The sequence below is a fragment of the Crotalus tigris genome, unplaced genomic scaffold (genome assembly GCF_016545835.1).
Source record: "Crotalus tigris isolate CLP2741 ecotype Arizona unplaced genomic scaffold, ASM1654583v1 scf7180000018606.670481, whole genome shotgun sequence".
Lineage (NCBI taxonomy): Eukaryota > Metazoa > Chordata > Lepidosauria > Squamata > Viperidae > Crotalus > Crotalus tigris.
The window spans coordinates 364,071-652,428 of NW_024097102.1; the positions used below are offsets into that span (position 1 = coordinate 364,071).

The 288,358-nt window shown below is 37.1% G+C and overlaps 1 protein-coding gene and 1 long non-coding RNA gene across 16 annotated transcripts; one reads left to right on the forward strand and one right to left on the reverse strand.

Annotated features, from left to right (window-relative positions):
• Positions 1 to 85,108: 85,108 nt before the first annotated feature.
• On the reverse strand, positions 85,109 to 111,852 carry LOC120313326. The gene is made up of 4 exons (XR_005558121.1): positions 111,758 to 111,852; positions 101,737 to 101,829; positions 89,614 to 89,669; positions 85,109 to 87,062 (listed from the first exon to the last, which is right to left on the reverse strand). It is a non-coding gene; the product is annotated as an uncharacterized LOC120313326 (long non-coding RNA).
• A 7,943-nt stretch (positions 111,853 to 119,795) lies between these two features.
• ISL1 (ISL LIM homeobox 1) lies at positions 119,796 to 211,022 on the forward strand. 15 transcript variants are annotated; one of them, XR_005558122.1, is made up of 9 exons: positions 119,796 to 120,248; positions 121,456 to 121,645; positions 126,415 to 126,674; positions 132,188 to 132,474; positions 137,124 to 137,291; positions 157,289 to 157,367; positions 161,901 to 161,963; positions 167,354 to 167,534; positions 178,904 to 185,265. XR_005558122.1 is itself a non-coding variant. In XM_039355125.1 (8 exons), the coding sequence occupies exons 1-8, from the start codon at positions 120,221 to 120,223 to the stop codon at positions 167,377 to 167,379; spliced, it is 1,101 nt and encodes a 366-aa protein (XP_039211059.1). In that variant the 5' UTR covers positions 119,796 to 120,220; the 3' UTR covers positions 167,380 to 171,263. The 15 variants fall into 15 exon arrangements, 4 of the variants coding, with proteins under 4 accessions (XP_039211059.1, XP_039211062.1, XP_039211060.1 ...); XR_005558127.1 differs by lacking the exons at positions 157,289 to 157,367; positions 161,901 to 161,963 and adding exons at positions 171,349 to 171,515; positions 176,385 to 176,546 and having other exon boundaries at positions 178,676 to 185,265; XR_005558128.1 differs by lacking the exons at positions 157,289 to 157,367; positions 161,901 to 161,963 and adding exons at positions 171,349 to 171,515; positions 176,385 to 176,546.
• Positions 211,023 to 288,358: the final 77,336 nt, after the last annotated feature.

Genomic DNA, 288,358 nt, shown 5'->3' on the forward strand with positions numbered 1-288,358 from the left:
CTTCCAGCCATAGCTGTCAAAAGAATTTCTTTTCTTCCCTGTGGTCGTTGTTTCAATTCAATCTGAAGGAATACTAGAGTATATGTTGAATTTATTTATGTGGTCATGACTCCATGAAATTAATGGGATTTAGCCAACCTACATAAGAAGAAATCTGTTCTATAAATGTGGAACTTCACATTATATTAATATTCTCGAATGGTAACAGGTTGCATTACAAAGCCTTATCTTTAGATTCTTATTATGTTAGACCTGCTTGTGAGATTCTTTCTGAAGTTCACAATCACAATACAGCTGGTCACACCATTCACAATCACAGTACAGTTGGTCACTACCAATTTTAGGTCATTACAAAAAGAGGAATTGCTACTGAAGTTTTGCAAGGTTTTTCTGGGAACTATGGACCTTCAAAATTCTCTAAGCAACATGACTACTCTTAACCTAGGTAAATTGGGTTCATCTGAGTCCATAAATTATATTTCCCTAGTGTAGCTGGAGGGTTACAAACTCACCATTACTATATTGGAATAATGGTTTTGAGAATAAAATATAGGTATCTCATTTCTGCTTTAGAGGGAAGTTGAAGAAATAGATGGATAATAGATATTCTCTTGCATAAATAGATTTTATTTCTACCCTGCCTTTCCTCTAAAAACTCAACAACATGCACACGAAGGTCTCTACAATGTATTCTCATAAATTTAGACCTATGAGATAAATTGGTTTGAGCAATGGTAACCAGACCAAGTCATCAATGGCTTATGGTGAAGTGAGGACTTGAACCAGACACTTTGACCACTACACAGACAGCATCATGTATCATTTGAAAGGGTATTTCAGCAGTTTACTTCTCAAGGGTGCTATTCTGCTTCTAAAGTGTCTATAAAATCATTACTGACATGGAATGAAATAATTCACAAATATGTATAGAGCAAAACATTCTCTCAACTGAAGGTAAATATATGATAGCCACTGAAACATGCCATTTATATTGGAAATTATATGCTAGTCACTAAATGAATACTAATAAGAAATAATTGTAAAAGCAAAGCTTCCCACCCTACTCTGTGTAGAGAAAATTAATTGTTTCAAAATAATCACAATGTCTGATTTCATAGGTTGCCTTAAAAATTGCTGTGGTATGATCAGATGACTTCAACTGTGAAGAACAATTATATTCCTGACAAATCAGTTGAAAATTACTCTCCTATTATCAAATACAGTCTTGCTCCTCTTCACATTTCTTCTCTATTGAAATGTAAAATTTTCTGTGATAGAATAGTCCAAATTAACAATTGCTCCACACTTATAGACAGTCCTTCATAGGGAAGTCCACTTCTTATTTTATTACACACACACATAGACACACAAGATTTCTTCCTGCCATTCTCTCTAGTTTCTCAGAGGAACATCTATGTTGCTACCCTTTTGGTTTTATTTTTCCCTGGACAGGAGTGCACAGTGTACCATCATGCTTATCATTAGAAAATAAGACTGAAGCTAAGAAAGCACTACATTAAACTAATAATAATAATAATAATAACAATCATTATCATCATCATCTACCAAGGCAAATAGGTGGGCATGGAATGCTGGAATGCTACAAGTACATCAGATGGTTGAAGAAGAAAAAATGGCTTTGGAAGAATATCTGAAGAACAATGATGAAGATGCACTGAAATTAGTATATCAGAAAGGCTTACTGACTACTGGAGAGACCAAACTGGCCTACAAGAAAGACCAAATGAAGAACAGAATAGAGGCATGGGAAGACAAAGCTCTACATGTCCAGTACATTAAAAAAATAGCTGGGAAAGCAGATAATAATGGCCAAGAGCAGGAAAATTGAAGAAAGAGATCGAGGGACTAATTCTGGCTGCACAAGACCAAGCCTTAAGGACAAATGCATACAAAGTAAAAATTGAGAAGACAGCAACAGACAGTAAGTGCCGCCTATGCAAAGAAGCTGAAGAAACAGTGGACCACTTGGTAAGCTGTTGCAAGAAGATTGCACAGACTGACTACAAGCAGCGGCATGACAAAGTAGCAACAACGGTGCATTGGAAGATCTGCAAAAAATATCATTTGCCTGTAAGCAAAAACTGGTGGGATCATAAAATAGAGAAAGTCATAGAAAATGATAAAATTAAACTGCTCTGGGACTTCAGAATTCAAACAGACAAGCACCTGCAACATAACACCCCAGACTTAACAATTGTCGATAAGAAAGACAAAAAAGTCTGGATAGTGGACGTGGCAGTGCCTGGAGATAGCAGAATAGAAGAGAAAGAACTGGAGAAGATAACAAAATACAAAGACCTACAAATAGAAATAGAAAGACTGTGGCAAAAGCAAGCAAGGGTAGTACCAATAGTCATAGGCTCCTTGGGTGCAATCCCAAAACAACTGGAGCACCACTTGAACACCATTGGCATTGACAAATTCGCTGTTAGTCAATTGCAAAAGGCGGCCTTACTAGGAACTGCTTCCATTCTGCGACGATATCTGTAATACCATCAAACATCCACATCTGCCTATCCCAGGTCCTGGGTAAGGACTTGATAGTAGACAAAATAGCAAATCGAGTCTGAACATCTGGCTGACTGTGCGATGATCCATAATAATAATAATATTTCTGGAAGACCAGAAAAATAATGACAATGAATCATGCCCTTCATCCATGCAGCGACATTAACAGACTCTATCTACCAAGGCAAATAGGTGGGCATGGAATGCTGTAAGTACATCAAACGGTTGAAGAAGAAGAAATGGCTTTGGAAGAATATCTGAAGGACAATGATGAAGATGCACTGAAATTAGTATATCAGGAAGGCTTACTGACTAATGGAGAGACCAAACTGGCCTATAAGAAAAACCAAATGAAGAACAGAATAGAGACATGGGAAGACAAAGCTCTACATGGCCAGTACATTGAAAAAATAGCTGGGAAAGTAGATAATAACAAGACCTGGCAATGGCTAAGAGCAGAAAAACTGAAGAAAGAGACTGAGGGACTAATTCTGGCTGCAAAGATCAAGCCTTAAGAACAAATGCATACAAAGCCAAAATTGAGAAGACAGCAACAGACACTAAGTGCCGTCTATGCAAAGAAGCTGAAGAAACAGTGGACCACCAGGTAAGCTGCTGCAAGAAGATCGCACAGACTGACTATGAACAGTGGCATGACAAAGTAGCAACAATGGTGCATTGGAAGATCTGCAAGAAATATCATTTGCCTGTAAACAAAATGGGGTCATAAAATAGAGAAGGTCATAGAAAATTTTAAAATTAAACTGCTCTGGGACTTCAGAATTCAAACAGACAAGCATCTGCAACATAATACCCTGGACTTAACAATTGTCGATAAGAAAGACACAAAAGTCTGGATAGTGGGCATGGGAGCGCCTGGAGACAGCAGAATAGATAAGAAAGAACTGGAGAAGATAACAAAATACAAAGACCTACAAATAGAAATAGAAAGACTGTGGCAAAGGCAAGCAAGGGTAGTACCAATAGTAATAGGCACCTTGGGTGCAATCCCAAAACAACTGGAGCATCACTTGAACACCATTGGCATTGACAAATTCACCATTAGTCAATTGCAAAAGGCGGCCTTACTAGGAACTGCTTCCATCCTGTGACGAGATCTGTAATACCATCAAACATCCACATCTGCCTATCCCAGGTCCTTGGGAAGGACTCGATAGGTAGACAAAAATGCCAAATCCAGTCTGAACATCTGGCTGACTATGCAATGATCAATAATAATAATAATAAAGTTGGAAGGGACCTTGGAGATCATCTAGTCCAACCCCATGCTCAGGCAGGAAAACATATACCATTTCAGACAAATGGCTGAAATTTATCTGAAATCTTATGCAAAGGGGTATAGAGGTTTCAATATCTACTTTAGGATATATGTACAAACATCTTCCTATTATGTAGTATTCAACTGTTTTCAGTGAGAGATGGAGTTTGATATCTGAGATACAAAAGCTTTTAGTTATGATTTTTCTCAGGATAAGTCTAACAGTCACAGTCAAGAAGGAATTGTGGGGCATCTAGAACAGGGCTTTTCAACCAGTGGTACTGGTATCACCTGTGGTACATTGGCACCTTGCAGGTGGTACACGACCATCCTAGAAAAGTAGTAGTGGGGAGGGGAATGAGCTGAACTGGTGGCAGCACCGCACAAGCCTGGGCAAGAGATGGCTGGAGCTGCAGGGCTATCAGGGCTCAGCGGAAGTGCCAGGATCAGAAGAAGAAGCGCCGATCAGCTGGAATGTTGCAGCATCTCCAGGGTCTTGTGATTTACATTCAGATGCTTGGCAACTGATTCATATTTATTTATTTATTTATTTATTTATTTATTTATTTATTTATTTATTTATGAGACTTATATACCGCTTTAAGTGCAAGCACTCTCTAAGCGATGTACACCAGTAAGCAATGTATATATATATATATATTTACATTGCCCCCAACAATCTGGGTCCTCATTTTACCTACCCCGGAAGGATGGAAGGCTGAGTCAACCTTGAGCCAGTGAGATTTGAACTGCTGACCTGCTGAACACAGTCAGCTAAAGTGGCCTGCAGTACTGCACTCTAACTGCTGCGCCACCTCGGCTCATTCACTATGTCATTCACTATGACAGTCATAGTGTCCCAGGGTCATGTGAAATGACCAAAACCTGCTGCAACCACCCAGCAGGTGGGGAAATAAAAACCAAACACCCCATCACCCCACCCCCGCTGCCAATCCTCAACAGAAATGCTCACAACAATGAAAACCTCGGACAGGAAGAAGAGCGCCGCTGGGTGGGCAGGCAGATGTCTTGCTTAGCTGTGCCTTGGGGGGCACTTTTTTCAGTGCCATTGTAACTTCGAACAGTCACTAAGTGAACTGTTGTAAGTTGAGGACTACCTGTACTTTATCACTTTTTTCCTTTTGTTTTTTGGTCATCAAGTTTTTGACACCTTGCTAGGTGACTGACTGGTGGTACTCGGATATTGCCATATCCTAAAAGTGGTACAATGGATGAAAAGGTTGAAAAGCCCTGATCTAGAAAGAACAATGGTTACAGTAACTATACTGTATTTGCCAGAGATAAATACACTCTTCTGTCTCATTCAGGCTGGATAAGAAATAATATCTCAAAGAAGGAATGAGGTGGGGGGAAAAAAGGACATGGTTTACAATCATTGCTCTGACTCAGGCAGCGAAATGGCTTACGTCTGCTCTGCTTTTCCAAGAATTTTGAGCTTCCTAAAGAAACAGCTATAATCCCTATAAATAATTCTGGAATGACACCACAACATGTTTCTTTCTTGGAAAGAAGATGCTCATAATTTTTCACCAGATACCTGGGGGTGTCTGTGTGTGGAATTCATCCCATTGGATTGCATTACTCCACAAAAGGCAAGAGGCTATCTGAACAATTATTCCAGCCAAATTATAACCCAAGCAAGAAAGCTGGACAAACTCCTATCATGTTAGAGCCAAGCCTTCCTTTGTGGAAATAGGCATTGCCCTCAGATTTTCAAATGATCACTTCTTCATAAGCTGTAGTAGAATTTTGTGTTCATTTTTTAATACTGTATGCAGAAGTTGGGCCAATTTCTTCTACTCTGATTATTTAGAGGATATCTTAACTTTGCTCACCAGAAACAAACACCAATCTTCCTGATGTAAATGATGAAACAAATAATGTTCAGGGTTTATTGTCCACCAGAGGGACCTAGTGGATAGGCTTCCTGTATGTTTTAAGGTTAGGGGAAGAAGGAATTGTATGAGGTATAATTGGTTATTTGAGAACTACCAATTCTTTGCTGCCAACATTTTTGTTGTTGAGCCATTCAATTGTTTCCAACTCTTTGTGATCCAATGGATATTGTTTTGCCAACATTGCCTGTCAACATCAGCTTCTTTGAATTCTTGTGAACTCATGCTTGTGTTATCAATGATCACATCTAGCTAAATTTTCTGTTGGTCTTTTTTAAAAAAAAGATTCCCCCCCCCCCCAAGCATCAGGGTCTTGTGGAATGAATTTTCCTTTTGCATTATGCGTTTAAAAATATTTAGTTCTTATTACTGAGTCTTGTGTAGCACCAAAGACTTTTCTATATATCCTTTTTCCAACAAGTGGTTTTCTGCATTTCTGCAACCCAGATCTGGTAGCCCTAATTAGTGTAGATACCTCCATTGAATAGGACATAGACCAGTACAGTGAAGTCATGATTCACTGCAGTCATCCCTAGCTGATCTATATCAATAAATTCTGCAAACCACTATATAATTGGAGCCATGTTTGTCTTGCCAATGCTGAATAGAAATCAATTTCCATGTGATTGAGATAAATTTCAAAAGAATATAAACATCTGAAAATATGAAATGTCCATCCTCAGATAATAGGTAATTGCTTCTTATTGAAATAGAACAATACATTTAAATAAAGCATTAATTTCACTGCATCACCAACAACACAAATGTAATGAAGTCATTTTTAAAAGATAGTTTCCTGTTTGAAAAAAGTGTAATCTAAAACAATATTTTATTTATGTTAAGGTATGCACCAAGGCTAAAATCATGCTCCCTATCTTGTTAATTTATCTTTAAGAAATTCAGGAAAGATTTGCTAGGGAAGCAGAATTTATAATTCTACACTATACAGATGATAGTTCATGCTTCACAACTAGAGCAGAAATGTCTACTACTAATCTCATTTTATTAATATTTGAATTTGATATCCTATCAGATATTCTATTAAATGAAATGAATCTGATTTAATATTAGCAGTTAGGGCCATAATGATCAAAATGGTAGTTCTGGCAGCACAGTCAAATCAAGCTAGATAAAATAAACTTTTAGAGAGGACATCCAACAGAATGTAATTCTGTAACACTTATTTAAATCCATACCTCTTTTCTCTAAACTGAGGGAGCAAGAAACACAAGCACCTTATCAAGAATAACTTGAAGACCAATCAAAGAGTTTTGAGAAAGTATTTAAGTGTTCTTTTAATCAGCCTGGAGGTTAAATACAACAACGAGGGATTAGAAAGTAAAAGGCAGGCATGATATTAAAAATCACAGATAACAATTTGCAGTACGTTTAAGATGAAGTACTAGAGGAATTAATTAGATTAGTCCCTGCCAAGAACAAGAAAAATGTCAAGATGCATCTAAGGATAGATGACGCAGTATTTCCATGAAATTAAAAATATACTCTTTCAAGGTTTGCTTTCACCTGTCAAGAGATCACACAGTCCTTTGGGAAACAAAGAATCAAGGAGAGAATAATAAAATTTATATGAGTAAAGATGTAAATTAATTTTGGAGTGTTCAGAGGTGAGAATGGATAATAAGAGATGGGCAACATGTTCTTGAAACCTAGTTCTTCTCAGTCCTGTCAGCAAAGGCCATGGTGAGGAATACATATTACTGATCTCTGAAGAGAACAATAGACGCCATACTGGGTAATATAGATTAACAATTGGATGGTATGAAATGACGCTTATTTCTGAGTAATACAAAATATCATCCTATTAGTTTAAATTGCTATTTCTTTGTCAATTACAAGCTGCATTCATATGCTAATCATAAGAAACAATATTAGACAAATGCAAATAGTATAATATTTTTATTGAGAACAATCACAAATTACCAGTTACACATTTAAGATATTGAACAGTCCCCTAAATTCTCATTTGTGCATCATTTACTATTATCTATCTATCTATCTGTCTGTCTGTCTGTCTGTCTGTCTGTCTGTCTGTCTATTTCTATCTTCTATGCATGTACACTTACACATAGCTGTTTAATTCTGGTTTGGACTTTCACCAAATTGTTGTATAAAAAAGACATTCTCAGTGGTGTTTATGTGTGTGCCTTAAAGTCAGTGTTGACTCCTGGCAACCCTCTGGATAAATTGCTGTAGTTTTCCTGGCAGTATTTCAGAAGTGGTTTGCCACTGCCTGCTTCCTAGGGTTGACAAAAAGGGTCTGGCATGAGGTCACCCTGCTGGCTTAGTGGCTAAAGAGAGTCTAGAACTCACAGTCTCCCAATTTCTAGCCTAATGCCTTAACCACTACACCAAATTGGTTCTCTTCATAGTGACACTTAATAATATCATTAAATTCTTTAAGTACACCAATAGCTGTGCTTGTACTCAAAGCCATTATAGGCCAATATAGACTCAAATATCTGATCCGGCCATAAATGGCAGTGTGAATAGCCACATATTATTCTAGAATTAATATCAAGATATGTAACTATATGTTTGGGAACAATGCACTGAAATACAAAGGGTTTTTGAGCTTTGAAGAAAATGGTGACATATCTGAATATGGAACAAACTAGCTTATTATTGCCAGTTCAGTGAAACACATCAGTGCTATTCATTAATTGATCTAGAAGTATAAACCATTTCTATCAAGGTTTGGGAAAGAGGAATAAGGTTCCTAGAACTTAGTTACATATCTAACCAAATATTCATAAGCATATCAAAAATACTCTTTAATTTCTTATTTTTTAAAAAAGATCAACATATGGGGACTATGCATATTTCCTAACAATGAGAACAATTAACCAGTGGAATACTTTCCTTCAGAAGTTGTAAGTGCCTTTAAGGGCCTTTAAGAAGGTATTTAAGAAGAGACTGGACAGCTACTTGTCTGGAATGGTATAAGTCAGGGGTGTCAAACTCAATTTCATTGAGGGCCGCATCAGCATTGAGGTTGCCCTCAGGGGGCCAGGTGGGTGTGGCCAGGGTGGGTGTGGCCTACTGGGCGGGCATGGATGGAGTGGGTATGGCCTACTGGATGGGCGTGGCCAGCTCTACATCGTTCGTGTCAAGGGTGCCTGTGGGGGCCTGGGCAGGAATGGGACAAATCTGAGGGTCTCTGTCAGAAAGGGGTGGGACCGGGGTAAGTGCCAAGGCATGGTCAACTGGAGGACCCTCACTTCCTGCTGAAACCCCTCCATTGGAGCCCATCAAGCCAGATATGTGAAGTAGATGAGGGCCATTTGCTGGCCACTTCCACTTCATTCACCCCCACAAAGGGTGACACCTCCCCAGCATGCAATCCAGGGGGCGGGGGCGACGTGGCAGGGGCTGGTTCCTCACTGTTTCCAGATGGCCTTGTGGAGCTAAGACTGAATGTGTTTCAGCATAGAGGACCACCACAAAATTGTACATTGGCTCCTGGCTGGCCTGGGCCAGGGCCAAGTCAGTGGGGGCTGTTCCCTCACTGTTTCCAGGATGGTTTCACGGGCCACATGAAACCACTTTGCGGGCCACATCCGGCCCCAGGGCCTTGTGTTTGACATGACTGGTATAAGGTCTCCTGCTTGAGCAGGGGGTTGGACTAGAACAGGGCTTTTCAACCTTTTCAGAGATTGTATGACTTTTAGGATATGGCAATATTCTAGTACCACCAGTCACCTAGCAGGTAGGCATGGCCTGCTCAATGCACTCACTGGACACAGCTGACTCAAGACAGCTGGTTTGGAATGTAACAAGTCGCACTGGCTAACTCAATGTGGGGACAACTCAGTTCCCCACAAACTCCTTGCCTCCCAAACTGCTAGCAGCCAAGCACATGTGTGTGAAAGAGATGTTCTTTTCCCAATCTCAGACATCGTTGCTGTTTCCCTGTTAGGTGCTCCCTCCTGGCAAAGCAAGAGGTGGAGGATGTTTGCAGGAAGCAGTTTCCTCCGAGTCCAACTTATGTCTTGACAGATCTCTGGAGAGCAAGAGGTGGCGGAAGGGGAGCAGAGCTCCCAGGTCTTGCACAAAGGAGGCTGGCCCTTCTCAAAAGGGAATTACCATTTCCAATTGTGCGTGATAAGGGTGCTGACTTGTTGGGGCAGCCTTCCTTCACACAGCTCCCCTGCCACCTTTTCCTCTTTTCTAGAGATTTGCAGGGGAGACAGAGATCTGGAAGGCAAGGTGCAGCCTCCATATTGGCCACTTCTACCTCTCCAAACCCTTCTTGATTAAACATACGTTATATATAAATTAAAACACAGACAAAAAGAAAACAGTTAAATCACTAATTACAGCTTTTCACATATTTTCTGGAAAAAACACCTTTATTGATATTAGGAAGGAAGAGCAAATCTTATTAAGGAATTCTTAACAGGAAGGGAATTGAAGACCCCCCCAAAGATCTTGTTCTTTCTAATCTGCCTTCCCTTTGAGCTTTTAGTTCTCATTATTTTATTATTAGGTATTTAAGAAAAAGATCTAAGGCCTCCATAGCTCAGGATGCTCACCTTTAAAACAGAACCCAGAAATATTTAGTTAATCCACAGCCCTATGAAGAATGAAGATAATCTTTGGGCCCTGAGAGCATGCAAATGTCCAGTCAGAATATTAGTGGCACACCTGACAGCAACTGGAAGTACATAAGTCCATGTGCTTCCCTTCCCTGTCTCACAACTCCATCCATACTTCCTTTAATTTTCAGACACATCTTTTTCTCATAAGCTCTTTAAAAAATCAACAAGATATTCTGTAATTAGCAGGAAAAATAAATCTATTACTCCTGAATTCTTTCCCCAAGGGGGAAAGGAAAGCTCACAGCCTGCAGGTTGCTAGCAAAGTCATCAAAGAATGTAATAAAGTTGGGCAGCCTTTGAGCGCCCCTGACAAGCTGCAGATCTGCTATAGTCTCAGCTGCTTCCCCCCTTCCTTGGCTGGGTGAGGCTGGAGCTCATGGCCTTTAGCTGCGGCTACCGGCATGGTGGGGGGAGCACCGGGGGAGCGCCGCTTTGCAGGATGGAGGTACTTGCAAGTCCTGCCCCAGCTATGATGAGGAGTGGTGACTGCATCTATGCCCAGGGGAAAAGAGAAGGAACCGGAGGGGCACAGTGGCTGGACTGCCTTCTGGCCCACTGGATTCAGGGTTTTCCTTTGATTGCAGGCTGGGATGGACTGGCCCCTCACTGTCTCCAGGGTGGCCCCGGGCCAAATGTAAACACCCCGTGGATATGTCCATCCCCTCTTCCTCCTTTTGTCTTTGGTGTAGTTGCAACTGACTCCTTTCCCCAGGCTGCGCGCAGCTTCCAGAAGCACCAATGAGCTGGAGCCTGGCGCAGATCCTGGGAGCTCAGCAGAGCCCTGGCAACACTGCAGTTCTAGCTGGCTCTCCCACAGGCCTGTGCTGCATTGCCGCCACTTCAGCTCATCCCCACGCTATACTTTTACACTTTTTAACATTTTTTTAACAGTGCTTTTCAACCCATTGTAAGCATACTACCTGCCAGGTCCTGACACACCACCAATGGTACGCATACCAAGGTCTCTTTCAACTCTGTTATTCTGTAATAATTCACATGCTGAGGGAAGCTAGAAAAAGCTTGTCAGACTGTTTAACTTGCACTTTCTATTCCTTACAAGCTAAATGCGTCCCCAGATACAGTATTGGTCAACATGCCTCCAAACAACAGTATGAAAGCTGCATGACCTAAATCCCCATACAGGTTTTTTGGAAACAATTCAGATTCTCCTACTTACTTATACTGCCACTTTTCTTTTCCTTCATGCCCTTGAACAGTCAGGTCAATAGCCATACTGAGATTTGGCAGCAACTATAGTAGATGTCAAGTATGAAATATATACTTTTCCAACAGTAGTTTTTTGGCAGGAGAATGATCCTCCGCATGGATGCATGGCTAGTGATGTAATTTTTTTTATAATACCTCTCCTAGGAGAGAATATGAACAGTGGGAGGCGTTTCTTTATAAAATCGGCTTCGTCATTTTCCTCTTCAGCATTTTTTTTCGATCCTTTCTTTATCCCAGAAGCTTAAAAGAGTCTCCATTTGAAATACTCTGATCTCTAGGAATTCCCGCAGGAATTGACATCCTCTGCTACACTCAGAGATAGGACAGCTCTAGTGGTAGGAGTGGAGATATATGGAAAATGCTTTAGGAATGCTTGTTTTTAAGACCCTTTCGTAACTCTTGGAATATCTTCCCAAAGAACATGGAGCTGGCAATTGAAATAAAACCACCATTTCAGCAGTAAAACTAGAACTATACAAAAAAAATAGATCTGGATTTTTTTGAAGTTGTTCTTTGATTTGATTAAAATTACTTTCAAAATGTATTTTTTAAAGATCACTGGTGAAATTCATGTGGGAAAGTGTGATGCTCTTGCCATTATTTAGCTAGAAAGTGGCTGAGAAATGGTAATGAATGGGCTGCATGATTTTTCCTGTGTAGCCTACCTGAATTTCTACAATTTTTGTCAAATCTAGGGAAATTCCATCAATGGAGCTTTTGATCAGAGATTTTGGGAATGTATTTTTGTTTTTTAAGAAAAAAGAAAACAGAAAACACAACCACCTCAAGTCCCATAACTACCTCCAAGAAGAAACTGAGTTCAAAACCATAATACTTCAAACCAAAATATGTTTTAAGCCAGAGGTCACCAACCTCTGTCGGTTGGCAGACCAGAGGAAAAGGGAGGGGGAAGCATTTTACGTGCATGCATGTGCATGTGCATGGAGTTGTGAGCACACATGTGCCTCAAACGGGGCAGCACCTGCGTGATACTTGCTAGCCCTGTCCTGTTCTTGCATGGTACAGCACCTTGTTTCTGTGCTTTGCAGTGTGGCAGTGGCCCGTTTTTATGCCCCATGGCATGGTGGTGCCCCCTTTTTGCACCCCGTGGCATGGCGATGGCCCATTTCTGTGCTACAGCATCCATTTTTGCACCTTGCAGCATGGAAGTAGCCCGTTTTTGTGCCTTGTGGTGCAGCAGTGCCCATTTTCATGTCCCATGGTGTGGCAGTATTCCATTTTTGCATCCCAAGGTACAGTGGTGTCCCATTTTTGCACTCCATGATGCTAGCACAACTAACCAGCCTGCCCCACAGCCTGGTGGCCAGTAGGCCATGGCCCACTACTGGGCCATGGCCCACAGGTTGGGGACCCCTGTTTTAAACAACATGAGAGTATGATATAAAAAGAAAGTTTATTTCAGAGACTAAAAGCAAATTTTGGTGCTACAATGACTAGAATACATATGCAGGTATTCTGCTATACAACAGAATAATAGAAGTACAATATTTATAGAATAAGTGTGCCTGAGGTCTTTTCAAAGGATTGTATCAATGGGAGACTGAAGCAGGGTTATTTCAGTTATTAAACTATTCTTCTGAAAATCACTTTGAAGACAGAACCATCTGTGCACCTATTTCTATTCATTTATTTAGTAACCAAGATAGAAGGAAGCATGACAAAGAAACTCAAAATAACCTTGGCTTGATTTTGTTTAATGTAAGATAGGAGAAGGCATCTGTAGTATAGTCTATGACAATATGCACTGACTTAGGAAGCTTAGTTCAGCTATATAACTGCAAGGGGTCATGCCTTCATTTTGCCATTATCCACCCCATCACTGAGAAGAGAAAAAGGAGATGATGCCTTCACATCAAAAAAAATGGACTTGGAAAAACATGGCATTGAAGTGTCTATCAACAAATTCAACCAAATAAATGTTTAGTCAGTTTTCATATTGTAAGCTTTTACCAATATTAAGATAAATATTGAGATGGGAAACAGATGATGATTGCTAAATGAATACACAGTGTTCTCAATGGCATGTTGTGCGATTATCTTAATCCATGCAATAATATCTGTATAAGGCACAGCTAAACTATTTAATATTTAAGTAGATGAGAAGAAAGACTCTCTTATGAATTCTTTCCATTCTTTCTTCAGATTCAAGAATAATATGTAAGCCAGATTCCAAGATTACATATTAGCTAGGGCAGGGATAGGGAACCTTGGCTCTTTTATGACTTGTGGACTTCAGTACCCAGAATTCCTGAACCAGCCATGCTGACTCAGGAATTCTCATAGTTGAAATCCACAAGCCATAAAAGAGCCAAAGTTCCCTACCCCTGAGCTAGGGTAATATATAATTTAAGAGATTGACTACACAACTAGGGAGATTAAAGTTGTCATTTACCCTCACCAGTGAAAGCTTACTGGAAAATTTTTAGCAATCATTGTATTACTTCCTGGAGGAAAGCTGGGATCTCAATCTAACGAACAGATTTATTTCTGTATAAACAAATGAACAAGTAATAGATTTCAGCATTCTAGCATCAGATCCAGAAATGAAATATATGATTCCATCTTATACATCAACATTAGTTTCATATCAGGATGTTTTTCAAAAATAAATTCCAAATCATATTATATTTTTCGAACATCAAACTTGGTTCTTATAGACTGAGGTCAACCTTCATATAGATTTGAATATATGTTTGATTTCGGCTTAGCATGTTGTTTATATTTAACTGATGTGAGTTGTTATACTGTATTTAAGACTTATTTTAAGTGTGATTTATGTAATAAATTATAGTTTAACGTGATAAATGAGGCTATTAGGTTTCTGCCCACTAGTATCCTGGAGTTTCTTTTTTTTTTATAAACACATTTTATTAGTTTTTTAATTTCTTAAGAAAAAGTACTCAAGACCCACCGTGGTGTTTGGGTGGTCAAACATTCAAAAGTAAAGACAATATATAAACAGCTCAGCACAATACATTTCGCTATCCCCTCTCTATTTCCCTCGAACAACATAATACATTTAAAATATTCCATTTCTATTTTAAATTTCTATAACTGCTCAACCTGTTTTATAACTTTATCAGTTTACAATTACCATAGTTTAGCTTTAAAACAACAAATTATCAGTTCTAATTCTTAATCTCTCACATCCCTCATTTTATCGCCAATCTCATTTGTTTCTTCTTCCACAACACAGTAAATATCCTAATAGCAATAAAGTATTAATCAACCCTATACATATAAAATCCCACAATCAATCCATCTCTTTAAAATAACAAAATAATATTAAACCTTAATTCATTCATGTTCATTAAAGAGAATTCAAATTTTCTCCAATTACTTATCATGCCTTATCACATCTTTGTTGTCATACAAAAAGGTCATCTTACTAATTTAAAACACTCCATCGATTATTGAAACCATCCAATCTAAATAGTCATCATTTTTTCAATTCCAATACATAATGATTTTCATCAAATTGAGTCTATTATTCAGTACATGAATACACAAATCCAGCACATTCTTAATCTGTTTAAAACATCTATCAGCCTTGATCCTTAAAACAGTCCATAAATCCAGCATTGTCTTTTATTCCATTTGTTGTTGTTAATTGCGAAGTCGTGTCCGACCCATCGCGACCCCATGGACAACGTTCCTCCAGGTCTTCCTGTCCTCTACCATCTTCTGGAGTCCATTTAAATTCACACCTACTGCCTTCAGTGACTCCATCCAGCCATCTCATTCTCTGTCGTCCCCTTCTTCTATTGCCCTCACTCTTTCCCCGCATTAGGCTCTTCTCCAGTGAATCCTTCCTTCTCATTAGGTGGCCAAAGTACTTGAGTTTCAACTTCAGGATCTGGCCTTCTAAAGAGCAGTCGGGGTTGATATCTTCTAGGACTGACCGGTTTGAACGCCTTGCAGTCCAAGGGACTCGCAGGAGTCTTCTCCAGCACCATAGTTCAAAGGCCTCAATTCTTTTGCGCTCAGCCTTTCTTATGGTCCAACTTTATTCCATTACACCATTTTAAATTTCTCTTTTCAATCTAATTCTGGCTTTTTTCCTATGCCAGATAGGTTTCCATAAAGACGCTTCCCTTTCAGCCAATAGATCTATTTTTGTTGCTTGCAGTAAGCTTTGAAAGAATAAGAGTCCCATCCTCTGTGTTAGGTGTCTGTTTCTCTCTTTAAAATATTGTTGCTTTGTAGTTTCAAATCTCAGTCTTTGCTTCTTCTGTTCCTCAAAGTTACAAATAAGAGATTTATAAGGTATGATGAGTTCCTCTTTTATCTCTGTTAATTCCTCTTCTGGTGTGTTTTGATTTGTCAAATAGTCAGATGTAGTCTGAGCATCCATTTGAATGTTTGACGTGAGATTTCTGGATTTTAGTTCTGTAATAGGTTCTTTCAATATGGCACAAATTTCTGCAGTGGCCTCATATATCTTTTCCAGAATAAGATTATAGTTTAGTTGTGAATGCGATTCCTCCATTTTAATAGCAAGTAGAAAAAAAAAATCTCTTTTTTCTTTTTCTTTTTTGTGGGACTGTATTTGATAAAGATTAGTCAGTGTCCACCCCCACAGTTCCCAACAGCTGCACAGCTTATCTTTTTTCAAGAATAATTTGAAGGTCAAAACTTTTCAAACAACAACCAGAAATTACAATGTTAAATTTTTGCCACTAGATGTCCTCAGTAGGTTAAAAAAAGGTCTTTTCCAGTCTTTAAAAGTATAGTGTGAAAGAAGAAATAATCTTCCAACACCAGATGATAGTACAATTCTTAGAAAAAAGGAGGGAGAATTTTCTGTATCCCAAAAAGTATGAAAATAAGATATAATCTTAAAAAAACCCGCCTTCTTTCCCAAACACGTAAAAGCTGCCTTCTTAAGCCAGGGAAATAATTCCAACAAGGCTCTTACAGGTTCCAAAAGCAAAGTAAAATAGAGAAAGTGACAAGAAAAAGTCTCACCCAGATTCACCACAGGGGTTCTTACAGCTTAGATGTTCTTTGACTTGTGGTTTGAAGCAGCAGGGTGATCTGCCATTTTACTGGCCAATCTTCTTCTCTGTCGGCCCTCAGAGATCGCCTGGACAGCTGGAAGAGCTGCTGCTCCTCTGCAGCCGAGCTGAAGCCTCCTTGATGGAAGTCGTACCCTCCAGAGCAACTTTTGACCCGTATAAGGGTCGACCGGCAGAGGGAAAGCTAGCCGACGAGGAGATGAGTCTCTCTATATGACTAGAAGTGCTGCGAACCGGAACCGGAAGTCAGCATCCTGGAGTTTCTGAAGGACAAATTACATGATATAATATTATCATTCAATTATTAGAATTGGAAGGACTCATTTCACTGATTGAATCCAGCTCTTTGATCAAAGTCTCTAAAAAAACTATCATTGCTCTTCGGGAATACTTCTACTAAAAAGGAGCCCATTTCTTTTTTAGATATCCTGTCCACTAGGATTTGTTTTTTCTAAGAATCAACTAGAAACTTCTTTCCTGTATTATGTCCTTCCCCTGAGATCGTAAAAGAAGAGGACAACACTTTCTTCTACGCAATACCTCTTGAAAATACTTAAAGTGTACTATTAGCCACTCTTTTCCCTCAAGATTAAACATGTTAATTTCCTCTTGTACAATTAGTTGATGTTCTGCTGAACATCCTCATTGTCTTCTTTGTGCTTTTTCTACATATGTTTGCACTATCACTTGTGGGAGGGAGGAGAACAATGATCTCCACGAATAACTCTGTTTTTACAGCTGTGGATCTGTCAAAAATAGAAGATTTCCTCCTAGTACTAAATATAGAAAAGTTTAACTTTTCATTCCAGGAAAAAAACCAATTTATATTCCAGTATCCCTTTCACCCTCCACAAAAGAGGGACCAAAATTGCTAGCAAACAGTTGCTAGTACCTCATGCGCTAGTAATGCAATACTCAACTTTTTGCAATCCAAACTTTAACAATATAAGGAAGGAGAACTGCCAGATGTACAAGCTGTGTTCAATACGAGTAGAAACACCTGAGATCATATTGCTAACATCCAGTGGATAATGGAAAAGCAAGCTATAAACAAACCATACTTTTGTTTTAAAACAAAGAGCAACTTTATTATACAGAGGCATTTGACAATGAACAAATTATAGATAGTCCTTAAAAATATGACTAAACCTGAGTATCTCCTCCCCTATTGAATAATTTGTATAATGACGAGGAAGCAACAGTTAACTAGTATATAGAATAAACATGAAAAAGGGAATGCACCAAGTTTATATATTGTCAACTCATTTATTTAATTTACATGCAAAATGTATCATGAAGAATGATGGACTAAAGGACATACACAGGAAAGACTTTGGATATATGACATTTACAAATAATGGAGACATGTGGAATCTGTTGCTGAAGGTGAAAGAAGAGATTACATTAAGAGACAAAGAGAACTCAAGGCAAATAGTCAGGTAACAACAACAGCAACAACAACAACAATAATAATAAAGTTGATGGGGAACATGGAGGTCATCTAGTCCACCCCCTGCTCAGGCAGGAAACCCTATACCATTTCAGATAAATGGTAGTCCAGTCTCTTCTAAAAACTTCCAGTATTGGAGCTTTCACAACTTCTGAAGGCAGGTTGTTCCACTGATTAATTGTTCTAACTGTCAGGAAATTTCTCCTTAGTTCTAGGTTGCTTTTCTCCTTGATTAGTTTCCATCTGTTGCTTCTTGTCCTGCTTTCTGGTGCTTTGGAGAATAGCGTGACTCCCTCTTCTTTGTGGCAACCCCTGAGATATTGGAACACTGCTCTCTTGTCACCCCTAGTCCTTAATCTTCATTAAACTACTTAATACCCAATTCCAGCAACCGTTCTTTATATGTTTTAGCCTCCAGTTCCCTAATCATCTTTGTTGCTCTTTGTACTCTTTCTAGTCTTTTTTACATCATGGTGACCAAAACTGGATGCAGTATTCCAAGTGTGGCCTTACCAAGGCATTATAAAGTGGTATTAACACTTCACGTGATCTTGATTCTATCCCTCTGTTAATGCAGTCTAGCACTGTGTTGGCTTTTTTGGTAGCTGCAGCATGCTGCTGGCTCATATTTAAGTGATTGTCCACTAGGACTCCAAGATCCCTTTCACAGTTATTACTATTGATCAAAATACTATACCTGTGCATTTGCTTTTTCTTGAAAATGTAGAACCTTACTTTTTACACCACTGAAGCTTACCTTCTGAGCTTCAAATTTCACAAGGATGGCATCTAGCTAGGACATAAACCTATGTCTGCTACTTGGCATAAAAATTATGACACATCTAAAAAAAATAATATGCAAATACTGTATATCATCCAAAAAACAAGCATATGCACTATTCAAGGCAATGGGTTTCCCATTCTTGAATCTATGGCTGTGAAAACTAGAATGTCAAGAAAGGTTAAATAAAGAAATTGATGGTTTTCAACTATAATGCTGAAGATAAATAGTGAAACTACCTCAGACCACCAGAAAAACAAAGCATTCAGCACTAGATGAAGTAACACTAAATCGCTTATTGGAAGTTTTAATAATGAAGCTAAAAATTGTGTCTGCGTGAATCTGTATATGTGCACGCACATACATACACATACACACAATGGAAAGCAAGAGTCATTGAAGGAGATTTGATCTTTGGAAAGCTGGAGGCAATTGAAGAGAATCTCAAGAGAAGACATGTAGAATACATATTTCAATATGGCTTTAGGCAGATATTTATTTTCATGTTCCAATGGGATGAAATGGACTTATATATGAACATAAAGTAACTGAAATGGTCTAGTGATGGACTAATGGTCAATACTAATTGCAAAAATATTCCTAGAACCAACACAAGGCTCCTTTCAAATGATATATAACTCTGATTTCTTTTAAAAGGGACTTTAACTTCATTTGTACTTCCATTTTTGCTTCTTCTATTCAGCTGTAACATGTATTACAAATAAAGTAGCTTGAATAGTCTCTCATAATTGCCATTTGCTTTTTTCCTTTCCATAAAGCAGAAATAGATCAATAGCTTATGAAAGGAAGAATAAGAATCTTCAATACTCCTTTTTATTTTTATTGCTTTTCTCAAAGGATTTATTATTTCTTTGAGGCTTACATCAATGGACTAATTCAAAATTATGATTGAGCAATTTTTGGAAGTAGGAAATGAAAATTAACAAAAGGAGATGTTTGTAACTTGAGTGTTTCACAACAGCATGTATGAATAAGCATGTAGAAACCCACTTTCAAGTACTTAGATACCTTAATAAAGAATCAATATTACAATATGGCCTCCAAGTATTTTACATGTTTTTCATGAAAAGGGCCATATGTGTTTGTGTGTGTGTGTGTGTATGTATGTATGTGTGTGTAGTCCTCAACTTATAGCTATTCATTTAATGACCATTTGAAGTTACAATTCCACTGAAAAAAGTGACTTACAATTGGTGTTTGCACATATAACTGTTTCAGCATGTCCACGGTCATGTGATCACAATTTGGGTGCTTGGAAATCAGCATGTGTTTATGATGGTTGCAGCATCCCAGTGTTACATGATTAACATTTGCAACCTTCCCAGGCAGCTTCCCACAAATAAGGTTAATGGGGGAAATTGAATTTGCTTAATGACCACACTATTCACCTAATAACTGCAGTGATTTGCTTAATAAACATGGTAAAAATGTAAAAAAAAATCTGGTGCAACTCACTTAAAAATCTCCTTACTTAGCAACAGAAATTCTGGTCCCAACTGTGGTCATAATTCAAGGACTACCTATAGTTTTAGTCAACTGATCAGTGTTTCTTGATTAGCTTTAATGAGATTTTATAAAGAGGACATGAGCCATTCGCCTGACTCCAGCCTATTGGATCATCCTTTCTTAAAAATGGTCTCCCTACATTTAGTCATTTATAAAACAATATTACCCTTGGAGAAAAATGCTGATTCTTACTACATTCTTTTGATTCATTAATATATGGAAGTACATTATAAATATACCTATGGAGAAAATAGATACTGATCAATCAAAGTTATCAGAAAGTAGTGCAGCTGCATTTACTTCATTGCTTTCATTTGTTTTAGTGGAAAATGGATAGAAAGCTAAAACCATTTCCTATTATTTTGTGTTCGTGATGCTCTTTTTGAATTGAGTGTATGATACAAATCACTGTGAATTACGTCTATGAGATGGCCAGACAAAATGGTGAAATGGACAGTTAAGGATTCTGGTTTTGGTCATAGAAAGGTCACTGAAAGTGAGAAAAGAGAGAGAAAGAATGAAAGAGGATGATTACAGGAGGAAGGGGAAAAATTGAAATGACCAACAAACACTTCTTTATAAAAGCATCAGGGGGAGGGGGCAAAATGTCAAGATAGCTGTCCCAAAGATGCTTTTTCAAAAGGCAACTGGACTTCCTTTGTTTTTTTGTTGAAGATGTTCCAGCTGAAGAACTGAATCAAATTGAAGAAGCTTCTTGGATATGAGAAGTGAAATGTTTTTTAAGGAAAAAACAAAGAAAGCCAGCTACCTTTTGAAAAAGCACCTTTGGGACAACCTTGACCTCAAGGACTGAGAATCTCCATAGACATCAAATAGTTGCTACCACAACATTACTGAAACCTCCATTTAAATGTGACACACGCATGACATACAAAAAAAGAGGTATGTATTTCTTTCCAAAGCCACCATCTTGGTTTTTTTTTGCCCACTGCTTAGATGCCTGTGCCTGTTTAAAGTCCCACGATAATACCCCGATTACATTTCCCTGGGTTCTCAGCCAATACATCAAAACTTCCAGGAATTCTAGTTTAATAGAAGACAAGTAAAGATCAGAGACTAGTTAATTATTTTTAGTTAGTTAATTTTCACTGCTATTGGATGGGAAATATCAATGTTATACACCCTTAGAAAATTGTCTATTTAACTCATAGAAATCAGTACAATTAAAATGAGTGAACCAATCATGAGAAAAACCTCATGTAATTTGAGCAGCGGAACATGACCTGAATGAAAAAGTACACTCGTAAAGGTAAATACAAATGATTTTATTCTCACATATGCTAATTGCATAGGCCTCTGAAAAGCACAAAACACTTCCTATGTTTTTAAAATATTTCCCCTGTTCATTTGTTGTGTGTATTAAATATGGCTTGGCCAAAAAAGTCAAAACACAGGGTTGCAAAAGGGGTTAATGTGAGTAAAGTCCTTCTCTTTGAAGTGTGAAGGCAGTGCATCTTTTACCAGCCTCCAGCAGCTGCTTCCAAAGTAGTCCTCAGCTGTCTCTCTGTGTGTGCATGCGCAGCCGCTTGGCTGATGATCTAGCAGATGTATTCTTTGTTCACGCAGCTGGGGATAACTTTCAGACCAGATGTTATTTTCAAGATGAACTTCAGATTCAGGATGTTTGAATACTGGCAAAAGTGCATTTCAGCCTGGGGGAAATGTGGGAAGAAATTCCATGTCCATCTGATACAACAATAGTTCCATTACTGAGTTATCACAAGTATTGTCTTCTGTTCACTCAAAAGGCAATGCCTATGATTTGAATACAGAAAATGCTATTGCATATATAAATTTTATACACACATTGTTTTTTCTAAATAGGGCTAGTCTTGTGATTTAGATACCAGCAATCTCTCACTTTGAGTAGGCTATTTTGTAGCCTTCAGGGACAACAATTTTGAATTGGAAGGCCAATGAATATAATGACTAAACAATAAAGTTAACCCTCAAACACCCCTTTCCTAACTAACAAATATGATATAGTCTAAGTCCTACCCACTTTATGGCTTTCAGTCACCCCAAAAATGTTACTTTTGGCTCTTGGCCACCAAAGAATTGCCCATAACACAGTGGAAAAAGTAACATTCAAATGACATAGGACACTGCCAGAGACCACATTGTTGGTTTGTTTGTTTGTTTAATAGATTTGTTTGCTGCCCATCTCACCATGAAGCAACTCTGGGTGGCTTACAACATTGAAATGGAACCATACATGACCATACGACATGATTGCAACCATCATGTTGTTTGTTCTTGCCTTCACTCCTCTTTAAACGTCCTTTTTTGAGTCCAGACTCTATTTTTCTTGTCTCTCCACAACAACATTTGATTTTTGACTACCTATATCATTTACTCTATCCTGAATTAAGGGATTATTGGGTCATAAAAAGGGAAGTAAAAAAGGGAGGATGTATATATATAGAGAGAAAGATGAGAATGCATAATTAGACCCATTGAATAATAATCAGAAGGAAGGAAGGAAGGAATGAAGGAAGGGAGGGAGGGAGGGAGGGAGGGAGGGAGGGAGGGAGGGAGGAAGGGAGGAAGGAAGGAAGGAAGGAAGGAAGGAAGGAAGGAAGGAAGGAAGGAAGGAAGGAAGGAAGGAAGGAAGGAAGGAAGAAAGGAAGACAATTATTGTTTTGGACTAAACAAAATATTTTGTTTTGCTTTGTTGCTAAGGGTTGAACTAGGAAATATCTGTACCAATTTTTGAATATTAGGAGATGACAAAATGCTATTGGTTAAATGACATACATAAACTTCATTTGTATATAATCAGCCTGAATAAGCCCAGTGCAGAATAAAAGTCTCTTCATTGAAGGTTATAAACCATAATCTATCACTGGAGACATATGAAGAAAGGCTGCAAAACTTGGCTTTGGCTAGTCTAAAGAAAAGAAGAAATAGAGGAGACATGATAGCAGTATTCCAGTATTTGAGGAGCTGCCACAAAGAAGAGGGGGTCACATTATTCACCAAAGCACCAGAGGGCAGGACAAGAAACAATGGTTGGAAACTGATCAGAGAGAAAAGCAACCTGGAATTAAGGAGAAACTTCCTGACAGTGAAGACAATTAACCAGCGGAACAGCTTGCCTCCAGAAATCATGGGTGCTCCATCACTGAAGATTTTTAAGAGGAGGCTAGACAGTCACTTGTCTGAGATGGTATAGGTTTTCCTGCTTGAACAGGGGGCTGGACTAGAAGATCTCCAAGGTCTCTTCCAGGTCTATTCTATTCTACTCTGATCTAATGTGGGTTGGTAGAATTTCTTTTTTACTTCCCAGTCAAGGGCTAGGGAAGAGTGACCCAACCAGCTTCTGTGCCCAAAGGATAGAGTAGAAATTGTGTGTCCTTGCTGCAATTCTGGCACCTAGATTGATGTCTGTGAGTGTGTGTGTGTGTGTGTGTGTGTGTGTGTGTGCATATGTGTGTGTCATTTTTCCAAAGAAGACAAAAAAAAAAAATCCTCTCACTGATCCTCTTCTACATTTTTGAACACTCTCTACTAGGTTTTAGATCTCTCTTTACCATTTAACACACTTCTCCATACCATCCTGTGCAAACAGAATCTTCATTATCTGTTTTCCAAATTGGCATATTCTCTAATCATAACACAAGTATCATTTATTTTGTGCTTATAGATTACAATAATTTCTCTCTTTCCGTATAGATAAAATGAGTGAAATAGCCATAATTATTCCAATTATGTAATAATGATTTACTTTGCCTCTCACAGTTCATGTGTAAATATTAGACCAATTTATTTACAGTTATTCTTTGGCTGATCTATATCCTGCAAATAAAATACTAATTACAGCTGGTATTAAGCAGACTGACTCAGAGTTAAATCTCACTAAAATTTTACTCCTCTTTTTGGCTGGGACTGATTTCTTCACAGATCTGATAAAATTAAGCAGAAAATTGTGAGGTTTTTTTTTTAAAGTCCTATTCTGAATGCTTCTTGTTAATATTTAACTTAAATTTGACAAAAGGAAAAAATATGGAAATTGAGTAAAAGAAATGATTAAAGAAAAGTTTGAGGCGCCCTAGATATTATTCCACTGATATATGCTACAAAATAGTGAAACACTGGGAACATTAATGTTGTCATTCATCTTTATTTCAAGCAGAAAAGACACTGTAAAGCAGGCATGTCAAACTGCCGGCCTGTGAGCTGCATGCATCATACTGAAACCACACCCACCCCATTGCTGGCAATGGAAAAAGTCATGATACATCATGCAATGTCATGTGACATCATAAGTTTGACATGCCTGCTATAAAGCAACAGCATTTGATGTGCTGCAAAAGGCCCACAGGGGTCCACATCAGCCTAAGCTCCACCTTCAGTGACATTATCAACAGGGATGAACTGCCTCCATTTCTCCTCTGAAATTCCAGCAGCTGTGACATCATAAGACTTCTGAGACACCTGGTTTTACAGCCCAGAAGTCCCATCTATATAACATATGCTGTGAGCAGAAAAAAAATGGAAACCTCTACATTACTGTAAAATATAGGCTGACACAGATTTAACATCATAGAAGAAATTTAGAGAAAATGGTGTCCTTCCTGAAAATTCTGGCCTTGTCTATGTATGTAACAGGTGCCTATATATTTTCTATCTCCACACAGTCCTCCCCTGCCCCATTGATTATATACACAAACCCCATTTCTATATTTTTGCTTCCTTTAAAACAGGCATTGCTAATTTCTTTTTCTTGAGAATGCTTCTTTTCATTCAGAATGTGTGTTCTTTATAATTCCTGGTATTGTTCTGGGGTTGCTAAAATATTTATTTTGAATTTAGTGCACAGAAGAAGTCTTGCTATTTAGTTTTTCTTTGCTCTTTGAATTTACTATGAAATTGTAAACATGGTGTATTTTTAAGGTAGTTTCTCCACTTAAGGCAAGGCAACAGCTATTTTCTGCTGTGTTCCCATGGCATTGCTTTCCTCCTGTCCCCTGCTCAGGGGAGAGGCAGGCTTAATTGAGATGGGCTTTTTTTTTTTTTTTTTTAGCTTTGCCAGGGCTAAAATAGCATTTTCCAGCATATTCCAATATAGTTCAAATGGACTCTCAAAATATATACAATCTGTTAGGCTTAGTCACCCATTCTTATGAAGGGAAATCAAGTGACTGGAAACAGAAACAATAGAGGCAGATTAGAGGCTTGTGGATAGCAGTTTTCTATTGATCGGGTGAATAGCGGTCTAACTCAACTGCAACTGTAAAAGCCAGAGTAATGTAGTGGTTAAGACATTGCACCAAAAGCAGGAAAATCCAGGTTTTAGACCTGCCTTAGACAGAGAAGCTAGTTAGATAACCTTAGTCCAGCCTTTTTTTCAATCCTACAAAGAATGGTAAATCAGTTCTGAAAATGCTGCCTAGAAAACTGCAAGGACTTCTCTGTGTAGTTGTCAGACTCAAGGCCAAATAAAGGCAACCAGAACAAAACACCAAGTATCCTAAAAATAAGGAAAATTCTCTAGATTTATGTAGCATCCTGCAACAAGCTAACCTGCCTATCTCCATTGTAAACAACAATGGTCTATGTGGCATTCCTTCTTACTGCAATGACTGAAAAGGAGAGACCTTAGTTCAGGGGTGTCAAACTGCTGGCCGTGGGCCAGATGCATCATAGTGAAACCACGCCCATCCCATTGCCGGCAATGGCAAAAAAGTCACAATATGTCACGACATGTCACATTGCGAGTTTGACACCCTTGCCTTAGTTACTGGAGCATCTTTAGGAAGAAGATACTCGGGGACTATTATTATAAGGATTATTCCAACTAAGGATTTGGAAGCATTTATTTGCAGAGTGAGTTTCTGATAATGTTAGAGAACATCACTGATGGGTCAAAGGAAATTTCTAAATACTCTTGTTCTTAAATTCATCCACTAGGAAATAAATATGAATGCAGGACTTATAAAAAAAGTCTTACATCACAGTGCTGCCTCTTCCCAGGGGAGCTGCGGTGCTACTCCTAATGTTCTCCCCTCCCACTTCTTTAGCTGCACTTTCCATCCGTGTCTGAAATAGGGTTTCCTAAACTATGAAAGAAAAATCAGAAATAATATCAAATAAAGTTCAGTACCTCCGTTGTCTATTAATGTGGAAGAGTATGAGATTTAAAGCAAGATGAGCTTCAGCAATCATTGTTAAATCTAATTGTCTCTACAATATCTGTCCATAACTTGATATTTCACATCTTCCAGCAGTATATCCTTGCCACTGTACCTGAGTCCATCCACGTTGCTACTGTTAATCCTCTTCTCTTTTCTTCTATCTTTCTTCTAGTCAGGGAAATGGCACTGAGGGAAAGATAAAACAATGCTATGCCATAAACTGTAACATGATTTCTCAAATGTTTTCTTCCCTAGTGAAGGAAATTTGATTTTAAAAAATTCTCTTGGTAATATTTTGGGACTTCCTTTACTTTTAACTTATAAAAGGTTGCAGAAGACAAGTGCTTTTCTTTTATGTTGCAAACTGCTCCATCATTTTGAAGCCTCTTTAGCTACTCACCTTTCCTGATCTGAAAATCCTTGTATCATGGAAGCCTTTACTGAAAGTGTGGGAAGCCAAAGAGGTTCCAGAGTGGAAAATGGAATATATATTGAAATATCAGACATTCACACAAACTCATTGGTCACCTTGTAATAATATAAATACAAGAATGCCATATCTCAGCCATACAAATTTCACTGAGATTCTCCTTTTGTTTGAATTAAATTTCGAAAGCAAATTCTCTTATCAAAATGAATTAGAATTATCAGAAATATATTTAGGAAAAAAAATTTTAGATGGTGCTAATCAAAGTTTCCTTCTCCAGTTTTTGTGGAGAAGTTATGTTGATCACACACAGCATGTCTAGCATTCATCAGGACCTAGATGGTCATCTTCATCTAATCCACCATTGATTCATCAATACATACTATTTGAATACCTCTGGAAAACGGCATTAGTGTCAATATTTTTCCCACTATATTTCTTTTGACATAAATATTAATGTGTGATTAAGACTAACCTAATTTGGTAACAAAATGTCTGGCAAGCAAATAACCAGTCATTCTGGAGGCGATTAATGAACTAAGGTAAGATCCTTTTCCTTCCCTGTGTGCATCCTGCTCTCTTCATTCCCATTTTATCAATTGTAAACTAGTTTTAATGTTAATATTAATTGTTTTAATGTTTCAATGTTTCATCTTTTTTATTATTGTGAATGCCTAGAGTTGCCTTTAGGCAATATGGGCAGCATGAAAGTAAAACAAACAAACAAACAAACAAACCATGGTCAGAGAGCACCAAAGACTCCAATGGTCTTTAAAAGCATGTGTTTTCATTCTGTTCTTCACATTGATTGTAGCAAAAAATCCATCCTGAAATATCCCTGAATTTTTTTCAAAAAGCAATTGGACTTTGTTTTTCCTTGAAGACTTTTTGCTTCTCAACCAAAAAGCTTCAGTTCTGAGCTTCTTCTGTTCAGAATGGAAGAAGATTCTTGGACAAGAAGCAAAATGTCATCAAGGAAAAATCTAAGTCCAGTTGCCTTTTTAAAAAGAAGCTTTGGGATGATTTATGACCTGGATGACTGAGAATCTCCATAGACATCCATCCTGAAATATTTCTTCTCTTATAAATAAATATTCCATTTTTCTACCACACTTTCAATGTATTTTAGAATTTCTTTCAGGAGTGTTTTTAGATTGATTTTAATTATTTATTCAACATATATGGTCAACTATCTTGCAAATACAGGTCTGGACAGTCACAACATGCTAAAACAAATTTTTAAAAACCCGTATTAATAAAGCATAAAAAAACCAACAAAACCAATCATTTTTAAGTTGTGAAGTAGTGGCAGAAGACATGGCACATGTCAGTTTCTGTGTTTATGTGTGCATGGGGGTATGTTTTCTTTTCTCTCTAAAAGTCTGCACTCTTCCTAAATTCCACCTCTGCCTAATTAGAAAAGTCCTTGAGGATTAACTGAAGCATTGGGGGTCAGACTATAATGCTCGCATCCCTTGGTAATTTATAGATAAGTAAAATGCACAAACCTTATCACTGAGGAATTGACCACAAAAGGAAGCCATTTCCCCCAATTAGACTGAAGACAAATAGTTCCCCAGAGAAAGCTAGAGAAAATTTTAGCAGAGTACTGCTCTGAACTGAAGTACATTTATCACTCTTTTAGTTATAAACCTATTCAGAATAGCTGCTGCTTCTTCTTCTTCTTCTTCTTCTTCTTCTTCTTCTTCTTCTTCTTCTTCTTCTTCTTCTTCTTCTTCTTCTTCTTCTTCTTCTTCTTCTTCTTCTTCTTCTTCTTTTTCTTCTTCTTCTTCTTCTTCCTCCTCCTCCTCCTCCTCCTCCTCCTCCTCCTCCTCCTCCTTCTCCTTCTCCTTCTCCTTCTTCTTCTTCTTCTCTTTGCTGCTGCTTGCAGCAGTGAATATTCTACTCAGCAGGGTATAGTGGCACCTGGCTATCCAGACACAGTGTAGCACAAAGCCATCTGGGGGTAATTACAACAAGGTATTCTTTAAGAACAGATGGGTCCAAGGAACAGAAGCCCCCAGTCCTCCCTGTCATTTACAACATAATTCCTTTCAATGATATACTTAATCCTCCCACCAGCTAAGCTTTTCAGCTCCCCGTTGTCACTGTTCCTTTATGTTAATTCAGCAGAGAGACAGGAAGGGGGAGTGGGAGGGCAGGCCACTGGTAACTCAAGAGACTCAAAGAAATTATTCATGTTTAAATTCTTTCCAATGCATCAAATACAGTAATATTTTTTGAAAAAAAAAAGAGAGAGAGATGAAATTATCATCAAGAAGGTCATTGCTAACTCTATGTGCAATGCCAGCTGAGGTTTATTCAGCCACCTGTTTGCTGGAAGGGTCCTGCATATGCTTGCCAAGCATTTACCCTGTTTAAAGGAGCTTTTTTTCCCCCTATTGACAGGAGGGTCTCCGAGATTCAAAATACGCTAGTCACGGCCCTGCTTTGTGATCGTATGTGGCACACGCGACTTAATTCAATTATGCTCTAAGCCTACCCAGTTTGCTTTGGCACCCTTTTGTATAATTTGTTAAGTGTTTTGCTTTTTTGTCTTTTTGCTTTTTAATTAAGAGTGAAAGGTGTTTCAGAGACAATTGTCCCCATTTATTTATTTTTCTAGTCATGCCCACTCATTTGGGTTATGCTGTAGATAGTTCTGGCATGCCTTATCTGAATAAGAACGTCTTTGCTTCTTTATTATATTAAATAACGTGTGTTGGGTTCCTTTTAAAATAATAATAACAATAACAAGAAGAAAAATCTAATGAACTTTCCAATAGTATTTGAAAACAGATGCAGTATTTAGCAATAGATTGAAACAAAGCGTGATTATTATTGTTGATTTATATATGACTTTTTAACTTATGAATTATTATTTTCATGTTGTTTATTTTCCTCATAGGAATATTGTCAATAATAACTGTGACAGAACAGTCATTGTGGGGTTTATAAATTACAGCATGGATACAAATATTTCCACTGCGGGGCAATTTTTACATAATAACAAAAATAGATTATTATTGTCATTTTTTACAAGCTATCACTTGCAGGAATTGGGTTTGTCTTATCTAATGAAAAGGAGTAGATGTGACATGATAGCAGTGTTCCAATATTTAAGGGGCTGCCACAAAGAAGAGGAGGTCAACCTATTCTCCAAAGCACCTGAAGGCATGACAAGTAACAATGGGTGGAAACTAATCAAGGAGAGAAGCAATCTAGAATTAAGGACAAATTTCCTGACAGTGAGAAAAATTGATCAGTGGAAGGACTTGCCTTTAGAAGTTGTGGATGGACATCCACTTGTCTAGAATGGTATAGGGTATCTTGCTTGAGCAGGGGGTTGGACTAGAAGACCTCCAAGGTCCCTTCCATCTCTATTATTTTGTTATTCTGAACCATTCTAAAGCTTTCAACCTGTTTCTTTATAGTTATATTTCTATCTTTTAATATCCAACAGATATTAAAATGGCCCAAACAATGCAATCACTGTGTGACAAATAAAGCACACCTTACAGAAGCAAGGACACATAAATAATCTATGTACAATCCATGTCAGTTTGGGATGTCTTCAGTTCCATGTTTTTTCCATCAAATTTCCATTCCCAGAAGCATCCTAAGAATATGCCATTTTCAATTTCTGTTTACCCATGAAAATTCAGCGAAGCAAACAACCCAGTTTAATTCGATCAGTTCAATTTAAAAGGTGGACAAAATATTATTTACCTTATCATTAAAAAATGTTAACTCTCTGCTCTGCTGCCTGCTTCCTTTTAAAAGAAATGGAGGCAAGAGAAGAGGCCATCCATCTCAGGATACAAGAGGTTAAAGCTTTTGTTATTTGCTCTTGTTATTTTTATCCTGTGATTTGATCATACCATTTGTACCAAGTTCAGAGAATATAAAGGTAGCATCATTACATCCAGTAAGCTAATTTGGAACACAGAGAAAATTGCACTGAACCAAAAATACAGACAATTAGGTTGGATAGAACAGGAACAGCTGCGATAGAAGAAAAGCCAACAGTCTGCCCATATGAAGGCCTTTGCACTTTGAATGGTTCTGTACACCACGCTGCATCTTGATGCACTTCGCAAAGAGGTTGCATTGTACTACAATACAATCATTTCACCATGCAGGAAACCACTGAGATTGTGAGAAAATTCACCTTTTTGTGATGTTCATCAACCCAGCTCTTTCTGCTAGGAGCGCTACTGCTTCTTTCCTGGATTAGTTACAATGTTCAGTCATGATAAAGATGGGATAATATGCCTTTTATGCAAGAAAATGTATGCAGATTTGGTCTAAATTATAACAGATTTAAGACAAGCGAGGATAAGGAAATGAATTGTCAATCATAGTTCATGACGACATACAAATACTTTGGCACAGCTCCTAGATTAATGTTCTATAGCAGTGGTTTTCAACCTTTTTAATGCCGCGACCCCCAACCGGTCGTAAGTCAAGGACTACTCAACCGGTCGTAAGTTGAGGACTACTCAACTGGTGCAGCACCGTTTGCAGAATGGGACTTTTGGCAGGCTCAGCAGGGCAGAAACAGCCTGGACAATTCCTATTGGCTTTTGAAAGCCAATAGAATTAGGCTCTATTCAAGAGAGTCTATTCTATTGGCTTTCAAAAGCCAATAGAATAAAAGGGAGTAGCACAGCTAAGGAAAAGGGGGGGGAATGGAGGACTGCATTGTTTGGCGATCCCCGTGAAATGGTCGTTTGACCCCAAATGGGGTCCCGACCCACAGGTTGAGAACCACTGTTCTATAGCTTTCACTGCTAGGCTATTTTTGTTTCACTGTCATGAAGTTAATGATTGTTGTTTCTTATTTCCTTCAAGTTTCTTGGTATTTGATCAATTCTTTCCTAATCTGGCAAGTCTGTAATTATATTTCAGATGTTGGAATTGATGGAAGAGAGTGGTCAATGGGGAGAAACAAGTCGGGTAGGGGACAGGGGTTGGGCTTCCTGTCCTATCACTCTATCACAATGATTCTGAAATTATAGTCCACAGGTAGTCTGTAGTAGTCCACCTCAGTTTGCAAAGGCAAGTCCCAGCCACTTCTTATCCCTGCTTTCATGCATTCATTGCCAGCTAATAGTTTAGCAAAATAAATAAATAAATGGATGACTGACTAAAAGTTGGTTGATTTAAGCTTACAAGTGATGACATACCAATGAAGGAGAATAGTTGTAGCTCAGGCTTGAAATGAGGAGTCCTTGGTTCTCTCTGAGCTTGCTTGCCTGAAATGTCTTCAAGAAAACAATCAAGCCCAGAAAGCACCAAGGACTCCTCAAGTGATGATATAATAGTAAAGTAAGCACTAATTCAAAACTGACTGAAGTGAACCAATCTTGGAATAGAATATGATCTGGCAAAGAAAATCCCAAATAACATATATGTGAATAACAAACACAATGAGGAATATCTAAAAATGATTTTGCACTGGATTTGAAATTCACCCAGCAAGCCATTTAGTATTCAAATGTTTCTGCTGAAGACCGTTACTGACCAGCAAATTTGAGTTAAGAGTTGTTGCTGATAAAGCGCAGGATATGTAAAATAATTCAAATGGCAAATACTTATGTTTGGCTAGTGGTAATGATTATTGTCTAATGACATTAACAGACTGGGTACTTAGGCAAAATAGTTGTGAAGAAGAAGATTTCAAAAATAAATATTTTTAAAAGGAAGATAAAGTTTACTCCTCAACTATTTTTATTAGGAATTTTTGAGGATTTTGATGTTAAAGAAACTATTTTAATGTTGAATTTAATTACAGCAGCAAGGTTATTGATAGGTCAATATTGGAAGAAAGATTCATTGCCTACATTAGAAGAATGGACACTTAAGGTTTCTAATTTAGCAGAAATGGCTAAAATTTCTGCTTATTTAAAGGATCATACACAAGAAAGATATATTATGGTATAGAGAAGATGGATAGATTATATTCAGATTAAATATGGAACTAAAAAGTTCCATTTATTTTATGATTAAATCTTTAAAAAAGAAAAAATAATAAGTATTATTTTTTATAATAATTGTTTATATAATAATTGCTTACAAATGGATTTGTTTATAATATGTTATTAAGGTTTAAAGGGAATTAAGGGTTAAGTATGATTTTAATTGTTGTATAAATTGTTAAATTTAATTAGATTATGTTTAATATATTCGTTAAATTTAATTAGATTATGTTTAATATGCTTGTAATACTCTGTATTTGGCTCTGGGAAGTGGGAGGGCAGGGGGGTGGGGATGGGTGGATTATTTTGTTAATTATTAATAAAACTTTTTAAATTAAAAAAAAGAAGATTTCAAGCTAGAGAAATACAGAACAATGGTTGATTGGGAAATGGACTTATTGTATGGAAATGAGGTGGTTGATTGAGGAATAACAGATCCCACCTCCTGCCCATTCAGCCCCAGCCCTCCCCATGTGTCCTTGGTTTAAATGTCTCATTTCAACTTTTTATGTTTTAACTGTATATGTAACTGTAAACTGCCCAGAGTTATCCTGTGGTAAGATGGGCAGCCAATAAATTTTATAAGTAATAAATAAATATTACAAAATCCATCCTAAAACCATTTTTGTAATGTGAAATATCGTTACAGAATGACCATTTGCTTTGACTTAAACAGATTAATGAAAGAAATCTAGCTAGATCTGCAGCATTATGAAAGCTGCTGTGTCATCTTGCATCAGAATTATTAATGGATTGCAGAAATTTAACAATTATAACCACCATGCAATAAATTATAAGGTCAAAAAGACGTTTGCAAATGTAAATACATTTACATTTATGAAAATATATTTGGGATTAATATGTTATTTATAAGGCTACTTTTCCTGAGATTACAGTATACTATAAATCAGAGATCCCCAACCTTTTAAGCACCAGGGACGGGTTCCGTGGAGAGAGGTTTTTCTGCAGATCAGAGGGAACATGATTTCATGTACTGCCTGCATCTCACAGATGAGGCTTTGCATGTTTGTGCAGACTGGTTTCTGGCATGCCATGGCCCGGTGCTAGTCCACGGACCAGAGGTTGGGGACCCATGCTATAAATGGTTTCCAAAGATTTTCCATCTGATGTTGTTCAAACCCACCATTGCTGCTATCCTCAGCAGTCAAATTATAAATGTTAGTGAATTTTTCACTAAGTCATTGGAATGTTTAACTAAATAACAGCTAGGTTCACCCAAGATGGTAAACCAAAAGCAAACAAATCATACTATGGCTTACTGAGATATATGGCGTGAATTGTTGATAGTCTGTGTTGTTGTATCACAGCTAAGTGGTCTCATTAGGACTTAATGATTAGGCTCACACATTTCCCTAACCATATTGTGGCTTATTTGGTTTTGGCAAGTAAACACTGTATGAACCCAATCATTATCTCATCTAACTGGAAGCAGCACTCTGATTCTCAGTCAAAGGTCCTTCCAAACACTGACTATATCATTAGCAAGACTGAGACGTGTTCTTACTAAATCTTCACTGTAGAAAAGGAACAAGTGACCCTTTGGTGATAGAAGATTTCTTTTTAATAATTGAGAATTATATGGAAAAGGGCATGATTCCAAGTTAATGTGGCAGCTTTTATACAAAGTTTAAAGTATCCAAGACAACCCTATAGCCTGTTAGGTCATTCTTTGAGAAAAAGGTAGAACAGTTTGATGTGACCAGAATGAACATAATGTTTATATATATATATATATATATATATATATATATATATATATATATATATATATATATATACGGGTTTTCTCCCGCATAATATAGTTCGGGTTTTCTCCCGCGTAAAATTGGAAGTGTCTTGGCAACGTTTCGACGAAGTCTCATTCGTCATCTTCAGGCTGGTGTTTTCAGCTTCGTGCTTCGAGGAGCAAGCACAAGCTGAAAACACCAGCCTGAAGATGACGAATGGGACTTCGTCGAAACGTCACCAAGACACTTCCAATTTTACGCGGGAGAAAACCCGATATATATATATATATATATATATATATATATATATATATATATATTTGTTTTCGTAGATTTTCATGGGTATAGGTATGCAGGTCTTGGCGTATTCGGGTCTTTTCCTGTGTAAGATTGAGAGTATCTTGGCGACGTTTCGACGAGGTCCCACTCATCATTTTCAGGCTGGGGTCTTTGGCTTTGTGCTTGTGCAAGCAAAGTGTGATCGGAGCTGCCGTCTCTCTATAAATATTGGTGGGGGTGTGTAGAGTGCTGGCTTAGTTGCTGTAGGAGGGTTGGTAGGCTGTGTTGGAGTCATTGTTTGTGGATTGTTCAGCTGTTTCGTAACATCCTGAGTAGCTGAAGTTCTGGCTGTGTGCCCATTAGTCTTTTGTGTTGTAACGACCTGGGTAATGGGTTGTGTGATAACATCCTGAGATATAGTGTAATGATATCCTGAGTTCTGTGTTGCACCATCCTGGGTGGTAGGCTATGTTGTAACATCCTGAGCTTTAGCACTGTAACCTCCTGAGTTCTGTGGTGTGATGTCCAGGGCAGAAGGCTGTGAAGTAACATATCGGGCTTTGGTTTGGCTCCGAGTTTGTGGTCTAGCTCTGTGTTCATGGCGTGTGTCTGTTTGCTTTGTGTGGGGTTCGGAGGGAGGTGAAGCAGCTGGTGATGTCATCATGGTTTGGCTTCTGGATGGTGGTTGCATTTCATCTGAGGGATGGGTTTGGGCTTGGGTTTGGGTCTGGTGAGGGTGAATGGTGGTGGCATACTGTGTTGTTCTGGGTCTGGTGTCAGTTTTCATGGCTAGAACTCGTTTCTTGATTAGGGCTAGTTTCCAGATGTCTGGTAGGCGGGAGGTATCATCACGTTTATTCATATTGTGGGGGTGTTTTTCTATTTATATATATGTATATATACAGTATGTCTTTAAAATACTAAAAATGCAAATCCTGGGCATTATGTTAACCAAATAAAAGAAAAAACGAACACCAGGATATAATAAACCAGACTGTTTAATATAAACAAGCCTGTGGTTAAGAAGAGTCACTAAGCTTTCGTCCGATCAAAAACTGCCGGCGTCAAGCCTGGGAGGTGGTTGGCTTATCAGTTACGAAAGAAACAGAAAGCTAGAATTATAGAGAAAGTGAAATATAAAGGTACTGAGGTTTTTCAGCAAGATTTGATTAAAAAAAGCTTTTTGGACTTTTACACAAAATTATATTCAAGTGATAATATAAGGGGTTTGGATATAGATAAATATTTACAATCAGTACATTTTCCTAGACTTTCAGAGGAACAACAAAATGGGATGAATAGTTTAATTACTGTGGAGGAAATTGGCTTAGCTATTAAGCAGTTAAAGGTTGGAAAGTCTCCTGGAACAGATGGACTGACTTCTAGGTATTATAAGATTTTATCTGAAGAAATGATAGAGCCACTAAAGGAACTCTTTAATAGTATTTTGTTGGGTATGCAAGTTCCTCCTTCTTGGAAAAGAGCTTTTATATCACTGATTCCGAAGGAAGATCAGGATCTTACAGAGCCTAAGAATTATAGGCCAATTTCATTATTGAATGTTGATTATAAGATCTTTACAAAAATTTTGGCAAATAGATTAATGCAGGTTATGAAAGACTTGATTCATAGTGATCAAGCAGGATTTATAACAGGGAGATATATGAAACATAATGTTAGACAAATTATTAACTTAATTGAGTACTTGGATAAGAATAATCAGATTCCTGTGGCTTTTATCTTTTTGGACGCTGAAAAAGCTTTTGATCAATTGGACTGGCAATTTTTATTTTCTTTGGTAGAGAAAATGAATTTTGGGGATAATTTTTTACATGCACTTAAAGCTATATATCAGCAGCAATCTGCACAAATTGTTGTAAATGGGGGATTGACTGAGAATTTCAATATTCAAAAAGGGACAAGACAAGGATGTCCATTATCCCCATTGTTATTTGTTTTAACATTGGAAATTTTATTGATTCAGATTCGGGAATCGAAGTTAGTTAAGGGTGTAAAGATAAGGAAGAATGAGTATAAATTGCGGGCATTTGCGGATGATTTGGTTTTAATTTTGGAACAGCCGAATCAGGCGATTGATGGTTTATTAGAACTTATAACACAGTATGGGAATGTTTCTGGTTTTAAAGTTAATAATTATAAGACTAAGATATTATCTAAGAATATGTCAGTTAAAGAAAGGGAAAGTTTGATTAAAGCCACAGGTTTTCAGATGGTAAAAAAGGTTAAATACTTGGGAGTATATCTAACTGCTTCAAATGGAAAATTGTACAAGAACAATTATGAACCACTATGGGCAAAAGTCCAAAAGGATTTAATAGATTGGAAAAAATTGCAATTGTCATTGTTGGGGAGAATTTCAGCTGTAAAAATGAATGTTCTACCAAAGTTTCTTTTTTTGTTTCAGATGATACCTATTCTTAAAAAAGAGGCAAATTTGGAGGAATGGCAAAAGGGTATCAATAATTTTATATGGGCCGGGAAGAAACCAAGGGTTAAATTTAAGATATTACAGGATGCTCGAGAAAGAGGGGGACTTAAGGCACCCAATTTGAAATTATATTATGATGCAGCCGCCCTAACTTGGTTAAGTGATTGGCTTAATTTAACAAATATGGATATTCTTTTTTTGGAAGGTTGGGATTTAATATATGGTTGGAATGCATATTTAATTTTTAATAAGAAAGTTGATCGGACTTTTAAATCACATATTTTGAGGAATGCCTTACTTCGTGTTTGGAAGAAGTATTATTATAGATTAAATTATAAAATACCTATCTGGGGGATTCCCAGACATGCAATTGAGGGAACTTCTAAGGGGACAAATTTTGACAAAATCTCGTATAAAGAATTGTTAATTTGTTCTGGTTCGAATTGGCATTTGAAATCCCTAGATGTATTAAGGCAGCAAAATATTCTACAGTCATGGTTTCAATATTTACAAATAATGGATAGATGGACTGTAGACAAGAAAGAGGGAATAACACTAGAAGATAGACAATTGGTTATTCAGATTAAAAACCAAGGTCCGGCTCATATAAAAAGAATATATAATGTTTTATTAGAGTTAGATTCGGAAACAGAATTGGTTAAAGATTGTATGATTAAATGGGCTCAGAATATACAGGAGCCGATCTCATTGGATTTATGGGAGATAATTTGGATAAGAAATGTTAAATTTACACAAGCTCAAAATTTGAGAGAAAATTTTTATAAAATGTTTTATAGATGGCATTTAGATCCTAAAAAATTATCTTGTATGTATTCCAACATACAGCCCAAATGTTGGAGATGTGGCAATAATGATGCGACATACTTTCATATTTGGTGGAATTGTAAAAAAGTAAAGGCTTTTTGGATTATGATTTGGTGGAACATTCAAAAGATTTTTAGAAAGAAGATAAAGTTTACTCCTCAACTATTTTTACTTGGTATTTTTGTTGACTTAAATGAAAAAGAAACTACTTTGATGTTGAATTTATTAACTGCAGCAAGGTTACTAGTAGGTCTATATTGGAAGAAAGATTCTTTGCCTACTTTAGAAGAATGGATATTTAAAGTATCTAGTTTTGCAGAAATGGCAAAAATTTCTGCTTATTTAAAGGATCATACACAAGAAAGATATATTACTGTATGGGGAAGGTGGATAGATTATATTCAGAAAAAATATGGAATTAAAAAGTTTTATTTATTTTATGAATGAATATCAAATATTATAGAGAATTGTTTTATAAGTTATGGAGTTAAAGGTTAATTATGATATTTTTTTTTCTTTCTCTTTTTTTTCTTTTTTTTTAATTATTATAATTTTCTTTTTCTTTTTTTTTCTTAACCCTGTATTCTGCTCTGGGAAGTGAAGGGAGGGGGGGTGGGGGTGGGAGGGAGGGTAAGGGGGGGTTCTCTATTTTAAAATTTTATTGTATTTTTATAAATGATTGTATGTTTTAAAAAATAAAAATTTTCAATTAAAAAAAAAAAAAACTGCCGGCGTCATCAGAGTTAGAATAGAAGGAGATCGGGAAGGCAGCTCATATAGTCGCCCTCCAAGTGCTTGCACATGCTCTAAAAGAGCACTTGGGGATCATAAAACAACCAGTGGAGCCAAGGACAGTTTGCCTGATGTGGAACAACTCTGCGCGATGTGGATTAATACAATCAACAGGCCGATGACACGTTCAAGGAGCTGGGCACAGAGGCAGGAGGCTTTTTCAGCTGCCTTCCCGATCTCCTTCTATTCTAACTCTGATGACACCGGCAGTTTTTGGCCAGACGAAAGCTTAATGACTCTTCTTAACCACAGGCTTGTTTATATTAAACAGTCTGTTTTATTATATCCTGGTGTTTGTTTTTTCTTTTATTTGGTTAATGTGTGTGGGGGGTGGGGGGGGGGTGGGTGTGTGTCTTTTAGAATACTAAAAATGTGAATCCTGGGCATTATGCTAACAAATAAAAGAAAAAACGAACACCAGGATATAATCCTTGAGCGCGTCATCGGCCCGTTGATTGTGTTAACTGTTAACACAACTGTTAACACATATCCTGGTGTTCGTTTTTTCTTTTATTTGTGTGTGTGTGTATGTATATATATATATATCTCCTTAATAATACTAAAAATCCTGGGCATTATAATACAAATTAAAAGAAAAGCGAACACCAGGATAAAATAACCCAGACCGTTTAATGCAAACCAGTCTGTAGATAAAAAGTCACTAAGCTTTCATTGGCCAAACTGCTCCCAGATCTCCTTTTATTCCAAGTCAGATGACGTCAGCAGTTTGGTCAATGAAAGCTTAGTGACTTTTTATCTACAGGCTGATTTGCATTAAACGGTCTGAGTTATTTTATCCTGGTGTTCACTTTTCTTTTAATTTATATATATTACCCCAATGTTGGATGGTCCTATGGTCATCTAAGGTAATTCAAATAAAAAAAGAATTGGAGTAGTAAATGAATATCAATAATGAGTCAAATAGAATGACTACAGGTGGCAAAAAAGCAGTCAGGGTGAGAGCGACCTCTGACTTCCTGCTGTTTTTCCCATTGACTTTGTTTGTGTGAAGCTGGCAGGGACTGTTGGAAATCATAATCATGTGACCACAGAGATGCTGCAAAGACCACAACTCTGTGAATAAAACTTTCCTGAATATCATGGAAACTTCAATTCTGTGGGAATAATGGAACCAGATCTGCTATGGAATTTTTGAATTTAGTGGGTTTTACTTACCTTGATTCTCAAATTAGTATAATGCACAATTTGGGCTATCTTGAAGGTATAAACAGATACACACAATTAGAGTTGTAGTAATAAATAGATAATAAATGATTCATATACATCCCTGCCACAAAGCTTTCTTATAACAAAATAAACTTTAAAATGAGAAGCCACATTGTTTCCTTTGTTGCAATTTATGCATCACTAAAAGAAGGGAAATATTCAAGAATATGTGCAAAAGCCTGTAATAGAGGGTCAGCTTCACCTGCCAATGGATGGAATTCCACAATCCTGACACTGTCTTACTAAAATCCTTGCCCTGATGCCAGCCAGCCTCACTACTAAATTTTGGCTACCATAGATTTATTTCAGGAAAAAGTAGAGAAGAGATGCCGCCTTGCAAAAACAAAAACACCATGCTGCTAAAAAATGGAATCCTTGAAGAGCAGCTATAACCTCTTCAATCAAGTAACTTGGTTATTTTAAAAAATAGATGTCATGGTTCTCCTACTGAGGATTTTTCTTTCAAGGAAAGATGAATGGACCTCAGTTCTGCTAGTTGTACTGAAAACAAAACACTGATATTCCCTTCCAAGAGATTACATCCTGCTGTCCTTTTTGCTACTCTCTTTATTTTCACCAAAACCCCAATGTGGAAATAACTGCAGACCATCCTGTGAGCTCAAGGATTTTGAATACGTAGAAGTCTGTCAGAGGTAGAAACTGTAAGTTCTCTGTCATCATGAAGGTATTGCATAGCTGTGTGTCTATACATCAGCAATTGATACCTACTTGCAATAATGGTTAGTTAGTAATTTGGCACGAGTGTCCTCTATTTGACTTTTGCTGTGTCTGGGAGGAAAGAAAAATAGAAAAAAGAGCACGAGGTGATATCATGGAGATTGAAGCCATGATCCTCATGTGTGAGCACTAGAGATGTTTAGGGTTTCTCCATAACATCAGCTCTTCCCATTCAGGTTTTCAAAAAATATCTTCTTCAGTGATTAGCAGTTAGACAACAGGCTAAGCAGTCACTGAGATAATGGGATGATGATCGTCCCCATTCAGGTGCAAAATGTTACATTTAATATAAATTGTAGTAAATATTGCTATATTGCCACTGACTCATACCTATTAAGACAGGTACATTTTCCACATCTTTTTGGCCTTTATTATTGACTTTATTTGAGATGTGCAAAAATAATCACCCAAAGCACGGGGCAATTAAACTGGTAGAGAGGACCTAAAAATGAATAAGGAATGAAGGTTAAAAGATTTCTTAGACTTTTCTATCATCTAGACAGCATCCATAGCTGATTGAAAGAACTTAGAAATCATCAAATAAACCAAAATGGAATCCAGGAATTGGTGGTATGTTTCAGTGAATTTATTCTTTTTTAAAAAGTGATTGAAATCTTGTGAAATTATCAAATGTGGTAATTCTTCTCTAAAACCTCCAGAGTTCTTGAAGACCACAGGATTATAACACTTGATGTAAAATATATGTACTAGACACAAATATTTGATATATGAATAAAAATTAAGCAATGTAGTTTTTCTATAATATCAGTTTTTCTTTTAATTCCCTTGAGATACACTGTTGAAAGATTTTTCCTCCAGCTATAAAAAATTAGATTGGAATTTCGACTCATCAAATGTCTTGTTTTCCCATTATAAAGTAACATTAAATTCAGTCAGAAATTTACTTGTAAAGAAACAGTTCTGTATTGACTCTGAAAATTTATTTTCCTGTTTTTCTAATGAGAACATTTTATGCATCTCTTTGTAATCTCAAGAGATTAAATTGGGATATTTTAACAACTTGGATCTAAAATTCCTAGGGGAAGAGAGAAATATTTTTCTATTCAGATATAGCTCTTTCTAGAAGTAAGCAAGAAAGTTGATTGCCTTGAAGACACTAAAGTGCATTGTATTACATAATTTTTTAAACTTTTCTTCTTTTTTCTTTTCTTTTCTTTTTTCTTTTCTTTTCTTTTCTTTCTTAAGCCAGCTCATAAATATAAATACTCCCTTCTAAAGAAGGGTAGTAAAAAAAAATAAAAAAATAAAACCTAATCTGTAAACTGGAACAACTACAAAGGAGCAATAAATTGTTACAGTAATGACATGCTAATTAAAATTTGGCTTGTAAGTCATGTAAAGCGTTTGAAGCGCAGCAAATTTCTTCTTTTCATTTGCTGAATATCGAGGTAAATTGCCTGGTGACAGTGGGACATTGCTAACAAGAACAAATTGAATAACATGTGAACTTCTATTCTATTAAGCCTGCCTGAATTAGAAATGCAGCACCCTCTCCCATTGTAGGCTTGATTGATAAATGCTAACGGAAATTTGTCAAAACACCATGGGCTCCACCCAGTGGGACATCAATATGCTCCATTTAGTCACCCACCCGACACTTCCTTCATAGGATTGTCACATAAAATTAAGACTAGCCGCTAACCAGCCATCAAGCTTGCATCCCTCCTGACATCAGTCAGCCCGTATTCTGTATGTATATTAGTCACATGTTTAACAATTTGGCTTGTCAGGTCTAAAGCATGTCAGTGACCTCTGGAGCAGCGGCTGGCCTTTCTGAGTACACAGAGACATCATGCTCAGCTGTTCAAGATTTTTATGCCATTTTCTGCCAGATTCGTGCACAGATGCACTGCCCTAAGCTATAATCTGCAGCCGGGAACCAAAATGACAAATGGCAGAGCACAGATTATTACATTATATATTAAGTAACTACAAGTCTGTAAATTAGAGTGAAGTACTATTCAGTCCAAATGTCTCTCTCAGCTGGCAGCATGTTTTCCTTTTTTCCCCTATGAGGCCTAATAAATATCAGGTGCACCAAGAGATCAAGAGCACCCTTAGGCAAAAATAAATTGTGTCTATTGCTAATTAGCTGCTTGAATATGAAACAGTTTGGTGCCAACTGCATAACTGAACAGGATTCTGCAAGGTTAGTTCAGCTCTACCAGCACTGCTGGCTGTTAAAAATTGTTGACCAAATATGCATTTAATGTGACAGCTCTCTAAACAATGGCCAACTACTTGCCTCCCAAAAGCCTACCAACCAAGCACAATGACATTTGTCGTACATTGTTTTGTCCCCCAAACCAACATCTGATTAGATTGGCATTGTTCCTTTGAAAATGAATGGTGTTTTTTACTACAATTTGACTATAATTCTAATAAGTTTTGTGAGTCAATCTTTCAATAAATTTTTTTTTTCCAATGATGGTGGTGGTTAATCAGTCAGCATTCTATCAATTTTGACTAGTTGTGATCCGTGGCTGTCAGTAACTGCTGCTTTGAGTTCTTGAAAGCTCATGCTTTGTACCCTCAGTGATAGTAACTAAACACCTTGTCTTTTGACAGTCTTTTTTACAAATTATGTTAATTTTTTTCAAGTATCAGATCATTTCTAATGCTTGCTTTCTGCTCTACATCTAATCTTGCAGAAAACTTAATCTAAATCTGAACAATTTGTTATTATTGTTGTTTTTGCACAACAAACTATTCACTACAATTTTATGCAGGCATCAATATTTATTTGTTCAGTCCTTCTCTTGGTCTAGTTTTGATGGACACATGTTACGGCTAAGAAAACCATGACATTGATAATGCACACCTTTGTTGCCAGTGTGATGTGTAAGTAGTGTAAAAGAATATTTTAATATTTGTTGTATGCAAACGTTTAAGCACTCGTAGTCAAACTGCATCTTGTATACTCTTCTCTGCTTTACTTCATTTGAGACAGTGATAAAAGCAAGTAGTGAAAGTGCATTTTGTTCACACTCATTTCTTTAATATGACAAAAATATATACATGTGTAACCTTCTAAAAAGCCAACATATTTTTCTAACTTGCTAAAAGATACTCTTGCCTCTGGCTATTCAAGGAGTTTGTTCAAGAAATCTGCCAAATAATGAATTCTCTTGTTAGTAGACAGGGTACCAGTTTATCCCTGTTCAGTAATGATAAAACATAAATGGAAAAGTGATACGTTGGTTTTTTGGATAAAGCTTCAGTATGCTGAAAAGAAAGGGTTTTGGTTTTTTTTTGCTATCTTTGGTTCAACATGTTAGCAAATTATCACAAAAGCAAAGACTTAGTGTAACACAAATGTACTGTAAGTAATAATCTGTACACTGATAGGGTTTAGATTTCTAGTTTTCTTTTTCTCCCAGCCTAGAATGGAGGAAACTCATCCAATATTCTTAGGAAGCTGCCATCAAAATTTGTTCATACAATTTCTGGGGACTTTAGAGCTGAAAAATGATAATTTGGGGAACCATATGGTCTTCTGGCTGTGGATTGTCTATAGCTGATCTACATGGTAGTTATTCATTGGCAAACAATCCAGTGCTATGATTGATTTGAAACTGCAGTCTACATCATTTCTCTCTACCATTTTATTGTTTTTTTGGGGGGGGGGGCTTTTATGATTAAGTGTCAAAATTGTTGAGTTGTAAGCAACAATTTAAAACAAGGAATGTATTTCTCTTTCAACCACCATTTCAAGAACCCAATTTAAAAAAAGAAAAAACTGTTAAGAGGTTGTTATCTAAGTTTCTGCTACAACACATCTTGTGAAGAGAAACCTACAGCCTGTATGGGTAATTGGTTATACTATTGAATTGTTTTTATTATAAGGAATTTTTTCCCCCTAACCTCGAGTTGAAATCTTCCTTCCTTCCTTCCTTCCTTAACTTAAATCCATTATTTCATTTGCTATAATCTGGAACAATAGAGAACAAGTCTCAAACTCATGTGTGACATCCTTTAAAATATATGGAGAATGGTAGCCCCAATCCCTCTTAATGGGACTTAGTTTCTAGTCCTATAATCATCCATATAACCTTTCTCTGCCTGCTCCAGTTTGTCTGGATCCTTCAGTTACCCAGAAATCAATAAAATATTGATGGTTTCTGAACACCGAGACTAAAATCAAACCATTACTTTCTAAGATTTGTTGAAGTAGCCTAAAACTACATTAATTTTTTTTCTTTTTTTAGTCACATCATCACAAAGTAGACTTCTATTAAATTTACAATCAATCCCTATTCCAAGTTTTTGTCAAAATATTGTTGCTTTTAATGCATTTGATTCTGTTTCATAACTAACGAACTTTGCATGTCTCTTGCTACGTTTTATTCGGTCAATTTCAGCCCATTTCTCCAAACTTCTAAGATGATCTTGAACTTTGAAAAGCCACAGGTTCCTCCATACAGACTATGGAGACAAATGATATAGATGATACAGATATAGAGTTATGATATTAATCATTACCAATTTGCTAATGAAAATTTAAAGTATAATTTATTTATTGCTATTTTAATATCTCTAATTTGCCCTGGAGTCCATGAGGCTTGAGATGCTCAATAAATTGCACAAAAGTTGCACTTGTTTCAAAGGGGTTTAAAGGTAAAGAGAAAACTGAAGATATTATGAACCCACCGTGAGCTGCTGCAACAAAGGAATTATAAATCTAAAACATTGAATAAATACATACAAAAAAGAACAAAACACATACAATTCTTTTTATTATTATTTTATGACAGTGTTGGTTACCAATTCACTTCCAAGACAATTCAAGGTATAATCTTAACTGATTTAGGACTGAAGGATCTGAGAAACCGTCTGCTCTCATATGAGACTGCCTAGTCCCTTGTACAGTTAAAGATTGTGATTTCACTCTGAATTCCCATTGCCAAACCAAAATAGATAGAGTCTCACTTAATAATCAGACAGATGCAGGGATTTTTCTGGCCATTACTATACCATAAGATCTAGTTTGCCTGAAGTCTACATGAAACTATTTCAGTGTAGGAGGAGGAGTGGCAGAACATGGGGGTGGATTTAAAAGAGAAATAAGCCTAGAGACTCTACATAGTGATAAACAAACTTCATCCCCTCTTGAATTCTGTTGATCCTTAGCTAGTGCCAAAAATAGTGCTAACAGTTAGTTTAATAGATTCTTACACATAGGCATGAGCAATGATAAATCAATTTCATTGGAACTTCATATGTGGTCCTGATTTTACGGGCCTGATATTCAGTTTTCAAGAGTCAGACAAATGTTAGTTTTTCTGCTGTCAAATTCAGGTTGATATAAACTGATAGTTGATGTTCATAATCATGGCCTATATATCATCTACCCTCTTTTTAATCTTTTATCTATTCCTGCTCTAAACATTTTCCATCAGAAAACTGGTACAGTCATATTTCATATAATAAATAAAAGAAGGTACTATGGTTCTGAACAAAGATGAAGGAAATAAAAACTGAGGTATTCAGTGCTGTAACTCTGACTTTAGAAGGAAAAAAAAGTGAATATGGATGGATGGACTTACTAAAGCCATATATTACTCCAAAATGTTTCCAGGTTACATTACCAAATGAAATAAGAATTTGGTTTATTGGTTTCCTTATTGACTCCATCAGATGTAAAAAGTTGCTTCAGTTTTATGGAAGTAGCAAGGTTATAAAGAAACAATAGCCTGTTTTTGCTGGCAAAAGTTATAGAGAACCGTCTTTTTTTTCTGTTCCCTTCATACATACCTGCATGTCTTTTTTTTTGTTTGTTTAATTTAACTTAGGTTTTGCTATAGCAATCTTTGCCTAACTCATCATAACAATTTGCTTCTTCATTTGATTTAGTCACTGGTAAAGGAAAATGTGTAAAACGTATATTTAATGAATTCATGTTTGTGTAGATCAGAATAACAAAAACTCTGCAAGTCTGATCCAGTTTGAACTTTTGATTTACGTTGCACAATCAATTTTATTTGAACCATCAATTTGACTTGAAAAGTTAGATAGATTTCATGACTGGAACCAAATTAAATTGCTATACCAAACTAATATGGTTAGAATCAATTCAGATTTTAAAAGAGCATGCCTGGGTGCAAAAGTATTCCAAATCAATCTAAATTTATTGGAAGTTGACCAATTCAATTCAATGCATTGAATCAATTCTGTTACTTTATTTGGCAAATCAACTTGATTTGTAAAAGTGAAGGAATAACCTTCCAACTGAATCTCTCAATCACAGCTTTGTAGTCCCCTAATAATGATATAGTATATATAAAAAGCTACATACCCCTGTTAAAATGCCAGGTTTTTGAGATGTAAAATAAATCAGACCAAGATATATCATTTCAGAATTGTTTCCACCTTTAATATAACATATGTCCTGTACAAATCGATTGAAAAACAAGCTGAAATCTTTTAAGGAAAAAAATAAAAATAAAATTTTAACAGCGTGAGTAGACTTTTTATGTCCACTGTACTTGTAAAAGCAAAACAAAAAACAAAAAACACCAACCCACAAAGAAAGTGCTTATCTTACTAAGGATGTTGCAGCATGCAACAATGCAGCATCTAAAGAGAGAGAATTGCTCAATAGCTAGAAGAAAGTAAATTGCCAAAAATTCCAGAAACATTCAAAACTATGTTAGAAGAAAGAATAACAATGATGGAGATATTAGAGACTATAAAACGACAAAAAAATGGGAAAACACCAGGCCCAGATGGGCTACCGGCGGAACTTTGTAAAAATCTACAAGATACATTAAGTGAACTACTGAAAGATGTTTGTAATGGACTATTGTTAGAGGCCAAACTTCCAAATACATGGATAGAAGCAAATATTACTTTGATACCAAAAGAAGATTCAGACTTGATGTATATTAAGAACTATAGACCGATTTCATTACTCAGTGTGGATTACAAAATTTTTACTTCAATAATGGCAGAGAGATTGAAAAAATACTTAGTTGAATTCATACATCCAGATCAAAATGGCTTTTCACCGAAGAGACAAATTAAAAACAATTTAAGGGTGATAATGGACGTATTAGAATATTATGAATTACATCCAGGGAAACAATTAGCATTAGTGTTTTTAGATGCCCAAAAGGCGTTTGATAATGTTTCCTGGCAATTTATGGTTCAGCAATTACAAATAATGGATTTTGGAAAGAATTTTATAAATATGATAAAAACAATATATAGCAATCAGACAGCAAAAGTGATAGTGAATGGAGATTATACTGAGAGCTTTGAGATAAGAAAAGGTATGAGACAAGGGTGTCCATTATCTCCATTATTATTTATCTTCACTTTGGAAGTACTAAATAGAAGGATAAGACAGGACACAGAAATTAAAGAATTGAAAATAAAAGATGAAACATATAAGTTACAAGCATTTGCTGATGATTTAGTGTTTATCTTGGAAGAACCTTTAGAGATGATTCCTAAACTATGGGGAAAGATAGAAGAGTATGGAGAAATGGCAGGACTAAAAATAAATATAGAAAAAACTAAAGTAATAGTAAAGAACCTCACAGATAAACAAAAAGGCAAATACTAGAGAAAACAGAGGTACAAATAGTGAAAAAAGTTAAATATTTAGGTATTCATCTTTCGGCTAAGTGTTCATCAATAAAAGAAGACAATTATACAAAATTATTGAAGCAAATAAAGTTAGACTTGGAAAGATGGAAAAATCTGCAGCTGTCAATATTAGGAAGAATTGCTACAGTAAAAATGAATGTGTTGCTGAATATTTTATTTCTATTTCAAACGATTCTGATAAAACTTGACAGAAAATTCTTTCAAGATTTAAATTCATTGGTTTTGAACTTTATTTGGCAGGGGAAAAAAGCTAGAATTAAGATGAAAACATTACAAGATGCTAAGGAAAATGTAGGTTTTGGGTTGCCGGAATGGACATTGTATTACCAAGCATCTGTGTTAACATAGGTGAAAGAGTGGATAACACTTAGAAATAAAAGATTATTGTATCTAGAGGGACATGATTTACAATTGGGGTGGCACACGTTCTTATGGTACGGGAAAAACAGAGTCCATAAGTACTTTCAAAATCATTTTATAAGAAATGCCTTGTCAACAGTATGGGAAAAAATTAAAGCTAAAATATATTTTAAAATTCCAGGGTGGTTATCAATGATGGAGGCATTTATACATCTGAATATGGTAGACTTTGAAAAGATATGGACATATAAAGATATTCTAGATACTGATGGGAAATTCTAAACAAGAACTGGAAAATCAGGGAATTAATTTGTCCTGGTGGGCACATTTACAGATACAAAGTAGATATGAAAAAGATGTAAAAATGTATGGATTTTATAAGGATCAAACTGTGTTTGATAAGATTTTGTTAACCTCAGATGAGAAATTAATTAAGAAAATGTATAACTTTTTGTTAATTTTGGATATGGAAAGTGAACAAGTGAAAGAAACAATGACAAGATGGGCAAAACTTTTTGGCTATAATATAGAATTAGAAAAATGGCAAATGTTATAGGAGAGAAACTACAAATCAACTTCACACAAAGAAAATCTGTATAAAATGTTTTATAGATGGCACCTGCCGCCAACAAGATTAGCAAAAATGTTTAAAAATATGTCAGATAGATGTTGGAAATGTAAACATAACATAGGCACGTATTATCACATTTGGTGGACATGAGGTAAGGCAAAGGTCTATTGGAGAAAGATACATATGTGGTTAGAAAAAATATTGGGTGAACAAGTGGATTTTAAACCTGAACTTTTTTTACTAGGTATTATGCCTGAAAAAACTAATAAGCGGAAATTATATTTAATCTTACACAACAGCAGCGAGAATAAGTTTTGCACAATACTGGAAGAATGAAGGACTGCCATCAGAAGAAGAAATAACCAGGAAAATATTGGAATGTGCAGAGATGGACAGATTAACTATGAGGTTGAAAGATAAAGAAGATACAGACTACTATCAAATTTGGAACCTATTTTATTCTTGGCTAGAGGAAAGAATGAAGGAATAGGAATTGAACATGTATTAGCATAGCAAACTTGTTGATTGGAAAAACTTGTTGATTGGAAAAATCAACATATGTTGATGAAAAAAAAACCCAATAAAATCTTTATAAAAAACAACAACAATGCAGCATCTATTCAACTAGTAGCAAAAGGCGACACTGTGCTTCCTTTGCCTAAGGCCATATGCAGATAATGGATAACATAACAGATGGGAAAGGCCCTTCACTTTTCTTCTAAACTCTCTTCTCTAATTGTCATCAATATCACCAGTGATACCAGATGAAGCCAGGACTTCAAGTGGAGAAACCTTCATATCCCACATCTTGAATCACTGTCACTGCTGCTTCTCTGGAGGGCTGTCTTTTCTGCTGAGGCAATCTGTGGCACTACTTAGCACTGGAACTCTTGCTGTGTGGCTTCAGAGAGCAGCTGACTGATATGGATTCCCAGTCAGGGGGGCTGGACACTAATACAGGTCTCTTCAGTTTTGTATTTGCTTTGTATTTTGTATTTACAGCTGGTGGTGGCCGAACCCGAAGCCATGTCTCTAGGCAAAGTAGGTGGGGAGGTAAATGACAGCACATTAATTCACCTTGCAATATTGATGTCTCCCCCCCTGTACTATTATGCTTGGGTATGTACTGTATGTATGCATGTGTAATACCATTTTCTATCTCAACTCCATTATTCATGCAAGTTGCATATTCGGACTCTGCTTTCCTTAAGTTAAACTCTGCCTTTTCTTCTTAGATTGAGAAAACACTGCACTTATGTCTGCCTAATCATTTACTTTTAGTTGGACGAGGAAGAGGAAGAGTGTGGGGCAGAAAATCACCTCTGCTTTGTTTAACCCTCTACCCCTCCTGATATCTTCAAGATGCTTTAAAATGCATTTTAGTTGTACTTTTATTCCTATTTTATTGTTGCAGGCTAGCAGTGAGTGCTAGTTATTTTGTTTGGTTTTTACCCATGTTTCTTCTCATACTGCAACCTCCTGACTGCTTTTTTTCCTGATCTGAAAAAATTCCAAAGAAGGAGTGCCCTCGTTGTGCTTTTATTTACTGGATTTTGGGAAGATAAACAAGCTATAGTGGAGAGTTGATTGTACAGTGACAGAGAACGCAATTCACACAACCTTTCATCTCTTTTATAGCCAATACAAGAAACCCCCTCTTATTCTCCTTTGATAGAAATGTTGAAAGCAGCTGTATTTCCTTTCAACTAAATGACAATGATCGGAAAAAGGAGCCCAGTACTAATTTCAAAATATAGAAAATAGCTATCCTTATTGAAACTAACTAAATATGTACTGATCAGTTCTGAGTGGGACACCATTATACCCCAGTTTCAGATCCATAGGAGACATCAGGCAGGAGAGAGTAAGAGAGAAAAGGATGCCGTACGAATAAATGTTCATTGATCCTTGTCAAGCCTTAAAGTTGCCAAGGTTGGACACCCCTGGCCTAAACAACATGAAGATGAGTACAAAACAAAGACCTTGTTTTATGGGAGAAGAGAAGAGAGATTTCAATAACATATTGCTTAAAGTAAACAGCAAGAAAGTAATGTGAGGATTCTTTCTTAAATACTACACACTGTATATTTTGCTGTGTAAGTTAAGCATTTCAGACATTTTAGGAACCTTTCTTTCTCTAGTAATGAGAACAGAGCAGCTCTAGAAGGTGACCTATACCCAGTCTTACCCTAAAAAGCGCCATAAACCTTAACCCAAATAGTCAAAAAAAGAAAAAAAAGAGCAGAGTACCAATATAATTCAGCCCTGGAAGAAGGAATGCTGTCAGCATGATTTTTTTTTTTATTTTTAGCAATCAAAAAAAGATAGAAATAGAACTACTACCTCTGGGAAATGCTCCATGTTCATTTCTATTTTTAACTCTCCCAAGTTCTAAATAAAGCAGAAAAAAGCCACTTTTTGGAGTGCATTTCAAATCAAATTTTTATTACAGTCATAGACCAGCATAAAGGAGTCCATCTCTTCTTCTTCGCCTGGTGGTAACTTAATTACCTTCAGTGAAAATAAGTTTGTCACACCATTGCTCTGTACTAATGTTATTCAATGGGTCTGTGATACATATATCCTCATTCCAAGGAGGTGTTTTGAAATATATATATAGGACATAAATGTTGCACTTGTCTACAAGAAGTCGCATCTTTTTCTTCTCTGAGATTATATGGTTGCCCTATGCAGCTGCCACAGAATTACTGGGGCAAAATATATATCCCTGATTTAAAGACTTGCAGACTGGTACTATGTTCAGACCCCTGCATGAACTGAAGATCTTTTTGGAATTAAACTGTACAGCCCTATATTTAGGTGAATAATTGTAAGCAGAAGGCAGGATCCTAGATAAGGATCTGTCTCTTAACAGAAATTCTACTGCTGTAAATGTAATCTTGGACTTTCGTGCATGCCAATATGTCATACTCCTAGAGAACCTTGAGGAATCTGGAGTGCAGGAAATTCTTTTATACATTAGCCTATTTTGCATCTGTGAAGAATAGAAAAAACATGGTGTACATTATATGCTTCTAGAACATAGAATAATAGAGTTGGAATGGATCTTGGAAGTCTTCTAGTCCAATCCCCTGCTCAAACAGGGGACCTTATACCATTCCAGACAAATGATTGTCCAGTCTCTTTTTGAAAGCCTTCACAAAGCTGATCCATTGGTTAATTGCTCTCACCTTTAGGAAATTAGAAAATAATTTGATCCCTCTCATCTTTGCAAGAACCCCTCAAATATTTGAATACTAGTATCATGTCTCCTCTAGTCCTTCTTTTCATTAGACTAGATATACCCAATTCCTGTAACTGTTCTTTGTATGTTTTAGCCTCCAGTTTCATAATTATTTTTGTTACTCTTCTCTGCACTCTTTCTAGAGTCTTAACATCTTTTTTATATTGTACTGAACAGGACTGGATGCAGTATTCCAGAGTCTGTAGTGTTGTTTCACTTCAAAGAAAAATGTTACAAATGTATTGAAATAATGCATTTTTAGATTAAATGTGTTTAGACATATGTCTAGATAGGTTTTTTTCTCACAATCCATATTTAATTTTTTTATTATTATTTGCATGTTTATACTATATTTTCTCTGTGGACTTAAGGAGACTTATAGGGATTTTTTTTCTGATTTAATTTCCTATGACAACTACCGTAAATGCCGGCGTATAAGACGACTTCCGCGAGCGCTGAAATCGGCGCCAAAGACGGGGGTCGTCTTATACGCCGAGTCGTCTTATACGCTGGAAATACTGGTAGTTTCTGGCATATAAGACGACGTTCTAGGAATGCGGCCCGGCTATAAAGACGGGGGTCGTCTTACACACCGGGTCGCCTAATACGGCGGCATATACGGTATTTTATGAGGTGGTTTTGCCTGAGAAAATTGATTGGTCCCAAAATAACCAATATGATCTAGACCAGGGGTCCCCAACCCCTGGTCTGTGGCATGCCAGCAACCGGTCTGCACAAACAAGCAAAGCCCCATCTATGAGGTGCAGGCAGCACACAAAACCACGCCCCCCTCTGGTCCGTGGAAAAACCTCTTTCCACGGAAGCAGTCCCTGTTGCCCAAAAGGTTGGGGACCTCTGATCTAGATTGAAGAGATTATATGAATGTCTTTCAAATGTCTATGGAGATTCTCAGTCATCCAGGTCATAGTTATCCCAAAGATGCTTTTTCATGAGGCAACTGGACTTTCTTCTTTTTCTTTGTCAAAATAGTCAAAAATTTTCTATGTCAAAATTGAACAGGCCTCTTTCAACAGAGGGAAAGAAATACAACATCATCTATCTCCAGTCTACAACACAGTCCTTTCAACAGTTCCAAGAAGGCTCCACACCCATTTGCACTACTCAAGTGACCCTGAAGACACATAAGCTTCCACGTAGCATTAACAAGTTGCTAAAAGAATGCAAATGAACAGCTGTCTGCAAGAAGTATAACTCTTTCCATTCCACACTATCCAGTCAGAGCTGAAGAAGCTTCTTGGATGAGAAGCGAAATGTCTTTGAAGAAAAACAAGAAAGTCCAGTTGCCCCGTGAAAAAGCATCTTTGGGGTCTCATTTCAAATCTCTTAGCCATGACAACTTGTTTGTTTGTGTTTTGGTAAGCAAATTAATGCAAAACAGGAAGGACTGGAATGAAAAAAGGAATGCATAGAAAAATGGCTCATCAGAAATAGACAGATTTATCCTTTCTTCCTAAACTGAGCTATGAACTTTCTTGTAAGATCCCATAATTGGCAGGTCAGCAAATATTCCACTCTGGAAGTCATACGTATAAAATCAATGTGAATGTAACCAAAATAAAATTATGAAGTAGTTAAAGTTATTCCAATTGAACTACAGAAACCTTTTGAGGCTGCAAATATACCTGATTACTGAAAAACAAATCTAATAAAATTCATCAGAGCTTGCTTTAGAACAGGTGCACATTGGATTTAGAAAATACTGTATTTATCTGACTGCAAAAGCATGTTTTATCCAAAGGAAACTCAGAAGAGTGTATGCACAACTATTTAAACATCTTTCATCTTTAATGTTCTTGAATCATTGAAGAGAATCAAATATAAAACAAACTTCCATGGTGCGGAAACCATAAATCAGCAAGAATAGAGACATGAAAGCAGTCTATTTCAGAATGGCAGATTACGAAGTTGTTAGGTCCTGAAGTAACTGGTGTCTTCAAGGGAACAAATTCAAGACCTTCTCATACCCTTCCTCTTATCTACCATCTGAAGAGAAATTTATAATTATTTCATCTTTACAGACCCAAAATATGACTTGACCCTCTTTCCACAGTATATTACATATTCATTGAAGAAGAAAAAATAGAAGAAAAAACAGCACATCAATCCTCAACTTAAAACAATTTTTAGTGAGAATTCAAAGATATCACGACACTGGAAAAAAAATGGCTTAGGATTAGTCCTTGCACTTTTTACCACTGCAGCATTCCCCACAGTTACATAATTAAAATTTGGGTGCTTGGAAACTGATATGTATTTATAATGGCTGCAGCATCCCAAGATCACATGACTGCTGTTTGCAACCTTCCTAGCTGGCATCCGATAAGCAAAGTCAATGGGAGAGGTTGATTTGTTTAATAACCATGTCATTCACTTAATAACTGCAATGATTTGCTTAACAATGAAGCAAAAAAGCAATAAAATTGCCTCTGACTCAGTGGTTGGATTCAGCCAGTTTGCACCACTTCGGCAGAACTGGTAGCCAATTTTTTGTTGCCCAGGCCCAGAATGGACTTCCGGAAGCGGCATCCACACAAAGAACTGGTTGTTCACATATTTGAATCCCACCACTGTCCTGACTCATTTAATAACCATCTTGCTTTGCAATGGAAATCCTGGTCCCTGTCGTGATTGTAAGTGGAGGACTACCTATACGGTTAAAATCTACTGTTTGTATTTCTTGAGCTTCAAACCATGTCATAAAATTCTGGGAAAGGCAAGTTTTGGTATGCAGACAAGCTGAGTCACAATAGATTTGGGTGGGGCAAATTCAATCAATTTGCAAAACAACAAATGATTAAGGATGGGTGAACACAACTCCCATCCATCCTTAATAGTACTGAGCTGTAAGTATATTTTAGAGCAAGTTTCAGTAGCAGTGTTTCCACTGGTACATCCTAGGGCAACTACTATCCACTTAAACAAAGTTAGAACAACAACAACAATGTAATTTTTTTTTAATTTAGCGATTTTTTTAAAATTCCCACCCACTTTTCCAAAAAAAGGCTAAAATATGTGAAGCAGTCCCCCCCCCCAAGGGTTAAACTTTACTTCACAAATGAAGATCAGTTTAAGGGTGCATGCAGGTTAAATACACTGATTTCTCATCCTATACACAGTAAGGCAGCAACAAGTCAAACATGGTGACAATGCTGATTAATTAGGTACTTCTTCTCCCTGCCCTTGAGAGTGATTTATTCAGACACATCTCCTACCTGATTCATTGTGCTGACTGGATTAATGAAGTGCGCCAAAGAAAATTCACTGGCAACATTAGATGAAGTGCAGGGAAACATTTCTTCTTAGAAGTTTCTTATCTAGCTTATTGACAGAATATTAATTAAGACAAAATATACATGTCTTAACTCATTATCTCTTGATAGCACTATGCACATGAGGGTGTGTTTGATGAGTGTGTGTGTGTGTATGTGTGTTCACAGCATATAAATCTATTCCAGGAGAGAAGGGAAGTGGTTGCACACATTTAGCCAATAATTTGAAAACCCAGATATACAACAACAATGCTTATTTCTGTGACATATAGAGGTAGTTTTCAAGTTACAACAGTTCATTTAGTGACTGTCCGAAGTTACAACGGCACTGGAAAAAATGACTTATAGCCATTGTTCACATTTACGACCACTGCAGCATCCCAGGGCTTATGTGACCAAAATTTGGATGGATGGCAACTGACTCATATTTATGATGATTACAGTGTCCTGGGATCATGTGATCACTTTCTGCGACCTTGTGACAAGCAAACTCAAGGGAGAAGCCAGATTCACTTAATAACTGTGTTACTAACTGAACAGCTACAGTGATTCACTTAACAACTCTGGCAAGAAAATTCTTAAAATGAGGCAAAACTCACTTAACAGTCGTCTCATTTAGCAACAGAAATTTTGGGCTTAATTGTGGTTGTAAGTTGAGGACCACCTGTATTTATATATAGGCTTGCTTCAGGGGATTTTTTTTTCCTCCCTGCATTCATCTCCTCTATCAAGGAGTTTGGTGCATTATACAGAATATTCTGCTGATTCTAAAAATCGCAGTAAATTCAGCCTAAGCAAAGCCGCTGGGTCATGTTATTGCTGTGCACAAGCAAATATGGATCTTGGAACACACTTAGCATTTCTCTGAGAAGCTCAGTGGTGGCTGGCAAGCCATTCTTCATCTCCCTTCCATTACTGCCTTCTGACTGGGGGCGCGGGGGAGGGGTCACAAGAACAGCATATAGACAGCATTGAAATGTAGGATTGCCTAAATTCCATTTCCTTTCTTGACCTATAATTCTAAACTCGGCTTACTCAAGTACTGTCCTATTGCACTCTTTTTAAAAAATGAGCCACCTAATCTGAGATAATAAGGAGCTAAAAGAATGTAAGCATAAACAGTGGCTCTAGATTGGCATACATTAGCACTTTAAGGTTTCTGCATATCAGCACATTATAAAAACAATAATTTCTGAAAGTTAAATGGGATCAACCAATTCCCCCATCTCTTCCTCTTCAGCCACCACCATCACTCCCAACTTAGTATTCTGGACAATGCACACCATAGATGCAAAGCTAATTATCCTTTTCATATGTAGAAGGCTTCGCAGTCATTTTAAGGGGGAATATTCCATCAAAACAAGTCCATGATAAGAAGCTTCATCTTCCTGCATTTCAATTTGCCCTCAGCCATTCCATTATTGAGCATCTGTTTAATGTTAGCAGAGTATCTGAATAAGCAGATGGAAACTAGTGACTTAAAAACTTGCTAAACTTGACTCAGCTTTAGAAACAAAGCAGGAGTTAAAGGATTTTACAAATATTTTCAAGCAGCAACCCAAATAAGAATGTAGACTAACAACAACTACAATGCACAGTTTTAGCACACTATTCCAAACAAAAGTGCAGATCAAAAGACACATTTCTCTTACATGTCTATGTAACATACTTACAAAGCTGTTAATGAAAATTGCCCTCAAAGTAACCCTTACTATTTTGTTCACAATACTTTTAAGTAGAAAAGTATCCTTTGTTCACTCTTAATATAAACACCTGCCCTCTCTTTTCTGAAATTGAAAATATCCATTGCCGTAGCTTTCTTTATATTGGAAGAAGAAATTAAAATTAGAGAAAGAGGAAGATGGCAGACAAATTGTATGACTGTACAATCCAAAACCTTCAAATTTAGAAACTTGATCTGGTCTGGTCAGAATAGGTTCTGTATCTCATTTGCAATGAAACAATTTATCATCACACAGGATACAGAAATTAATAATTTGGATTATTTTATCATATTTACCACTTCTCCTGTTTTTTATTATACCTTTGGGTAGGGTTACACCATTAAGATTTTGTTTTCCATTCTTATGTATCTCTAAGCCACCCTTGATCTGAATAGTCCTTCACATCAGGAAGATTTCCATGTAGAGAACTGTTCAAGCATTTATACAGATGAAACTAGCCAGAAAGAGAAAACTTCCTGAATTGTTACCCAGTCATACCCTGATAAATTCCTCTAAAGAATTTATTGAGCCAATTTCTCTGGCTGAATTTGGTGGAGATTTTTGAGAAAACAACTCTATTCAATTGTGTTCAGTTAGATTGGAGATGCCTTCATATAGGCATTATTAATCTTATAGCATATGTCCTATAAAGCAAGACTCATGGTTGAACACAGAAATTGTGACGTGTTTCCTTTTGTGTTTGTGCTTGTTTATGTGTGTTTACTTGCTACGGTTTGACTCAGAATTTAGAAACTTCAGACACAACTGTTTCAAAGAGAACTTTGGCCAGAAAAGCAGCTCAGAAGATGGGAAAGCTATTAGTCAATTCCTGGTTGTATAACAGACTTTGTTAGCAATTGGAGGGTGGGGTGGGGAGGACTGTAAGTGCTACTAAAAATATTGGCTCTAGAAATTAGAGATAGGAAAGCATCTGTCAAGGTTATTGTGGGCTCCATAAAAAGAATTTGTGTATATCCCATTGCCTAAGTATTTATCAAGTAATTTGGCACACCACTGCAAAGTAATTGCTCATATTTGAGAGGGGCAGAGGTTGCTGTTCAACTTTAGAAAAAAAATATTTCCTGTGAAAACATAATTTTTGTCTCTCATTGTTGCTCCCTGCTTAAAAGAAATCAGATGTGCCTATAACTGAATGTAGTTCTACAGAATACAGAAGGGAAAGAAGCTGTTGCAGAAATGCAGAGCATTCCAGAAATTTTCCTATCAAGAAAACAATGTAAGTACTACCCTCTTTTCGAAAGAAGTGATTCACACAATATTATAGAAAAGATTCTTGTCGGTTCATTTTCCTTGGAGATGTCAAAATGTTATATTTCAGCTTGCCTAAATAATATACTGTACATTTTTTAAAAAAAAAAAAATAAGAAACACATATATACACAATCTAAAAATATCATGTTTGGGGCCCATTTAATATTTCATATCAATGAGACTTCCTGTTTATTCCAATTGGTAGCCATTCTAACAGTAAGAAATAACATGTTACTTGGGAATGCTACTCAAGGCTCTTAAATGTCACAAACTCTCTACAATTTTGGGAGGTGTGAATAAATGCCATGAAAATTGTGTAAGTGAACTAATAAGTCACCCTCACATACATACTGATATACTTATTGAGATACATAAGTAGATAGATAATCCACACTCCAAAGCTTTCGGTAATCAAACATTGCATAATGAATCAAGTTAGGTGATATTTGAAATCAAAAATATCTATTTTCCAGAAATACAAAATATTACCAGCAGGAAAAATCTTAGGTTTTGGGATGTCATCTTTCAACCACATTTCTCTTTTTGTGCTATCCCTTTACTACCATGTGTTGCCTAGATCAGCTTTTCAAGCGATATTTAAAAAACACTTGGGAAGAAAATACCAACTGGAAAGACAAAAAATAATAATAGACTGACTTTTTATCATCTTAAATAAGGTAAATTTAAACAATAAATATGCATAGATAAACTGTAAGGAGATGGAGAATCAATGCTGGTATTCTTCATATTAACATCTCAGGGGTTGCCACAAAGAAGAGGGAGTCGAGCTATTCTCCAAAGCACCTGAAGGCAGGACAAGAAGCAACTTGGATGGAAAGTAATCAAGGAGAGAAGCAACCTAAAACTAAGAAAAAATGACTGTTAGAACAGTTAATCAGGGGAACAACTTGCCTCCAGAAGTTGTGAGTGCTCCAACTCTGAAAATTTTTAAGAAGAGATTGGACAACCATTTGTCTGAAATGGTATAGGGTTTTCTGCCTGAGCAGGGGATTAGACTAGAAGATCTCCAAGGTTCCTTTCAACTCTGTTATTCTGTTTGTTTGTTTGTTTGTTTGTTTCATTGCACTGCTATTGCAGGACCCTAACTTGAAACTGTAACTCTTAGCTTACGAATCAGTACAATTTTTGTTTGTGTTTGGGAGCCAGTGAAACATGGAACTGATCATTAGTTAAAAACAAAATCTGTGGACAAAACCAGAGATTTGGTTTCAATCACCTGGATTGATTTAGACCAGGGGTAGTCAACCTTGGTTCTTTTATGACTCGTGGACTTCAATTCCCAGAATTCCTGAGCCAACTTAGCTGGCTCAGGAATTCTGGGAGTTGAAGTCCACAAGTCATAAAAGAGCCAAGGTTGACTACCCCTGATTTAGACTATGATTATGGCTCATATTTGATGTATTATTATAACTAATGACTTATGGTTTTAAAAAATTCAAATCTTACAGGTTTCATTTCCCTTTAGTTCTTTAGGATTAACACACTCTTGCTCCCTTGTCCCTTCTCAATGGTCTGTAAGAAAGGGCAGATGATTACTCTTGTTTGAGATCTGAACAAAATAATAGTTTTTGTTTCTGAATTAAAAATCAAATTACTTATTATAACAGTTGAATTAAAAATCAAATTACTTATTATAACAGTTGTTAATTTCCATTTTTCAGATAATATTGGCACTGTCTTGCCAGTGTTAGCATACCTGGATTTGTAACTCACACAGACATGCAGAAGCATATTCAGAGGCCTCTCCTCGATCTACTTATTGATACTGAACATGCCTTTCTTTTCCTCTCTTTGTAATCCGTTTCATGAATTGATACCCAACATACATGCCAGCTTCCTCCCATCATACAAGACACTAATTTAATATCCATATATATACCCTATAAGGCTATGGGCAAGAATCTAACATAACTCTTTTGAGCATTTCCAAGATATGCAGTGTATTCCCCAGGGAAACAGGAAGAAACACAAGATGGGAGGATCTGAACTTCTGAGAAATGTTATCAAGTTTAAAATATAATAGTTTTAAAATGAAGATCTAATGCAGTGGTGGGATTCAGCCAGTTCACACCTCTTCGGCAGCAACTGGTAGTTAATTTTTTGTTGCCCAGGCCCAAAATGGACTTCCGGAAGCAGCATCCACACAGAGAACCGGTTGTTCACATATTTGAATCCCACCACTGATCAAATGGACTAGGTAGAGTATTTGTGGGTATTTGTGGGCTCACAGGACAGGCAGAAGTAAGTAAGTAAAGCCAGTAAACTAAGAAGTAGAAATCATTGGTCATACAGTGGAAAGACTAGAGTATGTGGGGAAAAGTGAGAGACTATATTGTGAAGTGGATGTGTGGTAGGCAGATGGTGAGTGGACAGACTAATGGGAAGATTGCTGGCAGATCCCTAGGAAGATGATCATATGCAAAAAAGCAGTTGTGTTTACCAGACACTTGGGTAGAGAGGTGTGAAAATTTCTGAAAATGTCAAAGAGAAGTTATGATGCCACAGAGTTTTGGAGTCCCTGCACTAATAAATTTAAACTACTTGCAAAATTCAACCAAATGAAAACTTGAGAACTCAAACTTTCAGCCAAATTTTAGGGGATTGCTCTCTTCCAATCTTCCCCAAAAGAGAGTGGATGACTTCATGATTTGATATTTTGAATGGCTTTGAAATATGGAGATCCTGCTGGATTCCTCTTTTGGTATTTTGTTTGTGAAACAAATCCAATATTTGTATTATTGTAAGGTTTGAAAGTCTTTCATAATATGACTTGCTCATTCACTATGGCAATATATGGTCACAAATGTTGATATTAATATTTTAAATATTAGCAATATGATATGGCTCAGAAATATGATATGGCTCAGAAATAAATAATGGCCAAGAAATTGGCCCCCCAAAAATCCCAGATCATATATTTTCCTTCAAAGCCCATAAAAAACACTTGTTTTAAAGCAATTAAACTAGTTTTTTAGACCAATCATATATGTACACACATTCAAGCTCCAAAACAAAAAGAAATATAGGCAAATCTCTCTCACCAACTAGGCACGCTAGATAAGATTTATATTTGCACACATCTGACAAATTACCAAACAATACACAAATGTTCAAACACAAAGTAAGCTAGTGTTTTTCAAACCTGACAACTTTGAGATGTATGGACCAGCTCCTAGAATTCTCCAGACAACATGTATGTATACATAGTCAAGGAAATCTGATCATATCCTACCTAGCCTCACAAAATATCCCTGGGTAGCATTTTGGATGCTTTCCACAATGCCTGGTTTACCTTTTCTTTTTTTTCCCTTTGGCTAGTTCAGCATTCTTCAACATGAAACTCTTGGCTGCAAATGCTCACTACTTTTCTTTTCTATAAATGCTTCTGGAGCTTTTCTTGGCAAATCAAGATGTTGCTGGAGCCAGTTCTTCTCTTATAGCATACTAATCTTCAGTTCAATACATTTCTACTGTTTAATCATACATATTAAATATGTATTTAAAAATTAGTAGTGATGGAACTCTTTTAGACCATGGATTGAGGTTTAGGTCATGTGTAGTCTATAGGTTTTTGTTATCAGCAGATTCCTGAATATGGAGGTTAAGTATCTGGATAGTGATGGTTAACTGTGCTGTCTTAATATATATGCACAAGCCACTAGAGAGTAGTTTGGTATAGCAGTTAAAGTGTTGAAGTAGGATTGAGGTGACACATGTTTTAGTCCACTCTTAGCCACGAAAGCTTACCGGACGACTTTGGGCCAATTACTCTATTTCAGACTAATCTACCTCATAAAACTATGGGAACAATATTTTTTGTGTAGGCATAATTGCAAGGCATATCAACAAAAAATATCACAATTTACTAAGGTTCACAGCTAAAGGATGAATCAAGCACAACACTGGAAAAGATATATGTTACTTATTTTATTAGACTAAACCTGGCAAATATGCAATAATGATAGGGTTAGTAGAATATATTGATAATACAAAGACGTTTTAACCAAATTAAGCAAGAATGGCTTCCATATATATTACATACTAGATTATGCAGCAAGAGAATGCCAGTTTGCTGTAGTGGTTAAGGCATCAGTTTAGAACTTAAGAGACTCTGAGTTCTAGTCCTCCTTAGGCACAAAGCCAGCTGGCTAATCATTGAACAGTTACTTTCTCACAGCCCTAGGAAGGAGGCAATGACAAGCCACTATTGGGTTTCTATAAAGCAAAGACAGTGTGTCACTTTAGGGGTACTAAACAGGACACAGTAGCAACTCACCAAGTTTGTTTGAAATCTTCCATTTCTTTACTACATTATCCAAGAATGCATAACATAAATTTGAATTAAAAAATCATGTGCATCCAGCTTTCTTTTTTAAGGGCTTGATCTGCCAATATGTCCTTGAGCATTGCCATAAAATGTTTCAGCAAAGGAGCACAATTTGCATTACCTCAAACACAAGAGTTTGAACTTTTACAAATTTTAAGATAACAAAGGTAAAGCCTATCCCTGAGGTCAATAATATTTGCTTATAAGCTGGCAGAAGCTGGCTGATTAGCAATCTTTCACAGAAGCAAGTGAGCATGGCATATCTTTTTTTTTTAAGAGTTTATTAAGCAAATTGACTGTTGTAATTGCTTATAGAGTCATAGAAAATGGTTGTTCTGTCCTCATTATTGTTTTAACCAATAATTATGGAGCGTGTCAAGTGTATGGTGAAATAACAGGTGTGAGGTAAAGCAGAACTGTTTATAATGGCTGGCACAGCTCCCAGAACTCAACCCATTTTTGACTTGTCCTGATCTCCCCTGAGCCAAGTTTGCTTGTGTTTTTTCCTGATGGCAGCTCAAAACAGGGCGTAGAAAAGGAAGGAGAGAGCCTGAAGAATGAAGCCAGGGGTGTCATCTGTTTCTAGAGAATATCTCTTCACCTTAAATGCTCCTGGATATCTGATTTCCATCCTGGCTGTCATGCTCGGGAGGTTTCAATGAGCTGTGCGTATCCTTCATAGGAAGGCAATAAAGCATTGCAAGGCTAACTTCACACTTTGCTCGTCTATCAAGGAGGTTAGCTCTGCTCAACAATGCTCCAATGTTTTGGTAGGCCAGCTCTAGTCCACTTAGCATGTGAGTAGGCATGGATGGAATGTCAGGTATGTCTGCACAACGAAGCCGCACAGGCAGGCTGACGCCAGGAGAGAATAGCCAGGTACCTATTGAATTACAGGATTTCTACAAATCTAATCCATATGTAACATGAGACTTATTACACAGCCAGCCTTTGCCAGGGCTATGAAAGTGTGAGCCTAGAGCAGCCCCAGAAACAATGATCCCACTTAACTCATTCTAACCCTGTCTCAGCCATGTAAAATCAATGTCCTTTTCTTGTCTTTTCTGTTCTGAAAAAAAATCCTTGTAATTCTCCTTATAAACAGTAGCAATTATCAGCAACATCTTAACTTTCTTAATAACCATTTGATGCTTAGCATGAGATAAGACCTTTCAGAACAATTTTATCCCCATGGTAGCACAGGAAATTTTGTGAAAGAGGCCAGAGAAGCGAAAAATAAAGAAAAAAAATAATGTAAAACATAGCACCAGGAGCTCTTAGCCCCTTTTTGTTTGTCTTAACTTGTGGTTTGCAAAAAGGATCTGCTTTTACATGTTTTTTTGGTATTGTCTGCAAAACACTGACCATAAAATGAATCATAGATTTTTCAAAATGTTTTTAAATTATTAATTTCCTTTTGTAAGGGCAGACATAGATCATTTCCCTTTCATGTATATGTGTATATATGCATGTGTATATGTGTAATTCAATGAATGTTAATTGACAGTCTATTGTTATTTATTTAAAGATTTATACTACTTTCTATACTTTAAAAAAATCCAAAAGATTTACAACAATTATAAAATGTAGCTAAAATGTCCTGTAAAATACTAAAGTGATAAAGAAATGTTATAAAGAAACAACAATATCAATGCTTAGAGCAGCTAGCCAAATTAAAATTAAGAAAATATTATTCCATTTTGTTGAAAGGCCTTCCTCAAAACATTTTGTACGTTTGTGTGCTTTCAAGTCATTTTTTTACTCCTAGCAACTGCTTAGGACTAATCCCTGCAGTTTTCTTGGCAAGATGTCAGGAGTGATTTGCCTTTGCCTTTTTCCTAGGGTAGAGAGAGAGCAACTGGCCCAAGGTCAGACAGCCTGCTTTGTGCCTGAGGCAGGATTAGAACTCAGATTCTCCCAGTTTCTAGCCCGATGCCTTAACCACTACATCAAACTGGCTCTCAGTAGGTTGCCATGAAAATGTATTGATTATGGGAATCTTCTAGTTGTTCTGTCCCTTTTGGCAACCTGTACTGTGTACTCTGCAGCTTTGTGTGTACAATTGAGTAGAAGGAGAAAAATCATTTTCAGAATAGTTATCCTACCCTGTAACAAGAATGTGATATAGGTCACTCTATATAACAAGAATGGGACTAGGACACTTGGTTATACATTAAATAAATACAACACTTGGTTCAAGTGCCTTATAATTATCACATTTTTATATATATATATTTTCCTCCTTTTTTGCCTGGACTATTTCTACAGTTTTCTTAGCAATATTTTGGAAGCAGTTTGCCATTGCTTCCTTCTCAGGGCTGAGATAAAATGTCTGGGCAAGATCACCCAGCTAGTTTTCTGCTTAGGGAGAGATTAGAATTTACAGTCTCCTGGTTTATACTCTGTTGACTTAACCATCACACCAAATGGGCTCTTTAGAAACTTGAGACATCATAATTTAACCAATTTATCATATTTAAGATATTACATTTAAGTATTTTGCCATTTTCAAATTGTTTACTTCATCCCACTTTCCCTTGATGCAAGATACATTTGTAGAACACACCCAAACTTTGAGAAGATCCATCAGTATACAATATTTCTCACAAATATCACCAAATAAATATTGTTACCATTTTTGGTAAAACGAATTTACTGAAAAATGTTACATTTTTCAAGGCACTTATTAGTAATCAATTACGAACAATTATCGTTGTTTTGCTGCTGTTGAACTATAGGAAATTGCTTGTGTGGTCTTTGCATGCTGCTCCTTCATCCATTGATCCTTGATCCATTGATACTGCTCATCAAAGAGAATCATCACAGAACCTCATATATGAAGTACCAGGAAGGTACTAAGTATCTTCAAGTAGGAAAAGAAAGATCTCCCTGACAGGCCAGAGCAGAGATTCTTGACATTTTTAGGCCAGTATCCCCTAGGAGCTTTAACATATCAAAAAATGTATTTAAATGCATAAAATAAAATAATAAAATTTAAGTTGAATTTTTTTTCCATCAAAGTAAATGGACTCCCCTAATGGTCCCAGGTTAAGTACCTCTGATCTAGTGTGTTATAGTTCCTTGATATAGTCTATTTTGAGTTAAATGAACTGCAGGATAAAAGCAGACAGAACCGGGGGGCAGAGTCAAATGCATCATCCATTGAGAATCTTTGTGTTCCCACAAGCGCTTTACGTCCAACCCTTTCTAAATTCCATTGAAGCTTATCTGGCGTCAATTTAATGTTGAACTTTAATTGACCAGGTCCTTCTGTGTAGGCTTGAATAATCTTCTATGCTGCAACTTTGCAAATGGTCCTTATTCTTTGTGCCTGACAGACACAATGTAAGGCAACACCCTAAATTCCTAAAGAGATTATGAACTAGCCTTTCCTTGTCCTATCTCAATAGTCTAATATAATGATGGAAAATATGTAGTTCTCTAGATATTGTTCAATTATTCAGTTTGTGTATCCGTACATGGAGCTGAAAGGAGATATAGTCTAACTATAGATATAGTATCTGGAGTGCTTCATTCTGTTTATCCCTTTATTCATCACATGACAATGGTGATTACATTTTTTATATGTCTGATGTAAATCTGAGCATTCCAAGCTCATTAGAAAATCTACATGGGGGTATTTAGTAGACAATTTTGTGAAAGGTGAATTAATTTCAACTTTATGCTATGTATGGATGCACAAACTGAATGATTTTCTTCGATTTGTTTTTTAAAATCTTCCTTTCTATAGTTTAGAGAATTTTGCCTAGCAGATTTACAAGAGGGTAACTGAACCATGTCACATGTAATATGGACTTGAGGTGGATAAATCCATATACATTCATGATGGCTATTGAAAGACTATTTGTTGGATGATTTGCATAAGGTGATTTAGTGTGTTTTAATCTGCTACAAATCACAGCACTAGCTTTCCCTTGCCTCTCCTTTTTTCTCTGTCAACCCCCACCCCACCCTTGGCTAGCTTTATCCCTGCTTAACCTCTGTTGTAGGTAAGAAGACACTGTTAATCAGTGCTTGCATTTGTGTAGACCTCTTAAAAACAGCATTCAAAACCTGCCAAAGCAAAAATGCAGAGGGTAATCTACTATAATCTTCTCAGTGCTGAAAACACTTTTGATTAAAATGATAAAGCATTTGAAAAAGAAAAAAGCATCTTCTATTATGGTGTTATTTTAAAAATAAGTATACTAAACTGAGAAGACTAGGAAGATTTCTTTTCTAAAAAAAGAAAGAAAAAATACTTTCTAAAACCATCTTCATTCATTTTCTAAGAGTACTAAATGAGCCATTGATTTCTGCTTAGTTTACTAACTGTTTTTTCCCCCTAGACTGCATTGTATAGAACAGCCTCTTTCTATGGCTTTTACATTTGTGTGTCCATATAATGTTTCAGATATTGAATATTACATAGTAGTATTTATTAATTTATGAATGGTTACATGTTGAATATAATATTTAAAATGTCCAAAGTGCTCAGCGGAATTAAAAAAATCAATAGCCACAGGAAAATGAGACATCTTATAAAAATCCCTTATGAGATGAATTTGCATGAAAAATGTGATGCCAGGGAAGGACTATGCAGGTATATTAGTGAACAGATTTCACAGATCAATGTTAGTAACCATGAAAGGACTTAATTCAGAATTCCAGAAACAAGGACATCTAAGGTTGGCCTCCAGGTCAATCCTATTTCAGCAGAGAACAGGTTTTGTGGAAGACATAATATCAGAAGTGTCAAGGCAAGAATTGTTCCTCAAGGTAAATTATCCTGTCAGGCAGCACTATCACATGTACATGATTGGTTGTTCACCCACAATCAAAACAAAGCCAAGACAACTCCGAAAATCTTTGGAGGTAAAAAATGTGTAATTTTAGGTTCAAAATCACATATAGATAATCCTCAACTTACAAGTTTCATTTAGCAACTGTTCAAAGTTATACCAGCACTGAAAAAAGCAATTTACAACTGGTCCCCACATTTATGTCCATTGTAGCATCCCACAGTCACATGATCAAAATTCAGACACTTGTCAGCATGTATTTATGATGGTTGCACATCCTGGAGTCATGTGATGGCCATTTGTGAGCTTCTCAGCCAGTTTCCAACAACCAATGGTCAAAGCTGGATTCACTTAACATGATTCACCTAACAACTGTAGTGATTTGCTTAACAACCATGACTCAAAAAAAGGTTGTAAAATCAGGCATTACTCACTTAACAGCCACCCTGCTTAGCAATGGAAATTCTGATCTTAATTCTGGTTATAAGTCAAGGACTATTTGTACCCAATGGTTAAATCTAAGGTTGTGGGATGGAGCCTTCTGTTCCCTCATCTCCTTACATAAATACTATGGGTCAGCTTTGGACTAAAACCTATCAAATGTAGGAGACCATCTTTGAAGAGTTGGAAAGGAAATGTATTCAAGCCCTATCCTATTGGGATTGGAGATTGCCAATGCCACTTGCCAATGGCCTATGCTAGTGTTCAGGCCGTTTGTCAACTGTTCAGCAGACTAGAACCAGGCTATGCTTGCTTTCTTCCAGTCCTTTTCCCTCTTTGAGGAAGCACAACATTTTAGTCTAAGCATTTTTATAGGAAGGAAGTTCTCTATTGCCAAGAAGCAACAGAAGGGGAAAGGTTATTCAAACAATTGCTCCTGTAACATCATTGGGAACTATAATTTTTTAATAATATTTTTATACATTTTGTTTGTATCCTTGTTGTGCACCACATAGAGTCACTTGTTTATGAGATAATCAGCAATATAAATTTGATGAATAAATAAATAAGTCTTCAATTCCCTTTCCTCCTACTTCTTATTTTCTCCTAACACATAATGTAAAAAATAGTCCTATGTTTAGAAAGAACAGAAGTTAAATCTGTGTCTACTGCCATGACAGATCAGGGAGGCTTATTCCTTGAAGACATGACAGGTAATTCCTGAAATTACCTACCACATCATAGCACATTCATTTCCATTCAAAATGTCAATTGGGGCACAGAAGCCAGCTGAGTGTTTTTGGACCAACCAATCTTTTTCCAGCTGAAGATCTCACTTGTGCAGTGTCCATTCAGGGCTGTATTCAAAAACTGATGGCAAGCATGTAGTCCACATGTTTCAATGCACAACCACTCTTAAATGTGAAAATGGTATTATCCATAATTTAATAAGTATAATAATAAGAGATAGGGAAATTCATTCCCCAAGTTAATATGTAATAGATTACAACCTACATGATTTTAGATTTCAGTATGTCCTCAAATCATAAATGAATATATTCCTACTTAACCAAGCACAAAAATGGAAGATTTTGGTTGATTCAGAGTGTGATATCTCACCCCCGCTTAAGAAATTAGAATAAGTGGAAATGACTAGAATTGACCAAAGCATTGTGACCTGAAACTGAATTGAAAACACTGCATCCAAAATAAACAATCCATTCACTGCAGTACTTCAAGTTTTATTATTATGGCTGCATCCTTTTAAGATTGCAATGGTTTGAAATTCACCGTAACTTTGCTTGAACAGACATATTTGGCAGCAAGTCCCATTGCATCATATTGTATTCTTAAGGAGGAGACAATTTTCTAACAGTTCCTGATTTCTATTTTTTTTTTTTATTTTGGAGAGAACATTTAAGTTCAATCCTTTACTTTTTAGATTTACTGTTAAGGGAACATAGACTTGTAAAATTGGTTGTGTAGAGTTTGTATTGCACTCCTAGACTTAGTGTATGCTCTCTTAAAATCAAATGACTTTTGAGTAGAAATTGATTGATTGATTGATTGATTGATTGATTGATTGATAGTAACTGCCCATCTCAGAGATATGACTCTAGGTGGCTTTCAGTAAAATAGGTAAAGCAAATAAAATATATAAATAAAATAAAAACATATAGCAGCCAAGCATCATAAAATAGCCATACAATAAAGCAAGGGATGTGCTCTATCAGGGATCTAGGATTTCAATATCAGGCACAAAACTAAGTTTTAGAGCTCTATGAAAGGATTGGGGCTAACCAGTGGTGGGATTCAAATACATGAACAACCAGTTCTCTGTGTGGATACCACCTCCGGAAGTCCATTCTGGGCCTGGGCAACAAAAAATTAGCTACCGGTTCTGCTAAACTGGTGCAAACTGGTTGAATCCCACCACTGGGACTAACCTAATCTCAGATAGAATGATATTCCACCAAGTCGATACCACGACATTGTACATTTGGTAACAAAATGTTTGTAAATTTGTGATGGTAGGGAGACCCTAAAATTTTAAAGACTTGAAGGATTTTTCTTCAGATAATTTGTTCTCATTTTTCCATGTTCATTCTAAATTAAGGTTCATTTAAGTGACCCCCATAGCACACATGAAGATAAAGTGAGGGAACAAAAAAAAAAGATAGTTCCTTGAAAATAATTTTTTTCAAAAGTACATTTAATTAAATTCACTGGGATAAATTAACATAATATTTTAATGCCAGATCAGACTTAGATTTTCCTTGACTTAGCCAAGAATGGTTTTAAACTTCTTAATTTTGTGAGAGGCTGAGTTTTTCAAAAGAGGCTGAATTAAGGAAAAAATGCTGGTCCTTTACAAGACGGTTAGCAAGTTGATAGTTAGAAATAACCAAACATATGCTTAAATATTTTAGATAAACCATCATTTGGGGGTTTTATGTTTTCAGAAGGCCACCCTTTATACTTCTTTGGCTTTCTCTTGGCTGTGTCTTAATGAATGGATTATGATGGTCAGTTTGTAATACCATGAATGAAAGATTTAGGGCTTGTGATCTTAAGAACACTGCTTGGCGCCAGTAGGCAAACAATGCTACACAACATATTGTCTTAGCCAGCTAAGCTTTCACTTCTTACCTTCTTTCAAACAATACCAGTTCACCCACAACAAGACTCAGTTGGTTCAGAAGGTAGCTTGTATTTCCTATATTTACTAGGAACATTTTTAACAGGACTATTTTTTAAAATGAAAACAGCATTTGTTTTATCTTTCAGGAGCCGTCACAAAAGAAGCATGTCTAAAAAAATATGTTTTGAAGGAAAGGGCCAAACCTGGTGACATATACAAAAAACTATAAAGATTTTAACTACTTTGTAAATTTAAAATTATACTGAGTACAAATATATCTTTGAAAATTATCTGAAATATTTTTTTAAAAAAATTGTCACATCAGTTTAACAAAACAATCCTATGCAAATAGTTTATACCAACATATTGAATCCAAAATTTATTATGTCATGGGATTTGTAATGGATGCTCATGTTTTAAAATAAGTATGTGTCTATATGTATGTGTACATGTATATATATATGTAAGTATACATTTCTCTGTGTGTGTATACATTTATATATATATATATATATATATATACATAATGTATAAAATAATAATGTAAATTTGTTTATAATATTAATGTGAAGGTACAGTAGATACCATTCTGCATGGTGTTGATCAGTTTTGAATGATATAATAATTGTTTCCTGAGATAAAATGTTTCAATCATGTTCAGACAGTTGTCTGATAAACCTCTATGCATATCTGTATGAAGAACCAGCCATGGACCCCAAGCAACATAAAATATAGTGCTATATTCTATAGAGTTGTCCTGAATTTTAAAATGTATGATGGTGTTTCAGGGGAGTAAGGCATCTTTACATCAGACCTCTAATCAGATTATGCCACAATGGTTTTTTTTTTCCACCTAATTTTCTAATTTGGAGCATGCCTACTAAAAAGGAATGTTATAGGATTACCTAATAGTAGCATTTAAAATAGAAAGTTTTGGATATAGTCCTTTGGTATCTCAAAATATTGATATCATATTGTAATTTTAAAAGTTGATGAAAGAAAGTTAACTATATCATTGGAGGGTAATATTCATTATTGGAAAAGAATATCTATTTTATTTAATTTAAATTAAATGTAAATAAAATATACAAATCACACTTTTTTATCTTAACTTTATTTACTCCTTTTAGGAATGAAGCCTCTGGCAGGTGGAACAACCTCTCAGCTCAGTAAAACTTGCACATTCCTGGTTTAAAATATTGAAAAGGCAATGAAGAATGGTAATTATACATGGTTATAAATGGGTTGAGACCTGTTTTAGTTATTCCTGCAATTAGTGGTTTTTTTATCATTGCAAAAGCTATTGGATACATATCAGATACAGTCAGAGATTATGTTGTAAGGTTATGCTTTAATTGCACTCTCAGCAGTGTGACCCACTTTTTATTATACTGCTAAATGACAGACTTTGTGCTAAATAATAAGGATTTGATATTCATGGCACAGCAGAATTGTGTATTAGGCTCTTAGACAACAGTCTGAGGACCAAATAATACATTTCAAAATCATGAGCCCTTTGTCATCTAATATTCAGGATCAAGATAAACAGGGGACTAAACTGATCTTTATCCCTGTTTCAAAAAAAAAAGCCCATCTAAAATTTAAATCATGATGGTTCCAGCATTCAGATATAGTTATAATGATAAATAATGCTAAATAAATAAGGCGATGTTTTGTTTAACTGTAGCACTGTTTTCTCCCAACAAACTGAAGTCTTATTCAATCTTTACAGTATACACTTTGATCTCAGCTATAAAACACTATAGCCATTTCACTCCAGTGATGGCAGTGCGGATTATTGAATTAGAATTCTCAGTTTTGAAAGCAAAATATACATCAAAGTCAGAATGTAGAAGGGATTGACAGATGAATGAATTTTCTACGGCTGTATTGTTACTTCATAATATAAAAACAGCGCCCTCAGGAAAATAATACAGTGTTCAAAAAGTCAGGGTCTCTCTGGACAAAGAAATAGTTAATTTATTTTTGGTGAATTTAAAATGCTTTTTCAAACAAACATAAACTTGACATTGTTCAATAAGCATGTAATAGTTCCTGGAGATCTACTTTTGGCACTAGTAAAAAAAAGTAAGGTTCTATATTTAGGCAAGAAAAACCAAATGCACAGGTACAGTATACTGTAGATGGTACCTGGCTCAATAGTAGTAACCGTGAAAGGGATCTCAGAGTCCTAGTAGATAATCACTTAAATATGAACCACCAGTGTGCTGCAGCTAACAAAAAAGCCAACACAGTTTTAGACTGCATTAACAAAGGGATAGAATCAAGATCATGTGAAATGTTTATAATGCCTTAGTAAGGCCACACTTGGAATACTATATCCAGTTTTGGTCACCTCAATATAAAAAAGATGTTGAGACTCTAGAAAGAGCACAGAGACAAGCAACAAAGATGATCAGGGGACTGGAGGCTAAAACATATAAAGAATGGTTGCTGGAATTGGGTATGTCTAATTTAATGAAAAGAAGGACTAGAGGTGACATGATAGCAGTGTTCCAATATCTCGGGAGTTGTGACAAAAAGAGAGAGTCAAGCTATTCTCCAAAGCACCTGAGGGCAGGACAATAAGCAATTGATGGAAACTAATCAAGGAGAGAAGCAACCTAAAACTAAGAAGAAATGACAGAATAATTAATCAGTGGAACGACTTGACTCCAGAAGTTGTGAATGTTCCAACACTGGAAGTTTTTAAGAAGAGATTGGACAACCATTTGTCTGAAATGATATAGGGTTTCCTGCTTGAGCAGGGCATTGGTCTAAAAGACCTCCAAGATCCCTTCCAACTCTCTTATTTTATATTCACCAAACTATGAAAATTGAAGACACTATCAAAATTGTTTTTCTGTTAACAAGACAAGAAACAACGGATGGAAACTATATTTAATATCCAGGTATTAAATATAAGCAAGTTCTATAAATAAATAATATTTCTTCCTGAGCTGTCTTTATTGATTGTTCCAAAGATGCTAGAATCCTTGGAAACATCAGGGCCATCAGGGCCATTGTTCTTCTCAATACACTGGAAGTGAAACTGAAATATCTGTTTTGCATGGTATTAATATTGTCCTGCATTATCCAGCCACATCCTCCCCCACAACCAAGATCTTTATCCTTCTATGACATTTAATCACCAGTAAGCTCCATCTGGCAAAGATAAGTGAAAGCTCTCTGCTCACAGGTCCAATTTTTTTTCATTGCTTCTTATTGATCCAAACCAGATTAATGATGAATCACTTGGGATTGATTAATTGATTGAATTTCTATGCTGTCAGACTCTAAAGACAACAACTTATATCATAAAACAGAAAACTTTATCAAACCATAAAACACCATAAATAACCAATAGATAAATATTAGATATAACTATGTCGAATAATGAGAACCTCAATCAGTTCAGTCTTCAATAGCTTCCTGGAGATTAGTAATGAGGGTATTAGTCTAAATTCAAGAAGGAAGACGTTTCATAATAAAATGGGGATGAATATAGAAAAGGATGCCTATAAACACTTGCTCACTTCACTTCACTGGCCTGTGAGTGGAGAGGAGCATTCAAAAGCAATTGATACATTTTCACTCATCACTTGATAGATAGATGACAGAGAAATAGAAATGCATTATTGAATACTACAGACATGATTGTGTGACATACATTTTAAGTATTTTATTTATATAATTTTTTTCATATTGAAGGCAACTCCCATCAGAAGAAATCAACATGCAATGAAACACATCAATATTCTTCAGTGATCAGTGATCAATGAAATTAACCAAAAAAATTCTGATGATCCAGCTAGTGACTTGAAACATTAATCAAGTTCAAATCTTTTTGACCAGATTAAAAAAAAATCCAACAGAATATCATTTTTTTTAGTTAGTTTTAAAACAACAAGATAAATAATGGATATTAATTTTACAGTTTCTGGTGCATCTAGAATATTTTAAGTCCTGGACCTTATGAGATGCAGTAATACGTACTGTTATATTGTATCAACAGTGTCTCCCTCAAATTCAGCTGTAAAGAATATCAATAAAGAATATCCATGAAATATTATTGTCAACAGTTGGAAAGTACAATGGTTTAATATTAATATATTACTTGGAAATAAAAAATACTTTATTTTATAAATAAAAATAATAAAAAGTGTATGTTGTTATACAGATCTTAGGAACAACAGAATTCTTATGCTGGGAAAATTCAAGATCAGAATGGAAAGAAGATTAGATATTTTGAAAACAAGATAGTAAAATACCAGAAATTTGCATGGATTTTTCAAGAATAAGTCTTGCCAGAATATGTTTTCCATATTTTGATTGAGTAACTTCTATAATACCTGGTGGACATGCTGTTGAATTAATATATCTTGATCTCAGCAAAGTATTGATAATCACACTTGTGAAAAAAAATTCTTGAAATTCACTTCATTCTGCATCAGTAAAAATATGGTTTCCATGTGGTCAGACCAAAAGTACTGTCTCTAAGAAAGATTTAGACAAAGTGGAACTTATTCAGAAAAAGGCAAAGTAGTTTAGCAGGAACCAGAAACATTCTACAAAGACACTGAAGGAATTGATCAATATAGACTGGGGAAGAAAAACGTGAGGGGGGGGGGTATGATAACTCTCTTCAGATACCTGAAAGGAGAAGGTCAAGACCTATTTTCTGTCTTCCCAAAAAAAAGGTCATGGAATAATGGATTGAAGTTTCAGGACAGGCAGATTTTAAATGATGATAAAGAAAAAGAAAGACTTCCTAAGAGTAGGAGCAGTTTGACAATGGAATCAATCACACAGGTAGGCTGGTAGACTCCCTTTCATTGAATGTGTTAAGCAGAGCTAGAAACTTATATGTGGGGAATACTTTATTTTAGACTCCTGTCCTAAGCAGGAGCTAGGATTCAAAGTCAATTTTTCTATATACGAGGCTATTTTCTCCATGCCTACAACATGCTGTGTTTTTTTTAAAAAAAAAAGAAAAATATATTGTTTTGAGCAAAGGCAGCTGATTAGGGCTCGGGGTGGCAGTGTCAATCCCAGTACTGTTGATAGATGTGTTTGCTACTAAGAGTGGCCACTATCAATAAGAGGTTATTTGGAGGGGACTTCAGAGCTGTGCATTTCACAACTGACATCCTGTCCTGTCTTGTTCTGAAGTTCACCACTGCTTACATTATGTTTCTATCCTTTGGCATAGTCAACATTTGGCCTGGCTTTATTTGGGTAGTCCATTCTGTACCATTGCTTCTCTTTATTTATTTCTATTGTTCCATTGCATTTGATCAGGAATATTCATTTGATTTCATTCATCCAGGTTGATATAATGTACTTGGGTATGTATTGATTGCAAAGAAATCGGTCTCACGACAGCACATGCAAACTGGTTTGGAAAGAGAAATCCTTTTGATGATATAACAACCTCCAAATATGATTTGATATGTCTAACATGCTTGTAATCCTTGAAAACAGTGGGGAACCTTTGAATAGATTTGTATGGGATTTCTTTGCAAAAAGGTAGCTTCCAGATTTTGATGACCAGTTGCACATTGGTTTTGTGGGATCTGAGCTTGTTCTGGAAAGCTCTCAACTAACATTTTTTACTAGATGCTAAATGCAGTAAGGGCTGGGGAAAAAATAAGCATTCTACAACAGATAAAAGAATCCAATTTTGACCATTTTGTTGCTTAAAGCTGTGTCTGTGTTACCTGTTTAGCATGTCTTGGAATTATTTTCTTTTCTTTAATAAAAAGAAGGAAGGACAAAAGCTCAATTTTGAAAAAGGTGATTGAAGAGAAAAAGGCATTAACGACAGTGTCACAAACAGGGCCATCCTTTGGAACTACATAAGATCACACTGACTTCATTTCTTCAGCTTGCGATCTTTGTGTTCGTTGATTTTAGGTAATGGAAGGGAAGAAAGATGCCATTACTGGAGCATACTGAGTAAAACCAGTGTGATTTGAATGTATTGGAATGCTAGGTTTGCCTGCTGAAATGAGGATTTCAGTGGGAACCCAGTGGGAGCTAGAAATACAAGTGAGGAAGGAAGGAAGGAAGGAAGGAAGGAAGGAAGGAAGGAAGGAAGGAAGGAAGGAAGGAAGGAAGGAAGGAAGGAAGGAAGGAAGGAAGGAAGGGTCAATTTACACAGTGCCAAATAAAGGAAATAGATCAATGATATCAAAATTTTGTATTTGATTTAGGAAAATCATTACTTCAATTTATGTAGAAATGTAATCTGTCAATGGGTGGCTTATGTAGTCTTTCTGCTATCAGGATCCTTGTACTCCTATCTTATGGCTCTTCACATTTAGATTCTAGTTTAGTGATGGCAGATTTAAATTGGTATGAACATAGTTTATTATATGTGCAACACATTCAACTTATACCTTCCTTCCTGATAGTACTCTTTTGCAGCATGGTAAAGATTTTGCTTTTTGAAGTTTTGCTGTTGCCTGGACCCAAGCATTTAGGTGTCTGTCTGTCTATAACAATTGCTTATGCTAGAGATAAATTAAGGTTTTCCAGAAACTTTATTGTGGCTTGAGACACTGATGTGATGAAGATAATTTAATAGTTGAGCAACAGATATGTTAGAGGCCATAGCTACAAATGCTGGATTTTTTATTCTGAATGCTATGATAAAAGAACCTGTGCCGATTGCTTCATCCTAAAGAAACTACCAAAACATAAATGATTTAAAATGGGGTTTCTTCTAATATTGTTGGAAAAAAGCTGTGTTATTTTATAGGGGCAAAAAAAAATCAAAGGAGTCTGATAGTCCTTTTCTGACTAACACATGAATTTATGTTTTTTAATAAATTGTTTTAACATAATGGAATGTGTGGATGACTTTAGGAGATGAAGGAAAGAGATTCTGCCTAGGAAATGATCAGATAAGAGAGGCAGGAGGCCACAGTTGTTTAATAGTCATAGAGAGAAACTTATGAAAGACCTGCCTTTATTGATCAGAGGTGATGGGAAATTTCTAGCTTCAGACTTGCAAGATTCTGATAATGTAGCCTTACAGTAAAGTAGATTTAGCTCATCTAGTCATGTTATCCAGGAGTTGGAAAAGGTACTACAGACTGCAGTTTCTTGGCATCCAGTAATTTTTAAACATACAAAAGGGTTTTGCTTTGTAGTGGTTAAGCATCAGGCTAGTAATTGGGAGAATGTAAATTCTAGTTCCACCTTAAACACAAAGCCAACAACATAATCTTGGGCTAGTCACTCTCTCAGCCCTAGGAATGAGGCAATGGCAAACCACTTCTGAAAAACCTTAGCAAGAAAACTGGAAGAATTTGTCCAGGCAGTCTCCAAGAATCAGACACAACTGAATAAAAGAAAATAAAGCAGCAGCATCGTAGTGTCCTATCACTCTCTTTGATCATGTAATTTTTCAATCTAACTCTATTTTGATTTCCATTTTTTCCCCTTAGTTTTCCAGCAAGACTTAATTTGATGGAGGTATAAATGTTCCAGCTTCTTAGCCCAAACCTGTTAGTAATATACACCTGTGCACTTAAAAACTGTTCTCCAAGAAACTATGAGAAAAAAATCTAACCATATCTTATTTTTATTTGTTGACTACTCATAACTCAGCTGTATCTCATGTAAAACGTTATTCATTTAGGAAGTCTTAATTTGATCTGTACATAATACCAGATGAAAAAGTTTAATGTCCTAAAAATTTACTCCTGTAAAAAAAAAATAAGTGAATTGAATCTACCTAAAGTAGTTACGCATGATTTAGCAAGCTAACTTAAAAAAAAAAGTCATCCATTGGTACTCATGTTTCGGTATTCATACCAACAGGCAAAAATGTCAACCACAAATTTTGCAGTTTTATTTGTGGAAAAAGCTACCTAAAGTTATGAAGAAAAGTACTGCCCACCAAACAGCTCAACATAATGAAAACGTGAGGTCTCAGCTGTTTGAAAATCTGCTTCCAATTTGTGGGTGTTGAAGCACACTCAAAATCTGGCACGCAATTTATAAGAGATGGAAAGCAGATTTAGCAATCTATACAGTTGTTCCTGTATAATCACGTGAAATAAGGAAGCATGGCAAATGAGAGGGTACCATATAAATTTCCTGTAACTGAAGAAAAACTGTAGGGCATATGTTGCATTTAGATCAGCCCTTTGAGTAGGATTCAGTAACCAGCATCAAAACTTATGGAATAAATCAGAGCTAGACAAATCTCCAGGACTCTCCACTCTTCAATCATTCTTCAGTTTCCTTTGGCAGAAACCCCATTTTATGTACAAGTTCATATTGAACAGAGCACAACAGTATGAGTTGGGTGACTTCCTAGAAAACATCCCATTCTGACAATCATACAAACTGTAAGTTTTAAAACATTACCATGATACACTTCATAAATCAACTTAATATGATCAGTGTGAATAGCAATGTATGGAGAACTGGAGTGAGCAGAAGCTATGCTGCTTCTATTTGGGGGAGGATAAGAATGCATAAACACTCTCAGGGGTCTCTCCCCTGGTTGAATTAGACCCTGATTCATTTTTCTCACTGTGGTGGCCTCTGCTTGCTCATTTCCCTATTTCTCTGGATTCTATCACTTGTCCAGAAAGGAAGAACAAGGCATGTAGATACTCCTGTTCCTTATTCTTTTCTTACTATTTATCGGTAAACCACAACCACATTCAGGAGGAAGGCAAGACCAAGAAGTCCCTAAGACAACAATGAAGCCCTTCACCCTATTAGAGCATGAATCTCAGTGGGGCCCCTGTTGATCTCTAGCACTGTCAAATATCTATGTAAATTCTCAATCATCCAAGTCATGGTTGTCCTAAAGATGCTTTTCCAAAAGGCAACTGGATTTCTTGTTTTTTTCTTTGAAAGTATTTCACTTCTCATCTAAGAACTGAAGAAGGGGACAGCCATTGGAATTTCAAATCCAGGTTGTAAGTAGCCCTAGGGATGCCATAGCTTTGGTGGCTAAGCAGTCTTAACTTGAGGATTAGATTGAGGCATATTATACAACTTCCAAAGCTATTCAGTGAAAGAGGGTTTTGTTTTTCTATCTTTCTATCTTTATGTTTTTTTATTTATTTTTGATGGTGTTTTTGAGATAATGTGATTGCTGTGTGGTGAGAAAGTTTTCCTTTTCTTAATTTCTTCTGTTATCTGATTATTTGAGTTGAACAAAATAATTGGGTCAAGTGCACAGATACATGAACCACCAAGAGGTCATTCAAATAATTGGGTATGTCCATACATGGGGTATAACCTGCCAACATCATCATGGAATGGTCTTCCAAGATATTACAAACTCAAGGAGTTGAGTGATGTCTTGTGTAACTTGTCCAATAAACTGTAACATTAATCTAAGCACAATAGGGAGCTTAGCTGTCTTGTACTGGGGAAATGACAGATCTGGTGAACTTCCCTGAAATGAAACAAGCAACTTTATCTGTCAGTGACATGGACTTCTAGGATCCTCACAACCTGTGATTGACAAGCTGGAGGCACTTGTGAAACTTGTACTTCAGGAAAGTATTTTTAGAATTACCTTTTGTCGTTATTTAAAATAGAAATAAGAGTCATTACACCCTTAAAAAAAGGGCTTATTTGTAGAAGTGTAAACCTTCCAAAATAATTTGTTGTGGTTCTAATTGCAACTCTCCTGTTATAAAGCTTTTTTTTATTATATTTATGCTCTCTAAACAATCTTTGAACTTCTATTAATGTATAGCAAATCCTTTCATAGCTTTTTAAAGCTACCACTGGATTATTTACACATATTTACTATTTTCCACCAAAATAAATGTTTCAGCTAAAAATGGAATTGTGAAAAGATTGTCTCTTTTTCTCTTTTGTTATAATCATAAGGAGAACATTAACATTTTAAGTGTCTGCTCCTGCATAGTAAATATTTTTTTTGTTCAAGAAAAAGACAAATTAATAGATTGATAATACCAGATGTTTCATATGAGAATGACATCTGTTTGTAAAACATAGCTGACCCTTTAAGCCTGTTCTCTAACACAATGCATTTTTGCCTGACTCATTATAAATAGTTGAAGAGACTGTTCTCTAGATATTGGTCTAAAGGATTAATTTTATTAAATAAAGATGAACAGTGAAGGCTCCATTACAGTTTGCAAAATTTTTGCTCATGACATTGATTGAACATTCTTCCTTGCCTATATTCCTGTAATTTGTAAATATAATATTTGAATGTATATCAACTTTTTTAAAAAGAGGATATCCAGATAGTCCTTGATTTACAACAGTTTGTTTAATGCTGTTTGAAGTTACAACAGCACGGAAAAAAGTGATTTATGACCATTTTTCACACTTATAACCGTTGCAGCATTCCCATGGTCACGAGATCAGAATTGGGATGCTTGGCAACTGGCTCATATTTATGACAGTGGTGATGCCCCTTTTGACAAGCTAAGTCAATGGGGAGGCCAGATTCATTTAACAACTATGTTACTAACTGAGCAACTGTAGTGATTCATTTAACAACTTTGGCAAGGAAGGTCATAAAATGGGGCAAAATTCACATTCTGAATCTGGAAGAACAAAACCAATTTCAGCATAATAAAAAACATCAGGATGTGATGAGCAGCAGGAATCATTAGCTAACAGATATCCCATCATCTGTATTTATCTGCTTTGTAGATACACATTAATAAAGTTTGTACTCAAGCAGCTGTAGACTATTAAGTATGAGTACAATACATGGAAAGTGCTATACTGTAAGCATAAATGACACTGGTCATTGGATACACCACTGTTTCTCAACCTTATACTTTAAGATATGTGAACTTCAACTCTTCAGCTAGCATAGTTTTTTTAACATTTTAGAGGTGTACTGCATATTAAACTGGATTGAGTGAGAGATAACTGAGTGGACTTCCAGTTTGCTATCGCAGCGTCTACGGATGCATGGAAGCAAGCTCTGTCTTCAGTGTCCAATTTTCTCTCTCTGGGGGAGAAACTCACCCTGTAGGGGCGATGAGCAAGGAGATGAGCCCCGCTTGATCGCGGAAGGGCGGTAGCCCTGCCGCTTGATCTGAGGCAGCTCTCCAAACTGGTGGGGAAAAGACCGTCCATAGCAATATGGCTCATCACTACGCTGCTGACAGCCAAAGTCAAAACTATTACCAAGCACCTTAAAGCAACGTGGATGAAACTGGGTGAGATCTGATCTTCTCTTTAAGACTTTAAATATCTTTCTTGCAAAAGCTGCCCAAAGTATTTCTCCCCCTGTGAGGGAGAGGGAAGGGAATTCTTACCCCACCCTCTAAGAACAGCGGCAACTGACTACCCAGGGGAAATAGATCAATTATAAGAACAACTTTATTTTAATTGGATGCAAATGCCTTTGAAATTTGGAGACTAAAAGTTTTCCTATTCTTACTGGAGATGTTGTTTTTTATCTAAAAAGAAAAAAATAAACCTTGAAAACTATTATTAAAACTCGGGAACTTAAAAAATTTTAAACGGCGTTAGTGACATCTTGTGGTGAAGTATGGTACTACAATTGTTATTGACTTGGCTTGAAGCCCAGAATTTAGGAAAAACTATCTTGACCTTGACAGATACCACCTGTGAAAAACCCAGCTGTAAAGAAGGAACTGCAGGGTGGCATATCTGGCCTGTTTGAAATATGAAGATAAATCTTTATTGATTTTCAGAGTTATATGTGGGAAATTATTTTCCTATTTCTTTACATGAGAAGTATCTGTTATTACACGAGATGATGGAATACTTTGGACTATAAATTCTTACTTCGCAAACAATTTCCACTATAAAGACTACCTACAACATGTGAAATAGATTCCCATACCTAGCTATAGAAAACAAAAAACTATTTTTAATGTTTGATTTTAAAATCTTCAACTTAATACATTATCAAGAGAATATGAATGAATAATAGGAAAAAATCATTTTTATGTTGAAATCAATACACGAAACCATTCTTTCAGCATGTGACAAAATAAGAGGCAATATAAAGGAACAAGATGCCAGCTTAGATATACAAACCCAGATCTTGACTACAACCAAAGAACTAACAATGCAGAAAGTAACAGGAGAAGTGGAACAACTAAATACTAAGACAGAGGACCCAACAGGCCAACAGATCCAGCCAATGGGAAAATTAGAAAAGAGAGTGACAACATTGAAAATGGAAAAGACTTTTTACATAAATTAGAAGAAATTTGAGGAAAAGGAAGAAGAACATATTGAATGGAAGATAAACTTATCAGGACAATTGTGAAAACTTGGAGTAATAGGGAGGCGATAAAATGAATACAATTGGGCTAGTTCTTCCAAAAAAAGTGTAATTAAATGGTCTTTCTTATTTCAAATAATACATACAATAATAGAGGGATAACTGTTTGAGGATTCAAAAGTACTGACATGGAAGCTTAGTTGGCAAAGGAAAAAAGCCAGAGTAAGGCTGAAAGAAACTAGGGTTTGGTTTATTAGAGGGGATTCTATACTATTGATTAGAGGGTTGAATATGGTGGAAAATAGATATTTTTTTAGAAAATAAAGTAACATTATAATTGAATAGGTAAGATGTATAATAAGATTAATAGACTTTTGGTTTAATATGGTGAAAAATAGATATTTTTAGAAAATATAATATTATATGCAAATAGATAAGATGTGTATTTAGAATATTAGATTTTGTTATAAAAAGGGGGAAATGTAGAAGTTGAAATAAGGGAAACTCTGGTCACCTAAAGCTTGGAAATTATAAAATACCAAATGTTAAGTTGAATATTGAGAGGAAATTAAAGCTTGGGAAAAAAGCAATAACAGAACATTGATTGTATATAAAGATTGAATGCAAACACAATTAAGATATGCATAAGTTAAAATTTATTGATAAATGTAACAAAGATGGTTTTGCTTAGTTGATAGCAATAAGAACTATATTAGTTCAATATGAGATAGTAGATATTAAGGAAAAGAAAGGAAATATCTGATGATGCAACTTGAGATTTGTACTAAAGATTTATATATGTTATGGAATTATTGATTACCCAGTCACCAAATTGCTTTTTAAATGTTTAATTGTAAAATTAGAAAACTAATAAAATATTATTTTAAAAAAGTTAATAACTGAGTGATAGTAAAACAGATAATTTGTGAGATCCTTTCTTCCTCTCTCTTTCCTCCCCCAAATACCTTTCTCATATACACATGATATCCTTTTTCATTTGCAGAGAACCAATATATAGACAAATTGAGAAATAAAAATCCATATTGTTAATTTGCTTAAAAAGGAACTTAACTATGCCTTTACTGGCTTTTCACATCAACAGCTATCGGCTGAACATAACTATTGGGAATGAAAAAAATGGTTATGCTCACAAGTAGAGCAGGGAATTGAGCAAAACTCTTGATTATTCCAAAACATCTGTAAATAACTATGCAGTCATAAACTATTTTCAAATACCATATAATTAATTCTGCAAGCTTCTAAAATGTAGCTACTATAGACCACAGGGGTTTTTTTCAGTTTTTATGTAAGAAAACCAAATGAGAATTTAAAACAAACACAGATTTTTAAGAAGGAAATGCTGCATTGCTTCCCAATCCTTGATGACACTAGATTAATGCTACTGTCATGGTTCCGACAGACAGAGAAGAATAAAGCAGAACTCTGAGGCTTGAGAATTCCTCAAAGAACATGTTTATTAGTTACAAAGCACTGGCACATCAAAAGTGAAACCAAATCTGGAGACACACATAGCAATTTCCCAATACAAAGTTAAATGTCCCACCCATAAAACTATGCAAGCAACTATGTTCCCCAATATGATTATTTGGCGGGCTTTTTATGCAATGCTCCCTAGTCTCCGGAGCAGCTGATGACCTTGGTTCCCATGGGACAAAAGATTATTTTGACTAACGAAGCACCTGGGCAACCCCCCTTCATCTGTTCTATGTGGCAACCTAGAATGAGAAGAAAAAATGGCTGCAGCCATGCTCATCTGTAGAGTTGACAGCTGCTCTATCTTCTCATAAAATGGAAAACTAAAGGCAAATTGGGAATAGATGACCTTTGTCAAAATGTTAATATAAGGTTAATTGCTTGGGTCACAAAGGCTTTTATCTCTCAGTCAGCCAACCACCTATAGCATAGCATGCCCCCATTGTTAGCATATTACCAAACCTATATTGGATTCTCTTTGAGAGTTTATCCATGTGTGTTCATTATTTAGGAGCATGTGCCTTCTGAAACCTTGTAGGTCAGACATGTCAAACTTGCGACGTCACATGACGTTGCACAACATATCAGCTTTTTCGCCATTGCCGGCAATGGGGTGGATGCAGCTCCAGTATGATGAAACCAGCCCGTGGGCCGGCAGTTTGACACCCCTGTTGTAGGTAGACTTATGATTGCAACTGAGCCTGAAATTTTGATAATAAGTCATTGCAATCATAATTCAAGTCACCACATGATCAGACTTGATTTTTGGCTGCTAAGTGAGTTACACATGGGACTAAGTCCTAATCTAGTTTATCCAATGGATTGTTTTTGGTAGAAAATGGCAAAAGGCGCAAAACGTGATCACATGAATACAGAAGTTGTAACTTTGAAGATGGAGTCATAAGTTGTTTGAGTCTCTCATAGCTTTGAATAATTATTAGAGTCATTTGGTGGAGAGATAGATGTCAGACAAATTTAATAAATAAAACAAATTATTGAGGTTGTGTATCAAATTTTACAAATGCACATTTCCAGAATAGACCAGCTGTGTGTTGGACAAGCTGAGATTACTATTATATCTGTACGTGATGAAAAATCTTCTCTGTTAAATGATTTGAATTATACAATAATACAATAATATAATTTGCAGAGCTACTGGAGCTTTTTATTCATAGTAGTTTTAGTCACAAATAATACAGGCCTGCAATTGTATTTGGGCAAGTTAAAGAAAAGCAAAGCACCACTCCAACATTTCCAAAAGAGACTCTTCATTCTTTTCCTCAGCATATTGCTGAAGTGTGATACAAAACAAAACCACCTGTCCATGAAAAGACTGGGATATTCGTTAGTGATTAGAAGAGAAGGAGAATAAGAAAGGTTCAGTACCTGCAATTAAGAGAACATTGAGCTATGATAAAAGCAATACAACCTGTCTTCTTTATAATCATATTAGCAAGCATACATAGTTGCCAATTTATTCTGGGCCCTATAACAGTTGAGAAAGATAAAAACATCTCAAGCAAATAAAATCAGTCCATTCTGTTGAAAGAATATAATATTGTTCATCCTGGCAAATAAGTCTCTCCTCTCCGGAGGTTAGAAGTCAGATGACTCTCATTAAGTCAATCATTATTAACCTGGCTTGACCAGCAAGAACAGAAGGAAAGGCAATCTCTCTTTTTTGTAGGCATGGAGTCTAGACAGCGCTATTATGCTCAACACCCCTGTAGTGTGAAACATAACTACTTAGATTGCTTGGATAATAATGGCAGCCAGTCAGCTAGCCATTTTACAAGGGCTATAGTTGCTTGCTTCGTGGTGTAGTCAAATAATATTAAATCTCCCTGTCAGCATTCCATCATGAAGCCTATTCAGCTGGGGGATAATTTTTTTTTTTAACTTCGAGCAGCTGTAAGGGTATTACAGGAAAGCTAATATCAAGTTGTTTAGAAGGTGTTGCTCCGATATGTATGGCTCTCCCAGCTCCACAATAGCATCACACAATTTGTAGCTGTCTTTAAACCTGAAACATAAAGGGCTATGTTAGCAATAGTAATAACCAACAAAATTCAAGCTATTTGGGTGCCCCCCATAGGAGCTCATGGGTTGGGTGCATGCACCAGAAGGCCATAATGTCATTTCTTTAGTTTTAGCTTAATGGGATTTCCTTTGCAGTTTAGTATTTTGGGACTGTCAATGATACCATTCAGTGGAAAGCGCACCCTGAAGGAAGAGAATGACAAAGGTACCTCTGTCTTATGCTATTAATAAATAAATAATGGAACAAATCCAGATACAATAGCTAGCAGAAGTCAAGCTCATCCTAAAGGAAATATAATAAAAGTCACTGCAGTATAATAAATAAATCCCTGAATTTTTAATGTTATAGGGCAGAGGAAGTATTCAACCAAAGCATTGTTTAAAATGGTACTGTTCTACTCTAAATGCTAGTTTCATATATTTGCTTTTATTCTGTGCATATACTTGAAAGCTTTTTTTTTTTTCTTTCAAGCTATGTGCATGGTCCATCACTTATCCATTTCTCACCGTTGGTGAGTTCAAAGGAAGCCAGATCCTCAGTGATGTTATTTTATCCCATGCTATATAAATTCTCACTTCTTCTTTTTTTCAGTGTCCAATTTTTGAACAATATGATATATTAGCTAGATAAGAAGGCTTAGCATGTGCTTAGAAAGTAGTTGAATTATAGAAATTAGAAACAAATATTTTACATATAAGAGCAGATTTACCCTGTGGTAAGATGGACAACTAACAGGCAGGCAGGCAGGCATAAATCAATCAATCAATCAATCAATCAATCAGATCTGACCTTCTTAGTGAATACCTAAATAAATCAGTCTCAGAAACCTCACATGATGCTCTGGATATATCCTATATATGAATGTGTTGTGCAAATATTTTTCAAGAAATTGGAAATATTGTTCAGATCTTTAGATTCCCATGTATGGAGACCAAATAAAGCATATCTAATTTTTAATTTCAATATACAATCCTCCACCCATTCACTTAATGTAACAAGAGTTGTAAAGGCTGAATGACATAATTAAAAGACATAATTTAAATTAATTTGAAAAAGTGACATCAGGAACCATAATAGTAAAATAAATAATTTGGCCTGATCAATCAACTAATCAAGAAATTGGAAACCAACAGGGATGTACAGATAAGGAATGGTGTTAAAAATGGATCCCACGGTCAGTATTGATTGAGCATTTGAATTTTGGGGTTGGAGAAGACTCCTGAGAGTACTGTGGACAGCCATGAATCCCTGAAGTCTCACTCAAGGGGAAGAAGACAACCAATGGCAAGGTGGATTGATTCAGTTACAGTGACAATGAATGCACCATTGGGAGTCATGAAAGACCAGGTTAAGCATAGATTGGCATGGAGAATATTTATCTGTGTGGTCAACAGCAATAGCACTTAGATTTATATACTGTTTCATAGTGCTTTACAGCCCTCTCTAAGTGGTTTAAGAGTCAGCATATTGCCCCCAACAATCTGGGTCTTCATTTTACCAACCTTGGAAGGATGGAAGGTTGAGTTAACCTTGAGCCAGTGAGAGTTGAACTGCTGGCAGTCAGCAGAATTAGCCTGCAATACTGCATTCTAATCATTGTGCCACCATGGCTCTTATAAAGACTTGATAATCACATGATGGCTCACAATCAAATATGGGGAAGGTCAATTTAAGCCAACAAGAAACATGTATCCTTCTGCTAAACAAACAAAAAAACTAGAAGGGTATCAAAAAAATGTATTCTGACTTAGAAAGAGTAAAAAATGTGGTTCTTTCATTTTCAACTCTGGTCTCAGCAGCTTCAGCTCTCACCACCCACCAGCCCACAAGTTGAACAGAAAGTTGTAGGCAATAGTCCAAATGTTTTAAACCTTTTCATTAGAATGTTGAAAGCCTACTGCCAAGTTTTGGTATTTCTAATAAGCTGGTGCTTTGTTTTGTTTTCATTTGCTTGTTTTCACTGAAAAATCATATATGGCAATACAGAACTTGCTGGAATAAATTAAAGAGACCACAACAATTAAAATAATATTGTGTTGGCTTGCATTTCAGAGTTATTTTTTAAAATCTATTGTTTAAGTGTTGCACAACATTCTAGAAAATTGGGCTTGGAGTGCTCCCCTGTAGCTAATAAAGTCAGAAATGTATTGTCAGTGCCACATTTTTGAGCCTATTAAAAAATGGCATACAGGTCTTCAATTCAGTGTAAACAAGGACCCTCAATAATCACATGGAATGCTGCTTCTGTGCTTTGGAAAGAATACAGAGCAAGAGTCAAATAAAATCCAAATCCCTTTAGCAAAATAATTCCACAAATCACTCTGAATAAATTATACATATAAAGAAATAGCAGCTCCAGTTTTTTTCCCCTTTTATATACTGTAGCATACCACCAAATGCACATCTGATAAATTGATATAGCTTCAATATTTCTCTTTAAAACTGTACTTTTGAAAAAAAATATCATCACACCTATTTTACTTCTTTAAATTACAGTATGCTTAAACAGGAAGCTACTTCAGATTGTTCTCACCTTTCCCTGGGATGTTTGTTCCATGAAAATAGGCTCAGCATTATTCAAGTCAATGCCTGAAAATGAAACATCATTAGATAGAAATAAGTGGCAACTAGCATTATTCAAGAAAAATTTCAAAGTTTCTTGTGATGAAATATGATACAATTGTTCTGTATACAGGTAGTCCTCAATTTATGACCACAATTGGGCATATCAGATAAATTACCAACATTATTTTTTTTTTAAAAAAATGTATTATAAAATTGGATTGCCGATTTCACTGCAGATAAGCATTTTTTAAAAAAAATTATATTTCACATATTTCTGAAATTATTAAAACATCCACATATTGTTTTATACAATGAATGTTTTAATTATTTTAATTTGCTTTTTTCAGACAGTTTTTCAAACAGAATAGTGAATTATATGTAATTTGAAATAACTTCAAATTAACATCAATATATCTTTATAATTTGTTATTTGTCTATTTTTCTATATGAAATTCACTTAGATTATTTGTAGTCTCTAGAAATGTATAGTCTGAATTTTATTTTTCTTATATTTGGAGCCATTTAAAAGGACAATATTGCTTTAAAACAGCAATAAAATAAATCTGAACCTGTTTATTTTAACTGTTATTTAAATATACGTATGCATTTATATCATACATCAGGAAATAATATTTTTAATTAACTCATTTTTATGCCTGTCCAAAGGGCCTGTAACAGCATATATAATTTATGCTTTGTTTGTATATTAATAAAAGGAATTACTTTGCATAAGTAATAGCTATGGTTTAGATATTTTGTCTAGCTAATATACACATTTTAAAAAATAGCAATTTGAAGGTGAATTTTGTGGTCAATATTAAAATAAAAACCACATAATTGAATTCAACAGGCTTAGTCATTACTCAAGGAGGAATATCTATTAATATTTTTAAAAAACATTCTTAATTCTCCAGTGAATGTAGCCTATCAAACATTTTATATGCAACTTGTGAAATCTTGCCAAGAAAATTGAAGAGACAGGTAAACAGACAAAGAGATGGACAGTCCTTCCTCTTTGAATAACATAGCTAGATTTAAAACTTTAACTGTTGCAATACGCCTGCATCATTCTACTGTATTACCCTTCAGAGTAAGGAATATTATGTAAAGTGAAGAAAAGGAATGAGAAATAGAAAACAGAATTAATGATATGGCATGGCATGGATGACATGGCATGAGACAAAAGAAAATGAGAGAAAATACATTGTTACACCAACATCAGCAATTGCCATACCTTTTGAGTCTTGCAAACCACTGTGGCTTCTACTATGTCCATATGGTAATTTGTGCATAGCAATAGCAATAAGACTTAGACTTATACACTACTTCACGGTGCTTTACAGCACTCTCTAAGCAGTTTACAGAGTCAACATATTGCTCCCAACAATCTGGGTCCTCATTTTACCAACCTTGAAAGGATGGAAGGCTGAAATCAACTTTGACCTGGTCAGAATCAAACTGGTGGCAGTCGATAGAATTAGCCTGCAATACTGCATTCTAAGCACTATGCATCTTATTCTTCAAAAGTTCTCACCATTGTTGTGAGGATCTCAGCAACTCCATTCAACCTTGTCTCTCCTTCCTTTCAACCTATTCAGTCTTCCTTTATTTTGCTGTTAGATAATCAAGCATTCTTTCTATATAATAAAATCTTCTCAACATAGTTCTTTTACTGGTCATTCAGTTTAGTGTTCAACACACACTTTCAGCAACTATTATTTTTGACCCCATTTCTTCTCATTTTAGCACACATACTTCTTACGAACCCCATTCCTGATGTATTAAATGTTTATTCTGGCATATGCAGCTCTCACGTCTATATCACTTGGTGGCTGGAACATTGAAAGAAGCACATTTCAAATACACTTGAAAACAAGAAATACAGTGTATGCAGTCCAATATATAACAATATATAACAAGGAGTATAGACCAGCATTTATTTTTAAGTGAATACACTGCATTTATTATTTAGAATAACATTTGTTCACGCATGTTTTGCAATAGACAATGTGAGAGACAGAAGAGAGAGTGTTTCTTTTAAAACGGACTATGACTATTTTAGAGAAGGTCCTTGACGCAATCATCAATAACATATAAACAATATAGAAAGCATGGAAAAACCTTGGCCTGGAGGCCTGAGTTAACTTGATGATTTGTTATCAGGTATTCCAGCAGCTCCCTTTTTCTCACCAAAAACTCACATCCTTTCCTTTTATTACTTAAAAGTTGGAGATAAGCAGCCCAACATACTCAGTAATGTTTTGGCAGAAAGAATTAAGAAATTATCTGTTTCTTTAAAACGTATACTGATGGCCCTGGCAATGGAAAATGAAAACCTGATTAACTTTCAACTGGATTTCAGCAATATGGTCACCCGAAGATAGCAAGGTCAATTAGTATAGAATGGGCAAAACAGAGTGCAGTCAAGGATAGCCAGTACTTTATGCCTGTTGGTTGACTGATTTGACCACCAGTCAGCTTCTGAGCCCAATTCAGAGAGCTAGTTATCATGTCCAAACTCTATACCAGTGGTTCTCAACCTGTGGGTCGGGACCCCATTTGGGGTTGAACGACCATTTCACGGGGGTCGCCAAACAACGCAGTCCGCCATTTTTTTCCCCTTTTCCTTAGCTGTGCTACTCCTTTTATTCTATTGGCTTTTTAAAGCTAATAGAATAGACTCTCTTGAATAGAGTCTAATTCTATTGGCTTTCAAAAGCCAATAGGAATTGTCCAGACTGTCTCTGCCCTGCTGAGCCCGCCAAAAGTCCCATTCTGCAAAGGGTGCTGCAAGTTGTCTGCAGCGAAGACGAGCTGTCTGGAAGTTTCCACCCCTTCCTGCTGAATAACTACTAAAAATGTAAGTAAAAGAGGGCCAGGGGTGGGAGGTGGGAGGCCGGCGGGCGCAGGGAGGGTTGCTGGCGCGCGTGGGGCCCTGCGGGTGCTTTACCTCCCTTGGGTTGGGCCAGCTGGTGGCCCAGCCGGTGGTCGGCCTGCACCATCTCTGCTGCTTGCCAGCTACGCCTCGGCCGGCGCAGGGGGCAACACCACGCATGCGCGGCGCTCCTGGGCAGGGAAAGTCCTCGACTTATGACCGGTTGGATAGTCCTCAACTTATGACCGGTTGGGTAGTTCTCGATTTACGACCGGTTGGGGTCACGGCATTAAAAAAGTTGAGAACCACTGCTTTATACAAAGAACAGGATACACCTGAAAGGGCCTTACCAAGTATGACTATACCCATCCACTTCAAACATCAAAGGAAATCCTGCTACAGATTCCTGCCCCATGAATCAATGGAATCTGAACTAGGAAGCTATTTTTCCTGGAAATAGCTCCCACATATTATGAAATATCTTTTTCTAGAGGTGTGGTGGCCCCTGTATTCTTTGCATTCAAGGAGGCGCTTAAAGTGTTTTTATTGAAATCTTTGAAATGTTGAAGATTTTGTCTTGTTTGCTCATGTTCACAATCCTAAGTTAGTCCAACTAGGACAATTTCTAAATGCAAAAAGGCAAATCCAATAGGTTAAAGCAATGAATTAGTCTACCTTAAAATAAGCTACACAATTCAGTAGAAAATATAAAATAAATAGATCCCAGAAAATGATCTTACAGAATGGATAGGAACATATAGCGAAAGGCATTATTCGGCCTACTGTGGTTGCAAGCCATGAAGGGCTGTAGTGGTTCAACCTAAAATCTTACATTGAACTAGAAACTAATTGGGAGCCAGTGAAAATCGCAAAGAACTGGAGCAATCTGCTGTGTCATCCACTTCCAGAAAGTATAGGTAGTCCTCAATTTATAACAGTCCGTTTAGTGACTGTTTGAAGTTACAATGGCACTGAAAAAAGTGATTTATGACCATTTTTCACACTTACAACCATTACAACATCCCCATAGTCATGTGATCAAAATTCAGATGCTTGGCATATTTATGAGGGTTCCAGTGTCCCAGAGTCACGTGATCACCTTTTGCAACCTTCTGATAAGCAAAGTCAATGGGGAAGCCAGATTGATCTAACAACTGAGTTATTAACTTAACAACTGCAGTGATTCACTCAACAACTGTGGCAAGAAAGGTTGTAAAGTGGGGTAAAATTCACTTAAGAAATGTCTCACTTAACAACATAAATTTTGGGCTCAATTGTGGTTGTAAGTTGAGGACCACTTGTACTTGATAGTCCCATGTATAACACATTGGACTTATATAATAATCTAGATAATGGGTTATTGTAGTGACCCATAGCTGACACATGAATCTGACTTGGTGAAAGATGCTTCATGCCACAGTAGGCACTAGTCAAGAATGGACAATGTCAAGGATGGATCCAGAAGCAACTCAAACTTATAAATGGCATCCTTTAGGATACAAAACTGGTAAAACTTCATTCATCCAGTACTTGGGGAGGACATCAACCCTTCCAGCACTGGATTGTGTAAGCAATCCAGTGCTGGGGATGGATTTCCCCAACCACACAATACAGAAGCATTTCTCAGTATGGTTGATCTCCAGGTATGTGAATTTAGCCTGTGTGGCAGTTGTTGAGAATTTTATAAATTGAATTGCACATATATGAAGCATGGTTTGGTTATGGAACACTGCTTTGGAACACATAGATGATAAAGGAGAATATTTGTACTCAGGGTTGACATGAGAGGTCCTTGGTACTCTCTGAAAAAATAAAAGAGAACTTCTTCCTAAATACATATCTTAAAGATCATCTAATGCTGGCTGGAGAATTCTAGGAGTTGAAGTCCACACATTTTAAAGTTGCCAAGGTTAAGAAACACTGCCCTAGATCATTTATTAAAGAAAAGCCTTTCTGGTAGACATTTCAATGTCATGTCATTGGAATTCCAACCATGCAATATTTCGATTAAAGCTGATTAAGGCAACTAAAAGAAGCAAACTGTTTAAGAGTGGTTGTGCCTGCTTCCAATTATGAAAAAGAAATAATGATGCTCTGTCTCTAATTCCACTTAGCAGTGGCATCAATTATTACATTCTGGGATTGTGATTTATATAGATTGCTGGTGATCATTTAAAATCATGGGTAACTAATTGATTCACATAAAAAGGATCGTTTGTCCATGTTTGTAGGATGCAATCATATTATCCCCCCCCCGAAACCAATGAACAAATATTTATTATACAAACACTGTCATCTGGGCACTGAATTTCATGTGACTAATGCGAAGGTCATACTACTTAACTGTTGCAAATTTTAGCCCGTGGAACCCTTGACATAAGAAATTGAAATATTAAACCCATAACATTCAGATATTCTCTTGGTCAACCGCTCATATTTCATGGAGTATGAGGATTTTTGCATTCTGAAAATATTCAGTTCCCAAAGTGATTGGTTGGGGAATGGAGGAGAAGCTAGGAGAAAGATGAACAATGATCTGAACTGATATTTTTAGGAAAAGGTACATAATGTCTAGATCTGGATCAGGTGCTACTAAAAATAACAAAAAGTATTTATTTAAAAGGGAACTTTGTACATTTGAGATGATGTGGTCCCAGAATGGCATCTGATTAATAACACTAAGCTTTATTTGAGAGAGGCCTGGGCAGGGGAGGGGGGAAGCCCTAAATAAAATACTGTATGTCTGAAATACTACAGTAAGTTGCCAGAGCTGGAAAACAAATGTCATGAGACCTTTATCTTCTCCCACTCTGTAGCCTCCCCAAATTTCTAGAATAAATTTTGAGTATATCTGGGGGATTAAAAATTAATAGGAAATCAAAGAATTGGGAGGGGCCATTTAGCTTATCAACCCACCTTGGTGCTGTAATCCACTTAAAATATTCATAACAGCCTGTATTTGAATTTATCCACTGTATATCTGAAGAATTGGTTTACTATCAGAATGATTTTACTATTAGGAGATTTTTCTCTAGCATTCTTTCAGAATCTGCCCTCCTAAAGCAAATTCTCTGTCATGGAATTATTTTATTTTTATTTATTAACCTGCTGATTTTCAGTGACTCTAGGAGGTGTTCTAATTGTTAAAGAAAAAATCTTGACCTTCTTCTGTGTAATGTCACTTCAGATGCTCAAAAAGACTATTCCTCAATTGTTTTGCTAAATATATAGATCTCTCAGATTCTCAATTTTGCAGTTTCTGATCATCCTTATCACTTTCTCTTAGTGTGATGCTGATTGTTTGAATTCTGGTCAGAAATGAACAAAATATTTGAGAAGGGTTTGGCAAATATAGAATTTAGCAGAACTATTGCTTTGTAAGCCATGTGATGTGCATCAGATTGATGTGCAGCCTTAAATTGCATTTGACCTTTGTGTAATTCTATCATTTTGATGACTTCACATTCATTATATTCAGTATGTAATGAACTACTATCCCAATATATTTTTGACATTTAGCAGCAAATGTAGAACTTGTTCTCTCTCTCTCTCTCATTCTCTCTCATTCTCATTAGTCCCAAGGTTCAGATTTTGGTCTTTTTTTCCTGATGTTTCAGCCAACAAACTTTTGCCTTTTCTTTACTGGATCTTGACATTCTCTGGCATTTATTTCTTATTTACCAAGGGGTTGTTCCTGCTGTGAGAATCAGGGATCTTCATTTCACCTTCACATTTAACACTAGGTATCTCTGTGTATCTCTGACTAATAGAGCTGAGGTGGCGTAGCAGTTAGAGTGCAGTACTGCAGGCCACTTTAGCTGACTGTGTTCAGCAGGTCAGCGGTTCAAATCTCACCGGCTCAAGGTTGACTCAGCCTTCATCCTTCCGAGGTAGGTAAAATGAGGACCCAGATTGTTGGGGGCAATGTAAATATATATATACATTGCTTACTGGTGTACACCACTTAGAGAGTGCTTGCACTTAAAGCGGTATATAAGTCTAATAAATAAATAAATAATTCTTAAACAAAGATATTTGCATTTGTTTTCATTAAAGTTCAAATACTTTATTTGCTTTATTCAATATGGCCAATGGTGCACTCTTTTGCTAAATTGAAAATACCTTTTCCATCAGTGGAGCAGGGGTTTTTAGCGGATAGAAGGACACCTTTGGATTTAACCCCAGCATTATTTTGATTTCAAAGCACATTCCAGCTACTGTGAGATCTTTCAAAATCTGGGTTAACATCTGTGACTAGAAAGTAGATTCTTCTTTTCCTATACAAAACAGATCATTTGTTCTTCACCAATAATAATAATAATAATAATAACAATAATATCTGAAGAACAATGATGAAGATGCACTGAAATTAGTATATCAGGAAGGCTTACTGACTACTGGAGAGACCAAACTGGCCTACAAGAAAGACCAAATGAAGAACAGAATAGAGGCATGGGAAGACAAAGCACTACATGGCCAATACATGAAAAAAATAGCTGGGAAAGCAGATAATAATAAAACCTGGCAATGGCTAAGAGCAGGAAAATTGAAGAAAGAGACCGAGGGACTAATTCTGGCTGCACAAGACCAAGCCTTAAGGACAAATGCATACAAAGTCAAAATTGAGAAGACAGCAACAGACAGTAAGTGCCGCCTATGCAAAGAAGCTGAAGAAACAGTGGACCACTTGGTAAGCTGTTGCAAGAAGATTGCACAGACTGATTACAAGCAGCGGCATGACAAAGTAGCAACAATGGTGCATTGGAAGATCTGCAAAAAATATCATTTGCCTGTAAGCAAAAACTGGTGGGATCATAAAATAGAGAAAGTCATAGAAAATGATAAAATAAACTGCTCTGGGACTTCAGAATTCAAACAGACAAGCACCTGCAACATAACACCCCAGACTTAACAATTGTCGATAAGAAAGACAAAAAAGTCTGGATAGTGGACGTGGCAGTGCCTGGAGACAGCAGAATAGAAGAGAAAGAACTGGAGAAGATAACAAAATACAAAGACCTACAAATAGAAATAGAAAGACTGTGGCAAAAGCAAGCAAGGGTAGTACCAATAGTAATAGGCTCCTTGGGTGCAATCCAAAACAACTGGAGCACCACTTGAACACCATTGGCATTGACAAATTCGCTATTAATCAATTGCAAAAGGCGGCCTTACTAGGAACTGCTTCCATCCTGCGACGATATCTGTAATACAATCAAACATCCACATCTGCCTATCCCAGGTCCTGGGTAAGGACTCGATAGGTAGACAAAATGCCAAATCCAGTCTGAACATCTGGCTGACTGTGCGATGATCCATAATAATAATAATAATAATAATAATAATAATAATAATAATAATAATAAAGTTGGAAGGGATCTTGGAGGTCATCTAGTCCATCCCCCTGCTCAGGCAGGAGACCCTATACCATTTTAGACAAATGGCTGTCCAGTCTCTTCTTAAAAACTTCCAGTGTTGGAGCATTCACTGCTTCTGGAGGCAGGTTGATCCACTGGTTAATTGTTATCACTGTCAGGAAGTTTCTCCTTAGTCTTAGTTCTCTTCTATTTTTCAGTTACACCACTAACATCCTCTGACTACCAACAATGGCCAATAAAATTCATTTTTCCATGGAAACCATGTGACTTGGAGTAATGACATAATAAATACAGTCATGTTCAATTCAGAAAGGAATAGACCACAATAACCTAGAAAGGACAACCACCATGTTAGAAATTATAGATCAGAGGTAGCCCGGATTATGCAAAATTTAAATTTTACATGTTTATTAGAATGTATTTATTCTTTTTAAATAATGTACCTTAAATACTTGCCCTATTCAAAAACTATATAGTATTCTATTTTTAGTGGTTTGCTCAAATACTACTACTGTATTTTGAAATTTAATAACAAACACCAGTTTTTTTAAAAAAAATACACAACCCTACAATTTTAGATTTAGGATTATGAGATTATCTTTAGTATGCTTGTTTAGGAGAATGTTTACTACTACTATGCTTTTGTGAATTGTATAAATGATTTCATTATTATTTCGCAAGAAAAGCTATATGCTTTACTTCTATCAATTGATGTAAACCAATTTTTAAAGTTTTATTTTAAACAGCAGTATTTTTACTAATCACTGGCATCCTTCTCTTCTGTTCCTGGACATCTTCCACTCTTAGCAGTACAGGCAGGAAACAGAATTACTGTATCCTTGATCATCCATTTCAGCTAGAACTGATCCTCTGCGCCATTCCAGTTCTGTTGTTATAAATTCTGGCCACAATAATCTTTTCTCTAACTACTTGTGGTATCACTAAGTTGTTTAAATCAAGGCGTGATCAGTATTTCTTCTTCAGAAGGGTGATTGTATAAAAATAAATCTAATTATAATAAATTTTCTTTGAAAAATCCAGAGTCTCAATTGCATTTAGAACAGATTGTCACTTTCTACATTTGTGTACTATTGGGCTAGTGATAACATCATTAAGGGATCAGTCTCAGTACTCAGTTTATTTACTTATCAGTCATTTATTTATTTCACTGACTACTGAAGTACATAATCTATCAAGTGATGCCCAGGCTTTACTGCAAAGCGAGCAGATCAGCATATTTTCGTTTCTGAACTAAAGTCAGAAAGAGAGATCTCCACCCTCTGCTTTGTTGCTAAGATTGGCCACTTTTGCTAGAGACATAGAAATATCGCACTGTCTCAATTATTTAAGAAGCTGTACATTAGTTATTTCCAAATAGCTCTTCAAGCAGACATTGATGCATTTGCATGACTTCCTTGCACTTTCAGAGATGTAACAAAACATGTTTACTTGTCAAAACCTGAATTCATTCAGACTTAATACGGCAGAGCAGCAACACTGACATTTCCTTGCTTGTAGAAAAATAAATTAGCAGGTCTATCTGTATGTGAAGCTCCTAAGTAATGGCTTCAATATAGCTCTCACTATTTTCTTGGCAAAGGAAATGAAATCTGGCTACATTTTTAGAAGAAATTATAGTATACGAAAATCAGAGTGAAACTGTAATTATTTCACTTATTCATAATATTAGCTTACAAATAGTCCTTGCCTTACAATCACTCATTTAGTGGCCAAGTTGTGATGGCACTGAACAAAGTAACATGACCAGTCCTCGCAGCATCCCCTTGGTCATGTGATCAAATTTTGGGCATCTAGCAACAGGCATGTATTTACAATGGTTGCTGCATCCCAGGAATATATGATCACTGTTTGCAGTCTTTCCAGCCGGCTTCCAACAAGCAAGTCAAGGAGAGAAGCTGGATTTGTTTAACAACAGCACAATTCACTTAACAACAGCACTGATTCACTTAACAACGGTGGCAAAAAAGATTGTAGAATCAGCATGACTCACTTAATAACCCTTTGCTGGGCAATGGAAATTCTGGTCCATTCGTGTTATAAGTTGAGAATTACCTAGTAATTTCCATCAATTGTTCATAGTATGAAAACAGAGGCTAGCTTGTTAGACAAATCCTGGCTCAGGAGTTTGAACACTGTTATAAAAGGTAAGTTTTGTATTAATCCCCAGTCCTTCACTTGCACATATAAACTAACTAGATATAAACTAGCTTTTCCCTTGCTAATGTAAAGGCAAAAATAGCTATTTTGTCCTGGTATCAATACTCCGAGGAGCTGCTGAATTCCCCCTATTCCTCTGATTTCTAGAGTGGATAACTTGCCACCCTTGGGCAGCATAGAAATTTGACAAATTTAACAAATTTATAAAATTTGTTTTTCTCACCATGCAACAACTGATGCAGTACATAGATTCATTCAGTGCTCAAAAGAATCCTCAGAAGAATTCCCTATTAGTTTTATATATGTTTCCTGTAGAAAATTGGTGACTTGAAGGTATATACATGCATGCATACTCCGCACCAGAACAATATGTCCAAATATCAGCCGTTTATTTATTTAGCATATGGTTATCAGTCCACAATTAAGTACTAAACAAAGAATTTCTATCAGGGCTTGCCCAGCAACATAGCAACTAGCTTCAGAAAGCTGCAGGAGAACACATAAAATTCAGAATTGATGTTTCAGCCTTGAATTTACTCTGAGCAAAATGCATCATGTTGCCATTAATTTTATTGGCTCCCAATCCACTTCCAGGCAAGAGTTGACAGGGCAATTTTTCTTCTGAACAGTCCTCTAAACCCTGAAGAAATACTTGGTCTCAACTAAGTATCATGGCTGTAGATATAGTTAGATCAGAGTTCCCCAAACTTTCCAGCTTTGTGGTCCAGCCGGGCGGGGGAGGGGATGGTTCTGTGCAAGCGGCGGGCAAGTGCGTGCTCAGCTCCATTTGTGTGAGCAGCAGATGCACATACCTTCCACCCATGCAAATAGAGTGATTGCAATCTTTTTCCCACTGCTCATGCAAGTCGGGATGCGCTCACTTGCTCACCAGTTCTATGGCCTGGTTCCAAATGGCCACAGCTAGGGATTTGGGGGTGTACTAACTAGTGGCTGCTGTTAAGTTAGTTAATGCTTTTGAGTCCACAGTAGTTTGTGTTGTTTGAGAACTGTAGGGGTTGACTGTAGCTTCTGCAGACTATAGTTTTGTAGCAGTAGATTTCAAATAAAGTTTGAGAACTGGATGTATTGTTTCCATTTCTCCTGCTGTCTAAACAGCAGTGGTTTCCATCAGCAGTTCTTCTCCATCACCACTGTTATCTGTGTTATGTACATGTCTGGTAGTTGAGACCTTTATTTGAGATCTTTTTTCTTATGTGGAAGGATGTACAAGGCAGAAGGATTCTTCTGACTTTCCTTCCATACGAGGGAGACCTTCGGTTGTTTGGTGAGAAAAGAATTACATTCCCTACTTACTTTAAGATTTAAAAAAAATCTGCTAATTTCAGCTGATTAGATCCTTAAATACTAGCAAGTGAGCACAAGCAGTAACTTAGAAGCAGTAAACTCCAGCTTTTAAACTCTAAACACTGCTGCTGACTCTTTGGGTGGTCTTAGCTTCTCCAACGACTTCACCCTCTCCTTCATTTTATAGTACATCTCTCCCTTTGATCTGCAAAGCACTTATATAATCGATCATTCCATAATGCAATATACAAATACAATAATGTCTTTTTTTTCTTTAACAATCAAAAATGCTTGCTTTGGAAAGATGAGGAAAGCTATTTGTTTGAAGGGGATGTCTCTTTTTCAAGTTACTTACATGATTTATATTCCACCCCTTCCATTTCTTTCTTTATTTGAAGTATTGATTGGACCACTTTCCCAACTTGAGGGTCTTCATTCTTCATGCAGGCTAGAATGAGAACAATTGTAATACCCATTTAATAATAATAATAATAATAATAATAATAATAATAATAATCCACGCAGTGACATTGATAGACTTTATCTACCAAGGCAAATAAGTGGGCGTGGAATGCTACATCAGATGGTTGAAGAAGAAAAAATGGCTTTGGAAGAATATCTGAAGAACAATGATGAAGATGCACTGAAATTAGTATATCAGGAAGGCTTACTAACTACTGGAGAGACCAAACTGGCCTACAAGAAAGACCAAACGAAGAACAGAATAGAGCAGTGGTTCTCAACCTATGGGTCAGGACCCCATTTGGGGTCAAATGACCATTTCACAGGGGTCACCAAACCACGCTGTCCGCCATTTTTTTCCCCTTTCCCTAGCTGTCCTACTCCCTCTTATTGGTGGCCACACCCACTTGGGGGTCACCACAACATGGGGAACTGTATTATGGGGTCACGGCATTAGAAAGGTTGAGAACCACTGGAATAGAGGCATGGGAAGACAAAGCACTACATGGCCAATACATGAAAAAAATAGCTGGGAAAGCAGATAATAATAAAACCTGGCAATGGCTAAGAGCAGGAAAATTGAAGAAAGAGACCGAGGGACTAATTCTGGCTGCACAAGACCAAGCCTTAAGGACAAATGCATACAAAGTCAAAATTGAGAAGACAGCAACAGACAGTAAGTGCCGCCTATGCAAAGAAGCTGAAGAAACAGTGGACCACTTGGTAAGCTGTTGCAAGAAGATTGCACAGACTGACTACAAGCAGCGGCATGACAAAGTAGCAACAATGGTGCATTGGAAGATCTGCAAAAAATATCATTTGCCTGTAAGCAAAAACTGGTGGGATCATAAAATAGAGAAAGTCATAGAAAATGATAAAATTAAACTGCTCTGGGACTTCAGAATTCAAACAGACAAGCACCTGCAACATAACACCCCAGACTTAACAATTGTCGATAAGAAAGACAAAAAAGTCTGGATAGTGGACGTGGCAGTGCCTGGAGACAGCAGAATAGAAGAGAAAGAATTGGAGAAGATAACAAAATACAAAGACCTACAAATAGAAATAGAAAGACTGTGGCAAAAGCAAGCAAGGGTAGTACCAATAGTCAATAGGCTCCTTGGGTGCAATCCCAAAACAACTGGAGCACCACTTGAACACCATTGGCATTGACAAATTCGCTATTAGTCAATTGCAAAAGGCGGCCTTACTAGGAACTGCTTCCATCCTGAGACGATATCTGTAATACCATCAAACATCCACATCTGCCTATCCCAGGTCCTGGGTAAGGACTCGATAGGTAGACAAAATGCCAAATCCAGTCTGAACATCTGGCTGACTGTGCGATGATCAATAATAATAATGTTGGAAGAGACCTTGGAGGTCATCAAGTCCAACCCCCTGCTCAGGCAGGAAACCTTATACCATTTCAGACAAATGGCTGTCCAGTCTCTTCTTAAAAACTTCCAGTGTTGGAGCATTCACCACTTCTGGAGGCAGGTTGTTCCACTGGTTAATTGTTCTAATGTCAGGAAGTTTCTCCTTAGTTCTAAGCTGCTTCTCTCCTTGATCAGTTTCCATCCATTGCTTCTTGTCCTGCCTTCAGGCGCTTTGGAGAATAGCTTGACTCCCTCTTTTTTATGTCAACCCCTGAGATATTGGAACACTGCTATCATGTCCCTCCTCGTCCTTCTCTTTGTTAAACTAGAAATACCCAATTCCACGCTGACAAATTTTCACTGTCTTGAGAAGGTTATAGACAGCTGACAGGAATTTTGAATAGGAGAGGCCATGCTAAAACAAGAGGGCATATTTGTGTTTTGTTTGCTTATTTTTACTTAAGCCAGTTCCTCCTATTTATTTCTAAAATTTACAACGGCTTCCTATGTTAGCCATGACAAATAATGCTTTCTTTGCTGGGTGCTTTGCTGAAAAAGTTTGTTTTGATATTGATGCTTTTTAAAAGCATCAAAAGTTTGTTGTATATGCACAGTCACACAAAGAGAGTTTTATTTGTGTTCTTCAACAGTTTTCACATGCATCACCATTATGTCAGTTTTGAATATACTTTGCTAGGAGAATTCCAGAATTCCTAGTCAACCTAGGGCAATGTTTCTCAACTTTCAGCTATGTGAACTCCAACTTTCAAAATAGGGAAACAGATCTAGAAAAAAACAAAAGAAAAAAATCCAAAAATCTCTGAACTCAGAATTTTTTAAAAAAAAAAAGTTGGAAGGAATATCCTGAAATTATGGGGAAAATATCTCAACATCAGAACTTCTAGTAGTAGAAGATGGAATTAAATCAGCACTCCAGTAATTATCAAATCAGAAGCATGAAGACCTGAGGAAATACCAACAAAATAAGAATCAGCAAATTTTCTAACCAAACTATTGCCAGCAAATCTAGAGAAAAACAAATTTATGTACCAAATGTCACCAACATTCCTGCTGACAAGCTCAGCATTTTTAACTGCTGAGCCATTGTGCTCCTTAAAATTATATAAAAAGAAGATTAAACTAATGACCACTAGCACAATAGTCAGTCTTAGAATTGGCAACGAAGATCATTAAGGTGGTAGACAGCTTCTGCAATTCATGATCAATCATCAGCATATAAAGGAACAAGCAGTCAAGAAATATGTCACAGACTAGCCCTTGGTAGGGTAGTCATGGAGACTTTGAAAAAGCTATCCAAATGCCATGATATCCATGCCTACAAAGGCCAGAATCATGCAAGATTTCCTGAAACAAACAAGGAATTGAAATTTGGACTGAAATGAAGCAAGAAAGGAAGAATATTGATAATCTGAATATGGTATTGAAGAAAACTCTTGAGATTCCTTGGATAGCAAGAAAGCAAACAAATGGGTCATCAAACAAATCAGCACAGAGTTCTCATCTGAGGCACAAATGATCACACTCAAATTATCCTATTTTGGACACCTTATGCAAAGACCTAGCTTTCTAGAAAAGACTCTAATTCTAGTAAAGATGGAAGGAAAAAGAAGAGGACATCCAGTAGCAAGATGGATGGATTCAGTTACAATCCACCATTGGAAGACTTAAAAGACCAGGTTAGGGATAGATCATCATGGAAAAAGTCTATTTATGTGGTAGCTAGGAGCTGGCAATTGTTTCATGCACATAATCAAATTTGTTTCCATCAGAGTAAAAATAGATCTGATATGCAGAATGACACATTTAATAAAGTGTTAAAAACAATAGAAGAGGTTAAAAAAAGAAATAAGTGAATCCTACAGAACTGAAATCTGTATCATTTGATGTAAACATTGAGAGTCTTAGAGTACAGGTTTACTCAAAAGTAAGAATGAAAGCCAACTATGTTATGAATGAATCCCATAGCCATTGATGGAGGAATAAAGCAAATTGAATTCATTGAGATTAATCTCTGAGTAGATAGATATAGATATTGCTAATTTCAACTGATCTAGATCTGGGTTTGAAACTTGTATTTTAAGTGACCTTTGATAAAGTCCCCAATTTCAAGAAGTCATCGTGTCACTAACTCCAACATAAAATAATTTACTATATGGTTAAAAATAATATTGATCTATTCTGCATAATTGTTATAGGGGAAATTAATTTACATGCAGGGTTTGAACACTTCTGTGCTATACAAACACTAGGTAACATTAGTGCTGTTTAAAATCTTATTCTTATATTTCTCTCTGTATCTGCAGATATGTAACAGTTCAGCAGAGTATGTGAAAGTGAAAAAGTGTTCTGAAATAAAGAGTTGATATGGAAAAGAGTAAAAATAAGAGGAGTTCTCTTCAGTATTTAGTTGCCTTGCCAACAATGAATCTCCATAAATTTTACCACCTTAAAAGTTATTGTAGGATATCCTTTTGTCTCATAGCATAATAACTCTACCAATGTTTTCTTTTTTTCTTCTTTTTTAAAAGAAGAGACTTTGTGAAAGCCTATAATTAATCATTTAAAGAACTGATTAACTTCACTGGTGTAATCTGCTAACAATTACACACAGTATCTCAAAACTGAAGCATTAATTACACTGTACATTGAGACAGGCAGTAATAAGCATATCAAGTAGCTTTGCATATTAGAATCTTTCTTGTTCCTTTGTTTAGAGCAATCCTAAACATGCTTATTCAGAGATACACTTACTCACTGATGCTTAATTGCAGGCAAGTTTGCATCAAACTCTCAAATACTCAAATCAGTTTATAGTCCAGTTTAACTAAAATATCTGGATGCTCAAAGGTTCCCACTCTTAATGGTTACTTAAATATGATTTATTTTCAAGTAACCAGCCAAGCTCATTAATTAGTTATAGTGAAGAACCTTGGTTTGCCCCAGTGATCTTGTCATGGAAACAGGATCAAATCTTACCTAGAACTCAGACTCCAGATGGTATTTCAGATCTCCCTAAATACCTGTTTAAAAATCTTTAAAAATCCCTTCCACCTTGTTCTAAAATGTGGAGGTGCCCTTATGTATTCCTGGTTCACAACCTCAAAGTCACAACTGCATGGAGTATCATTAGATAGCTATCCAGAAAAACTATAGTCCAAAACTTCAGCTGATGGGGACAGCAAATGTCCAGCTTCTGAGGAAGCAAATGCGAATCAACATTCCAGGAAACATGTTGACCTTAAATTGTTTACTGAAGTCAATTCAAGTATGGGATGTAATCCAGAATGTGATTTTCTTTCACATTCTTCAGTTCAATTCATAAACAACCCTGTTTATGCTAGCCTCCCTTCCTTCAGCACCCTCACTATCCACATAGATTTCTATTGGTTCCTTACTTCCTGTAATGGTATGTGGAAAGACCTTGGGAAGTGGGTGAAGAGATATTGCTTTGGGATAAGAGACAACACAGCCCATAGCTGAATAGTGGACTGGGTAAGAGGCTTAGGAGGGATCATCCCTAGTTTCTCGAACTTTAAGGAGATGGCAGGAAATTTGTACTTTCAGGCTTGCAAGATTCTGTTAATGTAGCTGTACAATAAAATAAAATTGGCTTATCTGGTTGTGTTTCCTGTCTGGTCTACCTGTCTGGTAAGGCTGACCCTTTTCCATTTCTTTTCCTAGGCCTTTTGTTTGTTTTATGTCCAATATATGCCACTTCCGTAACTCCCGTGTGAATTCCTCTCTCTCCCATATTGTTTTTCCCAAATTAGTTTTAATTGGTTTCAAAGATAAATTTAAAAAGCTACTCTCTCTTGTCCCAGCAAGCATTGTTTATCCCAATTTATTTGCAGAAATGGAGTCTTTCCAGGATTTGGCTGATATTAAAGGTAAAGATAAAGATTTCCCATCTCAGGTCGACTCTAGGGGAAGTGCTCATCTCTGTTTTTTAGCCAAAGGAGCCAGAATTATCTGAAGAAGGACAACTCAGCACAACCAACAGCCAACTCACTGTGGGACAACTTACTGCAGGACATTGTGTCCTGCCTCCCATACACACTCGACAGTCCCCAGTTTGCGTACATAGCAAAAAGATCTACAGAGGATGCCCTAACCATCACTCTCCATACTGCTCTGGCTCATCTGAAGCAGCAGAGGACCTAGATAAGGATGCTCTTTGTAGACTTTAGCTCTACATTTAACACAATTCTTCCATACACACTGCGTGTCAACCTCAGACTTTCACATTCAATCTGCCTTTGGATTATGAACTTCCTGTCTGGCTGCTCTCAGAGAGTTAGATTAGGCAACTATATTTCTTCAGCCCTTATTCTTAATATTGGCTCTCCACAGGGTTGAGCCACCTGCTTTATACCCTTTACACTTATGATTGCACCCCCACTCATCCCAGAAATATTATTATTAAATTTGTGGATGATATAACAGTGGTGGGGCTTATCTCCAAAGGGGATGAGTCTGCCTACTAGGATGAGGTGGAGTGGTTGCAGAGACAATAATTTGGTTCTCAACACCACTAAAATCAGGGAGTTTATAGTAGATTATAGGAGGAATAGATCAGACATTCAGCCCTGATCATTAGCAGAGACCATGTGAAGTGGGTGGCTAGCTTTAGGTTTCTGGGTGTTACCATAAAGGAGGACCTGGCCTGGAGTGCTCATGTTATAGCATTGGTTAAGAAGGCCCAGCAGAGATTATATTTCTTGAGACTTCTCAGAAACAACAACTGAAAAACTGCTGGTGACCTTCTACTGTTGCTCCATAGAGAGCATTCTAACCTATTGGATTTGTGTGTGGTTTGCCAACTGCACTCCAGACGGTCATTACTATCACCCAGAGGATTATTGGCTGCCCTTTCCTCCTCCCCCCCCCCCAGACAAACTGTACAGTTCCTGCTGTCTTAGGAAAGCTCAAAACATTCGTAAAGATTCATCTCATCCTGGACATTCCTTTTTTGAACTATTACCATCTGGCAGATGGTACAGGATAAAAAAACAAAGACAAATATGCTGAAAAATAGTTTTTATCCCATAGCTGTAACCATATTAAATACTACTGTATAGTGCAACATTAAAGTGCAATATTAGGGGCAGCACAATGGTGAATAGAATGTGAAGGATGTGTGTATACTTATGTAGTGTGCATTGTGGACAGCACTTAATTTTGTTGTGAGATACAAATGACAATAAAGGTATTCTATTCTATTCTATTCTGTATTAATCATTTCATTCAGTTACTTTTTATTATTGGTGACCACGTTTTCAAACAAATTATTGTAACTCTTATATTTCTGACTTTATTTTATTATTATTGGTCACAGGTCTGTTGAAATTAATCTAACTTTTGTATTTTTTGAACTGTCTGGCAGAGAGTTGTCCTGTGGTGAGTTGGCCATGGTAAGTTGGCTGCAGTGAGTCCAAAGACCCTTTCCATGGTCATGTGGTCAGCACAACTACTTATGCTGAGGCTCATGGAACACTGTTACCTTCCCACCAAAGTGGTACTTATTTATCTACTCACATTTGCATGCTTTCAAATTGCTAGGTTGGCAGGAGCTGGGCCAAGTAATGGGAGCTCACCCTGTCACACAGTGCTCGGGTCTTGAAGCAGGGCTGTCAGCTTTTCAGCTGATAAGTTCAACGTCTTTAACCACTGAGCCATCATGCTGATATTACAGGATCAGAGATTGCCCTGTACCGTGGTACATTGCCCCCTACCTTAAATAATTTTATCTTAGCTAACATCCCTCCTCAGGGCAAATCTCAAAGTTTTGTCCAGATTGGGATGCAATACTCATAACTGAGTGAAATGAAAGAGCCCTTGATAGGATGAAGTCAGGACTAGGTACCTGTAATTGTACCAACTGCCAAGGTATTTCCTTATCAATGGTATTGTGACCATCACTCAGGACATTATTTTAAGCAGCTGTCACCACAATTGCAACAGCATTTCACTGCTTGTATTTTAAATCCAGTGCTCTGACTGGGTGGATTGCTTTGGTCAGCCCCATTTTCCAGTTCCTGCAATCTCACTGAGGTAATATGAGGGCCTGGGAGCCAAATAAAGAATAGCCACTATGTCTGCATAAGAAACCTGGGAGACAGAGAAAAGTTTTCCCACAGAAACACCAGCAATTTTCCCTCTTCTTTTCTTTTTAAGAAGGGAAAGGAATGAATGAAATTGAGGAAGGATGATGAGGCACTCAGCAACTGGCCAGTATGCCAGTAATGATTAGCTGGCTTTTTAAATTTTTCATGTGTTAGCCAAAAATGGCCAGTGCAACTTAAATGTGGTTGTTTTGTGAATTATAGACTTGCAAGCATGTAAGTAACATGTTCACAAGATCTCCATGTTAGCAAATAGCAAAACAGCCCAGATCAATCTCAGATGTGTTTTAAGATGGAATCAGAAGAGTTCAAAAACAAATAGAGGTTATTTGATAATTCTTCTCAGTGGAGATATATCAAAATGTTCCTATCATATATAATTGGCCTAGGTAATATCTGTCCCATTTCACCCCACTCTTTCCTTTGTCCTCCTTCAATGGATTCTCTTTTGAAGAGGAGCAGAAGACTAGAAAAAACATACATATTTCACTTAATACATGTGTTTTTGTAGCAATAGTGGGTAGGTGGAACTGGCTTGTTGTACTATTCAATTATTAAAGATATTTAGCTATTACTACCATTCCACTCTTAATGGAATTAACCATTCTGCTCTCCAGGCTGAGTATTATGCTAAATATTGTTCCACTGCAAATGTACTATTTTATGCAAAACCTGGTTATTATTAATTACCAAATGTCTTACTTTGGCAGAAGCTAAAATTTAGAGATCACATTATGCTAAAGCCAAGCCAATGCCATTCTTTTGTACAGCAATGTGTTGCTGTAGATTGTGTTTCTCAATTTGTCAGCATTAATATGTGTTCAGCTACTGGAACTTTCCAGCCAGCATGCCAGCTGAGGAATTATGGGAGTTGTAGTCCACACATCTTAAAGTTGCTAAGGTTAAGAAATACTGCTGTAAATGATTGTTTCTTTTGAGTAGGCAAAGACATTTTTTCCTTCCATTTAAAGCAGGGAGAGGTAACAAGGATTTTTTAAAAAAGATACGGCACAAAGGTTCTGAGATAACATCTGCCAGTTATTTAATGTAGCCCTGAAATTGCCTCTCTCCACTGCTATCATTTTATTGATGAATGCTGAATCAATATAGATCCCTGATCAAATATTTGTATGGAAAATTATCACAAGAATTAGCCTTCAAAGCCTTTTTGTATTCTTAAAAACTAGGAAATAAATTGAGGGATTCAGCAGTATGGACATATTTTTGTTTATTTTTTTAAACACCTGGAAGGTTAAGAAGCAGAACCTTTGTCTGATCCTACACAATCAACTTTCTTTCCACTATATTTTGTACTTATAGATCTATTATAGTTTGTCCTCAACTTACAACAGTTCATCAGAACCAGAAAAAGAAAGTATTTCTTCTCAGAATACTTTTTAAACAATGGGATTTACTGCAATAAAGTAGCCATGAATGACTCCTGGATAAGTCCCTGCAATATTTTTGGCAAAAGTTTTGGAAGTGTTTTATCCTTGCCTTTTCCCCAGGGCTGAGACTGGCCCAAGGTCACTCAGCTGGTTTTGTGCCTAAGCCAGAACTAGAATACACAGTCTTCCAGTCTCTAGCCTGGTACCTTAACCACTATACAAAACTAGATTTCTGAATTCCAATTTGATGGTTACAAAGGGAATTGGACTTATTTATGACAAATCAGAGTAGCTACTTCTATATATATATATGCATAGCTAGATAATATTTTCTGACTGCCAAACCAACAATGTAGGAAGTCATTTGTTAATTTGCAACTCCTTACTCACTGTATGACACAAAATACTAAAGTTAGTCATCAAACTTTGGACTGACCAAGAAGGATGTTGTTTTACAATTGAAGATAATGGGACTTTTTCTGGGAAAAGCATGCCTGGCTGAGAAATTCTGGGAGTTGAAGTCCACAAGTCATAAAAGGGCCAAGTTTGAAGACCCCTGTTTTAAATCAACATTTTGACTTCAATAGGCTCCAAGTAGTTACTAGAGAAATTGCTCTGTCTAAACTATTCTGTTTTGTAGTTTGTATAAGGTGCACAACTGGTACACATATTGAATTCCAGATACAATGAAGTAAGCATATATTTTCAAAATAGGATTTTGTTTATTCGTGTCAGAAGCCTCACAATTAAAATAAGGCATACTATTCTATAAAATAGAAGATTAAAATATGTACAAGTTAAACATATCTTGCCCAGAAACTACGGTGTTTCCCTGAAAGTAAGGCCTACCTCGAAAATAAGCCCTAGCTTGAGTTTGGGGGTGGGCCTAATATAAGCCCTACCCCAAAAATAAGATCTAGTTTGGGGGTGAGTCACACACTTAAAAATCAAGCTAGGCACGGGTGGGGGTGTGGAGCTGCCCCACGTGGCCCGCAACCACTTACCTTGCAGCCAGGCCTCTCTTCACCAGCCCAGCTCTTCTTCTGAGTAATATTTTGTAGCCATGCCTGCATTTCTCAGTCACAGGCCTTTCCGGAAGACCACTGCAGCCAAGAACCAAGCTATGGATTCAATCCATAGCTCGGTTCTGCAAGACCTCTGCAGCCAAGGACTGAGCTATGGATTGAATCCATAGCTCGGTACTCAGCTGCATAGGCCTTCCAGAAAGGCCTGACTGCAAAATGCAGGCCGGAATGCAGCTGCACAATGAAGCTTCTCCTTCCAGAAGAAGTGGACCTGCTGGACGGGGCTGTCGGTGCCGGATAGAAAGTTCACATCAATTTATATCATCACAGACACCACCTTTTTCATTGGACTTAAAGATTTAGCTACAAGCCTTCCAGCAAAGAAAAAACAAAACATGTCATATTTACATTTGAGTTAATTGACACACCTAACATATATCCCTCTACTGTTCCTCGGAAAGAGGCAGTATAACTTTAAAATAATTCTTGCCATATCATTCTACTTAGGTGAATTTTAAAATATGACATCCAATTTATCAGGGACATATTTTATCATTACAAAAATACTTGAGAATGTATGAGAGAAATAAAAAAGTGAATTTGTAGCACAATATGGTGAGATCCAGAAAACGATATCATTTTATACTGCTAATTGACAGTGTTTTTAAAGAGTTTGTTAAGAACTATATTTATTTAGATATCCACAAAACCAGAGAATTCCAATCAGCGGTTATGTTTTCTATAAGAACAATAAGAATTTTACTATCCATGTTGTAAAATAGTATTATATATGTAAACCTGACATATATATATATATATATATATATATATCTTGCAAACTTAAAATCCGACCACCCACTTAACTATAGACACTGCTATGGCATTAAACCCAAGTGAATTGAGAATTGCCTAGCTTTTCTGATGTGCTTTGAAAAGTAGAGGGGAAAAAAAGCAGATTAGGAGGATACTTTCAAGTGGCAGAGATAGAATGAACTGAGCCTTATACTATGAAAGAAGTGAAGGAATGCAAGCCTCGAGCAAGGCTTAGGATCCTCCCTGAAAGCAGGGTAGGAGGGAAAGGGAGAGGAGAAAGAAATTGAAACACTGGCTTCTTGAATAGAAAAGTTTATGGAATGTCCTTATCAGTGACAAAGATGGGAGCTTGTTCTTCATTAGTGGCTTTGATGTTTATTTATTGGTTTTATATGCTATTTCACTTAAACCAATTCTAAGCAGCTCACACTTTCTACAATGCAATGTGCAAGTCAAAAGCAAGAAGATCATGTACATTGGAAACTAAACAACCTTCCACTGCTATGGTCACACTCTTGGGCAAACATCCTCACCACTACCATTCCTCAAATTTTCTCTAATATCCTAGGTCTTAACTGACTTCTAGGATACTAATAAAGAGAGAGCAGCCTTTTATCTATTGGAGAAGTTGCTCCAACAGAAAGGGCCATCACAGGGAAGACTCAACCAGTCAGGACTTCTGAAACTGATGGAAAAGGCACAGGAAGTTCTATCTTCTTGATCTAACCAGATGGAAAGATCCCATTTGTGTCAGGGATCCCACCTAAATCCCAGAGCTAATAGGTTGGAAAAGATGTTAGTAAAGGGCTTTTTTCTGCTACTTCTCTCCTTCTACTTAATTGTGGAGTAGAAGATGTTACAGGAAAGCTAGCTCAGTAGGATGACCCATACATCACATGTAGAGAGCTCCAGATTCAAACTAGGACCAAATTTCTACATTCACACTAAGGAAAAGAATAGATTGTCTCAAGCTCTAATTTGCTGGAGGCATCTACCAACTCTTGAGTTTGAGATAAGACTATGCAATAGTTGGGTTTGTGCTGGTGTATGTCCTAACATTTTGAAGCAAGCAGCAGCAGATGTAACAGCTACATATATTCATTCAAGAGTAAATCTGTCCCAAATAAAACAATATAGAACTATCATGAGAATAGTGGCGGTCTCTCAGTGGACAAATGTATCTCAATCACATATCTAGCGCCAGTTAGTCCATTCAGGTACCCCAGAGATAAAGATAACAGGTCACATTTTTCAGTCCTGGCCCAAATGTTTAACTACATTTCCAGGTTGATTTGTATATTGAAAATATATTAGTTTAAAAATTGAAGAGGTTTTTCCCCTCTCTTCTATTTGTTTTGATTTTATTTATCATCACTACTCAGTTCTACAATAGTTCTACTATTTCTTAACCAGAACCAGCTGCTGCTGATGGTGAATCTGGAAAGACATTGAAGTGGGTAGCTGGAACTGTCTTGGCAGAAAACTCCAAAGCCTCTGCTCCCTAGTTCTGAAGGTTACACTCCCTCCCGCCCTGTTTACTTTGCAGTAAGTCTAGTGCAGTGGTTCTCAACCTGTGGGTCGGGACCCCATTTGGGGTCGAACGACCATTTCAAGGGGGTCGCCAAACAACACAGTCCGCCATTTTTTCCCCTTTTCCTTAGCTGTGCTACTCCCTTTTATTCTATTGGCTTTTGAAAGCCAATAAAATAGACTCTCTTGAATAGAGTCTAATTCTATTGACTTTCAAAAGCCAATAGGAATTGTCCAGGCTGTCTCTGCCCTGCTGAGCCTGCCAAAAGTCCCATTCTGCAAACGGTGCTTCACCAGTTGAGTAGTCCTCGACTTACGACCAGTTGAGTAGTCCTCGACTTACGACCGGTTGGGGGATCGCAGCATTAAAAAGGTTGAGAACCACTGGTCTAGTGAGAGTCATCTCTAAGTGTAGAAGTTCATATGCTAGCTTACCTGGTCCAAATCTTAAGCTAAATCCTTTACTGTAAATCTCTAAAGTGAATCCACAAAATTGGAATTAGGAAATGACTAGCTTGAGAGCCAGTTTGGTGCTGTGGTTAAGACATCATGCAGAAACCAGTAGACTGAGTCCCATCTTAGGCACAAAGCCAGCTGGATGGCCAGTCACTTTCTCTCTGCCCTAGAAAGGAGGCAATAGCAAACAATTTCTGAAAAACTTTGCCAAGAAAACTGCAGGAATTTGTCCAGGAGGTCTGCAAGAATCGGACATGACTTTACAGAAGGGGGGAGGTCAGAAACTGAGTTGTTGTTTATTTTGAGATTCGACTTGGAACCGAACACAAAGAAAGTGTCCACTTTGTTCTCTTAAAAGTTGCATCCTGTGACATCCAACAACAAAACTATTGGCTATGATGATGATACAGATAACAGTGATGCCAGGATTAGCAATAAACTTTACTGCCATGTTTTTTTTTTAATTGAATTATTTAAAAAAAAAGTTTGCTTGAAAGAAAGTTGAAAGAACCGGCTGACAACATCAACTTCGATTTAAAGGCAATTCTCCTTTAGAGCAGCTTCTCTGTCCACCACGGGCATTTCAATCGAAGCCAACGACCTGCTTTCTCCCGTCCCTAAACTTTTCGGGTGCCCTTCTGATCTCTCCGACTTGGCGGCTCTTCTCCTTCGATTCGAGATGCGGAGAGGATGCGATTTTTCACCCAACGCGGTCCTTTCCCTCCTAAGCCAAACCGTTATAAGAAAATTCTCCTGTCAGGAAAAAAGGAAGACGACGCTTTGTGCGGAACAGGAAGAGTTAACCCTCAGCTATCCCCACCTCCACAGCAGAGAACCGCATCGAGTAGCCCGCATTCATAACCCACCCACCACTAGCAAGTAAAGTACACGACCACCGAAAACATCAACAAAAACAACAAAATCCGAAGGGTTGGTTGGTTTTGATTCTCAGCATCTGTGTAGCAAGCTGAAGTCATCTTTTTAGTCCGGAAGAGGCAAAGTGATTTTAGAGAGCCTATTTCTGGGAGAATGGCTTTCAGAGGCTTCCTTCCATTCTGGCGCAAATCTTTTTCTCCCAACCGCCGAGACAGGAAAGGAAAAGGAAAGAAACGTTTAACCTAATTCCCAGCATTTCTATTTACTTATCTGTCTGGGTTCCGGCATTTTCCACCACGAGCAAGATATATTTGCATTTGCTCTGAAACTTTTTTGTTTTATTTTATTTTACTTTAATCCCTAAAAAAACCCAGCAAGCTGCGGGCATTGCACTAGCATTCTTTTCCGCGGTCCTTTCATCCAAAGGAAAAAAAGCAGTAGCCAAGCAGTCAGGCGGGGATGAAGAAACAACCGTCCTGCCGAGACCCGAGCCCTCCATTCTCTTCTCTCCGCTCTTACTCATCCTTGCTTAATGTTCATCTACCAAGGCTTGCTTCCTTTCCCGGAAAAAAGTCTTTCAAAGCACAGAAATAACAGCCCTAAGGTGGAGAAAGTGAAACGGCAATTTTCTGGCAATCGGGAGAAGCTTAAAAAAAAAATCATACCCAACGAGCTCGCTCCAGCCAACAAGAACGCACTCGTTTCGGGCAAGGCAGAAGAGAATAAAAAAAAAATGGCAAAAAAATTCGCATATGTGTTTAAAATATATATTCGCGCCCGTCGATTGTTATATTAATATCGAGCGTCGTCCTGTAAACGCTTGGAGCCCTTCCCTTTTTCTTTGCTCCCCATAAAGACCTTTCACTCTGGCTACCCTGGAGGGAAGCGGTTCCTTATCCCAGAGTGTTTAATGCTTGTGAAAATAGGGAAAGGCTATCCGATTGTCTCTGGTTTATGCTCACTGAGCAAGAGGACCGTTCTCCTTTCGGACACAAGGGGTCGCTGTTGCGATCGTGTGAAGGCCAAACTCTAAACAGCATAAAACCTCCCCTCTCGGCGTGGAGATAGTGGTGATGCTCGAGGTGGTGGAAGAATTCAAGGCACCAGTATATACACGGAATAAACATGAGCCTCGTATGTGCTCCAAATGCTGTATATCCAGGGTAGGAAGTCTATAATAGGAGGGGGAGAAAAACCGGCTCGTGAATACTAAAGAGACAATCCAAAGAGTGTCTTGCAAAAATTTGCGGTCTCAGAGGCGCGTGAATGCAGAAACGTTCTGCATAGAGGTTAAAGATCTACTAACAGTCCTTTCACCTTTGCACTGTTACCCCGATCGGGGCCAAGGAACGAAAAACGGAACGCTTTACTAGAACTAGGCAGCGGCTTCTTAAAGGAGAATCGTAGTTAGTCGATCGGGGCGTAAACGCTCAAATGTGACTCGGAGAATACGGGACTAGTCATTCAACCCGACTCTAAACCAGGTTAGGGAAGGTGAATTAAAGCAAAGGCACTTCCTTTCACCTCCGAAAACCCGAACGGTTGGCATTTGCCCGCATTGTGCCTTTAAAGGGGAGGGCGGAGAGCAAGACGACCAAGACGCCCCCTCGGTTTTCATCTGCGGAGCTTCCAGGGACCTAGAAGTTCGCCCCGTTTCCCACCCTTGCCTACGGGATCCCCGCTGGTGTTCAGCTTCCTAGTCAGGCGAGAAGAAATCCGGGGAGTCGTTTCTGCATGTCGAGCTGAAGCTTGCCGATGGGTTAGACGGCATTTATTTTGGTTAAATTATCTGGAATGAAAGGCCCCTCCTTCTTTGGCGGTGGATTTGGGTCCCCCGCGCCTAAATCCGTAGTGTTACTCATCTTGCTGCTGTTGCTTTACAGACTAAACCTAGCAATGTCGCGGTGAGGGGAAGGCGTGTGGGGAGGGGGGCAAGAGTGAAAGAAAGAAACTGGGCTTCTGTCCGCCTCTTTCCTGGATGCGATGACATTCACCACGACTATCTGGCCCCCATCTGCCACTGTGTATGTGCCGAATCTTGAAATATACCAGCCATGTTTGTTTATAGTCCACGTTTGCCTTCTGACCTTCTCGGAGGATCATTTTCAAGACGGCCAACTGAGTAAGCTCGGCTGGACGCTAAATTCTTCCTCCCCTTTGTTTTTTTTTTAGCTGAAGTTGAAAAGCGGGTTAGGTCCACTTCTTACAAATCTCAGTAGCAACAACCACAGCAACTTTCAAGTGATGCTGTTGATGATCTCTTTCGTTTAGATAGAACGCGCTTAAAATTCATGTGCACCAGGTAATAACGAAGGTTGGGCGTCTTGAACGCATTTTTACATTTACACTCGTGGAAAGCTTTGGGAGTGGCTGGGAAATGGGGCGATTTTATTTACTGAGGCTGGATAAGAGATGGGTTACATCGACTCCCCTCAATGAAGCCGAATCACTCCAGAAAGAGACCCAACTTCGTATACAGAGTGTATATTTTCCTTCTTTGTTGATTGATTCCCCCCCCCATCTCTTCAGAGAAACCCCTTTTGATATATAGACTTTGTCCAACTGTTAGGTAGAGTCAGGCAGCATTGAAAAATAAAATTTCCCTAATATTTTAGGAGTCAAAAGGTCCACTTATTCTGAAATCGTTGGAGGAAGGGGAGACCTGGGAGCAAATGCTGCGTGTATGCATGTGTCTGTGTGCGCAGGAAGGAGTGGAAAGTTAGAATATGAGCTAATAATCTTTCTACCAAGAGACTATCAATTGAACCTTACTTCTTGCTCACTTAACAGGATGATTCTATGCCGTGTCAGGAGAAATCAATGCCCACCTTCCCAAGGTGAGGGGTAGCACTTCCCTAAGTAGTGATTTATAATGTCTTACAGCGCCATCCAACCATCACTGTGTCGATAGAACAGTAAAGCAGACTTGCTTTGTACTGTATCACAGAAAGGATTCGTCGCTATATTTCATTCAGCACGAACCGGCATATTACCACGTGTATTTTCTACGCGTGTTTAGGATTAGGTGCCATTAGTCTAACCAGTGATTAAGATTAGATTCGAGTTTCAACGTAGGACGCCAGCGGTGTTTCCACACACATAGGCAGAGATTGTCTAGAAGTCATTATTAATCATGGGGATAGAAACGGCCTTTATCGCACTTCCTAATGGACAACTGAAGTGGCAAAGTACTTCCAGGTTCCTACCGACAGTAAAAGCAGTAGTTGGGAACTAGAAGTATCAGTAGGTTTGGTTGGGGAAATGATCTGCCAGTTTTCTCTCTAAAAAAAAATCTACGGGCAGCACACAATAGCAGTAGTTGTAATAAGATTTTCTTTCCAAAATAGTAGAGCCACTGGAGGAAATGTTTCAGTCTAGCTAATTTTCCCTTCGTCTATCCGCTTACTCAGGAGTAAATTCCACTGAAATTCCAGGGGGGGGGATTTTTACCTGGGGGCCTGGGTGGGGTGGGAAAAGCACTACTTTCAAGCGCTAAACACCTGCGAGTAGCTGCGATGTTATCACTTTCCCCCCGACGTCCTTGTCACTACTAGGGGAATAGAAAAGCCGCAAAAAGAAATGAGGGAAACTGAAGCTTTACGGGCAACCAGGATCAAGCCGCTGTCAATGCCCTGTCAACCGGAGTCTCGCTGACGCTTTTATCCTTCGCCTCAAATAATAATTAAAGCAACAAAAAAAATAACCCCTCCCCCGTCCAAAAAAATAGCGGGCGAAAATCTAAGCGGCTAAGCCTTTATTGCCCCCTTTTTGTGGCATAAATCAGATTGCATGGCTTTTAATCCGCCGCTCCTCCTCCTCCTGCTTTTCCCCTCCCACAATATTTGATCAGTCACCTGATCCATATTTCCCTCTCCCACCCCACCCCCCACCCCTCAAACAGCCTGCAGAGTTGAGGGAGGGGAAGCGTTCAGAGAATAAACCGTCTTGTTTCTTTCTTTTTCCTCAAAAAAAAAAAAAATAAAAAGAAAAGAAAAGAAAAGAAAGAAAAAAAGAAAAAAAGAAAAATCCTGCGCGACTGTAAGGGAGAGAGGGGTGGTGATCAAAGGCAGCTGCTTGCTTTAAGCCAATGAAAGCGGAGGCGTGTTGATGCAAACCGGGGGGGAGTAAAAACGGATTAAGAGTGTGGAGGGGGGAGAAATCAAATGAGGAGCGGAAAAGTTGCCTCTGGTTCCGTCCTCCCTCCCTCCCCCCCCCCCCAATATTTCTCTGCGTCTGTCGCGGATTTCTCCAAGCAGCCGCCTCGCCAGATCGCCAGCCCCTGAAATATGATAATCAGAACAGCTGCTTCTGTGTTCCCTCCGGCCAATCAGAAGACGGCAGGTTTGACGTCCCCGCGGCCTACGTCGGCCAATGACGAGCGAGCTGAGTTGGAGCAGAGAAGTTTGAGTAAGAGATAAGGAAGAGGCTCGTGGTCGAGGCGCGCGGAGTTCTACGCACTGGGCAGCGCCTCCGCCGCTCTCTCGCTTGCCTGGACCGGCAGCCCGCGGGGGGTTTTCTTCGAGCGGAGCCACCCTCACCGCAGGAAGAAGGGAGCCCGGCTACCCCGCCTTCTTGAGGCCGATTCCAAGCGCGGCGGCAGAGCCAGCAGCATCCCTGCCGTCCCTTGACAGCATCTTCTTCTTCCCTCCCTCTCCGGGGCAAAAAGCAGCCGCCGGTTTATTTTTTTATTATTATTATTTTCATCTTGGGAAAGTTCCTGTGCAGCCGTGCACCATTTCACTGTGGACACTATACCCTTGGGTAGAGATGGGCGATATGGGCGACCCACCGAAAAGTAAGAAAGCGACGGTTCTAAAGCGCTTCAGTCGGTTATTAGCTGGTCCTCGCGAGCGTGAAGGCGAAGTAGGAGCAGCGAATAGTTTGAAGTAGGAAAACAGGGTGGCCCCCGGCGCGTGTTGCGATCCGTTTCGCCTTGGAGCGTTAGATGCTGGAGGGCTCCCCAGCGGGCTCGCTTCTCCTTCAAGGGGAAAGCCGCCGCTTAAAAAGTCGGAGATATAAACGAGGGAGCGTGGAAACCGGAGTGGGGCAGCGGGGGGAGATGTCTCATTTTTACGTACTGAAAATCTGTTCTGCTGAAGATCTGCGGGAACCATCTTTTCCCTCCAATACGAGGGGAATCTGGTGTCCTGCCTGGGGGAGGGGGGAAGGGGAGCGAAAGGGTCCCGCTCAGAGGCCCGTCCGAGTCTCGGCAATGACTTTGAGCAAGTTGCGGCGCTGCTACCAACCTTTCGGATGTCCAGGAGTGCCACCCTAAACCCGAAGGATCCAATTTGCTCTCCAACAATAGATTTCTCTCCCTAGCCACATTTGATTCGGAACGAAATCCCGGCTGCGGTCCGCCCCAACTGGGGCAGACAGTTCGCTTCCTGCGCCGGCTGAATCCAAATTCTGGCAAAAGGGGGAGAAATTGGGGGGGGGAGCGAAAAACCACAAATCAAAGCCCTCAGGCTGGGTTTGGTTGGCGCATTCTGCTCCCTGGATATGTAAAGCATGTTGCCCGTGCTTAATTTTTCTGACCCACTCCTCGCCCCCCACACCACCCCACGTCTCAAAATTACCCCCGAGCGTTTTTTGGATTGGTTGAAAAGCGTGGAAAATGAGCACACTTCTCCGACCCTCCCCCTCTCTGTAAATTTAACTTTTGCGTTCTGCCTTTTCCCTCAGCCTGGGAAGCCTTTGATGGAGCCACACACACCACCTCATCCCGACTGCTGTCCTAAAACGCCGCGCTCTCTCTTGCACCCGCTCCCTCCCTCCCCCTTTCTCTCCTTTCTGGATTTTTTTTTTTCCTCCCTTCTCCCCCCCCCCCCTTGCCCGAAAATGCAACGCGACCTCAACCGCTGCGGCAAGCAGCGCGTTTCCCAAAGAGCAGCGAACCGAGCTCAGGCGGCGGGGTTGGCGGGGACTAATAAAACGCGTTTATCTCAGTAGGAGTGCGAACGCTTCGTCAGTTATGTCTCTTCTCCTCCTTTGCCTTTCAGAAAAACGGCTGATTTCCTTGTGCGTCGGTTGCGGCAATCAAATCCACGACCAGTATATTCTGCGGGTTTCCCCGGATTTGGAATGGCACGCGGCGTGTTTGAAGTGCGCGGAATGTAACCAGTATTTGGACGAGACTTGTACGTGCTTTGTAAGGGATGGGAAAACCTACTGTAAGCGAGACTACATCAGGTATGGAGCCTCTCTTGCTTGCGTGGTCTCCCCTCCCCCTCCGCACCGGGCAGGGAGTTATGGCGACTAGTAGATCCGGGGGAAAAGAAGGGAGGACGTCAGTGTTGGTTCTCTTCCAACCGAACAGCCGAGATTCTTCTGGTTCTTACAGGCGAACCTGATTCTTAGGTCAGAATCTTTCTCGAGCTCCATTTTAGCCCTTCAGAAGCCTGTATTGAAAAAGGTACACACAGGCTCCCGAAACACACACGCATACACAAAACACACACACACGCACACGCACACACACACACACACACACACACACGCACGAAGTTTAAGACATAAGCATATCCCGTGGTTAGGAAGGGGGAGAAACAGTAAACAGCGAGGGCCGAGGAAAATAAACAGATACAGACAAGAGATAATTACAGAGGGATGGGTTTCCCCCTTTTTAATATTTCAGGTTTATTTTGTTATCTGTATGAGGTGGAGGCAAGTTGCATAAAAATATTTTCCCCTTCCTTTTAAAAATAAGCTCTCCACAAACAGGCCGGTCAGTCAGATCAGTTGAAGGCCGCCTCTTTCTGAATTCTTGTCTGTTGTGTGCATTTACTTCCTGGGTAATTGAGGAAGGACTCTAGGCCAGCTGCTTTGCCATAGTCAGGATTATTAACTTCTTGGCGTCAAACGTATGCAGGTGGGAAATAAATGTATTAATCCCACTTCACACCCTCAAAAGAAAAATTTAAAGATAAGCCTCTAGATAGAAGAAGCCGAACAAAAGTGTCCTAGAACTGTCTACGTCGAGCGCGATTATTATTTTTTAAAAAATGTTCCATGGTCACTAAATTGGCTGGGAAGGAAATATATGAACCTCTTTCGGGGGCAATCAGAAGAGAGCTACTGACGCTCCGGTTCTCTGGCCTGGAAGCTTCATTCGAAAGAAGATTCAAAGCATCAAATAGCTTAAGAATCCGGGTTGGGGGGTGGTGTCTCCCGGCTCCTCTTTTTCGATTGTTCTGGTGAGGACTAGTTTGAGGCTTGTGTAATATTTAGAGGGGCAGCTGCAATTTGCTGTCATTCAGAGGGATCCAGCCCTCTTTCTTTAAATAAGCGTCCCTCCCCTGAACTCTTAGCTAATTAAGTGTATAATTGAAATGAGGTGGGAGGTAGTGGGGGTGGGAGGTTTCTCCTGCGCGGTATGGGGGGGGGGGGGAAGAAAGAGATTTTCTATTTTTCAAGGAAGTGCGTTAGGAAAAGAAAATAACCACCACTCCCCTTAATGCCCATTCTAGCAGGCCTCTTCATCTTTTAGAAAATAAACCAAGGATGCGGTTGCGATTTGTAAGGCTTCCTTCCTCATACAAACCAGTCCTAACTCGTGGGTTAAGGGAAAGGTAGAGGACAGCTATAAAATAGTAGCAACGATCATTAATACTAGCAATGGTATTTAAATAAAGTCCCGCTCTGTGGTCGAAAAAGCAAATTGCTTCGAAGGAGGAGGGAGAGGAGGAGAGCAAAACCCACACAAAGACTTTGTTTGCAGGACCCCCTTGGGTAGGTCTACTCAGGAGCCAATCTTTTCAGTACCCTTTACTCTCAGGTAAGGCGTGTGGGTAGGATTACAGGCCTTCATCTTTTTAAATATTAACCCTTTGGGAGCTCTAGGACCGCCTCTCCTTTCTTATCTTATCTGCCTTGATGAATTGGACAGAGGAGATCAAATTGCCCCTCAGCTGTTAGCGAACAATCGCTACATTTAGATAATGGAAGCAGCTTCCTTCCTACTCTGAAAATTTCTCTAGGAAGCTGATTCTATTATAAAGAATATATATAATATAGTCATATATATAGAGATACTCATATAGTATATATATATATATATTATAGATATGATATATCATATATATCAGTATACTATCAATATATATATATATATATATATATATATATATATATATATATATATAAATCCTGCTTTTCTGGCCACCGCTGACTTGACAGGTAAACCGACAAATATTGGAGAAAGGAAAGAAGCCTTTATTTCCCATTTCATCGATTTTTTTTCGACGATCGAGGGGGCCGGGAGGGGGGGTACGAGGAGACGCGAAGCTACTGTGTACCCTTACCGGGTTTGATCTTCGCGGAGGGGGCAAAGGTTGGCGACTTGAGGCGGGCTTGCGCCGAGGACACAATCCAGACGGAGTGGGCGCTGCTTAAGGTTCCCTAACCAGGAATGGCAGGAGCAGGAGGTGGTGGTGGTGGTGGTGCTTTAAACGACGCTCGGTCTTGACGTGGGCGTATTTTTTTTTCGGGAGCAACTTTCCACTGGATCGGAACCTTCTCTCGGGTTCCTTTGGGATTCCCCTTTTCTCCCCCCCCTTCCCCCTCCCCCTCCCCCCCCAAAAAACCCGGTTTACGACTTGGATCGCAATTCTGAAATGCGAAGACTTGAGGTCGCCGGCGAGAATTCCCCCAATATTCCCCCTCGGAAAGGCCGCTAGAGAACGAGCTCCAGATTTCCCAGGTTCTCTGCCTGCCCCGGTTCCTGGAAGGCGGCTAAGCCCAGAGCTACGGGCCGCCTCCTTTTGGAAGGCGGCGTCTGCTTAATACATTTTCAGAATCCAGGGCTTTCTGAACCGGGGGAATTTTTAAAAAAAAAAAAAAAAAAAACGAGGCTGGGCAACGGGAACAAATATTTTACGTAACAGGCACGGTATCTCCCAGCTATTCATGTGTCTGTCCCCCTCGCCAACATTGTAGCAGGTTGACTCGGGAGTAAATGCCACTGGCGCCTGCGGTAGGACTGTCCTAGCCCCTCTGCTTAACACTGCTGCATTTAATTCGGCCTCTCTCTTTTGTATATCTCGATTTGGAAGCAAATCCCGTGTCTTTCCAGCTGACGCCAAACGTTATTTCGGAAGTGCTTGTTACTCAAGTGTAAGTCAAGTTCAAGAGGTTAGATAGAAGCACATTTGCTTGAAAGGCTGATTCGTGGACCTGGACGGTCTTGCCGGCTCCCAAGAAACGTTTTCCAACGGGGGCTTTTTCCCATCTTTGGTCTTTCCAGTAGTTCATTCCTGGCCCAGGGCCCAAAGAGAGTTCTACCCCTTCTTCCTTCACTAAGAAAAAAACAGCCGGTAGTTTGGGCCTTTGTAATTATTATTATTATCCATTCTTTTTCTCCCTCGGGTTTATTTTTAAGAAGAGACAAGAGATTGCGCAGTGATAAGATAAGGAACGACTGATATATAGAGTCTAACCGCGTCCCTACAGAGAAATTGTACTGACTGGCGAGCAAGGGAGCGAAGCGAGAGGGTGATAGAACGAGCAGAGAAGGCTGCCCATCCGCTTTTTCATGCTACCCTAGCCACATCGCTCGGTTGAGCGGTGCTCCAGAAGTTTCGGACACGTCCCTGCTCTTGAAGCGCTTCGGATCTATTTTGGAAGAAAGCTCGAAAGATTCGGCGCACGCTTTTCTCTTTCTTTCGAAAGGATAGCTTACATTCCGAGGTAGAGAAGAAGGCTGAGCTAAATCAAAACGATTCGTTGCCCTTACAGATATTCGGGAGTGTAAAAATAAAAAAATCGCGGATTTGCTAGCGGCCGCAACTCTCTCCTAGAAAGAAGCGAATTAGGTGGGCGTCCTCCAATTCGTATTAAGCAAACCTCAGCCTTGACGGAAAGGTAGGCCTCGCCACTCGCTTTTGCTAATCCAAAAGCCAGAGAGACTTACGTGCCCCAACCGGCCACCATCTACAAATTAATAAACGAATTTCGCGATTTTCGCGAGCAACAAACCAAACACGCTTGAAAAGTTAAGCCATAGCGCTTCTTACTAACAAGCCACCTTCAGACCCGTGTTTAGCCCTTTGAGGCTTACTTTCCAAAACAGAACCCCAACTACCGCAAATGGCTGCCTCCAAAATCCCATTTCTGGCCCATTCTCTAAGAGGAATGTTTCTCCGTTGGGATTTTAGAGCCCGTGAGATTTTGGAGCATGCAAAGGCATATATATGGTTTCTGTGCATCCTTATAAAGAGAGGGTAAATTAGGAGCTCAGCGGAGCTTTGCTTTGAAGTGGCCCCGGCCTGAACCAGCGTGTTTGTGTGTGTTTAAAGGATGAGGTGGTTTAAAAAAAATAAATAATAAAAAAATAGGACTTTACACTTTAACCTCCCTCGTTCTAATCGGTCCAGAATTAACCGTAGGCGATTCCCTTCCTTGCCATTCTCTGCTCATTCGAGTCAGAAGCGCAGCTACACTTCAGAAGGTTCCTTTAGCGCCTTTCGCGGGGGAAAAAAAAAATCTAAATTCTACCTGGGAATCTGTAGGGCAATTCTCCACTGTTGGCGAAAGAGACACTCACAAAAATAAATTAAAACCAGAATCTATTTTTAAATAAAATAAAATAAAATAAAAATGCACCCCTCCCCCAAAGTTTTTTCCCTTCCCGCCGGGCAGGAAGTGCATCGGCGGCCTCGATTCTTTCTTCAAGCATCGAAAACGGCAGCTCCAAATTTGGACTGGGGTCCTCACCTGCCTCCCTCCATTTAAACGGGTGAGAGAGCCAACTGGATTGGTTCGATAGAAAAAGGTTGCTTTGGGCTGGCGCCTAAAAACGCGGGGTCTGGCGGATCGGGTCGGGTCGAAAAAGGACTTGATTCGAACAGGGGTCTGAAATGAATTTTGTTTCCCCTCTCTATTTCTCCTCCTCCTCCTCCTCCTCCTCGTTCCCTTCCCCTCCTCTTTTTCTCACCTCTCTCCCCGCCGGGGTCCGGACTCAGGTTATACGGCATCAAATGCGCCAAGTGCAACATTGGTTTCAGCAAGAACGACTTCGTGATGCGCGCCCGCTCCAAAGTCTACCATATTGAGTGCTTTCGCTGCGTGGCCTGCAGCCGCCAGCTTATTCCAGGGGACGAGTTCGCGCTGCGAGAGGACGGCCTCTTTTGCCGAGCGGACCACGACGTGGTGGAAAGAGCCAGTCTCGGCGCCGGGGACCCCCTCAGCCCCTTGCACCCCGCCAGGCCGCTCCAGATGGCAGGTACTCTTAGGCCTTTCTGGGAGAAGCTGGGTTGGTGTTGTGCTCCGTTGTACCTACTGTCTTGCCCGGTCCAGTCTAACCCTTAACTGCCCGGTTCTGTATTTAGCTTCTTACAGAAAAAGGAGTTTTCTGCAGGAGCTCCAAAGGATGGACCCCAAGGAAGGGTGGAATCCTGTGGTTGGGGCTGCAAAGCAGCAGCTTTCTTCACAGTACAAGCAGCCTTGGGACCCCTTAAAAACTAACGCATTTCATTGGGTCATGAGCTTCCATTATCCATTATTCTTGATTTATCAAATGTGAAATTAGAAGTATGGAATTAGAAGTGGAAACAAACAAAAATGAGGCTTCCCCCCCCCCAAGATGGGACAAGCTACAGGTCCGGTCCTGAAGAGCCAGCTCCATTGCCCACTGAGCTTTAACTTCAGAACAAATAAGATGAAGCTATTTCTAAGTAGTTATAATTATAGCAGAGGTATGTTAACAGACATGAAAAGACATACACTAAAGGGCATGAAAGTTTGCTTGGTTTGGGCTAGATATGTGCCTAAGAAAGATGCATTTGAAGAATGGTAGAGAGAAATAAGCTCTGCATGACTGTTGGACTCTCTTCCTTTCAAGTCAATGAGACGGACAACAGAGTTCTTGGTTTTTTTTAATTTTTATTTTTTTGGTGCCTTCAAATTTCAATCAGTTATATATATGGCTGCCCATCTCATCACAGAGACTTTGGGTGGAATTCAAAATTAAGCAAAAAGTAAGTGTCGACTTCTGGTGTAGTCTCTGCAGTTTTCTCAGCAAGATTTTTGGAATGTTACCCTGGTCTTCCTCTTAGGGTTGAGAGAGAGTAGTTGGTCCAAGATCACCCACCTGGCTTTGTGCCTAAGGTGGGACTAGAACTTACAGTCTCCTGGCTTCTAGCCCAGCAGCTTAACCATTACACCAAATAGTTTTCTCCACATTAAATCTCCCTATATAGAGTAAAAAGGTTCTTTCCAAATCAGTTTCTTCCCTCTGTATCAAATCTCTTGGAAGCCAATGAAAATTAGTGGCAAAATCCAAAACCACAGTTAAACAAATATCATTGCTATATTCACATAACAAGCCTCAATCAAACAGATTGTCCTTAAGTTAAAAGTCTGCTTTCCATGAAATACTGAACCACAAGCTTACCAAGTTCACCCTACTCCTGTCTAATACACTAAATTAATTAGACTGGGCAACCATTGTCTAATAACCATATTCTATTTTTTAATCTGAACTTCCCAGAGGCCCTCCCCAAGGCCTAGTTGGCATGGAATTTGGTGTGAGGATTTTGGTGAAACCAATAACACAATTCTAGTTGTATTTATGGAGAAAAGATAGGACAGGAAGGAACCTTGTGGTATCTTCCAAAACTAACATGTTTATTGCTGCATGAGCTTTTGTAGATCACTTCCTCTTGAAGTTAAGTTCAGTAGGATTTATTCCCAGGAAGAGTAAATGTAGAATTGCCATCTAATTTGTCTTAACCCTAAGATTAGGCACTCTGCCTGACAAACCCAAACATTTGCAAATACATTTTGAACTATATTATATTTTCATTCACATTATTTTGCACAACTAAGGCCTGTTCAGGTTTGCTTAGAAAAGTTCCAATGATTTGAAAGAATTTTATTTTAACGTTTATTTTAAGTGCTGACATAGTTTAGAAAGAAGTTTCAGAACAATTAGTGGCACTAGTATTTTTGGATAACAGGTGCAGATACCGGCACTGAAGTCAGGATCTGCACCTGCTGAAGTTAATGCATAAATCCAACTTATTCAGTATGTTTGCAAACCCTTTTCTGTGAAAGTAACAGTGTAATTCTACACTTGTTCACTCAAAATTAAGTTTTACTAAATATCCATGGGATTTATTTCCACATGAATTAAATGGCAGCCTTAACTCCCCTGTATTCAGTAGACCTTCCTAATGAGAAAATACAACTGGGATCACATCCCTCCAGTAAGTGTACTTAGGATCCAGAGATGAAACATTGTTTATATAAAGTTAACCTGTGAACCTGAAGGCATTCAGGAGAAGCGTTTGAATTGGTATAGTTTGCTTGTCAGAGACAGAAGATTCAATCCATCTCCTGTTGAAGTCAATACAAAACTTTAGTTGGCTGATATGGATCAAAAGTCCTCTATAGTCCAAAGGTAAATAAGGTGTTATCTTTGGTAGCTTATCAACTGATTATTAAGCTACTAAGCATATTTTAAATGGATAAACAGAAATACTCTGTGTGTGCTTTCTCTCTGTGTGTATCTTGTGCTGCCAGGTATATGGTGTAGGTTAATCAAATACTAATTGCAGATAAAAGTAGGGGGATCACAGAGTCCACTATTGGTCTTATTAAAGAAAATTATATTGGTCTCTATTGGAGTACTGTACAATTTCCTTAGATGTCTATTCAAACATTAATTTCAGTGAGGTCAATAGGGCTTCCTAGAATGGCTGCCTAAAAAGAATTATATATTTTTTGAGCAAATCTATCTCAGCATCCCCCAATGGGAGGATAGGGAGAGACTGAGTGAATAGAGAGGGAATGTGCTCCCAGTGGGATGCTGCCAATATGTCAACCACCCACTGATCTCTTCCAAGGATGTTTCTTTTGAATGAAGCATTGGGATGGGAAAGGCTGCTACAAACAGGGAAACTCCTAATACAGGGAAAACTCTTCCAGCAGTAATTTACAACTGTCAACAAGCTAATCTTTGGAATTGCTTTCCAGAAGACCCTGTTGCCTCTTTCGAAAGCTTTCTATGATTTGGGTAGGAATTTTAGCTGAAGGTTTTAGAGTCAGTTTAAGAATTGGCATTATTTTGCTTCACTTCTCTTCCTCCTGTGCCTGATTCCCACCCCCACTCAAATTTTGAGAAAAACTTTCCAGCCCCTTTGCTGTCACCCTTCTCTCTACTTCAGATTATTTATTTATAAAGGCATTTTCCCCATCCGTCAGAGTAAATAAAACCTCTGAACCAACCTTTTCCCCAGTCTGTTGGCAATGGAGGGTGGATATGCTGCATGGCAAAAAAAAAAAAAAAGCAATCTACATCCAGAGGGCCCTAGATTTTGGGGGGGAGGGGAATTACCATAGTAGGTAAAGAAGGTGGTTCAAATTTTAAGGCCTGTTGTTTTCCTTTCACGTGGCCATGACTAAGCCAGGACATGACAATAGTGTGATGCAATGTATTCTCAGGCAGGCTCCTTTATAGGCCTACTTGGAAGTAAGCCCACTGATTGTAGCACAATTTCCTTCCCAATAAATGTGCGTAAAAACCACGGAGTCAGGTAAGCTCCACATTTGGACTACTTTCTTTGTTTCTATACCAGACAGACTGCTTTGATGAATAGACAAATCTGAGAAAAGAGGTGGGTATTTGAAAGAAGAACCCTCACATAGACCAGATCTAAACCTATGATAGTTTATTTGACATCAAGTTGTTTACTGGTAGGTATGGTTGTTTTTAATCTCTTTGTAGTCTCTTTAAAGTTGGAAGCAAAAAATATTTCAAGAAAAAGTTGATTGGAAGAGGTATATTTTATACCTTTTATTTTATACCATTTTCTGCCAAGTGAAAAGAATATAAGACTAGAACTTTTCTTCCTTGCAGGTTGCTTTACTGACTAGTTGACCAGAGAGAAGCTATTTCTGAGTAAATGGTTGCATAGGAATGCAACTTACTTTCCAATGAATAGGATTGTTTTCAAAACGTATTTATCTGCATTCAGTTAGAAATAAGAAACCAGAATGTTCATGAAGGGCATATGCTACTGCAATCTTAAGAAAGGTGTCACTTGAAAATATTATCTTTTAAAATTTTAATTAACCCCTGCAGGGCTTTTGGTTTGACTGGTTGGGTTGGTGAAATAGCTTTTCATAAAGAACTGCTTTTTCTTAAACCTTTCTTTCTAGCAAGGGACAAAGATTGACATTTTAAAAAAATCTCACTTTCAATAGATATTTCTGTGTAATATCAAGGTGCATAACTGGGTGTGGAAGAGCCATCATAACAGTGAAAGGAGCATGGAATCTTATAACAAAGCAGCTGGATCATTGTCTTGATATTCCTCTGGTTGCATTCCACAGACTAATTCCTTGTTTACTGATTTAACCCAATTACTGAAGGCTGCAAAACATACTGAACCACAACAGAATCAGTCTATCTGGCTTCACACAATGCATTGAAGCATAATCTAGCAATCCACAATTAAACAGAGGGGGGGGGGTTGTGTGAACTCAGCCTTGGCCTGCATTGTACTTGGGAAGGACAAATGTTTTGAGTGTTAGGAGTAAGGCTTAAGGACCCCATCAAGAGATAGATGTGATAGCAGTTTTCCTCTTCCTTGGGGTTTTTCAAATCCATCAGTCACAGATAATAAATGAAGCTTCCAGCAATTGCCTTTCAGATTCCCACAACTCTCTAAAAACTTGGCAGAAATCCACATGTTTCTTCCTGCCCCCTCTGCAGAAGATTTGGTGTGGGGTGATGGTGGTGGTGGCTGGGGCTGAGCTAATATGCCAGAATTTTACTTTGATGGGATGCCCACTAAATGGACTATGAGCTCACTAAGAAAAATGCATGTAATTGGGAAATATTCCTTCCCAAGAAGTTGACAACTCTGCTTGCAAATAGGGGTATCGGCAGAAACTGGGTTAAAAAAAAATCAAAATGGTAGTTGTGTGTCTGTCATCTTGACTTTTTTGACCATACCTCTGCTTGTCAACACTCTAGGGTACTAGAGGCTTCCAGGCCAAGCAGAACAGTCTCTTTAGGCTTGAGAGGCAGCCTGGCTATTTTGTGAGCAGCTCAAGGCACCGGGCAAAGGGAATTGCTTTGGAATGGCCAGCTGGATTCATTCTGAGAATGTGTGTTTGTGTGTGTGGAGGGGTGTTGGTTAAGCAGGTAAAGCTTCAAACTAAGCTGTAATTAGTTTAGTTAGTATAGTTTAGGTCACAGTGTTTCTCAACCTTGACAATTTTAAGGCATGTGGATTTCAACTCCCAGAATTCCACAGCCAGCATTGCTGGCTGTGGAATTCTGGGAGTTGAAGTCCACATGCCTTAAAATTGTCAAGGTTGAGAAACACTGGCAGGACAGTATAGTTTAGGACAGGGTTTCCCAACCCTGGCCACTTTAAGACGTGCGGACTTCAACTCCCAGAATTCCCCAGCCAGCCATTCTGGGAGTTGAAGTCCGCACGTCTTAAAGTGGCCCAGGTTGGGAAAGTCTGGTTTAGGAGCTGAAGGTGAACGAGTCTTTAAAGGAGGAGCGAAGCCTGGGGGGGGGGGGGAGTTTTCCAGCTGATTACTGAAGACAGGCGCTTAGACTACCCCCGCAGGGCAGGATCCAGTCTTTCCGCTGGACTGGGCAGAAAGTGTCCCCAAAACTCCAGGGTTACTCCTTGTGCCTTTGTCTTCTGGTCTTTCCCAGCCACTGACCAGGCGCCTCTCCTTTCCTCCCTCCTTCCTTCCCTCCTTCCCTTACAGCAGAACCTATCTCCGCCAGGCAGCCGGCTCTCCGGCCTCACGTCCATAAGCAGCCGGAAAAGACTACTCGCGTCCGGACCGTCCTCAACGAAAAGCAGCTTCACACTTTGAGGACCTGCTATGCCGCCAATCCCCGGCCCGACGCCCTCATGAAGGAACAGCTGGTGGAAATGACCGGGCTCAGCCCCAGAGTGATCCGGGTCTGGTTTCAAAATAAGCGTTGCAAGGACAAAAAACGGAGCATCATGATGAAGCAGCTGCAGCAGCAGCAGCCCAACGACAAGACGGTAAGCGGGCGCGGCGCCTTCTCCTCCCGGCCTCTAGGGGGCAGCCGTCTTCAAGAGAGGCTTGCATTTTCAGGCGGAGCTGAGGGCTGGGTTCAGGGTGTCGTGAGAACCATCCCCTCCGCAGTCACCGCCTCGAGTTTGTACCCAGCTCTCTTGAATTAAATGGGTTTGCATTCCGGTCGAAGAGGATGTGTTCCTGCAACACACTGAACCACAAATGACCTCCTCCAAATTTTAGCTTAACCTGGTGGAGAAACCTGTCTGTGTGGTTAGCTGTAATGTGGGTAGTTACAGTTCATTGAGTTGTGATAAGCAATTGGTTACTGTAAGATTGATGTAACCGAAATAGATATGTACGTGAACACAGCCATAAACTAAGCTCGCCTATCTTCTGTTCAGTTATAAGAGGGCTTGTTCAGTTTTGACTTAGTCTATAGTTTGGTATGGCTTTAGGTGTAACCTGTTGTATGTGTGGCTTCAACCATGACTAAACCATGGCCTAGGGGAGTGTTTCTCAACCTTGACAACTCTTAAGATGCGTGGACTTCAACTCTCAGAATTCTCCAGCCAATTCTCCAACACACAATTTAAGAGTTGTCAAGATTGAAATACTGCCTTAGGATGATTTGTAAATAAGGTCTTAGTTTCCCTCCTCACCCCTTTTTTATTTTTGCTTGAAAGCCCCTTGAGATTTAGGGGTGGATATTGTAAGCGTGTGTGCGTGATGTTGCTCCAATGGGTGTTTTGTTTTGATGGAAACATTCTGAGTGCCAATTAATTATGCTCTCAATCCAGTTAAATGGGGGGGGGGGCAGTGGGGAGAGGAAGGAGAGAGGGAAGGAGAGAAAAGAAAATTTCTTTCCTTGAAGGCAGACCTGTGCCTTTTATAATAGCTCCAGAGCAAGGAGGCTGGTTGAATCCATAGGAAGAGGGCCTTTTTCCCAGGAAAAAGAGGAGTAATTTTGAGAACGGGGCTTGATTTGATGATAGGAGACCTGGGTTTATCTCTGTTTTAGGCTCATTATTAGAGCTGCCCTGATTTGCACTGGGCAGAGCAGAATGCAACAAAACCAGTTAAAAAAGAGATTGAGATAACTAAAGAAGAGGTGTAATTCTATCAATATCCAGTGCTAGGCATCAAGTGAGTAAGTTATAGTTGAAACCAAAGAGGTTCACAACATATTCCTAGAAATAATATTAATTATTAATAATAATTAATAATGTCAGTGATTATCAATATATGTTACTCTCTCCAGATAGAGGTACCTTTGTGAAGAGTTTTTGTTCATTCCCAGGATATAAAATGAGTTGACATATTGTCTTCTAATCCTTGTATATTTTCCTACTTTTCCCATTGCTTTTCTTTTAGAAAGAATTGATTCAGGAAACCTTAATTTGGGAACTGTAATTAGGTCCATTTCATTCAGTGGAACTAAATCTTGCTGAATGTTCATACTGAAGTAGATTCCAGTAAATTTGAGGGGATCCTTGTTGGAACCAGGTGAAGCCAAAATAAAGTCCAAAATTGTAATCCTGAATCACATTGGCACAGGAAAGACCCCTTGTTGAGTGGGGTGGTATTTATTAAAGAAAAAGTCATGGACCTGAGCTTGTTTAAGTCAGTAGTTGCAGTATTTAAGTGAATATTGTGAAAGACTATTTTTAAATCAAATGAGAAAAGTAGACTACTTTCCCCAGTCCCACTTCCATCTTTCCTTTTACATGTTCATGAAGAAACCCTAATTGTTGCTCACCTTAGTACTCAAATGTGGGAAGCAGTATTTAATTTGTTTTAAAGGCTGAAAGCCTTGTCAAATGGAACTTCAAGAGTGGTGTTTCACCACTGCAGAATGTCATAATCCTACAATTTAAAGGAATATAAATTGCTCTGAATTTGGAAGCTATTTTGGATGCAAGTCCTTTAAAATACCTACAGGATTTTGGTCTCCCCACCCAAACAGAAACAACACATAAAAAGAAGCCTTGAATTCTGACAAAGCAGAGAGGATGACTTTTCACTGGCATGGCCTTGACTTAAATTAAATAAATGAAATAAAGGGAGCCAGTTTGGTCTAATAGTTAAAGCACCAGGCTAAAAAGGAAGAAACCAAGTTGAATTCAAGCTTGGCTTTAGCCATGAAAGCCAGCTAGAGACCTTGGGCCAGTCACTCTCTCTCAGCCCAACTCACCTCACTGGAGGAAGATTTGTTGGTTATTATGTTTGCTGCCTTGAATTATTAATAATTATTAATAAATAATAATGGTAAATTAATTGAAATAAAATTAATAATTATTAATAAAGGCGGTATATAAATAAAAAACAAACATCAAAGATAAATGAGCAGCCCAATGTGCTGACTTGGTGTTGCAGCATAAGGAATCAAACACTGCTTAAGTCCAGACTGGTATGGACTACTTTGCAGTGGTGCAATTGGCAGTTCCTAAATTTAGAATTTAATGACTGGAGCTGCAGACTCCACTGGAATTGTACTGCCTCCTTAGACTCTCTTTTTACAAACATAATCTGGCAGTTTTGATGACCCTCTGGTGGCTTCTTTTGAATGAAGAATTCTGCCCCTAACTCAAGACCTGTTGTGATCTATCTGTATCCAACTGTTTCTTCACACAGCCAGAGAAGGAACAAAAATGTCAGTTTGATCAAATGAGTTATTTATCTGAAAAATAATAAAGGCAGCAGATAAATAAAAATGTCAGTCTCTTTCCCTCTTAGGGTGGCCTTAAGAAGAATGTCATTTATTTGTATGTTCAAAATGCTTAGGAATGAAGACTAAGCTAAAGCTATCCTGTGGGCTTAATCCAGAATCAATGCGTGTGGGGGAGAGAGAGAATCATGGTGATTCCAAGCACGTTCAGACTTAAATTTCATAATCAATCTTTACTTTAAGAACAAGGATGACCAACCTTGGCAATTTTAAGACTTGTGGTGAACAGGTTGGACACCCCTCTTCTAGAGTAAACCTTGAAGCCTTTTCCTACTGTTTTGCACTTTCTCTCCCTCTCCAGTCCCCAAGCAGATAAGAAAGCTTTGCACTTGTCTTATTTGCCTTTTACTTCCACCTTATTTATAGATCCAGTTTATCATTCACGTCACAAGTTGAGCTCTTACACATATGCTGGGGAGTGGCAGTAGCTGAATAAGAGTTCCTGCATGATTCCGAAATTTTAATGTTTACAGCTTTGTTTTGTTTTTAACTTTATATATGAATGTAACCAAGCGCTAATATGCCTTGACAGCACACATCCAGATGATCATAAGAAGGGAGTGAAGAGTTAGAGAACCTCTGCCTCTGTTTCCATATGAATGTTTGGAGGCCAGAACTGGTAGCTCCAATGTAACTCCCACTAATGAAATCAAGTTTCCTAGTGAAGAAGAGTATTAAGACACATTTACTCAAAAGGAAGTCTCAAATAAGTGAACAAGTCAATACTGTGGTATAGCTACCGTATGCTTCTTTCTGATTAAATTACTAAGTAGAGACAGCAAAAGGGATGGAAAGAGGGTGTCAAAGAAAATAGGAGTATGTGTGGGTAAGAAGTAGTGTGTGTGTTTTGAGTAGTAGAGATGGAGGATTCACCATTGCTCAGCCTTGGTCTCCTTCCTCCCTCCCTTTGCCTTCCCCCCACCAACCTCAAAGAAAAAAAATGGAAGCTGAAAGGAAAACAAATAAACAAGGATCTTCAGAATCCGGAGACACCGGTTCTGTTCCCGCTGAGTCTTACTGCCCATTCAAGGCATGGTGGTTGTAGCCTTCTTTACTAATAATTTCCTCAAAAGTAAGCGTCACTAAGGATGCTGGGACTTACTCTCAGGTAAAAGTGAATCCTAGAATGTGATTTCAACAGCTCTCTTTTCTGGGTTCAAAATCAGGAGGAATCTTTTAGTTCCTTTTCTAATGAGTTTTATTAAATGGTATATGCTTTTGTGATTATTCCTTTAATAAAATCACTTAGTTGGAAAAGCTGCTACCAGACTCCCGATTTTTTTTTTTTTTTTGCTGTCATTTGACTATCATGGCTCTCTCATTATAATGCCTAAGTGTATTATTATTATTTTTAATGAAAGGATCCTGCTCCAGTAATGTATGTTTTACATTGGAAACTGGTTTAGATTCTCTGAAAATATAAACAATGATTTCTCTCTACCTTTCTGGAACTGGAACAACCATCTTAAACTCAGGAGTGACATTTTTTCCTCCAATAGACTCATCATCCTACAGGTCTCTGAGAACAATAGCTTTGTCTGGATTGGTTGAGAGATGGAGATACCACATGTTTGGAGAACACTGGGGATATATAGAATGGCAACATAGATTGCAGAGCTAGAGAGGCACCCTTCTGTTACTAAATGCAACTGAAAATGTACATGAAATGGGAGTTTTGCTGATGTGCAAGCCTCTTTGGGGTTGTTTCAGGCTAGAAATGGGTCTGTCTCTAAATAGTATACTACTATCATTAAGGGGATAAAATATGAAGCCCTCTTGTTGCAGGTGCTATGGAAGTCAGAGGAACTTAGAGGATTGGTGGAGGATGTACATTAAAGCCAAGCACAGCTGATAGCTTTTTTGATGTACCAGGCATCTATGGTCTCTTTAGTATGGCTGCTCATTGCTGTACTGCCTTGTTTGTAGAACATCCAGGGGATGACCGGCACTCCCATGGTGGCAGCCAGTCCAGAGAGACATGACGGTGGCTTGCAAGCAAACCCAGTGGAGGTGCAGAGTTACCAGCCGCCCTGGAAAGTCCTCAGCGATTTTGCCTTGCAGAGTGACATAGATCAACCAGCTTTTCAGCAACTTGTAAGTGTCAATTCCCTGCAGTCATGAATGGCCCACTGTGTATACAAAAAACAAATCCTGGTGCTCATTCCTTTGAAACACTTTGGTATCCGTGTTTAACCCTCTCCCACCCTCCTTGCTGCCACATCTTCAAGGCCTGGATACCAATTCCCTGTGATTCCCCTTTTCTATAGCAAAAAACAGGCACTTTATTATCTTCATCTCCATATTCTACTTTTACTAACCTGACTAGATTCATTCCTGCTGCTGCTAGGCATCCTGGGAGATGGAGTCCAATCCACATGGAAGGATACCCGGGTGGGGAAGGTTGCTCAGTGTGAAGGGCATGGAGACATACACAGAGTAGGATGCATCCAGTTAGGAGTGTCTTATTTGCCACTTGACACACCAAACATGCCAAAGCAAAGAAGACTAGAAGTCTAGGATATGTTTGTGCTATTGAAAGAATAGACTTTGTGTTTTGTTACTGTTGGTTACTGACACTTGAGTCATGGCCATTGCCTGTTGTTGTTTTTTAATTAATTGAGACAGAAGGCAGTTTCTATAAATTTTGAAAATATTCTTGCAAATGAATTTTCAGAAATGATAGATAGCGGACATCATAGAAGAAGCTTTTCCCCTTCACTTTCTTCCATACATGCACTGCCCCTCCAACACTACAAGAAGTTGGTCTCTCTTAAGATAAAGCCTGTTACAATTCTAACAAAATATGCTCCTTGTTTCCTTCCCAAATTAAAATGTATTTATGTTCATAAGTGATAGGCTCTTTGGGTGGCTTGAAGGAAAGCCTAATCTCCCTAGATGAAGATTTGATCAATTATCTAATTGATCAACAGGGCTGAGCAGCTAAAGGGCATATGGCAATAGCTGTTGTTATTCTGAAAAATTGTCACAGTTTTTCTAACATTAAAACTACTTCATAAGACTTAGGGACCATCCTGGATGTGATTAGAATATTTTTACTTTATTAATGTTTTTGGTATTTAAGAAACCTAGCTTTGTGCTGCCTTATAGCTTTTTCTCATCTTATAATTTAATAAATTGTTGTTATTTATTAACATAATGCTTTCATGTACAACGTCCCATTAAAAACAGCAAAATCCACCCTCCCACTCAAACCCCATTTTTACCAATCTTTCCAGTCTGGTGCTTCTGTATGAATATATATATTTCCAGAAGTCAGTTCCATTATAAATTGAAAATCCTGGAAATTCCATTCTATACTGTACATCGAGAGGGCCCGAGGGTGGGGTGGGAGGATGGACGGGCCAAGTATGTTCAGCACAGGTGATACAGGAATACCTCTCCCATCCCCCACAGGTCTTTATGACCAAGAATTGAACCTGCATTTCCTATAACCAACTCCAGCAAAGTACGCCTGGTAGACGCTCCAACCTGTCAATGTTTTTGCCTGAGATCTTAAACTGCTTAAGATTGTGGGCATTTCTATGGACATTGCGGAATTGTTGCCAAGTTATTTTTGAACCCACCAAGTGAGTACACTGATGAAATACAATGTTAATAATGTAATTTAGGTTGATACAGTCTAGGCTGTGTATGTAGTGTATAGAACAAATCTTAAATATAAATATAAATTGTGAAATTTATATTTATAAATATAAAAACCCACAGGTGTTCATTGCTATATTTTTTATACAACTTAATCCCTTTTATTTATCCCAAATATCATATGGATTACTTTTTGTATATTAGCCTGTGTAACATTTTGTTCAAATGCACAGTTTTTTCAATTGTATGTATCTTTCTTTTATGTACCAGTATGGTGCAATCGTATACATTCCTATTCAGAAGTAAGTCCTGTTTTCTTCAACGGGACTTACGCCCAGATAGGTTTTGTAGGATTGCATTTTTAAATGATATATTTCTTACTTTCTATTGCCACTAGATCCATTTCTTTCTTTTAAAAACATATTTACATTTGATACATGTAATTAGTAACATGTAATATTAACATAATATTAATGGACCAGTTTTGACTAAAAAGCCAACAGGAATTTATCAGTGTGTTCTATTCTTGTCTCCCTTTCTTAGGCTTAATCATTTGATAGCTCATATGGGACCATATTGGCTGCAATACTTATGTCTAAGTGATTTAAGGACAGAAATTTAGCCATAATTCAGTTTCCTCACCTAGGTGTGTTAAAACCAGATCTTAAACATAAGAAGATATGTTTTTGATAAAGGTTTTTAAATGACTGAAATTCATAATAGGAATGGTAGAACATCTGAGAATGGGTTGGTGTAGTGTTACCAAATTCAAAGAAAACGTCAACATTTTTGTTCTAGAAAAGCTTCTTTTAATGATATAGCAAATGGTTTGTTTCAATAATAATAAAAACAATTTTATTAAGAATTATTGCAACATAATTTATACTGCAACCCTGCCAAATCTTGATGTGAAAAGACCAAATCTTGGTGCGTAACTTTGACAAACTGACTTCCAAAGAAATGCACTGAGAGAAATCTGAATGTACTTTTTTAAAAAAGGAAATTGTAAAGGCAGCATAAAGGGCACCCCTACAAATGAAAAAATATAAAATACATTCCAAAAAGGCCCATACTAGTTACCTACCATCTGGAATAGACTTCCTACCCCCTTTACTGGGAGGAAATTTTTAGTTTTTCTCTTTTATTTCCAAGACTGTACTTAGATGGGATTTTATTGACATTTCAATGCTTCTTTTAAAGATACAAGAAACTGATAGAATTTTATGGGAGGAATGGGACTCAAAACACAGTGGAGGATTTCATGGTAAAGTACAATGTGAAAAAATATATCAGTATGACAAAAATAGGGAAAAAGTCTTGAGTGGGAGAAAAATCCATATGGAATGATTCATAATGAGGATATGGCTCAGGAACGTTGTTTTATGTAATTTGTTGAAAATGGGTTTAACTAGGTGGTTTTCAAACTTGGCAAGTTTAAGATGTGTGGACTTCAACTCCCAGAATTCACCATCCAGCATGCTGGCTAGGGAATTCTGAGAGTTGCGATCTACACATCTTAAAGTTGTTCACGTTGAGAAACACTGTTCTAACTTTTTGGTCTTGCCGATATTGAGCCCAAGGAAGAGACATCTTGGTATTCATATTGATGTTGTACTAGGCAAAAGCAGCTTCTCGATGCAACTAAGTGTGATTCCAGAATCCCTTGTGATGCCATAGAAGTTTGTGTGATATGTTTTTCAGGAAATGAATCTTTTAGAGTTTGCCATCTAAGTGATGGTTTCTAATTTAAATGGTTCATGATGGAATTCCCTCACAGTAGCTCCAGTTACAATGAGAAAACAAGGTCTTGGCATCTCTGGCTACATAGTCTACTAGGACTTTTGATTTGATCCAGTACAGTTCTTTCTTTTTTTAGGCACTGATGTGATAAGGAGGAATAGGGTTTTAGACCATGGTGCAATTATATCCCATTCAGAATTCTGATGACTTGCCTAATTTTGGTTTGTAGCAAAGGAAGGCATCCCTTACACTTTCTATTTCAGACATAGCTTTTTCATGTTTACAAATTTTCTTTCAATCTAATTGGGTTTATACATATGCATAAAAATCTCTATTGAAAAGTCCATCTCAACTGCAATTAATACTGCACCGGCATCTGACTTTCAGTTTTTCAACGTTACTTTTCCCCTTCCAAAAAATACTCTTGATATTCTATTTCATACCTAGGACCTTTAGAATTTCTATCTGTGGTGCTTTAGGGTTTACTCTAATGTTATGTACAGTAAATAGTGGTGCTCTGTTATAAATGTCCACATCTTGCTACGACTTCCTTGGCAATCCAGGTTTTCAGATCAGGAAAATCTTTGTGGGATGAGTTTCTTCATAATGTTTTCATTTGGGATTTAATTGATGTTTGGGAAGCCAGAAAAGCTGCAGACAATCAGAGAAAAGTTTGTCAAATGAAAGACAAGACATTCACACATGACATTAGATTCTTCTGTCATCTCATAACTAAACAAAATGTTAAATTTAGCACTCCACTGATCAGAATTGTACTAAAATTTTTGTGTCCCTTTTAGAGAAGAAGGGAGCAACAATTCTTTTTCGTCAAATTGAAGAAGACAATAATTTTTAACACAGCATTGTTATAAAAAAAAACCCTCCTCCTTATCTTTATGTTCCAGGGAGTCTATGGTGGATCTAGGTCAGTGGTCTATGCAGAATTAAATGCCATTATGTTCAGCAGAACTTATGCTGTGTAAGATTGTAATACACCACAACCCACCTGAAATAATGTACAATTGTCTATAAATTACTAACAATAAGGGAACTTAATCCACAGATAGAATCATATTGGGTATATTGCTTATACCCAGGACTTTGGGAATAGTGTGGTGTCAGCAGTTCAGTTAGGCTCAGGGTTAATTCATTGCCCATTTATCCCAGAGACTGAGGGCTTACCTAGGGAACCCTATCTGATAAAGTTTATTTGGGCTAACTTTGTATAAAATTTATTTGGGCTAACTTTGTACAGGTAGTCCTCAATTTACAACAGTTCATTTAGTGACTGTTCAAAGTTGCAACGTCCCTGAAAAAAGTGACTTATGACTGTTTTTCACACTTATGACCATTGTAGCATCCCCATGGTCACATGATCAAAATTCAGACGCTTGGCAACTGACTCATATTTATGATGGTTGCAGAGTCTCGGAGTCATGTGACCACTTTTTGTGAACTTCTGATAAGCAAAGTCAGTGGAGAAACCAGTTTCATTTAACAACCATGTTACTAACTTACCAACTGCAGTGATTCACTTAACAACTGTGGTCAGACAAGTCATAAAATGAACTCACTTAACAAATGTTTCACTGAGCAACAGAAAGTTTGGGCTCAGTTTTGGTCATAAGTTGAGGACCACTGTACAGGGTTTCAATGCTTGTTAAATTTTCATTTAAAATCCCAGCACATTTTACTAGGTAATATATTTACCTTGATATTGGAAGGAATAACATTCATTAAGTTAAAAAATGGTTGATTCTGATTTCAGTGATCCAGAAGGATCCTGAGAATCATTGGCTAACTTTCCAAAATTGTACAGCACTCCATAAATGGGATCAGTGTCCCTTCATAAAGGATGGTTCTATTTACAGAAATGAGTACATGTTAATTCTAGTACTGCAGTTTTAAATCTTGCTACTTTAAAAAGAGATAATTTTCTGATGATTCTTTTCTTTTCCAGGGGAAAAGTGGTGGGAAAAATCTCCACACACACACACACGCATACACGCACACACACACAAATACCCATAACATACCCCTAATAGTTCTAGGAGAATGGTTAGTACACTTCTGGATGAGAATTTTTTTTCTTGCAACTAGTATTTGAGGTGTCTTGTGCATACTATATTTCTCTTGTGCATACTATACTTCCCTTAGGAAAGGGGTAGGCAACCTCGGCTCTTTTATGACTCATGGACTTGAACTCCCAGAATTCCTGAGTCAGCTAACTCAGGAATTCTGGGAGTTCAAGTCCATGAGTCATAAAAGAGCCGAGGTTGCCTACCCCTGCTAGGAAGTGGTGCAGGGACTTGTGTAACCCTTTTGCCTTTCATTGTGCAATAATCTCTCCAATGTAATGCAGCTCCCCTGGTTGGTTAAACATCAGTTAAATATTCAAGAAGATTAAATTGGGCCTTTTCCAGATGGGAAGTAGAAGGGAAGAGGGTAGCAGGAAGAAACCAGAATAAGAAAGAGTTCTGTAACAAAGACAAAATAGCAGCAGTTTGCTTGCAAGCATAAAGTTGCTCAAAACACCACCAATTTAAATTTTAGAGTAGCTTGAAATGAGATAGAAAATAAGACTGCAAAATGTAAAGCTCTTTTTCAGCAGAAGAAAATTTTCAGGAAATTATAGCATGGCATTACTCTGAATGTTGCTCTCAGTAATCTTAGCATGAATTTTGTCTTTTAAAATACTGCCTTATTCCATATTTGTTGACCTGCAGACATCTAAACATAACATGTAAACTGATATACAGTATATGCAGCAGTTGTATACACAGTACTTGTCTATTTGAAATATATGAGAGAAAAGATGTGTTTCTATTTTAATTGCTATTGCCATATATTGAACACCACCCATTGTTTTGCACTTGATTGCAAATATAGAACATCTATAAAATATTTTTATTCATTTCATGTGCTGTAATTTTTGGGGGAGATGAGGGGAAATAATTGACTGGCCTCTAGGAGAATTGCATTAATTTCAGAACTGATTCCAAAACTCATTTAAAGTAAACTATTCAATAATATTCATTTAATGGTGTTTACTTCCCACTTGAATTGAAGCCTTAGGATTTAGTGCAACTTGTTAACTTATCAGTCAATGGTCTATTGGAGAAGGTCTCATGGTCTATAGATTGCCAGCCCAGCTATTGTATCTTGGAGGTACAGTAATAAAAATAGAGATATGCAGAACTGTCTTATATGTATGTATAGATAGATAGAAAATGAGAGAGAGATTTTAAATAGGAAGCTTTAAATTGTGAGTAATGGTTTGGCAGTTAGGTTATTTTTTTATTATTATGTTTGTAATTTAGTCCTTAGTGGCAAAACTCCCACTAAAGGTAGAATAATTTCACTATTGGCTAGAATTTTAATTTATTATATTGGGATCCCATCATACATCTGGGAGCTCAAAGTGGCACATGTGAGAAGACGTGTCTCCTTTTTGATCCTAAAATAACAGACCTGGGAAATAGGTTAGGCCAAGAATGAGCAGCAGCTCCAGAAGGACACAGTGAGTTCCATGGGAGGGTCTGTCTTCCTCATGCAAACACAACACCTTTGTCGTCACCCTTGTCATGGTGGTTGTCATTTTCTTATTCTCTGCCAAACTCATGGAAAATGTTAGATGGTAAAGTGACTTAAAGGTTGGTAAACATGGATGACTTATGGTTTAGATATCCAAATCTCTCCTGGGTCTGGTAGAATTAAAACATAAGTGTGGATTAAAATTATTTGATATGTATAATTTCAATTGCCATTAGCATATATGGATATTTATTAGAGGAGCACTGCTTTGCCAGTGGCTTTGTTGAGAATTTTTTCACAGACCCGGATATGTGATGAATTTCATCATTAGTGTTATTCCATATTTGTCTGCTTTGTGGGATCTTGGCAGAAGACTTATTTTAAAGCATGCTACTTGCAGATTTGTAAAAGAGTGGGAACCAGCCTGAGACCAATGGACATAGCATAAATCTGCAGAATTGATCCAAAATACTTGGTGCCTGAGGGTGAGCCCATATCTTTCCCTGTCATACTCAGGTTCTTTGTGCACCCTAGGCAGAAAACCTCTTTCTGGTTCTGTCAGTAATAGTCTCCAAGCATTTTCTGTCATTCTCTGATGCTTCCAAATTAGCTGCCTACGGAAGCCCTCTTTGTCTCCATCCCCTGAATTGCTCTAATATAGAAACGTTCAAAATTTTCTCCATCTGCTTCATCTGGAACCGTATCTTCAGGTGAATAGTTTCCCCCAACCTCTACTGGTATCAGTATATTGTCAGTGCAATACAAACCAGCACTGTTTAATCAGAATTCTGTTTCACTACATTTAACAAGGCTGACAAAGTAAGAATTCACAGGGCTGTAGCCTGTCTTTAGATAGGGGTCCCAAAGCTCTTCAGTTCATGAACCCTTTCCCAAAGTTTCAAATTCTTCATTGGGCTCCAACATTTATTATATGAAATTTATATAATGCGTTTAATAAATTTAATACATTTAAATTAATTAAATTTAATAGTACTATGAATAACATAAACAACTGCCTCTTGGCTAGTCCCATCAACCCTTGGGTGTCAGTATTGACCACTTTGGAGAATTCTATTTTGGAGTCATATTCTTTTCATCACTTGCTGCTGCTGCTGAGAGCAGTAGTAAAACTGACCTGCTGATTAATACCTCGGACTGCTCAATATTCAGTGGAAGTTATTTGGAAACTATTACATATCAAATTCAGTGGTTTTTACTATATGGGAATTGCTTAATATTACATTTCCATTTCTAGTTGTAATTGCTGATTTTACCTTATGTTCTCAGTGACCCAATTTTCCACTTGGAATAAGTTCACAAACCCACTGGCATAGTTCATGATTAACTCAGGCTAACTTTGTGGAACGGAAAGCAATAAATAAGTAAATAAATAAATAAGTAAAAGTTAATTTATGTAAATAAGTACATAAATAAATAAAATGACTTTAGTTCAGAGTTCCCTTATTTTCCTATTCTTACACTGTGATTTTGGTTGAGGAGAAAAATGTAGTAGCTCATGTAAAAAGAAGCTGAACACAAAACAAAAGAGATTTGCATGGGATGAGAAGGTTAGCATTTTAAATGATTTGGGGAGGGATAATATTTATGTAACGTAGATGTCTCTAGGTAAGAATTTGTCCTGAAGAAACACAACCAATGATGTTTTGAAAGCCAGAGAAACAAAGACGTTGGAATTGATCTAAGCTTTCTTGCACTTATCATAGATCCATGACATCCTTGGAAGCTAGTAATAACTGAAGTCCCATTAATCTCCAGTACAACTAAATCTGGATCAAACCCCTTTCCTTTTCTTCATTGTAAACTTTCTTTCTTTCTCTCTCTCTTTAAACATGTTTGGCAGGTTAATTTTTCAGAAGGAGGCCCAGGTTCCAATTCCACCGGAAGTGAGGTAGCATCTATGTCCTCCCAACTCCCGGATACACCTAACAGCATGGTAGCCAGTCCAATTGAGGCATGAGGAACTTCCTTGCGCTGTTGTGGGCCTTGAAACCTTTCGCCCCCTGCTGGAGAGAGTGGGAAAGCTGTCAAGTTTGGGGACTCAAGACAAAAATGTAGAAAAGGAAGGAAGGAAGGAAGGAAAAAAAATATTTAAGACAACTTTATTCATGAACCTAAAGCAAAGAAAACTCCGTGAACTGTCTGGGGAGTCTTGTTCAGTTTTTTGTTTGTTTGTTTGTTTGTTTTGCAATGATAAGGTAGCAACACTGTGAAGACAATCATGGGATCTAATAATACTCCAAGAACAAATGAAAATGCTGTTAACATGGTGATGATGATGATGATGATGATGACGACGAGATGAGGATGACAGTATATCCATGCAAAAGAATCATAGGTGGATCAAGGAAAACCAGAAAAAGATGTTTGAGAAACAGAGACGATTTGTACCCACAAGATCTCGTTTTTTGCCCCAAATGGCATATTTCGGTGACTGCACATCCTGGAGGAATAAATAAATAAGTAAATAAATAAATGGAAAGAAAAGAAATGAAAAAAGGAAAGAAAGAAAGAAAGAAAGAAAGAAAGAAAGAAAGAAAGAAAGAAAGAAAGAAAGAAAGAAAGAATAACTGTCCTTACATGAATGGTGCTCTTTCTATACTGGCCTTCCCTTTGCCAAATTAAATTAATGTTTAAAAAGAAACCAGAAGGAGCCCTGGTAGGTTGCAAAATTTTCCCAGATCAAGAAGGGACTATCTGTAGCTTCTCCCCTCCCGCCTTATGACAGAATGAGCCATTATGAAGCTGTGGAGCTGGGACTTTCTTTCTTTCTTTCTTTCTTTTTCTTTCTTTCTTTCTTTCTTTCTTTCTTTCTTTCTTTCTTTCTTTCTTTCTTTCTTTCTTTTTTTTCCTCAGACTTTTGGGGTTTCCCCTAGCATGTACTGTAGCCTTTTCTTCTTTCCCCTCTTTTTATTTTTATTTTTCACCTGCTTGGGAGCGGAGTTTTGCTGAGATTCTCTTTTCTCAACCCAAGTGATTTCTTATAAAAAGAACTTTTGTTTTATTTTTTAAAATCCAGTCAAAAACTTCCCTTGCAACAAGGAATACCTCTCTTTGGCTATTAAAAAAAAAAGTATGTTGGGGTTTTGTTTCTGACTGTTCAATAACATTCCCCCTTCTTTTCCCCAAAGATGTGTACAGTTCTTCATTTTATTATTTTTTTAAAAAAGATTTTTTTTCTCTCCCTCTTCCTCTTTGATGGAAATAAAGAGCAGGGTTTTGTCTCTGTCTCCCTCTTTTCTCTCACTCTCTCTCTATCTCTCCCCTCCCTCCCCCATTTCTTAAACTTCGTTGTTTGTTTGCTCTTGCATTGCAAATATATATATATAAAGTAATTTATTATTTATTATCCAAAGACTTGCCACTTTTTTATTGTCTTGATTTGCGTTGATTGTTTTGTTTGGCCGATTTTTTTTTTTTTAAAAAGGGTGAGATTCATGAGAGATAGTTCTTTTCCACAAGACCAGTACAAAAAATAAAATGCTAACATAATGAAGGTGAGACATTATTTATGCAGGAGGAACTATTGATGGATGTCACCCAAAGGAAATATGAAGGGTGGAGAGAGTTATTTTACCACTCCCTCTCCGTCTTTGAATGTTTATGTCAGGTTTGTGGGGCTTTGAAACTTTTTATTCTTTTGTTGTTGTTGTTCGTTTTGAGTTCTCTCTTCCTAAGTAGTCTGTGAAATGAATGCGCCATATGTAGAATGATAACTTCAGGAAGTGTTTCACTCCATACACATTTGGTATAGAGAAACATTAAACTAATTAAGAATTACCAAAGTACTATATATATATATATATATATATATATATATATATATATATATATATATATATATATATATATATATATATGAATGCACTGGTGTTAGCTGCTAAATGCTGAATACAAAATATTACATTTTAAGCTTGGAAGAAACTCTTTGTAATATTTTATGAAGTGCATCAAGAGCTAGCTTATACATTCCTAGATCAGAGATTTAAAAAATCCAGTAAGCTTCTCCTTTTCCCTTTTAAGAATTGTGGTACTGGAAAAGTCCATCAAGAGTATTTTGGACTAGATATAGTTAGTTTTTCTCCTGCCACTTTATACCAATTTAGATCCCTAGCAGCAATTTCAAAAAACGGGGACTATCCCGCGAACAATGTGAAGACTTAAACTGAAAAGGAAAACACAAAGGTGGGGGGGGGGACAAACTCGTATTTGTTTACAATTCAGTAAATCCGGTTTGGTGCCAAGTCGTGGGAAGTGGCCCTTTCTTCTGCCCCAAGGAAAATGTGAACCTGAGAATGTATGTTCCTTCCCTCCCTTCCCCTCCCCCCAAACTCAAGGAAAATGTAGAAATTTTAAAATATATGTGCATCTTAAGAAATATCGTGGAGTAGCGGTTCATTATTTTTTGTTTGCGTGATCTCTCTCTGTCTTTCTCTCTGTCTCTCTTTGTGTCTATCTGACTCTCTCTCTCCCTCCTTCCCTCCCTCCCTCCTCCGGGAAGTGTGTGTGGGGTGGGTGGGGGGTGGCTTTTGTTCAGCACCTAAACAATGGCTGTTATTTGTCACTGTCTGTTGTCAACAGAATTGGAAATGCTGCAGGGGGATTCTGGCTGGAGAGGACTACGAAGATCCTTGTTTGTTGTTTTTCTTTCGGCTTCCATTTTTTTTTTTCCCCTTTAGGCTGGCGGGGGAGAGGGACCGAGGCTGAGCTCAGTGGTGAAAACTGGGAAGGCGATGGGGTGAGGGGGGGGGGCGGAAGGCGGAATAACTGTGGCTCTGCGTATCTCCAATGCTGGCGGGCTGAGTTGTGTGTGTGTGTGTGTGTGTGTGTGAGAGAGAGAGAGAGAGAGAGAGAGAGAGGGAGGGAGGGAGGGAGGGAGGGAGAGAGAGAGAGCATGCACAGCGGCCCTTCGCCCGTTAATACCGTAGTTTAGGTTGCAATCGTGCACGCGCGCTCAGGCCGTCCCTCAATCCTAGTGGACCTTTCTAGATTTTCTTCTGGATAGAAGCTACGCTGAAATTGCAGCCCGGACGAACCCTCTGGGACTCCGTGGGATTTACTCCTGAGTAGGGGCACCCGAGATTGGCCTGACTTTTGGTTTAGTTCACAACCCTGGATGTCAACCGTCCCCTTCCCCCTTCCACGTGATTGAAAAATCCTTTCCACTACTCACCTTGCAAAAAACGAAGGTGAATTTGGGAAACCAGCTTCTCACCGAGAGACTAAGCGATTTCGGCATTTGGGCTGACCAAAACTCGCGAAATAGTTAAACCGCGTATGTGGCCGGAAACGTTCTGTTGCTGTTTCGGTTTTGTTGGAATCGATGCCGTTTGCTTTTGTTGTTCCCTGCATTGAGAGAACGCAGGAAATAGGTTTATTTCGGCAACCAGGTGAAACGTGTTGTGAAAACGCGGCTAAACAGGCTGCTTCTACCTATCCTGCAGAGATTTGCCTGGGATTAGGATACTTGCCTGTCTCTTGCTCTAACTCTCGGAACAGAAGGGTTTACAGCAATGTTTCCCTACTTGCTGCTTTTCAGACGTGCACGATTCACAATCTCAGCGGACACGTGGGCTGAGAGCAGTGGGACCTGTGGTCCAACAGATCTGAAAAGTAACAAGATGGGAAACTGGTTTGATACCAGTAATGCGCACCAAAAGAAAATCTGAAAAAGAGCAATTAGAAGAACCGATAGACCTTTATTTTTTTAAAAAAAGTATAATAAAAAGATAAAAAGATCATATTTTTAGAACAGCAAGATTATATTCCCCCAATCCCTGTTTTGTCGCAGTGTTCACACAGTACGCTTCCTTTATTTTGAATTAATCCGTTTTGGGGGTTAGCACAAACTAAGCTGAAAATTGAGGTTTCTCACACATGCCAGGTTAAAACCAGCCGAGCTTAGCATGCTGTGAGAATGCGACCACCGGGTTTTCAACTGGATTCGGTTTTAGACGAATCGTGTGAACCCGACCACCGAATTGAAGGTGGCTCGGGAAGCGCCGGCGCTCCCACCTCCCTTTTATTTCCGAGATTCAAAGCTGGGCCCACCTGGAATGGGGGGGCTTTGGACTTTCGTGATGGGTGGTGCGCCTTCGTGAGCAGGTCTCTTAGTTGGAGGTATCTTAGTTGCCCTTCCTCGGCCTTGCAAGTATCTCAGCTGCCTTTCCTAGGCCTGGGATGACTTTTGGAGAGCGCCTCAAAAGGGCCGGGTTCGCTCGCCGGAGTGTTGAAAACTGAAAAAATTTGCTGGTCAGTAGCCTTCGGATCGGCGGGGCGCTACAGATCTCAGGGATAAATGTGCGAGCATTTATCTCACCGGTATCTGTGGAAATGGGATGTGCAGAGCGCATTTTCACACGGGAGGGGAGTATACGGAGCAAAACACCGGGGAAATAAAAGCCTTAACATTTAAAAAAGCGGTTTTGAAAAACAAGGGAGAAAGTTGGTGTTACGTTCTACTTGGTGGTACATGGTGTACGTGATGTTCTCCTTGGGGAGAGTCGTTGAACTCGATGGGCCCTGCTTCTGACCCGCAACTTTGCACGGTGAGAAATGCAGCCCTGTTTTTGCCCAGGCTGAAGCAAAATCCCACTGAAGAATATGGGTCTTATTCCATTGAGAGTCTAAGGGTTTCCAGCCTTACCAGCTCAGCACAGCTGGTTGAAGACACCGAGATGTTATGTACAGTATATTGAATTTTGCTCCAAGTAAGATTTTTTTTAAAAAAGCCACTGACGAATAAAGTCGTTCGTCAGGTCAGCCTCTGCCTTCTCCTTTCCACCGACTAGAAATCGCACGTGTTTTGTATTCACAAGAGGATTCTTTTCTTTGTAAAAACACGCCCATTTTATTGCGGAGAGCTCGGATAGATAGTTTCTCGATGGCCAATTAATCAGAGTTTTCAGACAGATTATTGCAACGGGGCTATCCAAATACTTTTATTAATATTTTATAAATACCGGCTCAGATAAGCAGGTTTCTTTCTTTTTTTTCTTTTTATTTGCTTCTTTACCTGCCAGCTTGATCGACAGCGTAGCCCAGGACCTCGCCGATCCCGAGCTTTTTAAGGCTGCAGTTTTATTTAGCGCACCGTGTGGTCCCTTTCCTGCGAGTCTCACTGAACCGTATAGAACTCTTTCAGCGGCGGCGCAAGAATCGCGCGCGTTCGGCTTCGCTTTCTGACTCCTTCTGAGTAAACCTGGCAAATAGAGTTAAATGGGAAAGTTTAAAGATTTGGTCCTCTCAAGTCAGCCCCATAAACGTCAACGGAGGGCTGTTCTCAGCATCGCAGGTGGAACAGAGCAACCGCAGCTGGCTTCCTTTTGAGAAGGACCTTGTAGCTTCTCCAGAGATCTACTTGAACGGTCGGCTATGCAGCGTTTAATTGGTGGGGCGGCCGGTTGGGAATCTGAGGGGCTCGAGCAAAGGGAGAATTGATAAACGGGTGTAAACAGTGGAGTGTAAATGGTGATAACTCTGCTGCCTAGATATCTTGGCTTGAAGGGATACTTCAGGGGGTCTAACGCAATATTTCTTAGAGCAGGGGTTCTCAACCTTGGCAACTTTAAGACTTGTGGACTTCAACTCCCAGAATTCCTCAGCCAGCAAAGAATTCTGGGAGTTGAGGTCCACAAGTCTTAAAGTTGCCAAGGTTGAGAACCCCTGTCTTAGAGTCAGTCAAAAACAAAACTTCTCAAGCGCTCAATGCATAACACCTCTGTTTGCCTGGAGAGGAGAACAGTTGTGTACATGTGTCTGGATTCACACAGGTGAGCCTAGGAACACAGATATTTACATATAGACATGCATGCATGCATGCATGCATGCATGCATATGCCACCATGCCAGAATGTAATGCCAATGGGATAATTGAATAAACGTGGTTAAGCTTGTGGCATGATCATAACCTTTTAAGTGGAAAACACCCAGATTTTATTTTCTGTTTTTTTTGTTGTTGTTGTTTTTAGATGGGAATAATGATGGTTTTTCCTTGGAAATCAAACAGGGCTATCTACTTGTAACTATAATGCATAATTCAGCTTAGTTGCTTTAAAATATTTTCTCTAGCATTGAATCAGCAATCTTGTTGTAACATCTCATGGTTGTAACCTGTCCAATTTGATTATTTCTCCTAAGATTATTTGTCCTAAGTCTTCCAGCTCCACCAATTACTGGAGTTGTAGTTGACCTCTTTGTCTTGGATATTATTGACTCTAGACTTCATTTACAGGGAGAAGATGTGCCCTCTAGGTGTGCAACGAGTAAAAGGGACATGATTCATTGAATTTAGAAAGGTGCTTAACCAGGTCAAATAGAGCATGGAAAACTTAGCTGGTTTTAATCATGGTTGAGGCTTTTTCTCAGTGTACGGATATTTGAGGCCAATTGATTAGTTTACAGTTCAAGATATTGCTCAGCTCAATGACTTGGTACAAAAACCAGGTAAAGCATCTTGTGTGGACCTTCAGCATTTTCCTGACAGACTTCTGAACAAGGCATGTGCAGGGAGGTCTTTAAAAGAAAAATGCCTCAAGCATCCTTCTAGCATAGCTCTGAAACAAGGGGACTACCGGAAAGATTTTCTTGCAGGTAAAAACCACCCAGCAAACTATTATCTCATGAGCATCTCAATGAACCAACATGTTCCCAGAGAATCTATCTGACACAGGGGACCTTTTGCTGCCTGCTGTGACCTTCCAGAACTCCAAGTTCTTTGAGTGTCTCAGTTCTATAGCAAGTCGCTCCAAGCTAGGCTGCAGCATTAATGTCACGGGGTGCCCCTGGGCTTTTGCTTCAGTGTTGGGTTCTGTTGCAATAAATATTTCATGGCCTTTGGATTCTCCCATTCCTCTCTGGCCCAACAGAGTGGCTTCCTTTTAAAAAGAAGCAGGAAAAACTTGGGTTTTCAAGAGGTTTCCTTTGTTTTGAGTGTGTGTGTGTGTATGCCTCAGGATTGATCTTCAGTGGGTGTGATGCTAGCTAGTGCTTTTTAAATTTTTATTTAAACACATGATCAGTCTCTGAGGTTTGGTGCTAGATGTCTGGTCTGTATTTGGGTCTGGGGGCCAGGAGGGACTTCCTTTTCTGCTTATACTTCTTGTGTTGATTTATTGGAGGGATTACTTTCCTTTTTTGTTTTTGTTTTGTTTAGGTAGTTGCTAAATGTTGAGGATTTGATGCCGGAATATTATTCTATTTTCTAAAGAGGGAGTATTAGCTTACCTGATTGGGAAATTTAGTTGGAAGATCAGGGGTTGTGTCATTGGAGAGCACCTCAAACTAACTCCTGGAGACTCTTATGTACATACCTGATACTGGGGTTAGGCCTGTTTAATAATTCAAGGAAATATCATTTGGAATCCTCTAGCTTATAGGGTAGATGAAGAAATTGAAAACTCACCCAGGAAAAAGCAACAGTAAGCCAGGAGTTTCCAAATTATAGCTACCAAAATTAGCTTGAATTCAGTCTGAAAACGTTTTTATTTATTATCAGTGTTTTATCCTGAAATGCCAGGGAGAGAATAAACAGCAAGGGACCTTCCCAATGTATTTTGTGGGGGGGGAGGCTTTGATCCCTTATTGCTTTTTAGCTAAATAGATTGGGTTTGCTTTATTCAAAATGAATTCTGCTGAATTCTAGGGAATCTGTTGTAGAAATGGTAACTCTAGAATGACAATGCCATGAAATAAAGAAAATTATTCTGAATATAGAGATCAGGGGTTCTCAACCTTGGCAACTTTAAGACTTGTGGACTTCAACTCCCAGAATTCCTCAGCCAGCAAACAGATGGTCATAATACAAAGATGGCTGTATGAAAAATTCAAGGAAAAAGACAGAAATTAAAGGTGAAGGGAGGGCCCCCAAAGTAACTGGACTACTTCACAGTGTGTTGGAGGGCAACTATATTTATTTCAATTTCAGTTGAGTTTATTGGATTCATCAGCTGCTCTTTCTCTGTAGCACAGCCTCGTGTTGTTTCTTAGAAAATGTTCCATTTCAAGCACTTCGACCACCAATTACTCAAAATCAATGTCATCTACAAGTATGGTTTCAGTGCTGATATTAGTTAACTAAAACTGCATGCTGCATTCATCTATGTGGTAAGCCCCAAATGTATTTAAATTCAGTGTAGAGATGCAAAGAGAGTAGAATTCAAAGCTACTAATCCCTCTCTATTCTTGACAATGTTTCAGAGTATTTGCTCCCGAAGAAGTGTGCTCAGAGCATTAGGCATGGTTGGTAATTAACTCTAAGGAAAGTTCTTCAGACATGGTGTCCTTTGAATTTGGTCAAATGTTGTTAGCTTTGCCTGAAAAGAAAAGCATCTTAAAAAACAGCAACAAGATTCATAGTGCACATTTATCCAAGGCCATTCTAAGCAGAGCAAGGGATAGCAAAAGAGTCCCAATGAGACAATATTTGGTTGTTCAGTCATTTAGAATTCAGATTTTGTAAAGATGTATTCTCCTTGAAAATAAAGTAGCAGGATTAGAAACTTTAGGATTTGCCACAGCAATCCAGAACATCTTTGGTGTGTGTGTGTGTGTGTAGTTGGGGTAGGGGGCATAAGAGTTCAAATTGAATGGAGACCTGATTTCCCTGTCAGTTGCAGTCAGTTGCTTCTTCTTCTTCTTTTTTTTTTTTTGCCAACAGTGGGTCTACTTCTGGAGCAACATGTTGAGGTTAGCCCAATCTGTCTCAAATCATGAAATTTTGCATGTTGGGTGACTTGTTCCCTATTATACCTTGTTAGTTCCTGTCATGGTGAGATGGGGGAAGGGCAAGGATAGAGAAGTTTGGGTTAGTTGGACCAAGCAGGCTGATAAGCCAACAGGCCAATAAGATCCTGAAGTAAGGAGCAGAGGTTGGATACAGGTCTCCTGCTGACTCCTCCATTTTGATAATTATTGCAGGGTGGTCTTTCTTTTAATCTTGATTTTCTCAATTTTTTGGTTCTAACTTCAACCCGACTTTAACTGTAGGTGAACTTTGTGCTTTTTGTTATTCTTTATGTGTTTCGATCTCAGCATAAATTGAATCTATAATCCAAGTTTAATTTAGAAGAGCAGGAGGATTCTCATGAATGAAGTACTCTATAGATGGAGATTTTTATAGCGATGGATTTGAGCTTTGAATGTCCTTAGCATGCAGTTTTATTTTAATCAACATATATTTTTTTCCTCCCGAGAAACTTCAGAGACCAATTCTACGAAGAGGTTGTTTCTGTTTTCATTTCAAGGCGTGGGATTTTCATCGGCCTGCAGTTCCAGTAAAATCAATATGAGAACATTTTGGCCGGATATTTATCCAAATGCAGTGCGGCAGCCTTATTAGGTTCTGCGCAGTTTTTCCTTTTTCAAAAACGATCAAAAGCCCCCCCCCAAAAGGCGTTCAATCCCGTAATCCAGTGTTTCCCAAACTTGACAATTTTAAGGCATGAGGACTTCAACTCCCAGAATTCCACAGCCAGCAACGCTGGCTGTGGAATTCTGGGAGTTGAAGTCCACATGCCTTAAAATTGTCAAGTTTGGGAAACACTGCCGTAATCCATTGAAGTTTGGGACCAATGCCTAACATTTTCTTGTATAAACAAGAAAAAAACTATTTTTTCAGACATTAAGAAAGCGGGTTGAAGAAAGCCCACTGCTAGTCCAACTGGTGATGTCCAACGCAAGGAAGCGATCGATCCACAGCCTCGTCTCCTCGCCTTGGTTTCCGGGGGTGGGTGGGGGGCATTTATCCACTCGATCAAAATAAAAATGGGGAGAGAGAGAGAGAGAGAGAGAGAGAGAGAGAGAGAGAGAGAGAGCATTTCCAGGAGACCAGGCCAAGTGCTCGGAAAGGAGGGGCTGGATGCGAGGCTGGACGCCGAGGAATGAATGCCAGGTGCTGGGGAGGAGATCCGCTTCAGCGCGGCTTGTTTTCTTTCGCGTCGTTATCTCGATAACAGAGCTGAGCGGCTGAAGGAGTCCAGGCGCCACAAACGTCCCCACGAGCCTCAGTAGCGTCGCAGGCGCGGACGAAGGAAGACCTCTCGCTTCTACCAGCGGCGGGGGAACCGGGGAGGCGGGTGAGGCGGAAGAGAGTGGCGGGGAGAAGGGGATCGGGCGGGATCGGCAGGAGATCTTCCGCCCCTGCCATCCGGGTCCGAGCGCTGGAGCGGTGCTGTACCCCGCGGTGACCCCGGCATTAAACGCGAAAAGTCCTTCCCAAAATAGCCGGGTCGCCGCTGAGTCCGCTCCTTAGGAGATTCCCAAAGGGCTCTCTGTGGATACATGTAGGCCGTTGCCCACCAAGGCCCAGGATTTCAGTTCCCATCATCCCCGGCTACCGCCTCGCATCCACAGTGTAAAACCGAATAGAAACCTTTCTGCCGCGCGTCTTCGGGTTTCGTTTTAGCCTGGGGTGTTAAAGGGGACAATCCGACGCCCACATATGGAAAAGGAAACTTAGGCCCAGTGGTCGGCTTCACGCTGCGCTTCCTCGGCGTTGTGTGAATCCAATCATTGGAGCTTAGAAATCCTGGTTTCTCCTATTGTAGGAACTCAGCCAATCCGTAACAATTCAGTAAAACAAATAACGGCTTAGTAATTAATATGTTTTTGAAATCCACGAGGTTCAGTGGATTTCTGTTTAGTGGCTGCTTTAGATTTGACCTTTTAATTCTTTCTCTTTTTAATTGAAGTGAGGTTTAATTTTCGGCCTAGTTTGCCTCAAAGGAGGTGAAAACAACCCGTAGGAATTCTTGGCAGCGTGTGTCTTTACCAGCACCATACACAAGAGTTCTTGTCTTCTCTCAGCGGGGTTCTTCAAACCGGTTCATTTTTTCTCAGCATCTTTATTAGAATTATATCAGAAACGGCCTGGGCTTCGTGGTTTCAAAAGGGGGAGGCGGCGCACAGTAGAAAAGGCTTTATTTTAAAGCTACCCTTTCCTTAAGGGTAAAAAAAAGGGCTTGCGATCTTGTTGACTTTGCGCGCTCTTCACTCCGCCAAGTTTTTGTCCTGTTTTACTAATTCAATCACGAATTGCGGGATTGTCCCGAAACGCTTTCAACCCGTCTGGTTAGTCACCCATCGTCTCGGCTTGGCGTTTGGATACTTCTATCTCTTATAAACGCCTCCTTCTTTTAAGAGAGGTTTTCCTTCGCCTTCTCTTTCCCAGTCCTTTTTTTTTTTTTTTTTTTTCCCAGCGACCCCCGTCTCGTCTGAGCGGAAGAAGCCGCGCGCTCTCCGCGCTCTGCTCTGCGGATCGGCTGGTTCACAGCAGAGGTGCCTGGCCTGGGGCGAGAAGGCAGAAAGGAAACGGGGAAGTCTCTCTCTCTCTCTCTCTCTCTGTGTGTGTGTGTGTGTATGTGTGACTGATGGGAGTGGGGTGGGGTGGGGGCAGAAGCCGGCATTTCCAGACCCGGCGCGATCGCCCTCTCCCTTCCAAATCCGCAGACGCCGGAGCCCTGGGGGAGGGGCTCGCTCAGGTTGGTCGATCTCCAGGCTAATCCAAACAGCTCCGGGTTGACTGGTGTGAGGTCCAAAGTCTAGACAGGGCCGGTGACTCGGCGGCTCCTTATCTCGCCTTGGGATCGGCTCTTCGAGAGACTCTCCCCCGCCCTCCCCCGGGTCCCTTGGCGGCTCTCGGACCTGCCAGGCCGGGAGCCGCCACACCTCGCAGACGGGCGACAACAAACGCGCCACCTGGACGCTTGAAGGCCTGGCTCTGCTGCTTTAAGGGAGGGGGGAGGGAATCAGATCGCCTCCCTTGCAGATACCTTTTTATTGGTCCTTCGCGGGGGAGTGGGGGAACTAATTTTAATTCTAAATGTCCGCAGTAGGCTAAATTTGGCTCAGAATTAACTCGTGCAAGTTTGAATAATAGAGTAACCAAACGGCTGGGATCACACCTTCCTCAAAACCTGGTAAAAAGCAAAACTGAATGAGTCTGAGGGCGCCTTTCTGGACTAGGAAATGTTACTAACGCCGTAAATTGTTCCCAAAAGTTGATTACTTTTTATAAAATCTGTTAATCCGAAAAGGTCCTAACAGATTTGTTCAGATTTTTTTTTTTGCCAAGGTGGATTAATGTGGCTCTCCTATGCTTACACGCAAATCATACAAACACAAAAGGAGTGTAGGGTAGTGCTAACCGAGTTTAGGTTGTATAAAGGGAACCACTAAATCTTTAACCAACTTGATTAAGAGAATTGTGGGAAAGGATGGTTGCTCTAGTTTGTGGTGCCATGTGCCATGGAAATAGAGAACTAAATAAGTAATAAATACATCTTGGTTCAGTTAGGAAGAGAGCACTTTTGTTGCCTGGATGAGTTCTAAGGTGTGTTATTCATTTGGCATCAAATCTTATCTAATAAAGAGAGCTCCCAAATCAAATAACTGGATGTACATAGAATGTAGTTCTGAGAAGACTCAGAGAACATAATGCTTGCATTGCAAGCGTTGGCTTCTATAAAAACATTTTTATTAAGGTGCACGTATTAGTTCCCTACAATATTGGAAGGGTAGAAGGCAATTGGAAGTGCTTTATGATGCTCATGTATATTCCGTTTCTCATCTTACCTATTCCTCGGATTCAATAGCTGCAAATTCCCCTGCCCCCATGTGGAACACAGACCCCAGATCAATTTCTGGCTCTCCCTCCTTCCCCATTTGCAGGGAGAAAGGTCCTCCCTTTGCATCCTCTAAATGGCAATCGAAACAATCCAATTAAGAGGAGAGGAGACATGTCTGGTTAGACAAGAGATCTTTGGTAACTGGAAATTGCATTTCTTTGGATGAACTTCTTTATCCTGGAGGAGATTGCAGACTGCTGAGTGAGCTGGATCAATACCAATATATTTGGGTTGTCTTTTTGTTTTGCTCTGGTTTTTTTTTTCTGTCTCAGCACAACCTTTGGGCAAAAAATTGAGAGAACTTGGAGAATTAAATTACTGACTAGCTTTACAGAGCAACTTCATTGGCCACCTCAGCTGTGAATTTTGGAAGCTATAGTCCCATGACATTTGGGTGGGTGCCAGGTTGGGGAGGGTTGAGTTAGATAAAAGATGCCCTGGACTCCAAGGATACTCCTGTATCCTTGAAATGTAAGGCTAGTAATCACCATGTAATATTCAGAAATCAAACTCTACTTGAAGGAGATTTTATGTTTACATTTACTTTGGAGATTCAGTTTTCTGGAAGTATTGTTAGAGTTTCCATCGATGGGAGATTTCAGCCAAGGCTTTTTGTCAGAAGATGGGACTGTAGAACATAAGAGGTGGAGGAGATATTTGAAATAATCTTGTTCAATCCCTATTCTGCTTCTTGCATGGAACTGCATAAGATCCATAGAAATATATGTGAAGTAAGACTGGTGGGGACATAATGCTGGGAAAAGAAATAGAATATCCAGGAGAAGTCATTTAGCTCAGATCTATATTCATTTTAGCAGCACAACTAAACATCTTCCAATTGTCCTCAATGTTTTTGTTTCCTTTTTCTACACTGCAGACACAGAAACACCAAATCCTATTAAAAAAAGAAAGAGGGGTGGGGGAGCAGTGGCCATTGTATACAAATAGAATTTATCTGTTTTGAACCATCCTTTTTCTTGTTGAGAAGAGGCTTTAAAACACATCTACTGTGAAGTTCTTGAAATTGTGCAAATGAATTACACAAATGTTTCATTTCAATTGTTTGTCCCATATCCATCATTGACTACTGCACTTCCCATGACTTTGGTGCCAATATAGGAGAAAACAAACAATAAAATTAAACTGATTTTCATTCATCCTAATTCACTAACTCTTTGATTTACTCTTCTGAAATTGTGCAGGTTTCTTAACTGGTGTCATTTGTAAGGTTGAATATCATATGCATAAGAAATCTCACAGTGAGATAAATGTATCCTTAAAAAAATAATCTAAAGAATGAAGGTGAACAATTAATTCATGTGGAACTTTGCAGAGTTGGTCTCTTCAGGAAAAGTCTCAGCAGATTTTAATAAAGTTTGCCCAGAAATACATGAGCCAAGGGGAAAAAATGGGGAAAATCCACAATATTTTAAAAGTGTTTAGTATACGTAGCTGTACATATGTACGCACACATTATCTTAAATTTGCAGGCTTGATGTTCTTAAACAAAAGGGTCTGAAATTTAATAAAACTTTGTCAAGTAGAAAAAAACTACATCCGTTCCTTGACCTCCACATTATTGTAAGGGGGGGGGAATAAATGGCTTCAGTTTGCAAGTTCATCTGAGAAGAATCTGACTGATTTTTCATTTGCCAAATCATGATTTGAACCAATCAAATTTTCTACATGCAATTATCCTAACTGCACTTCTGCTATCAAAGTTATAGATGAGCAGCATTCTAGAAGTGGACTAATATAACTTTTCCCCAAAAGGGTGAAAAGAAAAGATAGGAAAATAAAGGTGTTCCACAAGATGGTAACATGAGCCATGGGAAACTCACTGGATGATTTTGGCTCAATTTTGTCTCTTTTCCCCCAATGTATCTCAAAGGGAAAGAAAAAAGAAAGGAAATTTCCATGTAGGTTGCCCTAAGTGCCAAGATAATAGATGGGTTATCAATATAATAAACAGATATAACATAAAATAGTTTATGGTGTTCTTTCTTTCTTTCTTCTTTCTTTTTTCTTTCTTTCCTTTCTCCCTCCCCCCCTCCCTCCCTCCCTAACTCACTCCCTTCCTTCCTTCCTTCCTTCCTTCCTTCCTTCCTTCCTTCCTTCCTTCAATAACTCAAGGTGGCAAGTATACTTAATATCCCTTCCTCCTCCTATCTCCCTCACAACAACCACCTTGTGAGGTGAAAGAGTATGACTGACCCAAGGTCACTCACCTGGCTTTTGCAGCTTTTGTATCATGTGTCAACCTCCAAGGATTGTGCTAGATCCTTTGAACTAAAAAACGATCAGCACAGCATTCTGAGTTGGTTCTGCTTTTAAGCACAATGGGCTGCCTCAAGTTGCTGGACAAGGTTTTGAAGGACAAAACTCTAACTACACAGAAGACACTGCTCCTCTTGGTCTTTCATAATAACTGGCTTTTTCCCCAGGCAAAGGTTAATAGATAAGCCAAATATAGGTATGGTTTGTGTCACCCAATTTATTCTATGATACCTTGGTTAGGGTTTTATAACCATTGTAGTCTGGTTTGTTTGTTTGTTTTTGTTATCTAACCAGAGTTCATAGGTTAATTGTGCAACAATAGATATTGTCTCTAAATAAATAAAACTCTGTGTGCCACATAGACCACCTTGCACTCCCAAAACTGGACACCTATTTGATAGATTGTTTAGAAGTACCTATAACAAAAAGATGAAGATTCTATTGTCTTAGCAGCTTAGGTGGTGACAGTGGAAAGCATAAGACTGAAGCAGAAAGGGAAGACAAATTTCAATCTAAGTTTACATGGATATAAAAGTGTTAGAATTTGTTTTTGAAGGTGATTACAGGAATGGAAAATCAAATATGGTGGCAGTTCTTCCATTGAAGATCACTGTTAGTTTTGTTAATTAGATTATGAAAGGCCTCATGCATACCTTAATATTTTTGTTACAAAGAGACTGCAAATTTGCCAACAAAGGAATTCTGCAGGTATGTAATGTGGTATGTAATGTCCAGAGTATTTATCTGAGTTGGAGGCTTTCTTATTTTTCATGGATGCTGCTGAACTAATTTAAAAGTAATGAATCAAGTTTTGGATATGGTAAGTACCTGGTAAGTAAATTGTTAACTGCAATTTACTCAATTATTCATTAACATGGTTTCCAAAATTTAATTCATCTTTCTACAGGCCATTTACTTGATGATGATATTGGACTAACACTACATGTTCAACCCCACATGCTGTCCAAAGGTTTGTTATTATTCCTGACAAGTTCATGCCAGCATCTGTAGAAACCTCAATTGGTGAGGTTGTTCCAGCAGATAGATCCATTAAAGACTGATTCATGGATTTGGCATCAATCTGGCTCAAGGTCATAATGTACTCATGCTGAGACATGCTGCTTGTCTCTGGATGGATTGGCCCCACAGTAGCTGTCACCACTCTCTGGAAGAGAGTGTTGTTATTGGAAATGGATGTTAAGGCATACATTTAGTCTTCCCATGGCAATTCCCCATGTCACAGGATTTCACATAAGCAGTTAACATCTTTTCCATATCCTTAGTAGAAGTCTCTGGTTTTATTCACTCCCACATGTCAACTTGGGTGGTCATGAGTCAGGCTTAGCAGCCTTAGGTGAAACTGGATAAATGCTACAAACTGTCCTATATTTCTTCCTTGCCCACCAGGAGATACTCTCTGAAGAGAAGTCCATCTTTAACTACCTATCATGCCTCTTCTCCTTTGTGGGATGATGAGTCAGTCTTCATTAATTCTCAAATTATGGTTAGGTTTGTGTCACATTTCTGTACCTCATAGTAGGCATCCAACTCAGAAATATTAACTTGTCTCTCAAGCTGGCTGGTCTCAGGTATGGTTCTAGGAAAGGAGGAGTTCTAATATGATTTTCATCCATTTTCTTTAAACTCAAGAAAAGTTGTCACTGGGAGCTATTTCTCTGGTCTTTGGGGTTATCCTTTTCTAGACATGCAGCCAATCAATCTTTCAAGCAGTATGTTTTTAATTCGGGCTTTGCTGTGCATTCACCCAATTCATACTACACTCTGCATCTCACTCCTCAGCTTACATGCACTCAGGCAACTATTACTTGACTTTGTTGGTGCTTTCCTTGGCTCAACATCCTGATTTTTCATTTCTCCTCAGCAGAATTGGCATTCTATAAAACTTTGCTTCTGACTGTACCTTCTCTCCTACATAGCTATACCATGTCTGTTATTTGAACATAAGACAGAAAGAAGAAAATAAAGGAAATCATTTTTAGCATTAAAAAGGAATGTTTAGTCCAAAGAGACATTCCAAGCGAGAAAACAGAAAACAAAACAAAACTTCTCCCCAACAAATGAACAGTTGATTCAAGGAACTGAAGAGTTCACTAAATTTTTGGTGCTAATTAAACAAAAAGTAATTGTTAGTGTTCTGTCTCCCTGTTGGCCACTATGTAAAGGAACAAGCTACATACAAGAACACACTTGCCTGGGAATGTCATTTATTGGACCCCCTGCCTCCCTAAGGGGGTTTTACATCTTTCACAGTCTCATATTATAAGGGAGAAACTGTTTCTTACGTTACCTTCTTTCACCTCATTCCACAGAAAATCAGTCTGTGCTTTGCTTATCAGGAGGAAGAAAATGAAAAAAAAAAAAAAACCCCTTCTCTACATACTTTTCTATAGCTTACTTTTCTGTACCTAGTAAATTGGAATAAGAAGAACACACCAGGTGGATTAAGGTGAAAGGAAGTTGAAGATGATAGGAAAAGTGTGTGTGTGGGGGGGGAAGTTGAAGATGATAGGAAAAGTGGGGGGGGGTGAATGAAAATATGATAATGATCTGCAAACTTCAACTCCTTGACTTCTCTTTCATGTAGAAATTTATATCCACACACACATATTGTATAACACAGATAGACGTAAATAGAATTCAGGATAGAAAAATTTCAAGCCCACACATAATGTAAAAAAAATGACACAAATTCACATCACATGCCTTTATTCCCTATTGCTATTTTCTTCACATTCTTCAAACCTTCTCCAGCTTTGAATAATAATAATAATAATAATAATAATAATAATAATAATAATAATAATAATAATAATTTCCAATCTGAAAAAGATGCCCTCTGTTTTGTCCTCATTTCACAAGACAAAAAAAAAAAAATACAGCTGATCTTTTAAAGATCTTTTAAAGATCCTTCCTGTTCTTAATTAGCTGTTTAGAATTTGAGGTGTTTTTTTTAAAAGATTTTATTGAATTTTATAGGGTTAGGGATAGAATAGGATCAGGATAGGGATTAAGGTTTAGGGTGGGGTTAGGATCAGGGTTGGGATGAGGACAAGGTTAGAAACAACATTGAGATTATCCCCCAATAACATTTTCAATTTTCGGCAAACAGACTACTGTCCGGGTACATATGTTCAATTAACAATAGTTGATATAGTAATAAATAATTGTAGTAAATGTACTAATCAATAATCGCAAGCAGTATCAGTTAGTCAATGCATATCATTTTTCTTACTAATATATATTCAAAATAACATATCACATATCTTTATGTGATATCTTTAAAGGTCAGCAGTGAGACCTTCCTGTTCTTAATTAGCTGTTTAGAATTTGAGTTTTTGATGGTTTCTACTCATTCTCTAGATTGGCAGGTCCAGGTTAAGTTTCCTTTAGCTTTTTTGTGCCTGAATCTTTTAGATATGATATTGTCCCTTTCCCTAAAAGTGAATTAAGGTATAGTAATGCCACTTAATTGCCCTCTAGATGTATGGACTTCAGCTCCCACCCATAAACAACAATAGCCATACTTGGTGGGAATTCTGGGGGTTGAACTCCACATACGTTAAGAGCACTCAGGTTAGGAAGGCAGTGCTATGACATTATACAGGTAATGCACACTCAGAACTAATTAAAACAAATGTTCAAGTCAGTAGAACTGCATTGTTAATGTTGAAGACTTGTTCTAATTCTCACCAGAAGTTCAATGATTGGCTTGACTCTGCATATTAAAGTTCTTTACATCCATTCAAAAAAAAAAAATAACAAAAAACCAACCCTCCTCTTCTGAACTGATGGTTTAGAGCAGGGGTGTCAAACTCGTAATGTCACATGACGTGTCACGACATATCATGACTTTTTTTCCATTGCTGGCACCCCTAGGTTAGAGATTTGCTAATAAAAACTGATGAAGCCAGAGAAAATTAAACTGATGCTTGTAAAACTGACAAACCATTTCAACTTAAAGCATGTTAATCCAAGGAATATGATAAAGCACCTTTTTTTTTAAGCAAAGACGTTGGAATTGGTCACTACTTATATGCTATGCCAGGGGTCTTCAAACTTGGCCCTTTTATGACTTGTGGACTTCAACTCCCAGAATTTCTCAGCCAGGCATGCTGGCTGAGGAATTCTGGGAGTTGAAGTCCACAAGTCATAAATGGGGCAAGTTTGAAGACCCCTATGCTATGCTATTTTGATGAACTGGGTATATTCTTTCAGTGCATTGACATTGTGCTTTGAATATGGTGGGAAAGAATCAGAATATAAATATACTAAAGAAACAAATGAAATATAAGAAGAAGCCATGCTGAGCTCTAAGAGAAGGTGTTCAGATTGATGACTGACATTTTCCTTCCTTCCATTAAAAATCATTGACTATATTGTAGGGATATGCAGAAATGTAGTTGATACTTTAATTGGTATTTAATTTACAGTTCCTCAGTCTGCATGTAAAACAGAAAGTCCTTATCTTTCACTTTTTCTAAACCAAAACTAAAGATGAAAATATGAATACTGTAATCTGCAGAAAAATAACTGTATACTATTGGTGAAAATAGCTTGTCAAATTGGTTGTGTTTAACCGTGATTGTATAGAATGAGAACAATACATTATATGTATAGCATAGGAGAAATTTCCACAAAAACAACAACAACACTGGAAACATTTTAAAGTTAATCTCCCAATTTGACTGTACAAATATGAGAGAAAAGGAGAAAGTTGAGTAAAGATGTATTGTGATAACATTTTAAAGGGCATACTAACATTCTTTAAAAATAACACTATATTGTTCCTCTCTGATGAAAAGTTATCTTGGTCCTACAGAAGAAATTCTAAATATAGCAAACTCTAAGAGAAAAGGGCAGCTTGTTTCTCTTCCTGTACAGTCAATCATAAAAAAGAATAATGATGGCAGGTAATTCATGAGACACAGTTGGGGCTACCAGAGTTGGGCTGCAAAAATTTGAGATGACCACTATATGGCAGCAAACAAGGCTTTCTTGTATGCTGCTGATATCATCTAGAGCAGTGGTTCTCAACCTTTCTAATGCCGCGACCCCATAATATAGTTCCCCATGTTGTAGTGACCCCCCAACCACTTATACATCACCGGGTGCCAGAGGCGTGGCCAAACAAAAGGGGAAAAAAATGGCGGACAGCCTTGTTTGGCGACCCCCGTGAAATGGTAATTCGACCCCAAATGGGGTCCTGACCCACAGATTGAGAATCACTGATCTAGAGATCATCTAGAATCGATTATCACTACCTAAACTGAATCAGAAGGCTTAATTTCATACTGAATTGTGGAGAAAGATTGCAGCATTCAGGTATTCTTAGTGGATTTCTCTGTTGCATTTTTTAAAAAAATCTGGCTTCTGTGGGAAGCTGATGGTCTATTAAATGGATCTTCGGTTTGGTACCACATGATCAAGGGTGAAAAATAAATTTAAATTCAGAGAGTTATTTTATATAATAGTTTATAGCACTTAGCACTTAGACTTGTATACTGCTTCACAGTGCTTTACAGCCCTCTCCAAGCAGTTTTTACAGAGTCAGCATATTGGCCTCAACAATCTGGGTCCTGGGTCCTCATTTTACCAACCTCAGAAGGATGTAAGACAGTCAATCTTGAGCCGCTGAGGGTTGATGGCAGTGAGTAGTGAGTTAGGCTGCGGTCCTGCATTCCAACCACTGTGCCACCACGGCTCTTTTTATGTAATTATTGCGTGAGGGTCAATTTTTAAAGCACTGGAAGTTTTTGTTTAATATAGTGAATGTTATGAAATTCTACTCTAATTTCATCCAGGAGAGGGCTATGTAGCATTTTGAATTCAAAAGCAAAAATGTGCTTCAGAATTTGTGAGGAAGCTTACATAGCATCAGCAGTTAAGGGCATCCATGGGGAAGCAATGATCCCATAGACCAGGGGTCTTCAAACTCGGGCCTTTTATGACTTGTAGACTTCAACTCCCAGAATTCCTCAGCCAGGCATACTGGCAGAGGAATTCTGGGAGTTGAAGTCCACAAGTCATAAAAGGGTCAAGTTTGAAGACCCCTGCCATAAACATTGAGATGTCACAAAAGAAAATCTGCCCTTTCATCTTCCCACTGTGGCCTGCATAGAAAAAAATTTGTGTCAAGACATATTTGGGCAAAATCTTGCCTGCAGCTCTTTAAAACAGCTGTATCTTTCCTGACATGCTCCAAAGCAGGTTTTGGTGTTTGAATCCAAAATTATCTATATTCCATTTTTTTTAAAAAAAATGACTACTTGTTCTTTTTAAGGGCAAAGGATGTAGTTGCAGCTGTTTTCTTGTTACTCTGTTCTCTCCATTATTTTCCAGCCTCCCTGGCTACTTCTGCTTCCTGATCTGAAAAAACTGCATGGGTGGCATGATAAATCCCACAGAAATCCTTTGGGCTTCAACTGAAATGAGCGATGTCAGAAAGGCAGCAGACCCCGAAGAGAGTGTTGCACAACCATAGAAAGGGACTATCACACATCTTGGACCTCTTGTAAATAAGGTATGTCTCCCCCCTCCCCCTGTGAAATTTTACATTGGTTTCTCTTATATTTTGCATGTCTGAATTGCTGAAGTTATATAGTTGTTGGGAGTTATAAAAAAATACTCTGGTTTATCTTCAGATCACATAAATGTTTTGAATTTGAACAAAGTTAGCAGTGAACTGTGGAGGCTTGAAGTAAACCATTGTTTAGCTAAGAGTTTGACTTCTTCAAGGTAGTTCTCTACTTACATTCAGAGTCATAACCATAGAGATAAAAGTCCTTGCACTTATGTCCAAAGTCACACAATCAAAGTTCTGATGCTCAGCAAATGACATGCATTTAGGATGATTGTAGCATCCTGGGGTTGTGTGATCATCATTTGTGACCTTCCCAGCCGGTTTCTGACAAGCACAGTCAGTGAGGGAAAGGATTGGCTTAATGACTGCATGATTCACTTAACAGTTTTAATAATAAAGATTTAAAATCAGGCATGATTCATTTAACAACTGCCTTCTTAGTCTCTAGTTTCAGTGATGGTTGTAACTCAAGGACTATCTGTGAACTGTAAACCTGTGGTTATCTTCTCATATACTGCAATTTAATATGGCTGTAGATATAACATTTTCCTTCCCGCCCCCAAGGTTTGGTTAGGTTTATCCCTTTTGGTTTTAATAACATATACATATAAATTATACAATATATAATGTAATCCTATAATTATATGATTGTTTTTATATATGCATTGTTTTATTACATTTTTGGATTATTGCACACCAACCACAGTCACCTTTGGTAAGATGGGTGACCATATAAATCTAATAAACAAACAAGTTGGATTTTGAGATACTATAAGCTGGAGAAGGTAGCAGGTCAGACAGTGTAAACAACCTGTGACTCCAGATTTGATTGCCATTCTAGACTAGTCTAGACTAGTCCTTGCTCTAAATATGTGTCATGAAGCTAAGTGGCTTTCTGCCTTTTCTTGAAAACAGAGGCATTTTTCTTTCTAGGCAGAACAAAGAGGCATATTCACTACAAATATTGGGGTTTACTCCGAGGTGAATTTTTATAGTCACCTTTTTTATTATTACTAACAAATAACAAATAGCACTTAATTTAATTTTCTGTAAAAAAAAGAATACACAAACTTATAAAAGAAAAATAGGAAAAGCAGTAAAACAAAAAATAAAAGCACACAAGATATGTATATGCAGACAAGTATGTATCAATAAATTGATGCTATGATTCATTACAGTTAACCATATTTGGAACACAAGAACTAATAGTCCCAAAAGATTTTAAAGGCTACAAATTATTCCTAAATGTGCTGTCCTGAATTTGCATGGAGTAGGTTTTGTTTCGTGGACATTGAGTGATCTAGATGCCCTTTGTTTTGTATCTTGAATAAGGAATAGAGGATTTCAGGCTGAATCTGGTGTTTCTTGGCAGATGTTGGACATGAATCTTTGATGGGGAAAATTAAAGTTTTCTTGCACTTCCAATTAAGTGGGAGTGTGTTATATAAGAACACAATAGTAGACCATGTTCTTGCTTCAAACGCTTCTTATTTTGGCTTATTTTGACAAGCTACGAAGTTTGGTACTTTTCAAACAATGATCAGACATGCAGTATAAGTACTTAGTTATTATTTAATCATTTTCTAAATGAAAAAAATATGTGAAGGAGAATTATATTTAATGAAGATATGTATGTATGTGAAGATGACAGTGTTTTCATCTTTCTGACTAATATGTGCCCTTTTCTTGTACCTGCAAAAATCTAGAGTGCAACCCAAATTTAGCAATTTTAAGCTCCTGATTACAGTGGGAACATGTAACTTTGGCTAGATTATGATTCCTTTTTGTGTAGGCATAATATTCTCTCTTCCAAAATACTTACCAGTTAAAACCATCTAAACTTCTTTTATTGTAGCATTTTCTCAAGATGTATTTCAAGCATGTACTACATTTTTTTATTGCAGTATTTTCTCATGATGAATTTTCACTCACTGGTATAATATTATGAAGCCTGAGTAGGAATGGATCCTCAGTTTTCCAACTGTTTTTTTCATAGTTCCCTGTGTACTTCTTTTTACAGGTATAAAATATTTTCTATCAACTCACTTGTATAGCCATCATAACAGACAATACTTCCAAAGCCTACTTGTATGATTTATTTTCCCACAATCTAAAGCTCTATCCATATTCTAGAAGACTTTACACACACACACACACACACACACACACCATCTTGCTTCCCTAACCCTGTCCTCCTACCCAAATTTCCTTAATGGTACCTCCTGCTCTACACATTTACTGCCCCCCCTTCTTTTCTCATGGGTAAAACTTGCTGTTTATTTTGATTTGTCACAAATACTAGGTGTTGTTTGAAAAGTGTTAAACTTAGCAGGCCCATACAGATAATGGGAGATGGGTCACCGGCTGTGATAAAGAGTAAGATATGGTGGGAGTTAACCTGAAATGCTTACCAAGCTCTCTGATTCTCCTCATCTGCAGCCTGTCGGTTAAGGACACTGTAAATATATGATCTGGTTTGGTATTAAGATGGTGCTTTAAAAATAAACTCATATTCAGAGGCCAAACATTTTTTGAAATGTTTTGTACTGAAGCCCAAACCAGACTACTGATGAAAGTGGCCTGTCTATAAATGTCATTCTTATAGAATATTGACATCCATCAACCACAACCATGTATAAAATAATGGCAGAGCCAGAAAGTGGCCAAGGAGACTGAATCTTCTATTTCTTTGGATGCAGTATCGCTGCCCTACCTAAAGATAGGTTCCTGAGCCTTTTCCAAGCCAGCAAGATATTTAAACCATTATTCCTTTTGTTTAATTGTGTCCAATTCTCAGAGGAGTCCTAACTTTGGCAAGATTTAATGGTCTTCTGACAGCTATTCTTGAGGAGAAACTGAGAATATCCAGTTTCAATAAAGAAGAAGTTATTGAAGTTATTGAAACAAGGCACATGTTGTTACATTGCCCTTAATACAAAGATGCCCAATTGTAGCTAATAATTTCCCCTCTAGTCAGATTTCCAAGCCACACAGATTCATTTTGGTGGCAGTAATTGGTGTCCAAACAATGTGATTTTATTTCTCTAAATAAAGTTTGGTTTCACTCTTTGTAAAATGCATTGATTGATCATAAGCTTCCAAGCTCCAAAGATTTCTTTGGGAAGAAAATTGGTTTGGTAGCTCAGCAGTCGCTGTGGGAATTATAGGGCAGAATTCTGCATTAAAACTACATGTGGAAAGCTCTATGTATAAGCCTTAGTTTACTTACATCTCTTTCTTTCTTTCTTTCTTTCTTTCTTTCTTTCTTTCTTTCTTTCTTTCTTTCTTTCTTTCTTTCTTTCTTTCTTTCTTGTTCAGCCTTTATTATTTTTTATAAATAACTCAAGGTGGTAAACATACCTGGTAGTCCTTCCTGCTATCTTTCCCACAAAAACCCTGTGAGGTGTGATGGACTGAGAGAGAGGGAAAGAGACTGGCCCAAAGTAATCCAGCTCATTTTAATGCCTAGGGAAGGATTAGAATTCACAGACTCCTAGTTTCTAGCCTGATGCCTTAATGATTAGACCAAACTGTCTCTCTGTCATCTATCATCTTCATTATATATGATGTTCCAGCTTTCAACTTGCAAGGAACCTGCAAGTAGAAAGCTAGGTCGTACTCCTGTAAGATACTACTTTATCATATGCTCCTGCTAAAAAAATTGAAATGGTTTGGGTAGAGTTTTTTCTTTTAAGTACATGTCTTTGCAAAGAAGTTATTTACCCCTTTGCCTCTTCTATTCCTTTTATTGTAGACAAGACATGTGATGCATATTTAAGAGCATCCCTAATTCAAATTCCAGCTCAGTTCAGACAAGCTAATATATCTCAGCTCCAGACCTCTTGCTCAGTTGTTAATGCCAAGTTGACGTAAAATAAATCCACTCTGATCAGCTGAGCCAACTGCCATTCATTGCTCAGGGTAAGCCCCTAAATTTCTTTCATGCCCTTTAAATGCAAACAAAGTGTGGCTTAAAAATGTTCCTACTATGTTTATGAGATAATGAGTCCAAAGTCTGAATTTCTACTAAGTCTTTGTGTGCCCAGTCCATGACCTCATATAATCTGTGTAGTCCTTACAACCTTAATAAAGATGGGATGGTCTGTTTTAATTTCTAGCTTAATGAGGTAAACTTTTAGCAATTCTCAGGATTAGAGAAATTTGTAACCAGTAGTCCTTATTTTGCCCATATGTTCTTGGGAGACAGACTATAGACTCAAGAAAAATTTTCTTCTGAATAAAAGTATTAAGGATTACCTTATTAAATAACACAGGCAAAATGCTTAAAAGATCCACTAGATGCATGCTGAGCTAAATCATCTACCTTTATTGCAAAGCACTGTGAGCAACCTCAAGGTTTTTACAGGTTAGGCTAGACCCAAGTCAAGGACGAACAGAATAATACAATCTGCTTTTCACAGTGTCCCCTATCCAGCTATTATAATAGTTTCAACACAGACATTTTTGCTCTTCTAAGGCAAATTTGTTCTTTTTCACTTGCATAAAAATATATGTCAAGTTTCTATTTTGCACAGATAAACATTCGATGTCATCCAACCTTGTTAACCAATCAGTGCATTGCCAAATAGCAATTTGTTTGAGAAAGAGTAATTAGAAATTTGAGCCAATCTGCTGAAGGATCAAAATTCTATGAACAAAACATTTGGTGGCCTTCTGGTTTATAACTCTCCTAGCAGAGCAATTGTATAAATTAGTGTACCGCAAGCAAGATATAAATCAGTCCTCTTTATGAAACTTGCCTGCCTGCTGATTTAAAGGAAAATGGAAAATCATTCTTGTTAAATATACAAAGGGAATCTGATCAAGTACCATGGGCCTGTGCACTTCAATTTAAATTTCAGGCTCAGGTTAGTGCAGAAAAAAATCAGACAGAAATTCCATGTTTTGTGGGCACTATCATAGTGATTATTTGTTTATCTTGTGTTACATGAATTCATTTATGAAATATGGCACAAAATATTTGTTAAGATGATAAATAGGACATCTGTAGCAAGATAAGTTGTATATTACAAATGGCTAATGAGGATTGTGTGGCATGAGAGATGGGGCCACAAAGTAGTGCTTTATATCCCACAGGAAGAATTAAAAACACTTCTTGGCAGGAGAATGGGAAGCAAAGAAGAGGGCGGAGACAAGAAAGGAGCAATTATCTAAGTGTGTTCTTTCAGTTTAATCCTTGCAGTCTTTGGAACTTAAAACCTTCTGATCCTGTGTTCCATATTCACACCATCATGGAATATAATGCCATGACAATATCCATCATCTAATTTTTCAAACTTTTATTCTGCCAAAGAGGCTTCTGTTCTCCTCAAAAGAATGTCATAAGATACATGTCAAGTACACCATTTGATGTGTATTTGAACTCATTTTATTGAGGCACGTTACAAAGAGTGTGCTACCACTTGTGATGGCATTTTCTGTTACCTGTCTTCCCATCATCCTGAAGATTCCCTGACTGCTTCAACCTACCATTATTGTTTTTTTTTTTGGAGAGAAGGGGATAGAAATAATTCTTTTCTTAGCATATAACTGAACCAAAGAAGCCATGGATTACCGATGAGTATAATGACTATAGAATAAAAGACAGGACATTTATAAATGCTTCATGACCACCTAATAATGAAATCCAAAAAGCCACTACTATACTCACCCAGATACAATGGAAATCTCTTGTCCTGTGAAATAAAATACAACAAACAAACAAACAAACAAACAAACAAACAACTCTTCAATTTCAATGAGGAAAATAGGCAAGGATTTTTTTCTCCATAGTATTAAGTCAAACATTCAGAACTGATTTTTAAATGTGCTGTTTACACTTTTGTTATATTCTAACCATTAGCAAGTACTTTCAAAACCCCTTGTCTTCTTCAGCCATGGTTTCCTTTCCTTCTTTAAAGGAAACTTGAGCTGGACATTCCTTCAAATAGTTTCTCTAAGGAAAACCAAACATTTCTTGGCCTGACCATCATAGATTACTGGGGTTGTTTTTAGGAAAATGTCATTGGCTGATTTGCTTTGCACCAAATGTTGAATGAACAGTAGTAAGTATAACACACCAAGCACAATTATGAGGGACACCAATGTCTGTATATTAAGAACAAAAGCTATAATGGAACTCAATACAGTTAAAGCATTTATCGACAATCTCTGTTCTGTTAACTTGTACTTTATTCTGGTTGCCTGGAAAACAAACAAACAAATAATAAAATCCATTCTTGAGGGAGAATAAAGGCCAAATACAAAAATTCAATATGATCAATGTGATCGCAACAATTACATATGGCATAAGCTATAAGGTGTCACATGGCTCTTCCTTGTTTTAACTGCAAAAGATGAGCTTACATTACACAGAAAGGCAAGTGGAGCAAAGCAGAAAGGCCACTTCACTCTTACAAGGAAATCTGCATTGCTTCATGAAACAGCTCCTAAGGAAAACTCTCAAATTGTAACCAAAGGGAAGCATCCCCTTTCAAATAACTACACAGCTTTCTAAAAGCTTTTGAGTAAGACACATCTTTAAATTGTGCCATATGCCACTTGGGATTACTAAGATACATATCTGAATTTACTCCAGCCTCTTGACTTCAGTTAAAATATTCTCTGCCAGACATAAGGACCTTTCTGAGAGCTATTAAGTTATAGCACATTAACATTAACATCATTTTGGGTTATTAGCAGCTGAGCAATTCACCATTTAAAATTTGCCTGGATGACAAACATGTCATTGAAGGTCTTGGGATCAACAGCATTGTGCCTTTTTAACGACAGGTTACATCATTTTGAAATGGACGAGTTTGCACTTTTCCGCTCATTTGGCACATTTTCTCAACGGCCTTTACAAAACGTGTGACAAGGAATGACATAATGATGTGCTGGGGCTATTTTGATTAAATCAAGCTTATTTTGATAACTTTCAATGCAGATAAATGTTAGTTTTATTTAAGGCACATATGCACTTAGTGATGCAACAAAATAATTTACAGTGGATGGGGAAACTCTAAGCCTACAGAATCTCTTCCCCCCCCCTCACCAGAATCCAAACTGAGTGTAAAATATGAGGACTAAGCAGAACTTTAAAATGATGTCTTGCTGTCAGCTGTGTCAGCAATGCCAGACAGGATGTATGGCTGGATGAACTAATTCTGTTTTACTGTAAAGTTTCATTAATATAATCTTGCAAATCTAAAAATACTTTTGTTCCCCATTAATTTTACAGCCCAGGAAACTAGGGAGGCCATTTCTGAGACATTTGCCATGCCCATGTTACTACTATGTGCTTAGCTGCTTCTTACCTGGCTATTCTCCTGGCTGTGACTCTTCCTTTGTGTCCAATGGTGGTTATTGCACACAGTTACAGATGCTCTATCAGATATCTAAGTGACATGGGCTCTGTGGGAGTGACCTGCAAAGTTAAGTTGTGCCTCTATTTTACCCAGCAGAACAGAATGGTCACTTGTTTAGGTAGATGACTTCCGGAGGTCACTGAACTCCTACTGTTCGAGGTTTATGGGACTTGTCTCAGTTCATGATTGAGTTGAAGAGCTACATTCCTATGTGCCACTTCAAAGTGGAGCTGTGTCCATCAGAAGGCAAATAGTCTGAGATTGCTACATCTCAATGTGTTTCTATAGTGGGTATCAAAAAGTCAAGAGGATGACCATAATTATCCTCTTGACTTTTTAAAGCTCTCCCCTGCATGTAGCCTTGAAATATGGCTTGGCAGATGATGAAGAGACATCCTTTTATTATTCATAGGAGCCATGGTGGCATAGTGGTTAGAATGCAGTATTGCAGGCTAATTCAGCTCACTGCCAGGAGTTCGATCCTCACCAGCTTAAGGTTGACTCATCCTTCCATCCTTCCAAGGTCTGTAAAATGAGGATCCAAATTGTTGGGGGCAATATACTGACTCTGTAAACCACTTAGTGAGGGCTGTAAAGCACTGTGAAGCAATATGTAAATCTGAGTGATATTGCAATTCATGATAAAGAAACTTCTGATTACATGTTCTAACAGGGATATGGTGTTTGTATCCAAATGCAGATATTCAGCATACAAAAACAAAGTAAGCCTTGCTTTCCCTCAAAACCTTTATCCAGTTTAATTGTTGAAAAGTTTGGCATTGTTTTGAGGGCTACCAATAAAACTTGACTTACTTCCTACCCACCCCTGCTTTAAACCTATCAGTTCATTCACAATAATTGGCAAAATAATAAATTTTAGGATATTTTTGATTTTTTTTTTTTTGCAAGTTGTAATACTTTGTGTGGATAGTTTAGGAAACAGTGTGAAGTGAGATATCTTTGTAGAGATAATGAAAACAACTGTTTATAGAACTGAGTCTCTCTCCCCCCCCCCACATAATAATGCCACTGATATAAACGTTATCTTCCTGTGGTATTTCAGAAAGTTTTTAAAAAAGTATTGGAAGAGGAAATTAAAGTAAAACAGGTGAAGTGAAGCAACACAGCCACTTTTATTTTCTCTTAAAATGAGAGGGCTTTGTGTTTTGTGAATCAACTTTACACACACATACAGGCACATACAGAAATAGTGAAGCATTTTATGTGTATGTGTCTCTTTTTGTCTACAAATGTATTGCTTTTGTGAGAACCTAGAAGTAATTGTTTCCATCTCATCTTGAGGCTGAAATATTACCAACACTAATCATAAATATATTATAAAAACAGTCCATTCAGGAATATCAGTATTTGTAACTATATTGAAGAATTAATACTTAAAGGCATACAAATTGTTTTGTCACAGGAATTTCTCATCTATGAAAATTACACATAGAAGAACTGTAGCTGAATGATATGGTTCAAACCTTAGTTGTGGATGATTCCAAGTTTGCCTCTGTCAATAATCAGATGGAAAATGATGTGTGAGAAAGGAGAGATTTCAAGGAATGACTGATGATCAAATTAGGTAATGCTACTCTTAATTCAGATCACAGGACAAACCCTTTACTTTCAGCAAATAGGAGAATTGATATTTTCTGTAGAAACACAGGCAGCTTCAGCCTGGTATGCAGCCAAACTACTTTTGTAATTCAGTATAAATGTCAACCATATCCTCACAATGCTAACATACTTACAGTCAAAGGTCCTATGTAGGTTCATTCATAAGGAGTCAATGATACAAAAGGAGAACTGACTGTGTTAATTAACATGGGTAGGATCAAGTTTGGATAAATATCCATTTCCTCACAGGAACCAGAATTCAGTCCTAATCTGTTCAGATTGAAACTTTATGCAAAGCATCTTTACTATATCTTGAAGTGTCTTTTTGGGGTGGCCCCTTGTAGCAATTCAGGTCAGTACCTTGACTTGAAAAGTCAAATTGCTTTGCTTTTAAGCCTAATTGAAACTACTTAATTCAGACATCTATTTTGATCCAATACAAAGGGGCCACTATTGTCAGATGCAAGTAATCAGAAGCATTTATTAAATTCAAAACACAGAAGAGTTTATTATTGCTACCTCTATACAAGAATCTAGCCAACTAGCAGTCAAAGCTAAATTGGTGCTAAATAAAGGCCAGTATAATTCACAGGGAGCTGGACTTAAGTCTGTTGTGGCAAAGCAATGCTTCCAAACTGATGACATGTTTAGTTCCAACTTCCAGCCTAACTTGGTCTTCTCCTACAATTATACACAAAACCCATAGACAGGAGTTTTGTTAGCCTCTGGATTGAGAGCTTCATGTATTTCTGAAGACTGCTGATTCACTTTGAATGGGATCTTCAGCTGAAGCTTTGTCAAATGGAATTACTTCTTTGGAGCTATGCACAGTCGTGTCTGCAGATAAGGTTCCTATTCAGGATACAAATAGGGTCAAGTCCTTTAAATTCATATAATTGGCAGAGCACAATTCATTTTCTCCCCAAAATAATTCTGAACTATGATCTCATACATCTTGGCCAGCAGATGCAAGAATCCTATCCCCAAATATTCATTTAATATTTGTGGTCTCATATCATCAGTTGAAAGCTGCTTTAATGAGGAAGAAATTACGTGAATGGTCTGGATTCAAGAGATAAGGAAATGTCTTAAGAAGAATTTATTAAAAGCAGTTACAGACTAAATAATTATTGATCTAGTTAGAAACAGTAATAATATTTGTTCTAGTTCTTTCTCAAATTGAGGGAATGGAAGCCTGGCTTACATAAATAATAATCAGACCCAATATGGAGCTATCTTCCTGAACATCTCCAATCAGTATACTTGCTGGAGCATGCTCTTTGTCTCTTGAATCAGAAGTCCACAATCTGAAATATTTGCAATGCCTCCATCATTTTCCTTTGGCAATCCTAATTGTGCTGATTGATTGAACTCAGAATTGCCATGCAATGGAAGGAATTCTGACTATCTTCTATTCTAAAAATGGCAAAATGAATTAATATGTGAAGAAAAAGAGGGTTTGAGTTGTGCTTTTGATATTGCTTGTTGTGACTTGACTGCATTTGGAAAAGGTTGGTTGGTTGGATCTTACCTATTTAATCAACAAAGAAAAGGAGAATTACCCTTCCCTTTAGGGACTATAATCCCGAGTACTTTTTCTGTGGGAATCCATCCTTAATGAAAGCCAATATAGTGTGGTGGTTAGGAAAGAACACTAGGCCTGGAAAGGTCCATATATTTGTCCATCTTAAATCATGGAAGTTCTCTGGATAACTTTGGACCAGACACTCTTTCTTTGCCTCTGTCTTATATCACAATGTTGTGGGTGGGAAAAGGAGAAGGGAGCAATATGTGCCCCAACAAGCTGTTGAATAAAAGGCAGGATGTAAACATCACAAATGAGTCCCCCTTGGTATTGTCTTCTGATGATAAATTGTTTTTATTAATATCCTACCTATGTAGGATGACCAGTTTCCCTAATGTTCTTTCAACTCCAAGCCAGCTAGATTTGCAAAGAAAAACAATATTGAAAATTGGTTTTGAAAAAAAACACGAGCGGATTTTTCTGCTCAGTACTAAATCATACATACTGTTTGGCAAAATTCATCTGCAGTATTTTTTCAACCATTTTTTTTTATCCTTTTGGTGCTTTAGAAACTATTCTATTTCAAGAAAAAGAAGAGAATTTCATAGGAATTTTCATGGATGGACTATTATCTTCTTTCCCTTATATTGTTTGGAGAACTTGAATTGGGCTGGTCTATGTGTTTGGATCAGTGTCCTGTCTTTCTCTCCACAATCATCTCCCCAGTATCCTGCCACTTCCTAGCTTCTGTATTATATTTTAAGGAAACATCTTCTTATATTGAGTTTTTCCTATAGGTGTATTCTTGTCGTTAAAAGGGAATCCTTATCTTCAAAATGACTGGAGAATTTCACATTCCTTCAAAGAAGTTTGGAGAAGTGTACATTAAATTTCTCTGACCACACATTTGACAGACAATTTTGAAAAGCCATATGTATGCAAACTCTATGGTGGATAGTTAACTATGGAAACAAGAAGGCAGCCCGGCAGTCTTGTATGTTGTAATCTTTCTTCTGATCTGTAATGAGGAGTTGGAGACTGAAGGTTTACTACTATAATTCTTGAATGACATTCAGACCATAAGATGCTGCATGCTCATTCAGAATAAGAGGGCCTAATTGTCTGCTCTCAAAGTGACGAGAGACTGCATAAAGGTAGTTTTGTATTCCCACCATTACTGTTAATATGAACCATGTCACATCTCTCTTGTTTGAAGTAGGTTTTTAGAAGCATAATCCATAGAGGGATTACCTTGGAAACACACTCTGAATTTCCAGAGATGATTGGACAGGTCACTAGGCATTCAAGAAAAGGGGGCAGGAGAGACAAAGTGAGGCTGGATGGCCCTCTTACATAGTCTTCCAATGTATGGGGATGAGTCTTGTCAAATAGCATTTTTTTTAAAAAAAGTAGGGTTTTATACAGCATAATACTTAGGGCTCCAAATAAAGCCTTGCAGCCCTAATCCTCTTGTTCAAGAGAAGAACAGGGAAGAAACTTGGATGACGCTTACATGCATAATTAATTTATTATGTTTGAATACAAAATAAATGGTGCATAGTTATGTAAAATAGATTTTTCCTCTATCTCTGCCATTGAGCAGGTAATTTCTACAATAGAAATTTTGAGACACAAAGGGTGAAAACATACATAAGGTTTTCTCCAGTGGAGAATTTTGTTTACCACACACAGTTCATAAATTAAGAATCTGAATCCAGGTGTATCTACGGGAAGGCTGGAAAAAATCAAGAAGGCAGTCAGGGCCATGGAATCCAAACTCCACAACTTTGGGAATATGTGTGATGTTGATGCACATAGAAAAAAAAGGGCTGTGGGGAGACTTCAATCAGAGGGTTGAATCTTTCTTCTTGATTTTGATATCCCTGTAAATGTTGCAGCCGAAACCTGTGAAACTGTACTATGTGCAGATATAATAAATACATGCAAATCACCCCAAGTGTTATTTGCATCCTTAATTTGATTCAGATTACTGAATTGATTCAATCTGAATAGTTGATTTGAAACATGAAATCAAATCAATTGGATTTAAATCATCCATTTGGAAAAAAGTGCTGTTTGTACATTGTCAAATGAATATTAAATTAGACCTAGGGTAATTTAACATTTCAGATAGATGCATCCTTTTAAAAGATTAGAATTAGGAGATTTGATTTAAAGGAATGATTTGTGAAATTACCTGCAAATAGTCACTTCAAATTAACTCTTGGCACAGGCATGCTATAATACATCACAAACTCCCTCTGTCCTTTTTCTATTTCTTCATAATTTTAATAGCAAAGTCCAAGGTTAGTCTGAAGTCTGGAAATTAGTCTACCCAAAGATGCCTGCTATGGTGGAATGGGACAACTCACCATGGCCAACTCGCCATGGCCAACTCGCCATGGGAGAATTCAACAATTCAATTTAATTATTTAAAATAATTTTAAAAATATTTTAATTTTTGTCATTCATATTTTACTTTGTCCTTTCTTTAATGATTTATTCCATCATTTCTTTAATATTAGTGTAACTCTTTCCTGTGGCAAGTTGTCTCACGATAAGTTGGTCATGGCATGTTGTCCCATGGTGAGTTAGCCATGATGAGTTGGCCACAGCAAGTAGTAATAGAACCTCCTATGGTGGCAGCCAGGTTCTTGATTTAACTCAATTCTGTTTTAACATTTTGCTTTATAAACAAACAAACAAACAAAAGCACATCTCAAGCAGAAGCCTAACATATTTATTTACATAGAGGTTATTCTTTGAACATTTTTTTTAAAAAAAACCAAGTGGATTGTTATAACTCAATCTGTTTTTCCTAAGAGTGCCTGGAAAGAATCTAAAGAAGTGATGTGTCAACTCTACAATGAACCTGGCTGAAGCTATCTTGCATGTTCTAGGTTGCCACAAGAAAGGGAGGGAGTGCGGAGTATTTTTGCTAATCTAAACAATAAACCAAGGTCATTCTATCAGTTAGCTTAGCGGGTTGAGCATTTTGTTAGAAAGCCCAGCAAATTATTCTATTGGGGAACGTAGCTGATTGCATAACACTAGGGTGGGATGTTTGACTTTGTAAGAGTGTAACTCTTTGGTGGGATTTCAGACTTGGTTTCACTTTTGACCGTGCTGATATTTTGTAACCAATAAACATGTTCTTTGAGGAAATCTCTGATTTTGTTGGCCTTATCATTGGAATCTTGACATGGTGGTGAGCAGTATTCTCACTTTCTTGCCTTTGGGCTAATGGTTGCTTATTCTGGCCCACTATCGGCACCATTTTGTGAATCTGTGGAATTCCTTTAAAATTACAAATCCATCCCCTGACTGTAAACAGAGTCTACTGGCAAAGACAATAGTAAATAATATTCCATTGAGAGTGAAAGTGTCAAATGACTTCAGTGAAATCTGACCTGTCTTGATGTCCCATACTCTGTAGACAAGGAATGAAGCAAAAGTAATCTTTCTGTGGAGTGAAGGAATAATAGCAACCAGAAGCTTACATAGCAACCATTCTTGTTTATTAACAATTAAGTGCAAATAATAAGATGACGCTAGAATACAAAGGCATCTGCATCTGTAATGTTTTTGTTATTTTGTCTGTCATTTGCTGAATTTAGCAGGAAGGGTTTATGGATGCCAACAGCCCAAGAACCATATATGCAGCAAACTCCCACTTTTCATGTTATTTATAAAACTCATGTGATCATACATGCTGTTGGTAACTTTTTCATCCTGGGCATCTTCAGAATGAACATACTGGCTGTAGCTGAAATTTGTACAGCTGGATGGAGCTCAGGTTGAGGAAAGGATGTTACATTGCAGTGGACTGATTTTGTAATATATTCACCACACAAAAATGTATGCGTGCAAGCACACACACACTTCAGCTTTGCCTACATAAACATGCAGATATTGAAGATCCTGCTCCTATCAGTTTTCACATGTAATTTTCACACAATCAAGTATGTTTCTGACAATTTAATTTTCAGAAATGAGTTTGGGTAGACCAAGCTTCCTGCTTTCTGCTATAGCCTGCCAAGGTCTTTTGGAAAACTGACATCTTTTTTTTTAAATTTAGTTTATATAATTTCTTTCCAGAGAACCAAAGAATCTCAACTTTTGCTTTGCAAAACTTCCTTGTTTTTTGAAGTCTAACAAATTACAATTAAAAAAAAACCCTGTAATTCGTGAGAAGCAACCTAATCTTGGTGCATTTATGTCAAAATTAATTGTGGATTTCACTCAGGAAATATCAATTATTTTCTACAATTCTTGTTTTGTTAAATCCAAGCAAGAGGAGGTTTGGATATACTAAAGAGTACAGTATGCAATCTAATTATCAATGTACATAATCTTCAACATTCCATGATCATAAGGAGATTGATACATTGAAATTTGCTTCTGGATGTGGCTATGATCAATTAAGGTTTCACCTAACACTTTTTAGTAAGACAGAGAAGGCAAGGAGCTCTCAATGTACCTAAGCCATATGCAGTATTCCATGATTCAGTTCTCCAAAGCCCAGTTTTTCCAATCTTGCTTATAATATCCCATGCAAGTTAGGATTTTTAATCTGGAGGCTGCCTTCCAAATCAACATATGTTGCCTACAACTCAACTGCTCAGAAGCACAGGCAGTATACTAACTTACACTCAGTCTGTGTTGAATGTTCATAGAGGATTAAACCACTTAGGAACAAACTTTACAAACTGGGGCCACCTTTTTTTAAAAGGGGGGCATATAGATCTTCCATTAATTGGGGGGCATTTCAATATATGAAAGTTTTAAGATGCTTTAACACTTCTGCTTCCCACCAATTTTCAACTATCTGCAGGCAACATTCCATGCTATGATTTGAAAGGAAACTGATAACTGCAAAATCAACAATATTGCCATCATGATAATCACCATCTTATGACAATAATTGGATAATTCCTAAATTCTTGGCTGGGACTCGAATTTCCAAAGAAGCCAATCAGAGATGTGATTCATTTGGTTTGTTCTTGTCCTGTATTATTCCTTGAAGAATAAAAACTGATCATAATCATGTAATCAAATAAAAGTTAAAGAAACAGCAGCAGCAATTTGGGGACATGATAATATGAGTTGTTTAACCCTGGTTCAACATCAAAATTTGTGTTCTCCCCCATCTGCTGTGGCATCTCTGTGGTGTTACAGGAGAAGTTCTGAATGAGAATAAGCATGCAATCAAATGCAAAATAAGAGAAAAACAGAGTTGGAATGCATGCGTTCTTTGTATGTTTTATCATCTAGCCCCCTAAATCATCTTTGTTGCTCTTCTCTGCACTCGACTCTCAACATCTTTTTTAAATTGTGGCTGCCAAAACTGGATGCAATATTCCAAGTGTTGTCTTACCAAAGCTTTATAAAATGGCATTAATACTTCATGTGATCTTAATTCTATCCCTCTATTATTGCAGCCTAGGACTGCAATAGCTTTTTTGGCAAGTTAAAGGGTATTTTTTTTAGCAATTACAGTTATTCTTGGGACAAAAATCCTAAACAAGCAAAGTTCCTGCACAGTCAAGATTCCCAATTCTAGGGAGGGATGGAAATGAACCCCATAGAAATTCCTCTTCATCTTTTCTTAGTCCTGAAGAGGGCACTCCAAAGTATGAACAAAAGGTCTATATGATGGTTCAGTCAAAGTTCCCTCCTTTTTATGTGCTTCCTAGAGTTTACAGAAGGTGTACAATAGAGGTGGGCGATGTCAGTATGAATATTTGTATCTTGCCTTCACTTTTCTACTTTGTGACCAAAATAGGCAGAGCCTTTTTCGTCAATACCATTGTTCTGACCCAAATTATGCTGGCAAGGCAGAGGTTAAAGAGGGTCTGTTTATTGTTCATTTATCACAGTGACAAATGAGCCACCAATGGCACCAGTGAAGATCCACCCCAACCTTCAGTTTTCCCTCAGTCTGGATTCACAAACTAAATCCTAACTGACTAATGAGGCAAGAGAGAAGTAACAATACCACAAGTCCAGAGTTTCAACAATCAAAGTACAGTCCAAGACTACAAAATCTGAGAGCCAAGTACAAAGTCCACAAGAGTCCAAGATTCAGAAGTCGAAAACACAGTCCAACATTCAAGAAAGAGGATCCAGGAAAGCCGGGAAGGTGCACATCAAACAAGCTGTTATTCCCAACAAACACACTTTCCCCCAGCGTCTAGTTAAATCACCCTTCCCTAGCTATTCCTTGGGAGAAAGGAGTCAGGCTGCTTTCTCACAAGCAGTCTTGCTGACTTCCTCTGTGTCTCTCTCCACTCTGCTCTCCTCACTGGTGGATCGAGTGTGTGTGTGGGGGGGTAGCTGTTCCCTGTCAGAGGTGGTCTGGAGCTTATCATCTCTGCTGGGTCTCTGCAGTTGATCTGCTCCTGCAGGCGGCTCTCTATCCAATTGGCCCATCCCCTCCCCGCCAGATGGCCTGGGACTGCCTCATCCTCAGACCTTGGACTTTCCACTCAGAGAGGACCGTGTCCTCCCTGTTGAACAGGAGTCCTGGTTTCAACTCCTCCTCCTCTGAACCGGGATGTGACAAAGCCATGACAACCATGCATTTTCTGCAGATATGGATAATATTTTATTTCCAGAACGATGAATGAGTATCTAAATGTCAAAGAAACTGGCAGTAGGCACGCCCTTCATTTTGGATATATTTTTCAGCCATGCTGTGCTTTCAAATATGTGCCATGATGATACACTGGTTAGAATGCAGTACTGCAGGCAGTTCAATTCTCACCGGCTCAAAGTTGATTTCAGCCTTCCATCCTTCCAAGGTTGGTAAAATGAGGGCCCAGATTGTTGAGGGCAATATGCTGACTCTGTAAATTCCTTAGAGAGGGCTGTAAAGCACTGAGGAGTGGTACATAAGTCTACATGCTATTACTATTGCTAAAGGTTTGTAGCTTGAATGCATGAAGGATTCATGTACAGTACTGTTCTGAATTATCTTCCAGAATTTTTTTAATGTTTTATTATTGCTTTTAAGTTCAATTAAAATTATAGCTTTTAAGTGCAATTGAAACTTTCAAAGCAGAGAAGAGGAGAGGAAGAAAAGGGAAGTAGGCAAGAAAGAGAAGAAAGGGAGAAAGAAGGTAGAGAAGAAGGAGTGTGGATACAGTGAAAGGGGAAATGGGCGAGTAACACCAAAAGTCATGTGTATGTATTTATTCCATTTTATTAAAAGTATCTTATATATAAGAATGTAAAAAGAATGTATGTTAACATCTGATAAATATCACAATATATGTATGGGGGAGAGTTTGGAAAAATAAAAAAATATTTAAAAAAAACTTTCAAAGTATTTTACAGGCAGTTATATCATTAATAAATTGACTGCAATGTCTAGCTGCTGATGCTTCCAAAATTGCTATCAAATTGCCCCTGAAAGACATGAGAAAACTGTGGAATAGATTTTCATCTAAATTTTCTCCAAGCTAATTCAATCAAGAAACAATGACACAAACAAAGGAACAATCTTGCCTTAATTTCGACTTGTTCAACTTGTTCCCTGATATGCTTCTATTCTGTGCTGATAATGCTAAGTAGTATGTCTCTTGGGCACTTTAAGAGAATTCAGATGAATAAGAAGGACACTAAGAATTATTATAAGGGCACTGAAAACTAAAATCTACAAGGAGAGAAGGAACTGAATATATCTAGCCTTGAAAAAAGCTGAATGATGGGGGATGTAACTATTTTTCAAGTTCCTTAACAGATACCATAGAAAAGAATGTCAATAGTTTATTTTTAATATTGCAGACTGTAAGATATGGAATAATAGTCTTAAATTATAGTAAAGCAGATTGTGGTTGAATATTTAGAAATGCATTCTAAGAATAAGAACAGTTTGATAGTACTCAGGAGCCTTGGGAGATGTTGGATGATGTTTGATTGCTAGAAAGGTTCAAAAGAAGCTGGACTACCACCTGTCAGAGATGGTCTTCCAACTTGTTATTTTTATTGAACCATTTCTGCACATCTCAACCTTTGCCTTGTTTCCTAGTTACCTAATTCCAGCTGATCATATTTTTAAAGATGCATGCATCCTGGTTTTCCTTATAAAATTAAAAGCGTTCTAAAAGCCTACATATGAACATGAAAAACTGAACTGGATGGAGCCATTTCTTCAGTTTCTGTTTGTCTTTACATTCATGCACTGTAGAGTGAAACTTACGTATATCTCACATCCCTGCTCATGCTCAAGACATATTTACCTTTCCATGGTGTCTATTTTGAGTTGCTTTTTGGTCTGTGGTGTTGAGGAAGAAGGTTAATCTATTCTATTTCTTCTCTGGCTTGCCTTTGTAGTAATCATGGTTTCTCCTTAACAATTTATGGAATAACATAATCTCTCACAGTGCTAACTAATGTAGCAGTAGCCATTAATAAAATAATGGCTGTGGCAGAAACACACCAAACAGATGAAAAAATAACAAATATTAATAACAAAATTATGGAATGTATCCCATTAAGTTGCAAAGCTGGACACTAGCAGCTCAAATATCCAAAGATCTGCTGAGCCAACATTAATCCAATTGAAATTGTCTTGTATCCTTTTGAATCAGTGTTGACTCCTGGAGACTGCCTGCAGTTTTTGGCCTGCAAGTTCCTGCAGTTTTCTTGGCAAGATTTCAGAAGTGATTTGCCATTGCCTGCTTCTTAGGGCTGAGAGAAAATGACTAGGCCAACATCATTCAACTGGCTCTATATATAAAGCAGAACTAGAACTCATGATTTCCTGGTTTCTAGCCTGTTGTCTTATACCACTATACCATGCTAGTTCTTAATTTCAGCATAAGCAAGATTCAAAAATAAGGGGAGGGAATGAAGGAGAAGAATTAGGAAGTAATGAGTGGCTAATCCAGATGGGTTTGTATATACCATAAGTTAACTGCTGCCATTGCCCCATCTTTTTTGGGGGGGAGTGGGGGGGGTTCTCTGCTGACAGATCCCAAAATCAGAGCCTTATGTTGCCTAATCACTCTGTGGACAGGTCTTCCAACTCCACTGGTTGCAGGTGCTTCATTCCAGCAGTGGACATTATGTGCTGGCAACATTGATTTGTACCCAGTCCTAACACACCCTGGGCAACACATCTTTGAATTGTGACTATGCTCCTAAAAAGCTTGAAAGAGAATTTAAACAATTCATGAAAAAACAGCAGCCAGTGGCTACAACTCAGATTGGTTTTGGTAATATATTTGCTGGCATGTACACATGATATAATAGTGTGTGTAAGGCATTCATGTTTCTTCAGATACTTTCCAAAGCACCAGAGGGCAGGACAAGAAACAATGGATGGAAACTAACCAAGGAGAGAAGCAACCTGGAATAAGGAGAAACTTCCTAACAGTGAGAACAATTAACCAGTGGAATGCCTTACCTTCAGAAGTTGCAGGTGCTTCAGAGTTTTTTAAGAAGAGACTTCTTGTTTGAAATTGTATAGGGCTTCCTGTTTGAGAAGGGGGTTGGACTAGTAACAGTGTTTCTCAACCTTGACAATTTTAAGGCATGTGGACTTCAACTCCCAGAATTCCACAGCCAGCAATCAATCAATCAGCTCTATTCTGAATTGATTAAAAAAACAAATCACAACTCTGTGAGTTAGGTTGGAGGCAAAAGGAATGGCCAATCAAAAATGCAGGATGTGGAAAATGTTCCAGAAGGAAGGGAAATCTTATAGCTTAACTAAAATGGCTTTTTAAATAAACTTGCTTCTTTTACAGCGAGTATTGAAATTAGCAGCTTTGTGCAGTAAAACTAAACAAAACACCCCATTCTAATGTTTTCCTGCACTTTGGGCAAAAGCCAGAATTTTCAGGAGGAAGAGAACTTGGCAATTAGCCTAAACACCAGTGGAGAGAGGCTGATATTATGTCTCCTGGATTTATATTTTTAAATGCTACCTTATTAATTTCTATATAATTGTTGCAGCAACCATCAGAAAATATCAATCAGTAAATGAACTAATAATTATCACGCTCGGGACAGAAAGAGAACTAATTGACTTAACAGTATATTTCATGGGTATGTTGCTATAATTAATTAACTCTCTTTTTTTCTTTGTAATGAGTGACTTGACAATGCCGAAGTCAAGTGCTTTAAGGAAAAGAAAAGAAAGCCACATGAAGGGGAAACTTTATTTACATATCAAATGCTCTTTGTGAAATTCATGTTTTATAGGGAACATTAAGCTGCCAAAAGAAAAAGTTCAAAAAGAAGGAAAAACTGAGCACTAGGACAAATTAAAGAGTTAAGTGACTCATCCCTACATTGTTTTTATCTATAGTGTTTTGGTTTTTCAATATATTTTTTTCTGTAATTCAGGACAAAGTCTTTAAAGATAGATACAAGCATGATCTAAGACTAAGCAGGAGAATCCACTATAGACATGACATGCTAAAACTGTTCCAGCAGCCAATTCTTCCATCAAGCCGTCTTCATGGATTATGTGTATGAAGTTGTTTTATACAAACATCTATGTAAATACTATGAACAGAGGTTTACCTATGATTCTCCAATATTCTTTCTTTCATCTCCAGAACCACCAGAGTAGATGGGGCTTCTTCCTTTTTTGTATTTTTTGAGTTGGAGCATGTGAGGTTAAGAAGCGAAATAGATATCTTGCAAGAACTCACTTTATTTCTTAACAACTCCCCTCCCTGATCTGCTCTTCCAAATGGATTTTGTTTTCTCCCATTTTGAGAATGTGACCATGAATGTTTTGTGCAAAGTTTGACTGACTCTTAAACTAATATAAATTGCACATTTCTGGTCTACAATGCAAGATGTTTGACTGTTTTCTAGACCTATTGACTCATTGTTTATGATATCCATATGAACTACAGCCGAGTCCTGGTATAGGCACTGATAGACTGAGCTGGAGAAGAACCCTAATTGTCTTGGATTGATAGAAGACCATCTGATTTAACTTCAAATGAATCTTAATGTCATCTAGGAAATCTGAATCTTCAATGGCAATAATTGAAAATCAATAAAGCAGTGTCATTGTTTTCTGTTTGACATAATTAAATATATTTGCAAGCATGATAGACATAAATAGGATTTAGATCAATGGATGGATGGGGTTTTTTCCTACAGGTCTTTTCTATTTATTTAAGAATATTTTTTTTAAAAAAAATCATAGTAGAACTGGACAAATTATGGGATCCTTGGTGCTCTCTGAGCTTGGTTGCTTTCTTGCAGATGTTTCATTACCAAGCTAGCTTACATCATCAGTACTAGTGATCTAGCATTGATGATGTTAGTTTGGTAATGAAATGTCTGAACTAAAACAACCAAGCTCAGAGACCACAAGGATCCCACATTTCAACCCTGAACTACAAATATTCTTGTCTATTGGACAAACCATTCAAGCAAAACTAATATTTCCACAGAATAGATCAGTGAAGAAGATGCAGCCATATCACAAGAGTAATAGTTATAGGCAATAAATAGTATCTAAATGGTACAGGTAGTTTAATGTGTTAAATTCCTCTTGAATAATTAGGCTGTTTGCGACTATAAAATGTCTTGGGACAACAACAACAAAAAGGCAAAATTTAATGAAAGGTCTGCAAGAAAACCATCAACCTAGAGACTACCAAGGACCCCACAAGCACAATTTAATATTCTAAGAAGGAAGAAGTGTCATTAGGATCAACCAGAGCTGGTTTTAAGCTAAGGCCAAACAGGTATTGGCTTAGAGAACCAAAGATTAAGGTGTGCCAATATTGCTCCTTCTTCTGAATATTCTAAAAACGCAAATCTTTGCATTGGCAGGGGGTACCATATACTTTGGAGTCCAGTACTGGAATAACTAATCTATTCCAAGCCAATTGAGATTGGAGTGTACCAGATGCAAAGACAGCATTCATAATAGATGCTTATCCTGCTTCTGGTTGTATATCTTCCAAAACAATCTGTTCTATAGTTTACTTTTACTGTCAGGCCACTTTTTATAATGTTCTGCTACAGTTGGTTTCTGGAAAAAAATACACCCATTGGCTATATTCCTATTCTTTGCTACTGCAACTTCCATTATGTTTTGATTCTTTAACACCAAATGTACCTAACCTTTTAAGACATTCTTCTAAATACTGATTTCCAGATCTCACTAGCTTTGATTGCTGATTCGTTTATGTCAGTGGTTCTCAACCTGTGGGTCGGGACCCCATTTGGGGTTGAACGACCATTTCACGGGGGTCGCCAAACAACGCAGTCCGCCATTTTTTTCCCTTTTTCCTTAGCTGTGCTACTCCCTTTTATTCTATTGGCTTTTGAAAGCCAATAGAATAGACTCTCTTGAATAGAGTCTAATTCTATTGGCTTTCAAAAGCCAATAGGAATTGTCCAGGCTGTCTCTGCCCTGCTGAGCCCGCCAAAAGTCCCATTCTGCAAACGGTGCTGCACCAGTTGAGTAGTCCTCGACTTACGACCGGTTGAGTAGTCCTCGACTTATGACCGGTTGAGGGTCACAGCATTAAAAAGGTTGAGAACCACTGATTTATGTATATTCATCCCAGAGTTTGAAAAACGTGTGCCTATAGTGGAGGAACTTTTAGTTTAGCAATCATTTTTGCTATATGGTTGGTTCTAAATTTGACTTGGTCATGATATGTAGAATTCCAATGAATACATGTAACCAGGAGAAAATGTTTGGACTTGGCACAGTTTGAAAATCAAAAGGAGAAAAGCTTTTCCTGCTGTTCTTGAAATCCCATACTAGTGTGGATTGTGCATGAAAAAAAAATTCATTAAAAAGGGTTATTTTGCTTTATTATCCCATTTATATTTTGTCATATTTTAGATGGACTCCTGGTGGTTCACATTACATTTTATTATGTGTAATAGTAATTGTTCTGAAATAACTATAGAGTCAAAGTTATTTTTTGATATAATTTAACATTGAACCCACATCTAGATCTTGATTAAAATGTTTAGATTTACAGCTAAAATATTGACATTAAATAACATGCAGTATATCAGTGCTAGGAAATACATCTATGGTTTAATTTATAAGAGCAGTGATGGCACAGTGATTAGAATGCAGTACTGCAGTCTGACTCTGCCCACTGCCAGGAGTTCAATCCTGACTGGCTCAAGGTTAACTCAGCCTTCATCCTTCCGAGGTCAGTAAAATGAGGACCCAGATTGTTAGAGGCAATATGCTAACATTGTAAACTATAAAAGTCTAAGTACTATTGCTATTAATAGATTTTGGTGAAAAATAAGACTTCTAACTTATGATACTATGAATAATCTCATATTGAGTATGCTGATGAAGGTAGGACAAAGAATGCAAATGTCAAAAAGTTATGTGAACACAGCTTCACAATTATTCTTCTAGCAATGGCAGGCTCCAATTATGTGTCTTGATAAAGGGACCAGTGACATAGTTCAGTAGGTATTCCAAGGATGTCCTCTGTATAAGTGCTGCAGTTATTTGGCTGCTTTGCTAGCATGCAAGATTAGATTTGTGATATCGCAGTGGGAACAAATACAAAATTAAATAATTAATGAAAAAGGTAAATAAGGGTTTTACATGGATACCTAAAAAGATATGATGGCTTGAGAACATTCAATATATAACATTTTCTATTCATATTTATTGGTCCAAACTCTAACTTGTGTGACAGAGACAAGTTCTAGATTCTACAAGAAAGCATGTCATATGTGTGTCTCTGATCCTGTTTTGAATCAGCATCCATCTATGAAAAGGACTGAAGAAGAAAGAAACATTTGATGGATCTCCAGCCTCACTCCTATTTAAAAAAGATGAGCTGGTTGAGGGATCATCACGTGACTGCCACTGTTAGGCATTAGGGATTGAGGGCTTGAGAAGGGAAGATAACTTATTTTATCAATGGCTCCTTCCTATAGAGCAGTGATTGTGATTGCTCCCTTTTGGAATTACAGAGGAAAAAAAATCAGTATGGATGTTATAGTGACAAAACGCAACGGTACAGTCAATAAATGCACATTGACTGTCATTTCTATAAACTAAAAGCCTTACCTGATCTTGGAGATCACTGTCATTCACTTTGTACAACACAATTTCACAGACATGATAACATTCAGATATATTCAAGAACAACTGAAAAAAATTTGACAGTTCTGAGTCACATAAAAGATTAGCTTGTCTGAATAAACAGGATTCGTAAGCTTTGCTACCCACTATTTATGCCTCTTATTTTTCTGGCTCTCAGTAAGAGCCAGTAACTATTGTTTGAAAGTTTTGCATTGTTCTGGGCTTCCAAATAACTGCAGTGAATTTGTACGTTCATTCATGTTACTAATCTGAGCCTGCTCAAACAAGTTACTTTTTGCATCCTAATTTTAAAAGTGACATTAATGGAGTTTCCTGTAACTCCTTAATACCAATTATTTCTGTCTGAATTAACTTAGAATTCTAACTGACACAAGAAATAAAATGTGGTGGTTTGTTTCATGCTTATAATTATATTGTGCTGCTATTGTGTTACAGTGTCACTTGACTGTTCAGTACTGGTTAGGGCAAGTTTTACAAATCAAAGCATTAACACTGCTTATTAAACTGACACTAACCAGCCATGGAAAAAATAGTTGAGGATTTAACTTTGAATCAGTGCTTCCAGCTTGCAATCCACAAGAATAAAAAGAAAACATTGGTGAACTTTGATGGAGAAAAGCAAAATAAGAACACTTTGAAACAAACATTTGTTTTGTCAATGAAATCTTCTGTTTTTAGATCTGAAACAAGGCAGAGTTATAGTAAATCATCTGCTCTTATACTTACAAAGGTGTCACAGATACTTCTATCCTATAAATCTCTAAAAATTGTTAAGAGGTAACAAATATACTTCAATACTTTTCTAGGCCAACAGCCAGAAACTGAATGCTGTTTCTTCCCCAATAAACATGATTTTTCCTCTATGAAAAAGAAAGCAAATTGAAAGTATCTGCTCACCACTAGTGATAAACCTATGTTCCAATATCTCAGGGGTTGCCACAAAGAAGAGGGAGTCAAACTATTCTACAAAGCATCTGATGACAGGACAAGAAGCTATGGATGAAAACTAATCAAGGAGAGAAGCAATCTAGAACTAAGGAGAAATTTCCTGACAGTTAGAACAATTAATCAGTGGAACAACTTGCCTCTAGAAGCTGGGAATGCTCCAACATTGGAAGTTTTTAAGAAAAAATTGGATAACCATTTGTCATTCATCCAGCAACATTGACAGACTTTACTTACAAAGGAGCATAGGCAGATATGGAATGTGGAATGTTGCAAATTCACCATACAGTTTAAGAAAAAAGTAGATGTGGCAGTACCTAGAGATCGCAGAATAGAAAAGAAAGTACTGGAGAAAACCACAAAAAGCAAATACTTGCAACTAGAACAAATTTGGGAAAAGAAAGCAACAGCTTACATCCTTTGATGAAACCCTTAACATCATCAAATAACAATATCTGCTAGCACTGGACCTTGCGAAGGACTCAGTAGATGGAGAAAAATACCAAATCAGTCTTAACGTCTGACTGATTATGCGATTAACAATCATAATAAAAAAATTAAGCTCTTATGCCACCCAACTTTCAGCAACTCTGGATGGATGGTTCACAGCAATAAAAAAAAAATACAATAAAATCCATAAAAAATAAAAGAATAAGAGTTGACCAGCATGATGAAATGAACCCATGTTCTGGTTTTTTTCCTCTTCCATTGGGTGTTTAATCCTTAATCCAAGATGGAATTTTTGGAAAGGTGAGACAAAGTGCCTGGCTCTCTGGTGGCAGTGATGGACATGAGCAAAATAAAATGGGACACTACCTACTTTGGGCAGTGCAGCCTCAGGGGGACTGGTAAGATGAGATGCATGCCACAATTCAAGAGGGAGAAATTCTTCTGGTTAGCTGGCACTACTAGCTCTCTAAGGGATTCCAGTGCCATTAACTGCTGAAAAATTACTGACAAGAGCCAAATTGCTGAGTAAGCATCACTTAACAGACACAGAAACCTGATCGGTATCATTTTTAGGCTTGGCAGACATTTTGTACTTTCTCTGACTCAAAAAGAGAAAGAAAGAAATAAAAAACACAGTCTTTGGAACTGTACACAGCGATGAGCTATTTTAGCAACAGGCAGAAACTGAATTTGAGATGACCAGTAGACATCTGGAGTTGGGGTGGGGGGAACTAGAAAAAGACAGAAAAGGTTTGGAAACCCAAGATGATACACAGTTTGGGGGGGAAAAAACCCTCAATAAATTCTTCTTTTAAGGCAAGAGGTATATGATCACCATAAATCATCATACATATTTATTTTAAAAATGAAAGCTTGACCAGATATCATTTATCATATTTTTATTTATTTATTTAAAACATTTATAGAGCCACCCATCTTAAACCAAATTCAGGTGGTTGCCGATTAAGAATTAAAACAACAACAAACCCCACATTAAAATATTAAAACCAAAAATCTGGCGCCAAGCCAAGCTTTTCAACATGAAATGACATCATCTTATCCTAGCGCTTGAGGGGAAAGCCACGTCTTCAGTGCTTTTCAGAAGGTTAAGTGGGTAGAGGCTTCTCAAATTTTAGGGGGAAGAGTGTTCAGTAAGGCAGGGATTGGCACAGAAAAGGCATGCTTCTTAGCTCCATAATAAAGATGGAGCAGTATCCATATCACATGCAATTTCAAAAGTTCCCGATGAAAAATATTTAAATTTTAGACAAGTTGGTTCCAGGTTTTGGGAGGCAAGGCTTAGCAAGCTATGAACAAGTCAGAGAGGAAAAGAATTGAAACTTCTCTCAGGTGTAGAATTTACATCAGGCCTTTCAAAAATTCTCTACCAAACTCATAGGCTGAAAACAAAGGCTCCAAATCTAACCATAAGTACTTTCTCCAGGTTTCTAAAGCGCAAAATGTATTTAGTTGTGACTAACAGGTTCATGGAACTCCCAAGTGAGAAATTCACTTGTGATGCCTTCTAAATATTTAATTGAAGCTAGGAAGCAGGGAGGCTATAGGATAGAAGATTGTAGAATGAAAAGCAGGCTATTCACTCTCACACCTACTGGATACTTCTACTGGATATTAAATCATTTCAAGAATATGGTGCTCCACCTATGAGTCTCTCTCTGTTCTTGTCCTATGTAAACATTTCTAAAGCTAATCCTCTTTCATCAATTGAATGAAAACTGGTTGGAAAAAAGGAATGTTTCTCTGATGAATACTAATAAAACTGGATGTTTTTGCATGTTAGTAGAGAAGAAACAGTCTACAAAAAGGGTAGAGAATCTGTGGCCTTCCAAATGTTGACAAACTATAGCTTATACCATTCTTGGATCTCTAACTGACATGTCAATGTTTGAAGAACAGCAAGGTCCCAACTTTCAGGTTACATCTCTTTTAAAAATATTTAGGACCCCAGGATCTCAAAATATCGACCATCTGAAGAATTTAATGCCATATTCTGAACATGTATGCCATGAATGAAGAAAGAACACATCTGTAACACAATACTTCTACTGACTTTAATGCCACAGGGACATTCAAATGCTTTGCATAAATTCTGTATACATCAACTTCTCTACATTAATCCAGCAAAAACTTCTTTAAATGCCCAGTATAGCATTACCATATACTGAAAGGACATACTTTTATCATGGAGCATTCAAAGTACAAATAGTTTCTCTTTACCAATGAATTTAAGACATATAGTCCAAATTTTCTGTGCATAATATGTAGATAAGCTCCAAGGAACAAACTAATGGGAAGGATAATCTTATAAATATACTTTAATAACTTTGATGAGGAATTTTTCAGAAAACTGATGGTGGGATTCCAACTCAGAAGCCTTATGAACCCTGGGAGAGTCTTCCAGAGACCCTAGATTGCAGCCTAAAAGTCTTGACAAAATATGACAGAGCCAGCTATTTATAGATCAAGGAATATAACCCAGATAACTCTCCTCAGATTAGCATACTATTATTGCTTCAGACTTCTTCCTTGGTTGTCAGGTTGCATTAAGTTGACATTATCTTGGGACTGTAAAGTAAGATTTGAGTTTGTTGTGTGTTACTAAAGGTTTCTTACTCCTTAATTAACCATGTATGGAAATCTAGGAGGATTACTATACTGAAGTGGTTGCTGAATAGGGACAGGGAAGGAATTTTAAATTCACATTTTCAAGTGAACATTACCTAATTCAAATCTCCCAGATTAATATGTAAAACAAGACACATTGATTTAAATTCAATGGCATGATTATCCTTCTTATCTGACAATTTCTTCACATTTTGCAAAAAAATGCTTAAAATTAAGTTATGTTTAGTAGATTTGTATGCAAAGAGCATATGTGGATGAGAAAAAAACATACACAAATAAATTTGAATGTTATGTGTTTAAGAAAAATTTGCAAATAAAGCTCATATATTGAGGATATGCAATACTGATATGCAGGAGAAATAGATTGCTGTATCTATTCTTAGCAATCAGATTCTCATACAATATTAATATTTCAAAAATATCTGGATTCATGCTTTGTTGGCTAAAATTGATACATAAATATCACAAAACATAAATTGAAAATCAATTATTTTATGAACCTTCCATATTAGGAATATTACCATCTTCAGAATTAAATCTTGTAATTCTCCTAAAATGGATTCATACTATATGATTAAAGCAAAAACAAAACAAAAATAGCAAAAATGTGATATCTCTAGTTGACCAGTTGCATATTATTAAGGTGACCAACTTTTTTATAATAAAAAGGAGGACACAAATAAATTGAAGAAAAAAAATATTGTACATAAAAGAAACATTTTATTCATTGCAACAATAATACAGAATATACTATAATATGATAAATGCAGAGTGGGCCCTGCGGCTCCCAAAGCACCAACCGCACTGGCTCCGGCCCTGGGAGGCAGCCCACCATCCACATACCCCACCTGCAGCCGCCCTGCCAGCACCAACACTTACCCTGCACAGCCCTGTGTAGAGCAGGCTCCATGGCTCCCAGAGCACGGGGGGCAGCCAGCCGCCACCGCCCCTCACACCCCCACCTGCAGCAGCCCCGCTACCCCTGCCTCTTGTGCCCGCAGCCATTATTGCCCTAGCAGGGCCAAAGATCAAGAGAAACTTACCATGGCGTCGCTGCTCCAGTCTCCTCCAGGTATCTTCGGGACTAACTAGGAAATGGTGTAGCTGAGTAGCAGGGAGGGGTGCAAATTCACCTTCGTTGCAGACAACTTGCATGTGCAAAGTTTGCAATTTGGTGCGCTCAGCAGCAATTCCTATTGGCTTTCAAAAGCCAACAAGAGGAGTAGCACAGCTCATGCAAAAGTTGAAAAAAAAAAACATCAAAAAAGGTGCTGGAATGCCATTCTGAGCGTTCTATGAGAAAAAAAGCCCTGCAGATTAGTCTTCAAACATTGAAAAGGAGGACATGTAGGAGGACACTTTTCGAGGGAGGACAGAACTTACAAAAGGAGTACTATCATCCCTAAAGGAGGATGGTTGGTCACCTTAATATTATGGATGATTGATCGATTAATAAATGTTGATTATGAGGAAAAAAGCTCACAATGATTTTTTAAAAAGTGTATTTCTTCTTGTTGTATATGAGTAGCCTGAGCAAGCCTTTTAACATATTTGATTTAATGTTATCCTTTAGCCAGTTCTTTTTGTCTGTACTCTTCCTAACTATCCTGTAAAAAAGATGTTGAGACTCTAGAAAGAGTGCAGAGAAGAGCAACAAGGATGATTAGGGGACTGGAGGTTAAAACATATAAGGAAAGATTGATGGAATTGGGTATGTCTAGTTTAATGAATAGAAGGACGAGGGGGGACATGATAGCAGTGTTCCAATAGCTCAGGGGCTGCCACAGAGAAGAGGGAGTCAAGCTATTTTCCAAAGCGCCTGAAGGCATGACAAGAAGCAATGGATGAAACTAATCAAGGAGAGAAGCAACCTAGAACTAAGCAGAAACTTCCTGACAGTTAGAACAATTAAACAGTGGAACAACCTGTTTCCAGAAGTGGTGAATGCTCCAACACCGGAAGATTTAAAGAAGAATCTGGACAGCCATTTGTCCGAAATGGTATAGGGTTATCTGCCTGAGCAGGGGGTTGGACTTGATGACCTCCAAGGTCCCTTCCAACATTATTATTATTATTATCATCGATCATCGCACAGTCAGCCAGATGTTCAGACTGGATTTGGCATTTTGTCTACCTATCGAGTCCTTACCCAGGACCTGGGATAGGCAGATGTGGATGTTTGATGGTATTACAGATATCGTCGCAGGATGGAAGCAGTTCCTAATAAGGCCGCCTTTTGCAATTGACTAATAGCGAATTTGTCAATGCCAATGGTGTTCAAGTGGTGCTCCAGTTGTTTTGGGATTGCACCCAAGGAGCCTATGACTATTGGTACTACCCTTGCTTGCTTTTGCCACAGTCTTTCTATTTCTATTTGTAGGTCTTTGTATTTTGTTATCTTCTCCAGTTCTTTCTCTTCTATTCTGCTATCTCCAGGCACTGCCACATCCACTATCCAGACTTTTTTGTCTTTCTTATCGACAAATGTTAAGTCTGGGGTGTTATGTTGCAGGTGCTTGTCTGTTTGAATTCTGAAGTCCCAGACAGTTTCATTTTATCATTTTCTATGACTTTCTCTATTTTATGATCCCACCAGTTTTTGCTTACAGCCAAATGATATTTTTTGCAGATCTTCCAATGCACCATTGTTGCTACTTTGTCATGCTGCTGCTTGTAATCAGTTTGTGCAATCTTCTTGCAACAGCTTACCAAGTGGTCCACTGTTTCTTCAGCTTCTTTGCATAGGCGGCACTTACTGTCTGTTGCTGTCTTCTCAATTTTGACTTTGTATGCATTTGTCCTTAAGGCTTGGTCTTGTGCAGCCAGAATTAGTCCCTCGGTCTCTTTCTTCAATTTTCCTGCTCTTAGCCATTGCCAGGTTTTATTGTTATCTACTTTCCCAGCTATTTTTTTATGTATTGGCCATGTAGTGCTTTGTCTTCCCATGCCTCTATTCTGTTCTTCATTTGGTCTTTCTTGTAGGCCAGTTTGGTCTCTCCAGTAGTTAGTAAGCCTTCCTGATATACTAATTTCAGTGCATCTTCATCATTGTTCTTCAGATATTCTTCCAAAGCCATTTTTTCTTCTTCAACCATCTGATGTACTTGTAGCATTCCACGCCCACCTATTTGCCTTGGTAGATAAAGTCTATCAATGTCACTGCGTGGATGAAGGGCATGATTCATTGTCATTATTTTTCTGGTCTGCCTATCCATTGCTTTTAGTTCTGCTTGAGTCCAGTCCCATGCTGTTACCTAATGACTGGTATTGCCCAGGTGTTGATTTTATGGTCTTTCCTCCATTGAGTTTGGACTTTAAGATCTTCTTCACTCTCTTGATGTATTCACCTCTAATCTTTTTCTTGACTTCAGTGTGCTTGATGTTGTCAGCTTGAAGGATACCCAAGTATTTGTAGTACTCTTCCTCATCCAGACTCTTAATGTTATTTTCGTGGGGCATCTTGATTCCTTCAGTTTTCACTATTTTTCCTTGTTTGATAGTAAGTGTGGCACATTTGTCCAAGCCAAACTCCATTACAATATCTTGGCTATATATACGGACAGTGTTGAGCAGCGATTCTATTTCAGATGATGTTTTTCCATACAGCTTCAGATCATCCATATAAAGGAGGTGGGATAGTCTGGCAGATGTTTTTGATGTTTGATAGCCATGTCTTGAGTTATTCAGTATTGTTGACAGAGGAAACAGTGCAATAACAAATAGTAATGGTGATAATGAATCTCCTTGAAATATTCCTCTCTTGATATTAACCTCTCCCAGCCTCTCACCATTGATCTGCAACTGTGTCTTCCATTGTGCCATCAATCTTTGCACAAATTTTCTGATGTTTCTACTGACTCCTGTTATTTCTAGGCACTTTATTATCCAATCATGTGGCAGAGAGTCAAATGCCTTTTTGTAGTCAATCCATGCCACATTCAGGTTGGTCTTCCTTCTCTTGCAGTTTTCCAAGATCATTTTGTCTATTAGGAGTTGATCTTTTGTTCCTCTGCTATTGGGGCGGTTTCCTTTCTGCTCAGGTGGAAAGAGATTGTTTTCAACTAGATGCTGTTGTACTGCATCAGCTACCACACCAGTTAGTAATTTGAAAGTTGTTGGTAAGCAGGTAATTGGCCTGTAGTTACCTGGTGTTGCCCCTTTTGCTGGATTTTTCATTATTAGGTAGGTTTTCCCAGTTGTTAGCCACTTTTCAATTTCTCCTCCTTGTAGTATATTGTTGAACTGTTTGGCAATGAGTGGGTGTATAACAGTTAGATGTTTCAACAAAACCCATGCAGTTCATCTTCACCTGGTGCTGACCAATTTTTGATTTTCTTTGCTCTTTTTTCTACCATTTTTGTTGTTATTACTAGTTCTTTCATTTAAACTTCTGTTTTATTTGCATCCACCTCTTTTAACCAAGCCGCATCCTTGTTGTATTTGGGTTATCCCATATCTGCCTCCAGAACTGCACTGTTTCTTCCTTGTCAGGTACCGACTGATTCCTTGCAGTTTCTCCATTGATGGATTGGTAGAAACGTTTCTGATTGGATTGAAATTGGAGGTTCTGCCTATAGTTTGCAATTCGAGCTTCATATCTACTGATTTTCCTGGCTATAGCTTTTATTTGTTGCTTTATTATTTCCAGTGCTTCCTTGATCTTCCTTGTTTCTAAGTTGTATTTCTTGATTAGGTATTCTTTGGTCTTCTTGTTCTTCAGATTCTTTTCTTTCATCTGTTCTAGCTTGCTTGCATGTGATCTTAACTTGCTGATCTTATTTTCTAGTCTAACCTTCCATTTTTTGGTGCACTGTTTGTTTGTTTTTCTTTTTTGTTGATTTTGCATCCCAGGTATTCTGTTATAACTGTAGCTGTGCTGTACATTAGTTGGTTTGTTTCTTGCAGTGAATTGGTGCTTATACTTGATATTGCAGTATTTGCATCTTTTAATGCTTGTGCTATCTGTTTCTTTGGAACAAGCTTCAATGCAGGTAGCCTTATTCTGTTGTTTTTGTGCTGTTCTAGATGCTCAGTTATTCTTTGTTTCAATTCTTTTATTTCTTTAGTTAGAGGGTTTTGTTCTTCCTGAGGAAGAGGTGCCTGGTTTCCAAATGAGAACTGTTGTATATCTCTGCTGGATTCCTTCACTGCCAACTCCCCCTGCTTTGCCTCTACATTCTGAATTACTTCTGGTAAGGCTTTGATTTCTTTGCCCTGGGTAAACCTTTGCAGTTCGTCCAATTCTGTTTCTGTGAATATTTTATTTCGTGTTATAAATCGGCGTTGATCTGCTAGTCTCTGTTCTGTTATTTCTGATTCTGGATGTTGTTCTTTCCAGAAATGGTGCATTCGTTTTAGATATCCTCTTCTTGTTGGACTTGATCTGTAGTAACAGATCATTATTTCTTTGTTTTCAATCACTGTGTATCTGCGACGGGTAAACAATATTATTATTATTATTATTATTATTATTATTATTATTATTATTATTATTATTATTGTTATTATCCTCTTCCTAACATTGTCAATTTAGTTTTGGATAATCTGAATATTTGAATACCAATTCTTTTATGCTGGTTAATGAACACAATAAATTAAGTCCAAGTGTGTTTTATTTTTAAGCAATAACTATATTTTTCAGAAATGGTTATCCCAAACATCACTTATTTGTTACATATAGAGGAAATGATTAATTAATCAGGATCCCTTTCCTAATTGATTGTGATTTTTTTAAGCTACAAAATCATGCATTTATTGGTTGGATGAAAAGTCCTATTAAATTAAATAGGAATTACTTTTTAAGGTGATAAGAGAAGAGATAAGAGAAGAGATAAGAGAAGAGAACTTTTATTGTCATTTTTTTTATTGTGAGCACGCTGCCCTACATTAAAAATGAAATTCTCTTGCTACCCATACCCATACATAATATATATATAGACATGTTACACACACACACACACACACACACACACACACACACACACATACTAATCACTGTCAATTTTGAATATATAGCAGAAAGAGGAAACTTGAGAGTTCACAAGGTTGATGCTATAGCAAAACTGTGACTGAATTTAGATGTTCTGCTTTGGATGCCACAAAGCCTTCTCCCAGAAGGTAACAAGAAAACTAGGTAGATAACTTGCTGGACCCCAAACGGATATGCATTTAAATGTGATTAAAGCTGTCTGAATTATTATTCCATATTATCCTGAATACCTGACTGAAGAAAAAAAGAATCATCAATAAATGGAAATAAGAGGCAAAAACGACAATATTAAAATGTGAATGTATTATGTTCTTTGTTTTAAAAATATAAAGTTTCTACTTGAAAAAATGGAACTTAATTCTGCATTATGGTCCCAATGAAATTCTTCCTTTCCCAATGGATTTTTTTTTTGCAAGAAGAACTAGCTCTTCATGCAAATGATATCTTGTCTTAATTTCTGTACTAATTCTTTACTGTCTTCCATAATATAAGCCTTGTGAGCTGAGGTTTATAAATGTATGCTCATTTGTTTAAGAATAAAGAGACATCCAAAGATATGACTTAGCAGAAAAATCCAAATTGATCACAGTGTTCTTGTCTTGTTATATTGTACATATGTGCTCATGTAGACCTTAGCTCTTCTAACTGTGTGCTCTTTGGGAAAAATGAAATGACATCTTACAGAATTTGGTAAAATGTATGATCTGTAGGAATGTTTTGGTAAAATGTATGATCCTAGAATGTTTCAGTCTAGGACAGTGGTTCTCAATCTTTTTAATGCCGCGACCCCCAACCGGTCGTAAGTCAAGGACTACTCAACCGGTCGTAAGTCGAGGACTACTCAACTGGTGCAGCACCGTTTGCAGAATGGGACTTTTGGCAGGCTCAGCAGGGCAGAGACAGCCTGGACAATTCCTATTGGCTTTTGAAAGCCAATAGAATTAGACTCTATTCAAGAGAGTCTATTCTATTGGCTTTCAAAAGCCAAGAGAATAAAAGGGAGTAGCACAGCTAAGGAAAAGGGGAAAAAAATGGCAGACTGTGTTGTTTGGTGACCCCCGTAAAATGATTGTTCAACCCCAAATGGGGTCCTGACCCGCAGGTTGAGAACCACTGTCTAGGAAGTGCTAGTTAAGTCTTTGATTAAAAATCTGAATCATTAGAATCCCAAAATTTCTACCTAAGGATGAGTGGAATCATTTGTAAGGTTCTTCTGGTCTAAGGCAAAATTCCTTTCATTATGGTTTGCTGTAACTATTATTTTGCTTCCTTTCCCTCTCTATCTATTTCATCTGGGAAGAATTCCTTGAAGTTTTAAAAATCACATTACACATATCCTAGACTCTTCTTTTCTGATACATCCATGCTTTGTAATCTAAGCTTCAGCACTTCTGAAGAGTTAAAATAGAAAGAGAGCTAAATACCCTGATAGCTTCAAAAGTCACACATTTCGGGGATATAATTTGTCCTCTCCTATCGGTTTGCCCTTGAGGTTATCAGCACAAGGTTTCTGTATTCAGAACAATGGTTATTTCCTAGTTAAGCTAAAGTGACCACCACACAGTGTGAGATGACATGAAGTCACATTGGGGGATTGATATGGATTGGGTGGGGGTTCCTTTATTCTTTCAGAGCAGTGCTCTCGAATAATTTTTGTCCTCTGTCAGTGGCACAAGGCAGATTCTGTCATGCCAGAGTGTCATGGAATGTGTCAATGAAGAGGGCACTTCGGATGCACAACAACTTTGTCTTCAGGCAAAGTGTGAAAAGAATGTTGAGAGGCCAGCCCCTCTTCTGGCTTCCTCCAGCCCATGTCCTCAAACAAAGTGTGTCTTCCACTGGAACTGAATCCGAGTGCTGAAAGGGTGCACTTCAAGCTTTCAGTTGGACACGAGTCTTTGGTATAAGGGCATTATCTGGCAATTGGCCTTCTTAGGCCTCATTTTCAGTCCATAAGTAGGAGTTAGAGCCCTGAGAATATCCATGCTGTTGGAATCCTTCACTTAACATGAAAACCCTACTTAGCACTTCAACATAGTGCCCTGAAGTCCAAGGAAGTGTTGTTGTGATGCCAGGGTATTCTTATGTCCAGCATAGATAATCTTTTCACAGATGTGAAAACTCACAAAAACTAAACCAAACTTCATTTAACATAGCTATCAAATCTTTCAAATCTCTTATTTTTAGCTGGCATGTCTACAATCATCGTATAGGTTCTACTCACTTCACTTAAAATTAATTTTTATTTTAGGAATCTGACACAAAACATCATCGACTAAAACAAAAATTAAAACTTTGCAAAACGCAATATGGTTGCCAATGCAATGCCACCTGATGTCGATTTATTTCCCAAACATTATCTTTACACGTAATCAAATGAGATGGAAACACCATTCAGAGTAAAAAAGTAAAGCTTATTTCCATGTTATAATCTTTCAATATATGGTTTCAGTGTGATTCACAGATGTATAGAGGCAATCATGATTTTAAAAAGTACACCATTATATTAGGCAGAAATTTCAACAGATAAGACTTTAATTAAAATCTGTGAGAAGTTAAATGACTATATGTAATGAAATACGTAGATGACCTTGTGGAGTGAGAGGAAGAGATGGAGCTGTGGTGGTACAGTGGTTAGAATTAAGTATTGCAGGCTGACTCTGCCCAGTGCCAGCAGTGTGATCCTGACCGGCTCAAGGTTGATTCAGCCTTCCTTCCTTCTGATGTCGGTAAAATGAGGACCCAGTTTATGAAGAGCAATATACTGGCTTTGTTGACTGCTTAGAGAGTGCTGCAAAGCACTATGGAGTAGTATATACATCTAAGTGCTATTGCTATTGCCTAGGACACAATTTGATAAGAGAAGCAGAACCCCTAGTGCTTAATAGTTAAAGAAAGAAACTTAGAAAGGCCCAACCTTAATGGGTCAAGCAATTAAAAGTGATGGCAAGAAGTTAATACCTTCAGACTTGTACGGTTCTGTTAAAATAGCCTTATAATAAAGTAGAATTAGATTATCTAATCTAGTTTCCTGTCTGCTTTATCTGATAGGGCTGACACTATAAATATTAATCTTATTCAGCATTTAAACATATAATGACGTGAAAGTATGTTTTTGTTTCTCAAGAACAGGAGTGCCCATTGGTGATAATAAGTGACTGCTACTGAAAAAGTTCAAGTTCCAGTGATAGGAACTGATGTACAGATGGTTGAAGAACAGATTGCATGTGAAAAATAGGACATTTAAGCACCATCCATTAGACATCTCCTGGAGGAATAAGTTGAAGAATATCACACTCCACATGAGAATTTTTTGGATATTTCCCCTTCTTGGAAAGGGTTTCTAAACACTTCTCTTTTATCAGATTGAATGATGAATGGGAAACTTGTAGAAACCAATTTAAAAGAACTTTGATACTTAGCATTCACTTAGCATTCATTTTTTTTTCTTATAGTAAAGTAATTTAAAAGCATATTTAGCTTGAACACAATAGCTGGATGACAAACACAATTAATTCTGTTTCTTCTTTTCTAAATAGATAGTTTCTCTGTTCACAAAACACTCTGTGACGATGTATGTTAATTGAGGCTGAGATAAACATTGCCAGAGTAGGGGTAAACCATGATGTTCCATATATAGATGTTATCACAAAATTGGACTTTGATCGAAATAATAAAAACCCTTATCTTCAAAGAAATGAATCAAAGTTCCAAGCTATTATAATAGCTTGTTTGTTTTTTTATTTATGAGACTCGGAGACAAATTTCTCTATTAGGGAATTTAATAGTACAATGATCATTATCAAAGTAATAAATCACATAAAAGCTTATATTATTGTTGTTGTTGTCATTATGTTATTTTATTTCATTGTATGAATGTAATTGGCATTTTAAAAAGTCCAAGAGAAAATCTCTTGAATTTTACCACTAAAAATTCAAACATAGGAGGGGAAAGGAATAATACAGGAAAAAATGAAGAAAGATATGATTTAAGCTATTATAGACATATGTAAGTTCACTTACAGTTTGAGAGTTAAAGTGCAATTTGAGCATTATTGCTATTGATGTTGTTTTGCTTTTATAAGTGATTTTTCCAAGTGATTTTAGAGTAATTAACAAATTGCATAATAAAACCACATAACAACAGTAAAATAGACTTATATAAATATACTGTAGGAAGAGATGATAAAAAAAATCAAAATGGCAGTCCCTATGGGGTGATAAGAGCACCATCCATTTTTTATTTGAGTCATACTTAAAAATAGGTGGTGCTTCGATTGAACTGTTAGGACTCCCATTTCACCTTTGTTTTAATCATACAACTCAGGTACTCCTGCTGTATATATTAAATATCAAAAGCAAATAAAATGACATAAATTCTATTATAATTGCAACAGCAAACAAAATAGAATGCCAGAAATAATTCAAATTAGAATAAAAGGTTTTTTAAAAGATCTCCGAAATAGACATTAGACATCTTTTTCAATAAGCACATTCTGAAATTATGGGATTACCACTGTTTCTCTCCTTCTAGGCCAGCATAGTAGGCCAGAGTAATAACTGCTATTCATAATCTTCACTCTTAAGGGTTACTACACCAGCATTTTAAAGTTGGCTTGGAATTGAACAGGCAGCGAATATGCAGAATAAAAACAGCATAATCAAAACTAGTAATTCCTGCTACCACATTCTGCACAAAAATAAGTTTCTGATCCACCTTTTAGGGCAGGATTATTTTTCTTTGTTGGACAAAGACACTGTCAATGCATAGGTTCATTTTGGGGGGATAAGGGTAAGATCTCCTTCTCTAGAACTTGTCTCATATGATCTTCATAATGTGGTTTATTTGGGTTTGGTGTACTAACATAGACATCCAGGACAATGACATCAAAATGATATTGTGTTCCTATGGATATGATTGGAACAATTTGGGGCCTTTTTGTCATAAAAATTAACTGAAATAATATCATCTGCATCCTGCAAATCCCCAAATTTTGTCTGTCATATGAGAATCAGGTTTATATGCAAAGAAAAAAAGTTTCCTTAGGTTAAGCTTCAGTTTTGATGTCTAGAAATTCCACTCTCATATTATCTTCTTAGCAGCAATCCAGAAGTGATTTGCCATGGTTTGGGTGGTCTGATCTTTGAAACAGTATATTTTGTCAATGATACAAAAGGAGCAGGAAATAATATTAAATTAAAGCAAATCTCTCATTCTCTCTCTCTCTCTCTCTCTCTCTCTCTCTCTCTCTCTCTCCCTCCCTCCCTCCCTCCCTCCCTCCCTCTCTTTCTCTCTTTTTCTTTCATATTCTTTTGATGGTTTTCTTCACAATGGCAATCCTGTACAGGTAGTCCTTGATTTATGATCCCAATTGGGACCATAATTTCCACAGCTAACAAGGTTAAGTTATATCGTTAAATGAGTTGTACTGGATTTTACAACTATTTTTGTGACAGTTGTTAACTATTACTATTTTCAAAATTATTGCACATATGTGCTGAATCCTAGATTTGAAATCAAAGAGGATATAGGAGAATTTTTTTTTACAAATTTCCTCAAGAGTTTATTGAAAACCAAAGATGATTGTCATGGAATTGTTTTATATAATGCTGTGCCAATTAGAACCTGCATATGATGAGATACATTTTTTTTTAAATTTATAAGCCGCCCCACTCCCGAAGGACTCTGGGTGGCTAACAATAAAAAACACATAAAACATAACAAAACAATAATACAAAAACAATCATCCAGGGGTAAGTTTTTATAAACCCCAGGCCTGCTGGAAAAGCCAGGTCTTAAGTAGCTTACGGAAGACCAACAGGGTGGGAGCGGTCCTAATCTCCGGGGGGAGCTGATTCATTGACAAAGTATTTGGATATAGCAGCATATCAGATGTTTAAGATGAAATTATGAAGTAATTGAGGGCACTTACTAGAAAGACAATGATGATTTTAATAAAACAGTGAGGCAGGATTTCATGAATAACATTTTCTGGAGAGATACTGTTAAATTGTTTCTAGGTGCTCAGAACTTACTTACCTCATCCTGTCTTCTCCTGGTTGTCAACGTTGTAAACATTGGATGTTCCCGCTCTGACAACTGATGAAAATTGCAACCATTTCTGCTTTGCTTTTAATATGCTTTTTCTTCTATTTAGAAATCAGGTGCAAAAGGAGGGTTGGGATGAATGCTTGAGCTCAACTAGCCATAATAATAAACTCTGCTCTGTGGGAAATCAAGGATGAACTGATAACGGTTTGGTGGGTTGAGGAGCTGGAGAGAAAGCCCATATTTCAGGCTAATTGGAGAATGTGATGTATGACTGCTTATTGGGGGTGGGAATTGCAATTTGTTACTTTGTATTGGGGGAAGGGATTTTAATTTTGGGTTCAACTATGTAGTGCCGATACTTTGTTTCCTGAATAAAATATTCTTTAAGAAAGAATTCTTGCCTTGAAGTTCTTTTGACGGGTTTCATTTATCGGAACCATGACATTGGTTTTATAAGACTCTTTTCCCTTCTAAATGTTTTATGGCTGAACTGACAGGGTTTATTATTTCTGAAATCCCTGGGAAGATAATGAGAAAGAGGGGGCTTTTTTTGCTTCATTTCACTTATCCCAACCATTATCTTGTTTTCTTCTACAAAAACTGAGCAAAATATTCTGTCGTATTAATATTGTTCATGCTACACATGCATACATACATGTATCTACACAGAGAGAAGCACAAAGGTTAAAGAGATTTAGGTGCAGCATCAGAGATAATGAGGGCCAACAGAACCAGGGAGAACTTGGAGTATCATTTGAGCCTTTAATGGGCTATTTTTCATTCCTGGGTGGTGGGTTGCACATCTTTTATATTTTACTTTGAAGTGTAAAGGTAGCCCACATAAGATGGCAAAGAAGATTCATTGCTCCCCTCTTCCCCTAAATGCCCCATGCCCACTGCACCATTTTTTTTTTTGCAGTCAAAATGGCTGTTTATTAAATTCTTCAGGAAAAATAAGGTATCTGGAAAATATGTTTTAACAGGAAATTGAACAGGAGCCTTTTTAAAAATGCACTTCAGCTCTTTTACAGCTCTGTTTATTCATGGCTGGGGTTTTTTTTGGGTGATGTATATTTAGAACTTTTTGCAATATCCAATAAAATTGAAAAGAGGTTTAGTTCTGGGAAAAGAATAATTACATGGGGAGCAGTTGTCAACCTTATAGTTACCTTTAATAACACCTGAGAACACACACCATTTATTTGTCAAGATGGTTAGCAAAATCTTTTGACTTATTTGTTAGGCTCCAAATTAGGTATACTCTAATTCAAGTTTTTAATTCCTGTGGATCATGTTTGTCCCTCATAAAGTGGAACCTTCATTCATTCCAAAAAAGTTTGTGAATTGTATAGTAACTGTGTTAATTTCACTGTTTTAATCTTTTTCTTTCTTTTTTTGAAAGTATTATTGACACATATCTTTAGTAGTTGGCTTCTTGTGGTCCTTCAATATATTTTTACTCTCCTATAAAATCAGTGCAATTTATTTTTAAATATTTTTCATCTTCAACTTATTATTGCTGCTCTACATCACCAAAAGTGAGAAAGAAAAATCAATAGATTCATAAAACTACATAGCATAATATGTTTCTGATAGAGAGAATGAGTAGATGATAAAAATAGATGATACATTTGACTGCAAATATGTTCAGATTTTGTATTAGTTCTCAAAATGTTTAAAGACTCTTGAGCTTTTTTTGTTGAATAAATGCATTCACATATTTTCATCTGATGGCACAATTTAGCCTAATACGAAATATTAACTGGATACCATGGAACATAAATGCAGACATGAGAGGATATGTGTGTGACATTACAGGTTCTACATCTCACTTGTACATATTCATCATAATGCATGAAAAAAATAAAAATTGTTGTGAATATTTTCCTTGAATATGCAATATTGTACTTACTGTTGGTACTTATTATTTTATTATTCTATTGTTTCTTCTTCCAATAAAGCTTTCTTTTTAAGGTTCTTAAATTGCTTGAAATTGTTCTCCTGAACTTGTGGTGCAGTGGGGCAAGTGGTTCAAACCTCAATTTGCATTAATTATTACTATTTGCTGTACATTTTTTTTCTGACAGGTCCAGCAATCTCCCACCTTCATGAACAGATTGCATAGTTGCTGTCATCTAGAGAACATATAGATTCCTGAAGTTTTAATTTCAATCTCTTCTCAATCTGGAATCCCCTACAGGCTGCATCTTATTGTTCAACATCAGATAAACAGAAAATTGCTATTTCTAGGACATTTTAAACATTTCAATGGATTGTTGACTTAGTTGATACTGAACAAGTATACTTTCATAGTTGTCTGGCAGAGCTACATTTCAATCCAGTGAATGAAGAGTTACTGAAATCCCGGACGTTTCAAAGAAGATTAAAGTTTCCCAGGGGCAAGTATCTCTAGCACCAAGTGTGGAAGCTGACTCGGAAGAAACACGTTTGAAGTGGCAGAACTAATCATGCAGAAGCAGTTTGTGATTCTCTCTCTTTCTCAGCCAAGATAAAGCTGAGCATTATGACATTGGCAGTGCCGCACAAGGTCAATTTACTGTGAAAAAGGCAGCCACTGATTCCAACTTCAAACAGACTTTTCATGCTGCATAGCTAAAGACCGGATTTGCCATATTGCTCATGGCACAAAAAGGGTAACAGGACAAGGATATAGTTCAAGATAGCCAGCCTGTTCTGATAAAGCTATAAGATGATTTTTATCTAGTTAAATAAAATCAGGGTAATCACCTTTCAAGTGTAAAAAAGAGAACAAGTTTACAAATACGATTATTCTATTAATTAAAGCCAAATTATTTATGCAGTACTTTTCCAAGCCCTCACCATAATCTTTGAAGATCCTTCTCCAGAAGAGACAAGGAGAGAGAGAGAGAGAGAAAGGGGGGAGGTAGGAGAAAGAGAGGGGGGGAGGGAGGGAGGGAGAGGGAGAGAGTTTCAGAATCCTGAAATACTCACCTGGAAGCTATACTTTTTATGCCTCTTTCATTATTATATTTTTACTTCTTAAAAAGAAATGTAGCTTTTGGATGGGGAATATAAATAATCCTTTAGTAATGAAGGTGCTTTTCTCCCAGATTTTTAAAATTTCAGTTCCCACCACTCAGGCTAACATGACCAATAGCAATGCTTAAGCCATTGTTTTATGATATTCTGGAAATCTTCTTTAAATGGTTATGTGATACATACACTTTCTGTTCCCCTTGCCTACTGGTTTTAAGACCAGCATTTTTAGCATTAGATCCTCCCGTGATGATATATTAGGCAGATTAAAAATAATATCTGAGCATATTGAATTTCTTATTTTAAATTCACTTAAATCATAATACTACCATCATTACAAAGGTATCAGTAGCAGCAGCAACAACAAAATTTATTTAGCTGTTTAATCATTTATATTCATTCTGGATTAATACATATATACATATCATTTTGTTGGAATTCAAACTAAGAGGATCAGAAATGATATATCTTGAAGAAATGTTTATCCATAGCTGTTCTTGTCTATAACATTAAAATATGCATAATCCTTTCTCCCACAGTTGTGTGAGAAGGTCCATGCCAGGATTTTATGACTATGAAATTTGAAATCCATGGTACTAGAAAGAGAAGTGCCCTTAAATGATGGCCTTTAATTCCTCTGTTGGGAGTTAACCAGGACAATAGAGATACCATCAAGCACACCATAAAAAAGGATGAGAGAAATTTGAAAGAAAAGCCTTCCCTTGATACAAAAAGAAAGAATCTTTTTCAAATGAAACGTCATAGACACATGCAAGTTTATGATGGGATAAGAAAAAGGGCACAGCTGGGCTCAAGCCTAATTGTTTTTAATGTTTTAGCTATTAGGAAATACCTAAATAACATATTGCATTGTGTAATGTAATACCACAGTAAACTGAGTCAGTCATATTGCATTTTATTTTCTGGCATTTTGCATCATTTCTACAGGAAAAAAAAATGATTATGTGCATACAGATTATAATTTCATAGAAAATCTTTTTTTCTTCCATTTTAACTTTGCAATGATTCTTATACAATAATCACACAATATAACTGTATCATTTATCATTTGTAGCTCTTATGTTTCCTCATTACAGCTTCCATCTATCTATCTATCTATCTATCTATCTATCTATCTATCTATCTATCTATCTATCTATCTATCGTTCCAGATGGAATAAACTGTGTAGTATTTTTTGTTTAGTTGGATTAGAAACTGTCTAAAATGATGAATGAATTTGTATAATCCATTCCTTGAATAAAACCAATGATTTTATTTGAGTTAAGACTGGACACGAAAGTATTGGAAGTATTCTGTTTTATTATTTTATTTTTTATGATCTGGTAAAGATTATAGCAAGGATCCACAGGTAGTTGATTGGTACAATGTAGCCACTGGAGTTCCAAAATCTGGGATACCTTTGGCTTCATTGTAATGAATGTTTTTGGGGTCAATTCTGGTAATTTTGAAAAAAAATTGATCTGGTTCCCAGGTAAAACACCCATCCACCCAATTCATAATTCCTTGTCCTAAAGATTTGGAGGACAACTATTACCAGCAAATAAGCTAAGGAAAAAAATAGCTGATAGAAAATGAACTAATCAGTTTAACTCCTTGCATTTATGATTTGTATTTTAAAAATATCACTCAACATTTCAGCATTTTATTGAATTACAAGGGAAGCCTAGTCATAGACAACTGCAATAGGAAAGGTTTACCTCGTCCAGTTTCACTTGACAAGATCAAGCCCATCAGACTTCAGGTACCCATTTTGGTTTTGTTTGTATCTCTAGCTGCTGTACTGTGTTTCTTTTCTACTAGAATTGAGAAGAATAAAATAGTTAAACTGGAGGGGGGAGGAGGAAGACACTCTCTGCTGTCCAGAGTAATTACAGCAAACGTATTAGACTGACAGAAAGATCAACCTTAGGTGAAGATCTGTTGAAAAAACTAGAGCAGGGATGTCCAAACTTGGTAACATGAAGAGCTACATACTTCAACTTCAGGAATTTCCCAGCCAGCCATGCTAGGAGTTGAAGTCCACAAGTCTTCAAGTTGCCAAGGTTGGATACCCCTGCTCTAGTTCTCTAGTTATTTCAATAGATCTTCAGCTAAGGTTTATCTTTCTCTCCCTCTGATATCTTTGTGATGATTGCTCTGTCTACATCTTATGGATTTTGCCTTTTACTGGGTGCAGAGACAGTCGAAGATACTCAGCCCATTGTTTCTGTTAAAGGCTAATATCTTGGTTGATGAGATTTGTGTCTAAGAAGAAATAACTGGAAGAGAGTTTTTGGTTATTTTTTTACTTAGAAAAAAGTCCACATTTAATTTTATTTATTTTACAGTCTCATTTCCAAAGCTAAAATACATCTAGACAAAAAAAAAAAAAAAAAGCCTAGGGAATTAGTGGATACAAGAGTTATAAAAATGTTTTCCTCCTACAACCAACTAATTACAGATCTTATTATATACTGCACACATATGTAAATTAGTAACCCTTTCATGCTGTTAGTGACAAAAATCTTTGAGAGGCTATGAATAGCAATAAATAAACATATTAATTATAATGGTGCCAAGTAGAGGATAATGTTGGTATGATAACATACAACATGTACAGGGATGGTAAAATTTGGCAGTTAAATCTTTGGAAGATTTAGCACAAGAAAATATTATATATTCATGGTTTCAGTACAGACAAATAGCGGACAGATGGAAGATAGATCGTAATGTGGGCTTGCTTAGAGAAGATGAAAATTTTGTTAAACAAGTAAAAGATCAAAGACGAACTCATATTAAGAGAATTTATGGGTTGCTAGTAGAATTGGACTCAGAACCAGAATTAATTAAAGAATGTATGATTAAATGGGCACAAAATTTTGGTGAACCAGTTCTACTAGATACCTGGGAAATTAACTGGGTGAGAAATGTTAAATTTACACAAGCCCAGAACTTAAGGGAGAGCTTTTATAAAATGTTTTATAGATGGCACCTTGATCCACAAAAAATGTCTCGTATGTATCCTGACTTACAGCCCAAATGTTGGAGATGTGGTTGTTTGGATGCTACTTATTACCATATTTGGTGGTCGTGTAAAAATATAAAAGCCTTTTGGATTAAGATATGGTGGAATATTCAAAGAATTTTTAGAAGGAGGGTAAAATTTACCCCACAATTGTTTTTGCTAGGTATTGTTACTGATTGTGATACTAAGGAGGTTGTATTGATGTTAAATTTAATTACAGCCGCAAGGTTGTTAGTAGGGCAATATTGGAAGAAGGAATCTTTGCCTACTTTGCAAGAGTGGTTTTCTAAAGTATCCTATCTGGCGGAAATGGCAAAGATTTCGGCTTTTTAAAGGATCAATCGTAAGAGAAGTTCTTTGTGGTATGGGAAAAATGGATAGATTTTATACAACATAAGTTGGATATAAAAAATTATTATTTAGTTTTTCAATAACTTATATATAAATTTTAATATTGTATAGATTGTAATATTTTTTCTTTCTTTTTATATTTTTTATTATTTTACTTTCTTATATTTCCTTTCTTCTTTCTTTCTCTTTATTTTTTTTCTTTTTAAGTATTTTTTTTCCTTTCTTTAATATTTATGTTTATATATATATATATTATTGTTAATTATTTTATTAGTTGTTTAAGTAATGTATTTAGATTTATCTATGGTTTATACTTTCTTTTTAAGAATTCAAGAAACTTTAATTAAGCCTATATTCAGCTCTGGGAAGGCTGAGGGAGGGAATGGGAGGGTTGGGGTGGGTTGGGGAGGGTTGTTTTTCTTCTTGTAAAAATTTTAAAAATTTTCAATAAAAAAAAACATACAACATTTTTAATATTTAATAAATTATTGTAATATTTAACATGAACTGAGAAAAAATACAAAAATGTATCCTTTTCTAAGATGATCCATTCTGTGCATGTTTACATTATCTAAAAATCAAGAAAGCATACTTTTCCCTTTAGTGCCACTTTATTAATTTAATTAATTAACCAAAACCTAGGTTTCTGATTAGTTAGAATGCAATGGTATCTGCGTAGAAGAAAAATCCATTTTGTTGTATGAGGCTAGTTCTCAGATAAATGATTTTAGAATTGCAGCCTTAGTTATTTATTGTTCTGGATTTAGGCAGCAACTATAACAAATCACTTATTATTATCATTATTAATTATTGTGTTCAGTGACACATTGAGGAGCAAAAATTATCTCTAACAGATTCGACATTCCTTGCATCCATATACATTTTATACCATAGGATTCCTATGAAAGGCCCAAACTATAGCCATGATGAATAAGGGACAGAAAATTGTATCTAAACCATATTGTGAAGTTGAGACTGTAACCAGTGGGTACATATTTGAATGCACAGTCTTTGGAGTGCCTAGATTAGAACAATTCATCTAAAAGCTCTGGAAGAACAATATATCGGAAAAGAAAACAGCCAGCAGAAATGACAGCCTTTGTTTATGGTGATATTCTTTGCAATGGATATTAAAATAAAGCACAATTGCTTATTTCCAGTTGAACATGTTTGTGGATCTAGGTAGCTTAAGCCTGGATATTAATGGCTTGCTAGGGAAACAAAACTTTCTTCTTAAGGCACTGAATTAAGGCACTAAAATGTTGGCTCTGATCCCATTTCCAAACCATAAAGTATGGCATTGTTCCTTTTCTGGAGCTGCAATAAGATCTTGTTTACATTATCTTTTGAAATAGTTAATTGGTGACAGCTTTCATATACATCCAAACTGTGAAGAACAACTTGTTTGTCCCAGAAATGCTTCTCCTTTATGGAACCCAGATTAAATTACAGATTTAAGGTAGGTTTGGTATATTCCCACTACATACAAAGTTTTAAAAGGGGAAAGGAAAATACTGTGGGATAAATAGAGGTGTACTTATATCTCTTGATTGTAAACCCGTAAAATCTGTACATTAAAATAAGACTGAAACAAAAGTTTAGATACCAAAATAAATTAAAAGTATGATCTGGCTAAATACACTTAGCAAAGTCTGATCGAAATAAGGGAGATTGGAGTGTGTGACTATGATCCAAAGAAATGGATAAAAAGTGAAAGAGCAAAATAGATAAAGAATGGCTGTCGGGATTTCTCATAGTGAAAACAAACAAACAGACTGCTCCTTCTTCACTTGGGAGAACAGGTAGCCGAGGCTTTGAGAAACAGTGTTTAAACAATTTTTTTTTTGCCTTAGATTTGGTAATTGAAATTATTCACCCAGTTGTTAGATATAAAGTGTATTCATATGTGTGAAGAAGTGGGAGACTGAAGCAGCATCTGGACATTTTTACCTGTCTTGTGAAGAAAAGAATAACTTTAGGTAGAGTTGGAAGCAATTTATATTAAGTAAAGAGTAAAGAAGAAGAGGATTCAAAATTAGTGCTAAAATCTTCCTTTGAGTTTCTCAGATTTTTTTTCCCTGTGAACCTTGAGATTTTTTTTCCCCTGTGAACCTCGAGAATTCATTCACATTTCTTGTAGTGCCATTTTGAGTTCTCATACTGTTCGAGCTGATAGAGATGTTTTTGCTGTTACTTTTTTTATATACAAATCTGTCCATAATCTGAAGCCTTCCTGAAGCCTGCCTATCTTCATTTGACAATCACAAAGGCTTAATGGAGCAGTTCCCTCCTGGTGTCTTCCCTCAAAATTTAAGGTGGAAAAGATGACAACTCAGAGAGCTGCAGACCCATTGGAAAGATGATTGAAAAACATCATATGTTGTTGTTGTGTTGGCCAACTGGTAACTAGATAATTTCAAGGACACCCTGCTGTCCTCCTTTTTTCTCTTTTATTAAAAAAGAGTGAGAACTGGCCAAAAAAGCAGAATAATTTTTCTGTGAGACACTATTAAACCCTCACCCATTTTCTCAGTTTTCAAAGTATTTCAAAGCTATTTTCATTGCTAATTAAAATGGAGGAAAAAAAGCCAAACTAAACCTCAAACCAGAATATGTTACTTAAATTATTTTATAATTGTGTTATAATTATGTTATAAGATTGCAACTGTATTTCATGCTACTGAAATAAAGTTAGTTATAAGTAATAACTAAGTTAAGTTCTGAATAATTAAGTCCTTCAAAATCAATAGTTCAACTTTGTATGAAGTTGGGTTTTAGTTTTGCCTTCTCCTGTTTTATAATGATGCATACTGTATAACATACAGATTAAAACTTTGAATGAAATAGCCTTTTTTCAGAATTTTAGAAGATGGTTAAGTTATATTGCTCCTTTACTAAATTATTCCCAAGCAAAAATTCAAGAAAACCAACAGAAGAATACATTTAAGTACAAAATTATACATCAGAGGCCGAGAACACAGAGTTAAAAAATTAAAGATATGTACAGAATTTATGTGTTATCCATCTCTGATTTGGTATGTGTCTTAAGTAATCTGCCTGTGTAGGCACACATTTAGGGACGGTGATGACTGTTTGTAGGGTCACCATAACTGTGTTGCAAAAATTTGAGCAATCATAAACAGGTGAATAGAAATACAAAAGTATCTATGTAGGTTTGTGTTTGTAAAAAACTACATTAAGAGATCTAGAGAATCTGTCATATTCTTTGTATTACTGCCATCAGCACTACATAATAGCTTCAGTGACAAGAATCTAAAAATTGCTATAGAGTCATTGGCTTTTCTAAAGTAGCAAACATTTCTGCAAACATCATTAATTTTTGTCTATGCTTTAATGTTGTTTGCAGTTGAATAAGAGTTTTAAAATGGGATATACATAACTATTGCTTTAACTCATCAACCAGAATATGGATTTTTTTGCACTATTTTAATATAACTTTTACAGGTGTGTGAGTCAAAATGCAGTATAAAAATTAAGAATATATTGCAAATATTAGAAATTAATATACACCTTTCTTAGATTGCTAATATTTAAATGTAGGAAATACACTGGCTGAAAAATCAATATGTCTTGAATAATTGTTTTTAAGGACTTTTAAAATTCACATTTAGTCTCCATCTTATATTTCTATCAAACAATGATATATAGGGAGTCCAATTAGATGTCAGAGTTATACGATATTTAAGTCTTTGTAAGTCAAATCCCAAACAATTTATAAAGTTTTCTGATTCATGCATCCATTTCTTTATGAATGACCTATTCTTGTCACAATGTGCTGTCACTCTCATTTATAAAAAATTCTATTTCAGTTTCAGAACATCAGTTCTGCCCATGTTTGGAACATTGATTCCACCCGTCAGTGCTGCATCCCCAAGGTAGCTGGAAAACAGTGAAGGTTAAAAATCATTGTGAATGCCATTCTGAGACCCAGAAAGCCATCCCAGTTGAAATAAAGTGTGAATTGACTTTGGAAATCAAAGCTTTGCAGGCCACACAAAGGAGACTCTGTAATTGCTGCCTGATGCTAATCCTATTGGCATGTATTAGTGGAACATGCACAGTGCTGTTGGAAAGTTGTAGGGATCTGGTTGCAGGAGCAGCCTTTAGGCAAAAGGCTCAGAAGAAGCTTAGACTCCCTGTTATGCCACCCCAGAGTCAGAGTCCATCTGCTTTATTGACTGACAGACTTTCCAGCTTAGACAATGCACATGAAAAAGAACATGGCCCTCTGGCTGCTGCTCCATTGTTCCTCAGGTTTAACTTCTTAACCTCTTTCCCTGTCAGTCTTTCATTCCAGTAACAACTGGGTGGGGTGGGGTGAGGGGCAGTATTTGTAGCAACATCAATTAAACTCCCCTTATAAAATGGGATTATGTAGTAGTTTGAATAGTTTCATAATTCTAAAGAATATCACCCAACAAGATACAAAGTCACTGCTAACTGTGTTTAAGATTATTTATTTTTTTGTTTTTTAAAAGTAAAACATTAAATTAAATACAGTTAAATTAAATTGTAAAGATTCACATCTCTTCCCTTCCCTTTCTTTTCCTTTCCTGTTCAACATATTTTTGCAAGATGCTAGAATGGTAGACTTTTTAAATAAAATGGCTGTTTCTTCCTTTTCTAACTATTTGGAACTTTTAAAAACTCTTCAGCCAAAATAGCTATGAGAGAAGCAAACTTGCAATTAAATGACACAGTCCTTGCCCATTTCCATCTAAAAGATATTGCAGAAAAGAAAAAAAAGAAAAGCAAACTAATTATTTAATTGCTGTTTACAAGATTAAAAGCCAGAATGGAGAATGATGCAGTTGAGGATAGGAACTCATGTAGCTGGTTCCTTCCATAGAATAAAAGAGCTATGCTTCTTCTTGGGGCAGTCATTCCCTCTTAACCCTAACAAAGGAGGCATTTCTGAAATCTTCCCAAGAAAATTGCTGGAACTAGTCCAGATAGTTGCCAGGAGTCAACAGTGACTCAAAGGTACAAGCATACATGGCCTTTCAGAGATCTCCATATATGAGCTTGAATCTGGATCCTACAAATCTCATAAGTGTGGGCAAGGGGGTAAAAAAATGATCCTTTCAACCATTATGTTCTATGTTTCTGTGATATTACATGCTATAGCTTAAAGCAGGGGTCTTCAGACTTGGCCCTTTTATGACTTGTGGACTTCAACTTCCAGAATTCCTCAGTCAGCCACGCTAGCTGAGGAATTCTGGGAGCTGAAGTTCACAAGTCATAAAAGGGCCAAGTTTGAAGACCCCTGGCTTAAAGCATCTGACATAGAAACTGCAGCTTTATTGAACGTTCTCTGCATCCAAATTAAAATTATTTGCCTTTGTGCCTGTTTGTTCACTACTTGTTCAATTTGTAGATATTTCTGAAAATATCTCAGTTGCTTTTCTCATCTTAAAGCTACTATCTTTTCTAATCTGCAGGAGAGATACCTGACATGATGGCCATTGCTAGTCTGTCTATAGGTTGCTTTTCAGTATGGTCATTTGGTTTGCTTCCTGTAATTCCACTCTGTAGAGAAATTGAGGTAATGACAGTACAGGGTCTTTTTCTATTCACTCAAATATCAGATACAAAATATAATATCTAAAACAGGGTTAAAACTAAGATTCGGTTGCTCAATACCAGCATGCTTAAAATTAACTGAAAAAAGATGAATAAGTCTGATAGAGACAAGCATTTCAATAATTTCTACAACCCACGCACTAGTGAGTTCACAATTGAATCTAATCAGAGCCGAATGGCCAAATTCTATAAAATGATGTCAAAAATTTGCAGCATATTTTTATAAATTAATATTTTGAAAAACATTTAATTAATTAAATTCAATTAAAGGCAGCATTATATAATAAAACGTGGTCTTATAAAATATTAATTAGGCATATTTTCTAAATTAAACAAAAATATGTATGGTTTCCTGCTGTACGGTTAGTATTCTAAATGATATAAGCTACATAACTCTAGTTTTTTTTAATGTTGGGATGTCTTCTGAGGTCTGCCAGAATCTTCACCCAGAGTATAAGGTTGCTATAATCTTTTTGATATACTTGGAGCTTCATGCTAGCTCTGTCTGTGATCTGCCACTTTGACTGTAATGATGCAACCTTGTGCCACCCTGCCATAATGCTGAATGAGAAATCCCAAGGGTAGTTCCTGAAATTCTCAGACAAATGAGTGTGGGAGTGTAGGATATCAGAAAGCCAGTGAATGATGACTGTGGAAACTACCTGGATGGCCCAGAGGAGACTGGAAGAGGAGAATCAGGGCTTGGTAAATTTGTGCAAATTGGCCACAAACACCATCGTTTTTTGTGATTTCCTGGAGTCTGGATTCCTAGAGGAGACTTCCCCAGAGTGGCATGGAGAAGTGCTGCTACTTTGTATAATATTCTGGAGCTATTCAAATATGGTCCATCAGAACAAACTATGGATTTTTCCAAGTAAGGATGTAAATCTAGAAATGGAGTTAGCTGATTGCCTCTACCTGCAATACTCCCATGCAACAATGTTTCTATATCATTTAGCAGCATGTTTACTTTTTAATTGCGTAATTTGAGGTAAACGAGAAACTTTCATTTGCCTAAACCACAGGAAGAAACTTCTCACTGCATTGATGTATCTCATTCATTGTTTGAAAGACCTCTATGTGCTCCATTCATTTCATTAAAACATGTCCTTTATATTAAAAGAATGACCTATTTCGTTTACCCATCATACATTAAAGTCTGTTTACTTGGCTAACTTTATCACATGTGCAAACCTTTGAAAACTGTTATTTTTAGAAGTGTATGTGTGCAAATGAGTTTATATGAAGAAACAAACCAAATGTTTTACTTATTGGAAGAGCTATCTTGGAGAGAACTTCAGGTTAGTGGCAGTTGCTCTTTAATGGATAAAGTCTGCAAAATGTCAACATAAAGAGTATGTGCCTTTTTATGGAGACTGCAACTGCTTCAAACAGTTGACATTTTCTACTTGAACAATTTAGGTTTTACACCATTATAGTGGGGGTTGTAGATCTCAACAACCATAAAACCACAATACTGAAAACAAAGAGGTTGGTTGCATGTTTACATTCAAGCATGTAACAATGACTTAACAGAATGTACATTCAGGCTAATGTTCATACAGTATAGCTACAGGCTGTAGCCATAAACTTTATTTCCAGTTAAGGTTGGGCATGCTTCAAAAAGGATTCGGAAGATGAAGTGCTTTGACTCTTCCATTAGCACAGCAACTATCTGCTACTTATTGAAATGCAGACATCTGTTTTCAGTCTTGTAACCTAAAAATGGTATTAACTTTTTAAAATTGGTTTAATTGTTCAATTTGATTGAAGGTTTTTTCTAAAAAAAATGGTTTAATAATTCATTTCACGAAAGCAGTAGCGATTTTTGGCAGGCTTATGCAAAAAATCTGGAAAAAGATGTACAACTGCAGATGTGTATGACAGGTCGATAGGACGTAATCCAAAGTACTTTTAAAGCATATACAGCCATATTTCCAAGACATCCAAGTAAAATTAAGAGTGAATTTACCCGCAAACTTATTAAGAGTAAAAAGAGGTGATTCTCTGATATCACAGAGCCTTATTTCTTAGTAAATGGAGAGATAGAACTGTCTGCAATTGGCTTATACTTTACAAAAACTGTGGGACAATTTTTTTGACTAAGCGGGTTCAGAATTTAACTTTAGCACTTAACTGTTAATGTGCTTATTTGAAAGTCTCTGGTACATTCAGTAGTGTATATGCTTTCCAGCTCTGTTTAGGGTTATGGCTTTTATTATTCAAATAATGTTCATTAAAATATTTGATACTATTTGTGCTGTCTTTCACCAAAGAAAACATTTGTAACAGAGATATGAGATCTAGGCTGCAAGCATCTAGACAAGCTGTCTCTATGTGAGGGGGTATGCCTTCAAATCAGTGTTGACTCCTAATGATTGCCTAGACCAGTCCCTGTAGTTTTCTTGGCAATATTGCCACTGACTTTTTCCTAGGGTGAGAGAGTGATTGGCCCAAGGTCCCACAGATAGCTCCTTTTCCAAATCAGAACTAGCATTTATGATCTTCTGGTTTCTAGCCCGATTCTAGACAAGATGGTACAGAAAATTCTTAACTCTCATCTAGTGAGTATTGGAGTTTTATGACTCAATTTTGTTACCCCTAATTTTTAATACTATTGATAAAATTTTAGAAAATCATCATTGTAAAGGAAATCTTTTACTTGTATACTTGTATACCATTTACATGTAGAATAAGTGTTGTCTCCTTTTATTTATTAACAACATATGTGTGCATGCATATAACTAATACTTTACAAATATGTAAAGTTTACTCAACATGCTAAATTTATTTAGTTTTAACTCTGGTTAGTTTTTTATGGCTTAAAAATGTGCTTTTGAGTTAAATTGTGGTTCAGTTTACCACAAGAACCCAGAAGTGTTTAATTTAAGCCCAATGTTTTGTGTGAATATAATAAAATATATGTAGTTTTTTGGTTAAACTATTAGTTAGGTGGAAACAATTTACTTTTCAGTATCTTAGTAAATTAATATATTTTCAGCATTAAACAGAAAATGATGGACTCTCTTTTTGTGTGTGTGAAGGCCGAGAATGGGGAGGCAACTGTTTTATAAGAAGATTCCTTCTTAAAGTTCTTTTTCTTTAAATTGGGTTTGGATTAGACAGTACTTTAGTGTGACAGGAAATCCATATATAGTTATACACTGAATTTTCTCTTAGAAAATTTCCCAGGAACAACATGGCATCACTCAGTGAAACTAGATTCTTTGAAGGATGTGATAAGCAGTCTCTCCCATATCACTTCTGAGGCTTCAAAACTGAAGTCATTGTAAGAATGATATCAATTCCCCTTTCAGCTAGGTCATCTGAAAAGATACCATGGACAATGATACTGAAAGCCTCTGAGCAGGCAAGAAGAATCATATCTGTCTTTCTAGCATAGATTGTTGACGAACATTACCAGATGTAACTAAGCCCAAAGTTAGGCCCAAATTATTCTAGATTTAATTCCATCAAGAAATATCCAGCATGAGATGTCAACAATGCTCAAGCAACTTGACTAAGAGTAAAATACTGGAAAACGAAGGTTATTCAATTTAGTTGGTTTCAGAAAAAGGATTTTCAATGCCTTTTAGACATAATGAAATTGGACCATGTTTAGAGACATTCATTACTAAATTATTAACTTGATCAATTCCCTTGACTTTTTTATAACTCAGGAAAGACAAAGTGCGACAAATAAATATTAAATCATACATCTCCAAAAATCTTCTCCATATTCTTAACCATTACAAATGGGAAAACAGCAACAACCACAAAAGAAACAAGATAAACCTGAAAATAGATTTAAACAATTATATCATCTAGGTCCATAGATTGTATGCAAATAGGCTTATGTTTTAAAAAATCATTTGTGCATAAAGTGCAAATGTTCACAACTCTTCTGGGGGGCATTTGGAATATGGAGGGCATTTGGAAACCTTTACTATTTGTTCTTTGTTGCTTTTTCATTTTTAATTGTTATTATTAGTTTATTTTTTGCATTGTTTAGTGGTCTTGTGTTACAAGTCTTGTGGATATTTTTTCTTTGTTTTTTTGTTTTTGTTTATTTTTCAAATGGTAAGTTTTTTTTGTTAAATTTTATTTTATCATCTTGCATCAGAATTTGAATTAATTTTGTGGCATTAACTATTTTAATTAGTTAATATGACACATGATAATTATAATACTAAATTTTTTTATAATATTTAATTTCTACTTGTTTTTCGACATAGTTCAAGACATTTTAGATACCAAATGATTTGGGAACAGCATAAATAAAATGTTACCTTCCATAGAAAGAAAGAAGACACTGTGGTGATTATTTTCAGAGGCTCTGTTACATATCTCAAGAACTTCTAAGATACATTTTGGAATAGGAAAAGGGCCTTTTTGATGGCTGCACTTAAAATCTGGAGATAGCTTCCAAATCTAGGCTTCTCTTACTTGATCACAAATTATCTTTCCAGGAGTTGATAAAGACTTTTTTTAAAGAAGACTTTCTATTTGCTTTTCTAATTTATTGTGGTCTTAATATAAAAATTCCCTTATCACCTTATGTGTCTTCCTAAATCTTGATTCCTCTACCATAGGCTTGAGAGTTTGAGGGTTCTGCACAGCATCTTAGCTGTTTCTGCACATTTCTGGACAGGATGTTCTTATGTTGTTCCTGGTGTCTACTGGAGTCACTTTCCCCATATTTCTTACCAACAGTTTTATTCTTTGTATTTAGGACACAATTTTAATAGTTAGGTATTTATTTGCTGTGAGCTATAAATATGATTTGAGTAAATGGACAGATGTAAACCTATCTGCTCTGCCAAAATTTTTACTGCTGTTTGTTTGCTCTTCATATTTATTTTTATGGCTATGATTTCCTTTGTTTCACTGATCTTTAGTGAAGACTAGTCTAAAAATCTTCAATCTTCATAAAATGACAGCTTGTTTACTTCTTTTTAGTAAAAAATGTAGTAAATTCTCCTGTGTTTGGTAGCTTCCTGGTGCACTTGATTTTTTTACTTCATCTTAAGTTGTAGAAAATTAGGTATTTGGGTGAAATGTGTAAGGCTTGTGAACTTCAGATTATGGCACAATATTCATGCAAATGATTGTTTCATGTAGGCAATTTTTACATTCATCAAAATAATTTTTGACCTATGAAAGGTAAAAGAAAAGGCTATATGGAACATTGAAAGGATGCTTCAGTCTCATGAAGCTTCATTAAGAGATCACATCAAAGCAATGAACCAATTGAGACAACATTCTCTTTTGAAGTGCTGGGGCACAGCCCCACTTTTATCCAGAGGCCAAAAAAGGCTTCTGCATGGAGTCTCCTTTTCACCAAGCTGGGTGATTGTGTGCAGAGAACTGACATGCTTCAAGCCTTTGTTTTGAGGCATTCTGACTCATTTTGAGTAAAGGCACCCACTCAGGTTGAATTACTGTGGTGAAGTGGTGCCTTAAGGCAGAGCAGAAATGTTTGTCACAGATCTAGAAAAAAAAAAGGAAAGAATGATAAGCCATGAAGTGCAACTGTCTCCTAAATTTTACAAGGACAAAACAAACGTCCATTTGTATGTCACAGACAGTCATTTTCTCCATTTTAAAATTTAAAGTCAAGTGAGAATCAAAGGGCATTTAGAATGTTGTATAGTGAAAAGATAAGACCCAAAGGTTTTTTAAAATAATCTCTAATGGTTGACCTCACTCTGCATGTACAAATATGAGGGTTAGCCACTAAAAGTTTCAATTAGTATAAAATTCAGCAGACTTATACCTTTGCAGGGTCCGATCCTGGGAGTACACCAGCTCAGCCTTCTTCTGCTTATCCATCAATGGCAAGTCACATTCAAGGACAGAATGTTAATCTTTAAGACTCTCTGAGAGATTGGGTGAGGTAGCTCAAAGAGGCCCTTCTGTTTGTTGAGATGGCTTCCCTTTATAGGTCTGCTTTTTGGAAACAATGAAGCTGTCAAGCTCAAGGGTAGAAGCTTGTGAAAACGAGACACAGGGCTTTCTCTCTAACAGGAGCAAAGCTTTGGAATTCATTACTCAGGGAGATAAGGGCAAGCCTCCATTTCCATGGTCATCAGATCAGAGGGGACAGGGCCTAGTTCAAGACTATTTTTCCATAGTTGCTGCTCTGAGCAATGTGAGGGAAATAATGCAAGACTGATTAGAATGAAAAAATGCTGATTAATTTGTATGCATATTGGAGGTACGGAGGAGTGGTAACTTACATTAAGAAAGGACATGTTACATTGATCCATGCTAAATTATGTTCCCTGGAGTAATCTAATGCTAATCCCAATTTTTAATCCAGATGAGTCTTTCTCTCTCTCTTCCCCCCTCTCTTTTCTTTATCAGCACATCAAACTGTCTTACTCAAAAGACAACAATAATTCCAATACAGAGATAGAATTCACCTACATGTGCCAATATGATACTGCATTGGTGGCTTCTTAAATATGCCTAATATGTAATAATAAATAAGCCTAAATATGTTTTCAGAGCCTTCTAGGAGAATGAGAAAGATAAATTCTACGGGTGTGCTGATTTGCCAGATGTTGTATCCATGCTTTCTTTCAGTGTTAGTGCCAATAAAGCAAAATGCTAGAATTTTACAAGCCATTTGAGGAAACTTTTTCTGAGTTTAACAGACTTTTAGGAACATCCAATTGGTCTAGAATGGAATGGCAGTTAAATCAAATCTATATATGTATAAACTGTGAAATCAACATTAATACCTCAATGTTAAATTTGAGGATAGGGAGAAAAAACTATTCTTAGACATATTCTCAGTGTCTGAAAGTTTTTGCGCCAGGGCCACTGAATGTATTAAAAAAGGGACAAACAATGATATCTCAAAGATAATTTAATTTAGTTTTCAGCATGGAGCAGTGGGTTGGACCCAGTGGCCTTAAATGCCCTCTTCCAACTTTATGATTCAAAGATTTTGTCTTATGTATTCAGTTCAGCTTCTTATTCCTTCAGAATAGAAAAGTTAATTGAACAAATTAACTTAATAACCTCTGAAACTATGATGAAACTTTGTAGCATAATGTCAACTCTATTTATTTATATATTAGATTATATTTCATTTATACTATATGAGTCAAGGAAACATATATAATACTCCCGCCTCCTATTTTCCTTGCAAGAGCTCTGTGAAAGGTTGTGCCTGGCCCCAAAGTTACCAAACTAACTTTTAGTGCCTAAGGAAAAACTAGAACTTGTATACATTAAGACTTTAGTTCAGCTTCTTAATCACTACACCAAACTGGCTCTCTTATTCATTTTCTTACTTGAGAACAATGATGTACCCTCTATCTACTTATTTTTAATGTAATATAAATATAGTTAAGGGATTCTAGTATCATATAAACCAGTGGTTCTCAACCTTTTTAGTGCCGTGACCCCCAACTGGTCGTAAATCGAGGACTACCCAACCAGTCATAAGTTGAGGACTATCCAACCGGTCGTAAGTCGAGGACTTTCCCTGCCCGGAAGCACCGCACATGTGTGGTGCCGCCCCTGCGCCGGCCGAAGCGTAGCAGAATGGGACTTTTGGCGGGCTCAGCAGGGCAGAGACAGCCTGGACAATTCCTGTTGGCTTTTGAAAGCCAATAGAATTAGACTCTATTCAAGAGAGTCTATTCTATTGGCTTTCAAAAGCCAATAGAATAAAAGGGAGTAGCACAGCTAAGGAAAAGGGGAAAAAATGGCGGACTGCGTTGTTTGGCGACCTTCGTGAAATGGTCATTCGACTCCGACCCACAGGTTGAGAACTGCTGATATAAACCCTTGCAGTTAGCCTGGTAGAAAGTGAAATACAGGTAGTCCTTGACTTACAGTGGTTTGTTTAGTGACTGTTCAAAGTTACAACAGCACTGAAAAAAGTGACATATGTCCATTTTTCACACTTATGACTGTTGCAGCATCCCCAGGGTCATGTGATTTACATTCAGATGCTTGACAACTGGTTCATATTTATGACGGATGCAGTGTCCTGGGGTCATGTGATCCCCTTTTGCAACCTTCTGTGACAAGCAAAATCAATGAGGAAGCCAGATTCACTTAACAATCATGTTATTAACATAAGAACTGCAGTGATTCACTTAAGAAATGCGGCAAGAAAAGTTGTAAAGTGGGGGAAAACTCTCTTAACAAATTTTTCACTTAGCAACATCAATATTGGGCTCAGTTATGGTCATAATTTGAGGACTACCTGTACTATCTTGATTTAGGTTGGCCATGATATTGCTAGCTCAATACAGATGTTTCTAAAATGCTATCTGAAATGAAAGTCATGTCTAAAATAAATTAATTTTGCTCTTCTGTTTTTATCTATTTTACCAGATATATTTTCCATACAAAACATACAAAATGCTGCCATTTATTTATTTGTTCAATTGCTATGCCCCCCCACCCAATCTCAGTCAATTACTCAATCAATGACTGTGGGTGGCTTACATTCATTCATTCATTCATTCATTCATTCATTCATTCACCCACCCTAATTATAAATCCCTGAATCCTGGTGCTTTATAATGATCTGTAAGCCACCCAAAATTACCTTATTGGAGAAATGGGAGGCATATAAATTTAATAAATAAATAAATATGCATTTTGTTTGAAAATGTGCATTTGTGTATAATTGTCTTCAGTCCATTAACTGCCCTGGGTCAGGATGAATTGGCTAAAGTTCCCAAATATTTTTCAAAGGCATGCCCATGTGGAGTATTTTATACTCATTTCAGTTAGATGTGACCCCTTATTTAAAAGGAAGTTATTATTTTTTTAATTGAAGATGTATATTTGCTACTGGAAGTATAAAAATAAGAAAAGAGAAATATTGACTTTTCTATATGTAACTTAGCAATTTGATATGGATATAGTAACAATGATTACAGGAAGTTACACTGCATGGAATTTGAATGTTGATTCTAATGCAGTTTGTATTAATATAGGATCCAGGATTTGTAGTCACAAAAATTTAGTGAATACCAGTGTGGGAAGGTTGTTGTTATTTACAGACTAAAACCCAGCATCTTAGAGAACTATAGTTATGATACTGAATTCCAAGCTATGATACTGAATACTATATCCTATTGTTACATCACTGATAATGGGCTGGCTGTGGTGATGGTGATGATTATAATATTTTTTTAAAAAATGTGTGCATCAACAGAATTTTGATGCATTACATAAAAAGTCTAAGTTTCCCGAAGAAATTAAAATCAAGAAGTGACCTCTTCTTATTGAACAAGAGAGTGATAAAATATAACCATATGCAAGTTGAAATGCATATGTTTTAAGTTTTTTCCTGAACGATTTCACAGGGCCTGCAGGAAACATACATAGCTTTTCTCTGTGAAGATTTGGTTTATTAGTAAAAGTCTGAGTAAAATTTCAGGATTTAAGAGACTCCCAATAAAGTGAAGATTGACATTAACCAGACCAGGCTATAAATACCACACAAAGAGACCAAACAAACCCCCTACTGAATGGATTGGTCGGCATAGTACTTGATCACTAAGCTAATAATAAACCAAATAAGAGAGAAACTTGTTGTCTTTATAGGATCTTCTCAATCAAAGGCTGATTTCAGGATGATAGGAAGAGCTTCTGAGAACTCTTCTTTATTCTAAATCAACTGATCTGCTTGGATGAGGACTTGTTCACCTGAACTGAATCTAGGAACTTGCATCTACCGTTTCAGCAAAACTTGTAAGAACATATGTGCTATAGTGGGATGATTAAGAGGCTGAACTATAACCCAGGAAATCTGTAGTTCAATATTCACCTTTTCCACAAACTCACTAAGTAACTGTAAAATGACACATTTCTTCCTTCAATTTCACTTGCTCTATCTACTGTATAATATCCCATGGATATATTTTGCAAGTTGTTTGGTTTTTGACAAAATATTGTTTGCAAAATCCTTTAAAATATTATATAGAAACTTCTTTTTCTTTTGTTAACTAGAATTGGAAAAGATTTTAAAGGGATTTTTAAAAGGCATTCAGTAAGGGAAATCTGTACTTCTAACCAATTTAATACATTGCAATTCAGACTCATTGTCTGCACTCCAGCATCTCCCTTAACAATCTGGGCAATGTAAAATAGTTTAGTCCATTGGGAAATTCTTGCTCTTGTCTAGCTGAATCCTCTTTCTTGTAATTTGAAACTGCTGGTCTAAATCTTACTCTCTGGAATAACAGAAAACAAATGTACTTAATCATCTCTTTGACAGCCCTTCAAGTATTTGAAGATAGTTATCATTCTGCTTCTCTTAATTGTCTTACCAAGTTATCTAATCTTTCAATCTTTCATCATAGGACTTGGTCTCTGGACTTTGCCTTCCTCAGGACAGTTTACCTGCCAAGCAAATTATTTTAACAATGGCACAAATTGAAAAAAAGTGGCTTGCAAAATTGCTCATCAAAGAATGCTAAAAGATTAGTAAACAAAATAATACAAACATAGAACAATTTGCTGCTTTGCTCTGTGTGTTCTGGTAACAGGAATCACATCTATTCCAAATAAATTATGGGCAGCTGAAGTAGCAAGAAGTAAAGTTTCTGCCTTTTCTGTTCAGTTTGTTTCTGTTACAACAGTGGGAAGGATTACATTTTAGATTAACTCTGAAGGATCTAAATTGTAGTAGCATTTGGGAAGGAGACAAAGACAGAGAAGGGATTAGGTGCTACCAGATCCTTGGCTAGCCTTGAAAGGTCTATTTTTGAGGCTTTAAAAGGCTGGAAGCTACTAAGATGGCAGAAGGAGAAATACAATATCAAGTTTTCATTATTAATATTAGAAGGTACTCCAATTTAAGACTTCATAAAAAAACTAGGTTCGGTAGGATAGAGTCTCATAGAACGGGAACACTAAAAGCCTGGCTGATGATGTGAGAGAGCTTATTTTTGAGTATAGATTATATGGGTAGTACTTGACTTAAAACCATTTAGCAACTGTTCAAAATTGCTAAATGGCATTGAAAAAAGGCTCCCCTTTGCTGGCTGGGGAATTCTGGGAACTGAAGTTCATACATCTTTAAAAGGCCAAGGTTGAGAAATACTGTTATAGCTGGTGGTATCAAAAGCTGCCAAGAGACCAAGTAGGATCAACAAAGTCATACTCCTTTAAGATTTCCTGCAGGAAATCATCTATCACCAAGGCTGATTTTTCTCCTCAAGCAGGCCTGAACTCAGACTGAAAAGGTCTGAGATAATTGAAGTCTTTAAGAAATTCTGCATTGATTATTTCAACAAAAAGGAAATCACTAACCATAATCTATATGTTGGGTACTATCTAGCCATTACAAATCATGTATTTCCATTTCAGATTTTACAGTCATTATATGACTGGGGTAAAGCATTCTCATCTGGCTGCCTTTGATCTGACAACACATGGAAAAGGCCCTAAATCCTGTATAATTCTAGACAAAATAAAAAAAGGAGCTTTCTCTTTTTTCTTTTCAAACCACATCCCAGCTTGGTTGTCAAAATTAAAGCGAGTGTCTGTATTATCTTGGTAGTATATCAGATGTCTAAACTTCCTCCTTAGAATAACAAAAATAACCTTTATGGTGCCATACGTCCTCTGTGACCTTTTTAGTAGCCATAACAATGACTGATAAGTAACAAAGGTATATTAGGACAGTGGTCATTGGTTTGAAACTAGAGAAACAGACTAATTCAACCTTTAAAGCCTGGGTATTGCAAGAGAACAATCATTTTAGGGTAAATTCATGAGGATGAGGTGACATTGAAGCACTCCATGTAATATACATTATACAGCCCATTTTTAGAACTTGTTTCTAATGACTGTTGTATAAACATTTTAAAATAAATTTCCATATACATTAAGAGATTGCAAAATAATGTATAGCAATTAACTTGGTAAGCATGAGAAGCATGAAAGTTAATTTAACAGATTAGAAATCAAATTGAAATGTAATCTATTAACATTTAATCAACAATTTCTATCAAATGAACAAAACATCCCTACACCCTAGCAGCCTTCCAGAATCCAAACAAGACAAAATTCAAAGGACAACCTCTTTCCACTCCACATTTGTTCCCCCTCCTATAATATTTTTATTTCCCTTCTCTTCCTTTTCCCAGAAGGAAAAAAGAGAGAATGTTTTGGTGTTAGCCTCACTATTCATCCAATCATATTAGGTGTCAGCATCTCCAGCCCTCCACACAGTTCCTTAACATCTAGAAAAATAGTATTTCTCTGGACTAAATGGGAGTTGGAACTGTGATTCAACCATTATGAACCAGTCACAATTCAGTTCCTGTATTTAGCCCAATGATTCTTATGTTTTTAAAACATAAAACTGATGATTTGACCTACCTACCTTCCTTCCTTCCTTCCTTCCTTCCTTCCTTCCTTCCTTCCTTCCTTCCTTCCTTCCTTCCTTCCTTCCTTCCTTCCTTCCTTCCTCCCTCCCTCCCTCCCTCCCTCCCTCCCTCCCTCCCTCCCTCCTTTCCTTCCCCTGGAAAGATTTTGAAAAGATATTGTCTCTCTATACCCATTCCTCCCCAGGCATAAACTAACAATTTCTTTCCTACAAGCTTGTATTAAATAAGTGTTTTTGTGAAGTTAAATCACACCTACAAAATATTATTTGTACAATGCTCACTCCCCACTCCATTTGAGGTGTTGTTTGGACAAATCTTATTAGAGGGCAAAATAAAAACGTCCATCAAGAAATTATGCAAAAGGCAAAATGGACACACCAGCTGGGTAAATCTATCATATCCTGGCAGGAAAAAAAGCAACATTTTAATTAGCTGAGTGAATGTCGTTTGCCAACCACTGAAAGCCCAACCTCATCTCTCATATTAAAATATGCCTAATTTTCTATGGAAAGAAAAAAAAAAGTCTGTTCTGAACAGCCGTGACCATAGTCAATCATACTAAAAGGCACTGGTGTTTAATTTGATTTACCAATATAAAATGCAAATGAGGTGATTATGTGGAGTGGCAGGCAGCACTGTCCCTCTTTCAAACCATCAAGTTAAATGTGAGGAGACAGCAAACTGCCTGAGCCAAAATAAAAAATTAGCATATTTGTTTGATTAGCACTACAAAAATTTAATTAGATTGGCTAATTGCTTGACAAATTGTTCTACACCAGAGAAAAGGCAGAACATTTTTTATTCATCTGAGAAGAGGGGAAAAGGCTCTTCTGGGTGTTTTTAATCCAAATGCTATTTGCCAATTTGCAACAGCATTATTAATTGAATGGAACATGCAATGGCAGAGCTGCCAAAAACTGGGAGATGAGTACGGAATATGATTAGCCTTCACACACAGAGACAGCTCTTGTGTCTACCTGGGATGTCTCCAGTCCAGTAAAATTAAGCAGAGTATTTCTTGGGATCTGTGTCACAAACTATCATTTCAAGGCTCCTGAATCTTACCAAATGCTATACATTTCCTAGCAGAGTGACCAGGATCTATTAAAGTAGCCTTTTTATACTTTTCCCTTACATGTAGCAGTAGCACAACTTTGCAACTGTTTACAGCCCACTTGTCGGATTGAGCAATGATGTTCAGATGTATCCTGGGGCTTGCAGGCTTTTGAAGGATCTTTGCCCTCCACCTCATTTTTCCCCCTTTGCTTATGCAATCAAAATCCTTTCAAAGGGCTTTAGGTTTTTTTGTTTTATTTTCCCTTATAGTGCTAGCAATTTCCATCAATTTTCTATACCAACAAAAAAAGATTTTGACAGGAATACAGTGTTAAAATTTGATTAAGTGTGGACAATTCTAGCTAGCCTAGCAGAAATCCTCTGTTGTTTTTTTTTCCTCAAGACGATTTCCCAAATGATATATAAGAGAAACAGTTAAAAGTAAAGACTTTTTCAAGCTGAGTTCAGCTGCTTGTGACTGCAAGGACAGGTCCACTTAGTTTACTTGGCAACAATATGGAAATAATTTATCTCTTCTTTTTTTCTAGGATTATTGATATAGTTATAGATGCTGTTGTTGTTTTGTTGCTAGTTGATTTTCCAGTCTTGTTTGTAGTCTTAATCTAAGAATGAAACCAAAATCAGTGCTGGAAAATAATAAAATATATTAATAAGAATACTTGCTGCTATAACTATAACCAAAAGTTTCTGTTGCTAAGCAAAATAGTTATGTGACTTTTGCTCCATTTTATGACCTTTCTTGTCATAGTTGTTAAGTGAAGTGCAGTTGTTAAGTTAGTAATACAATTGTTAAATAAATCTAGCTTCCCATTTACTTTGTTTGTCAGAAGGTCGCAAAAGGTAATCACGTGACCCTGGTACACAGCAACTGTCATAAATACATGCCTGTTGCCAAGCATCCAAATTTTGATCCTGTAACCACAGGTAGGCTAAAACAGTCATAAGTGTGAAAAATGGTCATAATCCACTTTTTTCAGTGCCATTGTAACTTTAAATGGACACTAAATGAATGGTTGTAAATAGAGGACTACCTGTAGATTCTTTTATTTTTTTGCTTATTTTAATCACCTCCAGGACAAATGGTTGACCACTGCCTTCTTGCAGGATTTTTTTTTTTAACTTTCCAGACTAGCCTACAGCTATGATATTTCCTGGAAGAATCCCATCCAATTAATAACCAGGCATAGCCCTGCTGAACTCTTCAGCACAGACAAAGCAAGTCAGGTTTGTCACCTCCCGAGTCCTTTCCATTTTATGATACCAAAGAAATGTGCCATTGATTCCCAGGAGAACAGAATTGTGAGCTGTAATTGGGGAGGTGGAAGATTGTCTATAGTAGAGATGACTCTGCTGAATGAAATCTGCCAGTTCTTGTTGAAAAATGCTAATCAAAACCCCAACCCTTTAAATGTAAAAAAAAAAAAAACTTACTCTTGGCAAGTTTAAATTGTAAAATTAAAAAATAGGAAACTTGCATTCAGTGCTACTGAATGATCCTCCTGTTCTCTCGGCACTTTCTTCTTGCTTCTACCCGTCCACCCATCTACCATGGAAACTTAGAACAGAATGGAATGGAATAGAATAGAATAGAATAGAATAGAATAGAATAGAATAGAATAGAATAGAATAGAATATCTTTATTGTCATTGTATGAAATTAAGTGCTGTCCACAGTGCACACTACACACAAGTAAAAACCACAAGTAAGAACATACATTATATACAAGCATCCTTCACATTCTATTCACCATTGCGCTGCTCCTAATATTGCACTTCATGTTGCACTATACAGTGGTATTTAATATGGTTACAGCTCTGGGATAAAAACTATTTTTCAGCCTATTTGTCTTTGTTTTTATTATCCTGTACCATCTGTCAGAAGATAACAGTTCAAAAAATTTTTTTGGGGGATGAGATGAGTCTTTAAGAATATTTTGAGCTTTCCTAAGACAACAGGAATTATACAGTTCATGGGGGGGGGGGAGAGGGCAGCCAATAATCCTCTGGGCAAGGTAATGATTCTCTGGAGCACTTTCCAATCTGCTACTGTGCAGCAAGCAAACCACACACAAATGCAGTAGGTTAGAATGCTTTCTATGGAGCAATGATAGAAGGTCACCAGCAGTTTTTCATTCAGTTGTTGTTTCCTGAGAAGAAAGAAGAACTTGTTCACTCCTAACCTAATACTATTCAATTTGTGCTTGTCATCCATCAATGACCTCAACAGATGATGTCTTTCTTCTGCAACCATCTTCCCTCTCAAAAGCTTTGTATGATAGGATTTAAGAAGGTATCTCTTTAAAAGCTATTAAAGATACAACCAATCAGAATACTATCCTACCAGAACCAGTAGCAAACAGATTGGTTTTCTATTGATGCATCTATTAAGTGCTCACACACACCTCCTTTAAATAAGATTCATAGAGGGCAAGCAGAATTTTCATAAGTGACTATTAAGACTGAGCAGTTTGCTCTTACAGACAAAAAATATAAGCTTTTCAAATAAAAATAACCTTTTCACATTGCAGTATTTGTATTATCCTGGCTCAAAATCTGGATTGGAACTTAGATTATGTACATTAACAATGCTCTATGTGCCAATAGTAATGTCCCAATAGTAATATTCCTCCCTTTCCTTTTTTCCTTTTATGCTTTACATGCTGCTCAAACTCCCATTTCTTTCAGAGAATACATCTGCTTCTGTTGGTTTTCAATGTAACTAATCAAATTCTGATGACAATAACATAAATAGATACCTCCTTTATCTACTCAAGTGGAAAAAAATAAGGATCGTATTGTATAAACATAACACACTGGAACTAGCAATTAGATACTGCATTTAACTCAGGTTAGAGCAATAGCATTGGAAGCTGTGGGGGATATATGAAACCTGTGTGAATATGACTTCCCTACATTCATGCAGACATAAAACATTATTATCACAATTAGCCCATCTAAACAGCTGGTTTGGAATAGCAATTCATTTAAAACCAAATGGTGAAAAATGTTGAACCAGAAAAAATAATGTGAACAATAAAATCCCCTTCCCCACCCCCAGTTCTACTTCTAATTTCAATAGTTCAGGATTTACAACCACAATTAGGAGTAGAATTTTAGTCACAATATGGTTCTTAAGTGAGTTATCATGTGACTGGACCCAATTTTTATGATTATATATACTGTAGTTGTTAAGTGAATCTGGCTTCCCTAATAGACTTTGCTTATTGACTGAAAAGGTTGCAGATCACAATGACTTGATTGCAAGATACTGCAATCATCATAAAAGCAAGCTAGTTGCAAGCCATAATCATGGGGATAATGTGATGGTTGTGACTTCAAACTCTTGTTAAATGAATGTAATGCAAGTTGCATGTAAGTTAAGCACTACCTGTAGAAGAAAGCATAGACAATGATATTTTGTAATTATGATTTAGTATACAATATCTTTAGTCCAAAGCTGATCAATATCATTTCTGTCAGCCCTCCAGCCCAATTCAGGAAACAGATTTTACCAATTTGACTGTAACTATACTTTATTAAATATGGTATTATAACAGAATCTTGAAAGTCAGACCGTCTTCCCTTCCTTCTGTTTTATAACCCAGGGAGGTGCAATTTTGTTTTTGTTTTTAGTTTCCTGGGCTTAAAGCATATTTTTTGTAATAACTATTGCATTGTTTCTCCAGGTCATCTCAGTGGTTTTCCTCATTTCTTGAGCAAGTTACCTAGCAATAAAAAGATTCTGAGCTTCAGGAGGACAACCCATTCTTTATCTGAAGAAATGTATGTGGGGTGGGTGGCATCAAAAACCCTTCTCTGAGATGCTACATAGTAGAAATGGGTAAAAACCTGCATGGACCTCACATGCATAATTTACACCCCTGAACTTCTCTGGTCTATGTAAAAGAAAGATGTACTAGGTATGTTTGCCACCTTGAGTTGTATATGAAAAACAGGGTACGATAAAAATCTAAAAATAAAATAGCGTGTAGCCTGGGAAATTGTGACTTATTACAAGCCAAAGTTAAAAAAAAAAACAGTATGAATTCATAGGCAAAAAAGCAAACTAAACAAATTGCAGAAGTTCCCATGATTTGTTTAACCTCTTTCAGTTACAAATGGCTTCTTTTCAGGACTTGCCTTAGTTTGATGAATAGGGCTGTTTTTAGGTGGAAAAGACTTTGAAGGGAAGAGGAAATATTCTTAGATGGAACAGTGTGGCTTAAGGAGGAAAAACTTGCAGGCCAAGAAGTTACTCCAGTACCAGTATTAGAGTAGGCCTGGGTTAGTGAACCTATGGCACGCATGCCACAGGTGGCACGCAGAACCCTCCCTGTGGACACGTGCATCATCGCCTCAGTCCTAGGCCTTCAGCTGGGTTTTATAAAACCTTTTCGCTTTAGGCCTCCGCTGCCATGTGCAAAAAAAAAAAAAAAATTGATTCAATCAATCAATCAATTTCAACTCGCAGGGAAAAAAAAAGATCTTGCAAAATTGGAATTGATTGATTGAACTTTTTAGTCCCACCCAGTTTGCCAGCAGCCATTCCTACCCAATGGGCTACATCCACCCAATGGGCCACACCCACCTGGCATCTGATGATACATAAGTGAGTTTTGGATTGCAGTTTGGGCACTCAGTCTCTAAAAGATTCGCCATCATTGGAGTAGGCATTACTTGGAGGAAAAAAGGGAGCACCATAGCAAGCAATGGGCAGGATAATACAATAAGATCTATTTCCTCTAGACATGTCTTTCAAGTACATGGACATCTGATTGCGGTGGGGGGGCAAGGAAAATGGCCATGTATGTATAATGACATCACATATTTATATCTAATGTTGGGATGCAGGAACAAAAAGGTGGGATTTGTGCCATGACATCGTTGTACACATGTTGCCATTTCTTTGTCAATATTGTTACCTGAAGATGTCTAAGTAGCTGGTTAAATCTGAACCACTGCAACTGTCTAGATGATGAGAACAAGGAGACTGACCTGGTCAGGAAGGACCCAGATTGTTGAGGGCAATATGTTGACTATGTAAACGGCTTAAAGAGGGCTGTAAAGCATTGTGAAGCGGTATGTAAGTCTATTGCTATTATCCCTTCCTTTCAAGAGTAAGTTGAATGTATTGGATTGTACCTATATTTGATTGGATCTACACATAAGCAAGATAGAGAAGAAACTGACATGTAATTTCATATTCAGGTCCTGCTTGGAAATATTCTGTACATTGTAGCAGTGTATCCACGACAAAATAATAGGAGCTGGGAACACTTCAATTTCTTTTTAAGTTGTTTTTTATTCATGTGAAGAGGAGAGTTCTTTTTTTTTTTTTTTGCTACAAAGGTGGGCAAATGGTCACCCAGACATTATCGGTATTCACTCAGGCATCCCAAATATATTCATGACTTGAAATGATATATCATGAAAAGAACAAACAAATGCCAAATGCTTTATACAAGTGGGTAACTAATACTTCAGAGAATACTGAGAAATAAAAGAAGGCAGGTATTTCATCAGGCTCCACAGTAAGACCATCGAGCATGATTGACAAATGAACTGATGGTCATGTTTTATTAGTAACACTGCTCAGGAAACAGTTCATTGACTCTCACCAGCCTGCTGGGTTTTCTTTTCTTTTTTCATTCTTTACAATTACATGGTCAATCTGACGCTGATTTCTTTGAAACATGTACCAAACCTACCAAATTTATTAGCACTTTTCAGTAGGGACACAGAATGGGGATATCCTCTGTGCAATTCAGAGTTTTCATTTTATTTGAAGTACACTGAAGCTGATATACTCATGGGACAGGTGTTGACAATTGCACAGGCTAACATAACATTTCTCATTCTTACAGGTAAATCAGAAGGATGTACAGGGACTCCTCAATTTTATGATCACAATTTCCATTACTAGGCAAGGTGGCTATTAAGTAACACCTGAATTTTATGACCTTTCCCCAGGGTTGTCTAGCATATTACTGCAGTTAAGTGAATCATACAGTCATCAAGTGACTCCAGCGTCCCCCGTTGATTTTGCTTATCGAAAGTTGGCTGGGAAAGTTGCAAGTGGTGACCACAGGACCTCGAGATGCTACAGCCATCGTAAATACATGCCAGTTGCCAATTTTGATCACATGACTAAGGGGATGTGGCTGTGACAATTGTAAATGTGAGGACCAGTTGTAAGTCACTTTTTCAGTGCTAATGTAATTTCAAATGATTTCTAAAGGTTGTAAGCTGAAGGCTACCTGTATGTAATGAGTTGGGGAAATATATCTGATATTTGTCAACTATTCAGAGAGTGCTGTAAATCACTATGGAGGGGTATATAAGTCTAAGTATTGTTGCTATTGTATGCATATTTGTGTATGTGTCTCCATGTACAAAACAAATACAACAATTGTTTGGTTGACTTGGATGACTGGACATGCTGTGGAAGCACTGAACAGAGGTTAAGCTCATATTAAAATCTAGCAAGACGGAAATACTGTTTCACTGGTCCTCATCGCTAAAACTAACATGGTGCAATACTAGCTTATACTGGGATGATTCTGCCAAGCCAGAGACCTGTTAAAGGTATGCTGCAACAAGAGTTATGGTTATGTGGAGGAACTTTCTCCATGTGTCTCCCACTTTATAGATTATACTGTTACAAGGTGTCCTCGAACTTATGGCATTTTTGGAAAGCTGTGAAAACCATCATTTTCTAATGGACATTTGACACCTAGCAATGATCTTTGGACAACTGTATCTATCATATCTATAATTTTGAATTGGTTTTATGGTGATGGAATTAATAGTTTAATTTTTTCACATTTGTGTATGCCACCCTCTATCTTTTAAGTAGTTTTTATGAAAGAGTTGCAACTAAAATAAAAGACAGATATTTTAAATTGCCTTAGAATTTGTGAATTAATTACCTGGATAAAATGGTTAACCTTATTCTATCAGAATGGACTTTGATTAATCTAATTTGCTACTGTGGCTAGTGGCAGCCAAGACACTGATTCTCACCTTCTCTGGTTCCAATTGGACATACTGAGGATAATTTTGAATTTTTGATGTACAAAGAACACAATTTCAGCTACATTTTTTTCACCAAAGGAAAAAAAAAACAATAGGTGATAATAACCTAAATATAGATATTTTCTGAGGTAGGAACATTGGGCTTTTCTTCCATGATGAAAAGTATTACTACAAAAAAAGGAAGACAAAAAAAAGCAGAGCATTTCATTTGCATGTTCAGAACAAAGATTCAAATGAAAAAGTAACGATTATCTTTCCCTGCATAGTTAGCATCTGCAGCATCCATCTATAGTCTTTGCTTATAATGATACTTAATAGCTGCCTTCAAGATATTAATGGAAATTGTCACAGACATGGGAGATATTACAGCATCTAATAAACCCAAGTAAAATAAAATGGGTGGTGGCTTTGAAAAAGGAGCAATAAGTAAAGCATGAACAAATCAAATCATTTAAAACATTTCTATAAAATAATCCTATGCTCAGCTAATAGAATAAAATCAACTGATTTGCTAGGAGTCTTCACAGATACACTCTAGGATAAACTTTATATGTTAAGCTTTTTGCTCTGTATATAAAGCAGAAGAAACTATTTTTGGAATCAAACCTATCATGGAAATATAAGTATCCTATATGCAGTCCTACATATCAAAAGACAAAAAAACTAATGGTGTAAAGGAAAGTGACAACTTTTATTTACTTGTAAGGTGAGAGTGAAAGTCCTACTTTTCATTTGTAATGTTTTGCCTTTCTGGCTTTCCTGAACTCCAAGGGTAAGTCACGATGAGAGAATGTGCTCCATTTTTATTTTTTGCTGAGTGTTTAAAAGCCTGATTTGTATTAATAGGTGCGTATGTGTGAGTCCATTGTGTTTATGGGTATGCTATTATGTATGTGTCTCCATATGACAATTTGTGTGGCTCCTAAATGGTTTGCCTGCCTTTGCTGACTAGACAAACTGTGGCATATTCTTTTTTTCCAATTTCAGGCACAGTTCCGCAAATCACTATTGTTAAAAATTGATTGTGTAGTTTTCCACCATTTTGAGAAATAAGAAGCAGTACAGTTACTGTGGCTCTGAACATACGGTGATCATTGTTATTTTAGAAAATAAAGAAACTCTTCTAATCTCATGGACATTTTTTTAAAAAAATATGCATGACTTAGCCACTTTTATGATAAGTTTGAAAGCCCACCGAAATTTCAATTTACAGTATGTGTTTTCTTTTAAAAATGCATCTGTTCTCTTCTTCCATTAGTAGTCTTAGGTAGCTTACCAATATTCTTTTCCAATAAAAATGATTAACACCGAACTAAAAATGTCTTTTAAAAATCTATAATACACTAAGAAGCCTGGATAAAAAGACATGTTTTAAGACCCCTCTTCAGTTAAGCGTGCAGTGGGAGAGGGAAAGCAGCCCCATGCAGGTTGTGCCATAATCTCAAGAGAAAATTAGCATCTGTGGTGGGACCTGTAAAAGCTCTAAGATTTAATGTTGGGATCCCATTAAAGTTCTGAGAGAGCAGATCATGGGAACATATGTGGCCCTGAAAGTAATCATGGCCCAAGCTGTCTGAAGCTATCTGGAAATAAAGGTGGGGTAATGTTTGAAGCCGTCAAGGCAAAAGCCCTTGATTGGTTCACCAGAAAAAGTTGTTTGGTGGACAAAGAAAGGCTGAGAAAGAGCCTCCTGACTGAGGAAAAAGCAGCTAAAAGAGCACTTGCCCAAAAAGGAGAAAGTTTATTTATTTATTTGTTTGCTCTTTGATTGATTTACTATCTTGCTTTTATTTTTTTTATAAATAAGTGAAGACTGTCAGTATATCTAATATTCTTTCCTCCGCCTATTTTCCCCAAACAATACCCTGTGAGGTGAGTTGGGCTGAGAGAGAGTGACTGGCCAAAGTTACTCAGCCAGTTTTTCCATGGCTAAAGCAGGACCAGAACTCACAATCTCCTAGTTTCTAGCCTACTAGACCAATCTGCCTCATGACTTGAACCTTGAGATTGACACATGCACATACAGTATCTTCCACAAGTATCCGTCTGTTGCTACACACAGAACATCTTCATCTGAATGATTTTTTTTTCTGTAGCGAAGTTACTTATGTTATGTAAACTTCTTGTGTTTGCTTGGGAATATGGAATTGGGAAAGATTTATAGCCATGACTGGCAAGAAGCCCTGAGAAACAACATTGTCTTCATCAGCTTTCTTCAAATAATATACCAGACACTGATGACGCAGCATCCAACCCTCTAATTACTGCAGAGACCAACCACAGTTTCTACCTCAACTGACCCCAAACTGAACATAATTTTGTAACACCCACCTTTTCAAATTCCTAACCACTATGGCCACTTAGAAAAGGTTGTTCTGCCTCTACAATTTCTTTCCTCCCTCTTCTTCCTTGTCCTCCCATCTTCTCATGCATGCCAGAATAATATAATCAATCTCCAATGACATTAAAGATGCCTTCTAATCTGTATGCTAAGGTTGTAGTAGGCATGCATAAATAAAAGTAGGCATCATGCATACACACACACAGAGAAAGTTTTTTCCGGACAGTCTCCCACTTAACTCTTTAACTCTTTGTCAACAATATATATATATATATAAAAACAAAGGATTTTAAACTGAACAGCTTCAAAGGCAGACTTCCATTTTCAGTCCACATCATAAAAAAGAGAGAAAAAAAGGGGAAAGGAAAGATACCAGATTTTTTTTTTTTTGCTGTTTACTTGTTCATCCTTCCTGCAATTCCAGTCCAAGAAGCATTCCCTACATTTTCAGACAATTAGTTAATACCTCGCTTTTTCTTAAGTAAGCAAGCAAGAGTTGTATCTCTGTGTGTGTGTGTGTGTGTGTGTGTGCTGAAACAGAGGCTCCTCTTTTTCTTCAAATTGTGCATATTACCAGCAGAGATTAGTGCCCTTTCACTGCTGAGCTGTCAGTGTTAAAGTGACATAAACTATTAACATTCTATTTGTAAGTGACTGGGGACTTCCTTTAACAATCTTGTTAAAAAAAGAAGGCCACCAAATCCTGCAGTTGGAGGTGTTTTCTCTGAGATAATTCATTCCTGTACCATTTCATTGGCCAGAGACATACAGTCTGTCAGAATTACTAATGATCCTGTGCAATAATACTTTTCAAAAGACTGAGAAAGAGGGCAGAGAAAAAAACAGGTTGTGTCACATGGGTTATGCCAAGTATTAAGCTGTAATATTGACACAAATTTTCCGACTGATCAAGAAATCATAATTCCAATTATTTTAAGGGAGAAAAAATATTGCTTAAAGTTTGGATATTTTCTGTATTTTTTCATACACTCATACAAACTCTCTCTCTCTCTCTCTCTCTCTCTCTCTCTCTGTGTGTGTGTGTGTGTGTGTGTGTTTGCCTTCCATTCAATCATTTCTGATTTTAAGAGACTGCCTGAAGTCTAAGTTCCTACTTTTCAGAAGTGATTTGCCATTGCCTCTCTCCTACGACTGAGAGAAAGTAACTGGTCTAGAGTTACCAGAGTTTAGGGGACTGGAGGCTAAAAAATATTAAGAACGGTTAATGGAATTGGGTATGTCTAGTTTAATGAAGAGAAGGATGAGAGGAGACATGATAGCAGTATTCCAATATCTTAGGGGCTGCCACAAAGAAGAGGGAGTCAAGCTATTTTCCAAAGCACCTGAAGGCAGGACAAGAAGCAATGGGTGGAAACTAATCAAAGAGAGAAGCAACCTAGAACTAAGGAGAAACTTCCTGACAATTAGAACAATTAACCAGTGGAACAACTTGCCTCCAGAAGCGGTGAATGCTCCAACACTGGAAGTTTTTAAGAGGAGACTAGATGACCTCCAAGGTCCCTTCCAACTTTATTATTATTATTATTGTTGTTGTTGTTATTATTATTATTATTATAAAATGCAGTGTTTCATTCTCAGAGCTTCACAGTTAATTAATGCATTGTTACATTGCCAGTTAGTGCCAAGTCAGAGTGAGACAGATCATCATCATCATCATCATCATCATCATCATCCAATAAGAATATTATTATTAAAGGATCAAAGAAGAAAACTTTTAAATAATATGGATTTTTTAAAAAAATTCCAGACTATGATTTAACAATTGTCAAAATAAAATAAGAAAAGAAGAACAAGCTACCATTTGAACCCCAGATTCACTAAATTACAAATTTGTTTGGCCCACACATATCAGAGACAGGCAGAGACAGAGACACAACAGGCAAACAATTTTTCCTTTTTTTGTGTTTGTTTAACTGGTTTGATTTAGTTCTTAGCATGCTGTCTCTCTCACTCTCTTATCTTAGTTTTTGGAATGCTTTAATGAGTCTTTTATATGGTGTTGATATTTTCTTCACCACCTCATATAAAACTCTCTAAAAGAGTGAAAGCCACCTTCCCCTCTCTAAGAGACTTAACACTCCAAGCATAGTCAAAAAAGATTGCCCTTTAAAAAATTTTTAAATTGCTGTTAAAGACATACTAGCTCTATTAACAGCTTTAAGACATAATCCCGCCAGCATTGTCTTCTCTTGCCATTCAGGTAGGAAAAGACTGTTGGGCTTTTAAAGGCTTTTAAAAGATACTGTTAAATGTAGAAACAAGACCTCAGGCCTTTAACATTACTTGGCCTTCTCAATGGCTCAGCATGTGCAAAGGTGTCAACCTCACAGTAATGATGTGGTAGCACAAATGAGACCCTGATTGATTTTAGAGACATTTCTGTTGTATTGGAGAAGTGTAGAAGAGTTATATTAGTCTATGATGGCAAGAAATCAGGGAATTGTTATTACCTTTTCCAATTAACAAGTGTTATTCAACAGATAGTATTCATTTATTTCTTTAAACAATTTATAAAATAAGACAAGATAAACTTTAATGTCATTTGTTTTTTTACTGTGGGCATATTGGCACACATTAAAAATGAAATGTATCATTAGTTCAGTCTGGTCTTCTTCTTCTTCTTCCAGCTCCATCTGGCTAGGGTAAAAAGTCATGTCTGGTGTTGTTGTTGTTAATTGATTGTCTAGATTGTCTAGGTTCTCAATGTATTTTATTGATAATGTATGGATTGATTGAGCTCTATTTATTTTTTTTTATTGAAAATTTTTAAAATTTTTACAAGAAAAAAAAAACAACCCTACCCGACCCACCCCAACCCTCCCACTCCCTCCCTCCACCTTCCCAGAGCTGAATATAGGCTTAATTAAAATTTCTTAAGTTTCTTAAAATCTTAAGAAGAAGAATATAAACCATAAATAAGTCTAAATACAATACTTATACAACTTATAAAATAATTAACAATAATATATATATGTAAAAAGCATAACTATTAGAGAAAAAAGAAAAAAAAGAAAATGCTTAGAAAGAAGAAGAATAAAGGAGAACAAAGAGGAAAAAAGATATAAAAAAATAAAATAAACATAAAAGATATAAGAAGCAAGAAAGAAAAAAAGGAAAAAAAATACAATCTATAAAATATAAAATTTATATATAAGTTATTGAAAAACTAAATAATATTTTTATATCCAATCTGTGTTGTACAAAATCTATCCATTTTTCCCACACCGCAAAGAAGTTCTCTTGCGATTGATCCTTTAAAAAAGCCGAAATCTTTGCCATTTCTGCCAAATAAGAAACTTTAGAAAACCACTCTTGCGAAGTAGGCAAGGATTCCTTCTTCCAGTATTGCCCTACTAACAACCTTGCGGCTGTGATTAAATTTAACATCAATATAACCTCCTTAATGTCACAACCAATAACAATGCCTAACAGAAACAATTGTGGGGTAAATTTAACCCTCCTTCTAAAAATTCTTTGAATATTCCACCATATCTTAATCCAAAAGGCTTTTATATTTTTACACGACCACCAGATATGATAATAAGTAGCATCCAAACAACCACATCTCCAGCATTTAGGCTGTAGGTCAGGATACAATTGAGCTCTATTTAGAAATGTATTAATTTGAATATGATATAAAAATTAAGGGAAATAGAGAAGGAACTTGTAATGAGGTAACCTGAGATATATATGAATCATTCTATTATTAGATTTCTGATTACCCCTATCACCACACTGCTTCCTAACTACTTGGATGTAAAAATTGAAAAATTAATAAAACTTGTTTTTAAAAAAATGAAATGTAGTTGCTTGGTCTCAAAGTGTACACATACATAACTCACATTTAAACATGCTATATACAACATATGTATAAACCCATACCTGTACATATAAGCAACATATAAATATTAATCACTGTCCATCTTGAATACATAATGGAAAGAGGAAGCTTGAGAGTTCACAAGGTTAATACTGTATGGAATGAAACTATGACTGAATCTGGATGTTCTGCTTCTGATACCACAAAGCCTACTTTCAGAAGGTAACAAGGAAAACAGGTCGTGAAGAGGATGTGTAGTGTCCCAGACAATTTTGTGGATCCTGCTCAAGCAACACTTATGTGCTATCTCCTGGATGGAAGGGATGAAACTGCCAATAATCTTTTCAGCCATCCTCACCACTCTTTGCACCGCCTTCCTGTCTGAAGCAGTGATGCTTCCAAACCAGACTGTGATGCTGTATGACAAGGTGCTCTCAATCATCCCTCTATAGAAAGTGGTAAGGACAGAGGAAGAAAGATGTGCTTTTCTCATGCCTTGTAGAAAATGCAGGTGCTGCTTGCCTGCTTCACCAGTGTCTTGCAGTTGAGTGACCAAGACAGCCTACTTGTTAACTGCACACCCAGGAATTTGATGCTGGTAACCATCTCCACAGGTGAATCATTAATGCACAGAGGAATGTGGCTGTGCCTGCCTTTTCTGAAATTGACAATGATCATTTAAAACTAGGCTGTTTTCCTTACACCAGTCACTTTAACTTCCTTGTGGTAAGCAGCCTCATTATCATCTTGAATAAGGCCCATTACTGTTGTATAATCCACATAGTGTTTGATGGCAAATCTAGCACAACAGTCATGGGTCAACAGGGTGAACAGCAGTGGACTTAGGATGTAGCCCTGAGGAGAACCTGTGATCAAGAAAATGGTGTTAGAAATACTTGTTCTAGCTTGCACATATTGGGGCTTGTTAGTAAGAAAATCAAGAATCCAGCTGTACAAAGGAGTGTTTAAGCCTAAAAGGCCCAGTTTATCTACTAGATGCTGGGAAATGATTGTATTAAATGCTGAACTGAAGTCGATAAACAACAAATGCACATGAGTATTTCTTTCCTCTAAGTGCTCCAAGCTCTGATGGAGAACAGAAGAAATAGCATCCTCTGTAGAGTGATTTGGTCGGTAAGCAAACTGAAGCAGGTCAAATGCTGGTGGGAGGCTAGATACAATAGTATCTTTTATCAATCTCTCAAAGCATTTCATAATGATGGATATCAGTGCAACCGGACAGTAGTCATTGAGACCTTTAATTGTGGATGTTTTTGGCACTGGCAAAATGATGGCTGTATTAAAACATGATGGGGCAACTGTGTGCTGCAATGAGAGATTGAAAATATCTGTAAGAACAAAAGCCTGTGACTTTGGATAGTGTACAATTTGGTAAGGTTATTGTGTAATTTATGATTTTTTTTCCAGAGTAACTGATCATGGTGATAGAGCCTTACTATCTCTTTTATGCCATCCAGTAAAAATAACTAATGAGATTCAAATATTTTTGTGTGTGCTGGGTCACATTCTACATTCCAAGAGCATGCTAAACTATAATAATAACAACCTGGGGTGCAATAAAAAACAATTGGAGTACCACTTGAAATACCATCAACACTAAGAAAATCACCATCAGTCAATTGCAAAAGGCAGCTTTATTTGGAATAGCTTACATCCTGTGACAATACCTTTAACACTATCAAATAACATTTGTCTATCCCAGATCCTTGGGAAAGACACTAACTGGATAAAAATCTAGCCTAAACATTTGGCTGATTATGCAAAAGATCATAATATCAAGGCATAGTAAATAGAAGAGAAAGAATTGGAAAAGATCACATAGTATCAAGTCTGAAAATCAACATTGAAAGATTATGGTATAAACCAGTTGTGATGGTCCCAGTTGTTATTAGTACACTGGATGCCATACCAAAATATCTTGGATAGCACCTAGAAAATCTGTGCACTGACAAAACTTCCATCTGTCAAGTAAAAAAGCCTATGCTGTTTGGATTGCACATATAGTACATTGATAATTATAACATCCTAGGTTCTAAGGCAGGGGTGTCAAACTGGCAACATCACATGATGTGTCAAGACATATCACAACTTTTTTTCCATTGCTGACAATGGGGTGGGCGTGGTTTCGGCATGATGCATCCGGCCTGTGGGCCAACAGTTTGACACCCGTGTTCTAAGGAAAAACTCAGTGCATATGAAGCTAATATCAGACAAAGAACTGGTAGCTGTGACTTCACCTTGTGGCAAACAAATCATAATAATACAACCACCCAAGACTTAACAATTGTTAAACATCTCCCCCCCCCCAAAAAAAGTTGGATAGTGGACATTGCAGTAACTGGAGGCAGCCAAATAGAAGAGAAAGAATTGGAGAAAATCACAAAATACAAAGACCTGAAAATAGAAGTAGAATGACTGTGGGAAAAGAAAGCAAAGATGGTATCAGTATAATAGATGCCTTAGGCGTAATTCCAAAACATCTGGAGCACCATTTGAACACTATTGACATTAAAATAAATCACCACTTGGGAACTACCAAAGGACTGGAAAAGAACTGATGTAGTTCCCATCTTCAAAAAAGGGGAAAAAATAGATCTGGGAAACTACAGAGCTATCAGCCTGACCTCAATACCTGGGAAGATTCTGGAAAAGATAATCAAGCAACGAATTGGTGAACACCTAGAGGCAAACAAAGTCATTATCAAAAGCCAACATGGGTTTGTCAAAAACAGATCCTGCCAGACAAATCTTATTCATTCTTTGACCAAGTGACAAAATTAGTGGACCAGAACAGTGCTGTGGATATAATTTACTTGGACTTGGACTTGCGGGTTAGACAGCACCACCACCAGATGGATTCGTAGGTGGTTGACCGGCCGTACTCAGCGAGTGTCCTCAATGGAACCACATCTACATGGAGGGAAGTGTGTAGTGGGGTGCCCCAGGGCTCTGTTCTGAGCCCAGTGCTCTTCAACATCTTCATCAATGATTTGGATAAGGGGATAGATGGAGAACTCATCAAATTTGCAGATGACACCAAGCTGGCAGGAATAGCCAACAGTCCAAAAGATAGGCTTAAGATACAGAAGATACAGGCAGACCTGAACACTGAGTGCTATCTAACAAAATGAAATTCAATGGTGAAAAAAGTAAGGTTCTAAATTTAGGCAAAAAAAAAAAAAACAAATACAGAGTTATAGTATAGGTGGTACCTTGCTCAATAGTAGTAACTGTGAACAGGATCTCAAAGTTGTAGTGGACAATCACTTAATTATGAGTCAGCAGTATGCTGCAGCTGCCAAAAAAGCCAACACAGTACTAGGCTGCATTAACAGAGAGATAAAATGAAGATCACGTGAAGTATTAATATCACTTTACAATGCCTTGGTATGGCCACACTTGGAATACTGCATCCAGATTTGGTCACCACGATGTAAAAAAGATGTTGAGACTCTAGAGTAGAACAACAAAGATGATTAGGGGACTGGAAGTTAAAACATGTAAGAAATGATTGCTGGGTTTGGGTATGTCTAGTTTAATGAGGAGAAGGACGAGGGGTGAAATGATAGCAGAGTTCCAATATCTCACGGGTTGCCCCAAAGAAGAGGGAGTCAAGCTATTCTCCAAAGCACCCGAAGACAGGACAAGAAGTAACAGATGGAAACTAACCAAAGAGAGAAGCAACCTAGAACTAAGGAGAAATTTTCTGACAGTTAGAACAATTAATCAGTGGAACAACCTGCCTCCAGAAGTTGTGAATGCTGGAAGTTTTTAAGAAAAGACTGGACAGCCATTTGTCTGAAATGGTTTAGGGGGGTTGGACTACATCACCTCGAAGGTCCCTTCCAACATCATCATCATCATCACCACCACCACTATTATTATTATTATTAATTATTATTATTATTATTTTGATCTGGTCTCCAGGAGATGCATGGAGGAAGATTTGACTTAACCTATCAAAAAAGCATATCAACAACCTAAGATATGCAGATGATACCACTCTAATGGCAGAAAGTGAAGAGGAACTAAAGAGCCTCTTGATGCGGGTGAAGAAGGAAAGTGCAAAAGTTGGCTTGAAACTCAACATTAAGAAAACCAAAATCATGGCATCCGGCCGTCTCAATTCCTGGCAAATAGATAGGGAAGAAATGGAGGTAGTGACAGATTTTATTTTTCTGGGCTCCAAGATCACCTCAGATGGGGACTGCAGCCAAGAAATTAAAAGACGCTTGCTCCTGGGGAGGAAAGCTATGGCAAATCTAGACAGCATACTAAAAAACAGAGACATCACCCTGCCAACAAAAGTGTGTATAGTCCAGGCCATGGTTTTCCCAGTTGCAATGTACGGCTGTGAAAGTTGGACCATAAGAAAGGCTGAGCGCCAAAGAATTGAGGCCTTTGAATATGGTGATGGAGAAGACTCCTGTGAGTCCCTTGGACTGCAAGGCGTTCAAACCGGTCAGTCCTAGAAGAGATCAACCCCGACTGCTCTTTAGAAGGCCAGATCCTGAAGTTGAAACTCAAATACTTTGGCCACTTAATGAGAAGGAAGGACTCGCTGCAGAAGGGCCTAATGCTGGGAAAGATTGAGGGCAATAGGAGAAGGGGACGACAGAGAATGAGATGGCTGGATGGAGTCACTGAAGCAGTAGGTGTGAACTTAAATGGACTCCAGAAGATGGTAGAGGACAGGAAGACCTGGAGGAACATTGTCCATGGGGTCGCGATGGGTCGGACACGACTTCGCAATTAACAACAACAACAACAACAAATCAAAAAAGCAAGAAAAAAAGTCAGTAAATGGGAAATCTAACTGTTACAACCCACAAAAAAGGGTTGGTTCTCAGAATTCTTGCTTAAAGGTCTAGATCAGGACATAGAATAAAGCTTCTTAGAATTCCTCATATGAAGTAGTGACCTGGTTTCATGTCAGCAGATGGCACTTCAGGCGGTTGCCAAGAAGAGTCAGCTGATATCATTCTTTTCCTGGGTATCTTTGTTATTTTTTTTTTTTTTAGTTCTGCATGAGCTAAGATGCTGCAGGAGCTCAGCAAAGAAACTGGAAAAGATATCTCTCCTTATTTTGAGGCAGACAGTGCTGACTAAGCAAAACCAAGTGCATTCCTTTTTAACTCACCTGCCCATGGGGAGGGTGTTACTGTGCTTAACACAGAATATACACTTTGTGTTCTTTCAGCTGCATTCCTAAGTAATTTAAAATGCTTATTTCAGCTGCAGGACTCTGGCGCTGCCCCTGGTGAATGTAGAGATCCATGTTTTACAATTCATACACAAATGAAACGCCATGAAATATTCATGAAGCATACTCTAAATTATGTACCAAACAACCAGACTACTGTCGTTATCGCACTTTTCATCTGGTAAATATCCTGGCGGGCACAATGAATTCACTTATATCTCACAAAGAGTTTCCCAACATGTTTAAATTATTTATCTTATGACTATAGTCTTTTTCTTTAAAAAAATAAATAAAAAAGAGTGGTGCAAAGAGAAAAAAGATGATAGATAGATAGATAGATAGATAGATAGATAGATAGATAGATAGATAGATAGATAGATAGATAGATAGATAGATAAACAGACAGGCAAAAAGGCAAATATCTACCTACACAAAACCATGCTAATTTGAATATCTCTCTCTCTCTCTCTCTCTCTCTCTCTCTCTCTCACACACACACACACACACACACATCATCATCATCATCATCATCATCATCATCATCATCTATCTATATCTATTTCTATTTCTATCTCCCAAGACAGGTCTTTTAAGATTCTGAAGGATTTGTTTTCTTTATATTATTAATGTAATTAATAATGTAAATAAAGATTTAAGATTGTAAAGGATAATGTTTTTTTATGTTATTAATGTTATTATCTTCTCCATCATTTTATGTTTATGAACGTTAGTAGCCCAGGAACAGGAACAAAGAAAGACCAAAATATTGAAATAATTCATTGGATTACATTTTCATTACTTTGAATGAAAAATATTAGTTCATTTGATTTTTCAGATAGACTCATACTTGAAGAAAGGTCTTTTTAATTTTTTTTAAAAAGCACTCCATTTTTTCACTACTTGAAAGGCACCTCAATTTCAACTACATTGTTGTATATGGATTCCTCTACTGTAACTTTAGTAGGTTTGCCTGAATTATTGATAACCTGAAAATAAAGGAGTTGTGTTTCTAAAATTCTAGTCAAATTAATCTATATCCTGGCATCAGGAAGATACTTTAAAATATAAAATCCAGCAATCTAAAGCCACTCTTGTTGAGGCAAGTATCTTATCCTGACATGAGTCTATCATGTGATAAGATGAATGGTGTCATTTGTAATTTCTTAAAAGGCAGCTGGAGAACACATGGGAATTTCTTGACACTTCATTCCAAATGACACTCACCACTTAGAATAGGCAGCACCCACCAACATCAGACATAATAGATCAGTCTGGAGAGGGAAAAATGCAAAAGCAGCATCTTAAACTCTGGCAAATATTTAATATGTTCTGATGTGCTTGACCCTGTGGCTAAGGAATATACAGTTTTAAAAAGTGAGCTTACTTAAATATTTTTGAAATTCACTTAAAATTAAATTAATCAAAATAATAACACATTATTATAAACACATAAGCTGTATGGTTTGGTCTTGATGCATTATACAGACAGTCCTTGACTTACAACAGTTTGCTTAATGGCCATTTGAAGTTACGACAGTACTAAAAAAAGTGACTTATGAGCGTTTTTCACACTTAGGGCCATTGCCGCATCCCCATGATCATGTGATATATATTCATATGCTTGACAAGTGGTTTATATTTATGATGGTTGCAGTGTCCCGTGGTCATGTGATCCCCTTTTGCAATCTTCTGACAAGCAAAGTCAATGGGGAAACCAGATTCACCTAACAATTTAATAACTGTAGTGATTCACTTAACAAATGTGGCAAGAAAAGTCGTAAAATGGGTCAAAGCTCAATTAACACATTTCTCACTTAGCAACATAAACTTTAGGCTCAGTTGTGATCATAAGTTGGCTTTTCCAATTCTTGTTCCCTATGATCCAGAAAAGAGAAAATTAAAAATCATAAATTATTGACAGTATTAATTGTCTGCTATTAACTGAATACAGAAAAAAACATAACAGAGTAACACAATTATGGAACCATCTGGTTGTCCAATCACTAGACTCCAGTGGAGAAGCAAAGCTTTGCTGAAATAAAGTTAGTGAGACAGACATGAGAAGAAGAATTTTCTGCCATTCTGGCTTTATTAGTTTTTTGGTTATTTTGAAATATTTCCTTCAATTGCAAACAGTGACCAAAATTTTGTTTAAATCAGATCAATAGTTGGCCTCTAAAAATACTTAAGTTTGCAGCACAATGCTGCCCCAACCTCACCATGCAAGCCATCAGACACTAGGTGGACAAAAAAGAAACAGATGACCCTAGAAGGAAAAGCCCAAATAATTCTGTACTCACAGGAACAAAAGAATTATAGCCTTAATTTAATAGTTACACAAGAACATAAAGTATCTGCAAACTAGAAATAATTTTACATCTTGTAGTTGTTAGTTTATCCTCAATATGCATATATATATATATAAATACAAAAAGATGTTGAAAGGACCAGGTATACTTATGAATTAAAAAAGCCAAGTTGGAGCAGAAATAAATTAAATAAACCAATCCATCTATTTGTCATTAAGGTGCCTAACCAATTATGATTTTCTGAGGTCAGTGGGATTATCACATCAACATTCAAATGCTACAACATATAATAAAACATATTTAAAAACTGATCTGAGTTGTAGTTAATGTATTTAAAAACTAATGGTGAATTATATTTATGTTATTTAAATCAATCTCCTTTTATATATACTTTTAAACACCCATCTCCCCCCATGAACAAATGAGCTATTTCAACATGTGTTATGCATGAAAGTGTGTCCTTTAATTTCATTCTTTAAACTAATTACAACCTATCATGCTATCTTGAGAATTGTACAGTTTTGTGGAGGATGGATGAGAATTATCAATACATGCTATTAAATTTCAAGTGGACTAGAAGCTTTCCTTTTATCTGGCACTTCAATGTCTGACAGATGTTATGGCTATTGACCAGGATGTTTAAATTTAAGACAAGCCTATTCAAGAGTGCAGTATTTCTTTCTTAATTATTTTTTCTTCTAGAACCATGAAAATAAGAAATAAGACAGTACAATGGAAGTTAATTTATATTTCTCTCAAGTGTTGTACAAGACACAAGAAAAGGAATTTTGAATGCATAAAGCTTGTGATCAAAAGCTAGTTTGGAATAGGGTTTGAAATAGAGGATGCTTGAACCAGCATTCTTTATCCTACTGTCTTTCGTTCATTTATACATATCATAAAGAATAGATGTCTTCTCATCCATATAAGAGCATGTTAAAATAATACTATTTAGTTACTAAAATGGAAAGAGACTAGAAAACATTTTCTGTGTGGTTTTACACCCTGCAAATAAAGCTTGATGTCTAATTTGTCAATAAAATACTCCATTTCAGACTAATAAAGGCGGATAAAAGCAGAAACTGAAATGTAATTTTTCCCATTTCCTATTTCCCCAAATTCCCCCAGTAATTTTGTGTTTGTGTATTTACATACATATAATACCTCAGTACATATATGTATTAATAAAGACTGCAATATTCTAGAATCCCAAACTTCTTGATATATTTTGGAGATTATACCTACGTACACAATTACAAAAATGCCCATGTAAATATCAAACCATAATTCTATAAATATTAAAGAATCAAGCTGTATAATGTATTTATTTATTTCTATCCCACTTTTATTATTTTTACAAACAGTTCAAGGCAGTGAACATATCCAGTACTCCTTCCTCTCCCTATTTTTCCACAACAATAGCCCTCTGAAATGGATTGGGCTGAGAGAGTTTGAGTATCCAAAGGTCACCAACTAGCTTTCATGGCTAAGGAGGGACTTGAACTCATGGTCTCTTTCTTTGCAGCTTGTGCCTTAATTGCTAGACCAAACAGGTTCTAGATTACTATATTATATTATCTATATTATATTATATTATATATATCTACCAGTATATTACCTTACCTGCTTACTCCTCATCCCCCACATTTTTGAATGGGGTTGTGAGGAATGACTGGCTCCCAAAGCTTTCTAGGACCTCATTATGGAAGATAGGTCACAAACCACCAAATTATAAAAGAGCAGTTTCTCATCATTTTTCCCACTGCAAAAAAGTATGCAATTTTTGACATTGGCCTTAAATACATAAAAAAAATTTTAAAAAAATTCCCCCAAACCCATACTAGCTGGTATGGTGGGCAGCTAGAGCAAAATTTAAAAACTGTATTCCCATCATCTGACAGCTGTTTGTCCACTCTTGTATTAGAAGCAGGGATGTTCACTGGGGTGAATAAAAAGCTTCAGGATGACAGCAGTTCCATTCCTTTATATATGTGTCACATATGCAACACACATTTAAAAAGGCCGTACTTTGATTAGGCAGTCCCAACCACCATCTTCCTTTTCTTCCCTCTTCTCTCCTCTCCCCCTGTGACTTCTCTGTATAGAGGATAATGGCTTTGAAGCATTCAGGCTATTTTCATAGGAAAAATTCCATTGGCCTTTTACAATGAAAAATAGAGAATAATAAAGAATTTTACAATGAAATTCTTTCATACCGTCCCTTCAAGGAGGATTTCACCAAAATCACCAAATTCATTCACAGTGCCAGATTGACTCCTTTGTGCCTTTGAATCAATTCAACCTATTTCTGTGCATGTGCACAGATAACCATTCAAATTGCAAATGTAGATGAAAACTGAATTTGAATAGGAAATTGGATGGTGAACAAGCCAGTCCTGCCATTTGACAGAAAAAGATGGTGTTTTCAAATAACAATGGGATAGAAGAAAAATTGGACAGCCCTCTTACGTCTGCCATTCCAGTCCAAGTTCTGGAGCAGCTGTTACACCAAAGGCATGACTTTTCAAGTTGTTTTACCAGCCCATCAGCAGTACTACTATGACAATTGAAGAGTGACACATTTTGAGGCAGTTATGATGGGTAGCAGTTGACCACAAGGTAGTGCTACTGCTGATGCTTCTGGAAAAAAGTGTTAAGTTGGGAAGTGTGATAGATAATCTTCTATCTCAGGTGGCAAACTTTCTTTTCCACTCTGTTTTTCTAATTACCTTGAAGTCCTCAAATTCTTCTACTAACTAGTTCATCTCGTCTTTTGACAGGTCAGCCTTCAAAGGAAGGCATAGGCATGGGAAGATGTCATGCCTCCTTTTGCTTATCCACTCAGTAGCCATGTCACTAGACAATATCACAGTGTTTTGTGTCTCCTGTGGACATCTTAGCATTTGATTTAATGAATGTTTGTACCTTGGTTGCAATTTCTGACTTTGTTTGGCATATTTATCACACATTTTAATATGGAGCAATCTACATGAAGATGTCCCCCCAAATGGGATTATCCTGTTAGAAACTGCATGAGGACCTAATTCAGTTCTTTCGTCCAAGCAGACAGTAGATCTCTGTCTTGGTTGCTTTGTAACATATGGCCTTTGAGCATATAGGTTGGGATACCTGATATGTTCTTTTTGTGCTCTGGATTTGAGATAGTATTCATATGACCTTTTTGTTTGGTGGTTGCAACAATACCCTGATAAATATCTTAGGCCGCTCATTTCCAAATGAATGTAAGTATACAATAGTAATTTGGGTCCATTATCTCATATTTAAAGTGGGCAAACCTATGTGTGTATGTGTTTGTAGGAGCCAGAGCAAAATGGAGTTAACCAAATATAAACAGCCCTTGACAGTTTTGGACAAGTTTAAATGGATGGAGAAAAGTAGATTATTTCAAAAGCTTTCACTGAATGAAAAAGTTGAGTATCCACAAAAATAATTATTTCTACTGGCTCTCAACTTTTTTTTTTTTTTGCACTATTAGATATTTCAATCTGAACAAAGAAATCCTAACAAAAAGTATTAATATAATTTCCCTTGCTGTGCAGAAAGATTTCCAGCTGTGAAATAGATTTTTTTCCTCTGTAAGAGCTATGCCTCTCGCTCCTTCAACTCACCTTTCAAGTACTGCTGGACTTTTTATTTTTATTTTATTATATACTTTTACTACCTGGGTATCTATGCTGCTGCAATCAAAATCTTCTTGCTTGAGTGGCTTACACTTGATAGGCAGGGGAAAAAAAGTGCAATAACATTTGATCTTCAAAAACAATGGCTTTGAGTAATACCAGGATCTAGTTTTTTCTTTTACTGTCACTGTCTTTCACACATACACACAAGCACATGTACAAAGCAAAAGATGCATACTATATGAGGTGACTAAAAAATTAACCAGATATTCTTGACCTTTGTAAACTGACAGTTTAATGCCAGCCACAGAAAATGGAAGATCAGTATCTCTATTTGTCCCTTCACCCCTTTGAAAACTAATCCTGGTTTGTTTAAAATAAAGATATGCAAACTCAGGATGGGGTGGGCTTGGATCTAAACTGGTCATGAATCTTATCACAGTCAATACTCAACATACCTGGTGTACCCATGCTGATGCTTGTAACATGATGGTGGTGCACTCAAAGGTGGAAAACCCAATTGCTCAGCAAATATTGAAAATCATACTCTCTCCTTCCTGCACCTTTCCATCCCTTTGTTTTTCAGGTGGAGATTGTAACTCCTCACCAATATCCAGCCTGCAAATCGTAACCCCCCCCCAAAAAAACACAGACCAAATTCACTCTGTCTTGAGTATGACTTTTCAATATGAAGAATTCTGCATCAGTTTTGGTTTATAATAGTTATATAAATTATTTTAAACACTATACTCCACGTGCATCTTTAATCACGATACTCAAATTGCATCTTTGAAAGGTGCAAAGGAATTGCCAAAGGTTGTTAACAATCTATTGCATATTAGAACTACAAGACTAGTTGTGATTGTAAATTGCTACTGGATTATTGCTTGGAATTAAAATTTTGTAAACTTGTCTTCCTTTTCTGAAAAAGAAACCTTCCTTTTTTTTTTTTTTTTCCTTTTGGAGGCTTTGAGTCAGTTTTTACTCTTGGTGACTGCCTGAACAAGTCCTTGCTAGTTGAAGTTTCCTTGGTAAGGTTTTTCAGAAATGGCTTGCCATTGTCTGCTTTATATAGCTGAAAGGAATGAATGATCAAGGTCACCTAGCTGGCTTTGTGCCTATGGCAGAATTAGAACTCACAGTCTCCTCATTTCTAGTCTGATACCTTAACCACTGCACCAAGCTGTTATGTGTACATATAAATATAAATATACATAAACATACATCCACTATCTGTCCTTTGGGGTTACAACAGTTCAGTTGTTGGCCTTCTTCTGCAGTAGTAATTTCAAGGATGTAGAGAAGTCTGTCCCCAGACCACCTTAACTTCTCCAGATTGAACATGCTGCTGCATTCATCCTTAATTTCTAGTTCCTTGATCATTTATACAGCTGTCCACTGAACCTGTCCAGTTTATCTGAATTCTATTTAAAATTAAAAAGCCTGAAGGTTAAATGGGAATGATTGCTTCTTGTTTTTAGAAACTGTGCATAAAATAACACTTGCTTTCTTTGAAGCCACATCACACCAATCTACCATGAGACTTTTAAAGCTCAAACAAGACAGTAAAGTAGATGTAAAAGTTCTGTAAGGATAGAAGCTATATGCCCATTGGAAAATCATTTTGATCTGATAGTGATCTCCGGTGCTGAAAAGTTCCAGTGGAAAAAACTATGCTCACAAACAAATGTTATTTTGTTTTTGTTTTTAAAAAGAGTCCATGTGGACAAAATCAGTCAAGAAACAAAACCCAGAACAGCTCAGTAAGATCCTCAGCAGCTCTGAAATGTTGATGATTGGAAATATTCGAAGACAATGCAGGACTTAGAATGCAGGACCTACATCCTGAGTCACATGATGAGGGGTTGGGTGGAACATTGGATATTATCCCAAACATAGCTAGCAATGTTTTTTCTCAAAATATTTACTATTACATGATTGTGTGGACAATCTTACTCCCTGTAACACTTATTAGAGCAATTACTATTATAGGATAATGTTTGTTTCTTCCTCATTTCTTAGATGAAGGTTCAGAAGAACTCCCTCTTTCTCCCCCTTTCTCCCTCTCCTTTTCTGCTTTATAGCACAGGCTGGCCAGATTTCATAGTCTTCCCAGAGCTTTTTAAGTAATGTAACACCTGACACAAAACTATTTCAATAAAATCACTGTTTCATCACAGAAATGATCCCATCGTTGGCTCCAGTCTCCATGTGCAGGCCTTCCCCTCTTGTTTCATGTTTCTCCTCCTCCCTTTACCTGTTTTTTCCACACAACAAGAAAATCCAAAATGTGTGTGCTGTTTAGGTGTCATCCGGTCTACAAGGCTCAAAAAGCTCTGCCAGAGCGCACAAAAAACAAAAAAAAAAAAACACTAATGGCTCCACAGAATCACATTTCCTTGCAAGGGCAGAAAGCTGAGAAGAGGAGAAGGTAGCTATAGAACGCGAGTTTGAATGAGGACACTTTGTCTATGAATGGAAACTCTACGTTCTTTGTGATTTTTAACAGGCTGTGTCTGTTCCCTCTCGAAAGGAATTGTAGGAGAGAAGATTGGATTAAGTAGTTTTTATTTTATTTCAATGCACTTGTTCACTTTTACAAAGATCAACTTACTTAGCCATGTAATAAAGTCTTGTTTTACAATAATAGTAATGTATATTATATCACTGTAGGTACCTGCACAGAAGAGAATTAGAGGAGGAAAAGAAAACAGTTGTTTCTTTGGTGAATGAAACATATATCATTACTTCAATTCACCAGGTTAGATATACCTTGAACCTTAAGCTATTCAAAACATACTCGGGCTGCCAATTAATCAGCTTTTAAAGCTAATAGGGAAATAAAAGGTTTGTGTCAATTCCACTCTTTGTCATCTTTTTCTCTTGTTCCCCACCCAAAAAAACCTTATGGGAAAATTATGGTTGTGTAATCAGCACGAACAGCACACAACCAGAGAAATAAGGTTTGCTTCTGTCCTTAAACTCTTCTTTAAAGTTTAAATTTCTTCATAATTCTCACCACCAATTGCAGTCAAGGCAAATGTTGAAGTCATCCCTTCATTTAGCTGGGAAACTGAGCATGGTGTTTACTTCCTTGTAGACAGTGTAGGATTTATTTTATTTTCTTAGTTTTAAAATATATATCCTGACTTTCCAAGAGGTCTGAAAGAGAAAAATCTTTGAACTATTAACTCAGGACTGATTGGGGAATTTTAAGGTTTGAAGTTTACAGATTTCAAACTTGCCAAGATTGAAAAATGTCGTTTAAGAGCTTGTTATGTATGACAAATCTCAGCAGTGTTTCTTTCCCTGATAACAGAAGAGCTTGCAGCTGTCTATTTACAAAACTGTTTTCTTAATTCTGGTTTTTGAGAAAGAAAAAAGATCAAGAAAGAAGGAAGAAGATAGAGGAGCAAAAAGAAAAGAAAAATAGAAAAAGAACAACTTTTGACTTTCTTTGATAGAGATATAAATAAAAAATAGATCAGACTCTTACTCTTAATTTACGTCTCAAATGAAGGCAAATATACTTATGTCTATATTATTTCTATAATCTATAGTCTATAATCATCAAACCATAAAAACCAACATTTCATTTCTTTCAGTTTATCTTTTAATTTTATGTTTTTGAAAATCAATAAAATTTAAAAAACCTAAACGTTATCAAGCTGTAAATGACATGATCGATAAATTAAACAATAAGATTTCTCTAACCAGGTGACACTTTTTCAAAACTTATAGCCCTCTATAAGAGAGATATCTATAAGAGAGAGATCTTTTTAATAGTAAAGGGATGCTACTCTCTTGATAGTTATATCAAGAGAGTAGCATCCCTTTAGTACTAAAAAAGTTTTCCCCATCATTCCCATGTTTGTAATAAGTCTTATTAATTAATTTTAATTCAGGAAAAAATAGGCTTGGGTAGATTGTAGCTGATAAACCTTATTAAGGCCCTTTTTCTTGCTAAGTTATGTTGCTTGTGGAGCTGAGTCAAGTCTCTCAAACTCTCTGAAGTATCAGCTGATCTGAGTCAATGAGCCATTGACAGGGTGAGTGGCCACAATGAGACAGCTGGGGTGAGTCAGCCATGGCAAGTTGTCCCATTCTGTAAGAGAGACTTGTAGATACAAAACAAGCAATGGCATGACAAAATAGCAACAATGATGCATTGGAACATCTGCAAGAAATACCATTTGCCTGCAAACAAGAACTGATGGGGCCATGAAATAAAGAAAGTAATAAAAACAAAGAAGGTAAAGTGCTCTGGGTTTTTAGAATTGACACAGACACACATCTGCCACACAACACCCTGATGTAACAATTGTTGATAAGAAAGGTGACAAAATTCAAAGGACATTGCAGTATTTGGAGACAGCACAACAGAAGAGAAACAACTAGAGAATAGCATAAAATAGAAAGATCTGCAAATAGAATTAGAACAAATGTAAGAAAGTAAAGGTACTATCAATAGTAATAGGTACCTTGAGTGCAATTCTAAAAAAATCTGGAGCATCACTTGTATACTTATTGGCATTGGCAAAATCACCATCAGTCAATTGCAAAAGGCAGCTTTCCTTGGAAAAGCTTACATCCTGCATGATAAACTTCTGCCTATTCCAGATCCTTGAGGAAGAGTTGATAGGTAGATAAAAATGACAAATCCAGAAGTTCTGAATATGTTTTCTCTATTAAGTTCAGTTATGACTAAGTTAGTGGTTCTAGATTCCAAAAAGGAACAACGTCAATATGGACATCATTAGTGCCAATGGTCAGCATTTAAAGAACACATCCATAGCATTCCTCAATGTGTAATGTTTTTCAGTATAAACAATTATTTATTGCTTGTTATCCAGCAATTTCATCAGAAGCTCAATGAGCATAGAATTCCTTCATCTGATTAATTCACAGCAACCTCGTTGGGAAGGTGGATTGAGGTAAAGAGAAAACATCTGGCCCAGTGTCATCAAATGAGATTCCACAGATGGAAATAAGTCAGAACCAGTCCTCAATAGATACCTTCAACACTAGTTCTGAAGTTCTATGAGGAAAAAAAAAATAATAATTCAGCAATGCCCCTTTCATTTTGTTTGTTGTAAATAATAATAATACAGCAACTTATAACAAAGAGAAAGAAAAGGGGGAAAAAGAGCACATTCAGATAATATGAATTTTATGAACAGTGGTTTACAGAATAGGCATAGTTGTTCTTGAAAGTCACACTTCCAAAAACTTTTATGTGTGTTAAGAACTGCATTGCAAAATTCAGCAACATGTGCAATCCAAGGAGTAACTAAATTCGATGCTGTCCAGGAAAATGAACTGATTCTTTTAAAAAGTCAATTTAAATACTCTTCCATGGTTTTTTCAAGGTATCAAAGAGGTATCGCAATGCAAAAGAATGCAAAAGACATTCTTTCTGCCCAGCTCTGATAATAAGTCATCACACATGGGAAGACTTAACCATAGTTTCAACTGGGTAACTATGAGCATCTTAGATCAAAATAAATCTAAAAAGCTTTTCTGGAAGCATCACATTCAGACAAATCAGCCATTAATTGACACATAGATAAACCACATTTACAATCATTCAAAAGAGACAATAAAACAGCTAAGAAGGAAACAAAAAGAACAGAACACATCCTTTCCAGCAAACAACACTCAGATAAGCAGGGATTAACACCAGACAAGCAATCAAGCAGAAAACAATACCTTAATCAAGGGATCACAAGGAGAAAACCATTTCCCCATCAACACTGGCAGGGAAGCTACTGTATATAAACAGGGAGCAAACCCCACACTCATAAGCAGTGATGGGTTACCTTCTTGGTAATGAAACATCTGCAACAGAACAACCTAGATCAGAAAGCACCAAGAACTCCAAGGAATGAAACCTAACAGGAGTCCATTGAAGAATAATAATAAATGGAAATATTAATGCTGTATTGTTTTCAACACACAGGTAGAATTGTGCAGAGCTATGCCTTCACCTAAATAAATATGTGTGAAAATAAAATAAATCAATCTTTGCTCCCAAATAATAAGAAAAAGGAAAGACAGGCAGCATGATACTAACAGTGGTCCAGATTTTTTTTAAGAGAGAGAGAGAGAGAGAGAGAGAGAGAGAGAGAGAGAGAACAAACCAGATAGGAGACAGTAGTGTAAAATAAGTGTAAAAATGACTTAGTGCAATGTTATTTTATCGGCTGACTTCAGAGTTAGCCTGGAAGTGTCAGGACTTAATAGCAATGCAGATGCTCAAGGAGAAGATGCTGACCTGGTCATGACAAGAGGATGATAGGGTTGTCAGTAGTAATGGGGAAAGGAAGGGGGGAAAAGGATCTGAATGTTAAAAGAAGTCCAGGTTTAGTGTGTTTTATTTGAATTACTGTCCAAATACTCAAAAGAAGAGGTGGAAATGCTTCAGTGGTAACTTGGTGAAAGACATCTCAGAAGAAATTGTATTTTTTCTATTCTTAAGTTTCAGTTGACAAGGAAAGCCATAGGATTAAATTGAGATACACCCTTACAAAAAAAGCTGATAAAAATTATTACAGGAAAGAAGTAATTTTTATAGCATTTTCTCCCACTTATTAAAACAAAAAACTTGCCACATAATAATCTTTCTTTCTGTCCATCTTAAATACACTGTGATTTTTATTTTTTTGAACATGGGTGGAAGAATACAATCCCCCCCCAAGTGGAAACATTTGATTTGTAATTTAGGTAATAGGACACAAGGATACTCTCTGCATACCTCTTTACATACATAACAGAGGAGAGATGGTAGTACAGTGAGGGACCACAAATTTTGCATGCAGGAAAACACACATTGAATAACAAACATGCCTAGTTTACAAACATCAGATTGCCGACTAGAAATGAATTAAATGGAGGAATAGACTACTTTATCAGTCAAGTGCAAACATTATTTTAGAGAGCAAAGCAAGTTAATGAAGAAGACAAAGCAATATACAGCAGAAAGCTCTCTGCATACAACTGATTTGGACAGACAACAAAGAAAGCAAAAGGCAGGTGGAAAGAATTATAGCAATTATTCCAATTTATGAGGCTACTGTTTCCATTTTATTCCAAGACCATATAGGGCAATGGTCAGCAACACAGTATACACAAATACCAAGATGTTATTGTCTTGTCAAAGATTACAAGATATTTCAGATATGGTTGTAGGATGCAATTATAATAAACTTATGAAACCTTGCAAGATGCCAGCTATTTAATTTATTTTAATCTTTTGGCATCTAGTTTTGGAATATGTCAGCACCTGATGGGAAGAATTTGACAAGGTTCATTTTACCCAAAAGGTCTGAAGTCTCAAGACCTATATCAGGAAACTTAGATAGCCAAAATCTCTGCTTCCATAGGGGGAGAAGAAGTCTATTTTTTTCCAAGCTCAGAAATTTTAAAACAGGAAGAGACATTAGATTGCAAGATGTCAGCTATTGACTTTATTTTAACCAACTTGACAAGTAAACCACTATCACTGATTTGAATTTCTTGCATACCAAAGTTTTTACAGCCTAGACAACAGTAGGTTTTGCCAGCATACCAAAAGCATTAAGAAGTAATAGTGGAAGTAAACATCATCTGCCAAAAGGAAAAGAAAAAAGAGAAGGGAGAGAGGAGAGGAATCTTGTAAAGGAGTTTTTATCATCTGAGGCTCTACACCAGAAAAAGGCCACTTAGATATAGTGGTGTATATATTACATTATAAAGAGGGAGAATAGAAGAAGACTATTTATTTGGATGCCAGCTGGGCACAAAGAACTACAAGAATTGTTTTATTAGAATTCTTCATATGAATATATATACTTTTACACAAATATTTATACTAGACTTTTCTAGTATGTGATGGACTGAGGCACAATGGCAAATATATTTTGTCTCCCAAGTTAAATGTATTTTTCATTGTATTGAAACTCTTATATTTGCTTAAAGCAGATACTGGAGTGAATTAAAAGTAAGAAACAAGTTAGTATGTATACCAGCAAACAGTAAACTTAGTGTAAAAAATGTACTATAAAGATTAGGTCTCATAATGAGTTGCAATTTGAGAGTATAACAGTATGGTAAAATGGAATAATAAATAGCTATGATGACTACACAGATTGAAAATAAGCAGAAATATCAACCACAGTTGTACATATGTACAACTCAACAGAATGTGTGTGTGCTCCAGTAGCATCACAGTCACTCTCAAGTTTTTCAAAATCTGCCCAGGAGCTGCACAAATGCAACAAATTCTTGGAAATAACAGAAGACAGCAGTAGAAGTTAACTTCCTTAATTAGGCAAGCTTTATTAATGTCAAAAGCTGTGGAAATTGGTGGCAAGCTTCCCCGAGTTATTCTAATAATAATAATCATGGTGCGATGGCTCAGCAGTTAAGAGGCTGGGCTTGTTGGCTGGAAAGCTGACAGCCAAATTCAAGACCCAAGCATTGTGTGATGGAGTGAGTGCCCATCTTCGCCTATCTCCTGCCCATCTAGCAGTTGGAAAGCATGTAAATGTGAGGAGATAAATAGGTACCACTTTGGTGGGGAGGAAACATCACTCCACAATGTCATAACTATGGAGACTTCTTTGGACAGTGCTGACTTACAGCCTCAAAACGAAGATAAGCGCTGCCCCCTATAGTCGGCAACGATTAATAAAATTCACAGAGACTCATTTTCTTCCTAATAATATTAGGCTATGTGCTCTGCGGAAAACAGGATTTTACTGTTGGATATGTTTTTAAGACTCATACTTAGGCTCTGCATTAGCCTTTTGCATTTTGTCAGGAACTGAAAAGTACATTTAAGCATAAACCCAACTTTTCTAAAACATAATTTTTTTGAGGGGGAGAAAGAAGGCTTGCTAGAGCCCCCTCAAACAGAACCTAAAAGCTTTTGGGAAAGATTTTTTTGCTGGGAGAGGGAGAGGTTAGGGAAAAAAAACAGAACAGTTGATAATTTTCAGTGAAGTTAAAGGGTTAGGAGAAAAAATATTTATCATGAGAGCTTTTTCTTTCATCATGAACTTGATTCTCAGGTACCTGAGTGTGCAGCTGGTTTTTTAGTCCTGCCAAGATGTGTTGCAGAAAATAAAAATATTTGCCAGCCTCGCTTTTACTACAGCAATAATGACAATAGCAATCCGTTTATTCTTTTGTGCCCTCTGGGCCTCTGAGTAACAGTCCTTCACTGCCCACGACACAGAAGTCTGGCACGGAGCCGGGCTCTGCAGGCTGACAGCCAAAGCATTTTGTTCAGACTAGTGCTGGCAACACTTTCATGAAAAAAGCTTTCCCTTCATCTCAGAGGCCAGATGCAGATGACAAGGAAACAAGGTCCTATTCTGCTTCACCTGTTGCCCCATTAGTTCCCAAATGCTGGCCTAGATGCTCATCCTGATTAAATCTGATTGACAAATTAACCCAGTACTTTACTCTGAGGATGTTGGGAACCAGCCAATTTCTGTGACAGCCACTCAGTTCCATCACTGGGTATATAGCTGAAGCCTAGACCCACTCAGGTGTATAGGGAGAATAATGTTTCCTGTGAGTCTTTTCTGCATTCTTCTCATTTGCAGAATTTGCTTATTTGATGGCTTGAAGCACTGCAAGTAAAAACAGTTCCCCATGGTTGAAGTAAAATATTATCCACCTAGCCTTGAGCCAGCAGAAAACTATACTAGAGTGACATTTGCTAACCTTCTTGACAATCCTTATCATGCCAAAGTAACAATGCCGTCTAATGGTAACCTTAATTTCTATCTGTAAGACAAGCTAAGGAAAAAGGCTGACAGATTCCCTCCAATATTATTTCCTTCCTTTCTGACCAGGCATTGGGAAATCTTCCACAGACACCCCCCCCCTTTTTTTTAACTGTAGAATTGAATTGTGGTTGGAGAGAAGACAGTTTTGTTAACCTGAACCATCTGTCAAAACCTAATATTGAGATTGATGGAGGCTCTCTTGCTTCACTGGGAAGCCATGTGGAGAAGGTTGGCGGTTGACATTTACCTGTCAGATTTGAGGGGTTAAAACTTATCTCCACCTTCTTCTTTTGCCAGGTGCAGCCTTGATGCCTGTCTTCCCTGGCTATTAGAACTAGAGATATGGTAGGAAAAAGTGGAGTCAGGTTGGCAGAGCTTGTCATCCAGCTCCCAAATAGTTGTTAGGTACCAGAGAGCTTCCTTATCTCACCTTCCCCACCTGCTGTACAACATGTTAGTTCTTCTGAAAGAGCACTAGACCTGTGTTTAGTGAGAACATGTTCAAAAGCAGCCCAACTAGCAGCTGACAGCAGAGGAAGGATTGCTTAGGGCTGGGGGAGACCCTCTTAAGAAAATCTTGTACCTGTCTCCCCTTTGTGCCTCTCAACTGCTTTTCATGATATTATAAACAAGGGTTTAACATTCTTTCTCAAAACTCTAAACTCATGATCAAGAACAGCTTGTACAACAACTGACAGGTATGGTGGTGAGCTGTGCCTTGAAGCAGTAGAAAAGGGGGACCCACCTGAGAGAAGGGATCTAAATGTACAAATAAATGCCAAACTTGATGATGAAACCTGACAGATTATTTCCAAGCTGTAAACTGCCATGTTTTGTGGGCTGCATAAAGAAGAAAATGCAACTTTAACAACAGAATAGCCAAGGAGGACTTTCAGTTGCCTTAATAGATTGGTGGTAAAATAAAGGCATCATAAATTGATAGCGGAAAACAGAGATTGCCCAGACTTGTCTGGTTATGTTTAGGTACAAATGGGGAAAGGCCTTAAACATGGTGGGCTGAAATATTTCAAGCCAACCTCTTTGGCAGTTACTGGAAGTCCAAATGGCACCATAATGAGTAAAGAATGATTTTGTTTGCAGGGATAGACAGAAATATTTTAAATGGATGTGTATCTTTACATGGACCTCAAGTTTAAAGAAAAAAAGCAGAGGAAGAGAGGGCGTCTTCCGTTAACAGGGAACAAAGGAGAAAGTCAGCTTTATCCTTTCAGAAGAGAGGTTAGGGGAACTGAATGGTTGCCAAGCTGAAATAGATGAGTTTATTAATGTATGGAGGGAAAAAGCTAGCCTCTGTTTCTTAAACTTTTCAGGGCAAGAAACACCACACAATGTTCTTTTTATGAGGATCATCTATGATTGTTTCTTTAAAAATGTAAAAGTAATATTGAAACAAAGCATGTTTTAATAATATTCTTTTAAAACATAAAATCTAAACATTAATAGGGTGCAGATGCTTTCATATGATGGCATATTTCATCACAGTCTAAGTGAAATTTGTTAAAGAAAGCCTCAGAATTGGCATCACATTTAATAACCTATTTCAATATTTGGCTTGATTCTACTGAGTGCTGACAATCAAAGACATGTTGAAGGAAAAGCTGGTACAACCTCCCAGTACCTGTTCACTTAAAAGCTGACTTCTTTGAACTTTCATCCAAAAGTCATCTAGTGATGAACAATTTCTACATATTGCTTCTGAATGACATTTGAGATGATACCTATCAACATCCTCTTAATTCATAAATAAGTCACTCCTTTGAGTAGTAGAAAACCAGATGGATCCAAACCCAACAAGCTGTTGTATCCTAGGATCAGTAGGTAGAACATTTCCAAGATGTTCTGAGGAGACTGGGGTTTCAAAGGGCTTGGTTTAAGAAACACTGAATTAGAGAATTGACATAATCCTAAATTTTCTAAAGGTTGTTTGGTGCCAAACACAAAACTAATTGTAGCTAGCCCTAAATTATGTTTTCTTTCTCATTTTAAGTTATTTGAAAAAAAATCAATGGCTCATATTGTGGCAGTATTACAGATGCTATATGCTGTATGCATTCTTTACAAATTATAAAAAGGAAGCTATGGTATTGGTGAATGTTGGTGGGAGATATTAAAAGACATCTGTTGCCCTGAGTATTATCTCTGCCCAGAAAGAAAATGGCAAAACAAAACAACTCACTGAGAATACATAAAAAGGAGCCCTGCTGGCCCATATCTCAAACGTGTTCCTACAATGACCAACTAAACATCATACAGTAGACAACCCAGTATAACAGCCACATCAGCTAGGTAGCTATTCAGAGGGCTTCTCAACTTTGGCAACTTTAAGATATATGGACTTCAACTGCCAGCATTCCCAACCTCGGCAAAGTTGCTAAGTTTCTTGGACCAACTGCTCCAGGAGGTAGGTCAAGGAAACTGCAAGTACCTACTACCTACTTAAAGCAGATACAGCTACCTTCCTAATTGTGGGAATGGCAGTGTTGATAACCTCATGGCTTTTTTGTGAATGTATCTGTTGCTTTCCAAATGAACACACACCAAAAACTAAAGATGCCATCATGAACAATAATTGTAAAATCAAAAAGAGATACATTCTTTTGATTGGAGCTGGAAAATAATAATCACAATGTAACACACTTTGATAATTTGGTACAAAAAGATGTCTCTTTCACAGGGATAGAAAAAATTCCAGAATTTGGAAGAGAGATTTTAGTATAGTGTTAACTAAAATGTTAGATGCTGCATATCCAGTTATACCAGTGGTCTATCTAGTTCTGTACTGTCTTTTACAAGAATAGATAATATGGAGCCTGTGAGCACCAATGTGATTCCCAGCTAGCCTTGTTCTCCATCAAGCATCCTGACTCACTTTTTAAAAAATCACTTTAGGTAAGTAAAAACAAGAAGCTATGTATAGAAAAGCCAATAATAATATTTATTCATTGAGATTCCTTTGCAAATGCCTTTGAAACCTTATTGGATTGATAGAGAGCATCCTGTGACCCCAGTTCACTTTCTGATCAATGGGTATTTTCTGGTAGACCATGGCTATCACTGCAGCCATTGTTGACAAGTGTAAGTTCTGTTGATAGTCTTTTTCATGAGTGTGCCCAGCAGATGCTCTCAAAAAACCTATCACTGCCCATTTCTCTGTACTGGCTTTTCTAATCATTAAGACAATCTGTAGTAATGATAAAGGATAAGTGAACAAATTTTATGCAGCATTCAGGGTCTTCAGACATTTAGAAACAAGAAAATGGATGTGCAGTGCCATGTACTCACCACATTTCAAAAGCCTTGTTCAAAATTAAAGTGTGTATCAAAATGTAGCTCATGTTGTGCCAGATGTCAAAATATTTAAAAATAGTTGGAGAACTTGGTTCATTTAATTTGACACAGTATAATTAATGCAACCCAGTTTCCTTTTTAACTTGATGTTTCCTTCAGGAAAAAAAAAGTTAGAATTATAGTATTTAAGCAGTGCAAATTAAGAACTAAAATTACCTCCCACTTTCCTTAGGGCAGGCATACATGCTTTGAACCAAGCGTGTGAGCTTAGTCCATCTATTGATATCCACAAATATATAAATAAGAAAATTCAGAAGAAATTTGTTTATCAAATTTATATAGCCAGTTCTTACAAAAGGCAACTCTTGGAGGCATGTAACAGTCAGATTAAAAATATGTAAATAATGCAATCATAAAATGTAAAACAGTTGTTATAAAAAAACTAAAACATATTACAAATTAAAATAGACAAGGCATGTAAAAAGTGAATACATCAATAACGGAGCCATCGTGAGATGTTATTGGTTCCTTGGGACCTCCTGGCAAAGAGAAGTCAGATAAAATAGGTTGTGACATATGCTTTGTTACTGCATTTGTTTGTTACTTCATTTGTTACTGCCTTGTGATTCACCAACAGGAGCAAGTAAAAATACTGGACAGCTATATGCAGAGAGTTAAAGAACAGGGTGCGGTTGTGGACCTGCTCAGTCCTTGAGTTTGGAAACATCACCTTCATCATCCTCATCCTCATTATCACCAATGACATTTTCAGATTATTCCTTAATTGCCTCTAGAATTCAGTGTGGAAGAATCTCAAAGTTGGCATTTGCTGCTGATATGAAGAAAGGAAAGAGAGAGAAATGCTAAGTTAAAGCACTCCTTGTGACTCAGCTCTCTTTATAAATATGATCTGTTGCTTGTTTGTGTTTGCTTTCAATTTTAATTATGACCAAACTGTATGTAGGAGGAAGGACCCTGGAAAGAGCATGGAGATGATGGAAAGATCTGCCTGTTCCAGCCACACCTACATGAGTGGCATTTGTTTTTATTTTTTTGCCAATTGAGAATGTCAAGTAAGGGAGGAGAGCAAAGGTGGAGGCCTTAACCGATTGCTTTGTCCATCAGTCACTACACAAGTGGATTCATGGCAATGTCATTCCGCAGTGAACCAGAAAAGGCACAAAGGCAGGATAACGACTAGCAAAGAGGGAATGAATTTCATGCTGGTATAGTTTTCTGATGAATCAAGGACAGATAGTTAGCAATTCACTGTAGCTAGGGAGAAAGGACAATTACTGTTACACAGTTGTGAGTCACAAGGCCTTGCCAATCTGTTATGAACATCAAGAGATCTTTTGCTCATTCCACTTAAAAACAACAAGAGATAATTCCATGAAACCCAGTTTAAAGATTTGTGCTTTTTTGTTGGAAGACTGCTACAATAATCCAAATTTAATGGCTAAATTTGGACATGGATCTTTGTAACACCTTTCCAAGGTGTTTCCGAGGTGGCGCAGCAGTTAGAGTGCAGTACTGCAGGCCACTTTAGCTGACTGTGTTCAGCAGGTCAGCGGTTCAAATCTCACCGGCTCAAGGTTGACTCAGCCTTCCATCCTTCCGAGGTAGGTAAAATGAGGACCCAGATTGTTGGGGGCAATGTAAATATATATATATACATTGCTTACTGGTGTACACCGCTTAGAGAGTGCTTGCACTTAAAGCGGTATATAAGTCTCATAAATAAATAAATAAATAAATAAATATAGCCAATAGTTTGTTCAGAGTGAAAAGATGTCTGTAATAAAATATACAGAATACTGCAGATGTAATGAAGTGTCCTTCAGAGAAAGTTAAGAATTCTGCAGCACCAAATTCTCAGTCCTAGTTTATAATTTTGGAAACTGCAGTTCAACATCACAAGCATCTTCACATCAGTACTTAAATGACACAAATTGTACCATTGGCATCATAGGTACCATGACAATATGATGTACAATGACAATATGATGTAACTGACATTATTGTGGCTTGTAGAAAACATTTATGACAGGAAAACTGGCTGGGGAATCCTGCTATATCCAAAGCTCACAGTCAGAAAGTGGCTCTTTGTCAGATTATTTTTTTATGAACATGCTTATCTTTTCTTTGATTAAGATGCTTGGGCTGGTTGATATCAATGCAATAAAGATTTACCACTCAACAGAAAAGAAAATTATTACTCAATAAATTAGAGTGATCTAAGATGCAGAAGAAATGTGATAATATACAAGGAGTTAAAATATGTTTATTCATCCTTGTTAAAAACAAGGTAATTCCTGCCATTCTGAGATGGGGAAGCAATAATATAAACTTAAGAATATGTTTAATACAAACATGCAGTAAAAACATTTGCCAACACTTATATACACATCCATTCTCCCCAAATAATTTGGTATAAGTCTGTCAAGAAAGGTTTCCCAATCCTGATGTAATGGATGTATTTGTATCTATTAATCTTAATCTCATCTGTATGCTTCTTACATTTTGACTATTGGATTTCTCTTAAACCATATTATTACCCCTGATAACCTTATTAAATTAGTGCCAAAGTGCATATAATTTGTATGATAACTACATTTAATATAGTTTGTATGATAACTATATTTTCATTTAAGTAGAAGATAGAAAGTTTAAAAGGATTATGGATACATTATATTTTCAATTGCAGAGGCTGTGGCTAAAATTTATCCCCATCCCACCTGCTTTCTCTTTTGGAAAGGCTCATTTTAAAAGCAGAAAAATTGGTGGTATGAGCTCTCAAGTACTTTCTGTTATTTCAATAAATGATGGAAATGGAAGTTCTTCTATGGGGAAAATTAGGTAAGAGAGTGTCTTTCTAGAGAAAGAGAAATTTGTCATGGTCTCACCTCCATGAAGAAGGATTTCCTACCAGGAAGAGTGCACTTTAGAAAATTGTATTATGCATACTGACCATTTAAACCTATTCAGTAAGTGTTCTCCATGTGAAAAACATGTCGCTGTGGAGTTAATGGGGCTACATTGGGTGTTGATTTGTATGGATGTTTAAAACACTGAAGAGTGCCTAAGGATTATTCTCTGAACACCAGCCTCTAACATACCATGTTGTTTGCTGGTTGAAAATTATCATAAAAATACTTGAATATTAATTTATTTTAATAAGCTAAATTGATATGTACATAAATGAAAATGACACTCTTTTGCTGCATCAAGCCAATTCAAATACAGACATTTTCTATTCTTATAAGAAGTTGTCTCCAGGCTTAAAAAAAAAGGACTGGAGCAATTTACTCATTGTATTTACAATCTTTTCTATACCAAGGGACAAGTTGAAGCATATGATTTCCACCACAAGTATCCATTCACAAATGATCACAAATGGAGTGATGAATGTAGAAGGTTTAGGGGAAAATGTGGGAAGATTAAAATAAACATTCTGTACACCTAATTGTATCTTCAAGGATGCCCCTTTACTCTCTCTCAAAAGACAATGGATACCATTCACTTCAAATAAGACAAGTATACACCTGGAGGAAATGCTTTGGTGTTATCCAACCATCAGTCATCACTTACAGAGATCCAGTAGAGCTGTATAATACACTCAGAAGTCCTGCAGTACACATGGTTCTTTATGCCATCTCTGACAGTTTGCTAGCAGCAAGTGATCTAAGGGATGATCATGTTTTCTACTGTTAAGATTGTCTACAAAAACTTCCCTTTTCACAAAAGTTTGATCTTTAAAGAGTCACAAAATGCAAAGGGCTATAATGTGAATTGCCAGAGTTCCTAAACCATTTGTAATAAATTCACAACAGGACTATAGTCTTAGCAGATACTTGTTAAAATGAGTTCCTGCATCAATTGGCAGTTCTATTCCTTTATCTTAATATTGTCTAATGATAGCTGGTGCATAGGAGAGGAAACTTACCTAGATTTAAAGGCTGGAATTAATGGTTCATCCACTATTGTTACCAATTGTCCATCATGGGAAAGAGGGCTATTTTCTCTCCCCTCTGTAGCTTTACTTTAAACTTTGTCCAGAAAGTTGAGAGTGACTCCAATAAGAACATGGTAAAGCTGTCTTGGGACATCTGTAAAAAGCCATAAATATAATTCAGATGTCTCAACACATATAGATCAGGGTCAGAGCTTAATAAGGTCTTCTCCTTTCCTCATATCATGCAAGAACATTTCAAACCTGTTCCCATCAATACTGGAGACTATTCACAAATTAAAAAAAGAGACTCCACCTGAATCTTTAGATAATAACTAGTTAATAAGGCAAGCCAAAGGTGTGTGTGTGTGTGTGTGATCAACAGATACATGTGTGACAGAGGCAACTTATCACTTTGCTATTGAGGTGTAAGAAGGAAGCTCTCTCCATCCTATATTTAGTGCTTCCCATAGGGTTGTGCCAGTCCCCATTCACTTTCTTTAGCAGGCTGCCTGCTACATAATGATGAAGTCTCAGTTGAAGCCCTGAGTGGAATGGTTGGTGTCTGCTTCTGGAATATAAAAGATCACAGATGAGAGTTTTACTCCATTTAGAGACAGAGAAAAATAAGTGATTCATAAGACTAAACTGAATGGATAACATTCTTGGATCTATGCTGATAAGCCAGTTAAATAATTAGCTGATTATTTCCTTTTTTTTAACCAGCATATGAAAATGATAGACTACAGTTCTTTGGACTGTTCTTAAGTTTGTTCTTTTGGCAAAAGTGAGAGAATGACAAATGAAATATGTAACTATTGCTAGAATCTAATTTCCCAATATTGTCTTTTTTATTTCCCTGCTCCTGCCCTTTTCATTGATAAATAGTTTCCTACCCTAACATCTGGTTTGGATTACCTGAGCTTTATGTTCATTGTTTAATCAATACCCTTCCTCTTTTGTATCGCCTTTAGTTTTCTAGGGCATTTTTTTAATGCTCCATTTTATAAGATTTCTGTTTGGACATAATAATGTTAAGCCACGGCAGAATATCATATTAAATTGGTATTTGATGAATCCCAGTGGTTTTCAGAAACTTATTTATTTTTATTTATTTTTTTGAGAACCAAAATACAGCTGAGCTGGATTGCAGCAAAACTAAAACTCTGAGAAATTGGGAAAATAAATGATGATGCATCTCCTGCATTATTGTTGCAAGAGAGATATTTTTATTTTTGTTTAGTAATATTGTGCAACGCAATCTATATGGGTGTACTCAGATGTAATCCTCCTTAGGTTCAATTAAATCTATAGGATTGTAGCTTCAGATTACTAGCTTTGAATAATTTATTAATGAATGTACCACCTGTCATAGTTTCAAACATTAATGTAATTTTCCTTTCAACCATCACTAGAAAAAAGGCACTTATACGTACATATGGATCCATATATATACACTGCTAAACATGCTAAATTGTTTTAACTGTTTCAGACTTTCTGTATTACAACATTTACAAATAGGTTAATAAAAGCAATATCAAAGTACGGCCTGAGCTTTTTGAGAATAAAACTACAGCTATTGAATCCTTCCCACCTCAGTCACAAAACATGGTTCAAATGCGTTTCACTACCAGAAAAACTGTTGAGATATTTGAGACAACTAATGTGGAACCAACAAGGAGATGGGACATCTATATTCAAAACAATTCTCAGTTGTGATGTTCACTGAAACACTTTGCGACAATTATAAATTCTCAGTCCATTCACTCACAGGTTAGTTGTGTGGGAAATCAAAAGAGGAAATGTGATACAGTATACAGTATATCACTTTGAGATGTTGGAACAAAGACAGAGTATCAATTGTATTTATTTATTTAATCTGTATGTTGCCCAGAGTTGTTTCCGTAATTAAGACAGCATAAAAGCTGATTAAATGAATAAATACATTCCCATACAGCATAACAATCAGCAAGGTAATATTTTATTGGAAATATTTAATATAATGTATATATACTATAAGTACTCGGAAAGAGGGGAAATATATTTTTTTCTGAAAAGTCACATCACTGCCTATACTAATTAGCCTGAGTAGAGAAACAGACTTAGTTCACATAATTTACCACTATTTCTGAAGAGGAGAAGAGAAGAGAGAGAGAGAGAAGGCGAAGTCTCCTACCTTTGGGAATACCATTCAAAGTCAATTGAACTTTAACTGTGCTACTTAAAAAAAATAGGTAACTTCTATTTTTAATTTATTTATCAAATTTATATTTTTAAGGAGGCCACTTAAAATGATCTACTTTCTGAAAATGCAGAGGAAATAAGGAGAAACTTTTCTTTATAAAATATTTGATTAAGAATTTTGGAAATTGCAGTCTTAACACATCAGAAAGTCATCAGTTTGGAAAAGATAATGTTAGATAATATTCAACTAAATAAACCACATTCCCCTGTTCCTAATGCTCTCTGAAGCGGAAATCAAAGACTAGTGAGAGAATCAGGTAACATCTTATCTACACTGTTATTGTTTCCTGATTGTCAATAGTGGATGATGTAGTAGCCATCTGCCATGATGGTTGTATGATGTTTCAAAATTATCAAAACAGCAAATGAAATGTACATGAAATCAGCATTACATATGTGCATACATTGGCGCTGCACATACTTTCAAAAGGTTGGGTTTTGCAATGTAAGTCTTGCTATGTCATCTTGTAATTTCCATCACCCTGCCTGTGGATATCTGTGAATTCCTGCACTTTCTGCTTTGTAATGAAAGGAGTTAATTTCATGAAATAGATAGGAGCTCATTCAGTGTGGAACTTCAGATAAGAATGACTTGCTACAAGTATCACCTGGATCAAGTGGAACTATAAAAAAGAAATATGGAATGAAGTGAGGATGAAACAGAGAGGAATGTAATGGTTTGGAAGATTGCACTCAAAAGGAAGTGTGTGCTTGCATTCAGATAGGCCAGTGTTTCAAATTATATCATGAAATGCTTCAGAATATAATATCTTTAAATGATTAATGCAGAACAGACCGATGAGGGAAGAAAGGAAGGAAACTATATTGCAATACTTAACTGAAATACTGATTAAAAACTTGAGCTAACTTAGCATCTGTCTGTCAGTTTTATAAAATGCAAAACCATTTCACTATTTTCTTAGTATCCTTGTTGCAATCCAAAACTGAGTGCTTGAATGTAATTGTACCTTCTCATTTGCCTTGCTTTGCCCAAGCACACAGACTGGAACAATGCTTAGATAATTATATGGTGTATGAAAGATGCTCTGGTTTTATCCTTTTCCAGTAAAACAGCCCTCCCAACCTGACACCTTCTAGATTGTAATTACAGCATATCTGGAGGGCACCAAGTTGGGGAGGACAGCTGTAATGAACAATCTCTAGCACTATTTCTGTACTATACTACAAAATATGATGTAGTTATATTTTACAACGACCTTCTGAATGACACTTAAAGTGCTGTTTTTGATCTTTAAAGCTCCACATGGCTTGACATTGAAGTATTTTCAGGAACATCCTGTTGAACCCCTTCTGATCCCTCTGGCTCAGGGGTCTTAGGAAAACCTACTTGTAGTTCTCCACCTCCATGAGTTGGGAAGAGGGCTGGAGATTCACAAGCCTTGCTTTTCCATTGCCCTTTGAAAGAGCACCCACCCAGAAACTTAAACAGCCCCCATTTCATTGACTTCAAAGAGCCTTTTGAAGTGAACCATGGACATTTTATTTGTAAAATAAGAATTTGTTTGTAAAATGCACAAAGCCTTTCATCTTTTTAATGGTTCTATAGGAGTAAAATCTATATAAGTAGTTCTCATTTAGTGACTGCCTTACAGATGACAGTGATGAAAAAGTAACTTTATAACCAATCCTCTCATTTATGAACTTTACAGATGTGTAAAGCAAAAGGAAGCTAAAGTAAGATCATAGGCAAAGTTGCAGTTTTATTTAGCAACTGCTTCACTTAATGCCAAATTGCTAGTTCCTATTGTGGTAGCTAAATTAGAACTACTTGTATTTCTCTTTAGATCTGTTCCTTTTTTCTTTACCTGGAGCTGGCATCTGAAACATCGTTAGTATGTGTTTATACACACACACACACACACACACACACACACACACGTATATTATGATTAATACATGCAGCATGTACAGATACAAAGGTATTTATGAAAAAATAGGAATACTAGAAGAATATTGGCTGAGTATGCAAAATACAGAAAATAAGAATTTTTTCAAACAAGTTTATACCACTCATCAAATAAACTACTAAGAGTGCTATCAAATGCCAGGAGCCAGCCAGAGCGTTTGGCACAAGATGTACCAGCAAACAATTCTTTCTCACCTCTGTACAGGTTAAGCCCAAAATTTCTCTTGCTGAGTAAAGCATTTGTTAAGTTTTGCCCCGTTTTACAACCTTTCTTGCCATGGTTGTTTAGTGAATCACTGCAGTTGTTAAGTTAGTTACACGGTTGTTAAGTGAATCTGGCTTCCCCATTGACTTTGCTTGTCAAAAGGTCGCCAAAGGGGATCAAATGACCCTGGGATACTGTGACCATCGTAAATATGAGTCAGTTGCCAAGCGTCTGAATTTTGATCATGTAACCTTTGAGATGCTGCAATGGTCATAAGTGTGAAAAAGAGTCATAAATCACAGTGCTTTTGTAACTTTGAACGGTCATTAAATGAACTGTTGTAAGTCAAAGACTACCTATATTCTTTATCTTGAAGATTCCAGGCTTATAAAGGACAGGGGACCAACAAAAGCTGTGCAAGTTGATGTAAGATGGCATTGCCAGAAATCATTCTCTATGTTTTAAACAGATATCTATTAGGATATTGCCATTTTGTTTATTCTGCAGGAATACAATTATCTGTCTGGATCACTAAAATAGTCCATTATATTAACTGAGTGCATGAAGATTTTGGACCACTTCCTAAATTTTGTTATGACAATTCTTTACAGGAAACAATTTGTATATAAGATCAGTAATTGGTACAACAGGACTGTTTCTTTCAAATGTTGATCAAAATCAACTTTCTTCCCCACTTGCTAACTTCCTGTTATTTGGTCCAGAGTTTTTCCTTTAAGTGAGTCTATCATCAAAGGGGAATTGAAAGACTGAAATGTCCAGATCTCTTTGTAGAGAGCAAAGAAAACATAAAGATACTAAGAAGGGCAGCCACAAAGGATTCGAACTGTAATTTCTTTACACAAGAACCAGTTTCAATGTGCAATAAACTTCCAAGGTCATCAACAGGAGATGTTAGCATAAACAGTTTTATAAAGAAGCTACAGGAATTTTAAAGTGGCAACAAGGAGGTAAAATCCTTTAGAGTTTTATGGCTAACCCAAAAAGAACAATGTAAGATGGGTAGCCTGGTGTCCTCTTCTTATTTGCTCTCTACTGTGATGGCAATATTTTATTTCTTTCATTTTTCTATGTAATGTACTGTATTCCTTTCCCAACTGCAGTCCTAAACTACCTCCTCCTCCTCCTCCTCCTCCTCCTCCTCCTCCTCCTCCTCCTCCTCCTCCTCCTCCTCCTCCTCCTCCTCCTCCTCCTCCTCCTCCTCCCCAGATTAAGATATTAAGACATTCTAAAATTTCAATTAGCATAGTATCATAGCATTTAAAATAACTAAACCAAAAGATTAGAGGAGAAAGAGGATACCCAGGATGAAATATCCAAAGCTCAGTAGAGAGAACCTTGTGGCAGCTTGACGTTCACGTCTTCAAACTCACTCTCTCTGTGTGTGAATGTACAGAACGTGTTTATGTGTATGTGTATATATGTCTATTGTGTATCTCTCTGTGTGTATATGTGTCTGTGAAGTGGACTAGTCCCCACTCCTAGTCCCCATCACTTTAACTGCTTCATCACACTAGATTATTTTTCAATACACAAGAAATTTCAATGTGGCAGCTATTCTGATCTTCCTACTTACCAAGAATATCTTCATTTATATTGAGGTTTCTTTGGAATTTCCTTGCTCGTTCATTCTGACTAGACCCTTGTAGAAAATTTGTTCTTCTCTTGACATTATTCTAGAAGCTTCTGTAATGGGAGATTTATTTTGTTCTATTCTATTATTAAAAGCTCTGAGAGTTACAATAAGCCCTTGATTTTTTTGAAGACAAAGGATTGAATTGTGAATATTACAATTTGTCATTGTAATGATGGTCTTGGTTTAGTAATAAAATATGTACTTATTTATATGGGCAAAGTACATGGTAACAACAAACAAGCATAATCGGTACCTTCTTAAGGATGCTATAAAAATTTTAAACACAGTAAGATTTTCCTAATTCCTGAACCGCAAACAAAATTGATTGAAACTAAATTGGGATAATCACAGCACTTTATTTTATATTAGATTGCACAAATTCTTCTTTATAAATGTTTTTTCAAAAAATAATTAATGTACACTGTATAATTCTGAATTATTAGCATGCAAGTGAGCCAAGATAAAGGCAATCAATGAATTTAAATATCTGCCATCCAAATGTCTGCTATTTTAAATGGTTCATTTATCTATTTGCATATCTCAGTGCAGGAGACAACACAAAAATATAAAATAAAACTGTAAGAATAAGAACAAATCATTTAAAGATGCATTCACAAAATCTGTTTTGTAACACTTAACCTACCAGTGAACTCAAAAGTCAACATATTCTTTTCCTGATGTTTAGGTTAAGCCTAATAAATAGCACCTAATTATAATATTTTGGGGAGATAAAATAAGTTTCCCATGAACCTTTTACTTAAACTTTAGTTTTAAGATTACATCATACGTGGAGAAGATGCTGAAGTTTGATTGAAAACTGTGCTATAGCAGTTGATACTTTCTTAATACTATTTGGGGAAGCTACCACTATACTGAACCAAAAACAACTCACCAAGTTGAGCTAAATGTTTCTGAAGCCAGCGTTAGAAGGAAATCCCAGGTTGAAAGTCAACACTGTCATCTCTGCCGCCCATTCTGTCTGATCCCTTCTTGAATATTTTGACCCATATAGACATTGTACTTATGTACTTTCCTAAAATATGTATTCCAATTTCCTAAAATGTTATTCTCTTGCAAAGAAAGGCTTATGGTTATCTACTTCTTCTTCAAGGTTCTTTAACATTTATTTAGTAGAAAACTGAAAAAAAAGTGTAATATTTTATTTTTCTGTCGTCAATTTCACCATCTTTCTGCATCTGACAGAAGCTGGCAGCCAAGTGCCATACAATGGGGCCAGCTTCAATTTCTCCCCACCTAGCAGTTTGAAAGTATGCAAATGCAAGTAGATTACCACTTCGGTGGATTCTGTGTATAGTCATGATAGCCACATGACCATGGAAAGCGAGTACCAACCTCTAGAGTCAGATACGACTGGATAAGAAAAAACTTTTCCTTCACCTTTGTTATGGAAGAATGATTCTGCAAGCTGATAAATGACACAATGGAACATTTTTCTATATGTTAGCAGAAATAACAAAGATGATGCCATTGGAGCTGTTGTGCTTTTCTGTTTATTTTTTTTAAAGCACATCATCATATGGAACAGAGATCCTTCAGAGAACTAATGCATAATATTTTTAATGCCTTGTTGCAATCTGATAACAATAAGAACATTTTTATAGAATAAAACCAATCATATATTAAGGGATAGTGAAATATTGATTGATTGTCTAAAACTTGTATTTGTTTCAGATTGGCAATCCATCAACATTTCAGAATCTGATTGTAACACTTTGTACAGAATTAGATGGCAGCATTTTGTCTAGTACAATACATTTTATTCTATTGCTAATACATGTAAAAACGAGTAAATCAGATTTATACAATTATTTTACCTGACACAGAGATAGAAGTGTCATTTTAGTATAGTAAGGTGAATATCAAGGCTGGCTACTTTTTATTAAGCTAAAATTAAGAAATATCCCTAGCACTGCTATGCTTCCATTTTTTCCTGGTATTTTAAAAGTTTATAAATTTAAGATTTCACAGATTAACTTTCAAAGATATAATCACATTATCATCCATTTTTGAATTACATACCCTCAAAAAAAGCATAACAGAAACTGAAGTAGGGCTCATTAATTACCAAAAAAAAGAGTACATACACAACATACCATTTTTTTAATTAGGAAGAAAAGATTAATGATTAAATAATTCTTGTACACCTAGTAGCAAGACAAAAGATCAAATCACTGGTTGTTTTGTAAAGTGACTTTAGATAGTACAGCTTGACATTGTATAGAACAAAACCCAAATACATGTAATTGCCATCACATTCAATCCTAACAATGTATCAGTATCAGAATGAATTTCTGAGAAAGGCTATAGAGTTACACAAGATAATTTCCCACAACAAATTCATAAGAAAAGTTCAAGACAGTACCTTAGACTTACTATATTGGAAAATTTTCCCCAAATCTGGGAAAAATAAGTTTAGTAGCAGAGAACGCATGTTTGAACAGAAGTAATATTACATTGTAAAATTAGATAGCAAACTTCTGTTTTAACACGCGGCATATTGAACACTACTGATTTCCTTAGGCAAGATTAAAAGTAAATTGCTCACAACTGTTTACAATATGTGACTATTCATGCACTTAATAATAAGATGGAAGGAGAAAGAATCTAAATTCTTCCCTCTGTTCACTATCTACTTATATTTAAATATTTTTTCTGTGATGGACTTTAAATTATTCCTACCATTAAAGTAAATATAATTCTAAGTTTAAAAAAGAATACTTGCTCATGAGCTGGCTGTAGATGAGGCCAATAAACATCAAAATTCTAATTATTGGTCTCATGAAATATAGTCATTATTGAGCTAATGTCTTATTTGAAAGCAGAACAACAGCTTATTATAGATTATTGTTATTAATCTTCTTAATAAAGAAAGCAGTAATCTAATGCAGCTTCCAAATAAGATTGCATTATCCATTTGTATCATATCACCACATTCTTCTCACCTTTGTGCAACTTTTATTAACCAATTTTTTGTTACTAAATCCTTAAAATTCCTAGTTCTTCAGCATTTAGGTTTTTTAAAATAAAAATGTGAATGTTCTTGCTCTGAATTTAAAAAAATCCGTTAAGAAATAGAATCTACTTACAATGGGGCATATTTATGAGAGGCAAAGAAAAGCAGATTTTCTTTCATTACGTATAAGACAAACATAAGGCCTGCTCTCTACTTTAGTAGAGAAAACATATACATGTAAAGTACCTGTTTAGAATTAGTAAAGAGGGTTGGCAAAGATAGTAATCATTCTCCTTATCAAAGAACTCATCAAGTACCTTAAAGAAACTAAGAAAAACATCCACATTTACAACCTGGAAATAATAAAAAGTTACCTATACTTTTGAATGATTGAAAGTGCTATTCTAACCCAAATTTGCAAATTCAGTAATTTCAACTCATGTGTGCATTGCAAAACATTTTTTCTCCTTGCATCACTCTGCATATTGACTCAGTGCAGTGTTTCCTAAAAGATAGTTCTAGAAGCCCTCCAAGAATCTCTCAGGAGACAGCAAAATGAAAACTATTTGCCAGCCTCAGTTGAAAAACAATACAATTGTGAGAAATGGTAGCAATAGCAAATGCACTGATGTTAATTTTTAATATGGTAAACAGCAATAAATATAACCCATAGAAACAAAACCTCTTTGTGGGTCTTCTGTAATTTTTAACAGCAGATTGTGAGAGGGAAAAAAGTTTAAAGAAATGTCCTAGAACATTTACTGGGACTGTGTCAGGAATGTAAGGCTGATTCCCTTTTCATTTATCTTGGCATCCTGCTTCAGATATCTCCCTGAAAGTGAAATCATACAATTTTAAAGCACATTTCTCAGCTTCAGCAACTTTAAGATGTGTGGACATGAAGGGTAATTCTGAAGTCAAAGTCCGCACATCTTTGTTGATGCGATTGAGAAACACTGTGCTAACGTATGTATAGAATTGAAGTTTTATCTGTTATTTAATTTTTTGAGAGTAATGAAGTACAAGCCTGCTCTGGCTTGTCTCTTTATTTTAGCTATTAATACCAAATTAATTAGAGATAAATAGGAAAAAAATCATAAAAATAGCAAATATGCAAAAGTATATATTATTAATTGAGGAAAGCATAGCCTTATTTAATGTGCAATGAGAACATTTTCAGCGGCTTCCTAAAATGCTAACACTAAAGAAAAAATAACGGGCATCACAATTTCGCTGAGGCTTAGGTATTATTTGAATTTATTTTGTTTTTTAAAATCTAGACTTACCAGCTCGGTTATGAAATGACAGTGCAAAGACTAAATTCTAATATGTTTTTTCTGATGAAAGAACCAGACAATTAAATATGTAAACAGCAATATTTCTCTTTGACCAAAAAGTTAAACTATGTTTAACTGGAGCATTGTATACATTCCCTTCAATATGTAAAGTGCTGAATATGAAGAGTTTTAAGTTTAAATGTCTGAGAATTTTAAACACTGAACTTGAAAAGAAATCAAAACATGACTTGATCATTGTATTTTTATGAATACAAAATGATTTCAAAAATTTGAAATGTTTTATGCTGCCATGAAAAATACTAATTAAATAATACAGATATATATCAGTACACCTATCATCATTTAAAAAAGTAAAATCTCTCTCTCTCCCTCCCTCCCTCCCTCCCTCTCTCTCTCTCATATCTATTTATCTATCTATGTATCTTTTTTCATATATGTACATTATCCTGCATATAGTTCTATATATAGTACTATATATTTTTTCTCTCTCTCCCTAATGTATGCATATATGCAGAAGTGTACACAGGATGTAGTTTATGTTATATACTATTGTACATATTATTGTATATTGTATATACTATTATAAACCTACGTATTCTTTGCAGAATCTTTCAACAGATCCTAATATTCAGCTTTGGATCTTAGCTAACTCACTGGAATCCTGAAATATAAATTTGAATTTACCTAACATTTTCAATTCTTTTCTAATGCTAATTGCCCTGGGCGTATAATGGAAGCAGTGAAATGCTACAAGAAATTGTGCTCCACATTTTCACCTATTAACTGCACTTTCCCGTAGCTCTAATACATTACCTGTATAAATCTGTAATATGACTGTGTCAGTAAAACAGAGTAGTGGGTTAGCAAAAGCAAAGCATGAATGACAGGCTGTTTTTAGACCCTTTACAGCTTCTGCATTACTCAAGATTAGAGCTGGCACCTACCTTATGCTAATGATCACCTCATTACCGCTCCTTTCCTCAGCAGTAAACTGTTCTCATCAGTTGGATTACCTGACAAAGTCCCTTCCCTCCCATTTTGGCCCACCACAGATCTTCATCCGTTTTTCCCCTCCTATCTTCTTTTCTCCAGAAAGAACTGACCCTGGAATAATGTCATTTACCTCTTGGAAGAGACTTTGCTCTCTCTCTCTCTCTCTCTCTCTCTCTCTCTCTCTCTCTCTCTCTCTCTCTCTCTCTCTCTCTCCCCCTCCCTCCCCCCCTCCCCCCTCCCCCCCTCTCTCTCTCTCACACACACACACACACACATCAACTTAACAGAGGCAGTAGAAATTCTATTGATCTATTCTCTATGTAGTTGCCTGAAGAATATGACAGATTTCTTTGCAACATCCAAGCTACATGGCTTTGTATTTGGCTTTTAATTTTTAATTTTTAACTCTCTACCCCTTCCTTTCCTCCAAAATCCTCGTTCACCTGTAATGTGTAATGGCTCAGATGATACCCTGTAGAGTAAAGGCTTATTTCTTTGCTGAACTAATCTAGACACTGTCTACTGTTGAGTACAGTTGTCTGATTCAAATCTTCTGTTACAAAGCAGATGACATCTCGCTAGATGTCACAGAGAGACACTAACAATGACAATTCACTTATCCTTAAGAAAGAATCAATTCTCCCACAATGCATTGGTCAGAGGACTCTCACTCAGTAAAGCAATTTTTCTAGCTGTCTGACACTGTAATTGCTCTTAAATTTTCAGTGAACGTTTTACAAGAACTCCCCTGAACCATGATGAAAAACTTAACTTTTTCTCAAAAATGAGAAGCTGACAGGATGAAAGAGGTCTTTCTCTTTTAAAGGCTTGCTTGCTCAAGTAGGAATTCTTTCATACTATCAACAAGCTGTTGAATAGAGTATAGATTACTTTCCATTTATTTCATCAATCAGATTAAAGGCTCTCCTTCACAATGCCCTTTAAACAGGAGCTATTTATGATTTTGTCCCAGATACTACTTTAATGTAGTATTAAATCACTTTGGGCCAAATGGCAGGGAAAACATATAAATATGATGAATATATGACAGATTTATGTAGTATATACCTTAAGATTGATTTCCTATTTCTTGGCATGTTTCAAAGTTATATTAGGAATAAAATAGGAAATTCATTCTCTCCTGAACAACATCAAATAGTGCATAAACAAATGAGCAAAGATGGCTGTGCCTGACCTATTCTATATATGTAGATTATGAACTACTAATTATAAAAAGGAAGAGGTAAAAACCTTCCCAAATGCATATGTGTTCATTCCTTGCTAAGATAAATGTCTGCCGTAACAGACAACTGTGGGAAGAATGAGTTTCCATGACCCCTTTCTCTTGAACAAGATCTAGAAGATTAATTTTCTTGAGGTGTAGTTTTATTTTTATATCATCTCAATATATAAACATTGTCTTTCTTCTTGATAACCAACTTTATTAGAATGAAAAATATTTGCAAGATACACTAGATTGCTCGGAAAAATCAATATGACTTTTGGCTTTGTTATTGATTACTCCATTTACAAGCGCAATGCTTTCCTGGATAGGTAATAATGCCTCAGCTCAATAATATTAAACATGCTAAACATTGCAGTCTGCTAACGGTGGGATTAGACTATACAAAATGCATTCTAAAATTATTTAAAATCACACTGAAGTTTAATACAAATATAGACTTTCTAAATTCTAATTATGACCCCAGAAGAGCTACAAAGACACATACAAGAGCTGAGAGCCATTTGGCTTAAAACAAACTTGAAAAAGAGCCAGGTTATGTTTAATAAACTCACCAAAGAAAGAAATATATATATATATATATGGAGAAAAACTATATCTAATAGACCACTATATATACCTTGGCCAACAGATCTCAATGGAAGGTGATACAATAAAGGAAATTGAACAGCATGT

Excerpts from the sequence above, each read along its gene's own strand:
- ISL1 (XM_039355125.1), top strand. The coding sequence starts at position 120,221 with ATGGGCGATATGGGCGACCCACCGAAAA. Across the intron at positions 126,675-132,187 it reads CAGGCCGCTCCAGATGGCAG|CAGAACCTATCTCCGCCAGG; the intron begins GTACTCTTAGGC and ends CTTCCCTTACAG. Across the intron at positions 137,292-157,288 it reads AACCAGCTTTTCAGCAACTT|CGACCCCCGTCTCGTCTGAG; the intron begins GTAAGTGTCAAT and ends TTTTTTTCCCAG.